The 288,358-nt window shown below is 46.9% G+C and overlaps 1 protein-coding gene and 1 long non-coding RNA gene across 8 annotated transcripts in view; one reads left to right on the top strand and one right to left on the bottom strand.

Annotated features, from left to right (window-relative positions):
- The window catches only part of LOC133352451 (uncharacterized), an 18,089-nt gene extending 5,631 nt beyond the window's left edge, over window positions 1-12,458 (bottom strand). For 2 of the 3 annotated variants that reach the window (XR_009756258.1, XR_009756259.1), the window contains exons 1-3: window positions 12,366-12,458; window positions 11,469-11,556; window positions 10,907-10,994 (exon numbers count right to left, since the gene is read on the bottom strand). This is a non-coding gene — a long non-coding RNA (uncharacterized LOC133352451). Of the gene's footprint in view, window positions 1-7,742; window positions 8,795-10,906; window positions 10,995-11,468; window positions 11,557-12,365 lie in introns of those variants that run through there. The other variant, XR_009756263.1, reaches the window with a different exon arrangement.
- A 3,797-nt stretch (window positions 12,459-16,255) lies between these two features.
- LOC133352464 (glutamate receptor ionotropic, kainate 2-like) lies at window positions 16,256-235,886 on the top strand. 5 transcript variants are annotated; one of them, XM_061568122.1, is made up of 17 exons: window positions 16,256-17,057; window positions 100,588-100,755; window positions 110,121-110,378; window positions 121,283-121,464; window positions 129,690-129,743; window positions 130,458-130,628; window positions 131,687-131,830; window positions 138,089-138,196; window positions 144,219-144,266; window positions 148,442-148,555; window positions 149,581-149,784; window positions 183,922-184,145; window positions 193,541-193,659; window positions 202,382-202,599; window positions 212,775-212,997; window positions 215,067-215,317; window positions 233,188-235,886. In XM_061568122.1, exons 1-17 carry the CDS (start codon window positions 16,943-16,945, stop codon window positions 233,539-233,541), a joined length of 2,955 nt encoding a protein of 984 aa, XP_061424106.1. In that variant the 5' UTR covers window positions 16,256-16,942; the 3' UTR covers window positions 233,542-235,886. The 5 variants fall into 5 exon arrangements, with proteins under 5 accessions (XP_061424106.1, XP_061424119.1, XP_061424126.1 ...); XM_061568135.1 differs by having other exon boundaries at window positions 233,132-233,424; XM_061568142.1 differs by lacking the exon at window positions 233,188-235,886 and adding an exon at window positions 224,940-225,185.
- The last annotated feature ends 52,472 nt before the right edge of the window (window positions 235,887-288,358 follow it).

Here is a 288,358-nt window from a genome sequence, read left to right on the forward strand (position 1 = left end):
CGTGTACTGTACTTTTTTATTATTATTAGGGTGGGCCTCAGAAATGGCTTTGAAGTACAGAAGTTGGAAAGCCATGAACACATGCTAAAGTGAACACACGATGATTACTACACAGCAACGTATTAAGCAAAGCAGCACACACACACACGCACGGTGTCCCAGCGTCTGAATGGTGCATTATGACAAGAAGTCCTTGTTCGCAGGGTTAGTTGTAATGGAATAAGAAATTGTCAATTCACGAAAAAAAAGTGACCTTTTTTCGTGACAGGCTGCTTCTTTGTTCAGGGCTGGCTCTCAAGTGAGAAAACGTAACGTAGGGCTGCATCTCTGCCATCATTTTCACTTTCAGGGCTTCGGTGATGTTGTCCACGCGCCGTATTTTCTGCGGAGCGAATGCCGACGTTGTAAACGCAGCGCGCGTATTGCTACGCGTGCAACGAAGTTGGAAATGACGAAAAATGGAGGACAGTCACGCTGCCAAAATGTCCAGCGGCTAAATCTCGATCGAAAACTCGTTTCTTTAGAACTGCGTTCAGTTTGTTGTCCTTACCCCATCCGTCCCGCACCTCCGCTTAGCACGGCTGGCTCCGGTCACGTTGTGTGTAAGAAGCTCAGCAAACACGCCGTTGTCAAGGTCTGCTCTCCACGAGAAAGCTTCGGGAGGGAGAGTTACTTTGTGTGGCATTGTTTTTCGTCTTCTTCTTCCTTCAATGAATGTTGGAATCCAGTGGTTGACTGCGTGGTCCATAGTTTGCGTTGCACGACTACGTGAATAACCAAAATACTTTATGAAAAAAAGAAGGGCGAGTCAGATGACCACGTGACGACGCACTTTCGGCAAAAGTTATTCGCAGCCATGTTAGTGATGACGAATGCTCGTGTTGCAATTGAAACGTCGTAGCTTTTTTGCTATTTTCTTTGAACCTATCTACGTGACTTTACCGAAAGATCCAAAGAATATGAATTCCAGAGGTCTGTCCGTAAGTCGATTTGTTCGTAAGTCCAACTTTACTCCTGTCGATTCCAAACATGTTGTACGGCATGTGCACGAAACACGGGGAATGGTTTAAAAGGTTGTATAATCTCGTGTAGATGTAGATGCCACTGGTTCTTCACGTTCTGCAGATGCCACCACCGCCATCTATTGCGTGGGGCGGTTTGAAATTACGACTCTCGATCCGAACAGGCAACTGGACATACGGACAGGTTTCTTTGTAACTCTGAAAGTTTGTAAGTCAAATGTTCGTAAGTAGAAGAGTCCCTGTACATATAGTCAGCTGAGACCTGACTGCATCTGCATCATCTGTGCGTTCATTATCACTGTCATTCGTAAAATATTGGGTGCAGTTGTGGAACTAACCGCCGTTTTAGAACAGGCTCTCGCGATAGTGTTGACAATTTAAATTTTTTCACAAAAAATCCACAGTGATAAAACAGATGTTTTTCTTTTTACATTTGCTGTGTTCCTCTCAACCTCTTGTTTTTTACCAACCCATTATCTCTTTATTAGCTTTGTTCTTTTCATGCGCGAAGCCTTTAGGGATCGTGAAAGGCACCTAATAAGTGTCAATTAGTTATAATTATTGATGACACATTATGACATCCTAGGATGTGGTTGGCAGCCGCCATTCTAAAAAGGGCCCGAGTAATTGCACTACAAAAACCCATTGATTAATATACTTTTTATTTGATTGATAAACTAATTGTCCCATGCCCTGAACCAATGAGGCATCCACCGGCAGGACAACGAGGGTTCTTCAGGAGGCTGTGCAGCAAGTAGGTTTAGAATGGGCTATGAGCGCACGTGATATGTTTTCACAAAATTTTAGTTTTAGCCTGTTCAGTTTCATCCTCCACTTTCAAAATTAACTGACCAAACATTCGAAGCGGAAGTAAAAATAATAATAATAATTATAATCATTTTAATTTATAAAGCACCCTTAAACAATGCGTATGCATGGCAAGGCGGAAATAGTTTAACATCAAGCAAGGAAAAAAGAAGTGAGAAAGACGGTTTGAAAATAACTAAAGAGAAAAAGCCATTTTAAACGGATACGTTTTTAGTCGAGATTTGAAGTCTTCCGTAGGAAATTATGAATTTCAACGTGTGTTATCTGGGTGAATAACACAGTAAAACTATATTCTTGGTTCTTTCGGTAAAGTCTATGTGACTTTACCGAAAGAACCAAAAATATGAATCCCTGCAGTCACGAAAGCTTTCAAACAGTAAAACTACTTAAAAAAAATAAAAATGCATCACATTTTTGTTTTACTAACTTTGTAATTTCCTTTTTTTGGGATGGTGGGGGAGTGGGTGGGTTGATTGTCAAGATTTATAAATCATTGATGACAACGCAAACGGCCGAATAATTGGGGCACCAAATCAGTGCCGTTTTTTGTTCCTTTTACAAGAATTGATCTTCAAATGCAAATCGGGAGCCATTTCTTGTAAGCGTCGTGGCTTCCAGCAGTTAATAACGAATTGGCGATTGAGAAGAAAGTTGGCAGAGGCAGGCGAGTGCGTTAAACGTGGAGGCCAAATAAACGAGGTGACTCGGGCTGAGAAATCAATTGCGGATAGTGAGAGGGTACGTTATTTAATTTTCGAGTGAGTCACATTGGCTGCAGGAGCCTCTTGTCCGTGGCCAAACGTGAATAATGTTTCTCGTTCCCTCGTTCTTCGCGTGTTTCCCCCATCCACCCACCCACCCCCCTCCCCTCTCTCTTTTGTCACCGGGAAATGATGTCGCATGGCATTTCATCATCCGGTGGTCACTTTGCACGATAATGTTGCGTTCAGTGTACGGTTGCCACGATGCGGCGATGTATCGGAATCTATAAATATTCACGATAATCGTAATGGGTCACTTTTCAGTATGTCGTCACGTGGCGATTATTGTTATTTTTTAAATCAAATATTTAATTTTTAGACAAAATTTCGTGATGAATTAATAATGATTAATGTGAAAAATGGCAATTACCAATTAAACGAGTGCTTTTTCAAATATTTGCCCGAGTTCTTCATGCGCTGGCGATTATACGATGTCAATTTCGAACAGCGCGTGCGTTCATAACACTGCAGTTTGTGAAGTTGCAATGATAAGACCTCTGGCAGGCCTGTGCAGATGAATCACCTTCAAATGTAATCATTTACTCTTACACCAAAGCACGTCAACAAGACGATACAAATGTGAAATACAATTACAAGTCGTGTTGCTTCCACATCTTCCCAGATGTCTAGCCAGCGTGAAAGAGTAGGCCAACAATATTCTCTAGAGAGAACTTCTTTGACAGCAGTGAGTGGCGTGAGCATGAAATTGCAGGGCTGCACCCGAACAACCACATTTTTTGTTTACAATTGCAGGTTTAAGGGAAGCTGATATCGTGACAATCGCCATATCGCAAAATGTATTATCGTACTGTGTCGTGGAAAATTACGTCTCTTTGAAACCCATGGTGCAGTGAAGTGAACGCGTATTTGATCTCTTTCAAGGTGCGGTCGTGAAAGCGTTTGCTTTAGCGTACGGTGATCTCTGTGGCTAGCGTGAAGCACGCTTGCACGAGGCAGCGGCTCGCACACAAGCAATGCCCGAGCGGAATAACGTGGGGTCATACGGGCACCGGGGTCAAATGAACCCGCCAGGGTTAACATATAAGACTCAAACAATACCTGGCTGCATTCATGTTCTGGAAGCATGTTTCCTTACCCGATTTCAGTGGGGTGCAGCACAATAAAAGAGTTTATTATTTCAGATCCAATCAACAAACAAACATGACGTGGTTACGCAATGACCAATGTGACCGCATACCCCATGAGTGGTCAACTTTAGCCAGCAATGTCACTGCCAATGAAGCCTGCAGCTTAATTCAATGGCTGCTTTCAATCTGGTTGGATAGCACGGCGGTTATGATGATAATGATGATGGTGTCATGCGGAGAAATAGCAACATTTATACGGTACGTAGTTAAGGTTTGTGGTTTAGTCAACAGCCGTCGGGAAATTGCGAAGGCAAGCTCCGTGATAATTCCGGGGGAATAAGTGACGGTGCAGAGTTGTTCGCGTGATGTTGTTCCATTGTTTGAAGCTGTTCACCACATTCACAACGAGGAGTGTCCTTGAGTCTCCGAGTCTCATCTCTGCAGACGAGGCAGTGCTTCGAGGGTACAGCTCTCAATCGCAGGGTGGTTGACAGTTCAAGTAGCTGGCTGAGCGTTGTCACAACCCTTCATCCTTCCGTAGTCAATGAAACGAGTGGCATTTCATGGGTAGCAAACAGTGGTCGTTATATGGACAAAACCCACCCGTGCTATCGGAATGTGGACCTTTCAAAATTCGATCCGTGCCACCAACAAACACGAACACTGCCCCTTGCTTTTTGTTTTACTAAATCAATTCCGTCCGGGATGCAGCATGCAGCTCGAGTTTCGGAAGCAAATTCACAACAATCGGCCACATGCTCACACATCTGGGGGGGCACATTTGCCGCCCAGTGTACCACCGAGAGCTGCAGGCAGCAGTGGCGTCTCTCACATTACCACCGAGGCACAGGACTTGCGTCATGGACACGGTGCCAATGAAGCCACCGTGGACGTTCCCAGCACAGGACGTCGCTCATCGATGCTTGGGTCATAGATTGTAAAAACATGTTTTGTCTTTTTTACGTTTTGTGTCACATCGTGAGATTTAAAATCCATTGTTCTCTCGCAGGGCGGTGTAACCCATCGTGTTAGAGAATGGTCCATGGAAGTGGGTATTAGATAACTACTTTTGAGATCCTTTCACGCGACCTACGGTTAAATAAGTAACGGGGGCAGCATTTTTCCACCCACTCAGTACTTTTTCAGCAGCCCTGCTACAGAGTAGCAATTCATCACATGACAGTCAAGCCCATCATTTTTCATTCTCAAACTTGGAATATAGCCAGTCTGAGACCATCACCCGACGACACTAGAGGACCCAGTTGAATAACAGGCGGGTCGGACCTGGATTCGAACCCCGAATCTCAGCAGTGCCGGCTCTGCAAACTAACACAAATATACACAATGGGCAAGGCGCAGACATAACAGAGAGGCAACATACACGGAGAGACAGACACAGAGAGGCATGTAAAGAGTCACGGAGATGTGGAGAGACCAAAACAAACGAGAAAGAGAGAGACAAACATACACAGAAAGACACAGACACAGATGACTGTGTTTGCTGAGACACAGAGAGCGACAGATACTTTGGCGCGCGGGCGGGTGGGTGGCTTATTCTGCAGAATTTGGGGCCATGTCTACATGCAAATAGTTGTGCACAGACAAATGTAGGCGCTGCCCGTAGCACCAGTGCCCTCATTGCGTGCACGTGATTGCCGCATAAGGAATGGCCTTCACAATACGCCTGGCGCTCGGTCATTGTGGAAAGCCCTTGACATTTAACTCAGCCGACATGCCGAGAGGGGTGCACCCGTGAATTACCGCAACGCCGAGAGACAACGCGCACCCCACGCGGCTTGAGAGACGGGGGTGGCGGGGGTGGGGGGGGGGCACTGCAATCATTTTCATCTTTACCGAGGAGATCTCCACCCGGGCCTTTAAAAGTAGATTTCGAGGTTCGGTATTGTTTCCAGTAGGACCATGGTCACCCCGCAGGATTTCGATTTAAAGCTTTCGTGACTGCAGGGATTCATCTTCTTGGTTCTTTCGGTAAAGTCACGTAGAAGGAAAATAATAAAATAATAAAAATAAAACATAATAAAATAATTTAAAGCTTTCGTGACTGCAGGGATTCATCTTCTTGGTTCTTTGGGTAAAGTCACGTAGAAGGGAAATAATAAAATAATACATATTTAATATATTTTTATTATTATTTTATTATTTCCCTTCTACGTGACTTTACCGAAAGAACCAAAAAGACCCGTAGGATTTGTTTAACAAGCGGTGGCTCTGCTGATGAGACTCGGGAGGTTGAAGCCACGCCAGAGTTTGCTTGGTTGCTTAAGCAAACGCTGCTTGATGATATTGGGCTGTGGAAGCCAATCGGCTGATGGATTGCTGGCTATTTGTATTTATATGCGCAGACACGGAATGGGATTCTGCTTATATTGGCCTTTTCGGAGAAGGGGGGGTCTTTCTTGGGATCTTTGGAAAGTTCTCCAAATAAGTTGTACGAATACTACAATAAAAATCAACACTTTCATCATTAATAATGCATTATAACACTATCATATTTCAGAAGCTGAGCAGGTTTAAACTAAACTATGCTATTTTACCAGTTAAAGCCCACTGAGCTAGGAGCAGTTTTTAAGAGGCGATCCGGCCACACGGGAAAGCCCATCGTCGACTTGACTGATATTATCACACGTGGGCATTCGACCGTAGCAGCCAAATTATCTGAACGCGTCTGTCTAAACGGAGAATGGGGGCCAACACCAGAGGACCTGGAGAAAAAAAGCCATGCGAATACCACGGAGGAAAAAACCTAAGAATATAATAAACACGGACTCCCAACTATACAGGGGTCGTTAGGGTTGGGATCGAACTCACAACCTCCTGCGTACCAGGTGAGGGAGCTAACATCTCGCTTCTGCAGCACCTCGTTTTCCAGGTTTATCCCTGGAGAGTGTTTCGTATGGGTGACCTCCACGCATTATACAGGTGTTATAGGTTGTCGTGCAGAGCTGTGTTGTGGCCAGCAGATGGCATTGCAGCACAATCCTTTGCTGTACTGTACTCACAGTCCATGCAACACACACGCCAGGAACGTCCTCGATGAGAGTTAAGAATGTTTTTGATGCTGGTCCTGACTTGCGATGCTTGGCCAATTTTATTCAAATGAGTGGCGTTGTGGAAGGGGAATTGGGGTACCTGGAGAATTCCTCCCCTCCTCCAATTTATAGGAGGTGAAGCCCTGCACAGATTGATTCTATACAGTAGGTGTGCTGCCATTCCTGGCCACCTCTGCTCAGATAGTTTGGCAGTTTCACGACCCTCACCTCCACAATTGCCTTCTTTAAGTAAAGGTGTGTCACCCCCCTTCGCTCCGCTAATGGTGTGAGAGTTACTTGATATGTGGTGGATATGCATCGGCCCTTAATTTGGGATCATATGCGATAGATACTTGAGTATGGTAACAATCTTAGGCGAGAGGGACAGAGAAACGAAATCCGATAGTACAAGGCCCTTATCTAGCAATGGATAGATCATGGCTCGTGATAAGAGTTAACCCAAATTTCAACTGAAAGTGAATCTATATTTGAATTATCTTGATGCCTGTTCAACTTCCTTTGCACCGTACGTAGTCAACCGCGCTAATCAGAGGTGGGGCGGGAGGACAACACACTAAACACAAAACGCAGTTTTAAAGAAATGAGTTTTCAATCTAGATGACTTAAAAATGCATCGCTTTAGTGGCTACCTAATATCGGAAGGAGGAACGTTCCAGACGGCCGCAGAAGCGCATCTGAAAGCGCGCGATGCAGCGACCGCCTTTCGTCGATGGCCAGCCACAAGCAAGCTGCGAGGATGAGCGGAGTTGGCGCGATGAGTTATACTCCTTGACGAAATCGGCAAATTACCGTGGTTCATTTGCGGCAAGCAACTTCGTGTGCAATAAGTGCGACCTTAGACTATCAACACGCATGTTCGTGACAAATATTACGACATTGTTTTGCCATTAAACGCGATTTGCAAAGCCATAAGCATTGCGCCCATTCATGTCGGACAGGTGTAAGCAATTACCGGCAGAGTCACGCAATTACCTTCTTACAAGGTGGTTCGATGGGCTTTGTCTTGTCTCAGAAACAAAAAACACCTCATCACCACTCTCCAGCGTCTGGCCCTTCAACGGCTGCGTCTGTCACAAGGGGACCCCCCCCCCCCCACACGCCCACTGCATCTAAGATTTTCACTTTTCCGCTCACTTGGGTTTATTTGTCTGCGAGTGATGTGCAGCGTGGGACACATTGTTTACCGAGGAGGGAAAGTCCTTAACAGGCGAGCGCGCTTGCGGTTCGTGCCGCAGAGTGAGCGTTGCTAATTAGCTACGAAGAATGTAATTACCTTGATTAATTAATAACACGATGTAACACGATTTTTGGTCCTGGCTAGTAAGTGTTATTTCGTAATTGCTTATGCTTAAAAAGTATAGAAAATTGCTATTATTCCCCAAAAACGTTGCTTTTGTGACCAGGACAGTGATATAAAACATCAATCAAAACTAACATGTATTTATACTAAAGTAATACAAAAATTACTACAAAAGATTTAGAAGTGAGTAGTTTTTCCAGATTTACGACTCTACTGTAAATAACTTTCACGAATCAGCCTCTTAATGTAGTCTCCCATCATGTTCTCGTTATACTGTCCTTGGCAGCGGCGTTCAAAGTCCAGTATATCCTGATAGAAGCGCTCGCCTTGCTCCTCCGAGTACGCTCCCATGTTTTCCTTGAATTTATCAAGATGAGCATCAATGATATGGACTATGAGGGACATCCTACAGCTCATTGTGCCGTAGTTCTTCACCAGGGTCTTAACCAGCTCCACATAGTTTTTGACCTTGTGATTGCCCAGGAAGCCACGAACCACTGCGACAAAGCTGTCCCCAAGCCGCTTTATCCTTAATAGTGAGCTTCTTGGGGAATTTATTGCACTCCAGGATCTTCTTTATCTGTGGTGCGACGAAGACACCGGCTTTGACCTTTGCCTCAGACAGCTTAGGGAAGAAGTCTTGAAGCTACTTGAAGGCTGCCGACTCCTTATCTACAGCTCTGACAAATGGTTTCATAAGGCCCAATGTGATGTGCAGTGGTGGCATCAGCACCTACCGGGGGTCCACCAGTGGCTCCCACTTGACGTTGTTCCTCCCCACAGAGAACTCGGTCTGCTGTGGCCAGTCCCGCCTGTGGTAGTGTGCCTTGGTGTCCCTGCTGTCCCAAAGGCAAAGATAGCAGGGGAAATTGGTGAAACCGCCTTGGAGACCCATCAGGAATGCCACCATTTTGAAGTCTCCGATGACCACCCAGCCATACTCATCATACTTCAAGGCGTCCAGCAAGGTCTTGATGCTGTTGTAATCCTCTTTGAGGTGCACCGAGTGAGCCAGGGAAAGAGACGGGTACTTGTTACCGTTATAGAGCAGCACGGCTTTGAGGCTCCTGGATGAGCTGTCAATGAAGAGGCGCCACTCATTCTGGTTACAGGCGATTCCGATTGCCTCGGAACAGACTGGTCACATTGTGGCAGAAGCAGAGCCCATCTTGACGGGGGAAGAAGCTGCAAAAATGTTGTTGACGCTTCCCCTGCTCTGCGACTTGCATACTTTCATCCAACAAGTTCCACTGCTTGAGCCTAGACCTCAAAAACTCGGCATTGGACTTGGTGAGACCAAGATCTCTGATCAACTCGTTGAGGTGTTTTTGGTTGGGGTAGTATGGGTTTCTCTCCTCAACTCCACCTCTGGAATTGTCATCTGGATCTACAACGTCTTCCCTGCTCTCTGACTTGCTGCTCTCTTCTAAAGACGGCTGCTCTCTCTCCGGAGGAGTGGGTACGGGGAGCTCATGGCAGTGTGGCACCGGGGCGATGGATGAAGGAAGGTCCGGATACGTGATAGCAGGTGCATTCTTGCCAGTTCGACGTTTGGAAGGGTCCATCATCCAGAAGTAGTAGTTGCTTGAGTGGTCAGTGGGTTCCCGAGAAATTCTTTGGATAGCGAACTTCATGGCTCATTTCTCGCAGGTTAAATGAGGTGCCCAGGTTTGTCTTGATCCCCAACAGTCATGCCGAAATATGCCTTGTAGGCCTCACACATCTTAGCAGATGCTTCCACAGAGTAATTTTTCACTCTTGTCTTGATAAATTGGCCGCAGACATAGCAAAATGCGTCTGCCGGATGCTTGCAGCCTCTTGATGCCATCTCAGAAAAATGCAGATATGTATCCACTTAGGCGGCTGGAACTAAACTGAACTGGTGGGCTTAAGGCACCTGTATTTATACTACTATTTATATTACTGGAAAGTTCTAGAATGTTCTAGAAATTACTCCAAGTTTACTCGGCACTGAATCTATCTAAAATTCGGTCACAGTTCCTATGATCACTGTTTCATTGCTTGTATGGCTTTATTTTGGTGATTTTCGAAAAGTCTTTTTGGTTTGGCCATGTTTGTTTGTTGTAGTACAGAGTTAGATTGATGGCCTTAATCTAAGTTGTCTTGTGGTTGTTGTTGTTTGACTTGCATCCCACTGGGATTTTTGCACACAGTGTTGGTGTACGGTGCTTTTTCTGCAATATTTTGCTGTCTTTTCTTGTATTTTCTGTTTGTACATAGTCACTTAAAGATGTTTTCTTGTTCATGTTTTAGTTTTTTTGTTTGTTGCGGTTGCACCCGATTCAAGAGCCGAATGGCTCACAGGGCTATGCCTAATAAATGAACTTGAACTTGATCTGGAATGTTCTGGAAAATAGGTCAATTTCAAAATATCACTGTCCTGGTCACAAAGCAAAGTTTGTGGGGAATAATAGCCATTTTCTGTACTTTTGAGGCATAAGCAATTAGGAAATAGCACTTACTACCCAGGAACAAAAAAAAATGTTACACAGTGTGATAGCATCGTAATCATCATTTCGACTTGCAACACGCTGCCGCCGCACAGTGGTTCCTCGCTGTTGCAGAGAGAGAGAGATGATGACTTGGAGCCGCGAGGAGGCACCGAAGACGATCGGGAAAACCGGTGCCAACAATTGCCAAGGCTCTGCGGTCCTGCACATATGAAGGTATTATCGGTCAACTAACGGAGAAGCCGCAGCAAAACCCACGCGTGCGAGGGGGAAACACTGTATCCCCTACAGACGGCAGAGGCGCCGTCGACATGTTTCCGTACTGCCGTCGACAGGCGAGCCAGGGCATGGTGGGATTTACAAACCTTCACTACCTCCGCAGTGATGGATAACAATGCCACGTGCGTAGTCACCACCGACTCCTGCAGCAATCCACTGCTGGATGAAGGCATCCTACCAAACGCAGCCATGCGGGGTTGTTAGTCCGTACATCAGCACGCCGGATAGCGCGGGGGTGGGGGGAGGAGGCACCCATCCACCCACTCACTGCAGCAAACTGGAATGTTGAAAAGCAAACAAAATAAAAAATATATATCATTCTGGTCTGTTGTGTATATGTTCTATTCTCAATCGTTTGGACGTTACATTTGGGTGAGCAATCGCTTCCTTGTCGAGTAAAGACAAAGGGTTAAAGGTACAGCGCTGCAGTTACTAACTCATCAACCCAGCTTATATATATGCTCCAAGCACGTGTGCTGTTTCATTCAGACGCTGTCGCCTCGACAGACCTGGTTTTCACCTGAGGACGGCTGCTTGCGTTGTGGCCGAAACGTCGTGAGAATTGTTTTATTATGTTTTATTTTTATTATTTTAATTACTTCCCTTCTACGTGACTTTACCGAAAGAACCAAGAAGATACTAACTCACCGTCACTGCTGGCAGAAGGGCCTCCACTCAAGAGGAGGCTCTCGACCAGTGATTCTTAACCTTTACTGCAGCGTGCATTCCTTCGGTTCTTAATCGAGACAACATGTACAATGTTAATAAAGACACAGGTTTGATGAAACAAAGTAGTTGTGCTTACCTACCCGTGCCTCATTGTTCTTTTCGATTATTCACCTTCTGACAACAATCTTGCCGTGTCTCGCACCCCCAGAAAGGGCATCTCGCACCCTCCAGGGATTGCACGCACCCCAGGGTTAATAACCACTGCTCAAGAAAGTATCTCTACAGTGGGAAGTGGCTGAGTCGTCCACGCTTTGCTAGACGTCTTGGAAGAGGTAGGAGCACCCACACTTTACCCCACCACGCGCAACTTCCAGATCTGACTGGGACGTAATGATACTGGCTTGCAAGGTGGACGGTCTGTGGGAGGGAGGGGCGTCATAATTCACGTGCCCGAGGTTTCCCTTGCCGCGCCGGGAGATCGAAACGAACCGACAACCATGCATTGCAAGTCCAATGCGCCGAGCCATTACACCACGAAATGAAAACCCCAAAAAATCCTCATTCGTTGTGGGCCCTCTCGAGATGTCCCCCTGCACTGGAAGCAAGGTGTAAAGAATAGATGATAACGATCCCGTTGATGATAATGATGATGGTGATTATAATCAATAGGTCACAATCACAATGCTCACCGTGCAGAGAAACCTGCGCGCCATCGATAATCAGCGAAGCCATCACTCAATCCGCATCGATCAATCAATCGTAATCTTGTTGGCCAGTTAGAGCTCCGTGATTTGATTACAGCTGCCTGTAACTCAATGTGTGTGGGGGGGGGGGGTCGTCATTAAAACCTCGGGGAATCCCCACGGCAATCGGTACCTTGCACAGAGCAACTCGGCACCTGCTGGACGCACGTTTGTTGAACTTCTTTCGCACCGTACGTAGCCAACCGTGCTTATCGGTGGTGTGGCGTGGTGTGGGGGGTGGGCAACCGAAGAGCTGTGGACGGTGGACACGTGACAAAGGAGCGCACGTGGCAGTCAACTTGGAACTTTGAGTCAACGTTCGTCCAACGCTTCCGCACACATGGGCAAGGTTTATTATATTAATTTGAACAAATGCTCAAACTGACTGCCGTTAACAGTAACGCGTGCACGCGTTGTCGTTTGAAACGAGTTTAGTACTTTTCTAAAGATTACACGTGCAATCTGTGAACATTTATCAATTATGTTTGGTTTCAATTCAACTTTCACTCAATGTACATGAATTATGATAATAGATGACATTGAATTAAAGAATCAACAATTAAAATGGTTTAATGCCAGTGGCACATGCATGCTAAACTTGGTATAATCATAGGCAGTTTTCCATCCAACTACTGATCAGACTACTAATCAGAATTCTTGTTATTTTGTATTTTGTTGTTGCTGCTGCAGCTGCTGTGGTCACGCACCACGGATCTCCCGTGTAAAATAACCGGGACACTGGATAAACGGGACCGTGATCATCCGTGTAGCAAATCAAATACACTCCTAATTGGACTCAACAATGATTTCTCTTCCGGAAACATGACGAAGTCGTCCTCATTATCAATCAACAGAGTCGTCATCCAGCATCTCTTCAAATAGTCGTCCACCAAATCGCAACACACTTCTTTTCAATGTCACTTAGAACAATTTTGTATGACGAGATGATTTGCCTTCGAACTGAAGAGCCCCCCCCCCTCCCCCATCGTAGTGACAGGTCACCACCACTGGGTTGAAGGGAGCCTGGGTTGCTTGATGAGACACCGTTTTGTTTTGCCAGACTGGAGGCAGCGATGCTGAAAGGAAACACGCCCTCGAAGCCAGTGCGTGTGATTGGTGGCTTTTGTGTAAGCAGCGCTCTGAACCTATTTATGTATCTATAGAAATAAAGAAATAGAGACGGACATTTGAAGGATATCCTCGTCTGCTTTACACGTTATGATATTTAAGGCGATACGCTTGTCGACGTGATTGATAAGCACGCAGTGTATTGGGCTTGCAAATAGACTGTACTTTGTTTCAACGATGCCAAAGTTTGGCGATTCGATGCCACGGATCTGGCACTGTTACAGTACACAGCACGGCCACCCCTCCACTCTCTCTCTCTCGCCAAGTGGACATTCAAGCGTTACCCCGTGACGTCATGCAAGAGTTGCCCCGTGATGTCATTCAAGAGTTGCCCCGTGATATCATTCAAGAGTTGCCCCGTGATGTTATTGAGAGTTGCCCCGTGACGTCATTCAAGAGTTGCCTCGTGATATCATTCAAGAGTTGCCTCGTGATGTCATTGAGAGTTGCCCCGTGATGTCATTCAAGAGTTGCCCCGTGATGTCATTCAAGAGTTGCCTCGTGATGACATTGAGGGTTGCCCCGTGACGTCATTCAAGAGTTGCCTCGTGATGTCATTCAAAGTTGCCTCGTGATGTCATTGAGAGTTGCCTCGTGATGTCATTCAAGAGTTGGCCTCGTGATATCATTCAAGAATTGTCCCGTGACGTCATTCAATAGTTGCCCCGTGACGTCATTCAAGAGTTGCCTCGTGATGTCATTCAAGAGTTGCCTCGTGATGTCATTCAAGAGTTGCCCCGTGACGTCATTCAAAGTTGCCTCGTGATGTCATACAATAGTTGCCCCGTGACGTCATTCAAGAGTTGCCTCGTGATGTCATTGAGAGTTGCCCCGTGATGTCATTCAAGAGTTGCCCCGTGATGTCATTCAAGAGTTGCCTCGAGATGTCATTGAGAGTTGCCCCGTGATGTCATTCAAGACTTGCCCCGTGATGTCATTCAAGAGTTGCCTCGTGATGTCATTGAGAGTTGCCCCGTGATGTCATTCAAGAGTTGGCCTCGTGATATCATTCAAGAATTGTCCCGTGACAGTCATTCAATAGTTGCCCCGTGATGTCATTCAAGAGTTGCCCCGTGACGTCATTCAAGAGTTGCCCCGTGACGTCGTTCAATAGTTGCCCCGTGATGTCATTCAAGAGTTGCCCCGTGATGTCATTAAAGAGTCGCCCCGTGACGTCATTCAAGAGTTGCCCCGTGATGTCATTCAAGAGTTGCCTCGTGATGTCATTCAAGACTTGCCTCGTGATGTCATTCGAAAAGAGAGTGTATTCTTCAACTGTCCCGGTGTCGTTAAAACGAGGCAGGAGAAAGATAGAGAGAGAGAGGCGAAAGAATACACAATAACAGTGGATGATTCATGGCTTAGGTATAAATTACCAACGGCTTGTCTTTCCGAAGAGGTAACGCGGTTCGACGCCTTTCTTAACCGTCTGAATAAGGAGCATCAATCACTTTGCTGATATATATTATACCAGTGGCATGCACCCACCCCCCTCCCTTAATTTGCCGGTTACATAAATAGTCAAGTCCAGTCGTGCATTTGTTCGCGGCTCGGGCTAATATTGTCGGCTTTTCGTGGCCATTGTCAAAATGGGGCTATTTTTACGCATTGATTAATCGTCAGACTCCGCGAAGTTTTTTTTTTCCGCGCAAGCGCAGTCATCACTTGAGTTTCCAGTTGTGTTGTTCGCTGATAAAATGTAACATACACACAACGACTTACACTATAATGCTACATGCATTATATACGCACTATAATGTTACAATACACACACGCGTGCGCGCGTGTGTGTGTGTGTGACACGGAAAGGGGCGCTAAAAAGCAACACTGGTGACGAAAATCTGCACCGGTTTCTGGGCCACCTCCAGGTCAACTCAGCCTCAAATGAGTACCGAGTACGGTGTGTAAACACCAGCAATGGGGAGACAAAGGCGGCCGGGAGTGGGGCTGCCCACCTATCCCCGTCGTGTACCATTAATAGGTATTCGCGAACAGCACTTGCCCCAACAGCCTGCTCAAGGCTATATGGGGGGTTTTTGCCTTTGGGTGAAAGCGGTGGTGTAGCGGTGAGACCACTGCGCTACAAACCCGGCAATTGAAGTTCCCATCTCGCTGTGGCCAACACGAGTGGCAAGTTGTATCGGGTTCACACGACCACCTGGTGTAGCGCGCCCGCGCGTGTGTGTGCGCGTGTGTGTGCGCGTGTGTGTGAGCGCGTGTGTGTGCGTGCGTGTGTGAGCGTGTGTGTGTGTGTGTGCGCGCGTGTGTGCGTGTGTGTGCGTGTGTGTGTACGCGCGTGTGTGTGTGTGCGCGTGTGTGTGCGTGTGTGTGTGAGCGTGTGCGTGTGTGTGCGCGCGTGTGTGCGCGCGTGTGTGTGTGCGTGTGTGTGTGTGAGCGTGTGTGTGTGCGTGTGTGTGTGCGTGTGTGTGCGCGCGTGTGTGTGTGCATGTGTGTGTGTTCGTGTGTACACGGCATCGGCACCGGGGAGACAAAGGCGGCCGGGCGTGGTGCTAGCCGCACACACACACCATCCCCTCGTGTGCCTGTGGCGTCTTTCGTAGCTCGCTAACAGCACTTAGCCCCCGAGGTCTATAAGGCTAACGGGGGGGGGGGGGGGGTGGTCTTTGTCTCCGTGTGTGTGCCAAGCAAGAAACGCATAAATCTTCAAGGACTCGCCTAAAGACCAGCGCTTTGCAGCTTTCTGCAAAAGCGCTGGGCTGCATCAGCGCGCGCGTGTGTGCGGTGGCGGTGGTGGTTGACGGGGAGAGAGCGTGGTGGTGGTGGGGGGTGGGTGAGTGAAGGGGTGGTTAGGAGAGGAGGGAATGCGAGAGAGAGAGAGGGAGCGAGAGAGCCGAGCGAGAGAGCCGAGCGGAGCGAATCCGCGCCACTCCTCACTCCACCATGCACGCAGGAGCACAGGCGACGCCGCGAGGGGAGCGCACGAACGACACAAGCGCCACCATTCAGCGGCTGCTCTTCACGCCTGCGGCTTCGCAGAGATATCCACTCGTCGCCTCTTCCTCCTCCTCATCCTCCTCCTCCTCTCCTCCTCTTCTTCGTCCCAGAGTCTCCTCCTCATCCAATTCTTCCGCCCTTGCCGGACCGCTGGCTGCGAGCTGCTAACGAATTGGAAGGCTTCCCAAGCACGCTCCCTCCTCCTCAGTATCCTTCTCCTTCGTCCTGAACGCCACACAACCACCACCACAACCACCACCACCACCACGACTACTACTACTACTACATGGCTGCGCTTGGACACACGGCCGTGAGCGCAGCGGTGTTGTTTGGGCGTGAATGACTCGCAGGGGTTGTTAGCCTCACCCCATCACCACCACCAGCAGTACTTGCACCAGCCGTGCAATCTCTACAGCCGCAAAGTCCCACAACTGTGATATCTTGAACCCTCCCCATCTCCTTGTAGTAATAATAATAATCATCAACATCATCATCATCAGCAGCAGCATCATCATCAGCAGCAGCATCATCATCATCAGCAGCAGCAGCAGCAGCAGCAGCATCATCATCAGCAGCAGCATCATCATCATCAGCAGCAGCAGCACTGGCTACAAAGAACCGCTCAGGATGAGCCGCCGTCCCTTCCCAGCCCGTCGGATACGGTTCAATTCCGGACTGCGAGTGTTGGTGTGGCTGTTCTGCAGCGGGCTGTCCGTGGCTATGCCGCACGTTCTGAGAATAGGTAAGTGTGCCCTGAACACCCACTCACTCGCTCAACACACACACACACTCTCTCAAAGCCAACCCTCGCCGATGTGTGTGTGTGTGTGTTTGATTGCATCCAACGTATTTTTTTTGTCAAACAAGCGGAGCGTTAATGCGCAAATGCGCTTTCACGCAATTACACGTGCCGAGTGATAGGAAAGTGTTAATGTCGTGAACTGGCACAAACCAAGCCCGCAAGCTGCTAGCCCTCCTGCATTGTCATGCAATGTCATTCCAACTCGGGGCCATAAACAACATCTCGGCTGTTGAAAACAGGTGAGTGGGCTCTCGCCTGGTCGAGGGATGAGAAACACCGTACCCTGTACCCGGGTTACCTACCCAGTTACCTACCCAGTTACATACCGAGCTCTATCGCTAAGGGACTGAGACCAAGCACATCAAAGGCGGGGCGAGAACAGCGGTTGGGAAATGTTAGCTGGGGTCATGATCGTCAGCAGGCGATCATCAATCCACTGCTGGATGAATGCCTTATCTCCACCACCACCTCTCACGATCCACCCGATGCAATAATCCACACAGCACCTGCACACGAACTGACTTAATTGTCCCCGCAGGAACACGATGCTCGTGTGTGTGTGTGTGGATCAAACGAGCGTCTTTGTTCTTAATAAAATAAATACCTCTCATCGACCCTGCCCCGGGAAGATTTCGGGGGGGGGGGGGAGATATGTTGAAAGGAGAATTGCATCCGCACGTGCGTGGTGTAATTCGGAGCGACGTGGTCACATCGCCGGCCCTAATTCTAGATTTGAAGCTTTCGTGACTGCAAGGATTCATATTCTTAGGTTTTTTTCGGTAAAGTCACATAGGTAAAAAATTGAAATTAAAATTAATAAAACGTCGTTATTTTTTATTTTTTATATTTTTATTTTATTTTACTTTTATTAATTTCAATTTTTTACCTACGTGACTTTACCGAAAAAACCTAAGAATATCGGCGGCCGTGATTGGCGGTGCCGAGCTAACGTGGCGACTGCACACGGCTGGGCTTTGATTGCAACATTTGTTCCCGTCTGCTTCTTTTCAGCCGCTTGCCTTTTTTTTTTAACTGCGGCCGTCAATAGGCAAATGGGGCTGTGCCACTGAGCCCTGTTATGTACAGTTCAATTAAAGTGAACTACAACCGGAGCGCACAAATTGGAAGTGATGGAACGGTGCATTAAATCACGTTTATGTAGGTGCGTAAGTTCGTTACGTCCCTTAATGCGGTGTACGTATCTTGAGTGCGCGTGGATCTATCATCCGTACGGTCGAGGCAAGCGTGTGGTGTACGTACACAGATTGTGTGTGCGCCCAGACCAGCACATCAGGCAGAATGTACGTATAATAATATGCTACCGCAAAAAGGTGGTCATTAAGGAGAGGTCAGCATAGCCACGGAGTCTTGAATCCATCTGTGCGGAGTTTTGAGCGGTACCACCTCGTTTAAAGCGCGTTTTCTCCTCCCACGAGGCCAAACGCGTATGGATTGAATTCCGAAACAAATAAAACAGCCCAGCGCATACTCCTCCTGCAAATGAATACTGAGACTCGGGTGAGGCTTTCCGGGATAAATACGTTCTACCACTGATATTAACACACAACTATCATATGTATGTGTTGAACTGTGTATGCACGTGGTAGTTGAGTGTATTCGGTGCTTCCGTGGATTATAAGCTCACGCTGTTCACTGTGTTCAAGCGTTATGCCACACGCACACACACATGCGCGCGCGCACAGGAAATCCATATGCAAGCAATGTTCAGTTGTAAAAGAGTCAAACGAATATACGCACCCAGAGAACCATCACCATGTAGCGTGAGATATATGTAGGGTTGAGCGGTGGTATAGTGGTGAGCGCGCTGCGCTATAAAACTGGCCAACAGAGTTTGATTCGCGGCTGTGGTGAGTGATATAAGAATTAGTCCGATACCCTCCCAAATTCCGTATTGACCATCGTGGTGAAGTATGGTGAAAAAAAGCAATGACCCCCCTATGACCGACGTGGCGTGGAGAGGCCTTAACCTATGAGTGCATTCAAAATAGCTTTAATTATAATTATATGTAGACGTGCGTAACAGTATACATCATAAGCTATGCAGGTTGCATAGGCAGGCTCTATCCTGAGACTCATTGTAACTGCTAATTCAGGGGCGAGTGAGTGGGCGGGTTCCACGTCTACGCTCTTCGGCTTTCCACGACAATGTATGTACACAATGTATGTATGTATACGATGTACGTGTAGTCATGTATGTACTACATACATAACGTGCATACTGCAGCAAATAGACACGTACAAACACACACGTGCAGATAAGACTGTTGGGAAAATGTGCCGTTAGCAAGCACCGATGTGGAATGCGCATCTACAGCACACACGCTTTGTCAAAACAATGCTGTCTTTTCGCGATCTCATTTTGGGCTGAGCCGACCTAGGGGAAGGCCCGTTGTGTTTGGAGTTAAAGGGGAGTGCCCGAATGATTGCGCACACACACACACACACACAAAATAAAGCGCTATATTCTCTAAGTCGCTTACCAGGAACGTAGCGAATAGAAATTCGCGGAAGGTTGTGATGTCTGTGTCATCCGATTGAGAGCTTCTTCGGATTTTCATTGTTGTTGTTGTTGGTGTCCAGCCAGCTTGGGCTGGTGTTCAGAAAGTGTCTATGGGAATTGCCTTACAATTACACTGGTCAACACACTTTTTCTGGCATAATATATTCCAACGGTTTAAAGGTAATTTTGGGGTGCTGATTCCAAATCTGGCATCAATTTTTGTCTATCACATCAGGTTTTTGAGATATCAAATATTGCATTTTCAATAAAAACTGCAGAAGAAAATATTAAATAAATGTGGATATCTACATAAAATGATATTATAAACACACCATCCTAAAAATACAGCACCATATTTTAATACTAAAGCAGTCACTGACTCGCAACAACTTGCAATCATAAGTGACAGAGTTAATTTCGGGTAAAATCAATGAAAATGTGGTATGCCGATAGCATAAAAATGAGATGTGATAGAGCAAATCTGAGATCAGATTTGGAATCAGCACCCTGAAATTAGTCTAAAACAGCTGCAAAAGTCCAGGCCAGAAAAAATGTTTTTTTATTTGTTGACCAGTGTTATGCGTCATTATCATCATCATCAGCCATGATCAATCCACTCTTGGATGAAGGCTATCCCCAAGGAACCCTGCGATGTAATCATTATCATCCACCGAGCGCTTGCAGACCAACTGTTTTCATCGCTCCATCTCCTAGGAATGAGATTTTTCTTGACACGTTCCATTACTTGGCTGCCACATATTTTAATTGGCGATAAAACACAGTGGTGCATCGATAAGGAATTATTATTCAGCGTGGTCATCGGTCATCATCAGTCCACTGCTGGATGGAAGTTTCCCCACGCCGTGTCAGTCAGGGGGATCGCGTGACCATACTTCACCACGCTGGTCAATACGGATTAGTTAGGGAGCGAGCGCACAATCAATTTCAGATCTGTGGTCGGGAATCGAACTCGGGTGACCAAGGTTTCAGAGCGCAGGGTGCTAACCGCTGCGCCACCGCTCGACCTGGTAGTGTTATATTGCAGTGTGTGGCATTTGAATAACACAATTGGAAGAGTGACACGTGCATTTGGCCTGGCACTGAGCTGGACTCAATGGGACGGATGCATTTGAACGCACGGGGAGGGTCATTACAGTCGTGACATTTTATAGCAGCTACCACCCCTCCCTCCCTCCCTCATAATAAACATAATTTAACGTAAGCAGTAAATATTTCCTCTTTTTTTGCCCGTAATGATTCATTAAGCAGTTACCGCCGCACGGTCACGCCCCGTGCGCCGCTTTTAAATAAAGTTGATTGCCTCTTTAATGTGGCTGATGGCGTTGGTTGGAACTCACACGGACACATAAACGCCTTGCGGACAACTGCCGTATCTCGGATATACGCACGTGCATTAAAGAAGTAGCCACACATACAAAAGCATTTAAAGTAATTTATTTATGAAATTTTTGCCAATCCACTGCTAGATGCAAGGCCTTCCCATGCCCGTGCCTATCATGGGGACTGTTTGTCCATTACATTACCACGTTGGTCAGAGCGGGTTGATACATCGGGGGAACCCCCAACCGGTTTGGATGTCACTCGCCAGCGATGTTAGCCGTGGTCGGGAATCAAACTCAGGTTACCGGGTCCACTGCTCCACCCCACGGCGCTTATGCCAGGCGAGGTACAATTTGAGGCCATCATGTGAAGTGTCGAAGGGTCTTTGGCAGGAGGTCACGGGAGAGACCCAGGTTCTATGGGCTGACTGACTGAGATGACTGCCAGATGCACCACCTGTGCTCCCCACTGCGCCAGCTTGCGTGTATATATATACATACAAAGACAAAGATCCCCCGTATAGCTTTAACAGACTGTAGGGGTAAGTGCTGTTAGCGAACACCTATAAAGGCCGGCATGGCACACGAGGGAGTGAGTGGCCAACACCACACCCGGCCGCCTTTGTCTCCCCAGTGGCGATGTTACACATTTCTCCAGGTACTAATTTGAGGCTGAGTCGACCTAGGGGATGCCCAGGACTGGTTCATATAATCGTCACTGATGTTGGCTGTGAGCGGGAATCGAACCCGGGTCGCCTGGTTCGTAGCGCAGCGTAGCGCTAACCGCTACACTACACACGCACACATTGACACACATTTATCAGTCTTGGGAATTTTGGTCCTCACCATAGAAATATGGAATTTCAACCGAATGTACAAAAACATCAATAGGCATACATGGGCTTTGGAAAATGTTTGTTCATCGGAGCGTGAAGTCACCGAATGTATCACCGTGCACATTATACGACGAGGACAAGATATCTCTCTTGTTCGGCTGAATTTGGTTCGTGAATAGCCCCCTTTCTTGGGTTCATCAATGTGCTGTGCATGATGCAGGACAACTCTGTTCGATGCAACTTGTTAATTAAATTTGAAATAGCAAGGTGTTGCATCGTTTTGTTGGCGACGGGGAAAACCCACTCGCCCTTTGTGTGCGCGTCGCATTGTAACATTCTCTCTTTTGTGACTCCGAAGCCGAACCAACCTCGCCGATGCGATGGGGAACAATCTCAGATGAGTGCTGTTCAGCCAGCACGCGAACAACAAAAAAAAGAGCCAGTCTTCATCTCAGTTGGCTCTCGCATGGCTTTGTTGTTGTCGAACTTGTAACTTGCAACTGCGGGTCAAAGGCCTCCCCCAGTTCCTCTCATCCAGTCGTGACCATCCAAAATAGACGCTGCCAAGCCTGGTGGTGTTCATTCAGACGCTGTCTTTCCGACAGACCTGTTCTTCACCCGAGGACGGCTGCTTGCGTTGTGGCCGAAACGTCGCGAGAATTATTTTATTATTTTTATTTTTATTATTTTATTATTTCCCTTCTACGTGATTCCAAGAACACAGGATGAGATGTTACTATCTTTTGTGCAAGCACTTCCAAGAGTTCATGAACAGTGAGCCTGGTGAAATTTGGGGAGCGCATCGTCAGTAGTGTACCTTTGGTTCCTAGGGTGTTTCGGCCTTTCACACTATACACCCTCCCCAGAGGCGGCCAGCGACAGGGTGATCAATGCTACGCTTGCGTCCCATTCCCAATTAGTCGTAGGAGTTGCCTTGTTGTTGATAGCCAACATCCCATGGGACTATGCATGGCAGGGGCGTCCTCCTCCCTGAGTCAAGCATTGTTGACCGCATACCTCCTGGCCCTCTCACTTCGGGGCTCAGCTGGGGTCTTTCCTTTTCATCCAGAGCCACTGACTGCTGCCTTCTGCCGCCTCCGAAGACATCCAAAACCTGTTTTGTCCTGCCGCTACCCATCTCTCGCGTTCTCCTACCTCTGTTTCTCTGCCCTTCTCGGGGTCTCCTCCACTTTGTCGTCAATTGTTGCCTCTCATTTCTCATCAGCTGTTCCCGTGACGCGTCCAGCCCAGTTCCACTTGATTTATTTCGCTTTAACAGCGGGCATCGGCGACCCCTGTTCCATTTCTTAATTATACATTCCCTAACGTAGCTCTTCTCTTTACACGTAACATGCTTCTTCATATAGATACGTGGTGATACTTAATTGTCGGCTAAAGATATACCTCTACTTGACGACACTGCAGATTTAATAGTGTACTGCCAACCGGCTGAAGTGGCTAGAAATTCCAACACCTGAAAGGGCCTTTATTTTGAAAGGAATCTTTAAAAAGTGTCTTTATTTTTTTAATTAACCATACGATGGCTAAAGATATACATTTATGAATGTAGTTACTTGATGACACGACATCTTTAATAGTGTACTGCCAACTGGCTTCGGTGGCTGGAAATCATTATAGCTGAGAGGGCCTTTATTTTGAAAAGAAACATAATAGAGGGCCTTATTTTGAAAGGAAACTTAAGACGGCTGAAGGTCCCATCTATATGAATGTAGCCACTTGATGGCACTGCAGATTTAACGGTGTACTGCCAACTGGCTCAGGTGGCTGGAAATTCTGACAGCGGAGAGGGCCTTTTATTTTGAAAGGCACCACGAGACGGCTGTCCAGCATGAGCACGGCTCGAGATTTGATTTGGGCTTTAGACCGAGCGCACACATTCACATGAGCAGCGTTATTGCTCGGGAAATTTAATTCCTGAACGCCACTGTTTAAATCAAAGCGTGTTGACTTGGCAATTATGACAATTTCTCCCTGGTCTGGCTGATTTTCTTCTTTCAGTTTTAAGCATGCGGTGTTTTTTATGGCTTTGACTGGAGCCGTTTTGAATTATCATATTTTTCCAATACAGTATATGTTTGCAGACGAATACAAATGTACAATATATAAACATAGCTGGATTATTTAACCAGGCGAAATCCCATTGCAATGCGATAACTTTATTTGCACGCGAGATCTGAATGTGATTGGATACATACAGGGCGACTATTGTTGCTTTAAATATTATTACTATACAATTGTAAGTATTTTCAAATTCAGATGGTGTGCTTTGTAATCAATACGCAACTTTCCACTTCACTCATTTTTTAGGAACACCTCTGAAATTAACTCCATATCTCCAAGAGCTGATATCATTACGTGAAACAAATGCCATTCCTCCACACGAGTCATCAAACATCATCGTTGTTACACAATAGTAAACTCTTGTGGATGAGAATACCAATGACCGCAACAGTAATGTGTGTACATTACTGTTGTGTACATGAACACCACTAAATGTATTCGTCACTATGTTAAAGTTGTTTACGTGGTCACTTTAACATAATGTTTGATTTCAGCATTAATGAAAGCATAACATCGAAAGGAAGAAAAAAAAAACGTGTAACCAACATGAACATATGCAAGGTAAAAAAAAAATGTTGCCAAAATCTCCCAAGTCAGGGCCTCTTACCTGTGAGTCTTGAAGACGCAGGGGTGACTTAGCTCGGTAACAAATGGGCGCTTTATGTTTTATTACAATTTAAGGCATGCGCTTCGGCTGTTGAGGATGGCGCAGCAAGACGCCTTTTCTGCATAAATGTAAATTCATCTTAAATGTAGATTTGGAATTGCCAAACGAGTAGCATTTAATTAGGACTTAAGACCCGTGAAATTGGCTGTAATTGGCACGGTTGACTAGAGGAGACTTTGTCTGCCCCTGCCGGCAGAGGGAGCTATCGACCAGGCTGCGTCTGTTATGCTCTGGGCATCCATCACTTTCCTTCAAAATAAAAGTCCCCCGGCTCATATCTCAGCAGATAAAACAATGTGCACGTGCAATGAACAACCCAATATCAATGCACTGCTGGATGAAGGTCTTCCCAACGCCATATCGATCGGTGGGGTTTGCTTGACTATACTTCACCACGTTGGTCAGTGCGGGTTGGGTGATAGGGGTAGGCCCAGGACTGGTTCAGGTATCACTCACCATTATTGACGTTAGCCGTGGCTGAGAATTGAACTCAGTTTGCCATGTTCATCGTAGAGTACACTAACCAATATGCCATTCCTGCTGCCATAGGTTAATATCACAACAATTCAAGTATAACGCGTAGTTGTTGATGAAAGTGCACCATTCACAATTTAGCGATAGCACATGAGCTAACCCAGAGCATCTTTAAAATTCGTAAGTACATTTTTTAAAGCTGAAATTTGCGCTTATAATTTCTCCCCAGTAGCTACCCAACGGACTTCGCATTTTTCCATTATAATGTTTAAAATATATTTGTAACCAATCTACATATGTAACACATATTTTGGCTTTCCAATTTGTAATAAATGATTGATATAGTTTGTTTAGTTATCTGAATCGGACCTTATGGTATTTCGACTGCCCCTTATCTTATTAAACGCTTTGAGGCGAGTGACCAAATCTCGCAGGCTGGGCCTCATCTCAACCATCAGAGCTCAGAAGCCAAGCAGGTGCCGAGCCTGGACAACGTTTACCTGGGGGGGTTTAACCAATCACCACGCACCGACCACCTCGCACCGTGACTTCTGCGTGGTGAACTCACGGTGCTGATATCTCTCACGGCCCGCAAAGTCGTGGAGAATCCCTCCCATCCAGCAGCGGACAGACACGATGTTTCGCGCGTGTACGAGTACACGTCTGGTTTGTTACGTTTGTATTTAATTTATGTATAAACGTTGCTTGTCTAGCATCGCTCTGTGCTATTACCGCATCTTGCCTTGACGAGGGGGATATTCTCTGTCACCAGTATACATCACAGCGTGCTTTAAAACAATGTTGACACTTGTATGGGATCCATACTCTTTGGTTCTTTCGGTAAAGTCACGTAGGTATAAAATAAAATAAATTAAATAACGACGTTTCGTCATCAGACGGGACAACCACAGCAAGAAACAATTGCTGAATTATGGGACTCTCGTTTTTAATGGTAAAATATACTAATAGGGTTTTTCCCCTTTTTTCTGGCAACAAAACTGACACCTTTTGGCGTCATCTGGTCGAACACCATATGAGACTAGGCTCCAAAGAAAGCTGTGTCTGGTGTGGACCAATCAGTTTCAAAGCCAATGCATAAATTATCAGAGTATTGTTTTTTGTTTGCATTTGACTGCAAGTATTGTGGTTAATGTAAGCATGATTCCTTGCAAAAGGTGTCAGTTTTGTTGCCAGAAAAAAGGGAAAAACCCTATTAGAGTCTCTACTTGTTCGCCATCGTTGGCAACGCGTGGCCTGGAATCTTCTCCAGGTGGTCTCCAGAGCCCGGATGTGGCACATTCCTCTCGTGGCGTCGTTGCAAATCCTCAGAAGTGTTCAGCATTTTTCATGTGAAGCACCCCGTATATAAAAATAAAGTTACGTAAAGCGACGAAAAAAAGTGGCGGAGAACGTTGCTACCCGCAAATTGAGTGAGACCCCCCCCCCCCCCCGTGGGTACAGGGGCAGCGTCGTGGCTCGCCCCCCCCCGTCACGAGCAAAGTCACGGCCGCTCCTCTCAACGCGATCGGTAACCGTGTGGGGTGGGGGGGGGGGGTCCGAGCCCGTTGCTTTCCATCGGTCTACGGGACAGAACCCGCGGTTGAATGCAGGACCGAACGAATCTTTGCGGCTGATATGCGGCGCTCTCATTACAGGGCCTCCCGTTCGGTTGAGTTCCCGTCTTGCTCTCGGAGCGACTTGGCACCCAGATCGGTTAGAAAAAAACCCCGCGCGCCTGGCGCGTGTGCTACCGCGTGGTCCACTCAGCCTGAAAAGGGGCGCGCGTCATATGGGACTGCCCCCGTCGGTTCGTTTGGACTCAAACGAGGTCCTGGCGGGCGGCGGTGTTGGCTGGCGACGAAGAACAATAAGAATCATGCGCACGCGTGGATTGTGTGATGTGGCCCAACGCGCCTTTTATCCTTGGAGGTGTCTCACGAGAGGTGGTAACGGTACCTGGGTCACGTCACACAGCGCAGGACGCGATGACGTCACACGCATTGCACGTGCGCATGGACGTCGGGGAAGGACAACAAACGCAACGTTGACATCACCGCCTTGGGCTAAAAAGGCAAATCCATTCATACGCGTTAATTGCCAAATCTTTGTGAAACCCTTGCATCGATTTCGCCAATTTTTTTGACGTTAAGACCCTAACTGTAGCACAACTTTACACTGAAATGGAATTTGTATTGGGTTATTGCGACCACCATGTGACAGGCGGGCCGACAGACAGACAGAGCTAATGCGAATGTCTTTAAAAGGGAAAATATTTAGCGCACACCCTGGACAAAGTCTAGCATATGCGCTGGGGTCTGTCAATACAGCAGCATTGTACGGCGAAGTCACACGTGCTTTACATATATATGCGCTATTCAACGCATGCAAAGTATGCATTTCATCCATTATCATTACAAATGCATGCATTCGCGATGGTTAACAGTGTGGTGCCATTAGGCGTGAGTGAATAAAACAGAGCCAACGTTTGCAATTTAGTCGAGCAGCGCTGTGCAATTGCCAGTATTCCGGGGAATGTAATATCGTGATAATATAGTACGGTATTGCATTAATTTTTTTTTCAATAGCACGAGATCCAATTATTTTTATTCAATATATATTCCCAGACCTAGTTATTGCTGGGACATGGGTGACCCCATCCTGCTTTCACCTCGTGGCCTCCTTTGGGGCCACGACCTTTGGGGGAAGGTCCTGGCTTCTTTAAAAAAAAAAGTTATTTTTTGTTTGAAATCCCCCAGTGTATAGATTAGAAGGGGCCCCCTGGTGATGAGCCCGCTTGCCGCTGGGTTCACGGTCGTCGGTTTGAATATAACCTCAGCTGCCTGATTATAATGCACCGGGGTGATGTCATTACTGATCAATTGTGTGTGTGGCGCTGCTAATTTGTTTCGGCGTATCAAAAAAATATATAATCCCGTGGTAGCATTCGTGTGACGAGGCAATGTAAATGTGTGGCCTTCAGTTGCTCCTTCGCCAAATGTTGCTGCTGGTGATGATGATGGGAGCAAGGGTTGAGTCCAGTCAGCCTTGCTCTTTACTGCAGCTATCATCATCATCAGTCATTGTCTATCCACTGCTCGATGAAGGCCTTCCCACGCCGTCGCCACCATTCGTGGTCCAGTGCTGTTACCATCGCTCCTGGACACGAACCGATCTCATTGCCTCATCTCCACGGTGGCTGCTGCTCCCTCCTTTGGTTGTGATTCCGTCGCCCGTCTCGTCAATCTGCCATCATCCTGTCTCTCGATGCCTCCTGCCTGAGTTAATTTATGTTTCCTCGCTGTCAATGCGATCTTTATAATTTCCGTTTATTCTCTGACCCATGTGTTCCTTTTGTCGGCCTCTGGGTATAGTTCCCAGGATGCATCTCTCCATGCTTCCTCGTGCAATTATACACAAACTATACACCACATTTTTATTTAAAGCTTTCATAACTGCAGGGATTCATATTCTTGGTTCTTTCGGTAAAGTCACGTAGAAGGGAAACAATAAAATAATAAAAATAAGCAAGAAAAAATTCTTGCTGTTGATTTCACACCTGATGACGATTGCTTGTGTTGCAGTCGAAACGTCGTGATAATTGTATTATTTTATATTTTTATTATTTTATTGTTTCCCTTCTACGCGACTTTACCGAAAGAACCAATAATATAAATTATACGCCAATGAAATACACCTTTGATTCCATTTCCTTTATCACTGCCTACGTTTCTGATTCGTATTTTTTGCAGCCGGTGGTTTGGACGGTGTGGCCACTTTATTCTTCGGACAAACGTGTAGCCGAGTGTTCAACTTTACAATGGCAATCTATGCAAGAAGGCCGGTCAGCCAAAACAAAACGAACATTTTTGCAACCGCATATGATTATCCTCTTTATTTATGTGTCTGTACTTTAGCATGCATCGAATGCTTCTGAAAATCGAGAGTTTCCTGGTCAGATGAGTATGGGGAGGTGCTGCTCTCCTCCTCTTCACAGCCCTGGGTGAGTGGTGAAAATTCCACATTTCTATGGTAGGGTTGAGTCTGTTTTATCGGACGGCATCTGTCGAGATTCCCACGAAGTGCTGTTCATTTTATTGACCCCCGAAGTGAGGAAGGGCTGAGTCGGAGCCCCGAACTGAGATTTGAACTCTCAACGTCCTCATTTAAGGGTTAGACATTCTCGCCACTTTGCGCCACCAAATTTGAACGCACACATATGCCAGTACGGCATGCAAACAACCGTGACCAATTACGTGATGGCAAATAACATTGGCGCGCACGGCAAGAGAACGGGTTCCGAATGAGACATTTAAAAGGCCTACAACTGCAACAGCCCCAAATATCCAAAATACGCCGTGACACCTGCAAACAGGCAGCACACAGGGGACCCAGTCACAGGCCCCTATTAACTGGAGCCTTAAATCAGACGCAGACATTGCACGTGCAGTTTAACGGTCAAAGCCGTAAATAAACACCACCCTTGATCGGCCACGCAAATGCTTTCCAGGTGTGGCTTGCCTGCAGTTAAGCCGGAGGTGATGGATGCCTCCGCTGTGCGACACACTCTTCTCATGCTATCGTGGCCACGCCCAACGCTGATCAACAACAGGCCTCATTTCGCCAGTCAGTCTAGGGGAAGAGGTCCCTCCCGGTTCGGTGCTGGCTCTGGGCTGGTCCCCCAAAGAGTCTGGGTGCCCCCAGGGCCGGATTAAGATGTTGTAGGCCCCTAGGGCTACAGGTACTGTGAGGCCCCCAGTAATATTTTCCAAAGGAAAACAAAGTTAAATAAAAATAAAAAATTATTTTTACAAGGCCAACAACAAATTAAATTCAGCATTCACAAGTTAAATAACTTTTCACTTAATCTCTGGAAGCCCTCCAGATGGCAGCCCCTGAAGCCCCGTGCCTTAATGCGGCCCTGGGTGTCCCACGGTAGGCCAGGCGGGTCGATTGGACCTGGCAGCACCTGGGTTGTGGAACTCCCCTGCCGAAGGCTGCCGGGGAATTGCCGTTCGGTTGGGACCTTAAATTCGTTTTTCGATTTTAGCTCGGCCACCGCTTAGCCAACCCCAACCCCCATCGTCATTGATGTAAAGCGCCCTGAGGTTGCGTGAAAGGTTTCCGAATAAGCTGTAAGCATTCTCAGTATTAAGTGAACTTGAAGACTCACATCCCCGGGCTCACGCTTTCACTTGCCCTGCACGATCGGAACCAGTCACAACCTGCAAATGTGGTGGGGACACGAACTTGCATCCTGGTCCCATTCCCGAGCCGTTCCCGGGCCGAGAGAGCCCGGTTTCAAGTGGTCATGGAAACGAGACATCACCTTCCTCTTTTCCACTGCACAACCGAGCTGCGCCAGGGCTGCGTTAAGACCAACCATGTGCCCTTGGGTGCGGCTCGGGACGCGCGAGGTTGGTTTTTTTCCACTGCAGAAGCCAAGCCGTGCCACCTGACGTCACATACGTCGAGACGGGAGGCATTTCCCCTCCTTCCCACCACCCTTTTCCCTTTGTCAACCTTCTCCGCTACCCAGAACCCAAGAGAAACTGAGTTCTGGCTTCAGTCCACAGCATTTCTGGACCACCACCACCCCTCCCCCCTCCTTATTCTGTTACAGTTTGTACCATGTACCAGGCTTTTGTTAAAGTATTCAACATTTTTTTTAAACGAGTCATCGAGTCACGTGTAGCCGTGTGGTGGACCATTTAGAATAGTGCAAGATGCCTTGCGAGGCCAGCGTGTCGCGGTTTTCGGTTGTGGCTCAGCACGGCAAATGGCCAGTGGGAAACCGCCCGTTACTGTGAGGAGGCCGTGCGTTATAGCTCGGCTCGAATGTGCCAGTGGGAAAAATGTGGTGATAGGAGACACGAGCTGGGCTCTGCGGGGAGATTATTTGACTCTTTCAGAGTTGTTGCTTTCAGGGAGCGCGTCCGGCAAATAAATAGAGTTCGCTCGTCTTTATATTACCAGATAAGAGCCTGGGCGAGGCGATAAGACTCCTTCGCGAGGTGGACGATTTAGAAGCAGGTGGTGAACGATTGAAACGTTAGAACTGTATATTTCCTGGAAGATCTCGGCTTAAATTACTTTTAATAGGGGGTTTCTATTTTAATAGCATCTCTTTAACATTGAAAATCGACAGTTGTGTAATTGGTCTTGAATGATGATTTTCAAATAATACCTTATTACACAAACGTAGCGAATGATTACAGTTGTCGAGAAGTTTTTCCGTGTGCTGCATCATCCGTCGTGATAATCACTTTTCTTGCATGGTGTTGTCCATCTGGCGGTAGTGTTGTGGTTAGCACGCTGCGCTACGAACCTGGCAACCCGGGTTCGATTCCCACTCGCGGCCAACACCAGTGACGATTATCTGAACCGGTTCTGGGCCTCCCCTTGGTCGATTCAGCCTCAAATCAGTTACTGTTGCAATACGTAATTATCGCCACTAGGGAGACAAAGGCGGTCGGGCGTGTTGCTGGCCACCCGCCCGATCGTGTGCTGTTACAGGCTATGCGGGAAATCTTTTTCTTTTTCTAAATCACCTTTCTAATTGCTTGAGCAGTTCACATCTAATGTAAAATTACGGCTGGTTTTTAGTCTGAGCAATGGGCAAATGGAACTGCATTCGTGTCCATGTTCTTGAGTGGGCGGCAGTTTATTGGATAGGGCGCTGCAGTACAAACCCTGCGAATCCCACTCACGGCCAACATCGGTGGCAAATATTTCTACGTACGAAGAAATGTTTCTACGGTTGTAGCCAACCGTGCTAATCGGAGGTGCAGGAGCCAGTCTTGGGCCTCCCCCAGGTAGACTCAGCCTTTAACGAGTGCCTAGTTGCAGTGTGTGAACATCGGCAAACGGCGGTCGAGTGTGGGGCTGGACGCACCACCCGCTCATGCGCCGTGTCCCGGCCCTCATAGGCGCTCGCTAACAGCACTTGGCCCAACAGTCCGCGTGGGCTACACGGGAGGATCTTCTTGACCCCGAGATCTAACGTTCAAAAGCCTGGCAACGCCGCCCAAAAGATTGGTTGTTAAACCATTCACATCAAATGTAAAATGCGCTGGAGATGACAGTGGGTTTCGACAATGTCCTTGCGTATATGTCACGCGATAAATACTTTTTTGGCTGAACGTCAGCTTATTAATATATATATTTTTAGAAAATGCTTTTACGCTCCGTGTGGATTTGCAGGCAAATACGATTTTCGCTTTTGATTATAGCTCCCAGGTACGGGCGCAAATAATATCTCGGATTATTGTGCTTTGCGCTAAAAGTGTGGTGTCGTGAAGCAAATAAATTTTTCTCTCCCATAAAAGAAAATCATTCAATCTCCCTAAGACAAATATTGCTTGAAGTCGGATGTTATTTTTAGGAAGCTCTCAAGATGTTAAAACTTGAAATACGAGCCGGCAAGGTAATTTGATTACCTTGGTGCTCGAGTCTTACAACCCTGCTCTTTCTATTTTACACATTCTGTTTCGAGTATTTGTTTACACTCATTTATTTAACTTTCTCTGCGCTTGTCCAGAGACGGTACCAGACTGAACAGTTGCCATGACAGCACAATTTTTAAACCTCACAGCGATTGTTTTTCATGGGGAGCGAATAAGCAACTTGCCAACTGCCAAATCGAGCTGCATTCGACGTAAATTTGACAAAGAAACAGGTCAAGTTTCTTTTTTTATTTTCGTTTCAGAATTCCTGCTATTTGGAATACGAAAAAAATCCACCCCGCAATTCTTCCAGAATGTAATTATAGTTTTGTTTAGAAAACAAAAACAAAAAGCTAACCATGATTCATGCTGATTCGCTCACCTGCAATTGTTTGGCAAATTTTTCATTTTTTGGGGAGGAGGAGGGGGGGTGTGACAAGGCATTTAAAACGGCAGGCATCCCATCTGGCGTTGTGCGCGAACTAAAGTGGTATAAATGCTCCCCAAAGCCTTGCCCTGCATTCTGTTCCTGCCAACGTGCTTGTGGGTAATTCTGGCAAAGTAATTCAGACTCCCCGCTTGGCGGTTCTGTTCTGCTTCTCAAAACACAAATAACTAGGCGCCGCAGCGGCGGCGATTGCCTGGCAGGAATAACAAGTGCTGAGCTCGCCACCTTCTTAATTGTGCAATTCCAGCTTGTGTATATCATAGTCACTCCGTGAACGTGAAACGTTGGGCGAATGTTGGGCCAAAGTTGGGCCGAAGGTTCCGACCACTCGGCCACCGTTGGTCCAACGTTGCACGTTTACCGTGCGAGTGAAAATGTTGGCACGTGTGAATGTGTGAATATATTTCCACGCGCAAAAAAAAATCGAATGGGCAAGTGGTTAATGTCAGCCAAGATGTAACTATTCAACCTTCCCCGTTTTGAACACGTGTTTTGTACGTGTTAACGTCTCGTTGATGCGGTGCAACGGTTACCCGTTATGTCTGACCAGTGTGAAAGAGGAGGCCAAATACGTTCTAGAAGGGGTTCTCCGAGCTTATGATAAACGTCTTCTTACGTGCATAAACGCTTGCGCATGAGGATGGATATAAATCAATAGATAACTTGGTAGTGCGGTTCGGACGTACACGTGAGCAGCGCTTGAGCGCGTGTGCAGGTGTAGCGCGCGTTCACGTTACCCGGCGTCTGGACTCGGCAGTGATCAATGTGGGTAACTTGTTTTTGTGTGTTCCCGTGTGTGTGTGTTTTTTTTTCTTCTTCTTGCAAGGAGCTAAATCCCCAGCGAAATGAGAGCCTAGCTCCGATTGCACGCGTTCAACCACCCGGCAGGCACCGACAACGAGCGTTTCGCTGATCTGCGAAGTGAGAAAAAGGAAAAAAACGACCAAACGCAATCGCTTCATATCAAGGGTTCATTTCTCACCCAATATATTCTGGGTCGCTGGTAGACTGCAGGCAGGCAGGTGACCAATAGCAGCCACAGCCGTGGCGAGGACAGGAGCAGGGTAGATGTGGTGTGCCAGGTGGAGTGCCCACATCGCCCAGCAAGTGTTTTAAATCTCCCCCCCCCCCCACCACCGCAGCCTATAACCACGCAGCGGTGTAAATGGGGCCACCACGGTTAATCGATCGGCAAGGCCACGTGCAGTGGGGGTAAAGCGTGGGTACTCGAACTTCTCCCACGACGTCTGGACAGCGTGGAAGAGTAGGCCAAAATACCCTGTAGAGGAGTCTCTCTGGAGCTCCCTCTAGTGGAGGCCCTGTCGCCAACAGTAGCGTGAGCAGTTTATCATCTGGTAGGTTATACTGGTAGGAACATCTTGGTTACACCAGCCCACAGGGGATTATTGTGTCCATCCGTCGTGCAGGGAAGGGCTGGGTGGGGAGGGAGGGGCAGGGTGGGGAAGGGCTGGGTGGGGAGGGTGGGGCTGGGTGGGGGGGCTGGATGGGGAGGAGCTGGGTGGGGAGAGTGTGGCTGGGTGGGGGGTGGGAGAGGTGGGGCTGGGTGGGGAGGGGCTGGTCACCCCGTGGTGCCCTTATTAAACTCAACGTTTAACCCACTCACGCCGGCTTGTGCTCGCCCTCACAGTCGGGCATATTTGCGGAACACACCACGCCGCCATTGACCCTGGCCATTGACCGAGCAATCCAACGTTGCTACCAGCTCCCTCCGCAGGAATGTGTTTTTTCTTTTTTTTTGTGTTTTTTTTTCCAGGAAAGCCTCGCTAAGCCTCGAGACTCATTCCCAGTCGGGTTCCACCAAGTTGTCGCTTCTTTCAGGGGGGGGGGGGGCGCAATGTTTTTCCGATGTGCAATTACCAATGAGTAATTCTGCTGGTCATTCTTAAGCACGTGGGATCATTGGCCACTCTCAGTTACATTGTGCGATTTTGTCAGACAATTTTAGGGCTTCAACCCTTTTTAGTGTAGTCGTGGGGATGGCATCGCAGTGCACAGATGTGTGTGTGTGAGTGGCTAAGTTGGCTAAATTGGTAGTCGTAGTTAGTTGGAAGCGGGAGCAAACCAAGTTCGATTGTCGTTCACGGTCAAATGCCAGTGATGAATATCTGAACCAGTCACAGACCTTTCTAAGGTCGAGGCAGCCTTAAATGAGTGCGATGTGAAACAATAATCGCCATTGGGGGGAGACGTTGAAAATCGGGCGTGGTGTTGGCCACCCCAGCCATGCCGGCGGCCTACATCAGTGATCATGAGCAGCACTTGCTCCAACAGTCTGTTGAAGGGCTTTGTTCATAACCTTAGGTTAGAATCGTGTCGTAGATCGATCGCGCGAGAGGCACGTAGAGTTTGATTTCTGTTGGCTCGCACGTGGTCTCTAGGCTTTCAAACACGTGCCGCTTTGAACGACCCACAACACAAGAGGAGGGCCGTGCATTACAGTGATGCACGGCCTATTTCTTACGGCCAAAATCCCCAGGATGCCAGCGGAAATTGCCCAAATGTAATATGCGGCCTCTAATTGACAATACTCATGGTGGTACAATAACAACATCATCATCCTTTGTCCGAAAAATACAGAGGCTAGCTTTGTGGATGGGCACTGCAGCCAATACCGTGTCGCCGTTTGTTTATCACGCAAGTCTACGTGGCACGTCAAGAGCTCGCTGCTGTGGTTAAACTCCCTTCTCTTTTGCTGAGTTGCCAACTTTGGAGATTTTGTCGCAAGATCTGGCAACTAACTTTTTTGGGGTTCGTCCAGCGACAACATTTTTTGGCGAAGTAACCGGCGACAATTCTAGCCACTTGTTGGGAACGAGGGCCATCATGCTGATTTAGGATCGACTCCAGGTATGTTGCTGATGATCCAGTATAATATTCTTGGGTTTTTTTCGGTAAAGTCACGTAGGTAAAAATTTTAAATTAATAAAAGTAAAATAAAAATACAATAAAAATCACGACGTTCCGGAGGCAACACAAGCTTCCGTCTTCAGGTGGAACCGTTACAGCACGATGGCTGTATCAAGTGCTCTCACTTAGCTGTATCAAGTGCTCTCACTTGATACAGCTATCGTGCTGTGACGGTTCCACCTGAAGATGGAAGCTTGTGTTGCCTCTGAAACGTCGTGATTTTATTTAATGTTTTATTTTACTTTTATTAATTATTTTTTTTATTTTTTACCTACGTGACTTTACCTAAAAAACCTAAGAATATGAATCCTTGCAGTCACGAAAGCTTCAAATCTAGGATCCAGTATACGTTTGCTCCGTGTGAAACATTTTCGACCACGTTTAAAAGATCCATCTCGTAACGCGTAGTGCTTTTTCAGGTTCGTTTGTTGACCTTGGGGAGTGGGCAGCCCAGCCTAGTCACGGTGTGTTACACACTCGGACCAAGACTCCTGTACGATGCTGAATTGACTTTGCACATCATCAGCTGACCGCTCGCACATTAGGGCATCCGTAACGTTGCTATAAACGTTACTTATGAAAACCCATCAAAAGATAAACTCGAATCACAACCTTTAATTTCTCCCATCATCGCATTATCCACCCCCACCCCGCCCGCCACCGTAGCCGTTGTTTTAATGCCACTTAAAACACCCGCTTGTTATTCGCATTATTCCATTCCCCATAATTGAATGCGTTAATTAAACTCGTTAGAGCGGATGCTGTATACAATCGTCTGGCAGGTGGCAAATTTGGAGCCGCGACTTTTTTTCTTTTTGCGCCACACCGCGCGGCGGTCCACGATTCCATTTGCGGGGAACCGCGTGGGGGGGAGGGGGGGCTTGGGGAGGGGGGGCGGCGCGTCACAGTCCTCGACGATGACGACGACGACGACGGCTCGACGAGCCAGTTGGTTAATTTCGCCGTGGCGCGGCACATAACGACCCGCGCCTCTGATTTAGCGCGCGTCAAATCACCACCCACCCACCAACCCACCGCTCCAAAAGAAACAAAACGGGCGCTTTTAGCTGCGCTTCCTTCCCAAAGCGCCGAACGAGACGAGGTTTCATTCGAGGGGGTGGGAGGGTGGGATATGGAGTGACGGGTGCTTCGCCAACAAACGTCTGCGTGTTGGGTTTTATTTCTTTCCTTCCGGGAACGTCTTTCTTGTTCGCTCCGGAATGAAGTGTAACCCCTCCCTCTCGCTGCCTCCGCCCCCCTCTGTCTATTTAAGGCCACCCCACAGAGACGATCACCCCTCTCTGTACCTGTGTTGCCCGCTCTGCGTATCTTGGTGATATCTGTCTGCTTATATGTCTGTCTATAATTTTTTCTGGTTAGATTTTATGTCGCTATTTCATTATACCTGATGACGATTGCTTGTGTTGCAATCGAAACGTCGTATGCTATTATTTAATTTATTATTTTTTCTTTATACGTGACTTTACCGAAAGAACCAAAGAATAAAGTGTAACGGCGCAAGCTGCTGGGTTCACTTGGAGATGGCTCACGGGGGGGGGGGGGGCAGTGGGGGCAGGGAGGGGTGGGGGGCGTAATGCGACACGCGCACAGAGGACCGCGTCTGGAGTCTCCGAGGAGCGAACACCGAGGCAGGAAGGGCCTCTTCGTGGTTACGGCTAAATAGCTTGCCGAGGTGTTTTTTTGTTTCGTGAGATAATTTCGTGTTTATTTTTTGGGTTGGGTGGCGGCGTGGGTATCTGAATGTTTGCACCGGTTGCGCGCAGATTGAGCACTCGCGCTCGGGCACAGTGGCGGCTTGACTCGGAAGCAACATTTGGCAGCTCTGCTTGTGACATCTCTTCGGAGAGACTGTGCTTTCAAAAAAACCCTCGGCTGCTCTCCCGCCCGCCCGCCCGCCAGCTGTTGGACGCGCGAATGTAGCGCTCAGTCTTTGTTCCATCTGCTGGATTGCCGAAGGGTGCAATGGCCGTTGTGTTGAAGTTATGGGGTTCAAGCAACTCTCGTGACCGAGGTGTGGCATGGGGTGGCCCTCGTGCAGCGATGATGAGAGAGCGAGAGAGTGAGCGAGAGAGTGACCGAGAGAGTGACAGAGAGAGTGAGCGAAAGAGTGAGCGAGAGAGTGACCGAGAGAGTGACCGAGAGAGTGAGCGAGAGAGTGACCGAGAGAGTGAGCGAGAGAGTGAGCGAGGGAGTGATCGAGAGAGTGACAGAGAGAGTGAGTGAGAGAGTGAGCGAAAGAGTGACCGAGAGAGTGAGCGAGAGAGTGAGCGAGAGAGTGAGCGAGAGAGTGACCGAGAGAGTGAGCGAGAGAGTGACCGAGAGAGTGAGCGAGAGGTGGGGGTTTTACATAAATCAAAGTTAAAAAATGTAAAAAAAATTTTTTTTACGAAATGATGAACGAAGCAAAGTGCCGACTACACCAAGCATCTTCTTGTTTCCACTGATTGTAAAAAAAAAAGATCTTGGTGTCGCACGGAGGAAAAGAGCGGCACTTTTCAGGGCCGCTATGAGTTTTAAATTTCGGTCGAGAGCTTTTTTTTTGGGGGGGGGGGTGGGGGGGGAGACATTGAACGACTCTCTGAGATGCTTCTGAGTAGCGTGCGACAATGGGAGGCCGGTCGCTCAGACGAGCCGTGGGGGTTGGAGGAGGAGGGGGGGAAGTCGAGGTTTGCCCACCGCATTCGCACACTCGCCGAGCGGCTTGGCCACGAGTCCCAATTTGTTGTTGTGCCCTCGTCGGCAAAAACTGCACCGGCAACGTCAGACCTTGTAATCTCCGCCAAACGTGTTGTCATCTCGCGGTGGTTTGACCCATCGCTTGACCTGAGCGGTGCTGGCCGGATTCCCCGCGAGAAGGACAGGATTACAGCCCCCCGCCGCCCCTGCCCCACCCCCCGCCCTTCAGCGCCATGCAGCCAGCTCGGTCCGCTTTTCGCCATCGTTTAATTGTCCCGGTTGACGCGAGACGTTTACGGAGGCGGATCGGAATGCAGGCGAGGAAATTAAGACGTGCCGGCAAACGGCAGCTTGGAGTGCATTTGGGAAAAAAAATCCCCGTTTGATAATAATGAGAAGCAGGAGAGAGACGAGACGTCTATCAGGGAGATGGAGCGATGAAATCAATTCAGGTGCTCATTGGATTGTTACGTCTCATGAGATGCCTTCATCCGGTGGTGGATCGACCATGGCTCACGTGATGTTGATGGCCCTTGAGGTCAACTTACCAAGGATTTCCAAGTGAACTATTCAACGACAAATGTGTGTATGTTGAACTTCTTTCGCACCGTAGATAACCAACCGTGCTAATCGGAGGTGTGGGGGAAGGACGACGAACTAAATACAAAAAGCAGTTCGAAATAAATGAGTTTTCAATCTAGATTTAAAAGTGCATAGCTCCAGTGGCTTCCTAATATCACAAGAAAGGGCGTTCCAGACGGCCGCAGAAGCGCATCTGGAAGCGCGCGATGCTGTGACCGTCTTTGTTCGACGGCTATCCAAAAACCGCTGCGAGGATGACCGGAGTTCCCGTGATGAGAAAATATAATTACATGCTACATTTTACATTCGTGTAGAGTCGGAATGCTACCACATCACCAGACACATCACAGGGGGGGGGGGGGGGCGGGGGGGGGGGGTGATATGCTTTGCCAAACGCACGTGAAGAGGAAATGTGTCCGAAAGTTTTGACTTGAACAAGAGCAAGAGTCTTCGGAGTCTCAGCTGTGCACGGAGTTTAAGAGGGAGAGATTTCCAGACGGCCGGAGCAGGACAGGGAAATGAAATACTCTTAAAAGTCACGTAGGTAAAAAATGAAATTAAAATTAATAAAAATAAAATAATAAAATAATAACAACACATTTTGTTATTATTTTATTTTTATTAATTTTAATTTCATTTTTTACCTACGTGACTTTACCGAAAAAACTAAAAGTATAAATCCTTGCAGTCACGAAAGCTTCAAATCTAGGGAAGTGAAACTCACCGCACAGTGCTCTCGCTCCCGTGCGGGCCACGCGAATCAATCTCTCCAGCAGTGAAATGTGACATCGATTTATAGCATTAATATTTTGACGATTGATTGTTTAAATCATTGCTGGCGTAACACCGGCCAAGTCACACATTTGTTAGTTGGAGTTTGTTTTGCGTGTGTAACCACGAGTTCAAATTGTGAGTCAGCCCACCCTTCACAGTTTAAAAGGGAAACATTTTAGTCAAAGGAAGACCCTTAGTAAATACATTTGTGATGTGATTCATTCATTTAATAAACCTGCACTGCGTAGAGTGGTTTCAAATACACTTGGAAAAAAACTAAATAATTGATTAAGTTATAATTACGTTATGGTGCTGCAGCTAATCTTAGAATGCATTTCTACATGTGGTTAATCACAAGAGCATACCATGAATTGTACTACTTCTACCGCTAATTATATAAAAAAATATATCAATACACGTATAAGGAATTTGGCCAAATACTCCAAAGCGGGACACACAGAGGCTGATCTTGACATTTTTCTGGTAAAAATCCTTGGCAGGTCCGATGAGCACCGCATCCTTCTTTGACCGCATCAGCTCCCATCTCTTCTGTAGTCCGTGCCACGCCCGTTTAGCCCCCCTCTACCCCGCCAAACAGAAGCAGCTTGGGCATGGGGTGGCTGGGCATGCGGGCTACCTGACCCAGCCAACGCAGCCTCGCCTGCCGGAGGAGCTCACCGATGATGGGACTGCGTCCAAACCTTTCAAGGATCTGTGAGCTCCTCGCACAATCCAGCCTGGTAAAACCCACAATAGTTCGTAGACAGGTCCAACCTGAATGCTTAAAACTGACGCAGAGGGTTCCTTTAAAGTGCTCCATGCTTTGCAAGCGTCGAGAAGGGAGGAAATAACCGTGATAGGCCAGGTGGCTTCGACGCAGCGCTACGCAGCAATCTAAATTAGCGCTCCCTTATCTGCCGCACTATTCAGGGAAATGAATGTGGCTTTCGCTGCTCCATGGTGATTGCTCGGAAACGCTCATCGGCTCTCTTATCAGCGCGATCGGAGCGTTGTGCGGACGCGACCTACTTTGACGTGAGGCAACATTAAATGAGTCGGGTGCTTTGAGGGCCGATCCTCGGCACTGACAAGCGTTTGGTTGCAGCGCTAAAAAAAAATGCTCGCCATATGGCCTTATTAGATCATCCCCACCGTCGCTCATGTTCCCTCGGATGCACCGCTAAGTTGGTGGGGAGCCGGCGCTGTCGCGGAGATTCTCCTGCGGAGGAGGAAGACCACGTGGGAGATGTGCCACGGGTGCGTGCACAGGACGCGCAGGGCATTGCCGTGCCATGCCGCCCCCCCCCCGCCTCCAGCTGGAAATGAGTTCCCGTTCGCGTAGGAACAGAAACAACGTTGCAAAGTCGTGCCGCCTTGACACGGCCGAGCGGCGAGCGAGATTTCTTCTCCTCCAGTTTGCTGCAGAGGTTGTTGCGGTTCGGAGCCAGCGCCGAAAAAACGCGACGCACGAGGCACTCCTCCATCCTGCACACGTGTCCCACCTCCACCCTGCACACGTGTCCCACACCTCCACCCTGCACACGTGTCCCACACCTCCACCCTGCACACGTGTCCCACACCTCCAACCTGCACACGTGTCCCACCTCCACCCTGCACACGTGTCCCACACCTCCACCCTGCACACGTGTCCCACACCTCCACCCTGCACACGTGTCCCACACCTCCACCCTGCACACGTGTCCCACACCTCCACCCTGCACACGTGTCCCACACCTCCACCCTGCACACGTGTCCCACACCTCCACCCTGCACACGTGTCCCACACCTCCACCCTGCACACGTGTCCCACCTCCACCCTGCACACGTGTCCCCACCTCCACCCTGCACACGTGTCCCACACCTCCACCCTGCACACGTGTCCCACACCTCCACCCTGCACACGTGTCCCACACCTCCACCCTGCACACGTGTCCCACACCTCCACCCTGCACACGTGTCCCACACCTCCACCCTGCACACGTGTCCCACACCTCCACCCTGCACACGTGTCCCACACCTCCACCCTGCACACGTGTCCCACACCTCCACCCTGCACACGTGTCCCACCTCCATCCTGCACACGTGTCCCACCCAGCACAACATATGTTTGTGTTGTTGCACCTCCAACACGCACTCGCCGTGTTCTCTTCTGGACTTGCGCGTCGCTTCAGACTCTCTTGCTGCAATATTCCCAGTAGCCGTCTGGGTCAGCTGGTGTTCAAATGCAATCCGAGGGCACATTCAAGGGGACTTTTGGTGTGAGAGAAGACAACAGTTATTGTGTTATTTTTCTTTCTGAAAAGTTGTACGAAGCATTTCGAACCAAACAAACGTAGGACATCAACACCAGGACACAAAGGAGCCACCACATCCAGGGCGGACGATTGGATCTCGAGAAGAACCGAGTTGTGATCTAAGGCAGGGAAGAGGCGGAAAGCAGAAGAAGAAGATGCGCTTCTGCGGCCGTCTGGAACGCTCTTCCTTCCGATATTAGGAAGCTACTGGAGCCGTGCACTTTACACTCTCGATTGAAAACTCATTTCTTTTAGAGCTGATTTTTGCTGTTTAGTTCGCTGTCCTTCCCCGCAACTCCGATGAGCGCGGTTGACTTACGTCGGGTGCTCAAGAAGCTCAACACACGTGCGTACGAAGGCCGAGAGTTACGGGCAGCAAAGGCACAGAGGCGGGCGAAAACATTCAAGCCCAGTGATGGGGCCTTCGCCGCGCCTCATGAAATTGAGCCACTGCTGATCGGCGGTGCATCGTGCGAATATCGTGCGAATATCGTGCGAGCCGTGGCAGAGCAGCGAGCGGTCACAACGGCCGAGGCCAAATCGACCGACCGACCGACCGACTGAACGAACGAACGGCGGACGGCCCCCACGTGAAGCGAGCGGCGATTGATGGCGCGTCCTGGGGCTTGCGGCCGACGTGCCTTTCTGGAAGGGAAGGGCTTAAGCCGAAGGCTCGCACCGTCTGACGAGGGTTGTGTTTAGGGGAGTAGAGGGTGCTACATTGCCACATGCTGCGTGGGGTGCGTCCAAGAAGATTTCTCCTGAAAATGCTACGCCCGCCCGCCCGCCCGCACCCGTCATCCGCATGGGACTCTCTCACTAAAATGTAATTGATGGACAAAACTTGCCCTCTTCTTGGTTCTTTCGGTAAAGTCACGTAGAATGGAAATAATAAAATAATAAAAATAAAACATAATAAAATAATTCTCACGACGTTTCGGCCACAACGCAAGCTGCCGTCCACAGACCTGTTCTTGCATATCCTCACCTGAGGACGGCTGCTTGCGTTGTGGCCGAAACGTCGTGATAATTATTTTATTATGTTATATTTTTATTATTTTATTATTTCCATTCTACGTGACTTTACCGAAAGAACCAAGAAGATGAATCCCTGCAGTCACGAAAGCTTTAAATCGAAAAACTTGCCCTGTTTGCAAAAGTGAGCTGGCAAAAACCAAAGCCAGAATAGAGCGAGAGGGAAACACATTAACATGCGGCCATCATGTGCAACGATGTGATCTTCTCTACAGATTTTTATACTAAGTTTTATTGCCCATTACTCAGCTGGTACTTGTGCTGTGCGGCTGGTGATGGTGATGATTTTGCCGGATGCTCGTTTCGCGCGCGTGTTTAATCACAGCTGTTGAGCACACAGGCCGCCCCCAAGGCCCAAACGCCAAAGCGGGCAGCAACAAACGGCACCGTTGAAGATGCCATCGACATCAGCTAAAGTTTCTTGAGCTGAGCAAGGTTATATTACACGCGCTTGGGAAAAGAAACGATGGGATGGAATCCAACAGTCGAGGAGTGCGAGGGACATTGCATAACGAGAAGTGTTGCAGGCTGCAGTGCCGTGATTGTTTGAGTGAGTAGGTGGGTGCGGAGTTGAATGTGTGAGTAATTGATTGAGTTCATGAGTGAGTGGGTGAGTGCGTGGTTGAGTGACCTGCAGAGTGGTGGTGGTGGTGGTTAAATACAGTGTGGATGAGACGATCAGTCCGGTAGGCACCGTTTTTTTTTTCAACATGGACGGAGGAATCGATGAGTTCATGAAAAGGGTAATCATGGAAGTAATGCTATAAGAGTGATAAGGAGGCAACTGGCTGCTGCGTGAGTGAATTCGTGAGTTCTGGATCATCAATCAACCGGAATGCTTTTGCGTTTTTGTTGATCAAAATCTGTCTCTCTGCGGTCGAGGTATAAATTGGGGAAATGTGCAGTTTTACAATTGTTTTTATGGGAGCCCAAACACTATTTATCCCTGTGGCCTGGAACATTATGACTGTTCACCCACACATCAATCTGAGGAAATGTGACAATTTCCCCCCCCCCCCAACATCTACAAAAAGTCCCTGGGTATCCTGCCGTGGTGCAATGGTTATCGCACTGGACTTGCACTCCCAGAGGCGGCCCGCGCTGCAGTTGAAACGATCAGCCCAACTTTCTTAAATCTCCCCGACTCTGTCCAAACATCAGTGACACCATAGTTGGTGGTGTGCGATGGGCAAAATTGCGTGTACTCCCACCTCCTCCGATACATCTGGTCAGCATGGAGGAGTAGGCCAAATACCACTTTAGAGGGATCTTCTCGAGCTCTGCCGAGCGGAGCTGCTCTCCGCCAGCAGTGGCTTGAGCAAGAAATTGCAGGGCTGCACCTTTACCTTTCTTTACTTTACAAAAATGTATCAATATCGATTAACCTCACCACACAATTCGCCAATACCAATGTACAAAACTGCTTGGCTATTTTGGGCACGATTGGTTATGAAACACTTTGAAATAGCTTTGTTATAAATATCTTTGTATATATATTTTCTGTGAGCCAGCAATACATGGGCGTGAATGCGAGCGTGCGAGTGCCTTCCCGTGTTTGTCCGTCCGCGTGTTTCCAAGTGCGTGGGTTGAATCCCTTAAGGAGGTAGAGGCTCCCTGAATGGACTGGCTTGTCCAGTGTCTTTAACTACCAAAGTATGAGCCGCCAGGACTGATTGATGGTCTCGCCTTCACTAAAACGAACTTCATTAATGAGTGCTAGACACATCTTATACACTAGCCTTTTGCCCGTCCAAGGACGGGTGTATTGCAGTCAATCTGAAACTTGCAAGCAAAAGGCAGACCGCGACGTCATATTAATTGCATCAATGCGTGTGCAATTTGTAAGCGCGCGGTGACACAGACTTATTTCATTTGAAGGTTATAATCCCTTGTTCATCATGACGTCCTTTTTACTTTGATGTCTCAACGGCGTTAGTGCGCCTTTTGGCGTCATCTGGTCCAACACCATGTGAGACTAGGCTCAAAGGAAAGCTGTCTCGGGTGTGGACAAATCAACGTCAAGGACAGTGCATACATTATCAGAGTTATGTTTTTTGTTTGCATTATGACTGCAGGTATTGTGGTCTATGCAAACATGACTCCTTGTAATAAAGGTGTCAGTTTTGTTGCCAGATAGAAGGGTAAAAAAACAATTATCAGCGTTATGGAGATCGCGTGACGTGAGTGTTCTGCCTTTGTAGTGAGGGTTGTAAGTTGACGCTGAGGAGAGGGGAGGAGGTGCCTCGCCCCCCATGTGGAGTGACGTCACCCGCTCATGATTCTTAATGAGGGGGGCGGGTCGACGTGGATTTGACGTCACGCACGGGACACACAGACATTCTTGGCTCATTATAGTAGTCAATGTTTAGTTTGAGTGTATGTTTTTGTTTAGTAAATTTTTAGTTTGAGTCTATGTATTTGCATTGCAAGATGCATTGTGCTTTGAACAAACCTTCCGACAATGCAATGCACCACTGACATATTATGAGGTTTTTTTGAGTACTTCTCTTGATGATTGAAGGGTTTTCCTGTGTAAATTTCGATTTAAAGCTTTCGTGACTGCAGGGATTCATATTCTTGGTTCTTTCGGTAAAGTCACGTAGAAAGGAAATAATAAAATAAGAAAAAAAAAAAAAATTCTCACGTTTCGATTGCAACACAAGCAATCATCATCAGGTGTGAAAACCACAGCAGCATCGCCAAATAATTTGTTTTAATCTGTAATGAATTGTTTGGACTTTTTGCCATACATTTGAGTACTGTATCGACTACGTGTAAACATTCTAACAAAACAAGTCCAACTGATGTCTTGTTTAAATGAGGATTAAGGCGATGCTCATTCCCTACCGATCCACACTCCACATTACTAATGGCAGGGGTGAGTCTACAGCAACTTTGCTGTGGCGGTTCCACCTGAAGACGTAGGCTTGTGTTGCTTCCGAAACGTCGTAATTTAGTTTAGTTGTTTTCATTTGAATTTATTTTAATTTATTTTTTGCCTACGTGACTTCACCGAAAAACCCATAAAGTATGGATGCTTGCAGTCACGAAAATTTCAAATATAGAACCGCTGTTGCCTTCCCCAACAAACTGGTACTCATTTTTATCAACCCCAGAGGGCTGATGGGCCGAATCCCCAACCAAGATTAGAACTAGCAAACCTTACAACTGCAATCTGCGTGTTTAACCGCGCAGCCATCTTCCTGCTAAATAACAAAAACCCTATAAAGATTCTATATTTCAATATGGTAAGATGCAGTCATAAAGGGAGCTTAAATGTCCAGGCAGTTAAAAGCCCCAGGTCCATGCGCCGATTACCATTTGGCCACGAGTCAAACTTGGATGAAACTTGGATCACTGGGACTGTAACCCAGCTGCAGCCTATTTTAATAGGTGCTCGCAAACAGCACTGGCCCCCAGAGTACTGGCAAGATAAATGGGAAGTGCTTGTCTCTGCGTATGAACGCTCCCAGGGGTGGGGGCGGTGCAGTGAGCGTGGGCAAGAAAGCTGCGGCCGTAAATTGTATTTCCAGATTGGCAATTAATTCACGTCTTTGTGGTCTCGGCAATGCCAAGGGGAACGTCTCACGAATTTTACCGCAATAATACAAAATAGCCTCATAACAAACAAACAAAAAACGACCTCGAATTCCGTTCACTGCTACTTCAGTGCACCGCGAGGGATGGGGGATGGAGGGGGTGGGGAGGGGGGGGCTGCTTCCTTCTGTATTGCTCAATTATTTAATTAGAGAAGGTAGGTCGTTGATTTATTAAAAGTGTTTACCTTGGGCATACCTGCGCACAGACTTCGAAGGGCCAGCGTGCACGCGTTTAGAGTGTCGTATGAGACGCAAAGTAGGGGGTGTTTTGTGTGCGTGTTGCATTGTGTGCGTGTTGCATTGTGTGCGTGTTGCATTGTGTGTGTGGTGTATTGTGTGTGTGGTGTATTGTGTGTGTGGTGTATTGTGTGTCTGTGTTGTATTGTGTGCGTGGTGTATTGTGTGTGTGGTGTATTGTGTGCGTGGTGCATTGTGTGCGTGTTGCATTGTGTGCGTGTTGCATTGTGTGCGTGTTGCATTGTGTGCGTGTTGCATTGTGTGTGTGGTGTATTGTGTGTGTGGTGTATTGTGTGTCTGTGTTGTATTGTGTGCGTGTTGCATTGTGTGTGTGGTGTATTGTGTGTGTGGTGTATTGTGTGTCTGTGTTGCATTGTGTGCGTGTTGCATTGTGTGTGTGGTGTATTGTGTGTGTGGTGTATTGTGTGTCTGTGTTGTATTGTGTGCGTGGTGTATTGTGTGTGTGGTGTATTGTGTGTGTGGTGTATTGTGTATCTGTGTTGTATTGTGTGCGTCTTGTATTGTGTGTGTGGTGTATTGTGTGCGTGTTGCATTGTGTGCGTGTTGCATTGTGTGCGTGGTGCATTGTGTGCGTGGTGCATTGTGTGCGTGGTGTATTGTGTGCGTGGTGTATTGTGTGCGTGGTGTATTGTGTGCGTGTTGCATTGTGTGCGTGGTGCATTGTGTGCGTGGTGCATTGTGTGCGTGGAGTATTGTGTGCGTGTTGTATTGTGTGCGTGGTGTATTGTGTGTGTTAGTGGTGTATTGTGTGCGTGTTGCATTGTGTGCGTGTTGCATTGTGTGCGTGTTGTATTGTGTGCGTGGTGTATTGTGTGCGTGGTGTATTGTGTGTGTGTGTTGCATTGTGTGCGTGTTGTATTGTGTGCGTGGTGTATTGTGTGCGTGGTGTATTGTGTGTCTGTGTTGTATTGTGTGCGTGTTGCATTGTGTGCGTGTTGTATTGTGTGTGTGTTGTATTGTGTGCGTGTTGTATTGTGTGCGTGGTGTATTGTGTGTGTGTTGTATTGTGTGCGTGTTGTATTGTGTGCGTGGTGTATTGTGTGCGTGGTGTATTGTGTGTGTGGTGCATTGTGTGCGTGGTGTATTGTGTGTGTGTGTTGTATTGTGTATTGTGTGTGTGTATGTGTGTGTATTGTGTGTTCACGCATAGCGCCCTCCCTATAACGCGAACGTCGCATTCACGAATTTCGCTCGAATTGCGGTCGACAAACAAATCGTCCCGACAATAAATGTCCCGGCGGCGAGCAAAGCTGTAAAGGACAGCGCTGACATATCCATTTGAATCAAACACAGTCCCGGTTCGAGGTCACCCACGGTATCCGGGGCTGTGATGCCACCGGAACTCCTGCTGGGAGGGGTGGGTTGTTCTGTTCGAATCTAATTGGACCGCTCCGGTGGAACGACCAGCAGCCCACATTACTTCGCAAAGCCGGAGGGTCCCACACCGGTTCGACGTTTGCGATTTCCATCCCTCGGCTCGGCGTGCCAGTTGGAACGGCGGTGCGGGTTGCTCTGTCCCCCACCCTGCATCGGTATCAATGGGTCACAATAACACCGCGGTTGTCAGACGTTAACTGCCTCGCCTGGTACGCAGGAGGGTCGTGTGTTCGATCCCAACCTTGACACCTGCATATGTGGAGTTTGTATGCTTCTCCCCGTGGTCGCGTGGATTTTTTCTCCGGGTCCTCCGGGGTCTCCCCCCTCCACATTTAGAGTTGACACGGTGCGGTGAGAGTATTTGGTTGCTCTCAATGTCAGCGCGATAAGCCACTTCGTTGAGATATTATTCGTGATAGCCTGGTCGCTTCTGAAAAGAGAGCCACATAGCTCTGGTAAAATGATTTTAAAATAATAATTTAACCTGGTAAAATTATTTTAAAATAATAATTTAACCAGGTAAGATAAAAAAAAACTGTTTTAGTTTAGTTGATTGGCTGATCGTGTGTCATGGGATAAAGTGTTGGTACTTGCTACTTCTCCTTCAAAGATGTCTTAGCCAGCGTGGAAAAGTAGGCCAAAAATACCCTAGAGAGGCGCTCTCTAGCCCCCCCCCCACTCCCAAAATGGAGGCCCTTCCACCAGCAGTGTCACGGGCACGCAGTTGCAAGGCTGCGTCTTTAACTTTAGTTAAGTGGCTCAGCATTTGTTGTTAATTTCGAGTGCCACTATCCACCAAAGCAACACCATCATCATCATGATCATTGTTATGATGATGATGATTGTGATAGCCATCGTCATCGCGACTTTAAACATTCTGTCTGCGTGTACGAGTAAAGCGTCGCGTTAAAGAGGAAGTTCTGTGTGCATCATCTTCCTGGGCCGACCATTCCCTGACACAATGCGATGCTTTGCAGACTGGAGGCATTCTGGAAGGGTCTATTTATCAGGCGCACATTAGAGCTGGAGATCCTATGATTTTTTTTGGGTGCACCCACACTTTACCCCACCACATCCAACTCTAAACATCTATAGACGGTCTGTCGTTGAGGCTACCGCGCACACTTTCATCTGCTCCCCTCCGCACTTTCGCCCCGCACGCAGCGCTCATTTCGGGAAGCCATTAATTTGCCTAATACCTGTGCACCGTGAAGCCCCATTAGCTCACAACACGGCTTTGTGTCGGTACTTTTTTTTATTCTTCGTCTTCTCTAAACCCGTTACGCAAGCCTGCACTCCCTTCGGAGTGGGCACTGTGACATATCGTTAGTTTATTCAGCCGTGGCAGCTTAGAGAGCTGGCAACACGAGAGGGGGCGGTGGTGGGGTGGGTGTTGGGACGCGTACGTCGCGAGGCGGCTGGCGAATGAAAAGACCAGTTTAGTGGATGGAGGCCGGTGGCGTTATATGTTTGCTGGTGAGTTGGCAATAATGCTGATGACGACAATTGTTTTTTAGAACTCGCGGTTATTATAACACGTGGTAGGCTTTCGCGATCAATATTATTAGGATTGTTTTTGGTGAGATCGAGTAAATGTGTCGTAAATTCGCCTCCACCCTGCACAGCCAACTAGTAAAGTGTGTGTCACATGGGCAAAACGATTAGCTGCTACTTCAGCACTAACCGGTTGTGCGTTGGAGAGCAAGTCCACAACATTTACAATTTGAGTTAACGACGTTTGGCTGGTGATTACAACCAGATCATCCTTTGCCAGTACCAAAATATAATAATAGGGTTTTTCCCTTTTTTCTGGCAATAAAACTGAAACCTTTTTACAATGATTCATGTCTGCATGAACCACAATACTTGCAGTCAAAATGCAAAAAAAAACACATTCTGATAATATATGCATTGTACTTGAAACTGATTGGTCCACACCAGAGACAGCTTTTTTTTGAGCCTCGTTTCAATTGGTGCTCGACCAGATGACGCCAAAAGGCATACAGCTCAAAGACAATGCACTATCAAAGTAATGAGGGCTCGGGGTAATCATATACATCATTAGACCTCCTTTGTAAGTACCCAAATGTAATAATAGGTTTTTTTCTCTTTTTTCTGGCAACAAAACTGAAACCTTTTTACAATGATTCATCACGGATTCACAACCAGCTTCATCAGGAAAATGCCAGAATTAGTGGTTGGTGAGCACAGATCTAAACGGCACCAAATATATGTCAAGCGGCTAGCAACAAACAGTTTACCCCACCACACCCAACTCTAAATGTATATATATTGAGTTAACACGTGTTGTTGAACTTTAGTAGGTTCGTATGCACTTGGGTAAAGAGACAATGGGAGGGGAATTGTAATGTGGCGGAGTGCGTGGAGAGACGCGGAAAGAGAAACGCCGTGACCTGCAGTTGTGTTGGTGGTGGTTCCATAGTGAGGGACGAGACATTTTTCACGGGATCACATTTTTCGTGGGATCATCTTTTTTTGGGATCACGTTTTTGTGGGATTACCTTTTTCATGGGATCACATTTTTCATAGGATCACATTTTTGTGGGATCACATTTTTCATAGGATCACATTTTAATGGGATTACATTTTTCATGGGATCACATTTTTCACGGGATCACATTTTTCGTGGGATCACCTTTTTGTGGGATCACGTTTTTGTGGGATCACATTTTTCATGGGATCACATTTTTCACGAGATCACTTTTTTCGTGGGATCACCTTTTGTGGGATCACGTTTTTGTGGGATCACCTTTTTCATGGGATCACATTTTTGTGGGATTACATTTTTGTGGGATCACATTTTTGTGGGATCACATTTTTCATGGGATCACATTTTTCGTGGGATCACTTTTTCATGTAATCACCTTTTTCTTTGCCTCTTCCCTCTCCGTCCACGTCTAATGGGTGCACGCGTAGATGATTACGAATACACCATGGGTTGTGGAATCAACAACGATGACGATGGTGCTGATTTTGATCATGATGATTGTATGTATGTATGTTGAACTTCTTTCGCACCGTACGTAGCCAACCGTGCTAATCCGAGGTGCGGTGGGGGGAAGGACAACAAACTAAACACAAAAAGTAGTTTATGATGGTAGTTGCTAGTGGCTGTGATGAAGGCAGCTGAATGAGTTTGATAAGCAGTGTCGCTTGGTTCCACGTCAATACTGATGACGGTGGTCGTGATGGATGACGGCGATTGCGGTGAGGGTGATGTTGATCCATAAGTGGCATTGACGGTATTGCGTCTGTTTCTGCTGCTTGTGATGAGGATAATTACGGTGATGCTGATGATGGTGGTGGTAGTGTTGGTGGTGATGGTGGTGGTGGTGGTGGTGATGGTGGTGGTTGGTGTTGCTGCCGATTATGACGGTGAACGTGAAGGATATTTTACTTCGTCGTGACAAAATAATAATAATCCCAAACCATGAATTAAAAATAAAATACCGGTCCACTTCATTATTTCAGCATGCTTAGTGCTTTTGGTAATCGGGCAATTATTGTAGTGCAAGGCAACCGAGAAGACGCTACGTTTCACAGATGGGTATAGTCTTCCAGTAGGGGAAGATGCTGCTGTCATTTTCAACTTTGAGAAAATGTGGATTATCACGCCGGTACACGTGACGTGCTTTTGAATGAATTACGTCACGGCGTGCTTAACGTCCACTGTACAGCAGACAGCGCGTTATTTGTTGTTGTTGTTGTTGTTTAATACGCTCGCCACATTAACCAGGAACGGCCGCCGGGCTCGAACCGCGCACCTGCGTCAGCAAAATTAAAACCTCGGCACTGAACGACGAGCGTCCAACCCGATGGCGGGCAGCACCGTGTCGTGCATTCGCGACGTAGGCGGCCTTTGCTTTCCGTATGCCTTTCGCATCTGCCCCTATCAATTGATAATTTATTACGGATTAATTACGTGGGGGGGGGGGGGGCTACAAATCCATACGCTCACAACGGACGCGCGCACCTCAATCAGGCGGTGATCCCGAGTTGGGGATGTTTACCGTTGCGACATCCCAAGACCCCGCGTCCTCTCACCCCCTCGTACCCCCCTTGACTCTCCCGCCGCTCTTATCATCATCTCTCTCGCCCATGTATTCATTTATTCATTTGACGCCTAGCCCGCGTTCGAGCGAGACAATTATAGAGCCACGGTGTTTGTTTATCTCCGGGAATTGGCACCAACCCCAAATGGCCCCGCCGTGACCCTAATAAGAGCCGGAAGATTTTATTTTTTGGGTGCGGGCGAGGGGTGGCTGGAGTTGCGCTAGTTTGGGTACGCGGTTTTTTATTTTTGTTTGTTTTGTTATTAAGGGAGCTTAACGCAACGGCGACACGCACGGCAACCGAGCCAGTTGTGGGCCGTGATCTCCGACGTTCTTGCTCATACATTTGTCGGGACGTTTAATTATATTTACTCGTGCATTCGGCGAGAGATTCAGGCTCTGGGCTCTTTCCACAACCCCCGCTCCCATGCCCACCCCACCCTGCTTGAAAGGAGGATTACAGAGCTTGAATTGCCGGCGTTTATTACGCCTTTATTTTACATTTACCAAGGCGGTGACTGCTAATCGCAAGGCAATGTCGCAGTGGTAAAATGAAACACGTGTTTTGCAGACTGTGGTTATTATTATAATTTTTGGTTATTATTCCAGAGGTCCAATTTTCGAAACCGGCCTGCAACAGACGGCACGGTTAAAGTTGTAATAAATGTGCGTGAACACGCTTCTTGAATTGTGCGAGGTCATCATAGGAACTTGCTAAAAGAGACTCAGGAAGGGAATTCCCAACACAGATTGCCCATAATAAAAATAAAACCAGAAAAACATTGTCATGGCACAATCGCAGTTTCCTCTACACAGTCTGTGTCGGTGTGTGCCCGCTATATTTAAAGTGGGGATGCCGAATTGTAACGGTTAGCGCCGCTACACTACTAAACATTGCTGACACGAGTTCGATTCCCGCTCACGGCCAACACCGGTGACGATTATCTGAGCCGGTCCTGGGCCTCCCCTAGGTCGACTCGGCCTCCAAGCCAGTGACTGGTGCGGCGTGTAAGAATTTCGCCATGAGGGAGACAAAGGCGGCCGAGCGTTGTGCTGTCCACCCACCCCGCCTCGTGTGTCATGTCGGTCTTCAGAGTTGCTCCTCGCTAAGGGCACTTGCCCCGCAAGTCTGTTGAGGCTATACGGGGGGGGGATATTTTTCTTTGTTTACAGGTCACATTTATTCGCGCTCCCGTGATAAAGGTCCGTGCACGGGCAGCCTTGGGCAGACTACGTTGACGCCTTTCGCTGGTCAGCCGCAGGCCTTGAGCCCAGATTATCGGGGTAGATGGTTGTAGCCTCCAGCACGGTCTGGGCCCCTGATCCAAGCAGCCAGCCACAGCTTGTGATTGTGATGAATACGGCCAGAACCCCAAATTGGCTGTCGCATAGACACGCCGTGTTTTATTTGGTTTTATAATCTCCCCTTTAAAGAATAAACATCACGTTCAGTATTTACCAGTCCAAATTTACACAAGGATTAATTTACTGGGACATTTTTTGTGACTTTTCCTCGTAAGAGAATGAGCATGCGGTAGCTCTCTACGGTCAAATGTTGAACTCGTTAATTATTGTATTTTCTTTCATTAAAAATACTTTCATTATAGTTAGCAATTAATATTCCCATTAATATTACAGCGAGTGATTGTTAATCGCGTGTGAGGAAAAGGCTGTGTATTACCTCTGTGTTTTCCCTCCCAAAAATGAATTAAAACTTTCGTGCCTCGGGATTTCAGGCAATTTTCGAGACTTTAATTTGCAAAAAAAAAGTTTCTTCCCATTCTCAAGCAAGTGCTGGTTGATGGCCGTGTGCAGCAATCAAACTCAGGTCGACGGCATGGTAGCGCAGCACGCTAACCGCTACACTACCACATACACACCACTCCTAGTCAAGGACATGACCAATTGTCCCAACGCAGGAGCCTCCTGAACAGGTCTTGAGATTCACTGAAGCTTTTCTGGCGAAATCATCATCAGCAACATCAGCCATGGCCAATCCACTGCTTGATGAGGGCCTCCTTAACCATCCACCACCTCTCGCGATCCCGTGATGTACTAATCCACCCAGCACCTGCATACCAGCTGATATTATCGCTCCATCTGCTCGCTCAGTAGATGTCCTCCCGGATGCCTTCTGTCCAAATGAAGAAGATTATTTCTACTCTGACCTGTAGAAGCTGGATAAAGGGGCACATTATCCAAGCACTTTTCTGATATAAGTGGCACATCCTTACACGGCACTGGCGGGGCGAAGGACAACTTCTGGTAAGAGCACACTTTGGTTATAAGCACACATGGCCTTTCTCCCAAAGGGGTGTGCTTATATCCAGCTTCCACTGTATAGAGCAGCAACTCTAGACTTTTCGACACAAAACGCAGACGCAGTTTTGTTAACAATTTGTGAACAAAAAAATCCATGGGGCCTGGCATCCCAAAAACAAATGTATACGATGTCTTGGCAGTCTGGGCCGGCCAGCGTGATTTTTAAAGAATTCAATTTGTATAAAAAAAATGGCACGGATGGGGGGGGGGGACTCGAGGCGAAATTAAAAAAATCTGTGGCCTAGGGAGGGCAGGTGGAGCCACGCCAGGTGGAGTGAAGGGGTCCGATGGATGAGCGCCACAGCAAATGTGCACGTTGTCCCGTTCCTCAAATAGCCGACTAAACAATTTCTGACACTTGGGCTCAGTAAAAATGAGAATGGTCCTCGGATTAAGATAAAAAAAAAATTCTTGGAGTGGTGCGGTCTTCAGCCAGTGGTGGAAATTCCACGTTCCCATGGTGGGTCCAGTTTCTCCAAGAGGAAAACGCCAGATGGTGTTTTTTCACAAAATACCCAAAAAAGTCAAGGTTATATTTTGGCCTCAAATGAGCATTGAGGCGTTGCTTGTTTCTTGTTCACAGGCTTGAGCCGGTTGGTAAAACTCCACATTCCTATGGCGGGGGTGAGTTTGTTCAAAGGATAACGGCTTTTGATACTCATTTGATCAACGCCGAGAGCTTTGAATTTCTTGGAAAACACATAGGATTAGGGGTTGACAACAATGCTTATCAGAAAGTTGTCTGATTACATTGTAAACAGCACTTCTGCTTCTACTGCTTATTCCTCTTCCTGTTGTTTCTACCTTGGACACCACCGAATTATTTACACAACTGTGCAGGCTAGGGATGGCCAATGTAACACATATCTCTTTTCTCACGCTCTCAACGCCTTGGCGCCCGTAACATATTTCTCCTGCTGAAATGTGTTGCAATTAAAACAGCATTTCGGGATGCAAGTGGCAGGCGCGGGCCAATTTAAAAGTGACCGCCTAACCCGACATCCTGCCTCCCGAAGGCGGGCAGCCCCATTATAAAGCTGCTCGTGATTGCAACCGATGATGCCACTGACATCACCAAACCCCGACCATCAACCTCCCATCCAGCGTCACACGTGGTGACAGGAGGCGATACTTTTTTTTGTTCCACCAATTATTTGTGTGTGTGTGTGTTTTCTGTTTCGTCAAGCAATCGAACCGATAATTGGTCGACATAATCGATTACCTATAACGATCGGGTGAGAGAAAACGCGGCTTTGATTGTCTTAGCCTGAGCACCTAGAACCGGCTCCCAATCAACACTCCCCTGCCACGGGCAACTCATTCACACCACTGGCCACATCCGTTTACGACCGCCATTTGTAGATGCCTCTCGAAGTGTGAGATCACATTTTTCACGGGATCACATTTTTGTGGGATCACATTTTTGTGGGATCACCTTTTTGTGAGATCACGTTTTTGTGGGATCACATTTTTCATGGGATCACATTTTTCATTGGATCACATTTTTCATGGGATTACCTTTTTGTGGGATCACATTTTTAATGGGATCACATTTTTGTGGGATCACATTTTGTGGGATCACATTTTTCGTGGGATCACATTTTTCACGGGATCAACTTTTTGTGGGATCACATTTTTCGTGGGATCACGTTTTCGTGGGATCACATTTTTCACGGGATCACATTTTTCGTGGAATCACCTTTTTGTGGGATCACATTTTTCATGGGATCACATTTTTCATGGGATCACAGTTTTCGTCGGATCACTTCTTCATGTAACCACCTTTTTCCTTGCCTCTTCCCTCTCCGTCCACGTCTAATGGGGGCACGCGTATGCACGGCCGCGCCTTTGGCGGCAGGGTTTAAGTGCGGCGTAGGCGGCGGCGGCGTTTGTCGATTTCGTTTGCGGCAGCGGGGCCACTTTGTGATGGGGTTCTTAAAAAACACGTCTATTTTGGAGTGCCGAGCTTTGTGGCTCAAGATGCAGCCTCGACGATCTGTTGGCCGTGACCCAGACTTAACCCCGAAGCCTGTTGCGACAGAATCGTCACACGCATGCGGCGCATTGAATAAGCCCATCCGCAACTTCCAACTTTTTAATGACAAAAAGTATGGCAGCATCATGCGTCGGTGACTTCACACTTTCAAGCACATGCTTGCATTTGTTTTCTCGCAACTGTGTGGAAGCCGATGGCTAGATATCGATGCAAAATGTATCCGCAAAATTGCGGTTATGGTTCTTGTCGCTGCTGGTGTATTCGTATCGGATCATCTTCGTGGAGAATCGCAGTGACCCCTCTCGCCAGTGGTCCGGGACGATGACGGATGGGTCAAGAATAATCACGGAGTGGCAGTGAATGAGTGGAAGGCGGTCCCAGAGGACGTCCATCGTGGAGATAGAGCGATGGAATCCGCTCGTGTGGAAGTGCTAGGTGGTCTTACGTCACAGAAACGCCCGAGAGTTTCAGCGGCTTAGGGAAGCTTTCGTTCAGCAGTGGATTGATAATGGCTGATGAAGAGTCATTAGCATAATCTTCTTTGTTCTTTCGGTAAAGTCACGTAGAAGGGAAATAATAAAATAATAAAAATAAAACATAATAAAATACAATTCTCACGACGTTTTGGCCACAACGCAAGCAGCCGTCCTCAGGTGAAGAACAGGTCTGTCGGTGAGACAGCATAAGTTATGCATGCGTGTGTCTTGCAATGACATAATGCAAGTCTTTATGGGCGTGTTGATGTGATGGCGCTTTGGGTGGAAGATCTGTGACGGAACGGTGCCACGTGTTGATTAAAAATAAATTAGACTTGACTCGATTCGTGACGTACAATTCCATCAAAAGTTTTTTTTAAAAAATCATCATCGTCAGCCATTCTCTACGAACTGCTGGCTTAAGCTTGATGTCCTTAGCCCTGGATTCTGAGCAGGTGAAAGTGTCAAGGCCTGTGCAGGGGGCACGTCTCGACTGCTGCAGGTCCGCCACTAGGCCGCTGGAACGGCATGGCTCAAAACAAACACGCGCAGAACTTGACTTAAAGCTTTCGTGACTGCAGGAATTCATATTCTTGGGTCTTTCGGTAAAAGTCACGTCAATCGGTTCAAAGAAAATAAAACATCTGTAAAGTCACGTAGATAGGTTCAAAGAAAATAACTAAACACAGAAATATTTTTTGGTTATATTTTGTTATTTTCTTTGAACCTATCTACGTGACTTTTCCGAAAGACCCAAGAAGACGCGCAGAACTCCCACTCCGTATCTCCCCGTATTCACGTACAAACTCGTTGTAAATTTCCGCTGGTGGATCCCACTTTGGTGGAGCGGTGAGTCCGATTCCCGTTCTCCGCTAAGCGCTGCCGCACCGATCTCGGCATTTTATTCGCAGAATTTCTGCGGCGCCCCCTCACCCTCCCCCCCCCCCCCCCCATTTTGTTCTTTGATCGGTGATCTGTACCGGGCTCGCGTCGAATACATTTTTTGTAAATGTTGTAGCCCAGTGTTGTTTATTGCAAGTCCCACGGGCCACTGGCAGCTCTTGGTGGCCTTTAGTGCGGCCCCTGACAATACACAACACGTGACAACACCGCCCATCATCATCATCATGCTGCTGTCAAACCCCCAATGGTTTCAAAACGCGTGGCGGCCCTCACGCCGACGGTGTTTTCGTCGGCGAAAGTGGCGCGCACCCCCCTCTGAAAATTAGCGAAGAACATCGCTGTATAGCCCGTTGGGCTATCCGCTGCGTCTAGCCTCGGCGTCCACGCACTCTCGGCTCGACGGCCATCGGTTGTTGTCAGTCGTTTCCGCTGCCCTACTCTATCTGGCTTCACCCGTGGGATGATTGCTTTTGTAATCTTGGAGAGATTCTCACACTAATCCCTGCTGCGGTACACGTGTGTGTGTGTGCGCGTGCGTGTGTGTGTGTACCATGTGGGGAGCGACGGTGTAGCGGTTAGCGCCCTGCGCTACGAACCCGACGACACGAGTTCGATTGCCGATCAGGGCCAACGCCAGTGACGATTATCTCAGCCGGTCTTGGGCCTCTTCCCCGAGGTAGATTCAGTCTCAAATTAGTGCCTGGTGCGGTGTGTATAAACATCGCTACTGGGGAGACAAAGGCGGTGGGGCATGATGCTGGCCACCTCACCCACCTCGTGGTGCCGTGGCGGCCTGAACAGGTGGTGGCTCGCTAACAGCACTTGCCCCAACAGTTTGTTAAGGCTATACGGGGGATCTTTGTCTTGTGTGTGTGTGTACTATAGAGCGATTCCCACGAAAGTATTTACGCATTCATTAAATTGCTCTTTGCATTACGCGGCGAGTTGTGTTGAGTGTTTACGGGTGATTGTTTTGATAGACGAGATAGAGGGAGACGGGAATACAAGCGCCGATCTGTGCATGTGTACTCTGAATGTTCCGTTTTAAAAGTCGCACACACCAACGTTTATTTTTGTAAATGTCAAAAAATGTCAAGCGGCTGCTCCCCTCCTCCCCCCCTCCCAATGTATTCTTCTTGCTCCGCTATTGCATATTTGTTTTAGACGATAACTAGGGACGCGTATTGACACACACGTTCAGGCCGGTTGCACAGACACCGTGTCACCCCTGTATCTGTTGTTGTTGTTGTTGACAATACACGGTAAATAAAAAGCACACAATATACAAGGCGGGGGTGTGTCTATGCACAATGAGCATTGGGGGGCCCTAGATTGGTCCGGACGCAGGGGCAAATTCGCAGTCGAGGGGCGATGTGACTTGGTGGCTATAGCGAACTGCCCTGCGAACCCGCCAACACGAGTTCGATTGCCGGCCACGTCAAATGCCGAGTGATGTCTGAACCGGTGGATGAACACCTGGATCCTTCTTGATTGGGTGACATCCAATGCCGACCAGGTGTCAAGGGCCGTGCAGGGGGGTGGCGAAGTTGTCAGCAGCAAGAGGACAATGCAGCAAAATTAATTGTTGTATTGTACTTCTATGCTACCCGCCTTTCAACCCACACTCATCAGTGTGGCGAAGTATGGTAAATCTCCCCATTACCGGCACGGCATAAGCAGGCCTTCATCCAGCAGTGGACTGACCACTTTGCGCGGAATTCAAGAGTGGTTTTCCTATTAATGGACGTGTCCCTGCCATAGGAATGTGGAATTTCCACCACTGGCAGAGAGCTGGAAACGGCAGATGACTACCAATGCTTGAATGCTCATTTGAGCCAGACATCTCTTTGACTCTTGGCTAACTGTGATTGACTGCTGCTACTATGATGGTGAATTGTTACTCTGATGGTGAATTTTTACTCTGATGGTGAATTGCTACTGTGATGGTGAATTGTTACTATGATAGTGAATTGTTACTCTGATGGTGGATTTTTACTCTGATGGTGAATTGCTACTATGATGTGGAATTGTTACCATGATGGTGAATTGTTGCCATGATGGTGAATTGTTACTCTGATGGTGAATTTTTACTCTGATGGTGAATTGCTATTATGATAGTGAATTGTTGCCATGATGGTGAATTGTTACCATGATGGTGAATTGTTACGATAATGTTGAATTGTTACTGTGATGGTGAATTGTAATTATGATGCTGAATTCGCCAGGCAGCCATTGCAAACATCCATCCATGTGGAAATTCTTCACTGGGTGGTGTTTATTTTACTTACACTGGACGAACGATGATGGGTGATGTAAATTAATCAATTCATTCATTAACACAAACTCCCTCGCTGGTGGAGGATGCAATCAATCACGTGTGTGATATTTATTTATAAAAAAAACATTTCACGCGTGTTTACGTCGCTATAGATTGCACGTGCCACGTGCATCATTTGAGTGTCATACGATGAATATGAATCGTGACACTTCATCAATACTTTTTTTTGCATCCCTAATGATGATGATCATCACGATGAAGAGGACTGTGAGGCAAAGGGGCAGCCCTGCAAGTGCTTGCTCAAGTCACTGCTGGCAGAATGGCTTCCACTCGAGGGAGATCTAGAGAGACACACTTTACCCCATCCTATGCGACCTGCCGATCTGTAGTACTAACTGTGGATAATTTTCTACGTAGGCTTTCATGACCATTATTTTGATCTATGAATTATTTATCTTGGGTTATAACGTCGTGTAGGTATAATGTCACTGTCTAAATGATCGTCACGTGTTGTTAACACGTGACGAAGCTGATCGTTAATTCCAGGGAAATCTCGCTTAAAAAATAAAAAGTTACATTCTGCTCGCTTTTCAACATTCCTCGTCTGGTTGCGTTGATAAAGCAAATCAATTGGCACGTTTGCCCACGACGCAACAACTTGATTTGAGTGGAGGGTTATTGTTAAGAAATTGACATCGTACCTACGCGACGATCTAACCAATTCGTGAATCTCTTAACTGTGGTGAGCCCAAATTTCGATTTAAAGCTTTCGTGACTGCAGGGATTAATCTTCTTGGTTCTTTCGGTAAAGTCACGTAGAATAGAAATAATAAAATGATAAAAATAAAACATAATAAAATAATTCTCACGACGTTTCGGCCACAACGCAAGCAGCCGTCCTCAGGTGAACAACAGGTCTTTCAGAAAGACAGCGTCTGAATGAACACCACCAGGCTTGGCAGCGTATATTTAAGCTGGGTTGGAGGGGGAAGAGCGCCTTGACAAAGGAATTTGCATATCTTCACCTGAGGACGGCTGCTTGCGTTGTGGCCGAAACGTCGTGAGAATAATTTTATTATGTTTTATTTTTATTATTTTATTATTTCCATTCTACGTGACTTTACCGAAAGAACCAAGAAGATGTGGTGAGCCCATTAATGCCGCTCGAAGAGCAAAGGCGCCAGTAGTTCGGCATCGAACCGGCGGCCTCTGGATTGCGCGCTAATGATGACAAAGAGAGTAACGACGCCCTGGCAGGATTGCGAACCTTCGCTCGCACCATTTGGCAGCCCTCGCTGCCCTTGACAGCGCGTCGGTGACATCATTGCGAAATTCTGGCAAAATGACCATTGAACACCGAGAGAAAAAAATTACCGCAATTAATATCTAATTAATGAGGGAGCCAATGAATGAATTAATGCGGCGCATACGAGGGAGACGAGCTGGTTTGTATCGGCGCGCGCGGGCATGGCGGTACGGTTTGGCCCTTGAGAAGGCCCTTGGTAGGCACAGTGCCGTGATTGAATGTGGCACGCACGGGTGGGCAATGCTGTCCGCGGTGCAATCGCTGTAAGTTTAGTTTGGAACATCTCGGGGGCACTGGGCTGCGAGGTGGCAGATGGAGCAAAGCGTGAGCATAAACATTGATATTAATGATGAATGTCCCGTTTGTTAAAAAAAGTTAATTGTTGTTTTTTGCAAATTAATCGTTATAAATGGAATGGCAGCATGTCAAGGCCAACACATGTCAGCGTTCGTATGTGCCCGTTCACACGTGTATTCAAACATAGATACACACTGTAGACACGTATCCTTGGATCCAAATATAACGACACATGGCAGGGACTAGCAGCCGCAGCTATAGCGAGAGGTATTCTGGATGTGGTGTGTCGGGCTCGGATATATTTTCTGGTAAGCAAATCTGCACAGACCCGGCTGAAATGAATCTGCACGTGTATGTATGTATGCATGCACGTATATGTACAGGATATACATACATGGGAGTGGTGCTACAGTGATTCAACGCTGTGGTGCGCTGCCTTGAAACCTAGGTTCAGTGGTCATGGTATCAAAGCTTTCTTCATGGGATTCACTAAAATGTCGAGGTCTCAAATGACGATGGTGATGATGGCGGATTTATGGCACCGGTATCAAAACCTAGAGACGAAAGCGGCATAATAAATGAGGGTTCAATTTTTCCGGCCGATATTTTTCTAGGCTTGGCTTGGAGTCGGGATTACGAGCGAAAGGCACTACCACTAGGACACAAGGTACGGTACGACCGTCCATAGTAGTCCTATGTACTTGTACTCATATAATCGCATGAGGACAATAAATGTATCGCGAGGATGAAATGAGGCGAGATGTATGTGGGTGGTGTGACCAAATCATTTCCAGTACAGCGTTCCCAGACTGTTCCGGCTGAATGTAAGCAACCGAGCATAGTAGCATTGCGAAGGGCTCGGCAAACCAGGAATAGGGATTCTGTAACAAAGACTTGGCCCGGCAGCCAGATAATATTGAGCGGATGAGCGCACACACGTTCCCGTTCGTGCGTGCATACACGGACTATTAATTATCCAAGGTGTTGAGTGAAGTTGAAAGTTGGCTTGTTTTCTCCTGCCTTCTTTTCCCCTGCCTCTGCAGAAAATACAATATTAAGGAATGGAGATTAAATGCGCCCAGGTATTCATTTCTCATTTTTATAATTTCTGGTGTTGTGCGCACACGGTAGGCCAACGTTCTCCCCAGTGAGCAGGCATGTGGTGAAAAACGTTAATTAAATTCAAATTACTTTCTGAAGCCAAGAACATTAACTAAGGGGGAAGGAGAGGGGAGGGAGTATAGATTTAAAAAATGGCAATTAGATTTTTTTACAACATAAATAAATAAATACTTCTGGGGGAGGAGGAAATTCTCGTAAGTTGTTGTTGTGAGCAACTCGCATTTAAAATTGATCTAAAAATGTTTATTCATTTTAAAACCCACGCTTTTACTTTGATTGCGTCCCTTGCGAATTTTTTTTGGAGGGTACAGAAAGGGCGGATTTGAATTTATGGATTTTGTGCAGATTGCTCGAGTTTAGACGTTGCATGTATTAACAGCCATTGAGGGAAATGGTATCAAACCTGTTTATCTTCCCGTAATTATGTTTCTGATTTGTTTTGGGAAGATTACACCGCACAGATTTACTGAAAGCAAAACGATTTAAAGCCCTCTGCCAACCTACTGGGTGGGTCAAGGCCACAGCAAACTGTCGGCCATGAGGCGGTATTTGTAACCATCCCGCATTGTAGGTTGGTGAAGGGAGATCCAGGATCGGTTTAATTGTGACCAATCATCACCGATTTTATCCACAGATATCTTCAGATTTTAGAAGGAAAGTGCAACGATGAATAGTGCCTTCTGCTGATGAACACCACGTAACCTTGCAAGCAGCTTCCGGGAACACACTGGCATGTGTCGTGGTGGCCCATCCAAGCACTATCCAGAGATCGGGGGTTTGTTTCTCTCACAGGAAAGGAGGTATGAATATGGAGCAGAGTATATCTGGTAATGGTTATCGCCCGGGCGACAAGCTTCCGTAATGCGCTCTGAGATACCTTGAGGACAAACGGTTGCCGTGCAGTGGATCAGATAATGCGAAAGAAATGATGCAAGCCTTCCCGTGTGTAATCACTGTCTGCCCGCAATGTTCTTACGACTTCAAAGGAAATGATTACGAGGGTGCGCGTGCCCACGTTCGGCTCTGGCCAACGGGCACCCGGTCTCGCGTTCGGTTAGCGCAGATGCTGTAATCACGAGTTGCGTGGGTTTTCGGCGAGTGATGTTGACGTGTTTTCCGAAAGAAGAAGAAGTCGGGAGAACAACAACAACAACAAACTAAGACGTGTTAAAAATCGTATCAAGGTTTTTTTTTGTTTTCCTTGGCACTTGCCACCTGTGCTTTCCACTGATGTGCTCTTCATCTCCGCAATGTGGTTTCCTGTTGGCACCGCGTCCGACATTTCGCCGCACATCATTGGGAGTTTGTTGTTGTTGTTGTTCTTTTCTCCCTGACTCAATCTCCCAGCGAGTAAGAGGAGTGCTTTGCTCGTCGCGAACTGATGGAGCTGCCCACCACTCGCAATTGTAAATGATACAATGCAGTCGATGTTGTTGTTGTTGTAAGAAACACAAAATAGACACGTCTCGAGCCTTCCCTTAATTGTTTATCAGATGCAGCCTTCGCACGTCGTCCGTGTGGCCGCGAGGCATTCAGAGCTTCAAAAAATTCACCTTCCAACTAAATCACTATAAATGTGCCCATACGTTCGCGGTGTGTGTGTGTGTCATTGTTGCTGTACAGGACGATGTCTGACGTTTCATTGCACATGCCAGGAGCTTTTCCAGGAATCTCGGACATCATGCCGAACAAACGCGTTATTGATCTTAACAAAACTACTTTGATCCCTGTCGCCGGAAACACTCTCCCCCCCTCCTGCCACGTTCCCGCATTCCGTAAATATCCCTCGCCCCACACTGCCGTCCATCCATTGCAATCTGCGGTGTCGCCTCGTGTAATTGTCGCTGATTAGGTCGCACACAAAGACAAAGATCCCCCGTATAGCCTTAACAGACTGTTGGGGCAAGTGTTGTTAGCGAGCATCTATGACGGCCAGCACGGCACACGAGGGAGTGGGTGGCCAATACCACGCCCGGCCGCCTTTGTTTCCCCAGTGGCGATGTTTACACACCACACCAGGTACTCATTTAAGGCTGAGTCGATCTAGGGAAGACCCGGGACCGGTTCAGATACTCGTCACCGGTGTTGGCCGTGAGCGGTTATCGAACTCGGAATGCCGGGTTCGTAGCGCAGCGCGCTAACCGCTGCACCTCCGCTCCCCACTAGCTTACAGACGCACACACCATGAACTAAACTATTTATAAAACGATAAACTATTTTCATTTTACCAGGTAAGACCCACTGAGACATATAGGTTTTTTTTCAGAAGCGATCTTGCATCACAAATTATGGCCCAATGAAGTGGCTTATCATGTGGAAATTTATAGCAGCCAGAGACTCTGACCGCATAAATCTTGACCTAAAGCTTTCGTGAATGCAGGAATTCATACTCTTTGGGGTTTTCGGTATAGTCATGTAGATAGAAAAAAAAAAATAAAATCGAGACGTCGTGATTTTTTAAATATTTTTTTCGATCAACGCGACTTTACCGAAAGACCCAAAGAGCACTCTAACCGCGTGTTTCTAATGTGGAGAGAAAAAAAAACGAAAGACCCGGAAAAAAATCCACGCGACCACGGGGGGGAGAGAGAGAGAGGGAGAGTCAATGCAAACTCCAAATATACAGCAGCAGGCGTCAAGGGGTCGGCATCGAACGCATGACATCCTGCATCCCGGGCGAGGTAGTCAACATCTCCTAGCCACCGTGGCGGTTGTTGAGACACGCGCACCGCCGCTCGTCGCTAAAGCGGGCAGCCGTGAGCCGTCTTCCTTCACTGCCGAGCCGCGTTTCGCATGAGGCGTGCTCCACCCCCCCCCCCCCCCGTTCATTGCCGTCACTTAAGAGCTCGGGGGTGAGAGGCAAGGTGCTTTAATTAACATGCTCGTTTGCGTTATGCGTGACGGTGCTCGTGCACGTGCGCGTGTGCCCGTGAGTGTACACGTAAATATGCCAAGATGCATTCATATTGCGGCATAAATGGAAGCGCTTATTTATTTTGTGCGGGGAAAGCAATTTATTAAAGGTTTTTTTTCTTGTTGCTGCTGCTGCTGCTTGCTGTTGTGCCTTGTGGGAATTTTTGATTGATTGTGAAGTTGTGCGCGAATATCCCACGGCTGCGTTCTTCACAAGAGGCCATTCCTGTTACGGTCGCCGCGGTAATGAACAAAAAGTAAGTGAAGGTGCAGCCCTGCAAGTGGTTGCTCACCCCCATTGCCGGCAGAAGGGTCTCCCGCTAGAGGGGAGGGAGTTTGAGAGAACCTCCGTCAAGGATACTGTGACCTACTCGTGCACGCTGACCAGACATCTCGTAAGGGGTGGGAGAACCCACGCTTCACCCCACCACACGTGACCGTCGATGCCCGAGGGATCGATTCGAACCGGTGACCTCTAGATTGTGAGTCGAGAGTGAGGACCATGACACCCTGGCAACATCCCCAGTGTGTGTCTCCGTATATGTGTACCCGGTGACCCGAGTACCGATACCTGCTCACGGACAACACCGGTGACGATTATCTGAATGGGTTCTGGGCCTCCCGTAGGTCGACTCGGCCTCAATATGAGTAACCAGTGTGGTGTGTACAAGAGAGACAAAGGCGGTCGGGCGTGGTGTTGGCCAACGACTCCCTCGGGTGCCGTACCGGCCTTAATAGGTGCTCACTAACAGCACTTGTCCCATCAGTCTGTTAAGGCTATACGGAGGATCTTTGTCTTTTGCAGTATACAGTGTATATATCAATGTATATAGAGTATATACACGTATGCATATAAATATGCACACAAATATTCCAACATTAATGAAATTTGTGCATGAAATTAAGTGCTTATTTATTTTGTGGAGCGACAGAACGTTTATATTTAATCATCATTTCGGGTTTTGTTTTTGTATTCCTGCAAAGTGTGCTGCTGCAATTGTTATTTATCTATTTACGAGAGCTAATATATCGTGTGAGGTTGTTGTTGTCGTTGTTTTCTTGTTTCTTAAGGTGCCCATTGCTGTGATGTAGCCCTTTGCTGTTAAACAAAACGGGGATGAACATTATATAGAGAGGATGAAAAAACTTCCTCCTCCGGGGAGCTTTTGTTCCATAGTAATCTCCTTCTGGAATAAATTAAAGGTTGGGGGGGGGGGGGGGCAAAATAAAAAAAGTAGGCCGCTTATTTATTTATTTAAACATATCTGGTTAGGCGATGGGTTGTGGATTTGCACGGGATGGTTCGCCAGAGCTGATTGCTGAACAGTTGTTAATCTATCTTAAGCTGGGATTAGAGACTTCATTAAGGAAAGGGGACTATTCACTGGAGGCAAAAAAAACAAGAAAAAGACAAATTGCATAAGTCCATCCGAGCGTAAATAATCGTACGATTTTGGTGGCCAGAAATGAATTGAAATTGGTTCCGCGAAACAAATCGGGGGAGACGTGACAACTACACGGCGTTCTTGCATCATTAGATTAAAAAATGTTTAGGAAAATTCGCTCCGATTGATGAGACCCTGAAGACGTTACATTTTCACGGCATCTGGAGGGCCAGCGGACGCTACGACAAGCCGGGGCTGGTCCAGTCGACCGACTGAGGCTTTCACAATGTGATGGGCACAGCAGTTTGCACAAAGCAATGCGCTTGCGTGGCAAGATTAGGTTGCCGAGTTTATGCATTCGTATGTATTTGTTCTTGGTGCGGATGGCTATCTATCACAATAACGTTCTGATCTCTGAGTGGGTGTTTGTTGCGGGGGTAGTGGCATCGTAGTTTGAAACATTGCCCTGTTAAAAAAATCAGCAACCAGAGATCCATTCCTATCCTTGGAAAATATCAATAGAAAACGGTATACAACCTAGGCCAGGCCTTCCCCTATGTCGACTCGGCCTTAAATGAGAAACTGTTACCGCATCTAAACATCAGCGGTGTGCGACAAAGACGGCAGAATGTGGTTCTGGCCTCACCTTATGCTCTTGCATCGTGCTGACCTTAATAGGTGCTCGCTAACAGCACTTGCTGCAACAGTCTACACAGAACATATGTGTGTGTGTGGTGGGTTTGGGGAAGCGAGGTGGCCCGGCACAGGATTAGATGTGACTCGCTACTCAAAGTTAGCCATGGATGTAGAGTCGTGCTATCCAATAGGCCACAGTAGGCCCTGTGCCTAGGCCCTACGAATACTCAAAGGGCTTATGGGAAAAAACGATTTGACCATGTTATTTTTGTTTATATGATAAAACATGTAACTAAGATATCTCATTGCATGTATTTAGATAGCAAGGATAGGCACAGTGTATATAAACAAAGAGGCGGAGTCGTGTCAATGTAGATCTATTTTATTTTTCATAAGGTGAGAGAAATTAACACGGGTGATTAACTTTTCGAGATTTCTTTTCATTGCAAAATTAGCCAATAACATCTTCAAATGGTGTTTTTCGCACAAACAAGCGAGTGGCAGCGGCGGTAGTAGTAACGTAGGGGCAGCAACAGCAGCACCAACTCCAGAGAGTTATCACTGAAGGCCTACGAAACAGAAGTGCCTAGGGCCTACAAGAACCTTCACCAGGCCCTGCATGGTTGACAATCAAATTCAAGCCGCCGGGTTCATAGTGCAGTGCACGTGCCATTGTTTCTCCACACAACAACAAAAAACCACCAGCTAAAGCTCTATCTCTCGAGTATTTTCCGGGATGTTACCACGTGTTGTTCGGCGTGATGTCCGACGTTTCCGCTCCGCGTGCTGGGAGCTTCTTCAGCAACGTGTCCCAGGAGATGATTATATTTAGATAATTCGACCGCTCCTATGAATTCCCAGAAATGACAAAAACACTGCGATGAGCTCTCTGTCATGTGTGGCCACGTCGTTCTCTCAGAAAGAGCTCATACCTCAGTGGGCCTTACCTGGCACGTAACATGGTTTAGGGTTAGGCTTTAGAGAGGGGAGGCAAAATGGACTCTTTGACCCTGGCTTCAAACAAGAGAGGGGCCCCACAACAATACTTGATGAAAAAAATAAACTTTAATTTTATATCGCAGTGCCATTCATGCCACATTAATTTTGTAAATGAGGACCAAATCCCATATACGCGGTTGGCTACGTACGGCGTGATAGAACCCCAACACACACACACACGCGTGCCAAGCGAATGAAAACCCCCTACCTACCAAGCAATGTCATCAAATGAATGAGCAAATTAAGAAGTGGCGTCAAAACAAGAAAGCACAAACAAACAAAATAAACTCTTGATTTGAAGCTTTCGTGACTGCAGGAATCCATGCCCTTTGGTTATTTCGGTAAAGTCTACGTGACTTTACCGAAAGAACCAAAGAGTATAAACTAAATAAAAGTTATAAAAACAAATAAAATTCGTCCATAAGGTCTACACATCCCAGAACACAATCCCAACTTCCCAACCAAGCGAGGTAACATTGACCACGTGGCCAGTTTGTTGAGTTGTCAACGAGGGGGCCCCAGGCGGTGTGATCACCCCATGCTGCAGGCCCCGGGCCTCCACGAACCAACGTCCGGGCAGCCCTGACGTGTTGCTGCTGGGAGCGAAATGTCGGACATTGTGGAAAACAACAACAACAACGCTGACAATGCGTGCTACGACAATCCTAAAACCCATCGGTCGAGCTGTGTAGAGCAAATAGGACAAAGATCCCCCGTATAGCCTGCAGACAGACCGTTGGGGTAAGTGCTGTTAGCGAGCACCTATGAAGGCCGGCACAGCACACAAGGTGGCCAACACCACGACCTTTCCCTCCCCAGTGGTGATGTTTACACACCACAACCATAGTACCAATTTCAGGCTGAATTGATCTAGGGGAGGCCCCGCGGACCGGTTCAGATAATAATCGTCACCGGTGTTGGCCGTACGCAAGGAATGGAACGATTGCCGGGTTCGTAGCGCCGACTGCAACGCCGCCGCTGTGTCAGAGCACGACCGAGCAAATCCACAAATCGGGTTTTGCCGGTCGGTTTTGTCCACCGTGGCGCGTGTGGCAGATGCTCCGCAGTCTCCAATGCCCTGCAATTTATTCCCAATGACCTTGGTTCGCTTCCCAGTCTCGCGCATCAATGGCAATCGTTGTCTGCGCACCCGGGAGAGCCTCCGCTGTAAGGTTGTTCTGGCCTGATGTGATCTCCGGCAAGTGGGAAGAGAAAATAAACACACACTACCCTGCTCTCCCCCGTCCCCCTTCCCTACATTAGGCCCTATCTTCACAAATAGGTGATTACAGACACGAAATAACCCCCCCCCCCCACACCAACTCAACAATAGGTTGAAAAGACACGCTTTGTCTTTAGCTGGCGCGTGTCCCTGTGTAAACTCAGAGTAGAATCGTGCCCTATAGATTTTCTCCTCTTTGTTGTTAAACTTCCACTTGGGGAGGGGGGGGGGGTGTTATTTTTTGTTGTCAAATAACGGAAATTGAATCGGCATTGGTGCGGTTTGCAGCGCTGCCCAATTGCCCTCTTTGTCAGGACACTGAGGCCGATGCCGTTGTTTTGGTGGAAGAAAGTGTAAGTCTGTTGCGCCGGGCCTGTCTGCTGTGATTCCTCGCAAGTCTCATTTGCATTTACAATAGAGCAATAGCCGTGCACAATGGCAATAGTAATAATACTTTCATTTTATACAGCAGCGTCATTCATGCCGACAGCATCCCGCAACGCTGTACGTTAATTTTACATAAGCACCAAATCCCATGTACGCAGTTGGCTACGCACTCCGCGGAAAAAGCCCAACACACACGCGGCACACATACCAAGAAAATTAAAACCCTACTACTACCACCAAATAAAAATCTAAAATGAATATACAAATTAAGACATTGCACCAAAACAAAAAAGCGCAAGCAACATAAAGGTTATCACGACAAAGAAATTAGTCCATGAGGTCACATTCCAGACCAGAATCTCAACTTTCCAATCAAGCCAGGAAGCCATCACAGCGATGGTTAGATCACGAGGCTTGCAAGCCAGAAGTCGCCATTTGGATTCGCTCCTCCCAGCTTCTGTTCACCCATCGGTATAAATTGGTGGGCCACAGTTTTAGCAGCTTAACAAGTAGTAGGAGGATTTCGCGACCAGTTTTAGCCATAATAGAGGTTTTTCGGTTAGATCGCGTAAATATAAATGTGTCGTTAAACCCGCCACCACCCGACACAGCCAATTAGTGAGGTTTGTCATCTAAACCAAACATGGCAAAACAAATTCAATGGCAAATACACTTGTAAATGTTGTGGGTTTACTCTCCAACACACCAGTGGGCTTTACTAGTAACACATTATTTTGTTTTGAATTGACATGTTTTACACTAGGGGAACCTCATTTGCCAGTAAAAATATGTGAATTGGTTTTTTACCCTTCTATCTGGCAACAAAACTGACACCTTTTTACAAGGAGTCATGTTTGCATAGACGCCTTTTGGCGTCATCTGGTCCAACCCATGTGAGACTAGGCTCTAAGGAAAGCTGTCTTGGGTGTGGACCAATCAACTTCAAGGACAGTGCACATTATCAGAGTTATGTTTTTTGTTTGCATTATGACTGCAGGTATTGTGGTCTATGCAAACATGACTCCTTGTAAAAAGGTGTCAGTTTTGTTGCCAGATAGAAGGGTAAAAAACCAATTATCATTGACATGTTTTGTTTACATGACAACCCTTATTAATCGGCTGTGTCGGGTGGTGGCGGGTTTAACAACACATTTATATTTACGCGATCTAACATAAAACACCTCTATTATGCACAGTTTAGCAACAGACAGGTCGTGTGGGGTGGGGTAAAGAAAAAACGTCTGCCCAGTGTGGAAGAGTAGGCCAAATAACCTGCAAAAGGGTTCGCCAGAGCTCCCTGCAGTTAAGACTCTTCTGCTAGCAGTGGCTTGAGCGAGCAATTGCAGGGACTGCACCTTTCCCCATAACCGAGGTTTTTACGTGTTGAGACGAGTGATCGTTGCCCGAACGATTTAACAAGTGGGCATCCTTTGTCAAGTATGGCCCCTGTCAAGGGAACGTGGAATTTGTCCACGGCTGGCTCGGGGCCAAGACAAATGAATGGTGCCCGGAAGCTCGTCTGAACCGAGAGATACCCCATGGCATGCAATGTGTTTTTGATGAAAGTAAATTCATGACGGAGAACGATTTGTGCTCGAGTTAATCCTGTCTTTTACAGGTCCATCATTACCATTTGTCGCCGTGATTATGCACTCAGACCTTTTATCACATTTTGTTGAAATAAATGAAATGATTCGGGTTTTTATTACATTGGTATACGGAGATAACAGCAAGTAATAATGCGACGTAAAAAAAAGAACGAAATCGTTCATAATAACAACAATGAATGTGTCAGCTGGCCACAAACCATTAACATCCAGGGATGAAAGAGGAACCCGTGAATGTGCTTTTAAATTTCATTATTCGCGAACGGAATATTTCTATGTGAAATGCACCGCTTAATTAAAAGTTTTATATTTTCAAAAAGTTCCGTTTGAAGTTGCTTTAAAAGCATTCTGGAAACATACAGAGAGCAGTGCAAGAGGCCCCGACGCGATGGCATACTGCTCTCACGAGCGTTGAGGCATCGGCGCAGTCCTGTTTACAGTCCTGCAGAGCCAGTGGTGGAAATTCCACATTCCTATGGTGGGGGCGATGAGTCTATGGGACAACGTTCACTGTGGACACATTCCCTTAATCTTCGCTGCCCTCGCCCCTCCACTCCTTTCCGTCCCTCCCCTGCCTTTTCGTGACCATCACGTGCCCTCTGTTACGGTCACTCATTTCTCAGCCCTTGCACGCTCCTGCCATCTAAATCACTGTATTGCTGTTACCGCTTTTTTAAAAAAAATACGTAAAGCGCCCTGAGCTAAGGCGCTCTATACACATATACAAATAAAATAAGACGACGGTCGATCCTCGAGGGATGGTGGGTTGAGTCAACCTCCAAACCGGAATTGAACTCGAAACCTCCCTCTGATGCAGAGGCGCTCGCTCTTCCACCGAGCCCACGTGGCCGCTGCCGCACGGCACACGCAGAGCTGCACAAACAGCTGAAGCAAAGGCAGAGGTCCCTTGTGTAGCTCACGCAGGTTGCTGGGGCAAGTGCCGGTAGCGAGCACCTTTGAAGGCCGGCACTTTGCAAGAGAACTCGGGTGGCCGAGGTCGTAGTACAGCGAGCTAACCACTGCACCACCGCTCCCCAGACGCACACACACGCAAAGGCAAAGATCACCCATGTTGCCTCGCCAGATTGTTGGAGCAAGTGCTGTTAACGAGGGGGTGGGTGACCAGCACCACGCCCGACGGCCTTTGTCTCCCTAGTGGCGATGTATACACACCAGGTACTCATTTGAGGCCGAGTCGACCTAGGGGAGGCCCAGGACCGGTTCACATAATCGTCACTGGCCGTGAGCGGGAATTAAAATCGGGTCGACGGGTTCGGAGCGGAGCGCGCTAACCACTACACGACCGCTTCCCCCACACACACTCAAAGACATGCACTTGCCCTGAAAAGTATTTCTACTGTCACCATCAGCACACACAACATCCTGGAAGATGAATATATATTACTTGAAAAAATTAATTGTTTTATTCGAAGTACTAAAAAATATGAATGTTGGCAGTGTTCAAGCGTGCTTAGCCCGGATGCCTACACCACTGACAATGAAGGCTCAAAATGTAATTTAAAGTTGTCGAGTGCAAACGGCTCAGTCGCGGTTAAATGTATTTGAAAGTTAACTTCTCTATTTGAAAACAAAGCCCGAGGCTTTTGCTTTTATTTCTAATCATTGCTGCTATAATTGCATTTCACTGTGTGTGGGCGCACAGTCAAAAAAAAACAACAACGAATGTACACTCACGTGTATTCAGAGTGTCTTAATGGGTGCTCACCGGTGGCCTTACATAAAGGAGCGATAGAATAATTAATTGATTGGTAGCGAAGTGTGGGGGGTGGGGGGTCGCAAGGGCTGGAGGGAGCTGCCCCCCCTCCCTGGCCTCCCTCCCCCCCACTAATTCTGTGCCGGTTTTAGGGATCGTATTTGTGCCACAGTAAAAAAAACAACAACCCGCATATTACGCAATTGGGATTATACATGGGAAAACATCGCCTCCTACTGGCAGACTAATGCACGTTTGCAGGCAAGGTTCTGGGTCGCCTTGTGCCGCACAGGGACAGCTGCCACTGGAGGAGGGGGTGCCCCTTTCGAACGTTAGAGACGAGGCGCGTGAGGTGTGAATCACTCTGAGATACCGTGGCATAGAAATAGGGCGCTATAAAAAAAAAAAACGAAATCATTATCACTATCAACTGGGCGTAATGATTGGAGGAGGAGGAGGAGGAGGGGGGCTGCTGGAAAAAAAACTGCCATAATGAGTACAATTAAATGATGGGCGTTGCGGCTTTTCCTCATTTACATAAGGAGTGAGTTCGAGAGCGGAATGCGTGACATGCAATAGTGGCTCAGACCATTATTCATCCTGGTCGCCATTGGTTGCTGTTGTCATCTGGTAACTTCCCATTTCCATCAATTCCTTCTGCCCCCCCCCACCTCCATCAATTTGGTTCCGTTCCTTAGCTGCTCCTGTCCGCTCGCGGCTTCCAAGAAACTCCGTGATGTCGTCTGGGCGCCGCTCTGAACGCTGCATGCCATTGTGCCCATCGCCCATCAGCAGTTCTTACTGCGCCGTCGTTTTGCTTGAAGTTTGTTTAACAGTCGTCGTGTGTTTCCCCGCCTCCCCACCCGTTCTCCGCCACATTGCTCTCCCTTTTAAACAAGTGGCTGTCATCCGCACTTGCCCCTGCCACTGGAAACAAAAAAAGATAAACCACTTGACCCGCAGCGCCTCCGCAGTCACCGCTCGTTGGCTTGCGGGTAACCTTTCAAACAAACAGTACGCACCGCGAATAAGCGATTCCGTGTAATGGTTGCGACCTTTTGAACAAAACAATGCGAAATGGTAATTTGTTTGGAGAGAGAGGGAGAGAGGGAGGGGAGGAGAGAGAAATGTAAACAAAACAAGCCCCTTATGGTAATTAAATAAAAAAAATAAAAACATCTTAAAGGATGAACTTATTTGAATGCGAATGGCGTTGCAAAAAATTGGCAGATGTCTGGCGCTTCCTTTGCCCGCACGGGGGCACGGCTTTAAACGCCGACACAACGCCCGCTTGAACTCTCGCGAGCAGCTGGCAAAATTAAAATGCGCTCATCTTCTTTGGCCAAAGAAGAGAACATCGCCCGGGTCTCAATTTGCGATGATGACCGCCGTGCCGTCCAGTCCGGCCACGAAATAGCGACCGGATTATGCTGAGGAATTCTCTTCCGAAGGCGCTTTGTCCATCAGCTGCGTAAACAAAAAAGAAGGCAGTCGAATGGAGTGCACGTGCGATCGCAAGTGCGAAATTCACGCAGTGAACCAACACTAAAAATCCAACAACAATAATATTGTTTTTAATGTAGGCGGTTGATGAATAATTTAATGAGAACTAATCGAGGAGCAGTGAAAGGAACCCTACAAACAAGCGTGACACGCTATTTTATGCACTGTTACATGTTTTTCTCTCTCTCTCGTCAATCTGGGAACCCTTGTGGCTGTTTTGGTTCTCCGAGGTGTTGTTTGGTTTGCGTGTGCCTCCCTAAAACGATTTGCATGCATGCAGACACATGGACACGACTGCGACTGATAAATAGTTAATGGAACACTCAAAATGTTTGCTTTTCATGCTAAACATTTCATTGCGTCATGCGCAACTTCAAAAGGGACATGCGGCTTGCTGCTTACGTTTCATATTTAATGTCTCCTTTAATATTTATGCACAAGTAGCATACAGAGCCTCGGACCAAATCACTCACCCGCAACGCACCTCATCCCGTGACATGCCGGAATTGAGCCTTGCTATCGATTGGATGGAGTGCCACAGTGCATAACAGGATGTTATAGGACCGTGTGCCCTGTTGTTGGTGGCAGAGAGGAGTGCTGATATTTTTTCATTGTTGTACTGTTCTTCTATGCTCCCCAACTTACGCGTCCCCGCCGTCACAACCCACACTGCCCGGCGCCGTGAGGTATGGTCAAATATCCCTTTTGGGGCCGTCCATAAATGACATCATTTATGGACAGAGTCTTCTCGACAGACCTGTTCTACACCTGAAGACGGCTGCTTGCGTTGTGGCCGAAACGTCTTGAGAATTATTTTATTATGTTTTATTTGTATTACTTTATTATTTCCATTCTACGTGACTTTACCGAAAGAACCAGAAGACATTACATGTTCCTCGATATTGATAGTTCCACAGGCTCTTTAGCTGAGCGGCACGAATAGACAGGTAATAACGTTCAGCTGTATCTGCCGGTGAATCACTCCTTGAAATATTGCGCTTACGCCAGCACTGAATGGGGCAGTGCTCATTTCTGTTTGCCGCTGCCGCCCAAGCAACCTAGTTTACACAACAAAGGCTCATTCCTAACAGCGTGTTTCAGCCGCACCGAACCTCACAATAATAATATCCAGGGCCTACCTTGGCTCCTCCCACCCTCAACCAGTATATAGACAAGGACTGTTTTCTTGGAATTTCTCTTACTTGATACAGCTATCGTGCTGTGACGGTTCCACCTGAAGACGGAGGCTTGTGTTGCCTCCGAAACGTCGTGATTTTTATTTTTTATTTTACTTTTATTAATTTAAATTTTTTTACCTACGTGACTTTACCGAAAAAACCTAAAAATATGAATCCTTGCAGTCACGAAAGCTTCAAATCTAGAAGTGATGGGACTCTCCGGACAACAGCTCCTGGATTCCCATCGCGAAGGAGTGCAGCCTCACACTGGGCCATTCTCCTGGTTCTAGCACGATGACGACGATGACAATGATTTTAATGACGGTGAAAATGATGTGCGTGACATGGATGATGATGATGATGGTGACGATGAAAATGACAAAGGTGATGATGACGGTGATAATGACGATCATGATGACGGTGATAATGAGGATGACAATAATGATGATGGTGAAACTGATTCGGCACAGTCAATTGAGGTCTGAATTTGAATTCTAGATTTGAAGCTTTCGTGACTGCAAGGATTCATAATAATAATAGGATTCATAATAATAAGAAATGAAAAAAAAGTAATTGATTTATTTTCATATTTATTTATTTATTATTATTCTTTTTTTCTTTTTATTATTGTTTACCTAAGTGACTTTACCAAAAAACCTAAGAGTCAGGCTTTGAAGTTTGGAATGTGCTCATGGAAGTCCCGTTGCTCTATTAAAGAACACGTGCAAGGTGCATGCTTAGAACCACACACACACGTGGGTCAGAGAACATGTGCAGTTTAATGCAGTTCACTTTGAATAACCCTGTGAGCTAAGACGCTGTTAACTCGGGTTTCATCAATAAAAACCACACCGTTTTCGTGACAAACATAACATATCAGAGAAAAATACATGAATAATACAAAAACATGGTCAGACCTCATATACTCTTTGGTTCTTTCGGTAAAGTCACGTAGGTATAAAATAAAATAAATTAAATCACGACGTTTTGTTTCTTGCTGTGGTTGTCCCACCTGATGACGGACGCTTGTGTTGCGCCCGAAACGTCGCGATTTAATTTATTTTATACCTACGTGACTTTACCGAAAGAACCAAAGAGTATGGATCCCTGCAGTCACGAAAACTTCAAATCTAGATTAGCCCTCATATAATTTCAAATATAAATAGTATATTTTAAATTAAAGACATCGTATTGACCGTTGAGGCACGGGGCTTTTGGCATGGCACATGACTGGATGGGACGAGACTGGCGATGAAACGACAGTCAAAGGAGGGAGCATGCTGGAGAGGATGAGCACTTCAGAGGTGGAGCAATGAGATCAACTCACGTGCAGGAGTGCGACGGCTCGTGATACCGCAAGACTACGATTGCATGCACCACACATGCACGCAGTACATCTACACAGACATGTATGTGTAACGTTTAAGAGGTGTTACATTCTATGGGGACCTCATTTGCCAGTAAAAATATGATAATTGGTTCTTTACCCTTCTATATGGCAACAAAACTGACACCTTTTTGCAAGGAGTCATGTTTGCATAGACCGCAATACCTGCAGTCATAATACAAACAAAAGAACATAACTCTGATAATGTGCACTGTCCTTGAAGTTGATTGGTCCACACCCGAGACAGCTTTCCTTCGAGCCTAGTCTCATATGGGTTGGACCAGATGACGCCAAAAGGCGCACAACTCAAGGACAATGCACCATCAGAGTATGAGAGCTCGGGGCAAGCATCTACACTATGGGGACCTCATTTGCCAGTAAAAATATGATAATTGGTTCTTTACCCTTCTATATGGCAACAAAACTGACACCTTTTTGCAAGGAGTCATGTTTGCATAGACCGCAATACCTGCAGTCATAATACAAACAAAAGAACATAACTCTGATAATGTGCACTGTCCTTGAAGTTGATTGGTCCACACCCGAGACAGCTTTCCTTCGAGCCTAGTCTCATATGGGTTGGACCAGATGACGCCAAAAGGTGCACAACTCAAGGACAATGCACCATCAGAGTATGAGAGCTCGGGGCAAGCATCTACACTATGGGGACCTCATTTGCCAGTAAAAATATGATAATTGGTTCTTTACCCTTCTATATGGCAACAAAACTGACACCTTTTTGTAAGGAGTCATGTTTGCATAGACCGCAATACCTGCAGTCATAATACAAACAAAAGAACATAACTCTGATAATGTGCACTGTCCTTGAAGTTGATTGGTCCACACCCGAGACAGCTTTCCTTCGAGCCTAGTCTCATATGGGTTGGACCAGATGACGCCAAAAGGCGCACAACTCAAGGACAATGCACCATCAGAGTATGAGAGCTCGGGGCAAGCATCTACACTATGGGGACCTCATTTGCCAGTAAAAATATGATAATTGGTTCTTTACCCTTCTATATGGCAACAAAACTGACACCTTTTTTGCAAGGAGTCATGTTTGCATAGACCGCAATACCTGCAGTCATAATACAAACAAAAGAACATAACTCTGATAATGTGCACTGTCATTGAAGTTGATTGGTCCACACCTGAGACAGCTTTCCTTCGAGCCTAGTCTCATATGGGTTGGACCAGATGACGCCAAAAGGTGCACAACTCAAGGACAATGCACCATCAGAGTATGAGAGCTCAGGGCAAGCATCTACACTATGGGGACCTCATTTGCCAGTAAAAATATGATAATTGGTTCTTTACCCTTCTATATGGCAACAAAACTGACACCTTTTTGCAAGGAGTCATGTTTGCATAGACCGCAATACCTGCAGTCATAATACAAACAAAAGAACATAACTCTGATAATGTGCACTGTCCTTGAAGTTGATTGGCCCACACCCGAGACAGCTTTCCTTCGAGCCTAATCTCATATGGGTTGGACCAGATGACGCCAAAAGGCGCACAACTCAAGGACAATGCACCATCAGAGTATGAGAGCTCAGGGCAAGCATCTACACTATGGGGACCTCATTTGCCAGTAAAAATATGATAATTGGTTCTTTACCCTTCTATATGGCAACAAAATTGACACCTATTTGCAAGGAGTCATGTTTGCATAGACCGCAATACCTGCAGTCATAATACAAACAAAAGAACATAACTCTGATAATGTGCACTGTCCTTGAAGTTGATTGGTCCACACCCGAGACAGCTTTCCTTCGAGCCTAGTCTCATATGGGTTGGACCAGATGACGCCAAAAGGCGCACAACTCAAGGACAATGCACCATCAGAGTATGAGAGCTCGGGGCAAGCATCTACACTATGGGGACCTCATTTGCCAATTAAAAATATGATAATTGGTTCTTTACCCTTCTATATGGCAACAAAACTGACACCTTTTTGCAAGGAGTCATGTTTGCATAGACCGCAATACCTGCAGTCATAATACAAACAAAAGAACATAACTCTGATAATGTGCACTGTCCTTGAAGTTGATTGGTCCACACCCGAGACAGCTTTCCTTCGAGCCTAGTCTCATATGGGTTGGACCAGATGACGCCAAAAGGCGCACAACTCAAGGACAATGCACCATCAGCGTCATCTGGTCCAACCCATATGAGACTAGGCTCGAAGGAAAGCTGTCTCGGGTGTGGACCAATCAACTTCAAGGACAGTGCACATTATCAGAGTTATGTTCTTTTGTTTGTATTATGACTGCAGGTATTGCGGTCTATGCAAACATGACTCCTTGCAAAAAGGTGTCAGTTTTGTTGCCATATAGAAGGGTAAAGAACCAATTATCATATTTTTACTGGCAAATGAGGTCCCCATAGTGTAGATGCTTGCCCCGGGCTCTCATACTCTGATGGTGCATTGTCCTTGAGTTGTGCGCCTTTTGGCGTCATCTGGTCCAACCCATATGAGACTAGGCTCGAAGGAAAGCTGTCTCGGTTGTGGACCAATCAACTTCAAGGACAGTGCACATTATCAGAGTTATGTTCTTTTGTTTGTATTATGACTGCAGGTATTGCGGTCTATGCAAACATGACTCCTTGCAAAAAGGTGTCAGTTTTGTTGCCATATAGAAGGGTAAAGAACCAATTATCATATTTTTACTGGCAAATGAGGTCCCCATAGTGTAGATGCTTGCCCCGAGCTCTCATACTCTGATGGTGCATTGTCCTTGAGTTGTGCGCCTTTTGGCGTCATCTGGTCCAACCCATATGAGACTAGGCTCGAAGGAAAGCTGTCTCGGGTGTGGACCAATCAACTTCAAGGACAGTGCACATTATCAGAGTTATGTTCTTTTGTTTGTATTATGACTGCAGGTATTGCGGTCTATGCAAACATGACTCCTTGCAAAAAGGTGTCAGTTTTGTTGCCATATAGAAGGGTAAAGAACCAATTATCATATTTTTACTGGCAAATGAGGTCCCCATAGTGTAGATGCTTGCCCCGAGCTCTCATACTCTGATGGTGCATTGTCCTTGAGTTGTGCGCCTTTTGGCGTCATCTGGTCCAACCCATGTGAGACTAGGCTCGAAGGAAAGCTGTCTCGGGTGTGGACCAATCAACTTCAAGGACAGTGCACATTATCAGAGTTATGTTCTTTTGTTTGTATTATGACTGCAGGTATTGCGGTCTATGCAAACATGACTCCTTGCAAAAAGGTGTCAGTTTTGTTGCCATATAGAAGGGTAAAGAACCAATTATCAGGTGTTACATTGTTTTGGAAACGCATCCTGTGGAAAAAAAATGTTACGAAAAAAAAAGCGTCTACTTTTACTAAAGCGATAAGTCAAATTCTTGCGCAATGCTGATAGCGCTAATGCAAATGACACACTATCGTTGCAACACATAAATACTGTGACTCTGTGTAAAAAAAAAAAACCCAAACCATAGGGTGTTCGCTTCTAGGTGTAAGCATGACTGATGACTTGTGGTATTGCAGGGGGCAGATAGTGCTCATGCAATCCGTTTCACACCGTTGTGAATTCCGCAGTCTCCGAGACCCTCATTACATTGTCATTAACAGGAAACGCGCCCGTGTGAGAAGAGTCCATGATGCTCACGTTTCGCCTTCGCTGAAGAATGGGATATTGTGGGTTTTTTTATATTAAAGAAATTACTCCGTGCTTTTATGGCTGTTAAAATGTGTGTTGCAATACCTCCCTCCCCTTCCCCCTCCACCACCACCATTTCCCCCCCAACCCCCACCACTTTTCCCCTTTACTTTTGATCCTTTTCCCTACCCTTCCCCTTAAAAAAATATAAATATTCCGGCTTGTTCGCCTCTCCGCGAGTGAGGTAGCGAGCTCCATTGACCCCCCGCCCCCCTTACCTCCAGCGCCGCCAGCAACGCGTTCCGGGGGGGCCTCTGTCCACGACATGTCTGTGCCCCACACACCACCACCACCACCTCCCGTTGTTCTACTCGATCCGTGCCGGTCTCTTGTGAAAAAATAAAAACTAAATTCGCGCGCGCAGGTGCGATGATGCACATAGGTCAGGGGGCAAATTGTGTCGAGGGTTTGTTGGCACCGCGCTGCGAAAGCCGTCCACCCGAGTTTCATTCCTAGCCCGCGGGCCAACATCGGCGATTGATGTCTGAATCCGATCCCAGGCCTCGCCTCGGTGGGATCAGCACCAGGGAGACAAAGGCGGCCGGGCGTGGTGCAGCCCTTGTGCGTTGCGTTGGCTTTCATAGGTGCTCGCTTGGCCCAACAGTCCATTAGAGTTTTCAGTGGGGGGTGCGGGTATCTTTGTGTGTTTTTTGTGATGCTCATACGAACCTCGGTTGTCCTGAGTTCGATTGCCGGCCATGTCTGAAGTCGGTGGTAATTATCTGAACTGGCCCTGGGCCCTCTTCTAGGTCGACGCAGCCTTAAATGAGTACCTGCTGCATGCAATGTGCAGCCCTCGGCATTGGGAAGACAAAGATGTCCAGGCATGGTGCTAGCCTAGCCAACCCGTCTCACTAGGATCAGAATGAACCGTGATCATCGGACTGGACGGAATCCGATGAGCTATGAAGCCCCTTTTCACTTGCCTCGGTGGCCTGAGAAGGCCAGGTGGCTACGTACGGTGCGAAAGAAGTTTAACATACATGCATCTGTGTACTTGTCTTTGCTGGGTACACGAGGGAGGTGGTAGTGGCCTCTCGTTCTTGTGAACGAGCAAGAAGCGCGACCTGCACGTTGTTTCATTTTGTAAATTAAATATTATTTATCCGCGACTGGGTGATGCTGATGCGAATTTAATTGCTCTCTGTTTAAATGGCGAAGATGTGATCTCGTAATTAGAAAATTACATGTTGCAAATGAACATGCTTCTTCTAATAAAATAATGTTTTTATTTATTTTTTATTCTTCCAGTGGGCTATTGCCTTCCTTGAAGGGACGGATAATTATTATAATATTATTATAATATTATTATTCATAGTGCATTGTGAGTGCACTACAGGATGAAGACATTCCGATGCTGTGCCGCTCATTGAGTTTGTATTACACTGGTCAACAACAAAAACACATTTTTTTCTGGCCTGGACTTTTGCAGCTGTTTTAGACTAATTTCAGGGTGCTGATTCCACATCTGATCTCAGATTTGCTCTATCACATCTCATTTTTATGCTATCGGCATACCCCATTTTCATTGATTTTACCCGAAATTAACTCTGTCACTTATGATTGCAAGTTGTTGTGAGTCAGTGACCGCTTTAGTGTTAAAATATGGTGCTGTATTTTTAGGATAGTCTGTTTATAATATCATTTTATGTAGATATCCACATTTATTTAAACATTTTCTTCTGCAGTTTTTATTGAAAATGCAATATTTGATATTTCAAAAACCTGATGTGATAGACAAAAACTGATGCCAGATTTGGAATCAGCACCCCAAAATTACCTTAAAACCGTTGGAATACCTTATGCCAGATAAAAGTGTGTTGACCAGTGTTATCCCCATATTTCACCACATTGGTCAATGCGGGTTGGCGAACGGAGCAAACAGATATATTTATAGAATATCTTGTCGAATCTGTCACGGAGCGGCGCAACCATTCGTCTTTCAGAGAATGGCCCACGCAAGTGGATAGCACAGAGCTACTTCTGAGATCTCTTCAAGTGACCTCGGATTCACACGCAGCAGAGGACAGCACTTTGCCACCCACGGCGCACATGGGAGCAATGTCCTTCGCATAGCAATCAAAACGGATATTTTAATTGTCAGGACTGGAATTTAGCCAAATTAGAATTAGTAATCTTGATTTAGACTGGAGGAATCCGATGAGCTCTTAAGCTCATTTTCGCAGATGTCCACAGATGGTTCACATTGAGTGCAGGGCCCAATCTAGCGTGATGTGTGTGTGTGTGTGGTCTGAGATTGCTACCAACGCTTTGAAGAAAATAAACACTCTGAAGACTTTGAGACTGCGTGCCATTAAATACAATTCTTTGGTGCTGCTGCATTGGCAGTTGTGCACAGGTATAATGTACAAAAACAAGTATTATACACATACTCTTAGTTTTTTCGGTAAAGTCACGTAGGTAAAAAATGAAATAAAATAAAATAATAAAAATCACGACGTTTCGGAGGCAACACAAGTCTCCGTCATCAGGTGGGACCGTCACAGCCAGATTTGCTGTATCACTTGAAACGTCGTAATTTTGATTATTTTATTTTATTTCATTTTTTACCTACGTGACTTTACCGAAAAAACTAAGAGTATGAATCCTTGCAGTCACGAAAGCTTCAAATCTAGAAATATTATACACATTTGTAAATAACAATGCCTTGGAAAAATAAACATTCGTAGAGAGAAGCAATTGCTCTGCAATGGAAAACAAGACAGCTCGCTGGCATTTTTATAATCTGTTCTCGGGGCTCGAAAAGTGATTGCCTACTTACGTAATAAAATCGCAAGACAGTATATGTACCGTGAGTTGTTATTGATTTCATATTCTCTTGGATTTAAATAATTGTTTAGTGAAAGATTTGCATTAATCGGAGCACAAATGGAAAAGTTGAAGCAATTTAAAACTAACCGTGTCTCTCCCACCTCTACGGTCTCACGTCTTCTGAACCTCTTCCGCCGTTGAGAATCAATATCTTCTTGTTACACGGGAAATCCCGTTGAGCCAGTTACCCAGTTAGATTCAGTGTCCCGCAGCAGCCACGAACAACAGAGTTGCCGTCGGGGTTGAGAGGAGCCCAGACAGCAGCCAGCCAGGAAACTCGAGACGTAGATGAGCTTTAATCGTAGTATGACGAGTTTATTTTGGAACATTTTTTCTGATTGTTGAAGGGTTTGTCTGTTATATAATAGCTATGATTAGATAACTATTCATATGCCGATTTAAAAATGGGTCATGAGAATTTGAATGATAAAATCTAAATTATTCTGAGTTCCCATTAAGTCACATCTCCAAATCGCATGATCTACTCTATCTATATGGCCTTCCTATTCACACGCTATGAATATGGGCAATTACCTGAAACGTCACTCCTTATTTATTTTAGCTTTTACAAATGTGTAAAGCTGTTTTGGTACAAAAAAAAGAAACCCCAAGCTTATATGTCATAAATTATAAGTTGAAGGTTATAAATAATTAATAGTCCTAATTCTATAAGCCACAATTATGACCCACACAAGTAATATTAATGATATTTTTACACTTAGCCAACAAAGCACATGCACAACGTGATGTAGGAGATATTATCAATTAAACATTTTCGGTTCTCATTAAAATCCCTCCCCACACCACCCCCAATGTAATTTGACAGTTTTTTTTTGTAATAATGTGCGAGCAAAAAGAAAAAAAGAATTAGCCGCACAGAAAAGTTGATGATTCCTGGAAAATAATGAATACGATAATCATCTGGTTTTTCGACCGAGCTTTCCACCATTCATTGTGTCATTATTTCATTATTTGGCGCGGCAATTTAAGTTGCGTAAAATGGGTCAGATTCAAAATTAAACACCTGCTATTGCATCCAATTTTTTCCGATTATGCAATGAATATTTTAGAATCCAATTAAAACAATAGTTTATTATGTTCCTTTAATACGTTTAATATTTGATCAACGTGAACTGCACAGTCAACTGGGGCCAAGCGTGGACTTTGAGTCTAGCACAGAGAGAGCAATTTGCCAGTTTTTTCCCCCTTCTCTTTATCTTTCACCCCAGGCGTGGCCAGAAGTCTTCACGGGATGTTGTGAGTCAGAATATATTGCTTTATACACTCCCCATATCAACACCTCTGTAGCCAACACTTGGTATTGAGGATCCAGAAGACTGGCGAAATATCAAACAACTGGTTCAAAGTCAAAGTGAAATCATCCCCGTGCCGTTAATGTCTCTCCCCCACTCATCCGTGCTGTCGACTCCCCGCCACCGATAAAGTCAAGGCTCGAGACTCCGACTTCTTGTCCTCTGACGATGACTGACTGCCCCTCTCTACAACAAAACACATGCCGGCGGAGGGAGCTGGCAGGAACGTTGGGTTGCTCGGTCAATGGCCCGGGTCGACGGCGTCGTGGTGTATTCCGCAAATATGCCCGACTGTGAGGGCGGGCACAAGCCGGCGTGAGTAGGTTAAACGTTGAGTTTTATAAGGGCACCACGGGGTGACCAGCACCTCCCCTCCCCACCCAGCCCCACCCCTCCCACCCCCCACCCAGCCCCACCCTCCCCACCCAGCCCCTCCACACCTTCCCCACCCAGCCCCTCCCCACCCTCCCCACCCAGCCCCTCCCCACCCTCCCCCTCCACCCAGCCCCACCACTCCCATTTTTGGATGCACGACGGACGGACGGACACAATAATCCCCTGTGGGCTGGTGGAACCGGGAGGTTCCTACCAGTAATACATGTTTCTGTGTTTGCCGTGTACATCCACACAGTGCTGTATCGACTCGCTCGGAGACCCATAGACTCACAGAGACCAGTTCACTTGCGCAGAGATCCACGCTCTCACTGAGATTGATATATTCACTTAGAGACCAATGGCTGACTGCCTTTATTCTCCCCAAAATAAATATGTCCACTCTTGCTGTACATCGCCTTTAGATGCGGTCACACTTGGACGTTTAGTATATATATTGCATTGTAATAGTATTGTCTTCCTCGACATGATGTATTCGTATGCAATGGTCCAAGATCAATGATGACAATTCCACATTCCTATTGAGGGGGGCAGTCTCTTTCAATAAACACGTCAATTGATGTAGACTTCTAACCAAACAGTGTCGTTTCAACAGGCGGTGTGCGGTTGTCAGGTGTTGACGAGGATAGTGGTGGTGGTGATGATGATGAAAGCTCACTTTGTTAACCACAGGAATCTCATACAGAACTGCTGACGCCGGAGCGTAATCAACACGGAGGCCATTGTCTCCGTGTTAATTTAAAGGGCATTTTGTAGTTACAGGGAAGTTGATTACACTGGTCAACAAAAAAAAAATTCTGGCCTGGACTTTTGCAGATGTTTTAGACTAATTTCAGGGTGCTGATTCCAAATCTGGTCTCAGATTTGCTCTATCACATCTCATTTTTATGCTATCGGCATACCCCATTTTCATTGATTTTACCAGATATTAACTCTGTCACTTATGATTGCAAGTTGTTGCGAGTCAGTGACTGCTTTAGTGTTAAAATATGGTGCTGTATTTTTAGGATATTGTGTTTATAATATCATTTTATGTAGATATCCACATTTATTTAATATTTTTCTTCTGCAGTTTTTATTGAAAATCCAATATTTTATATCTCAAAAACCTGATGTGATAGACAAAAACTGATGCCAGATTTGGAAAAAGTGTGTTGACCAGTGTTATCGTTAACAACGGCGACGACGAGCGCGTCAACTGCAGACGATGGCTTTGAGAGCCGAACGCGGAACGGCGCGTGGGGCCCTCTCGTCGCTCCGCCGCTAAACGGATTTCGCGCCGCGCTCACCCGATTCAAGAGCCGAATTCTCTCACGGGGCTATACCAAATAGATGAAACTGAAACTAAACCGGTGAGCACCACGACGCGTCACAGACCTGTTGGCCTGCCTTGACACCCTGGCATCTATGATGGTCCAAGGGGGTCAACTCTTCTGAGCTTGACCTTCCGAGAGCTACATTTTGACTTAAAACTTTCGTGACTGCAGGAATTCATATTCTTTGGTTCTTTCGGCAAAGTCACGTAGATATAAAAAAATAATGAAAAAAGTGAATAAAAATCTTAAAATTAAAATAAAAAGCTGCTGTCCCCCTCGCCCCCCTCCCCCCTGTCCCTCCGCCCCCCCAGTATGTTAGCTATCATTCCCCCCTTACCCCCATTCCCCTCCCACGTGTAAACCTTCACGACCCTCTTGCTCGCGGTCCCGCCTAGGTGGGCCAGTGGGCCCACTCCTCACGGCCCTGTCGCCTCCAACTCGGGCTGCTGTTTGTGGATTCTTTTGACCTCCCACCGCCCCCTCCGTTCTGTGACCCGCGCTTTGTAATACTAATAATAATTCATGATAATTAATCATAATACAAACTTCAGACATCTGACGAGGCTATCCCTGGGCACAGAGACCAGGGATAGCCTCGTGGGGGAAGAGAACCCCCCGGTGGTGGGGGGGGGGGGTGATGGTGTTTTGACCAAATCACAAAAAGGGAGACAAACGCAATTGATTGGCAGCGATGAATCCGATCGAAATTCGGAGCAAATCAGAAATCAGAAATCATTTGGCGACGGCCACCGACACTGCTCGGCAGTGGGATCGAGTCCACTAGCGGCCCCGTCTGTCGAGCGCGCTGAAGCTTCACTCGCACCGGCGCTCCACGCCACGACACTCTGTGCAACGCGCCCTTGAGATGCGCGAGCGGCGAAAAGTGTTCGCGTGGTTTACGAGGCCGAATACGAAACAACAACACAACTTGACAACATTCAAGGCAGGTTCCGCGATCACGTGTGCGGCGTCAGCGGTGCAATTTAAAGCTGCTCAACGTGGGGTGAAGCGAGTCGGCATTGATGAGCCGTGGAGGGGGGGGGGTCACGAGTCTGTGGGCTGCCGGTGTTGGATGCGAGCAGTCCGACAGCACGATCAATCACTTCTTCAGGTGCCTTGGACGTGTGGTGGCTGGCCAGCCCAGGTGTCAGTGTGGTGGGCGCTGTCGGTGTAGCCGCTTTAGCGCGCTGCACTACGAACCCGGCGGGTCCCGAGTTCCGAGTCCCGCTCACGGCCAACACCCAGTGACGATTTGCTGAACTGGTGCTGGGACTCCCTAGGTCGACTCAGCCTCAAATGAGTACCTCGTACGAGTTCGAGTCCAGCTCACGGCCAACACCCAGTGATGATTAGCTGAACTGGTCCTGAGACTCCCCTAGGTCTACTCAGCCTCAAATGAGTACCTCGTACGAGTTCGAGTCCAGCTCACGGCCAACACCCAGTGACGATTTGCTGAACCGGTGCTGGGACTCCCCTAGGTCGACTCAGCCTCAAATGAGTACCTGGTACGAGTTCGAGTCCAGCTCACGGCCAACACCCAGTGACGATTTGCTGAACCGGTGCTGGGACTCCCCTAGGTCTACTCAGCCTCAAATGAGTACCTCGTACGAGTTCGAGTCCAGCTCACGGCCAACACCCAGTGACGATTAGCTGAACCGGTGCTGGGACTCCCCTAGGTCGACTCAACCTCAAATGAGTACCTGGTACGAGTTAGAGTCCAGCTCACGGCCAACACCCAGTGACGATTTGCTGAACCGGTCCTGGGACTCCCCTAGGTCGACTCAGCCTCAAATGAGTACCTGGTGCGGTGTGTAAACATCGCCACAGGGGGAGACAAAGGCGGCCGGGCGTGGTGTTGGCCACCCACCCCCTCGTGAGCCGTACCGGCCTTCATAGCCGCTCGCCAACGGCACTTGCCCCGACAGTCTGTTCAGGCTACACGGGGGAATCTTTGTCTATTTGTCAGTGTGGTGGCTGCTGCGCAAGTGAGAAACAGCCAACCCGAGCTCCCGAAAGGCCCCAGGTTTTGGATGGAGCGGTAAACCGTCCTCGTTTAGCCGACTGCGCTTGCTGCCGCAACGATGAGCCTCTTTCGCCGCCAAGGGCTTGACGCGTTCCGCTTGCACGAAGACAAAGACCCCCCCCTCCCTCCGCCTCCCCCGTATCGTCTTCACACGCTGTTGGGGCAAGCGCTGATTATAAAGTCGGGCACGGCACACAAGGGGATGGGTGGCCAGCACCACGGCCAGGCCGCCTTTTTATCCCCACTAGGTACTCATTTGAGGCTGAGTCGACCTAGGGTAGGCCCTAGGACCGGTTCAAATAATCGTCACCGGTTGTTGGCCGTGAGCGGGAATTGAACTCGGGTGGCCGGGTTCGCAGTGCAGCTCTCTCACACGCACACGCACGCATGCATCTGTAAATGTTGCTTGTGCGTGTGGGAGAGAGCGGCACAGCACGGTCGGCTACACACCTGCGATTAAGCACAAGTCGGCTACGTACGGTGTGAAAGAAGTTCAACATGCATACACAAGGCATTGGTGCATTTTAATCAAAGTCAAATGTGACTGTTGTCTAGTCCATCAAACGGCCTGATTTGTCGATGTTTTGCTCACGCCAGAAAGAAAAAGATTCGGAAAGCCCATCGAGTGGGTGTTTTGGCCTTCTCTTCCACTCTAGTGCCGAATGTTTGGGAAGAGAGGTAGGAGGGGCGTACCCACATTTTACCCCATCACACTCAACCATCGACTACCCATTTACACTGTTGCCGGGGTGGACAGAGGCGGGTTTTTTCGATATATAAAAAAAATAAACGCTTGCACCACGGATTCAAATGCCGCCCCGGGAGATGGAATCGACGCGCGCGCAATCCGCCCTGCGACGAGTCCCGGCAAGGGGACATTTGCCCCGCCAGAGAGCCCCGCGGATTGATCGCGCGCATGCCGACAAAAACATAATCCCCGAGCCGACGTTCGCCCACCCGCCCGCCCGCCCGCCTTGTCCCACCCCCCACGGCGCGTCCCGGATCGGAGAAGCCCGTTTGTCTTATCTGGACTGCGCAGGGCCTGAGCGATGCGAGACCTGGGTCACGCTGACCCAGCGGCGGGAGCCTTTGTGCCGCAAAGTCTCCTATCCGTTGCGCGCTAATCGTGTAATGAGTGTGTTTGACGCTTAGAGGTGACCGTGCTGAGAAGTACCAAAGCGTAAATTAGTGTTCGCTTTTTTTTTAATCGCACTACCCCCTCCCCTCCCCCCCCCGTTCTGCGCTGTGCGTACGTCATTCTAATGTGGCCCGATCTTGTTACTGCAAATGCAAAAAAAAAGCAACGCAAAGCATATTGCTTAAACTAAGCCAAATAAAAATGTAAATGAGTTTTCGCATTACCAAATGGTCTTCTATAACAAGGTTTGCGGTTATAAGGGCTTAGTTTGTGGTGTCAATTCGCATGCATGGCTGGGAAATGGAGCTTAATGTCGAAATGAATGATAAAGGTTCAGTTCTGAAATCGCTCACTCACCGCAGTGCTGGGCTGAGCGGCTCCCACAGGAGGGAGCGGGACTCTTACGCTGGGAGAGGTGGAAGTACCCACACTTTACCCCACCGCACGCGAGATGATCTGGAAGGGACACCCTCTCGCCAACAGTTCCACGAGCAAGCAATTGTAGGCTTTCGCTTTTACCCAAATGTACAAATAATTGTCATTGTAAATTTGATTCGAGAATAAGTTCGGTCAAATTTGTTCTGTCCGTCTCGTCTGTCACGATTGTTCCGTCCCCGTCGTTAGTTTAGCCTGGAGACAAACACCCTCGTGTAATTCGCATAAACCCGTTATGAATAGTAAGTCGTCGATTGTTTGAACCAAATGAATGCCGAGAACGCAAAGCGTAATAGACGAATGGCCGCTTGCCTAATTACTGCTGCTGTTAGTTCGTCTGCACGACGTCTCGTTTGAATAAGGCACGGCGCAACCACTGACTTGATAGCTTAGCCTTGGCGCTGGCACACGGATGGCTTACCGTGGCAGGGCGTCCTGTGGGATCGTGAAAGTCCATAAGCAGAAGGGACAAGTAGCTTAATGACCCCACTGGAGGACAGATTGTTAACTTGGGCAGCAACTGTCAGCCACCATCTGGATGAGGGGGTTTGGGGTGTGATTCTACTTCTGACGTCTTGAATGCGCAGACTTTAGAGCCAGGGCCTGTGATATACCCCAGAGCCTCTTCTTCTGCTGTCTGTAATATCCCGGGATATTTGTGTTGTTGTGTTTGTTAAAGTTTCAATTTCTGGCTCTCGAAAATGCACCAAACAAACGGGGGAGGGTGGAGAAACCAAATGGATAAATCAACACGAAGTTGAAATCCTCGCCCGCGCGATGCTGTGTGCATATTGTGTGGCGCAGTAGACGTCGCGGACGTAGTCGCCGGGCAAACTAATTTCCACGGCTGTTCAGAGAAAAAGATGAGCCTCTTGCAAAGCGCTAGATCAAGATTTATATCATAATAGGATATTCAATTTAAAAGTTTTATGTTTACTTGTCCAGTATATTAATAAATAAGTAAGCTCACGGGCATCTTCAACGTTGCACCCTCTACTTGATGGAAATGAGTGCGGAATGATGCCTGGAATGCCAAGGTGCGTTCGCGCACGATACAAACTGCTTGAGCCATCGCAACGTCATGTGCCCAGCGGGTCATTCACCGAGGAGAATGGAGCGATGGAAATCAGCTGTTGTGCAGGCTCCACAGCGGATCACTCCACTCAAGACGGTGACGGCTTAGACAGGCCTTCATCCAGCAGTAGATTGATCATGACTGAACAAGACGATGATCAATGCAAATGAATATATCTGTGCTTGAAACTAAGAATAATTAGGTGATTGTGGTTTTTTTTCGTTAGGTCACCGTGTGAAGAAAAAAAATGCGTGTGTCGTAAACCCTCCTCCATCCGACACAGACAACTCGTACAACTGTGACGTGAATAAAACACGTGGCCGACTTAATCACTGCCTCGGCAGCGCTACCGCCGCTGATGTCGTTGACGGAGAGGAATCTTCTTCTTGGTTCTTTCGGTAAAGTCACGTAGAAGGGAAGTAATAAAATAATAAAAATAAAACATAATAAAATAATTCTCACGACGTTTCGGCTACAACGCAAGCAGCCGTCTTCAGCCGTCTTCACCTGAAGACGGCTGCTTGCGTTGTAGCCGAAACGTCGTGAGAATTATTTTATTTTGTTATGTTTTATTTTTATTATTTTATTACTTCCCTTCTACGTGACTTTACCGAAAGAACCAAGAAGATGAATCCCTGCAGTCACGAAAGCTTTAAATCGGAGAGGAATCTCACGACGATTTTGTTGGGTTACCGATGTTTCGCTGGGGATCACATCCAGCACTATCAGGCGGTTAACCGGGGCCTCGGATCTCACAGCGAAGGGGCTTCTTGAACCCGAGTCCTTAAGCATTGCGTGGTTTATGCACCAGATCTTGTCACATCTCAGAAACCAGTGAGCCCTGGATAGTTGTTAATGGGCAACCACTATCAACACAAACATGTGCTCGAGACTGCTGCCGTACCTATGCTGTCGTCAGCAGAAAGTTGGCGATGCAGAAGAATCCACCGTTGTGCCACACTTCTATGCCTCCCACGTTTTGTGCTCATCGCCTCCATCAATCCACGATGACCGCCGTGGTGAAGTATGGCCAAACAACCCCCACGACCATCACTGCATGGGGGAGCCTCCCGCCCCCCACCTCGCCACCCTCATCCAGCAGTGGATAAACAAAAGGGGCCGTACAGGCACGCGGGCAGATGTGCAGTGAAGGAGAGAGGAGTATTTAGCCCTGTGTCTAAACAATGGGAAAGAACCACAAACATGAACATGCGATTGCTATATTCATGCAAGCGCACAAACACAAATACATACTTTCGATTTAAAGCTTTCGTGACTGCAGGGATTCCTCTTGATATGCAAATTATTTTGTCAAGACGCTATTCGCCCCTCCATCCCAGCTTAAATAGTCGCTCCAAGCCTGGGGCGTGCCATTCAGACTGTCTTCTCGACAGACCTGTTCTCCACCTGAGGACGGCTGCTTGCGTTGTGGCCGAAACGTCGTGAGAATTATTTTATTATGTTTTATTTTTGTTATTTTATTATTTTATTATTTCCATTCTACGTGACTTTACCGAAAGAATCAAGAAGACAAATACATACGTTTGTGTACATTTGCATTCTGGAATGGGAGCACGCTCCACGGAGACCCTGGCGAAACCAAGTTCGATGCCTGGTCACGATTTCACGGAACATTGCCCGCTGGGAAGCCGAAGGCAGACAGGGCACGAGTGGTGCTGACCTCTCCCTGCAGTACCACTGCGGTCGTAATAGGTGCTTTGCTCGCTTGCCACAAACAGTCCATTTTGCTGAATGTAGCGTCTCAGTCGCGGCGATAAAAAAAGAAATGGTTCATATATCACTGAGTGTGGGAGGAGGGGGGGGTTGCTTTCACAGCGGCGTGAATGGTGAGTGCAGTGGACTTGCAATCCAGAGGTCGCCGGTTCGATTCAAACTCCCAGCGTGGCAATTGAAACAATTGAGGCGAGCATGTTGAATACCTCCCCCATCACCCACCACTAGTCCACGCAGAAGTCAGTCCTAGTACAGACAGCGCCGTTAGTCGATGGGCAGCTCAGGTGTGTTGGAGTGAACTGTGGGTAAAGTATGTGGGTACTACCAAGACGATTGGCCAGTGTGGAAGAGTGAGTCAAAATACAAACTATAGGAGCTCTTCGGGAGCATCTCCCCGGTGGAGAGGACCTCTGTCAGAAGTGGCATGAGCCAATTCATTTCAGGGCTGCACCTTTATCCTTGGTTCTTCAGATCTTACTGTTTTGCGTGGCGTTTGAAACAAAGGCAGCAGGGCTACAATTGTATATATATATTTAAATGTAAGCCATTCCACGGCATCACGATGGTGAGATGTTAACTGTCTCGCCTGGTGTTCAGGAGGTCGTGGGTTCGATCCCGACCCTGGCGCCTGTTGTATATTTGGAGTTCGCGTGTCTCTCTCCCGATGGGTGTGTTGATTTTTCTCCCGGGTTTTCCCTCCACCTTGAGGAACACGCGTTTATAGTATTTGGCTGCTATACATTTCCACATGATGATAAGCCACTTCGTGCGAGCTATCATTTATGGTAGCCAGGTCACTTCTGAGAAAGTGATATATATAGTTCAATGGGGCCTTACTTGATCAAATGAGAAAAAGTAGTTAATAGTATTTAAAAAAAGTTTAGCTGAGCAACACTTGCAATGCGCACGATCAAACAAACAGGGCCCCCAATAGTTCAAATGTTGGCGAGTAAAGGGTTAAGCATTGCTAGTGCAGGCAGCCACCTGTAAATAAGTGGCAGTGGATCGAGATAGGAAGCCGGGGGGGTGGGGGTGGGTGGGAGAAGGGACTCTATCTGAATGCCCTTGCTTGCCATCTATACCTCGCTGTATCTGTAACAAAGCGCCACCTTCGGAAGCAATGTCACTCACGCGCCTGAGCTCAACTGTGCAGCCAGCATCGCGGTAAAACAAAAAAATTGGAATGCCAAGCCTGTGGAGTGTGAATGAATGTCGCCCGTTCATCAACGTTGTGTTGCCGTTACAGAGTGCGGGGTGTGACGTGGAGCGTACCTTTTTGGCAATCTGCCGCTAGATGAGAGCTTACGGATGTATTAGAGGACACACACACAGGTCACGGGCATAATTCACGTGGTTTGATACGAGTTAAGCGGGTTGGGGCATGTCATGGCAAAGTAGGGATGACGGTCGATGGTCAGCAAGAATGATCGAAAGCATCGGAGAGTACGTCAAACTGTGGAGATGGAGCGTTGCACCCAACTCGTGGCGCAAGTGCCAGCTTGACTACGTGCTGTGCGAAAGAAGTTCAACATACGCACATAAAATAAGAATAGGTTTTACCCTTACTGGCAATTAAACAGTTGTGTTAAGATGTTAAAGCGCCAAACAGAATCCTCTTGCAAGGAATCGTGTCTGCATTGACGACACACAATGATTGTGGTGAACATGCAAACAAAATAAAACATGCTCTGGTAGTTTATGATGCATTGTCTTTTTTAACTGATTCGTCCACACCAGAGACAGCGTTCTGTACAGCCGAGTCGCAAACAGCGTTCGACCAGAGGACGCTAAAAGGCGAACAGCTCAAGTGCTGTGTGTGGTTAATGCAGACAGGATTCCTTGCGAAAGGTTTCTGTTTGGTGTTTTAACATCTTAACACAACTGTTTAATTGCCAGTAAGGGTAAACCTTCTTCTAATATGTTGATACTGGCAAGAAGGTCCCGTACGTCCACACATTGTTGCACCTTGGCATCACGAGATATGACGGCAGCTTGGGACTGCGTTCATCCAGCAGTTGTTTGACCATAGCTGATGATGATGGTCCATTGAAAGGGGGGGAAGCGGGGTGGGTGGTGGGTCCTAAGATGTGTCTACATGGGTTTGCAAATTAGCTGTGCCCGTGACAGCTCTTAAGCATACGGGCCGTGATTGAATGGAAAGTGTTGATGCTGTTTGTTAATGGGATTTCCACGCTGTCTTCCCTTGTCATTGGTTTGAGAGAGAGGGAGAGAGAAAGGGGCTGTACCCAAGAGACTGAGATGGGATAATGGGGGTGCAGAGGGACAGATCATTGCCTATAGATTGGCACCGCGTTGGGCGTTGATGTGTTAGCTCTGAGAACGTGCTTTGATACAAATGTGTGTTTTTGCAGAGGCCCGACGTTGAAACAGCTCTTGGGAGATTTTGACTTCTGGGCGCCTCGTTGCGATGCCGATGATGGGAACGATTGTGGTTAGTTGTCTCGAGAAAAACCGAGGGGAGGGAGGGGGGGGAGACATACAGACAAACACGCGTCCGTTGGATAATGACTCACGTGTAATCCTTGAAACCGAAGGTGGTGGGGTTTTCATTCTGTCCGTGTGATGATGATGATAGTGGTGGTGATGATGACGGTGGTAGTGGTTATCATGGCACCTGGGGCTGTCTCGAGACCTCCTGTCAGCGAGCCTTCGACACTTCACGTGGCCTCAACGTGCACCTAGCCTGGCACAGGCACTTAGTGGCGAATGGCGGCAGTGTGGGTATTAGCATTTGTGGTTATCAACAGATATGATAATAATTGCTAATCACCAGTGATTGTTATTTATGATGTTATTGTTGCCTACAGTTAATTTGATTTATATGATTAATAGCAATTAAAGTTCCATTGAAGCATGCTACAAAAAGTGATAAGAATGATGATGGTAATGATGATGTTGATGATGACCAGGAGTTAAGATATAATGATGACGATGATTGACAATTGTACAAAGGGTGATGATGATCATGGCTCTCAATATGTACCATGGTGAAAACCAATTGTTCAAATAATAATGATGAAGATAATTGTGGCAAATGGCACAAAGTCACAATGTTTACATCAGCAACAATTGCACGTGAGTAGGCGACACGTGGCTGAATATAGCGGCAGGGAGATGAAACAATTTAGCAGTGTTTGATGACGCTATCACATAATTATGAATTCACACATTTTTATTTATTTCCGAGAGCCGTAGAGGGAAGGCAGTAATGTTTTTATTCGCTCTAATAAATTCCGGCAGATTACAGCTATCTCACACTCACAGGGGATCCATTCCGTGCCCATAACTATTTGTTATATTCATTACCGCTGCCAATACAATTCCCCTGGGAATCGCGTATGACGAGTAACTTTGGAGATAATTAAGAGAGTGCGGTGCTGATAGGAGTAAATCAAAGATGAAAATCGATGCATTTTACACCCCATCACTGTAACGAAAAACCAAAAACCCTACAAACCCATGCTCATTTTTCTGCCCCCTCCCCTCTCCTCCCCCCAGTGCTTTCCACCGTTTTTTTGTGCACCGAGTCTTGCCACCGACGTCTTGATGCAATGGTCGGGCGACACTTGGCTTGCAATTCTTAGAGGTCGCCAGCTCGATTCGATCTCCCGGCCAACGGCGGTCGAAGCGATGGGGCAGGAAGGATCGAGTCGATCGGCGGCACGCGTGCGGTGGTGGGGTGAAGTGTGGGCAACTCCCACCTCTTTCCAACGTCTTTGGATGTCCCTCTGGTGGGATATCTAGAGCAGTGGTTCTTAACCTTTTTGGAGGTACCGAACCCCACCAGTCTCATATGCGCATTTACCGAACCCTTATTAATTGGAAAAATAAAATATGATTTTTTCAAATTTCAAAACATAGGTATATGTTTTACTGGTGCACAATCATATGAGTCGGGTGTGTGTCTTAACCTCCGCCGAACCCCTGAGACTGACTCACCGAACCCCTGGGGTTCGATCGAACCCAGGTTAAGAACCACTGATCTAGAGGCATCGTGAAAGGGGAGGGTCACTGGGTACCCTCTGCTCCATGCGGAGGCCCTCTTGCCAGTAATATGGCGGGCAAGCCACTGCAAGGGGCTGCTGCACCTTTACCTTTTCTTACTCAAGCACGCGGACTTCGGCATTCATTGTTGAGCGTGCGAGGTTATTGGGGGACGAGAGGAAAGCCCCTTCGAGGAGGGGGCACTGTAGACGCGGCCTCTAGTGGAGGGCCCTACCACCACCAGCGACGTGAGCGAGCAAATTGCAGGGGGGGGGGGAAGGGGGGGGGGCTGGCACCTTTAGTATCCAACTCCCGTAACTTCGATCGCTGCTTTCGTGCACTCTCTCTCTCTGCGTGTTAATAAGACAAGTGGCAGGGCGGTGAAGTGGCCGGAGTGGCTCGGGGGAATTGCAGTCGACATCCCTCCCTCTCACATGCGAGGAGTTCAGCCTCTCGGCCCGGCCGAAGTGAAAAATGAGTGTTGCGAGCTCCTTCGAGCGGAAAGGATTTATCCCCCAACCCACCGTCTACCACCACCCCAGGTCGGTTTAATCAGCTGGAGGGGGAAGCTGGAGGGGGGGGGGAGGCTGCGGAGCTGGGTGTGTCGTTATATTCCCGTGACACGTGCAATCCGCCCCCTTAGACCTGTAAAGGAGAGCCGACCCACGGTTGCAGGGGGTTCGTCTTTTATTCCTTTCCTCCCATCCACACCTGTCCCCAGCCGTCCCAATCTCGCTCCCGCTGACCGCCGCCTCTTCCTGCCCATTCTCTTCCTTATATCTCCTCACCTGCTCCTCCCCCTTCTCCTGTCACCGTCCCCCTCCTGTTGGTGGGAATCCTTGCCCTGACACCCCTACATCACCACTACAGGACCCAACTCAGCATTGCCGAATGAGAGCGACGGGAGAGATCAGACGGGGATCTATTCCTGCGCGAGCAGCGATGCACGCGCAAAGGCCGAACACGAGAGGCAACTTCTCGCGACGTGGTTCTCGTGAGGACGGACAGACGGGAAGTGTGCCCTGGGCCTCTGATGGGCGCAGAAAGGCCTCAAATAGGATTAGTTAGAAAGCCGACCCTTGGTGTAGACCAATCAGTTTCAAGTAAAATGCATATATTATCAGAGTGTGTTTTTTGTTTACATTTTGACTGCAGGTATTGTGGTTAATGCAGATATGAATCCTTGTAATAAGGTTTCAGTTTTGTTGCTAGAAAAAAGGGGGAAAACCCTATTATTAGAATTGGTTGTGGCCGGAGAATTGAACCGATTTCGTTGAGAAATTCAAACGTAAAAGGCGCGGGGACACGAGGGTGGACTATCGGGGGGGGGGGGGGGGGGAGGGGTTAAAGGTTGACAACCGTTAGGAGGAGGAGGAGGAGGAGGACGAGGCTTGGCAGAGGGAAATGGGGTGAGCGAACCTTCGAGAAAGGGGGGCTCGAGGGATATAAAAGGGATTGAGCACCAAGGGGGAAGGGACGCTTGGAGAGAAGACGAAGCCCGGGCCTTGGAATAGCGTTGGCGTCCACAATAACGGCTCTTGGCAAAGCAAGCACGTGTGTCGGCGTCACTGCATACTTTGTACTTCTTTCGCACCGTACGTAAGCCAACCCGTGCTAATCGGAGGTGTGGGGGAAGGACACCAAACTAGACACACACGGTAAAAGCTGTGGCATTGAAATATGCCGCCGCTGTGTAACTCTCACGCTGTCAGCGGCAATTTGTGCCTCTTTGTGCCAGTTTGATTGTGCCAATTCTGACCTGCCTCGACTGGACATCTGTACAAACGAGAGCTTTATAGCTCATCGGATTCCTCCAGCATAAGTGGTGATTTATATAATTGGTGTTATTATTATTACGCTTGTTAACCCAATAAATCCTCGCTGAATCTCAAGACGTTTTTTTTTCTTTCAGGAGGGTCCCTGCCAAGTTTTTGTAGCAGTGCGGGGGAGATGCTGCTGCTGCGACTGCTGCTGCGTGCAATGTCTATTGAGTCGTGTGCAGGGTCGTTTTTCTGCGTTGGGATGCTTGGCGAACACAAGCCGCGTCGCATTTTGTTGATTCGTGTTTAGCTATGAGAGGCAACCTGAGAACCAAGTGGAAAGGCACGCAAACCAGGGAGAGAACACGCAAACTCGACGCGTAAAAAGCGCGCCCGAGTTGGAAATCGAACCCAGGCCCCATGTCTTGTTGCGTGCAGGCGCGAGTGTCACCCACCCCTTGACCGGCAGACGAACGCCCACCTGTGAAACCGGCTTTCCCGAGCGAGCTGCGTGCGTGTCACACGGGGACAGCTGCCACCGGGCGTGCTCTTTCGAATTGTGTTGAGCCTAGGTGCGCCCATGCAAGTCGCTTTGTCGCGCGCGAAGCTCTCTCTGTGAGACGTGCCTGGTGTGAAGTCGTCGTCGTTGTCTCTCGCCGGCTGCGGCGTGCCGACGTGACCTTGCCCGGCTATGTCTTCCCGGCCAGGCGGAATCTTTGAGACGGTGGAGGGAGGCCCCGCGAGCGCCGAGGAGATCGCCTTCAAGTTCGCCGTGAACAGCATCAACAGGAACCGGACGCTGCTGCCCAACACCACGCTCACGTACGACATCCAGAGGATTAACATCTACGACAGCTTTGAAGCCTCGCGCAAAGGTGGGGGAACGCCGCTCGGTCTCCCCCCCCTCCCCCTTTGACCCCCACGCACCCCCCCCCCCCTTGAGACCTTCTTGTGCTGGGGGAGGGGCTTTGGAAGGCTAAGATCAGATCGGAATCTTTATTTAAACTGGAGGAATCCGATGAGCTATGCAGTTATTTTTCACAGATGTCCAGTTATGGGCGGGCATGTAGCGTAATAACATCTGGGAACTCCCGTTCTGGATGGGGGTTGACTCAGCCCATGACACACCCGGGATGGGTTAAAACGGGTACCGGTTTGTGGGGAAGTCAACAGGGGTTGTGACCTACGGAGAGACTCGCCCCTCCAGTTGCTCCACAGGGAGATGAGCACCATCTCAACCCTCGAGATCTCACCTTGACACTTGAGGCCCACATCTTCCACAGTGTGTGGCCTGGCCAGCAACGAGGAGTAGACCAGCATCCCCTCTACAAGGGCCACTCTTCAGCTCCCTTCTCGCGGATGGAGGGCCTTCTACCAGCAGCCGCGTGAGTCAAGTTAAACGCTGGGCCTTTGTTTTGCCCGTAACTAGGAACAGCGAAATTGGATTCATGGTCACCGGCGAGTGGGAATTTAGTTAGGAATTCTGGAGAGTGCGTAGCTCAGGGGGTTCGTGGTAGGGGGGGGGAGGTTATGGAGGTTATTCAAATGAGGTGGCACAGCATATGGTCTTCCGTGAAGCTCCTTAGTCGTTCTCTTCTCAACGGGGGGCGGGGGAGGGGGATGAGGCAGGGCGAGGGGTGATGGTGGTGGTGTGGGGGATTTATCACCCCGGTATTTAAATTGGCACCAAGCGGCACTAAATTGCGCCGAGAGCGACCGAGCAGCGTGTGTTGGCAGTGCCAGCGTTGTGTGCGGCTGTGTGCGGGAGTGGTCCCCCCCCCGCCGTTTGAGTGGATCCGCTGGAGCGTGTTGTGTCTGTGTGCGACTCTAGTGCGTGGGCGGAATTTTAGAAGTTGTGCAGCAGCGTCCCCCCCGCACATTCATATGCGGTGGAGTTGTCAGATTTTTTTTCTTCTTGAATTAATGCCAAAAAATGACATTTTTTTTCCATCCGTGGCTTTGCTGCCCGATATTTCGTCTTTTTTTTCCTCTCCGTTGGAAATAATAATAATAAATGTAAAAAAAGTGTGTATCTGTTTGTCTCTTAGCACCATTTCCCCATAAATAAAGATGAGCTCTTATCGTGTTTAGCCCGACGTGCCTTCGTTTGCATTTTAGCCGCGATAACGCCGCCATCACTTGGTGACATTTGACGGCGGAGTCAGCTTCAGACGTGATTGGGGGGAAGGGTGGCGATGGGGGGGAAATAAAATAAAATCGTCCAGAATTTGCATGTGATGGTGAGCTATTCCTCCACAATCGCCTTTTAAGGGAAGCAATTAATCGTGTTGAATGGTTTTTTTTTCACGAGCTTTTTGAAAATGTTCATTGAGCAGGGAGGGAGGGGAGGCAGTGTTCATATTTATACATATTTTTGGTCGTCCGTCCGATATATTCGCGTGCCAACTTTGATCAGACGTCAAAGCTATGTTTGCTTGCACGTAAAAAGACACGCAATATTTATGCCCATATTATACTCGAGATTGCATTTTTGTTCGTTTGTTTCTAAATTGAACCCACCATATTTATTTCATGGCGAATTGGTCAGCGCACTGGAATCGCAGCCCGTAGGCTCGCCGGTTCTATTCCCTCTCCTGGCACGGCAGTTGAAACGGGGGCACAGGTTTCTTAATGCCTTTGAGTACCGGCACGGTTAGTCGATCGGCAGGTGACATGTGGTGGGGTAAAGTGTGAGGGTATACTGCTCTCTTTCAAGATATCTGGACGGCGTGGAAGAGTAGGCCAAGCATATGCCCTGGAGGCGCTCTCTAGAGCTCCCTCTAGTGTAGGTCTTCTGCCAGCAGTGGCGAGAGTCAAACTGTTGCAGGGCCGCACCTTTACCATTTCCATCTATATTACAACAGGGATAGCAATATTTTTTTTTTTTACAATATTCCACTTATATTTAAGCCCCATATGTATGCAACGTCATCCAATCTAATTCGTGGGTTGCTGCTAGGCATTGTTAAGTTTAAATATTAAAGTCGGTAACAGAGCTAGGTATGTTAATGTGATTATCTTTCTTATTCAAAACTTTTCTATGGCTTCGATATGTATTCATGCATTATGTATGTGTGTATTTATTAATAATGTACCATATGCTTCTGTACATTGAGTTTGTGTATTACACGCCTGTGCGCTGTGTGTATTGTGTGTGTTTTGTGTGTGCTATTGTGGGCGTGTGTTGCATACTTGCGTGCTGCGTGTATTACAAGCCTTTCTGTAGTGTGTCTGCATTTGTGCTGCTTGTGTGAATAACACGTGTGTTGTGTGTTTGTTCCACGTCTATGTAACTTGGGAACACGAGGTCGATTTCCGCTCAAGGTCAATACTACCAGTGACGATTATCTGAACCAGTCCTGGGCCTCCCCTAGGTCGACTCAGCTTCATATGGGAAAGACAGGCGACCGAGCGTGGTGCTGGCCACTTGCACACCAACAGCACTTGCTCCAACAGTCTGTTAAGGGTAAATGGGGAGAGGGAGGGGGGGTCTTTGTATAGCTCCAGACCACAGGCATAGTCTAATAACATTGATAAGAATGACATCACTTGCAAGGTTAGACATCGGCACAAAGAGTTAATATTTACTTTGGGGGGAAAAATTTATTGGACGGATTTCATGGCATTTAAATACTCATCCCTGTGGTCAACAGCAGCCTAAGCACTTTAGTATGTTCTCCTTAATGTCACAGATGAGCCGCGGTTGTAGAAAATCCTTTTACCAGCAAGCTAAGAGGCCATCGAGACATTATATATCCTTTGCTCAACAAACGCTGGGATGCGACTGGCAGTCTGGTAAATAGTCGAGCACTCTGGAATCCGTGAAAGATGGTTTTGTTTTGGTCTTTTCCATCGCCACCAAAGTGAATCACGTCGGGTTAGGATGCGTGTTGAGCATAACTTCAGTCTTGCTTTTGCCAAACACTACTGGAGTTGAAGATATCCCAGCAATAATGTGACAATTAATATAAACGCATTATGCATTATACTGTAGGCAATAACATTCTATCATACGCAAGTCTAGGCATGTCCCCCATCTTCATCTGAGTGTCGGTTGGCTGTTCATCTTCACGGATGGTGCTGAGCCAACGGATGGGAAATTCCACATTGCTGTGGCAGGAACTTAGCCTCCGGCTCCTGGCAGGGACAAGCGTCTCTCTTGTGCACGCCGATGTTTTAGTCGCATCGCCGGTTTCGCCAATTTTTTGAAGGAGCGCGTGCGACAAAAAAAAAAGCATGCGCTGAGCGCACGAGAGATGGATGATTATTTTTTGGTTGAAAGGCGTTTGGAGCGGATTCTTGAAGTCAAATGGTAGCACGATGTATCAAGCGGTGGGCTGAATAATAAATCACAGCAGACATCGCTTAATTCAGCGAAAGAGTGGCTGAAGGGTCCCGCGCGTTCCCGGAACACCGCATCGCACCGCTCGCAAAGGTCGCCCCAGTGGTGTCGCGCGCAGAAATATTTACCGTATTTTCCAAATTTAACGTCGCAATATTTGCCCCACCCTGCTCCCCCTCCGTATATGTAAGCGAATTTTTTGGGGGGTGAGTCTCAACAATCCGCTCGGTGTGTGTGTGTGTGCACATGAGCAGATCCGTACGAATTTATTGACGTCAGGGGGTCAAGTTTTGAGTGGGGCTGACCTGGCGTGCTACCAAGAAGGTCCATTGATCAAAACGTCACTTATCATACGGCATATATAGATAGAAGAACAATTCTGTTAAGGCGGTGTTATTCGACAAATGTGTTGAGTATTTGGCTTACTTACCAAAGCGTATTGCAGCCTGTCGAGCACAGACCCTGAGGCCCGATGCGCCAAGCGGCCAGCAACAAGCGGCACGGATGAAGGGGTAATCGAGATGAGAGTTCATGCTTTTATCGAATTGAGCAAGGTTGTAAGAACTTGGCAAAGCCGACGTGATGGGAGGGAAGTTGAGAGTGGAGCAGAGCGAGGGGAAGAAGCAGAGAGGAGAGAGGGAGGGATGGATGGAAGTGAGATCACCTGCATTGTGGTAAGCGCGTGAGTCAGTTGGTGAGTGAGTGTATTGTTGTGACCTGCACGTAGCCCGCATGCCCTGGCAGCTTCTGTTCGGCCTGGCCGAGGGGGCTAAACTGGCGCGGCACGGGCTAGATAAGAGATGGAGTGATGTGGCATAGAAGGATGTGGAGTTGATTGGACTTGCCGATGACTGGAACCAGCGGTGTCAAGATCGGCCTCTGTGGAGGAGGTTTGTAAAGGACACTGTTGGGGAGTTTGGAGGCAGTCGCCCTCCAACAACAACAGAGGGCAGAGGAGCGGCGCTTACAACAATGAGCAGAGTGCCGGGTGGCTAAAACGCAGAGAGTTAGCACAGTGGCGAGCACAGGTGATACATCTGCCAGTCATCTCATTCAGTCAACCTATGACACCTGGGTCTGTCCCGTGACCTCCTGCCTGTGGGCCTTCGACACTTCACGTGGCCTCAAAGTGCACCGAGGATGGCACAAACGACTTGGTGACATCACCGCCACTTAGTGGTGCACGGCGTTTGTTGCTGTCGCGTTATGGTGGAGGTTAAACAAAGTGTGGACGAGATGATATAATCAGTCTGGTTGGCAGTTTGCCGTGACGGAGCAGAGACTCTTCTAAGCAGAGATTTGTGAAAAGTATACCTTGTCTGTGTCGATGTTGAAACACCACAAGTATATAATCACTGTGCTTGTGTTTAAAGTTATCACAAATGTGCATGGTGTAAGATATATGTACACGTTGTAACATTGCTATCGTTGTTGTTGTTGTTGTTGACGGCCTGACTATACTGTGCTGATGAGTCCTAATTTGTAATGAAACCGGATCACCGTCATATATCACTGCTTACTGTCAGTCGCTCACGTTTGATCAATTTGATGTTGACGGTGACCAACGATTAGAGGAACCACAGTGAACTTCTTTTTAAAATGCTGATGTTTTTGTTGTTGCCGAAATGCACAGTTGTGGTGTTGTTTGCAACTTGTCTTTTTTCCCCCAGCCTGCACTATTATTGTGCTATGATAGGGTTTATTTTGTCTTGCAACGTACAGATTTGATTTGCAAACTCTGTCGCTCAGTTTCAACGAGGATGACAATTCTTTGAGATGCGTGATTCGATCGCGCCATGCCGAAGTTATTACGAGCATGAGCGTGATGTTGGCTCTGGAGAAATCTGAAACGAAGCTACAATTTCAACGGTGCGTTTTGGGAGTTTTGTTGCGTGCCCATAGGTAAATCATGGTGGGGTACACACATACACACACGTTCACAAAAACGGAATTTCGTGAAACACCGCCAAAATAATTTTTTTTATCTCACAAATTATTTACATTGCAAATTCTCGAACATCATATGCAAAAGTAAAAAAGGTAATGGAGCAGCCCTGAAACTTCTATCTCACACCACTGCTGGCAGAAGGGCCTTCACTAGACTGAGCTCTAGAGATCACCCTCTGCAGGGTATTTGGCCTAATCTTCGGCACTGGCTTGGCATGAGGTACCCACACTTTACCCCACCACAGGTAACACGCGGCGTATGCCACTATAACGCCTGGGTTGACGGAGGCAACCTGTGGATTATAAGTCGAGTGTGCTCACCATTACACCACGGCTGCGTCCCTATCACTTATTATCAGGGCTTAGTTTCTCACTGATACTAAACACAAAATATATATATACACAGTGGAAATATCCCCTGGCTGAGATAGGGAATTTGCCAATCTTTCTCGTGCAGTAGGGAGATTGGGGCCCCCCCAATGACATGGCACTATCTGATCACCAATAACAACCCCTTCAGCAGTCAGAGGAAGTTTCAGATAAAGGTGGCCTGCAAAAAATTGTCTGGTGAAAGCTGTCTCCCAGCTGCTGATGGGCACAGACTGGCATGCCCCATTGCATGCCAAGCGAAGAAAGTTGGAGTACTTAAGAACAAAAATAACAACCACAAACATCACCACAAGCTGCGTTTACAATTATCGGTGCTTTGTTAAATTTATGAGATATATATTTTTAAGAACGACAAGCACAATGGAAAAAGCCGTGTTTCCCATATATATTGCTTTTCTACGAATCTGAACAAAAAGCAAGCTGGACCTTCCCAGTAAACTTGCAACGTTGTGTCAACAATGGCATGTTGTTGGAACTGTTAGACCAACGTTGGACCACAACGTTCAATGTGTTCTGGGTTAGCATATGTTCCAAACTATGATATGCAACCGAAAGTGAATGCATATCTTTTAACATGGAAAACATGAACAACTCTGTTATTACACTGCTGTGTTAAGGCCATTCCACGCCCTGTCAATAACGGGGGTTGTTTGACCGTACTTAACTGCACTGGTCTCAGTGAGGGTTCGTGAAGGCAACGGGCTCAGGACCGGTACAGATATTACCCACCAACGATGTCAGAGGCGGTTGAGAATCGAACTCAGGTCACGGGGTTCATCGCACGGTGTGTGCAAACCATCGCATCACCGCTCGAACCTTTATGCTCGTATAATTTAGCCTAAGTGGATTTATCTTGCAAGCAAGGCAATCATGTGGGCCGTAATGTGTGCCAAACAGATTCAACTCTGAAGAAGAACCGCTGCCAGAAATGCCAAACTCTTGTATATTGTTTCTGTTATAAGTCCGTGTTAATGAGAGTATGTTTTTTGGCATTTGCGCTTTTGTATTTGTGTTCATGCACCACTGCCAACACATCCCCTGACTTGTACAACAACAACAAAAGTTACGAGTCATCGATGTGACATATAAAACCCGGCCCAGTTTATTTATCGCTAGGCTTGCTTTCGGTGAGAGCATTGCATTTTAAGTCAAGCTGACGGAATTTCTGTCCAATGTATTTTTTTGCGGTGACGTTACCGCAAAGTGTCATTGTCAAAATCTGCACATATATTGTGTAGACGCTGTAGTTGTAGATCGAGATGTCACCAGCGCATCGCCAACGATTTCTGCCCTCCGCCAGATCCCGCAGCTGTCGCTCAGTCAACACGGGGTCTCCAAGACCTGCCCTAACAGTCTAACTCGCTATAAACTAACGATGAACTATTTTATTTTATTTTACCAAGTAAGGCCCCACTGAGCTACACAGCTCTTTTTCAGAAGCGACCTTGATATCACAAATGATAGCTCAACGAAGTGGCTCGTCATGTTGAAATTTATTGCAGTCAAAATAATCTAAACGCGTGTTTCTAAGTGTGGAGGGAAAAACCGGAGGACCCAGAGGGAAATCCACGCGACCACGGGGAGAGACACATGTAAACTCCAAATACGCAACAGGCATCAGGGTTGGGATCGAACGCACAACCTCCTGTATAACAGGCGAGATAGTTAACATCGCCACCATGACGAGATGTTAACTGCATAGATTGCAAGTGGTATGGGCCAAACATCCCAATGCTGAAGAATTACCAGCAAAGTACTCAATTGGAATTGCAATTAGCGATGTTGCCCCCTCTTGCGAATTTTGGCAAGGCCCTCTGGAAGGGGGGGGGAGTCTTTAGATTGAGTGCTGCTTTCCTGGATAAACACGCAGAATCACAATCATCGCGTGATTAAAAACAACAACTGTAAAACAAAACATCACATTGAGCAAGAAGCCCTCCCTTCGCTCATTCATCCGTGTATTAATTGAATGAAATTGTCCTTTAAAAAAGGACATTCAGAAGGCACGGGAGAATACATTAAAGAGAGAGAGAGAGAAAGGCTTCAGATCGTGACAGGAGAACGGCACAGCCCCTCCTGCGTGCGAGGTGAGAGAGTAACGGAGTGAATTCCAGACTGGAGCTTGTTGAAGGCTCTTAACAACCGCTCTGGGCTGGAATAGAGCGACGCTGACCGACCGACCGACTGACTTTGCGCCCATTAGACCCGAGCTTTCATTCCGTAATTCGCACGGAATGCCTCGTGCAAGCTGTTAGTTTCACGGCTGTTACCGGACGTGGTTCTCCCGGCAGCCACAGCGGCAGCCTTCGACACACCGCCGCCGTCGCGGCTGCCGAGCCGCAATTCAATTTCAAACCAATTTTTACGGCTGCTATATTTACACCTGGGAGCAAGAAAAAGAAAAAAATGCCGATTAACTAAGGACAGTGTGCTCTGTCTGTGTCTGCCTGTCTCTATGTCTCCTCTTCATATCTCATTGTTCAATATCATCGTATCTCCGTGTGTTCCCGGCCCACACCTATTGCTCTCCCTGTTCTTGTTTTTGAGTAATATGCCCATTTATTTCACGATATGTTAATTTGTCATCGACTCACTGTTACATCATCTTCCTCCTCCTCCTCCTCTTCACAATCTTCTAACCCTTCTGAATTGCTTTGCCTCTCATCCCCTAAATCATCCCTCACTCACCAATCTCATTTAAACATCCCACCATGTGCTCTTCAAATTTAGTTTCTTTCTCTTAGTTTTTTGTTACTTTCATCTTTCCCTTTTTCTCTCTTTCTCTGTGCTCACTCCAACATTCATCTCTCTCCACTTGTCCCACCCTCATCTCCTATAACCACCCCCTCCACTTACTTCTCAATTTCTTTCTTCTCTTCCATCTCAATGCGTCTCTGCCCTACCCCGATTCTTCCCTCCCCACTCACTTACCCCTAACATTACTCTTGCACTGTAACCCTCACTGCGCCACCCTCTGTGCCACCCTCTGTGCCATCCTCTGTGCCACCATCTGCACCACCCTCTGTGCCACCCTCTGTGCCACGTTCTGTGCCACCCTCTGTGCCACCCTCTGTGCCATCCTCTGTGCCACCCTCTGTGTCACCCTCTGCGCCACCCCCTGTGCCACCCTCTGCGCCATCCTCTGTGCCATCCTCTGTCCCACCCTCTGTCCCACCCTCTGTGCCACCCTCTGCACCACCCTCTGTGCCACCCTCTGCGCCACCCTCTGCGCCACCTTCTATGCCACCCTCTGTCCCACCCTCTGTGCCACCTTCTGTGCCACCCTCTGTCCCACCCTCTGTGCCACCCTCTGTGCCACCCTCTGTGCCACCCTCTGCGCCACCCTGTGCCACCCTCTGTGCCATCCTCTGTGCCATCCTCTGTACCACCCTCTGTGCCATCCTCTGTGCCATCCTCTGCGCCACCCTCTGTGCCATCCCCTATGCCATCCACTTCGCATCTCCCGTTTGCGAACATCCCCGCCGCTCCAACCTCCACGACATCTCCCCCCCCTCCCCCCCCACCGCCACCACCCCGTGCGCACCGTGCACCTCGCCGCAGCATGCGACCAGCTGTCCCTGGGGGTGGCCGCCATCTTCGGACCTTCTCACTCGGCGTCGGCGAGCTCCGTGCAGTCGATCGCCAACGCGCTCGAGGTGCCCCACATCCAGACGCAGTGGAAGCCGCAGCCGTCGAGCAGCCGGGACACGTTCTTCGTGAACCTGTACCCCGACTACGCGTCCGTGAGCCGCGCCGTGCTCGACCTGGTGCAGTCCTACAAGTGGAAGAGCGTCACGGTGGTGTACGAGGACAGCACGGGTGAGACGCACGCGACCTCCTCCTTCTCATGAACAACTTCTGGCTTGGCCCGGAGGTGGGGGGGGGGGGGCGCTTTAGAGGTGGAGGGAGTTGGGGGTGCTGGGGGGTGGGCGGTCCGAGAGAATGCTAAAGTCTCAACGTTGACGCCGGAGTGAATGCAATGCAACCATTTGAGTCTCGACAGTTGTACTGGCGTCAATGTCACACCACCGACACTTGAGCTGCTTGGGGCCACCCTGATCCTTGGCCGCGGATTGCTTTTGCCAGGCGCCACCTCCCACGTGGGTGTCGCGTTGACGTGAGCACGGAGCCGTGACATATTTGTGGCTATGTTTTCGATTTTTTCTCCCCTCTTCATTTTCGTTACATTTTCGGCGGCATATTTACAACACGTGCGACAAATGTGACGTTGTTGATTCTTGAAAACGGTGTCATACGTTTGTCGATAATTTCAGGATGCGTTCGATTTGTTTGCTGAATATGTCGTCGAAAATGTAACCAATGTTAAGAATCAAGCACAGCAACACACATCACACACATCAACAATCGTGATTTGTTCATTAGTTGTTGATAGAGCAACTCACCGTCGCCCTCGGGCGTTTCAGAGCTCTTTCCCTTCTATGTGACTTTACCGAAAGAACCAAGAAGATGAATCCCTGCAGTCACGAAAGCTTTAAATCGAAATAAGTGACTTACCATCGCACCTCAGCTCAACAAACTTGAAAGGGGCACGCCCCCCCCCCCGTGGCAGCTGTCCCTGTGCGGCACAAGGCGACCCCGAACCTGGCCTGCAAACGGACATGAGGGGAGTGCGACGATTGCTGTGTTATCCCCAGTGAGCCATGTGCAATCCCAGTGTCTCGCTACGTCGGAGTCTCTTGGCTTGCAATCGATCGTTCCCGGTAGGAGTTTATAAACCGAAAGGTGGACCACCCGAAAACGAATTTATGCTCATGCCCCCCCCCACCCGCCCACCCCCGATGGGGCTGGCACCTCCACTGACGAATGTAACGGCGTGCTGTGCGGCTGACGAGCAATCCGTGTCTAACCACGACGCCTCTGTGCCACGTTATACCACGCGGACGCACGAGCCCCCAGTCCATTAAGCACGAGGCCGACGTGCTCGCTCGCTCCATCGCTCGCTCCATCGCTCGCTCCATCGCTCGCTCCATCGCTCGCCGGCCGGCCGGCTGCGTAACCGGCGGCCCGAGGCACCGCGGTGAGGCTGACCTCCTCGGTGAGGCTGCCCCACCGCACCGGTGGATTTGCCAGGGGTTCCCCCGTTCCCCCGTATCGAAGGCGCGCCATCTGCGTTAGGGCTGACCTTGGCAAGAGTGCCGTGAAATGTGTAACACTCTCGCATCTCTCTTCCCCGTGGGTTATTTATGCGTCTCAGTGCTTATGTGTGTATTTGTTTGGGGTGTGTGTGCGTGGCGGTGTTGCGGTTAGCGCGCCGCGCTACGAACCTGGCGACCCCAGTTCGATTCCCGCTCACGGCCAGCACCGGTGACGATTCTCTGAAGCGGTCTTGGGCCTCCCCTAGGTTGACTCGGCTTCAAATGAGTACCTGGTGTGTAAACATATCCACTCGGGAGACAAATGTGACCGCGGGTGGTGCTGGCCACTCACCCACTCGTGCGCCGTGCCGGCCTTCATAGCTGCTCCCTAACAGCACTTTGCCCCAACAGTCTGTGAAGAGGTTTCTACGGAGGAATCTTTGTCTTTGTGTGGCCGCGGGGAGCGGTAGTGTAGTCTGTTATCAGTCGTGGCACACGCCAGCAACAGGGGTGGGAGCCACCAGCCTAATGGCAGTGGCTGAGCCACGGCAGGAGAATTGGCCGCTGTGCCTGGCCGCCCGCACCATCACGGGAGTCTTCAGCGCCATGAGTGGCACAAGTGGGTGGAGAGGGGTGCATGGAGGGGGAGGGGGTGGAGGGGGTGGAGGGGGGCCTCACACGACAACGCGGAACTTGTCCCGGCGATTTCGCAATAGATGACGCCGCATTGCGAGAAAATTCAGATGAATCCTGGCTTGGCACGAATGCCCAAGTGGGGGTAATCATTCATTTATGAATACATTTAGGTGGGTGGCAAGAAAGGAAAGGGTTAAAGTCTTCTAACCGTAAATGGGAGTCTTAATGAGCCCCTTTTACCACCCTCTCTGCCATTTATTTATCAGCTTATAAGTGCTCTGTCGCCAAGCCAATTTATTTGTTAGAATTCATTGGTTCCAATGCTGTGCACTAAAATGTAATGCAGTTATAATTGGCCCGGAATGAGTTTATTATTGAATTGCGCAATTATTGAGTGCCTAATGGAGAGATTACAATTGGTCTGAAATGGACACAAAATAATCCATCCGTTCTGGTACAACGTGTTGATCTCGCAGCTGTGCGTTCTTGCGGCGGAGCAGCGGGTTGTCATCGCTGAGCTATGAACCTGGCTTACCTGGGTTTGAGCACGCATTTATGCATGTTGAACTTATTTCGCACAGTACGTGGCCAACTTGCGCTAATCGGAGGTACGTGGGAAGGGCAACACACTACGCACAAAAAGCGGTTCTAAGAACATGAGTTTTCAATCGAGATGATTTAAAAATGCGTAGTAGCTCCCGGTCGTTTCCTTCTGTTGGAAGGAAGAGCGTTCCAGACGGCCGCAGAAGCGCTCAATGCGGTGACCATCTTTGTTCGATGGCTAGCAAAGTCCAAGTTTGAGCGTTTTCAAAATAAATCATTTAAATCGTTAAATAATTTCAATGGTTCATCCACTGCTGGATGGAGGCCTTCCTCGCTGAGCTACCACGGCTTCTCACAATCCAGCGATGGAGCAGCACGAGGCCAGGTTTTAACATTTTCAAAATAAAATAAATAAACTTGCGAGTACATACATATTCAGTGTATCACATTATCTGAGAAAACACCGCGCTTATGGTTGCATATTTCAGCGCTGTGGAACATAAATGGGTTCTCTTTGTGACAACAGGGTGAATAAGCAAGCAATAGCGTGATAAACAAAGGCAAAGATCCCCCGTATAGCCTTAACAGACTGTAGGGGCAAGTGCAGTTAGCGAGTAGCACCTATGAAAGCCGGCACGGCACACGAGGGGGTGGGTGGCCAACACCACACCCGGCCGCCTTTGTCTCCCTAGTGGCGATATTAACACACCGCACCAGGTATTCATTTGAGGCTTAGTCAACCTAGGGGCGGCCCAGTACCGGTTGGAGCTAATCGTCACCGGTGTTGGCCGTGAGCGGGAATCGAACTCGGGTCGATGGCTTCGTAGCGCAGCGCGCTGACCACTACTGCACGACCACTAGCTGCTCGACAAACACTCGGGCGCACACAGCCGCTTGTAAAACACCCGCGGTAATTCGCGGCGTGGCGCGGAGGAGGCGACCTTTCAGTGTTGCATGCGGCCGGGCCGGGGAGTCGTCGTGCTAAATCGGCGTGATATTTACGCTTTCGCTTTACGAGGATGATCCTCCGTGTTTGGCTTGCGATCGTCGGCCGACTGAAGCTCCATTTTACGCTTGGGTGCGGAATCTCTCCTCCCCCCCCGCTCCCCGGGTGCGTTTAACCCGTGGCTAGCCGGGCAAGGGGGGGGGGGAGGGTGTTGGAGTGTTTGTCCTTCGTTTGTCGCCTGCTGCCGGCTGCAATCGTGGGGTAGCTATCGGGCTAATGACAAGACTCGCTCTCAAGTCTGCGTTCTCTGGTTTTGTCTGCTTTTCCTAAAGGCCTTCGGTGTGAGTCTTGAACCTTACATTGCTTTGGAATGCAATGTAATCGGATTTGGTGAAAGTGTGTAGATGATGTGGTTTTTTTTTTCGGGAGACGTGTATGTGGAACTTCTTTCGCACCGTACGTAGCCGACCGTGATAATCGGATGGGTGACACGCACATGAAGAGTGGAGGCAATTTCTTCTTTGAAAGGAATGAGGTGTGTAAAGAGCTGAAGGGGACAGCGTAGAGGTATTCCTTGGGGCAGGTTTATTTGATTTATCTATTCAAATTATGACTATATTATTATTGTTTTTTCAAATGTTATCTCGATTGCGCTCTCAGCGTCACATCAGGAGATGAAGAATCCGTTTGGAAGCTCTCACAGAGACGTGCAAGCCTTCGTTTCTGAGAACAGCCAACGGAAGTTGATATCACAGAGCTACTGATTAGAGATTTCTTCACTCACCTTAGAGGACAGCATTGACCCTCCCACCGTGCATGACAGTTAGACCAATATTTTTTTTTGCCAAATTAAGTGAAGAATCAAATTGAATGTGATGGTTTATTTGTGCGTTCAGTTTTTACTGGCCGAGACCGGACTCTTGATCACAGGCGGCTACCTGCATTTGAACCCGGGAGCACATCGCTGGCCAATTCTACCAGCTCTGACCTCTGACCTTTGAACCACTCATCGACCACAACGAAGACACCTGTTATTTTACCGGTGGTCATAGTCGTAAAAAATTGTCCATTATGTGTATGCCAAGTATTTTTTTTCGTGCAGTTCCTTTCGCTCAACTTTAAAAAAGCACAACATTTCAATTTAGCAATATTGTAAGAAAAAAGTTTCAAGCCTCACCATAACTACCGTCACTGAATGACCTTTTCGTATGCCTTGGGAAGTTTTACATCTGCAGACATTCGCAGATGCCACTCTTGTTTGATAATAATGTCTCAAAGGAACGTCATTATCGAGGAGACTAAATTGGATTCAAACTGACAAAATTGTGGGCCCCGGAGGTGAACACATTGACCTTGGTGCCCTGCCAGCGACCAATCACCATTGTCAGCGGCAATCCTCGCACGGACAAGTAAATTGCAAATTGCTCGCAAAGAAAGATGTTAACTTGCCAACACTTGACTCTTTTCTACCCTCTCACGCCCCACCGTAGTGCCCATATTAAAACTTCCCAATATTGAAATTCGTCATAATTCATTTCCCGGCACAGAAGTTTGTAGGAGGGTGGCACGGAAATGTCACGTCGACCTTTCCCCGGGTGTAGGAAAAGGTCAGCCCCCAAATATACAAGAAGGGATACCGAATGAGATTAAATCCTTCCCCTTCTGCCACCAAACCCGTTCTCTCTGCGCGCGATTGCGAGCGCTACCGATTTAAACGGCGCTCACCTGCAACGCTTTGTTAGGCTCATCACGGCGTGGTAATTAATTCAAAGCAAACCAACCACTTAATTGATTTGCAGGGTTGTTAATGGGGTTCCTGATTGGCAGTTGACTGAGATTGCATGGCATTAGCGGTCGCGCATGTGTCCGCCTGCCGCAGAGGTTCGCGCTTCAAGCCCAGCGGTCACCCCAGTTAATGCAGAGCGGGTGTGCCAGCCACAGATGCTGCACAGCGGACGCTATGTCGATCCATTGATGTTATTCGAACAAAAGAGTGAGGCCACGCCGTGATGGCATGATAGACCCCGATTTTCCAAATGTTACCGATTGTTCGGAAATTACTTCATTGGAAAAAGCCATGTAACAGCAGTAGTCCCCTCCTGGCAGACTGATGGCTTCTTGTTGGCTGTTCGTGCAGTCGTCTTGTGCTGCACAGGAACTAGCTGCCACTTGGGGGGGGGAGGCTTTGGCTCTTTGGCTCTCTCGACTGCCACAGAGCACGTTGAGATGCACTGAACGGAAAGTATTGCGTCAATTAAAAGTGGTGATGATAATAATGATGTTCTGTATATGCCCAACATCTTACGTCCTTGTATATAATGCTTTGTAATAGCATGGATGAATAGAATCTATAGGTCGAGAATTGATTCAGAAATAATTAACCGCCTCTACGGGGAGGGTTTCCACACAACTGTTAGATCTTTCCCTTTAGAAGCTAACCCCCTCTTCCTGACGACGAACGCCTGTGTTGCGATCGAAACGTAGTTTTTTGTTATTTTCTTTGAACCTATCTACGTGACTTTACCGAAAGACCCAAAGAATATGAATTCCTGCAGTCACGAAAGCTTTAAGTCAAGATTTCACAAATAATTGTTTTATTTATTTTTATGGATTTGTGAAATGCCAAACAATCCCAGTTTTTTGTGTATCGTGTGTTGTCTTTATCCCGCACTTCGAATTAGCAGATGATGTTGCACCTGTAAGCTGTGTGAATAACGAAGATGGCAGGGCATTGTTAGCATGTGCTTATGCACGGCAAACGTGCTCACTGTAATTCTTACTTGGATGCCACTGTGGCGAAAAGTTTACTACTTCGCCTGGTTTCCAGGAGGTTGTGGGTTTGATCCCGATCTTGACGCCTGCTGTATATTCGGAGTTTGCGTGCCTCTCTCTCTGTGTTTGCGTGGATTTTTCTCCGAGTCCTCCGGTTTTTCCCTCCACATTTATAATCACGCGTTTAGACTATTTGGCTGATTCTTAATTTTGGAGCTTTCGTGACTGCAGGAATTATTCTTTGGTTCTTTCGGTTAAGTCACGACTAAAGATAAAATCATAAATTAAATAATAGCATATTACGACGTTTCGATTGCAACACACGCAATCATCATCAGGCATGAAAGAAATAGCAACAAAAATCTAACTATTATTTAATTTATTATTTATCTTTAGACGTGACTTAACCGAAAGAACCAAAGAATATTTGGCTGCTATCAATTCCCGCACGACGACAAGCCACTTAGTTGAGCTATCATTCGTGATGGCGTAGTCGCTTCTGAAAAAGAGTGATGCAGCTCAGTGGGCGTCTCCTGGTGAAATTATTAAATTGTTTCAATCGTCAACGGCCGCTCGTGCCGACAATCCCAGCCACCGGCAAAAAACTCGACCAAGCACCCACGCCACAAACAATGTAATTTCCATTTCGGTGGCTGCCGTGTCCTTTTCGTAAGGCCACGTGGTGTGTTTGGCCCTGACACCGACTGTGTAAATGTGGCTTTGGAGAGTCGTCATAACAATTGGCTATTAAGCGCACACGTCCTTGTGTCCGCAGCGGAGCTGCATGAGGTCGCCTCCAAAAGGTTCATTTAATTTGCTTGGCGTCTTTGCTTCGTGTTAACAAACGGAGGCTTAATGGCCCCGCGTAAGTATTTGTTTGTGATGTTATCACACTGCTAATGTGGGAGAAGACAATTTTTAGTCACCACGTGGCCTTGTGTGTACGCGTGTTTGTGTGTACGTGTGTGTGTACGCGTGTGTGCGCGTGTGTACGCGTGAGTGTGCGTGTGTACGCGTGTGTGTGTGTACGCGTTAGTGTGTGTGTGTACGCGTTAGTGTGTGTGTACGCGTTAGTGTGTGTGTGTACGCGTGTGTGTGTATACGCGTGTGTGTGTGTACGCGTGTGTGTGCTTTGGGGAGCGGTAGCTTGGTGGTTACCTGACTGCACTGTGAACCTGAGGCCCATGTTCGATTCCCAGCCATGCCTAACATCATCTGTGATTATCTGAACTGATCTCTGGCCTCCCTTAGATTAGCTCGGCCTTAAATGAGCACGTGGTATGGTGCGTAAACATCGCCACTATGAAGACAAAGGTAGTCGGGCGTAGTGCTAGACATCTGAGTGTCATCCCGGTCTTAGTAGGTGCTCGCTAACAGCACTTGCCCCAACAGCCTGTGTGAGCTATAATGGGGCTCTTTGTGTGTTCGGGGCTTGAGTGATGGTGCAGTGGTTAGCACACTGTGCTCCAGTCTTGAGAATGGCAATATGTTCAGTAGCTACATGCCAATGTCGAGGCCTGTACTCCACGAGATGACCTCACGGAAGAGTTCGTGTAGTTTTACTATTTCTCCATGTACGATATGGCCCACTGTTTTATGTTGCCTGGCCACGGACGCACGGCTGCGGCTTATCTTCTATGTTGCATTCACGACGGAAATATGCACATCGGCCTGATGATTGATTGGTCTGATGCGGTTGATCGTTACGGCGGTGTCTTGGAGGAATGTCAAAGGCTGGAGGTGCCATGTCAGGTGTCGATTCTGGACGCCTGCGATTGTTTGTCAGCAATTCCTCTCGGTGAGATTCTAGGTAGAGCGACAGCAACACAACGGAAAGGGGAATCGGGACGTCAGTCTGTGTCAGAGGAATATTGTTGAGGATTTTTGTTGACGGCTGGGGCAGTTGTCATCAGCAAGAAAACATTTAAAGTCTCTCGCGATTTGCACGAATCTTCAGGAAATCCTACGGGAATTCTAAAGCGACATTCAAGGTTTAGCTTCTGTAGAGTTTAATTCGTGCAATAAACTCTCTCACACACACACGGGAGAGTTGTATGTCAATACACAACGGCTTATGAGATGAACAAAGAAGAAAACACGCAAAACCGTGAATTATCTCCTTAATGTCCTCACGACAATGTTGACCTGATGACGTTTGGAAAATTTAATTGACGACTCTGACAACCCTGCTCACCTTGGCCAAATGGCATTTTACGTATCACCTTCCGACCGGCACGCGTGCTTAATTATCCTCGACGGCGACACTCGTTCAGCCCTCGCTCGAATGGCTGGCGTGCCTGGGTCCCGCGATAAATCCGGCTCCGCTTTCTCCGCGCTCTGCGGAGATGGCACTTTTGACCGGGGCCAAGCAGCACAAGCCAGCGCACGCAGCCACCCCGTGCCCCTTGTACGCGCCCCGTGCCCCCTAATGTGGAGCCTTGAGAAAGGGAAGTGAAGTCAAATGGTGAATTGGAGGGTGGATGAGGGGGGTGAGCCGGTCACTGTTTTGAGAAATGAAAAAAAGTCAACATTTCAGGTGGGTGATGCTGAGAGGGATACGAATGCTCTATGCCTCTTTGGCATGATTGGGTTTTTTTGTTTTCTTGTAACGCCCTCGGACTAGAATTTAAAGCGGTATTGCAAGTAGCCCCCCTTTTCCCCTGTGCCTGTCTATCCACCTGTCCATAGCAGGGGGTAAATAAAGCTCCTGCCATGTTGATCCAGTTCTTAGGGAGACTCTAGCGCGGAGTTGTGTGTTCGCACTTACGCAGTAACCTCATTGAAAACCGGACACGTTCATCAAATGGTTGTTCGAACATTTAGAGGCCCAAACCAGAGCTAGAAAGGGGCTATTTTCTCAATTAAGTTACAGCTGAAGAGGCTCCATGTGTAAACAAAAATGCGCGCAGTGTCCAAGTGCGTCTGTTATAGTGATCGTGCATAGGTGGGGGAGCGGTAGTGTAGTGGTTAGCGCGCTGCACTACGAACCTGGCGACCAGGGTTCGATTCCCGCTCACGGCAAACACCAGTGACGATTATCTGAACCGGTCCTGGGCCTCCCCTAGGTCGACTCAGCCTCAAATGAGTACCTGGTGCGGTGTGTAAACATCGCCGCTAGGGAGACAAAGGCGATCGGGCGTGGTGCTGGCCACCCACTCCCTCGTGTACCGTTCCGGCCTTCATAGGTGCTCGCTAACAGCACTTGCCCCTACAGTCTGTTAAGCCTATACGGGGGATATTTGTCTTTATCTTCGTGCATAGGTGCCCGCTAACAGCAATTGCCCCAAGCAAAGTGTGTAGGCTATATGGGAGGTCTTTGTTTTGTTCATGTATACAGCAGTGGTGGAGTGGTTCACGCACTGTTTCTACAAACCCGGCAAACCCGAGTTCAATTCCCAGCCATGGCTGAAATCTGCGGCAAGTGAATTGAAACTGTTTGCTGGGCTTCCTCTCCCCTTAGGTAGACTCAGCCTTATTTGAGTACCCAGTGCGGTGGTAGCAATATCAGCACTGGGGAGAGAGTAAGGCAGCTGCTGTCTGTGTGTTGCACTGTGCTAATAGGTGCTCGCTAACAGCACTTGCCACAGCTGCCTGTTAGAGGCTGCACGTGGGATCATTTTTCGTTGGTCATGGTCGTGTTGGTTTTCTCTGTGCACTGCACCCTGGGTCCTATGCACATCATCAGCGTGAGATGGAAGGTGATAATTCTCATGCGGGATCATTCAATCTTCGTCGTTGGATTAATTATGGATTGAAGGCTGGCATTGTACAAAGAAGCACGTATTAAAGTATTATGAATATGTAAGAATTATAACAGTTAATACAATAAATTTGTCTTCTTAGCTTCATCCATCAGTCAAAGTTGTAATTGTGTGATTCTATAATGAATCAATTTCGAGTAAAAATTTTTCTTGTGATATGCCATGCGGTTATTTGTTATAAACATTTTTTTATATCCACCTGTCACAATATTGCAAACAACTTTTTCCCATCACCGGTGCATTACGGAAAGAGACACCATCATCATCATCATCAGCCATGATTTATCCACTTCTGGATCAAGGGTTCCACAAGCCGCCCCGTGAAATCTCTCACGGTCTTGTGATGCAACAATATTTTTATTTATATATATAGATTGAAAACTAATTTCTTTAGAACTGATTTTTCTTTTGAGTTTATTGTCCTTCCAACGCACCTCCGATAAGCATGGTTGGCTACTTACGGCGCGAAAGAAGTTCAACATACATACAATCTCATTGAGCTGATTTGATTACCGCAATCACCATCCCTTCAGATGCAGGCCCTTGTTGTGGCTGCCACTCCATCATTAGCCTTGCCCACTGACCAAGATACGTCTTCTGGCCAATCAACACTTATTTTTGCTTGTTATGTACGCACGGATGTTGAACTTCTTTCGCACCGTGCTTAGCCAACCGTGCTAATCGAAGGTGTGGGGGAAAGACAACAACCCAGGTTTGCCTTCTGTATTTGTGCCATCTGTTCCTCTGTCTCATGTAATACCCAGCATGCACCGCGCCACTCTTCTTTACCCACTTTTCAGCTTTAGTTTTGATTTTCTTTCAAAAATATCCACGTGTTGTTATTTTTGAGTAACCGCGCAGCTACTCAAGAAAACAAAAAGAAAATCCCACAGCTTAATTTCCTCGCCGTTTCACTCGCGAGCCGTCATTGTTTTTTTTCCTCTCGCCAACCACTCTTCCGGAGCGCAGGCCTCATTCGACTCCAGGAGTTGATCAAGGCGCCGTCGCAGCTCAACCTGAAACTGAAAATTCGCCAGCTCCCGCCGGACACGCGTGACACCAAGCCGCTGCTGAAGGAGATGAAACGAGGCCGCGAGTTTTATCTCATCTTTGACTGCGGCCACGAGACGGCGGCTGAGATCCTGCGACAGGTAACAATCGACAATTAATAGTTACAATAAAAAAAATATACGTTAATAGATAAAACAACGTGTATTTCAAAACCGAAACAGGAGGTGGATTTCTCAACAAATCTGGCTGTCGCCTGATGATGCTGGTTGTTGTTTTAATTACTGGCCAAACGTCACAGTACTCGAATAGCAAATGTTCTAGAGGGTTTACTCTGCAACTCATCTCTGTGCTGTACTAGTGACGAATTAGCATGTTTTGTGTTACTTGACAACCCTTACTAACTGGCTGTGTCGGGCGGTGGCGGGTTTCACGGCACCTTCGCATTTGCGCGATCTGACCCCAAAAACCCCCTTATGGGTAACCGTGGTCGCGGAATCCTCCTACTTGTTAAACTGACATCGTGACGTCACGCTCACGAATGGCATCTCAAAACGCCGTGCAATTTGTAACGTGCGCAGTCGCCACACGCAGGCGCAGGGGAAACCACAGGCAAGCGCTTGCGAAGGCAGTCGGCACCGGCGAGCGCTTGCGAAGGCAGTCGGCACCGGCGAGCGCTTGCGAAGGCAGTCGGCACCGGCGAGCGCTTGCGAAGGCAGTCGGCACCGGCGAGCGCTTGCGAAGGCAGTCGGCACCGGCGAGCGCTTGCGAAGGCAGTCGGCACCGGCGAGCGCTTGCGAAGGCAGTCGGCACCGGCGAGCGCTTGCGAAGGCAGTCGGCACCGGCGAGCGCTTGCGAAGGCAGTCGGCACCGGCGAGCGCTTGCGAAGGCAGTCGGCACCGGCGAGCGCTTGCGAAGGCAGTCGGCACCGGCGAGCGCTTGCGAAGGCAGTCGGCACCGGCGAGCGCTTGCGAAGGCAGTCACCACCGGCGAGCGCTTGCGAAGGCAGTCGGCACCGGCGCCAAAAATTTCCCAAGCTCCTCCATGGTCCAGTTTTGAGACCTTTGGCCAACTCCACCAAGCGATTGTCGTACACACGTGGGAGGACACAGGAGTGCCGAGAGATGCAAATAAGACAGGGGCGTGTGAGGGGGGCGAACACTCAATCTCTAACAGTTTTACCCAAACTGAGCGGCGGTTCTACGTTGGCATTTTCTTGTCCGAACCGAAGTGATGAGTGGTTATACACGCGTGAAGAAACCGGAGTGCCCGCATAAAACCAGCGCGTGCGAGGAGAAGAGGCAGGGTGGTGGCGGGGAGGGGGGGCGGATTAATGCCCAATTCCTCGCACAGATGGAAATGTATGAAATCAATTTCCCATGCAGCTGTGTATGCCCCTCTCTCTCTCTTCCGTGTAGCTTTCGCACGAGGCAAGATCGTGAGTGATGGGAGTTTTCGCAGCCTGTACAAAAGCCATGGCACAACACACGTGGGTTTCGGATCTCTAAAACAAATTATGCTTATTAAAATTTCTAAAAGAAAATACGGTTTTAGAAATATAATTTAAAAATGATATCATATTGCCATGTATTAGAATTTGACCGTCTGAAGTTTCATTTCAGACACCACCTCTGATCGTTTTCAGTGTTATTCGTGGAATTGTGGAATTGAACGGTATTGTGTTGATCCGTTGCTTGCATTCTGTGTAAAGCACGCACGTGTAATGCAGGTGTTTCCGTACGTTAAAAGTGTTTCTGCTCCAATCCACGATCAACACCACCTTTATTATCAGGACAGTAGCCACCACTTGCACCACCAAAACCACAATCATCAGGACAATCGCCACCACCAACAGCGGCACAACCACCATCATCACCACGACAATAATCAGGAGCACTACCACAACCATCAGGGCAGTCGCCACCACCATCATCATCAACACCATCACAACCATCAGGGCGGTCACCACCACCATCATCACCAACACCATCACAATCATCAAACCAGTCGCCACCACCATCATCACCAACACCATCACAACCATCAGGGCAGTCACCACCACCATCATCACCAACACCATCACAATCATCAAACCAGTCGCCACCACCATCATCACCAACACCATCACAACCATCAGGGCAGTCACCACCACCATCATCACCAACACCATCACAATCATCAAACCAGTCACCACCACCATCCATATTCTATCCTCAATTTCCATTGAGGATAGAGTATTCATGGACATATTTTCAGGATCACCGTAATTGTTTGTTGCTAAACGAGCTCTTTGCGAGATGTTGGCTCACCTAGTCTCGCGTGGAATGAATTTATTAAATCGGGGAAAAAAGTAAGTAAAAAGCTTTTTGTGCTTAATGCAAAAAAACCAAAACGTGACTTTCATTCTAAGTTCACGTTCACTCCCTCGCATTGTCACATCCGTCTAGGTGGCTCAGCGGTAGAGCCACCGGCTCGCAGTCACAAGGATGCGAGCTCAATCCTGGTTGGGAGCAGAGGGACGGCGGGGGGGGGGGGGGGCATTGACTTAGCCAATCATCCGTCCAGGGTTGAGAAAACGAGTACCACTTTGTTGGGATGTCAACAGCAGTTGTCCTATGTAAAACCTCGTCACCCCCCCCCCTTCCGCCATAGGAATGTGGAATTTCCAGCACTGGCTCAGGGCTGTAAAAGGGGAGATGAGCTTCGGAATCGATGCTCATGTGAGCGGGAACCTCGCTTTGACCTTTGAACTTTGCTGTAATACAGAAGTTGCAATCGTCGCTCAAGAAAATATGACCGTGTGATCGTGCATTTGATAGTTCGCTCAGAGGTGTCTTTGCCTCCTTCGTAACCCCCGAGAAGCGAGAGCATCCTTTCTTGAATTGCACTCACCTTCACGATTATTGGAATGAAAACGTTCGGTTATAGGGTTCGTGAATTGAATTCGTGCCGCCTTTCACACTACATTGCATGAGAAAAAGACCAACTTCGTGAGACGAAGTATTACGTTGGTACTGTTGTTGATGCATTTGTAAAAAAAGAAAAACAGCTGAAAATCATCTACGACATCAGGTTAGTCTGAACATCCTTATCCGTTCGACCGCACACTCAGTCCAGATATCACACTGCGTGGCTCCTATGCACGTGCAGTGTTATTTTCTGTTATTATGTATATTTATAAACGTCCGGAATTTAAGAGATTAATCTTCGAGACACTGCAATTGCCGCGGTTGTGGAACACGGACGGATTCTTAATGATGTACACCCTCATTACGTTACGTCATCGGAACACCAGGTTGGCGTTGCAAGGCGAAAAGGAATATCGTCTTCCTCTTCCTCCTCACTGGCGTAAAACGAAAAAGTATTTTTCTGTGTTGCCGAGTAATTGCTTTCCACGTGACGTTGCTCTCGCTGACAGTTTTAATTTCAGATTTTAGTTTTTTTCTTTTCACTCTTTGTGCTTGCTCATTTAGGCGCATGAGACATATTTGAATGGAGGAAATGCGTATGCGCGCGTTCGTATGCTTCTTTGCGCGTATTTTTTTCATTTTAATCTACGCGCGTGCGTCTGTTTTGGATTGTCTGTGCCCGAGTGTAGTCACTTTGTGTGTGTGTGTGTATAATTATGGCCCCTAATTCGTGTCCATGTGTGCACAGACTACAGAGTGCGTATGAAATGTGCAGCACATTAATTTTAGATTTTTCTTTCTCTCTCACCATCCGACTCCAAAATAGTGTTAATTTCACAATACAATCCTGCTTAAATATGAGCACTCGTTCCATGTGGAGTGGGTAGTTGTTGGTTATATTTGTACGTAGGGCTTTCACAACCAATGTTACGCTTCATAATTAGTTTAAATTTTGGGTCAGATTTCGTAGGTATAACGTAAAAAAAACATGTTTTTCTGAAAAAAACAAATCAATTCGCTCATTTGCCCATGACGTGACAACCCAATTTGATACTCTGTTGTTTAGTGGATGGTTAGAGTCAAACATATTGACATTATACCCACACGATATAACCCAAAAGAGACCAAATATGAACGAAGATCATTGGGTTTGGGGACTGCTTAAGGTTGGTACCAATTCGCTTCCAGTAATTCTTGCAAATCGCCCGATGAAGCTGGTTGTATCCACCAGCGAAACGTCTTTCATTGTTTGTTGTCCTTCCCCCGCACCTCCAGTTAGCACGGTTGGCTACGTACGGTACGAGCGAAGTTCAACATACATACTTGAATGTTGTGGGTTTACTACCCGTCACACCAATGTGCTGAATTAGCAGCTAATTAGCACATTTTGTTCACGTGACAAACCTTACTAATTGGCTGTGTTGGGTTGTGGTGGGTTAACGACACATTTATATTTACGCGGTCTAACCCGACAACCTTGATTATGAATGGGACTAATATTGTTTAAATTGACGTAGTGGTCACCGTATCGATAGAGAGTTGAACAGTGGAAAAAATCCTGGAGCAGTGACACGGTGATTCACCCGCTGTGTTTTGAAAATAGCGATGGAGCGGCCTCAGTCCAAGGAGAGATGGAACCATGAAATCAACTCAAGTGCAGGTGCTAGGTAGATTATTGGCGCCATGGTGGCGAGATGTTAACTTCCTCGCCTGGTATACAGGAGGTCGTGGGTTCAATGCCGACCCAGACGCCTGCTGTATATTTGGAGTTTGCACGTTTTCCCTGTGGTCGCGTGGATTTTTCTCCAGGTCCTCCGGGATTTCCCTCCACATTTAGAAACATGCGTTTCGAGTAGTTGGCTGCTATATATGTCCACGTGATAAGCCACTAAGTTGAGCCATCATTTGTAGCCAGGTAGCTCAGTGGGCCTTACCCGCTAAATAAAAAAAAAACCTGTTTAGTTTAAATAGTTTAGCTTATCTTCTTGGTTCTTTCGGTAAAGTCACGTAGACCTGGTCTTCACCTGAGGACGGCTGCTTGCGTTGTGACTGAAACGTCGTGAGAATTATTTTATTATGTTTTATTTGTATTATTTTATTATTTCCCTTCTACGTGACTTTACCGAAAGAACCAAGAAGATGAATCCCTGCAGTCACGAAAGCTTTAAATTGTAGTTTAGCTTAATTATTTTATCCTGGGGATCTTGATAGATGCTGTGTTGACGGCTTGGGGAGACCTTCATCCAGCAGTGGATTGATGATGACTGTAGATGATGATGATGATATGAACTGACAAAACCAACGTAGATTCCTGGCTACGGTTAACATCGGTGGCGAGCAATATCTGGCTCCCCCCCCACCTGACCCTTCACCAACCCCCATGATCGACGTGACATGGGGGAGGGCCTTCAACGAGCAATGGATAAAAAAAAATAAGTATAACCCGTAAAAACAAAGTTTTTCACTCTAAATCCTTTATATGCGTGGCGGCTAGAGTCCTCTCGTCCTCTGGCTTGAGATGGCTGCCACCTATGGGTCAGATGATTGTCTGCCAGTATTAAGCAATTGCTAATTAAATATTTAATTTGTTTTCCCTAAACAGTGTAAAATTTTGGAAAAAAATTTTCACGAACATTAATTGTCTCGCACAACGAATCTGTGTGCAAAATGTCAGCTCTATTGGATCACGGGAAGTGGGTTAAAAAACGACCGAAAGATTTGCACGGTCGTAAGCAAGCAAGCAAGAAAGCGAACTTAATATAAAGGATTTAAAAAGGTTCCGTAAATTATTTTATAATGATTATGAGCAGCATATTATTGGTATGGCTGCTTAGGCCAGTGGTTCGTGTACTTGCCACTGAACCAATTTGTGACGGTTCAATGCTTCAAACCTCGCTCACTTTTCACCAAATAGCGCCTCGAGGCATCATCAGGGGGCTCTGTGAAGTCCCTGTAATTCACAGTGGTCGTAGAAGCAGTACCCAACGCGAATTGATTTCATGACCCCAAACGAAAAATTTGAGAATTACCCACTGCCGAATTACGAAGAGAACTAATGACAAGCCCTTATTCGCAACGGCCTCACTGCAGCAAGGCGATAATTGTCACCCGGATGATTGTACGATAAGTGGACATTGAAGGGGATATGTGAAATTTAATGGTGATGTGTTGCGCTTAATTTGCTGCCGTCAAAGTGCGCGTGTTCTTCTGCGTGTGCGGTGCTGGCCACCCCAGCCCCTCGTGTGCCGTGCCGGCCTTCATCGGTGCTGCGACTCGCTAACAGCACTTGCCCCAACAATCTGTTATAGGCCATACGGGGGATCTTTGTCTTTGTGTGAAACGGTGGCATAGCGACCCGTGCACTCCACTGCACCGGTGACCTCTGAGTTTGATTTCTTGTCACGGCTAACACCAGTGGTGAATTCTAGATTTGAAGCTTTCGTGACTGCAAGGATTCATATTCTTTGGTTTTTTCGGTAAAGTCACGTAGGTAAAAAATTAAAATTAATAAAAGTAAAATAAAAATGAATATTTTTATTTAACTTTTATCAATATAAAAATTAATAATTAATTTAACAAAATTTCAATTAATAAAAGTAAAATAAAAATACATATTTTTATTTTACTTTTAGAAATTTTAATTTTTTACCTACGTGACTTTACCGAAATAAACCTAGAATATCAGTGGTGAATATCTGAACCGGTGCCGGGTCTCCTCTAGGTCAATTCAGCTTTAAATCTGTACCTGTTACGGTCTCTAAATATCAGCGCTGGGGAGACAAAAGTTGCTTTGCTTTGTGCTGGTCAAACCACTGCTGCCATGGGCCTCAACTCGGTCAATTCGAGCTCGTTTGTTGTGTGGGCATTAACACGAGAGAGACGCAGCTGCCAGCCATGCCACATGCTTGTGTGCCGTGCTGGTCTTGATATGCGCTCACAGCACTTTCGATTCGTACGGTTGGCTACGTACGGTGCGAAAGAAGTTCAACACACATACGTGCAACAACTCTTGCTCCAGACGTCCGTACGGCTACACGGAACATTGTGGTATGATGAAGAAAGGTCATTACTTGAAACGTGACCTGTGACATATTTTTATTCTAAGGCAGTGTGATTGTCGAACATATTGGCTATGTGGTGCATCTTTGTCTTTGTGGGGAGCAGTTGTGCATTGGCTTGACATCTCTGGCACGTGTTGGCATAAGAACTCGCAATGGGATTCTCTCAAGTTGACTCAACATCAGCACTGATGTGTGGCACTATGTTGTATGTTGTTGAACTTCTCTATGCACAATACATAGCCGATTGTGCTAATCGGAGGAGCGGGTGTAGGTCCAAGGAACTTAGCTCTATGCCTTCCTGGGCCCAATGAGCATTTCAATAAAAGTCTTGTAAATATATTCCACGTGACTATGGAAAAATTGATGGGCAAATCAATCGCCGAACTGTGTGTGTGTATCTTTCGATTTAAAGCTTCTTTCGTGACTGCAATGATTTATCTGCATGGTTCTTTCGGTAAAGTCACGTAGAAGGGAAATACTGAAATAAGAAAAATAAAACATAAGAAAATAAGATTTTATTTATTATTTTAGTATTATTTTATTAATAAAATACTATTCAATTATGTTTTATTTGTATTCTTTTATTATTTCCCTTCTACGTGACTTTACTGAAAGAACCAAGAAAATGTGTGTGTATGTGTAGCAGTGGTTCTCACGCTGCACTACGAACCTCACCAACGTGAGTTTGATTCCAGGTGAAGAATAACAACGACACGTGGTACCACAACTTATCCTCCGCTTTCTCCTAGATGTGTTATCAAAACAAGATAGAGGCGCAGCCCTGCAATTGCTAGCTCATGCAACTGCGGGCAGAAGGGCCTCTGACTAGAGTGCGCTCCAGAGAGGCCCTTTAGACAACTGATCCTTGAGTTGTGTTTTCTGCAATCAGAATCTGTATTCATACTGGCGGAATCCGATGCGCTATGAAGCTCTTTGTCACACATGTCCAGTAGACATTAGCACGGGAAAGACCAAGGCCGTGGGGCGTCCTGTTAGTCACAACACCTTCCTGTTCGCCACGCTCACCTGAATTGGTGCTCATTAAAAGCACTTGTCCGAGCAGTCCGCAAAGCTAAATGAAGGATATGTTTCTGTGTGTGTCTGTGTGTGTCTGTGTGTGTGTGTCTGTGTGTGTGTGTTTCTGTGTGTGTCTGTGTTTTTCTGTGTGTGTCTGTGTGTGTCTGTGTGTGTGTGTTTCTGTGTGTCTGTGTGTGTCTATTGTGTGTCTGTGTGTGTCTCTGTGTGTGTCTCTGTGTGTGTGTCTCTGTGTGTGTGTGTTTGTATGTGTGTGTCTCTGTGTGTGTTTCTGTGAGTCTGTGTGTGTTTTCTGTGTGTGTCTGTGTGTCTGTGTCTATTGTGTGTCTGTGTGTGTCTGTGTGTGTGTGGATATTTTCGCAGGCTATGGCAATGGGAATGATGACGGAGTATTACCACTACATATTCACCACCCTGGTAAGTGCATCGCACGGTTCATCCTTGTCAATTGGCTGCCACCCACCGTTTGTCATCTGACTTTGCCTCCAACTCCATGGGGAATTGAATTCCACTTGGTGAAGTGAGATAATATTAAACATAAAAATACACAACACCAACGGCACGTGTCGCTATGTTTATGATGTTTAAGAGGGGATCTCTGTGTGTGTGTACACACGTGTGTGTGTGTAGGTGTGTGTGTGTGTAATGGGGAGCGGTAGTGTAGCGGTTAGCGCGCTGCGCTATGAACCCGGCAACCCGAGTTCGATTCCCGTTCACAGTGAACACCGGTGACGATTATCTGAACCGGTCCTAGGCCTCCTCTAGGTCCACTCAGCCTCAAATGAGTACCTGGTGCGATGTGTAAACATCGCCGCTAGGGAGACAAAGGCGGTCGGGCGTGGTGCTGGCCACCCACCCCCTCGTGTGCCGTTCCGGCCTTCATAGCTGCTCGCTAACAGCACTTGCCCCTACAGTCTGGTAAGGCTACACGGGGGATCTTTTTGGGGAACGGTAGTGTAGCGGTTAGCACGCTGGTCTATGAACCCAGCGACCCGAGTTCGATTCCCGCTCATGGTGAACACCAGTGACGATTATCTGAACCGGTCCTGCCGGCCTTCATAGCTGCTCGCTAACAGCACTTGCCCCGACGGTCTGCTAAAGGCTCTACGGGGGACCTTTATCTTTGCACAGGACCTGTTTGCCCTGCATCTCGACAACTACCGCTACAGCGGAGTCAACATGACGGGCTTCCGCCTCATGAGCCTTGACGACTCCCGTGTCTCCTCCGTCATGGAGCGCTGGACCATGGAGCGCCTCGCTCCCACGCGGCCCGAGTCCGGCCTCGTGCACGGGGTCATGACGGTAGCCGCTCGCTCGACTCCCACTCCTCGCTCGACTCCGTCTCCCTCTTCCCTTCCATCCCAGTCTCACTCCTTAATCCCATCCCAGTCTCACTCCTCATTGTCATCACGGTCTCACTCCTCACTCCCACCCCAGTCTCACTTCTCACTCCCATCTCAGTCTCCCTCTTTCCTTCCATCCCAGTCTCACTCCTCACTCTCATCCCAGTCTCACTCCTCACTCCCATGTCAGTCTCACTCCTCACTCTCATCCCAGTCTCACTCCTCACTCTCATCCCAGTCTCACTCCTTAATCCCATCCCAGTCTCACTCCTCATTGTCATCACGGTCTCACTCCTCACTCCCACCCCAGTCTCACTTCTCACTCCCATCTCAGTCTCCCTCTTTCCTTCCATCCCAGTCTCACTCCTCACTCTCATCCCAGTCTCACTCCTCACTCCCATCTCAGTTTCACTCCTCACTCCCATCTCAGTCTCACTCCTCTCCTCACCCACATCTCGATCAGGAGATCGTGTGTGGTGGGGTCAAGCGTGGGTGCTCCTTTCCAAGAAGTCTGGCCAGGGTACAAGAGCAGAGCCCTCTTAATTTGGAGGCCTTTCTGTCGGCATTGGCGTTGAGCAAAGGGCTCCACCGTCACCTTCACGTTTTTTTTGTTTGCACACACATGTGAGTTTTGTAAGGTACATCATTCACGAGGTAAAAAAAAAAGAATGGTTGCGTGTCGCAAGATTCCATTTCTGCGAACTGCGCGCGCACGTGCGCGTGCACGTGCGCGTGCACGTGCGCGTGCATACCCTCACGCGGTTTACCTCTCCGGAGGGAGCATCGCCCTCCCCGCCTTGTAATTGCTTCGACGTCGGGCACAATTGAGCGATGCAATATCAAAATAAAGTTCATCGGAACTGCTCACGCCGGCAGCTGCACGCGCGCCAGGCGCTCCGCGGGGCTGGAACTTGAACCCTCGCTGCCCACCGGCCTCCGCGCTGGTCGGGCCTTCCTTTACGACGCCGGTCCAACCTCTGACCCCCACCACCACCGCCACCCCCTTCCCATCCGCAGACCGACGCTGCCCTCATGTACGACGCGGTGCACGTGGTCTCGCTGGCCTCCCAGCGCTCCACGCAGATGACCGTCAGCTCCCTGCAGTGTCACCGACACAAGCCTTGGAGGTTCGGCGCTCGCTACATGCAGGCCATCAAGGAGGTGAGCGCGCGCGCGTGGCTGCTGCTGCTGCTGCTGCTGCTGATGATGCTGCATGCAGGCCTTTTGAAAGGTGAGAGGGTGCGTATGGGGCGGGCCGAATGCGTGAATAACACGAGGGCCTCTAAATTTTAACAACGTTAGGAATGAAAACTATTTAGCCGCTGTTACGATGAACGGTGGCTGAGTAGTTTTGAGAGCTCGCGTTCAAGGACGATGCAGAATGAACGTTCTACGACCCCACCTGACTGTCGTATTTTCAAGTCTCCTTTTCCATTGTGAAGGCTTTCAATGTGACAATACAGCTCAAGGAGCTATCTGCAAGAGCTGTGTTTGACTTCTTGCATCTTCGTTTGTCGATGTGCAGACGTTCGCACTTTAGTCCGTTGTCAAGATAGCCACACCGAACGTGGTTCCATCGTTTGCTCTGAATGTACGTTGGTAAAAAGCGCGCTGAATGGACAGGCTTGCCCAGGTCGTGATGTTAACACGGCACCTTTAAATATAAAGCCGTGTGGTGATGGTGGGTGGGTGGTGCAGCTGCACTTGGCATGTAATCCAGCACTGTGGAGGTGACGGTTAGTGGATCACAAAAGAATTGTGAAAATCCTTGCCGTGGGCATTGAGGAAGTGCTTTGCCCTGGCCTGCCAGGGTAAGGCGGCACAGCAAATGCGCATCACACCTGTTTCTGTTACACCTGAATGAGTTTTGCGCTCCTCCGTACACACAGGCTGTCTGCGCACTGTCCGCTTTCCTCACACACATAAACATTAGAAGTTCAACATACACACATACGTACAATTGCCCGATCAACATCTTCATATATAGAGGACTGCAGAGCTTGGGGGGTGGGTGGGTGGGGTTTTGGCACTAGCTCATCACGTGACTGCTGCTGCTGCCGCCTTCCCACTCGCGTTGTGGTTCAAGTCTCCGAGTCGTTCTGTCCTCCAGAGTGAGTGAATACTTTGCAGCGTGTAACAAGATAATTGGTTTTTTACCCTTCTATCTGGCAACAAAACTGACACCTTTTTTTTTACAAGGAGTAATGTTTGCATAGACCACAATACCTGCAGTCATAATGCAAACATGTGCACTGTCCTTGAAGTTGATTGGTCCACACCCGAGACAGCTTTCCTTAGAGCCTAGTCTCACATGGTGTTGGACCAGATGACGCCAAAAGGCGCACGACTCAAAGACAATGCACCATCAGAGTATGAGAGCTCGGGGTAAGTATTTACACCATTGGAACCTCATTTGCCAGTAAAACAAGTTTAAATAATAATATAATTATTATTACACACAAAAGTTGTGTAATCTGCATGCAAGTATTATACACGCGCACATTCGCGTGCAAATGGTAATGTTTATTATTGGTCATAGGAGAGGTTTTTTTTCGCGACCAATATTATGGAAAGCCTTCGTGTTGAACTATATAATTCGTACATACAATGTGTGGATAGATATTTTACCTATTTCAAAAGTGTCCACGTGAAGAAATTAGAGTGAGCAGCGTCCATCTCCGCTGGCTCTCGGGCATCAGTTGGTGGAAATTCCACATTCCTATGGCGGGGCCACGAGCGTAGCGGACAGCCGTTTGGGTGAAACCGCGTCCCCGTTTGCTCCGAATGCCACGCATTACGCGGCCCGCAATTTGAGCACCTAAACGTTTATCGCGCAATCGCTTACGGTGCCACTCTCGCGTAATGAAGTTTCCAACACTAAATAGCCTCCCGGGGTAAATTCAATTTATGAGACGAATGTCGCAACGAAGGAGGCTGTCACGGACAAAGTGGGCTGCGGCTGGCGGGTGAGGAGCGGAGCGTGGCGGCGAGGTTCGTGGCGTTAGAAATAACGGTGTCGTTGTCGTCGTTGTCGTTGTTGTTGTTTTTGTGCGCGGAGCAAGCCGGGGCTACGTGGGTCATTCGATAAGGGAGAGGCTATGGACGTGCGCACGTGTCGCGTCTCTCTAACTCGGGGCGGTTATTTTGATTTGCCCATCTAAGTCATGTTCAATTTCGCACATGCGGCTACTTGCGTGTGGAAAAGAAAAATAGATAACTTTTAGGGCTAAGAAACAGCATTAGGGACAAGATCAATGGGCTCGCATAATGCGCATGCATAATGTACGTTGACTCATTAAACCCCTCCCCCCCCCCCCACTTTGCGCAAGAGCGCAGAAGCGTCGTCAACACATCTACGCCTCTATATAAGGAACGAAACAGGTGGACTTCTCCACAAATGTGGCTGTCGTCTGATGAAGCTAGTTGTAATTACTGGCGAAACGTCGTACTCAGATTGTAAATCTTGTGGCTTGGCTCTCCAACACACCGGTGTTGCTGTACTAGTGACGAATTGGCACCTTATGTTTATGTGACAACCCTTACTAGTTGGCTGTGTCGGGTGGTGGCGGGTTTAACGACACATTTATATATTTACGCGATCTAACTCAAACAAAACTCTATTATAAACAGCACTAACTTTCTATTTTTTAAAACATAATCACGTGCCCCCCCCCCCCCCTCCACCGCCGCCTCGGCCCAGGGCTTGAACCCAGGTCCTTGGAGGTGTGGGGTTGCCGGGTGGTGCGTCAACACACGCGGTGCTTTTGCCCCTCCGAGCAAGGCAGCCCTCATTAGAGCACCATTTATTTTTAATGAGCGTTGCACGGGCGCTCTGCCATGTCAGGGAGAAGGGATCTGCCATCTCCGATGGGAGTGTCATTAAGCAAGGTGCTCCTCTGATAGAGCCCCACTGGGCTAAAGGCATTCCCTGGGGGGAGGGGGGGGGGCAGTGGATTCAGATTGCCTTCCTTGATGTCTCCGAAGCCTTTGGAGATGTGAGCGCCACTTTTCCCTTTCCCACCATGCTGGGGAATTAAAAACAAGTCTCCGCTGCTGTCTTGTGACAACTGCCGCCGGTGATGGCGGTTATGACGACGATGATGATCGAAGATGGTGATGTGCATCTCTGCCAGGCCATGGATTTGACCCTTGGGTGGCTGGGATTGTAGCGTGATGCGCAAAAGATGCTGCCGTATTGATCGGCACGCACAGTGGCGCAGATGAAGGCAAAGTTCACTGGGTTTGATTTAGCCTTGTGTACACTCGCACAGACGCACGCAAATACGGTGCAACGGTCAGCAAATTGGACTTGCCATCCAGTGGTCAACGGTTCAATTCCACCTCCCGGCACAGCAGCTGAAACAACAGGGGCGTGTTTCTCGAATCCCGCCCTACTGCCTCTATCATCCTAACAGTGTAATAAATGGGTACCGCCACAGCCAGTCAATCGGCAGGCCTCATGTAGTGGGGTAAAGTGTAGGTAGTGTCATCTCTCCCAAAAAGTCTGGCCAGCATGAAGAGCAGGCCAAATAACCCTCTGTGAGGGCCCAGGACCGATTCAAATATTCGCCACTGTTATTGGTCGTGAGTGGGAGTCAAACGCTAACAACTTTTCTCGGACTCCCAGAACGCATATACACACACACCACACATGTAGACACATTACATGCATATACTATAAAGGCATACATTCACGTACACAATAATTCAAGGAAACGTATAAATTCTTGTCTTTTATAACTGTTAACAGTGATATTAACAGTGATGTTGGCTGCTTGGTGGCTTGGGCCTTTGGGCATGCACTCAGCACCCATGGGTAAATAAGAATACTACGAGAAACACAACCAAAGGCAGACACACACACACATATCGCCTGAATTAAATTATTCAGAGGAAGAGCCACTCGCTGCCGCTGTTTGATGTTACCCTGCCCCGAGTAGGGGAACATCCACTCGGGTTGACACCCATCCGGTTTGTCCTTGATAGGATTTGACCCGGCCACTCCGGCAATTGGCGTCACCCTTTGGGTGGCAGGGAATTGATTTGTACTGAGATGTTGTGGTATTGAGTGGAACTTTATTACAGTGGACTACACAGGGTTGATAGACCGAGGTTGACTGAGAAATATGTCCTCTGCCTCTGGATAATGTGGCAACTTCAATGACCCACCCAACAGTCTGGCAATTGGTTTCTATGTTTGGGTGACAGGAATTGACGTTTACAGAGTGGCAAAAACTCACTCACTACCACCCACTCAATTGCACCTCCGATTAGCACGGTTGGCAACGTACGATACGAAAGAAGTTCAACATACATACACCCACCCACTCAGAAACTTTGCTGTCCACCGCTCGTGAAAAAACAGGAGCCAGAATCGGTTTACGGGACGTTCTGTATTCCACAGGAGGTCCCAAGTGCAACTGGCCCATCTCCTGACAGAGGAATGCCATGCCTTTGCTCCACGGCAATGGTTCGGAAACTCTATGTCGCCAGCTGCAGTAATTTACCCGTTGCTTCTGAAGGCTCCCTAAGGGCCGGCGGCGGGGGAAGTGGTAATAATTTCAGTCTCCTGGCTCCACCAAATGAGGGTTAGCCAGGGGATATCATGACCCATCGGAGCCTTCAGCACATGCTTATTTAGATTCATTTCCGCGGTACCTTGATAAGTATGGTTGAGCGATTTAATGTGGAGGCTTTATCAGCTGATCACTGCTGTGGATGTGAACACGCCATGAGGCTAATCAGCCCACCCACCATCAGCCTATTCCCCAGTGGCACTGTTTACAAGACAATTGGAACCATGAGGATGAGTGGGAGGAGGTGGGGGTATTTTTTTCGCTTGTTAACCCCCATACACACACCCACAGTGGCGTAATGTGGTTGGCATGGGCCCCTGATGCAAGGCATCAAATGGGACCGCCTTTGTCCAATTCCCCCACCCACCCAACCCCCACACTGTTCCCAGCCCAGTTCCTGGGACCCCTCTTGGCCCATGGGGCTCAATGCAGTTGGCACCGCCTACTCACGCACATTTATACAAGTCGAAGATTTCCCCGCGTAGACTTAATGGACTTTTGGGGAAAGCGCTGTTAGCGACCACCTATGAAGGCCGGCACGGCACTCGAGGGGGTGGGTGACCACAGCACCATGCCTGGCCGCCTTTGTCTCCCCAGTGGCGATGTTCTTACACACACCCCCCCCAATGTACTCGTTTGAGGCTGAGTCGACCTAGGAGAGGATCAGGACCGTTTCAGATAGTTGTCACTGGTTTTGGCCGCGTGCTGGAATTGATCTCGGGTCGCCGGGTTTCGTAGCGCACTAACCTCTACACTACCGCTCCCCACATCAATGCCACCACATGAAGTCATACATAGATGTATACAGAGATAATACAGCAATACAAACACACGTGCACACGCATACATGCATACATACGCATTCACACACATGCATACATATTCATACAAAGTCATACATGCACTAGTATTGCCACTTATAAGATATAAAAGTTCCAGACTTGTCACGTCAAGAATAATATCTCACAATATCGGAAGAGAGGGTAATGACATGCAACTGACAACAGCAACAACAAAAACTGGGAGGTTTAATATTCTGGGAAGACTTACGGATTTTACAGTCTGGCTGCCTCAAATATATGATGATCCCGGGAAAACCAGGGCAGGTGGCAACCCGAACATGCACACACACACACACACAATACACACACAATACGCAACACATAATACACACACACAGCACACACACACAACACACACACAATACACAACACACACAGCACACAACACACACACACAATACACACACACAGTACGCAACACACACACAACACACACACAATACACACACACAACACACACACAATACACACACACAGAGACACACACAATACACACACGCAACACACACATAATACACACACACAACACACACAATACACACACACAGTACGCAACACACACACAACACACACACAATACACACACACACAACACACACTCAGTACGCAACACACACACAATATGCAACACACAATACACAACACACACACAGCACACACAATACACAACACACACAACACACACAACACACACAATACGCAACACACACACACAATACACATAATACGTAACGCACACACACACACAATACGTAATGCACACACACACACAATACGTAACGCATACACACACAATACACACACAATACACACACACAATACGCAACACACACACACAACACACACACACAACACACATACAACACACACACACCACACATACAACACACACCCAACACACACACAATACACACACAACACACACACAATACCCTACACACACACAATACGAGACCAGTGCTCAATGTACCCCTCCCCTCTGCTGTCCTCCCGTGCCACAGGCTCAGTGGGATGGCATCACCGGCCGGATTGCATTCAACCAGAGCAACGGACTGCGCACAGACTTCGACCTGGACGTGATCAGCCTGAAGGAGGAAGGGCTGGAGAAGGTTGTTCAAACTCAGAGTCGTTCGTACGAACCCGTGACACGCAGGCTGCGCAGAGAGAGAGTCCCCGGCTGATAGGACGCTGCGTTTACAGGGGCGGTTGGTTGCGAAAGTTCGTCTGACGTCGCATATTCCTCCCACAATCGCATTCATTTAATCGTTTCGTGGGTTTTCTTCTTTGTCCAAGTTCTCTCACGGCGAAGGTCCACATGTGTTGTGAGTGTTCAGCGTGAGACTTATTCAAAAAAGCTCTTTGCAACTTTAGTCTGGTGCTGCCCTCTGAGTGAAACCAAGCAACCGTTGGTCTGCACATTTGGAGGACAACATTCTACTTGTATATAAAAATGTGTTTTTTTGTAATGTGTCTAGTTATCATGCAGCTGTCACGTTTCCGACCGTCACAAATCCACCCGGGAATAATTGACCACCCACACCCGGTGAGGTTTGTTGTTGTTGAATGATGGTGTTATACCGTCGTTTTGTTCAATGTCACGTGCATTCTTTTTTTTACCATCAGTGGAAACAAGAAGATGCTCGGTGTAGTCGGCACTTTGCTTCGTTCATCATTTCGTATTTAAACAAAAATATAACTTTGCTTTATGTAAACACCCACCTCTCGCTCACTCTCTCGCTCGCTCTCTCGCTCGCTCACTTTCTCACTCACTCTCTCGGTCACTCTCTCGCTCACTCTCTCGCTCACTCGCTCACTCTCTCGCTCACTCTCTCGCTCTCTCTCGTTCTGCACGCAGCCCTTCTCGCAGTCCAACGGCCTCCGACGGGTAGCTCGTAACTGCATGCAGAGCCCACGTGCATTCACCCCCGCCATCTAAAGCACCGTCACGCCATGCTCCCTTTTTAAACCACACTGCATGCGATTGTTGTCCAGTAGCACATGCATTGACCTTCACTTTCTATTAGATGTTCACAAATCTGACCCTGTATTCACATGGCCACCTTTAACTCGCTCGCCAGTGAGTTGGATATGCGACGTTGGGCTGCATTTTCGGCCGCAGTGTGGTTAAAGTCATCCGTGCTCGTTGTGTTTATTGTTAATAGCTGTGATGGCGTCATTGTGATTATGGCGTTGTTGGGAATGTTGTAGTGATTGTCGTTCATCTTTGTTGTATTCGTGATCATGGATTTTATTGTCTTCGTTTTTATTTTTATTTGCCATCTTCCATTCCGTAAAATCACAACCTAAATGTGAAATGTATTCGAGTATCAGCATCTACTTTCCTGAATTTAACAGTTCACTTTTTAAATGTCAGCGAAATACGTTTAAGCAGCTCCAAATGGCATATCAATACTTAATTCAGACAGCATTTAGCCGAACCTAATTATAAAACTTTGGCAATACATGCGTGTAAAAATCTCACCCATTGGCATCCTCACATCAATATTCATGTTACATTTTTTCTGTGACCCATGTCCTTTATGTACCAGGTTGGAGAAAGTAAAACAACGAAAACTAAATTGTACTCGGCTCTCAGTAGTACCTGTGACACAGGTGTGCCCTATATCTAATTTTCCTCAATGACTTGGTGGTCCATCGGTAAAGGATGGAGCGGTTCAGTATATTTTGTAACCATAAGACAAACTGTTGTGTTTTGTGTTGCTGCTAAATTGCCCTTTGCACCGTGTGGTTAAAGCAGACATAGAGAGACTTCGCCGTGGGTGTTATCATTGTCACCGCATCTGCGCGCTTTCAGATGCGCTTCTGCGGCCGTCTGGAACGTTCTTCCTTCCGACACTCGGAAGCCACTTGCGTTTTGCACTTTTAAATGTAGATTGAAAGCTCATTTCTGTAGAACTGCTTCTGTGCTTAGTTCGTTGTCCTTCCCCTGTACCTCCCATTTGCACGGCTGGCTACATACGGTGCACAATAATTTCAACGTACGTACGTACGTACACACTGGACTTCCAATCCAGGGTTCACCGCTTCGATGGGCAATATTATTAACACCCCATCGCTTCTGTCCGCACAGCTGGGTGTATGGATAGACTGCAATTAGTCGATCGCCTGATCGCGCGTGGTGGATTCTCCGGCCGTTGCGGGGGGGGGAGGTCGAAGGTCACAAATGCCCTCTAGAAGAGCTCTCGAGAGCTTCCTCTGGTGGACACTTTTCCTCCGCCAGGATTGCGGCACGAGCAAGACATTGCAGGTCTGCACCGTCACCACCTTTATCTTGTATTCAATAATGTGGAAAATCAGTGTGTAAGTAGCCACGCCATTTACCACGGCACATTGTATTGTGTCCGTAAATTGTTAAAGTGTTCATTTCGTTAAAAAAAAAACGTATACGTGAAGGGAAAAGTGGAAAATGTTTTAACCGTGATTTTGTTTTATTTGAATTCAATGATCGTAGCAGTATTTGGTAAAGAGAGTTTGGCTGACTTCAAATGCTGGCCAAGTGTTTTCCTTTGTTTAAGGAAAGTATTGCCAGATTTATAAAAAAAAATTGCTGTTTGGCACCGTACATCACTGAAATAAGGTGACCACGTGGTTATTTATTTAATTTAATTTATTTTTAGTACAATTAAGTATTTGGTGGGAAGATAAATTGCCTGTCATGGTTGTCGGCCCGTCACGCTGAGTCCAAGGAATGGTTAAAGATTAATGACACCCACTCACGTGACGCGCATCAACTTGGGAATAACCATTTCACACAAAAAAGTACAACTTTCATTCATTTGCCTTTTACAACACTTGGAGCGAAACTTTAATAACCCTTCACCACATTTTAACCGCCCGCACTTAACAAAAAAACACCCGCGCCATAATTGCTCGCTTGAATAATTTAGAGGGCTCGCGATGGAGGGAACGATGGAGGTGGTAATCTGATTGAATAAAACAAAACACCGCCTAGGCAGTTCAGCAAAATGAGACTTAGCCATGTGAATTCATCAGAAATAAAAGTGGGCTCAGTGCCCGCGAGGAATCGATAATCGTCGAGAATAAGCCACTTTAAGTGTCGCTGACATAACATGAGGTTTTTAAAAAAAAATGTTGAAGCCCTTTCATTACGGGGTAATGGTATGGTGGTGCTAGATGATGTATGAAGTATGTGGTTTTAACAAGAGACAATGATTTAGAATTGGTCTTCATGAAATCTAAATACCTCACTCTCAGACCGTTAATGCGGCGGTCGGTATCCTTCAAAAACCCCATTTAGTTAGATGCAGTGGTGATTATATTATTTTATTTCAAATAGACGTTTGGCATGATCTCAAATTTTACAGAGATACTTTTCTTAGCCATGCTTCAAGAGGAACGTTTTAGCTCAGTGGGCTCTTCTCAGGAAATACACTTATGATAAACTTCTGATATATATAGCTCCACGATTCATAATTTTGCTACAGCAGTGAAGCTGTCGGTAACTGTATGCAATTCTTTATGTCCTGGCCAGGCAGTTGTAAATCCTTAAAACTGACCCACATAATAATAATAATAACTCACCAGATTCGTAAATAACACATCGCCGATATACTGATATAGATGCACATTTAAAGGCCACACACTGTTACCAACAGCAGCATCGCCAAATATTCAACTTTATAATAATAATAAGAGCATTATGTGTTTGCCGTGGAGGTTTTCACGGCCGTGCTGTGTCGCTCCGCTCATATGCTCGCGGCTGATGCAGCGTGTTGTTTGGCACAAGGTCCAACGTTTATCTCCTCCCGAAGGAGCCCCTGGCATGTGGGGCGAAACGTTGTACGTCGCTCTGAAAGGCACGTGACACGACACATCGGAGGGCATTAAGGGCAATTAAGATAATATGTATTTATCCAGACGAGTTGAACTCCGTCTCAAATGTATTTTTTCTTCAGGAGGGACCCTGAATTTGGATGTTTAGCCGATTCCGTTGACGAGTGTTTTGCCAGTAGGAAACGATGCTTAATGGTTTGCAAAGATGGGGTCAGGAACCCATTCGTTGTGCTGCTATCATCTTGCCGTATTGCAGCTCAGTCGGCTTCGACTCATCTGCGTAACCCATCAACCCGTTTCCTCCAAAGCGCTGGGATCACAGATGCAGTCCAGGAACTTTAAGCTCTGAACCTTAAACCTAACACCTCCAAGAAATAAAATACTTAATGTGCTTCATTTTTTAGTTCATTGCTACCCCAGAAAACCCGAGCAATGACTGCAACTGCTGGAATCGAATCTAAGGAAGGACGCTAATACAGTCGAGTGCAATTAATTACTAACTATTCTAAGGGGTGTGAACTGTGGATTCACAGTTCTGTACTTAACTAGACAAGTAATTAGACGCCGTTACGTATTCGATGACAACTGGTAGGATGAAATGTTACCCAATTAGCCACCTCCAGCACAAATTGCCACGCTCTGGATATATATTTTTATACAAAATTAACGAAATATGATTTGGGTCTTTCGGTAAAGTCACGTAGATAGAAAAAATAATAACAATACAAATTTAATGAAAATTTAAATTAAGTGAATGAAAAATAAAAAAAAATCACAACGTTTCGATAACAACACAAGCAATCGTCATCAGGAGATTGCTTGTGTTGCGATCGAAATGTCGTGATATTTTTTCCCATTCACTTTTCATTTATTTTATTTTATTATTATTCTTTCTATCAACGTGACTTTACCGAAATACCCAAAGAATACGAATTCCAGCAGTCACGAAAGCTTTAAGTCAAGATTTAAATGTCATGAAGGTTTGACGATTTTTCACGAAATCTTCAGCGCAAACGCGTGCGGCGCCAACGCTTTGGCAGATTGCGTCGCCTCGATGAGCGTTGCTCGCGAACCAACCAATCGGCACCCTCGTGCCGAGTCGTCTAGAAAAGGAAACGTCGGAAAAGCTATTTTCGGCTCAGATGAGGACTGCAGTTGGTGCCCCTCTCCCATCGACAGCCCTGAGCCAACGAAGGGAATTCCACGTTCACGTAACGGGGGGGCGGGGTGGGATGGTGGGGTGAAGCGTGCGTTTCAAGCATCTGGCTGCTGTGAATTACCACGTGATGACGATGAGTCACTTCGTTGAGCTATCATTTGTGGTGGTCAGATCGCTGTGTGGCTCAGTGAGGCCTCGCCTAGTGAAATAAAAAATTGTTTAAGTATACTAAGGAGAGCCGCTGTTGACTTCCCCAAAAAGTGGTAATCATTTTATCGACCTGGGAGGAGCGATGGCCTAAATCAACACCCAACCATTAGTTGAACTGACAGCCTTTTGATTGCGAGCCATTTTCTGTACCGCTGAGCCATCTGGCTCCAGATATTTTCTTTCACTTTAAGGAGCGTCTCACCAAATGCTGTTTATAAAGCACTCTCCTTTTAACCCGGCGTTGCCCTCTGGGTGTGGTAGCGGCTGTCATCAGAAACATGTGTGTAGGTCTTCCCAGGACATGAAGAGTCCCAGTTTTATTGTGAGGTTTATAATAATTATTTACCACTCGAGACAATCCGTGGAAAATTTCAGCCGGAACAGTTCAGAAGGCTCGCATGCCACATCCATCCCGCTTTATTTTGTCCTCTTGACACCGCATGTATATATGTTTTTTTATGAACCAATTTCTCCGATAACAGGAACGTAGGGTACAATAATATAGGATTATTATGGGTAGGTGCGGATTGTAGTAGAGTGCTAGTTAGTGCCTTATGCCGATACTAATCCGTACCCCAAGTCAACCAAGCAGCAGGCGTCCAATAAAATATCGATTGAGAAAATGAACCCTGAAGGCAATGCAATCCATGCATTGCCCACTGTTCTCTCCTCTTCGGGTATTGTGAGATATTCCAACTTCTCATAATATGTTTGGTTATTTTGCATTTTTTCCCCAGCATTTTGTCACAAATGTGCTACATCGTTCTTTGATTTGTCAATCCATCGGCGCGATTCTTGTGGTATGATCTGAATCCGTATTATTTTGGTCTAACCTTTGCTGCAGAGCCCGTATGTTTATACTTTGCTGTGAATGTTGCACGTGCATGGCGCTTGCTCTTTCTGTTTTGTTTCACTCATGTTTTTTTGTTTTGTTTCCCCCATGGTAGGCGATTAGTGAGGTGGTGCAAGGGCCTCATAAAACAGTTTGGACGAAGGTTTGTGTTTTAATTATAAATTCACCCGTTTCGCTGGTTATCTGCGCCGTTCAAAGCGGTCGCTGTAATCTACACCGTCCCTTTAACGCGTCTCTCGTGTGTGTTTGTTTTTTCTTGGTTCTTTCGGTAAAGTCACGTAGAAGGGAAATAATAAAATAATAAAAAAAAACATAATAAAACAATTATTTTATTATAAATAATTATTTTATTATGTTTTATAAAATAATTATTTTATTATGTTTTTATTTTTTGGTTCTTTCCGTAAAGTCACGTGGAAGGGAAATAAACTAATAAAAATAAAACATAATTATTTATGTTATTATGCTTCATAAAATCATTATTTTTATTATGTTTTATTTTTATTACTTTATTATTTCCCTTCTACGTGACTTTACCCAAAGAACCAAGAAGATGAATCCCTGCAGTCACGAAAGCTTTAAATCGAAAAATGTGTGTGTTTTGTTTACAAACAATGGGGGATGCTGCCGTGGGGGGATGGTTGGTGCAACACACTTGCAATTCGGAGGTCGTCAGTTCTGTTTGATCTCCCGGTGGCGAGGCGGTTGTAACAGTTGGCGAGTTTATTAAATCCCCTCCACCGACTCTGCTCACGCAGCAGTGTGCCTGGCTACCTACCACTACCTGTAACGTTCCTATCCGCCCCCACTGGACATCTGTGAAAAAGAACTTCAGAGCTCAACGGATTCCTCCAGGTATAAAGAAAGATTCTGAGTCCGTTTCTGAGACTACGCTCGACTCTTGGCAGGTCGTGTGTGGTGGGGTAAAGTGTGGGCACTCCCATCTCTTGCAAAACGTCTGGCCAGTGTGGAAGAGTAGGCCAAAGTATACTCCCCCTGAGTGGAGGCCCTTCTGCCAGCAGTGGCGTGGGTAAGCAATTGCAGGGCTGCGCCTTAACACTTTTATCCTCAACGACGAGATGTATTCCATTAGTAATGTTTAAAAAAAGTTAACATTTGTAACTCAAGCATCTTGTATAACAACGGTGAAAATTAGAAATATGTTTTTTAAATTCGATTCGGTGTTTGTTTTCTCAGCCTATGAATATTCATTGACGTTTATGTTTGGTGTCTGTGATGGGATGGGAAGGTCAGATGCAAGAGTATGCATAATTAATTAAGCGTCACCAGCTGTTTTGGCACACGCTGCGAAACCCATGCTGTTGCCTCTGATCACTTTTGATTGTGATTATCAGTTGTGGGGAAAACATAGCTGAAAAAACACACTTAAATCGAGGAAAAACTATATTTTTTTTACAAAAAAACTGCCCGTGTCATTGTACATTTGACACTGCACAGGCCTTCGCAACCAAATATCACGAATCATTTTCACATCAGTTCGCGCGAGCAAAGAGTGTGCCATACATCCTGCGCCACCTGATGCATCCAATGAATAAACGTGCCAATTCATTACTGCTGCAGTGCACCTCTGTGCTGGACAGCAATGCGGGACTATTTAACAAGGGATTACGACGCTTCGCTGGTCGTTACGCACATACGTTCGCGATGTGACCCAGTGTCAATGCGTTTCTATGTTTAACATTAATTTCCTTAAACCTGTCAAGAATACCAATCGTTCGCACGCAGGGAACTATCCAAATTAGCGTGAATTGAGCCGTGCCTCTAGAAAGATGACTCAAGTGGAACGCAAATGCTAATTAATTAAGTAGCAATCATTTATGCAAGTGAGGGGAAGGATTTGACGGGTAGATTACTTTGCGGTTTTGCTCTGGAAGGGGGGGGGGGAGTTTGGGTGAAAGCCACTGCCATCGGGCACAATGCATTTGACACCGCAAACAACATTTACAAGAGTCGGAAACGTTTCCATTCATGAAGAAAATGAAACGTAAAGTGAAAAGATAAGTTAAAGTGCGAAAGAGAAGCGCGGAGAAGATTTGCCACGCTGGGAATTGCGACGCGCGGATGAGATCAAATTTCCTCGGGATCAATGACAGCATCCAGAGTCTTCTTGGTTCTTTCGCTAAAGTCACGTAGAAGGGAAGTAATAAAATAATAAAACATAATAAAATAATTCTCACGACGTTTCGGCTACAACGCAAGCAGCCGTCTTCAGGTGAAGAATGAGACACTGCCAAGCTTGGAGCTTATATATAAGCTGGGTTGGAGGTGGAAGAAGAGCACCTTGACAAAATAATGTGCATATCAAGAGGAATTTAGCATATTCTTGGGAAATGCGTAGGAGGTGGGCGGGGGGGTTTCAAACTCATACTATGCCCATGCATTATGCAGGATTAGCAGCATCAAAGGGAGGGCGTAGGGGGTAGCATTAACAAAGGGAGGGAATGTTAATAGTATGTAGAAGCAATGAAACATGTCAATGGGAGAGCGGTGGAAGGAGACCCGCAGCGGAGCAAATAATGCAAATAAAAAATGACAGCATCCAGAGTGTTTGAAGGGAAGTGAAGATGGGCTTGTGCCGGACGCGTCGCTTGACGCTGACGATGGCCCGATAGGTCAACGATAGCGACGGAGTGGCGGCCCCGAGGAACGGGGACGCGTCCGACAGGATGCCCACTGATGAACTAATCTCAGGCTCATGGTGGATTGTTCCATCGCAGACACGTGGGAGATGCTAGATTTGAAGCTTTCGTGACTGCAAGGATTCATACTCTTAGGTTTTTTCGGTAAAGTCACGTAGGTAAAAAATGTAAATTAATAAAAGTTAAATTTATTTTTAATTTGTTTTATTTTACTTTTATTAATTATTTTTTTACCTACGTGACTTTACCGAAAAAACCTAAGAGTATGTGGGAGATGCTGGACGATTTTGGGGGAGGCCTTCATCCAGCAGTGGATATGTCATGGCTGCTGATGATGATAGTTGCAATGTGAAGTCTAACTTTCAAGGCCGACTATTCTAAAACCTCTGTGTGTGCGTGTGTGTTCATTCACCGAGGCAAATTTCTCATAGCTCGAGGAAAAACTACTTTCCCTAATGTAGTGTAAAATGAACAAAATTACAATTAGGTTGCTTATTGCAGTTAAGCCATTAGACGTGTTGTTCGCAGCGCTAATCCCTTTCCATTTATAATTGAACACATCTACAATGCGGAGTGAACAAGTGGTGTAAGCGCGGCAATTATAATGCCGAGCCCACGGTCCATCCCAGCGCGATGTATTTCACGTCGCTTGTTGCGACGAAAGGAAATCCCGAGGGGCTCCCAATCTGCGGTGACCGCGTTCGGCGATGGGGAATGCTCTCGCCTTGCAGGAGAGCGCGACTTTTTTCCCTCCTCCTCCGCGTTCTGCTTTTATTGCCAGCGGTACTAATTGCCCCGCGCTCAAATGCCGAAATGTTGTTCCTCGCGCTTTACGTTTGCATGGGCGGCGCACATTTTCGGTGCTTTCCTTTGGTAAGTTTAGACCAAAAAAAAACACCACAATGCGTGCACTGCACGCGTGCCTCTGTCGTGTGTGTCTGGGGGGTTAGCGCGCTGCGCTACTATTTTGGCGAGCCGAGTTTGATTCCCCACTCGCGGCCAACACCGATGATGGCGATCTCAACCGGTCCTGGGCCTCTCCTTGGGCGACTCAGTCTGACAAGGAGAGGCCCAGGGAGACAAAGGTGGGTGGGCGTGGTGCTGGCCATCCACTCTCTCGCGTGCCGTGCTGGCCTTCATAGGTGCTACTCGCTAACAGTGCTTTCCCCAAAAGCGGTCCTCCATTAGGTCAACTCAGCCTTAAACGAGTACGATCACAGGGAACAATTCAACGAAAACGGGGGAGCAATGTTTCGATTCCTATATCATACGCGGGGGTTATCTGCACATATTCTGGACTTGCCGGTGGGAAAACGTTTGCAGACAATTGCGGATTATTGGAGCAGTTCGTAGTGCGACTCCTGTGGACGCCGCTCCGTGAATGACCCCTGGGCGAATTTTTTTTGCGGGCGATGTCAGATGACAGACATACTAGGGGGCCCCACACGGGCAAGAGGAGTTGTTTTTGACTGACCCTACCGCTCCTGCACGTGGCAATTGGCACTGCGGAGTAATCGGGTGGCGGATAAGAGGAGCTCCTCCCGCGTTCGGCGCGGTGAGTGTCACGTGGCGCCGGTCGGAGGCTCGCGCGGCGCGGCAAACCCTCGTCTGGTCGAGCGCCGCACCGCCCGCTCACCGCCGCCTTCTTGTCACCCAGATAGGCACGTGGGACACGGTCACGGGACTGAAGATGCTTGAGGCCAACAAGGACAAGTCCGTCAACGTGACGGACTCGCTGTCCAACCGGACTCTCATTGTCACCACGATACTGGTACGTGCCGTGGTCCTGGGGGGGGGGCCGCATGCCGCACGCACGCACGCCTCGATGATCTCGGCAGGCAGCGTGAACCATCATCACGCAAACTCCGCTCGTTGTTGCGGCAGCGGCGGGGGATTTTGCCGAGCCGTCGGACAAAGACGGTGGTCACCGCATCATCGCGCTGCGCTTTTCGGACGCGCTTCTGCGGCCGTCCGGAACGCTCTCCCTTCCTAAGTCATGTAGATTGACAAACTCAATTTATTGAGAACTGATTTTTTTGTTTAGTTTGTTGTCCTTCCCCTGCTAACTCCGATTTGCACGGGTGGCTACGTACGGTGCGAAAGGAGTTCGACATACATACACGTGCACATATACTTGGAGATGTACACACAGTCACGTTGAGAGTATTTGTTTAACCAGGAGATGAGTCTCATTTACCATGATGCCCTGGGTCATCAGATTGACAAAGGGAAATAATAATAATAATAAAGTACAGCAATGAAGGACAGAGAAAAGGGATCAAAAACAACTTGCGTCACATGAGAAATCGAAGATATCGCTCAAACATGAAATGAATATTGATACAAATGCAAACATAATCAATGCAGACACATACACATAGTCATACACATATACCCAGAGACACGCACAGATAAACCTATACCTAAACACACAGTCATGTAGACACATATACACATACAAACACATACAAAGATCCCCCGTATAGCCTGAACAGACTTTTCGGGCAAGTGCTGTTAGCGAGTAGCACCTATGAATGCGAGGGGGTGGGTAGCCAGCACCACGCCCGACCGCCTTTGTCTCCCCAGTGCTGATGTTTACAAACCACACCAGGTAATCATTTCGGGCTGGGTCGACCGAGGGGAGACCCTGAACCGGGTTCATAAATTCGCTGTCACTGCCATTCGTCGAAGACGCACGCAGTCGTATAAAGCTCCCCCCCGATGATTTTATGATTTTCTGTTCTTTTTCCTTCCTTACCTCCTTCCCTCCCTCCCCCGCCGCCACCGACTCCGAAGGAAGGGCCGTACACCATGTTCAGGAAGTTGCACAGAACTCTTCGTGGCAACGAGCGCTTCGAGGGCTACTGCATGGACCTGCTCAGGGAGCTCTCCAAAATCCTGGGCTTCACCTACGAGGTCAAGCTGGTGGACGACGAGAAATACGGCTCGCAGGACGAGAACGGCCAGTGGAACGGGATGGTGCGCGAGCTTGTTGATCACGTGAGTGAGAGGTGCGCGCGCGCGGGGGAAAGGGAACTTTCTCGCACATTTTCCGGCGAGATCGTCCGCCGATGAAGCCAGCTGTTGGGATCGCGAGCGAGCGAGGGAGCACCGTCAAACTCGGATTGTGCAACGTCGCGGGTTTACTGTCCGTCGCACACCGGTGTGCTGGAGCAGTAACTAATTGGCACATTTCGTTTGCGTGACAAACTTTACCGATTGGCTGTGTCGGGTGGTGGTGGGTTAACGACGTGTTTATTTTTACGAGATCTAACCCAAAAAAAGCTTTACTTTGAGCAATTCCTCGTTTAATGCGGTAGGAGCGTTCCTTAAAAGTGTCGAGTCAAGTATTATAACGGCGCGCGTTCCGCGTTATAACGGTGCACATCATAGCGAAATCGCGTTGTGTGAACGCACATTACGCGAAGACTTGCCGCATTGTTTGTGTGCGTGTGGCACAAGCGCCGTTGTGCCGTCACTTCATGGTGATCGGCGGCGGCTGTTGTTGTCTGTGTGCGTGTGTGTGTGTGGCGCTTCCCGCTCGTGGCCAACAGCAGTGACAATTATGTGAACCGGTTCTGGGCCTACCCTGGGTCAACGCAGCCTCAAGTAATTACCTGCTGCAGTGTGTAAACACTGCCACTGGGGATACAAAGGCGGCCGGGTTTTGTGCCGGCCACCCACCCCCGAATACGCGCCATGCCGGCCTTCATAAGTGCTCGCTCACAGTACTTGCCCCAAAAAGTCTGTTGAGGCTATATTGGGGACATGTCTTTGGGGAGCGGTTAGGCAGCAGTTATCACACTGCGCTACAAACCCTGGCGATAACAGAATTGTTCAGCGCCTCTGCTAGGTTGACTCAGCCTAGAATGAGCACTGGGCAAGGTGAATTCCCAAACATTAGCACTGAGAAGAAGATTATAGTGGAAATGTGTTTGAATGTGCAGCACTGTTTAAAATTCCCCCAGCAGTCTTTATGTTAAATTCCTGCACCCCGTTTTGATATATCTCAGATCAATGATCTCCTATAAATAGCGATGATTTACATGCTTATTTCATGGATGCAGACGTGGTCTAGCGGTCAGCATAACCGGACTCGCAATCCAAAGGTCATCAGTTCAATTATATTTCCTGGTGCGGCAGTTGACAACAACGGTGCAATTTTCTTAAATCACCGCCCCCCCCCCCCCTCCACTTGCCTATGTTCGCCCAGCAGTAAAAATGAGGACAACAAAAAAATGACAACCGTCGTAGATTTGAAGCTTTCGTGACTGCAAAGATTCATACTCTTAGTTTTTTTCGGTAAAGTCACGTAGGTAAAAATAAATAATAATAAAAAAATAATATAAATACTAATAGAAATAAAATTATAAATCACGACGTTTTGGAACGTCGTGATTTATTATTTTATTTCTATTATTATTTTATTACTTAATTTCTATTATTATTTGTATTATTTTATTTTTATTATTTATTTTATCCTACGTGACTTTACCAAAAAAACCTAAGAGTATGACAACCGTCGTAATTTTAGTTTTTTGTCGCCCGCTGGACTTGCCATCCAAAGGTCGCCGCTTCGATTCGATCTCCCGCGCACGGCGGTCTCAACGTCGGGGAATTATCTCGGCTCGTGCACCGTGCCTGTGTCCACCCAGCAGAGTGAAGGGGCACAAGCACACCGAGTCGTTCAGCGGGATGATGCGTGTGGTGGGGTAAAGTCTGGGTCCTACCTCTTTCCCACCTCTCCCAAGGCATCTGGCCAGTGTGTCAGAGCAGAGCCCCCCCCCCCCCCCCCTGGTGCAGCTGTGCGAGCACGCAACTGCGGGGCTGCACCTTTCCGCCTCTTGAATCGCGATTTGCAGTTCACTCAAATGTGTTGCTTTAAGGGCCGTCAGCCGGGTCACGTGACGCGGCACGCGCGGGCAGATGTTGCTGCGGCACCGTAAGGCGACCAAATGAATTTCTCATTAGCGCAGCATATTTAAAATAGGAAAAGAATAAACGTGCCCAATTATTTGCATCCGGCGTGACATTACCCCGTTCGAAATGGCCCCCTTACGCGGGAATGTCTGAGACAATTAAGGGAGATGGGTGACTTTAAGAGCGGCAATTTAAAGGCGAGGTGAATTCGAACGGATGGCATTAGACTCCGCGAGCACCTGACAGCTGGAGAAATAATAGTTGCTTATGTGTACTCTGTATACACATTGCGCAGGAGCTCCATCACAATCGAGACGCATGGGGCTGCTTAAAAAAAAAACACGTCCGGGTGTTTTCAAAGCGGGTTACTTTCGGTGCGTATTTTTTTTCTTTCTAAAATTCTCAAGGACTTAGTGGAATTGTGTGCATGCTGACTCTGTGTGCCTACGCTGTACGTGTGCGGACTGTAATGTTTGTTCCGGTGGTAGAGTAGTCGCAAGGGCAGGAGCTATTAACTTATTCGGACATGAGTTCAAATCCTGGCCAGGGTCATCATCATCATCACTAATTCTTCACGGGTTTCATCAGAGTATTGGTCTCTACAGGCTACGTATGAAATCATCATCGTTGTCACTGTTATCGTCATACTTAAATTCATCGCATGAATCCACCATCACCACCACAAGAGGATGACCCTGTCTGTACCTTTGCCACAGTAACGTGGAATGTGAACGTGCTCCGACTCATGCTCGCCATAGCTGCAGATGCACGCGTGGGTGTTCTCAAGGCCTGCGATAATTTTGCTCTACGGTTGTATGCCGTGCGGGGGTCTTCCACTGCTCTTTTTACAAATTGTCAACAACTCGATTTGGCCGTAAGGGAGCCACATATCGTGCCCAACGTGAATCCGGACCGTGCGATTTAAACGCTTAAAGTTTCGCTCAGAAGTCGCGAGTAGTTTCCCTTCAGAGATCTTTGATATTGATCCTCTGCCGTTTGAGACACCCAAAGGCCTTGCGTTTGAAGCGATAATTGAGCGTTTACACGCGAGTACTTATAACAATAGGTTTTACCTTTCGATTTAAAGCGTTCGTGACTGCAGGGATTCATCTTCTTGGTTCTTTCGGTAAAGTCACGTAGAAGGGAAGTAATAAAATAATAAAAATAAAACATAATAAAACAATTCTCACGACGTTTCGGCCACAACGCAAGCAGCCGTCCTCAGGTGAAAACCAGGTCCGTCGAGGCGACAGAGTCTGAATGAAACAGCACACGAGCTTGGAGCATATATATAAGCTGGGAGCATAGACAAAGGAATTTGCATAGCAAAAGGAATTTAGCATATTTATGGGAAATGCAGGAATGTGATTAGTACTGCATATGCATGTGCATTATGCAGGATTAACAGCATCAAAGGGAGCTGCAGTTACTGCTGCTGCTGCAGTTTCTGCTGCTGCTGCAGTTGCTGCTGCTGCTGCAGTTGCTGCTGCTGCTGCAGTTGCTGCTGCTGCTGCAGTTGCTGCTGCTGCTGCAGTTGCTGCTGCTGCTGCACTTGCTGCTGCTGCTGCACTTGCTGCTGCTGCAGTTGCTGCCTTATCCATTTTAATATAACACTATGTATTATTCTACCCACCCTAATGTGTATCACACTGCTATATGTTTACTATACAATTACGACACCATACATTACTCTGCACACTGCACCATGCCAGTGAGTGGAACGCGGTCTGAAAGTCACCGTAAACGTGAACACAATCAGTTAAGATCCGAAATGGTTTATTACGTCCTTCCAATGATTGCTAAGCCAGAATCCATCTTCTCGGTTGAAATTGTCTCTGTGTTTGTATATGTGGATCGCCTCATGAACGAATCTCTCATGATAGCCAGATGGCTTGCAGAGAACCTCTGTCTTGGAGAAGTCAATGTCATGTGAGCCCACTGAATTGTAACAGTGATCTGCCACGGCAGAGGTGTTTGTCCTACCGTGTTTCAGGTCTGCCTTATGTTCACGGATGCGGTCCGAGACATGTCGTTTGGTTTCTCCAATGTAACTGCTACCACAGAGGCAACTTAGTTTGTAGACGCCAGGATACTGTATGTCTGGAACCACATCTTTTACAGACGGGACCAGATCACGGATTTTATGTACTGTGTTGAATCGGACCTGGATCTTGTGTTTAATCAGGATTTTGGAGATCTTTTTTGTGACCCCAGCAATGTAGGGTAAGGTGATGGTCTTGAAAGGCTCCTCAACAGGATCCTTCTTGATGGTTGGAGTGATGGCTTTGCGGATTGTGTAGTCGGAGTAACCATTAGCCTTAAGAGCTTGGCGTACGTGTTGGAGTTCACTGGAAATGTGTTCATGGTCGGAGATGCATTGGGCTCTATGATATAGAGTCTTGATGAGGGAATTCTTCTGGGATGGATGGTGGTGGGAATCCGGTTTTAGATAAGCATCCGTGTGGGTGGCTTTCCTGTAGACAGAGTGGCTCATTGAACCATCAGGTCTCCTTTTGATTAGGACATCCAAAAAGGGTAGCTTGCCATCTTTTTCGACTTCCATGGTGAATCTGATGGCTGGGTGTATGGAATTGATGTGGTCGAGAAATTGGTCTAGAGCAGGCCGGCCATGTGGCCAGATGACAAAAGTGTCATCTACGTACCTCTTCCATAAGGTCGGGCGTAGAGTGGCAGTCTGGATGGCGTCCGTCTCAAATTTCTCCATGAAGATGTTGGCTACAACCGGAGATAGGGGGGAGCCCATTGGGGTGCCCTCAGTTTGCTTGTAGAAAGTTCCATTCCAGGTGAAGTATGTATTGGTTAAGCAGTGTCTCACCAGGGGGGGTACCCCAGCATTCAGTCCTTGATGAACCAAGTCTTCAATGATTGCGATGGTGTCAGGTACAGGAACCTTGGTGAATAAGGAAACCACATCAAAACTGACAAGCAGGTCGTCTGGGGACAGGGCAATCCCATTGAATGTCGATACCAGGTCAGTAGAGTTTAGTACCGCAGAGGTGGTTTTTCCAGTGAAAGGTCGTAGGATTTCAGACAAAAACCGAGCCAATTTATAGGTGGGGGAGTTGATAGTAGAGACAATGGGACCTTATGCAGCCAGGCCACCAAGATTATACGGCTTGCCAAAGATACATAAAGAAGATACACCTCTTCGTCCCATTGTCTCTACTATCAACTCCCCCACCTATAAATTGGCTCGTTTTTTGTCTGAAATCCTACGACCTTTCACTGGAAAAACCACCTCTGCGGTACTAAACTCTACTGACCTGGTATCGACATTCAATGGGATTGCCCTGTCCCCAGACGACCTGCTTGTCAGTTTTGATGTGGTTTCCTTATTCACCAAGGTTCCTGTACCTGACACCATCGCAATCATTGAAGACTTGGTTCATCAAGGACTGAATGCTGGGGTACCCCCCCTGGTGAGACACTGCTTAACCAATACATACTTCACCTGGAATGGAACTTTCTACAAGCAAACTGAGGGCACCCCAATGGGCTCCCCCCTATCTCCGGTTGTAGCCAACATCTTCATGGAGAAATTTGAGACGGACGCCATCCAGACTGCCACTCTACGCCCGACCTTATGGAAGAGGTACGTAGATGACACTTTTGTCATCTGGCCACATGGCCGGCCTGCTCTAGACCAATTTCTCGACCACATCAATTCCATACACCCAGCCATCAGATTCACCATGGAAGTCGAAAAAGATGGCAAGCTACCCTTTTTGGATGTCCTAATCAAAAGGAGACCTGATGGTTCAATGAGCCACTCTGTCTACAGGAAAGCCACCCACACGGATGCTTATCTAAAACCGGATTCCCACCACCATCCATCCCAGAAGAATTCCCTCATCAAGACTCTATATCATAGAGCCCAATGCATCTCCGACCATGAACACATTTCCAGTGAACTCAAACACGTACGCCAAGCTCTTAAGGCTAATGGTTACTCCGACTACACAATCCGCAAAGCCATCACTCCAACCATCAAGAAGGATCCTGTTGAGGAGCCTTTCAAGACCATCACCTTACCCTACATTGCTGGGGTCACAAAAAAGATCTCCAAAATCCTGATTAAACACAAGATCCAGGTCCGATTCAACACAGTACATAAAATCCGTGATCTGGTCCCGTCTGTAAAAGATGTGGTTCCAGACATACAGTATCCTGGCGTCTACAAACTAAGTTGCCTCTGTGGTAGCAGTTACATTGGAGAAACCAAACGACATGTCTCGGACCGCATCCGTGAACATAAGGCAGACCTGAAACACGGTAGGACAAACACCTCTGCCGTGGCAGATCACTGTTACAATTCAGTGGGCTCACATGACATTGACTTCTCCAAGACAGAGGTTCTCTGCAAGCCATCTGGCTATCATGAGAGATTCGTTCATGAGGCGATCCACATATACAAACACAGAGACAATTTCAACCGAGAAGATGGATTCTGGCTTAGCAATCATTGGAAGGACGTAATAAACCATTTCGGATCTTAACTGATTGTGTTCACGTTTACGGTGACTTTCAGACCGCGTTCCACTCACTGGCATGGTGCAGTGTGCAGAGTAATGTATGGTGTCGTAATTGTATAGTAAACATATAGCAGTGTGATACACATTAGGGTGGGTAGAATAATACATAGTGTTATATTAAAATGGATAAGGCAGCAACTGCAGCAGCAGCAAGTGCAGCAGCAGCAGCAAGTGCAGCAGCAGCAGCAAGTGCAGCAGCAGCAGCAAGTGCAGCAGCAGCAGCAACTGCAGCAGCAGCAGCAACTGCAGCAGCAGCAGCAACTGCAGCAGCAGCAGCAACTGCAGCAGCAGCAGAAACTGCAGCAGCAGTAACTGCAGCAGCAGCAGTAACTGCAGCTCCCTTTGATGCTGTTAATCCTGCATAATGCACATGCATATGCAGTACTAATCACATTCCTGCATTCCCCATAAATATGCTAAATTCCTTTTGCTATGCAAATTCCTTTGTCTATGCTCCCAGCTTATATATATGCTCCAAGCTCGTGTGCTGTTTCATTCAGACTCTGTCGCCTCGACGGACCTGGTTTTCACCTGAGGACGGCTGCTTGCGTTGTGGCCGAAACGTCGTGAGAATTGTTTTATTATGTTTTATTTTTATTATTTTATTACTTCCCTTCTACGTGACTTTACCGAAAGAACCAAGAAGATGAATAGGTTTTACCCTTTCTGGCAATAAAACAGGTGTCAAGATGAACACGTAGGCTTTCGCGACCAATATTATTAATAATTAAGGGGTTTGGGTTCGTTCTCGTTATTTATAAATGTGCCGCAACCACGCGACACGGCCACTCAGTAAAAAATGTGTCACGTTGACAAAAGACAAATAGTTCACTACTTTAGCTCACCGGTGTGATGAGTGAATCCACAACATTTACATTTTTTGAGTACGACGTTTCGCTGGTAATTACATCCAGCATCATCGGGCAATTTGCCAGAATAGTGGTGAACTTGCAAAGAAAAAACATGCTCTGATAATATATGATGCATTGTCTTTGAAACTGATTGGTCCACACCAGAGAGCTTTATTTTAAGCCTACTCTCAAATTGTTAGACCAAAGAACGCCAAAAGGCAAACAGCACAAATACAATGCCACTATCACCCCGAGCTATAAATGCCCTGATAGTGCATTGTCCTTGTGCTGTTCGCATTTTGGCGTTCTCTGGTCTAACACGTTGAGACAAGGCTCAAAAGAAAGCTGTCTCTGGTATGGACCAATCAGTTTCCAAGACAATGCATCATATATTATCACAGCATGTTTTTTCTTTGCATGTTCACCACAAGTACGCGTGGTTAATGCAAACAGTATTCCTTGAATAAGGATTCTGTTTGGCGTTTTAACATCTTGACACAACTGTTTTATTGACAGAAAGGGGTAAAACCTATTGCTATATTTTAATATAATGGCAAGAAAGGTTCCATAAACGAGTACTTGTTTAGCAATTTATTGACGCGTTATCCCTCGCTTATGATAAGCACGGTTGGCCACGTACGCTGCGAAAGAAGTTCAACGTTAATCACGAACAACACATTTGGTATTCGGGCTGGTTAAGTGCGACGAGGGCGGATTTTCGTTGTTTTTTTGGCAGCGTGCGTCCATGGCCCTGAACTTTGCGGCCCTCGGCACGCTGCATTAGGGCGGCACGGGGACCTAAACAGTTAATTCGATGCCCCGGCCTAATTGAACATGTACATTTTAATCGCCCCGCGTGCGTGGAGGGGGAGTGGTGATTGGTTATTCCACCTCCCCCCTCCTCCCCCGCAGACTTCGCGGAGTATGGGCGGGTGGGCGGGGAGCGGAGTGAGGCTTTTGTGCGGTCCCGAGATAAGCGAGGGGGGGGCACTTTGAAAGCGGCGGTTGCGGCGGTGACGAATCTTCGTTCGAGCTTGGACCCCCCCCCCCAACCCCCCCTCGACGCTGGTCAGGACGGGCACGGCCGTCCAGATAGCCGCTACTCGCTTCAGCCGAGCGAGGTCCGACCGAGGACAACTCACGTTGTTTGTTTTGCCGTCAAGTGCGTAAGTGGACAGGTGGTAGGGCTATGGAGCTGGTGTGGACAGATCTATTATTGGTTTAATGGGGGGGGGGGGGGGGGGGGTGCTGATTTGTGCTTCCATTACGTCTTGGAGTGGTGCCCAGCTGGAGGCTTTATAGCCGCGGCTACACTCGCCAAAGTGCACAGGTGCATTCCTAATAATCATCGCCCGGCATTAAATTAAAGTGCTTTCTTTGCTCTGCGCTTGAGGAATAAAGTTATTAACGGGAGAGCGTCCACCTGTGTGCGTTGGCTTGCACTTTGTGCAGTCGTTATAATTTTGGCAATTGTCTTCCCCTCCCCTCTCCCTCCACCCACGCAGCGCTCCTCTCCGCTATTACAATATCCCACAAATACCAAACCCGTGGAGACAATGCGGCCTGATTATGACATCAGCGGATGATTTAGTGCACATTTGATTTAGGATAACAAACTCGTGACGTGTTGCTGTGGAGCATTGTCGGTAAAATGATACATATAAGCACAACTCCTTTCTGTCTCAACACGGAAATACAAATATGTTATTAGTCCGTAGGCCTACAGCCTTTGCAGACAGATATTATCCATAATACAGATTCTTGGGTTAGATCGCGTTATTATAAATGTGTCGCAACCCTCCGCCACCCGACACGGCCAATCAGTAAAAAATGTGTCACGTTAACAAACGCCAATTCGTTACTTCTTCAGCCCACCGGTGTGTTTGAAGAGTGAATCCGCAACATTTAGAATTTGAGTTGTACGACGTTTCGCTGGTAATTACATCCAGCATCTTCGGGCGATTTGGCAGAATCGTGAAGCCATCCACCTGCTTCCGGTCTTAAATAGAGCAGGATGACGTCATCGTTGTTGACCCCTATCAGGATTCGAGATCAGAGGCGGAGGTCTGGGGGGTATTGCAATAATATAATAGATCAGTAATCAGCCAATTAGCATGTGACTCCTATATAAGGAATTACAATATGTATTGTGTATTACTTAATAATACGCTTCCAGGCTGCGCTAAGTCTGTAGCTATCAGAGCGGTTACAATTATTAGTATTTATCCAGCAAAATTTTATTATCAAGAAAACTCTGGACTGGTTTTGATCTTCTGGGTCTCATCAGCAGAGTGCAGATTGTGAAACAAATGCCCGCTGCTGGGTTAATGAATGTTTTTGGCAAGAGCACTCCGTCGGAACTTCGGGGCCCTATTCAAAGCAACGGCAAAGATTATGGACAAACACGTTATGCGTCGCTGTGGGGCATTTTGGATAACAGCATATATCAGCAGAAATTCGTTCATTTAAGTAAACACATTTGATTTATTGTTGAAACCCAGAAGATCAACGGACCCAGAGTTTGCTTGCTTAAACAAAAACAATATTTATTATCGAAACGTGGAGGCAAAAGAATGGAATTCCGCTGATATTTGACGGTGAATGGGTCACATTTGGCAGGCGTGAAAATCTGCGCCATATGATGCGTGCTGTAAGCTCTGTAATGGGCAGAACCTCGATGGCCGGTATAGGAAACAGCTTTGTAAGAGACTGAGCAGCATTCATCACTGTTCCAGAGGAGGCGGGGGAGGGTGGCGGTAGGGAGGGGGGGTGAGAAACAGTGATGAAAAAAATAAAGGGAGCAAAAAATGTTTGATAAAGCACAGTCCTTGGCCCTAAAGTCATTTGTCAAACAAGCTCAGCGGTGCAAACCCGAGTGAAATTTAATGGCGGGATTTAGTGCTCACAATTTAATGCAAAGATTGATCGCGGAGCAATTTATCCTCCAGCATTAGGGGCCTCCTTCCAGCGCGCGTCTGTGATGTTTGGTGGATGCGCCTGGTGGGATTCTAGCGGAGGTGATTTCTTTTTCTTCTTGCGCTGGATTGCAGAAAGCGATCGGATGTTGTTTCTTGTTTAAAACGCTGCTCGAGTGTGTGATGCAATTCTTTCGGGCGCCCCTGGCAGTGTCGACAAAGTGCTCATGGAGATGAGAAATTGGGGAATTGAGAGTTTGAATTTTGCTTAGCGTTTGAATGCGGACTGTATCTCAGGGCGCTTTTGCAACAAAAAAAAACTATGGAAATAAGCAATTACATATATTGGCAATCTAAATATTTACATCTAGATAAGATCGTATTTTTTATTGAGTTATAAATAATCGTATATCCATAATAGACATTTTTCTTTTGTTAGATCGCGTGAATATCAATGTCATGAAACCCGCCACCACCCAACACAGTCAATTAGTACGACTTGCCATGTAAACAAAACATGCCAAATCGTTACTCGTTCAGCACACCATTGCGTTGGAGCGTAAACCCACCACATTTACAATTAAACAATCGTAATTTAGAAGTTCTAAAGCACCCAGTTTTAGCGCACTGTCGGAGAGAAAGAGATGAGTGATTGAGAGGCATGGAAAACCGCAGACGAGTGGGGGAGGCAGCCAGAACCGGTGTCAATAATTGCCCGAGCTCTGTGGCCCTACATTAGGATGTTTGACCAACTCCATATGTGGGAGGAAACTGGAGGACTCGGAGAAAACTCACGTGTCCAAGGGGTATAACACTCAACCTACAGCAGTTGCCCAAACTCTCAAAATACTCAGTCCCCATGATGATCATAATCATCATCATGATTACGGTATCATCATTGTCGTCGTCGTCATCAACATTAGCAACACCGCTCTTGCACCAGGTATTACTCCATGGCATTTAAGTTGAATACAAATAATACCTTGGATTTATGACAAAATTAGCACAAACCTCGTGAACTGATCACTTTCCCACTGCACTTTCGATGAGCCGCAGTTGGCTGTGCACGGTGCAAAAAAAGGTTCAACATACATGCACACAATAGTTCGTTTAACAAAGGCTTTCGCGACCAATATCCATAACAGAGGTTTTTGGGTTGCTGAACTCATAACGAATTGGCATGATTTGTTTACGTGACAAACCTTTCTGATTGTTCGTGTCGGATGGTAGCGGGTTTAACGACACATTTATATTCATATTCTTGGTTCTTTCGGTAAAGTCACGTAGAAGGGAAATAATGAAATAGTAAAAATATAAAACAATACAAATTCTCACGACGTTTTGACTGCAACACAAGCACCTGATGATGATTGCTTGTGTTGCAGTCGAAACGTCGTGAGAATTTTTTTATTTTATATTTTTTATTATTTCATTATTTCCCTTCTACGTGACTTTACTGAAAGAACCAAGAATATGAATCCCTGCAGTCACGAAAGCTTTAAATCAAAAGACACATTTATATTTACGCGATCTAACCCAAAAACCTTTATTATGGATGCAAACAATAATGAGTACTCACGATTACCTCAATACGTAATTAGGTTACGTTATGAAAATCTGGTAGTATTGACAGAACAATGACCAACGTTTAATTATGATAGCGGGTGGTGTGTTGTATTTTTTGTTTGAAACATCTGTGTAAATTTACCACGAGCACGGTCGCTTAAGTAATGTCCCTAAGGCATGACCTGGTGTTGGAATCTGGTCATGGTGAGAGGATTGAGGTGACAATTGACGGCGAGGTCACCCGCAGACAAATAAAACAGGACTCCGTGCGATGTGTCTGGCATTCCAGAAGTAATTGACGATAACCGAGGTTGAGAGCGCCGATCTTTTTTGTTTATTTATCCGGTATCTTTGTGTGGGGGAAGGTTTGTACGTACCGCCGTGCGCACGTAAGGCAACCGTGCCAAACGGAGGAACGGACAACAAAAATGACAACTGTAGTCATTTTTCGATTTAAAGCTTTCGTGACTGCAGGGATTCATCTTCTTGGTTCTTTCGGTAAAGTCACGTAGAAGGGAAATAATAAAATAATAAAAATAAAACATAATAAAATAATTCTCACGACGTTTCGGCCACAACGCAAGCAGCCGTCCTCAGGTGGAGAACAGGTCTGTCGTGAGAATTATTTTATTATGTTTTATTTTTATTATTTTATCATTTCCATTCTACGTGACTTTACCGAAAGAACCAAGAAGATGTAGTCTTTTTGTTTTTAGCGCAGGTTTGATTCGATCTCCCGGGGGCACAGCGGTTGGGAAAGTTTCCTGAATCGTGCCTGATGGCCTGTGTCCACCCAGCAGTGTGAATGGGATAATAACAGGGTTTTCCCCCTTTTTTCTGGCAACAGAACTGAAACCTTTTTACAAGGATTTATGTCTGCATTAACCACAATACCTGCAGTCAAATGCAAACGAATAACACACAATGATAATATAGTGGCATTGTCCTTGAAACTGATTGGTCCACACCAAGGGACGGCTTTCTTTTGAGCCTCGACCCAATTGGTGCTCGACCAAAGGACGCCAAAAGGCGACCAGCTCAAAAACAATGCCGCTATCAAAGTAATGAGGGCTCGGGGGGAGCATCTACATCATTAGACCTCCTTTGCCAGTACCAAAATATAATAATGGGGTTTTCCCCCTTTTTTCTGGCAACAAAACTGAAACCTTTCGACAAGGATTCATGTCTGCATTAACCAGAAAAAAGGGGGAAAACCCTATTATTATATTTTGGTACTGGCAAAGGAGGTCCAATGATGAAGTGTGAATGGGTACAAGCACAGCGAGTCGATCGTCAGGACGGGTGTGGTGGGGTGACGAGTGGGTACTCTCACCTCCTCCAAGAGGTCTGGTCAACGTGGAAGAGTAGGCCAAATGCCTTCTGGAGTTCACTCTCGTGGAGGTTCTTGCGCCAGCAGTGAAAAGTATTATATATATTTTACCCATGTATACTTTCTACCGTTGGATAATTCGACAAATGATTTCTCTAAATCAAGTGAGCCAGAAAATAGGGCTTGTTTATAGCAGAATGCTTTTGGTTATTTTCTTTGAATTCGTAAAAGCAGATGAGATACATCTTTCTTCTATATATATAAAAAGTAAAAAATTGTTTGTGGGTTTGCGGCGGGGTTTGTGGGTTTACGTAAAATAAAAATAGCCAGGTACCACGCCGTAAGCCCAGCCGTGAGCAAGCGCTATTCCTTTTTCACATCCGTAAACTTTTAATTAGTTTAATTAGCGATTTTGTGCGATTTTTGTGCACTTCCTTTTTATTTATTTATGACGCGTGCACGACCATACCAACTCACTGGTGGGGGGGGTTGGCCCATGCCAAGTCGCACGCCTTCGGTGGGAGTGAGGGGGACATTTTCTTTTGCCTTAAAAATGCTATTAAAAATACACTAAACGCTCAGGTAAATTCTTCACTGTGTGATGTCCCCCCCCCCCCCACCCTGATGCGTGCAGTTATTATAATACAGTCGGTAGATGCTACCACTATAGGCCGTAGATATTACTGCAGAGCGGCCGGGGAGATCGTGGCTGGGGGGGGGGGGGGGTTTAGTGGTAGCAGCCCAGCCTCAGCCTGCCAAGGTGCCATCTCGGCCGGCTGGACAATCTAGGCGAGGCCGGAGGCTCTGCACGGGACTAGACCTCATCACGCCACTCTGTCAGGTGAGTACTTCGTGATACAGAGTCGATAAATACTGCTTTTGAGTCGGCATGTACTACTGTAGTGATAGCAGGTACCACCACAGTCGGTATGCACTGCTGTAATCATAGCAGGTACCACCACAGTCGGTATGTACTGCTGTAATCATAGCACGTACCACCACAGTATGCATTGCTGCAGTTAAAGCAGGTACCACCACAATATTTACTGCTGTAATTATAGCAGGTACCACCACAGTCGGTATGTACTGCTGTAATCATAGCAGGTACCACCACAGTATGCACTGCTGCAGTGAAAGCAGGTACCACCACAGTATGCACTGCTGTAATCATAGCAGGTACCACCACAGTCAGTACGCACTGCTGTTAGATTTTTAAGAGTAGTTTTGAAATATTTTTTGGGCCTGGGCAACGCCGGGTATATAAGCTAGTATATATTATTTACATATTATTTATATATTATTTAAATATTATTTATATATTATTCTCCAAGAGCCACTTAACCGAGGAGTGGATGTTTGCGGTTGTGTGCGGTTGTCACGTCACTGGCCCTCATCAGAAAGCTGACTGAATGACTCAACGAGACAGAAACAAAACATCGTTGCGTGCATTTTGCGATGAACCGCTGCGCCGGACTTTTGTGTGCCGCACACATCACGGGTGGGCGATCACGACCATCGCATCCGGTGGCTGTGCTTTTCGAGACCCGACTGAACTGATGAGTCTCACAGAAGGCAAAACTCGATCTTTGTTGCCTTATTTCACGAGCGAATGTATGTACTGCATGTTGAACCTCTCGCACCCGTACGTAGCCAACCATGCTCATCGGTGTTGGGGGGGGGGGGAATGATAGTTTGGACACAATAATCTGGAATAAGGAAATTACAGACGCATCAAATGACGTTATTTCATTTCAAGCAATTCAGCTTATGTGTTGTAAACAGAGGATGAGCACCGTCAATCTCATTCGAGCAGGAAACTATTTAAACTTTTTCAGTTCTCCGAAGTCTTTTCAAGTCTTATCGAAATGTTGTTGTTCGGCTTAAAGTGCAAAGTTTTGCCTCCGTGCGCTGGGAACTTCTTCAGGAATGGAACTGAGGAAACTCGGTTAGAGCTACCAGCATGTGAAGTGAAATGTGGGACATTGTGCAGTTATAGCACAAAAGACACAAATTACAAATTACCTGAAAAATGTATTTGTGTATCGAATTTACCCGAAACTCACAAGTGACATCACCAATATGATGTCAATTTCACACTATTTCCACGAAATAAAAGTCGTGTAATTTGGCACCGGGTGTCATCTCTATCACGTTAGAATTGCCCCATTCGAAGACACTGCACGCGAGCGGGGAACGGAAGTCATCTGAAAATGACATTTTAGAGATAGAAAAATTCACCCCCGAATATATTTCAATGCAGAGTTAGTCGTCGGGTCTGGCTGGTATTGTTGCTGCCAGCTTAAGAAACCCCAGCGCTGAGCCCTTTTACTGGCAGAGCAACAGCAGTGCACACATTACGGCGCTGCTGCTGCTGCTACTGCCGCGTGGCGAATATCAAACCGATGGATGTCCCCAGAAGGCGCACACTTGCCCTGGTCAGCCCGCCGCCAGCACCCGGTGATGATCACAGGCTGCCGGGCCAGCAGCGGTCTCATTGACTTGCAATTGCGCACTTTATACATTATTTATCCTAAAAACTATTTGTGCTGCGAACTTGATTTCCTGGGAGGCACAACCTTGTGTGGCGCATTGCCTAGGCCGATATTTTTTTATTTTTATTTTATTCTTCGCCCGGGCCTGTGTTTGTTGTGTGTTTTTTTGTTTGTGCCGCTGGGTATTATCAGCTCAGCGCAAATCGTATGGGGACCTGTGTGTGTGTGAGCGTGTGTGGGGAGCGGTAGTGTAGTGGTTTGTGCGCTGCGCTACGAAACCCAGCGACTCGAGTTCGATTTCCGCTCATGGCCAACACCGGTGACTATTATCTGAACCGGTTCTGGGCCTCCCCTAGGTCGACTCAGCTTTAAATTAGTACCTGGTGCGGTGTATAAACATCACCACTGGGGAAACAAAGGCGGCCGGGGGTGATGTTGTCTACCCACCCCCTCTTGTACCTTCATAGGTGCTCGCTAACAGCACTTGCCCCAGCAGTCTGTTTAGGCTATAGAGGGGATCTTTGTCTTCGTGTGTGAGCATGTGGCTAGCGGTAGTTTAGCTTTGAACCCGACGACCCAAGTTTGATTCCTGCTCACGGTCAACACCATTGACAATTATCTGAACAGGTTCTGGGCCTCCCCGAGGTCGACTCAGCCTCAAATGAGCACCTGGCGTGGTGTACAAACATCGCTGCTAGGAAGACAAAGGAGGCCGGGCGGTGTTGACCACTCACCCCCTCGTGTGCCGTGCCGGCCTTCATAGATGCTCGCTAACAGCACTTGCTCCAACAGTCTGTTCAGGCTATACGGGGGATCTGTGTCTTTTTGTGTCTTTGCACTGTCAAAAAGGGATAAGGTGCTGCCCATCAATTGCTTGCTTATGCCACTGCTGGTAGAAGGGCCTCCATGACAACTTATTTATTTAGAGCTGCTCTTTGTATTTAGTTTGTTGTCCTTCCCCGCCACCTACGATTAGCACGGTCGCCGACGTACGTTGCGAAGGAAGTTCAATATGCGTACCTACGTACATGTCGCCATGAATTCAAGTTGGATATCTGCGAGTGGTTTTAATCAGGTCACGTGGGCAACAGGTTCAATACTGTTGATGCCACCTTTGGCTCGATCCTGTAGCTGGCGACGTTGGCTAAGGTGAACACCCGACCTCCAAAATCTTCTCTCGTAGTCTCCTAAGTAAAAGTAAGAGACGACGGTGCAGCCCTGCGATGTCTTCGTCACGCCGCTGCTGGCAGAAGGGAGCTGCAGAGAGGTCCTCTGCAGGAGTGTTTGGCCTCCTCATCCGCCACACTGGCCAGACCCTTGAGAAGAAGTTTGAGCGACCCACTCCAACACACGACTACCTGTGGTAAGCCCATTTATAAACTAGGCTTTGCTTGACCAGTTAAGAAGCGACCTGGCCACAAATGAAAGCTCAAATAAGTTGTAGATTTGAAGCTTTCGTGACTGCAAGGATTCATATTTTTAGGTTTTTTCGGTAAAGTCACGTAGGTAAAAAATTAAAATTAAAATGAATAAAAGTCAAATACAAATTAAATATTTTATTTAACTTTTATTAATTAGAATTTTTATTATATATATATTTTTATTAAAAAAATTAAAATTAATAAAAATAAAATATTTTATTTTACTTTTATAATTTTTTATTTTTATTATATCTTTTATTTTTATTTTACTTCTATTAATTTACATTTTTTGCCTACGTGACTTTACCGAAAAAACCTAAAAATCTCAAATAAGTTGCTTTGTCATGTGGACATTTCTAGCAGCCAAATACTCTAAACGCACGTCTTTCCGAATGTGGAGGGAAAAACCGGAGGACCACGGGGAGAACATGCAAACTCCAAAATATTGAGGTGTCACGTTCGTGATCGAACCCATGACCTTCTGGGTGGATAGAGCCATGGGGGAGGGGGGGAGGAATTTGTGGGAGGATTTAAGAAATGGATCCAATTTTTCCCTTTATTAATGCTACCCCCTATCCTCTCCCTTTGATGCTGCTAATCCTGCATAATGCACGGGCATAATTACTTTAAACCCCTCGCCAAACCTCCTACGCATTTCACAAGTAGTCCTAATCGCATATCTGCATTTCCCATAAATATGCTAAATTCCTCTTGATATGCAAATTATTTTGTCAAGGCGCTCTTCGCCCCTCCATCCCAGCTTAAATAGTCGCTCCAAGCCTGGGGCTTGTCATTCAGACTCTGTCTCCTCGACAGACCTGTTCTCCACCTGAGGACGGCTACTTGCGTTGTGGCCGAAACGTCGTGAGAATGATTTTATTGTTTTATTTTTATTATTTTATTATTTCAATTCTACGTGACTTTGCCGAAAGAACCAAGAAAATGTATCCCAGTTTCAACTTCCGCACCGGGAGATCAAACCTCTGCATCGCAGGTCCATTGTGCGAACCATTGGACCACGGCAGCTTCCCCAAACAGCCGTTGCTGCAGATATGCCACGTGCTGCACGCCCGTGTATATGAATATGCGTCACGCCCTGGGACATCCGTGTGTATTTACCCAACACAACACTGTGCATGAGTACCTCTTAAATAACCAAATAATGCAGGCAAGGGTATGAGTCACTTGCGTTTGTATTTTCCTGCTCAGTAAAATGCTGGATAGCACTGCTCCAGAAAAGGTGTATTGGACTGCAATGTTATCTAATTTAATTGTTACGGTTGTGAAGCCGAGCCTTGTTTTTTCCAATCCCCTTTATTACCCCTCATCGTAAAAGCGCAAAGACTCCATGATGCATTTCGCAGTACGTACGCGCGTGTATTTACAGCAGCTACAATGCATCTTGAAATACATTTCATGGGTATTTCCCGCCCTTGTTGTACATCTTAGGTCAAAGACAATGCTGTTAGAAATAACCTATTAAGAGCGTCGTGCGCTGCGCAGTTGTGAATCGCGTGGCCAGAACCATGCCCGAGTCGCCTTTGTCCTTAATTCATTAAAGGCTCATTAGAGAATTGGCGAAATAACTCAAGACAGGGATGTTCCTCAAGAAGATCATCGAGACTCAATGGGACGTGCCAATAAAAAGGGACCTACCATTGTTTACTAAAGATGCAGGAAATGTTCTAAGTCAGTAATTATCAACCTTTTGTCAAATCCACTGCTGGATGGCAGTTTTACCCCACATACCACGTTGGCCGCGAGGCTTGTTTGATCGTACTTCATCATTCTGGTGGTCAGTGTGGGTTTGTGAAGGGGGCCATCCAGGAGCGGTTTACATATCGCTCGCCACTGATGTTAGTCGGGAGAGGATAAATCAGCACGCCAGGTTCTCAGCGCAGTGCCGTTAGACCCTTCACCAGCGTCATCCCCAAAGATGCACATGCATGTATCCAGATATACGGTGCTGTGAGACCTTACTGTATATAAATTCTGGCGATTTTTCAACACTGAATGCAAGCTTGGGCAAGGCAGCAGAAGCAACAGCAAAAACAGTCCCGGACCACACCAAGACAACAACACACAGTGACCCCTCAATAAATGTGCACGTTAGAATGTAACTATCGATACACGGGGAAGGATCACAGTTACACATCACATTGGGAAATATGGTTGTATCCAGCACCAGCCTTTACGTGTATTTAAAGTGTCCACGTGACTCTATACGTAGATGCAAACAGAGACATGTGTGCACTCTGGGGTACCAATACCCTCTAATGAGATGTATCACGCGGGGCCTTTGCAGCAATCATTTTGTTTTTGCAATTATTATCTGCTCCCATCGTTAATTGCCAGTTCATTGGTGACAACAAAAACTCTGAGACATGATCCATTTTTTGCCCATTACCCTGATTGTTTGTGCCACTTAATTAGGCGCAGTGCTTTGTTTTAAAGAAAGCAGTACAAGGGTTGAAACACTGCCAATTAATGTGGGTGATGTGGCACAACACTCAGTAAAAATGGCCAAGTGGAGTGTTTGTGCACATGTGTGTGTGTGTGTATTTGTGCATGTGGGTGTATCGGTATTGTTTCGTGGAGCATATATGTGTTGGTGCGTGTCTTTTTTGTATGTTTGGGTGAATCGGTGGCATTCGTGGTTAAAGCACTGTTACCAACCCCGGCATTCTGAATTTGATTCCTGGCCATGGCAAATAGCAGTGGTGAGTGATGTCTGAACCGGTCCTGCGCCTCCCCTAGGTTGACTCAGCCATAAATGAGTACCACGTGCAGTGTGTGATCTTGAGCAGTGGGGAGGCAGCCAGGCGTGAAGCTCGCCACCCCACCCCCTCGTGTGCCGTGCCGGCCTAAATAGTCGCTCGCTAACAACACGAGTTCCAACAATCTATTAATGGCCATATCGCATATAGAGCGTTTGCATGTGTACGTTTGTGCGTCGGTGCTAGCGAGCAGGACTTACCCTAAGTACGCGTGCGTGGATATATGTCTGCATAGCGTGGTGGTTCGCGTGCTGCGCTGGGGATGCTGACAGCCTGATCTTTATTCCTGGCCATGGAGAACACGGGTGGCAAGTGGCATCTGAATCTGTCACGGGCCTGCACTAAGTACACCACTCAGACTTAAATGAACACTTGGTGCGGTGTGTCAACATCACTAATGGGGAACACAAGGTGGTGGGAGATACTAGATCTCCTGCATGTGGCATGGCTTGAACAATTGCTCGCTAACAGCACTTGCTCCAGTGGTCTGTAAGACAATTAACAGATCTTTGTCTGTGTGTGTGCGTGCATGCATGTGGGGAGCGGTGGTGTAGCGGTTAGCGCGCTGCGCTACGAACCTGGCGACCCGAGTTCGATTCCCGCTCACGGCCGATACCGGTGACGATGATCTGAACCGGTCCTGGACCTCCCCTAGGTCGACTCAGCCTCAAATGAGTACCTGGTGCGGTGCGTAAACATCGCCACTTGGGACACAAAGGCGGCCCGGGCGTGGTGCTGGCCACCCACCCCCGTCATGTGCCGTGCCGGCCTTTATAGGTGCTCGCTAACAGCACTTGCCCTTACAGGCTGCTGAGGCTACACGGGGGATCTTTGTCTTTGTGCGTGAGCATGTGAACGCGTAACCCATTAAAACCGTGGGCCTGCCCCCGTGACCTCTCGTGTCAGCGAACCTTCGACACCCGACGTGGCCTCAACGTGCGCCTCGCCCAGCTTTGGCGCAGGCGCCGTGGTGACTTCACCGCCAATTAGTGGTGGCTGCTGTTGTTGTTGTTATTGTTGTGTGTGTATCTGTGTGCACGTGTGTTTGCGTGTAGAGGCATATGTTTGTGTGTGTTTGTTGACCGCCGGAGTTCAATTCCCGCTTCACGGCTAACACCAGTGGCAATTATATGAACCGGTCCTAGGCCCTCACCTAGGTCGACTCAGCCTCAAATGAGTAATTGGAGAGGTGTTAAACATCACCACGAGGTCGTGGTGGTGGTTACCCACAACCTCGTTGCTCGCTCACAGCACTTGCCCGAACAGTCTGTTAAAGGCTATACGGGGGATCTTTGTATTTGTTTGTGCTCGTAATTGTGTGTGCATACACGTGTGTGTGTGTGGATTGTTTATTAAAAGCACTTTTGTAGGTTAACGTGTCCTGAGTGTTAATGTTGCCATGGTAACCCAATGCTGGCATATCCACTCCTTTGCAGAAATGGATTTTACCTCGGGACTGGGAGACGATCTTAATCTCCCACCACTTTGTTTAGAGTGGCTTCTGCTCGAGATTTTTGTTTGTTTATATTTTCCCCTCCAAATTGCTCTTATTAAATGATGCCTATCTCGCCGGAGATGACGGTGAGATGGTCAGTTCCGTTAAAATGTATGGGTCAACTGATTACATTCTATTTCGGGCGATATAAATAAATAACCGAAATGGATTGTGTAATCTCTGAGAGGAAATATCGTTTAATTTGTTGGCCTTGTGTGCTTTCTTTTCCTCGAATTACTGTTCTCCCCCCAGTGTTTGTTTATTAAATAAGAGATCTGCCGGACGGGTTTCAGCATCACTGAGTCATCTCAGTAGTGCCTGACCTTAAACGCCAACGCCACATCTTGTGTGTCCTCGTTTTAAAGGAAATAATTGCATCCACAATCTAGAGTGGTGGGGGGGTGGTTGGGTGATGCTTGGTACGTCAATGTTCCGGTTGCTTCAGAAAACTATTGTATATTTTAGAGAAAACTATACAATCGTTTTCGTCAGCGACTAAATAATCTGCACGTGTGTGCATACATATATGGGGAATACGTCTAAAATGTACGAATGTTCTGATCATCATCATCATCACGATCCACGGGCAGATGAGCCCCTAGGTTTCCACTGCGCATTTCGTAATTTTCTTGGTTCTTTCGGTAAAGTCACGTAGAAGGGAAATAATAAAATAATAAAAATAAAACATAATAAAATAATTCTCACGACGTTTCGGCCACAACGCAAGCAGCCGTCCTCAGGTGAAGAACAGGTCTGTCGGGAAGTCGTCCTCAGGTGAAGAACAGGTCTGTCGGGAAGACGACAGACCTGTTCTTCACCTGAGGACGGCTGCTTGCGTTGTGGCCGAAACGTCGTGAGAATTATTTTAGAATGTTTTATTTGTATTATTTTATTATTTCCCTTCTACGTGACTTTACCGAAAGAACCAAGAAGATGAATCCCTGCAGTCACGAAAGCTTTACATCGAAATTTCCTCATTTGTTTCCATTTTCCTCCGTCTTGTGAAGAATTTGCTCTCTCAAGTAGTGGCCACATCTTGCTGCCACCAATCTATGTCGTCGCTAAAATCCAATCTCTGTAAGGCCTTCTTCTCTTTACGCTTCCCTTCATGTATCCGAACAACACACTTTTGATTCTCCTGATGTCGTCCATCCGACATACGTGTCCGTACAGTGCAAGTGAATGTTGTGTTAATTAGTGCATGTTACCCGCTGTTATGCATATGAATTAGGAACGTGGACATTAGAAAATTTAATTGAACGAAAGTAACAACTGCATTAAAAAAACAAGTTTAAGGGTGCATGCTTGCATTTGGACTGAGAGGCAGCGTGAGGAACACGTGGATTAGGGAACATATTCCAATTGTGGGCATCGTATTAGCCGTTAAGAAAGGATTGGTGAATGGGCAAGTGGCTACAAAGGGATGTTGGCCTAAGGTTGAGACTAACGGTGGAGTGACGGCCTAAAGCAGGAACGCATCTGAGAGTATGCCAACTGTGGAGATGGAGTGATGGAATCAGCTCCTCTGCAGGTGCCGGACAGATTGTTTGCATCACGAATCTACGAGAAAAGGCTACTCCTTGGGGAGGTCTTCATCCAACTGTTGAGTGATCAAGGCATGCTGGCCATGTGCCACTGTGGTTAGATCTCAAAATCAGAACCTGTCTCGTGAATAGACTCGCTCCCGCCATAGGACGGTGGAATTATCTTGTCTGAATTGGGATGTTAAACAGGAGTGTGAGTGGTGGTTTGCGCTTTTATCAGTTGAATGGAAATCACTTTGGCTGCGGTAAACTGGAATGTGTGCATGTAAGTAATATTTGTAATAATACATTTTCATCATCGTCATCATTTAAAATTTATACTGCGCCTGCCATGCAGTACATCTCGAGGCGCCAGAACAAAGGGGCATTTGAGATCATTACTCCGTAATGAAGTGTTTGCAAGCCAAATGTATGCAACGTTAAAAAAAAACGTACATTGTAGACCGTGCACACAACAAACGGGCAGAATCGAAATTGAAATTCTAAGCTCTGCTTGGGACTACTCGCACACTATTTTCTATATATTTTTTTTGTACCACACGCACCGCCAAGGCAAGTATCTGTCTCGAGTCTCTCGGTGGTGTGTCGCGACAAGAGAAAGTTCGCGAGAAAGTTCGCGAGAACGACGGTAGCCGCCCGGCCACGCAGGACCATCAAAGGAGTTAAAACTCGGTAGCGTTTACTAAAAGCCTTTTAAAAAATTACACATATAAATACACATATATATAATAACGGCAGCGCAAAAGAGCTGCCTACCCACTGGACACTGCTGTGACCCCTGCCTTGAGGCAGCACGTTGCTCAATCCCGGCCATGGCTTTATTTGATTTTATTTAAAGCTGCAGACCAAAGAACAAACGCCCATCATGCAACAATTGTCTCGGGGAGTCTGGAGTAACTGAAGGAATTACACCATTGGAACCTCATTTGCCAGTAGAAAAATATGATAATAGTTTTTTTACCCTTCTATCTGGCGAAAAAACTGACACCTTTTTTTACAAGGAGTCATGTTTGCATAGACCACAATACCTGCAGTCGGAATGCAAACAAAAAACATAACTCTGATAATGTATGGTGTAAATGATTACCCCGAGTTCTCATACTCTGATGGTGCATTATCTTTGAGTTGTGCGCCTTTTGGCGTCATCTGGTCCATCACCATGTGAGACTAGGCTCTAAGGAAAGCTGTCTCTGGTGTGGACCAATCAACTTCAAGGATAGTGCATACATTATTAGAGTTATGTTTTTTGTTTGCATTCCGACTGCAGGTATTGTGGTCTATGCAAACATGACTCCTTGTAAAAAAGGTGTCAGTTTTGTTGCCAGATAAAAGGGTAAAAGAACAATGATCATAACTGAAGGAAATTCACCGCACGATCGAAGGTTCACGCTGGTGGGCCGAGTGAGACAACTTGATCGACTGCCATCTCACGTGTAGCTCCAATTACGAATCTTTATGACGCACAAACCTTTGCCTCCACAAGGCACTGGATTGCAGGCTCCACCACCACGACCGAGAGTGACAATTGTATTTAGTTGGAACAATCCACTTAGTATGGTTGATGTTTCTCTTTGGTTCTTTCGGTAAAGTCACGTATGAAGATAAAATAATGAATTAAAGCTCCAAATTAAGATGGTTGATGTTTATTTAGAGCAGCAACAGTTTTTTTTTTGCATTTTAGCTGTTGCTTGATTTTGCACCAAAGTTGAGTCACAACTAACCCGGCAATATTGTTAATGCTCCCGCAATTGCATCAATTTAAGATGAGTTTAGAGACGTATTATTTTCAGACCTCGTTTGAATACTGTAATGCAAATTAAGTGAGCGAGAAAGCAAGCAGACCCGGGCACAGTTTAGCTTTTCAAATGTGTTCGTTCATGATTGTTGTGTACATTGTCCAAATGGTACTGCGTTGCTTTTGCCCCCCTTCCAACATTATATTTGGTCTGCAATCACTTCCATTTCTGAATAATTATCTAAAACACCCCATTGCTGCGTGGGGGCGTTGGAGTCGGACGGCGCAGGCGGTGGCGGTATGAATAATAAACGATGATGGGGCTGAGTCAACCGCCAGCCGGGAATTGAACTCGCAACGTTTCAATTGTCGAGCCGAGTGTTCTAAACATAGCGCCACTTGCTCTTTTGTTCCCCGTCTCGGTGAAACCGAGGGGCTCGTGAGTCAGACTCTCAATCCCCTGGCGATGCGGCGCGTAAGAGGAGTGATTTTTACAATTGCGCGACGCGGTTTTTTCTTAAATGTTTATTTTCCCCTAACAATCCAGAGGCTCCACGGGTTCGATCCCATCTTCGGGTGCGGCGGTTGAAACAATGGGTACTTTTCGATTTAAAGCTTTCGTGACTGCAGGGATTCATCTTCTTGGTTCTTTCGGTAAAGTCACGTAGAATGGAAATAATAAAATAATTAAAATAAAACAATATTTTTTTATTATTTCCATTCTACGTGACTTTACCGAAAGAACCAAGAAAATGGGTCTTTTTTTTTGTTTTTTTGTTGTTGTTGACAAGAGCCGGGTGCGGAGTGAGAGCGATATCGAGGGAAGGGGGGCACAGACATTGTTGAGGACAAGCCATGGAAAGCGGTGCTCACGGGGCAGCGGGGAAAGGCAGGGGAATGGGGCTCGCTACATCACGAGCGTAGGGACTACGGGTGAAGGGAACGCCCAGAGGAGATGGAACAAACGCGAAGGGGGGAAAAATGTGGTGGGGAGGCGGGGGAGGATTGTACAAAAACTAAATCTACCAAATAAAATAATCTGCGTGCGCTAAGTGAACTTACCATCAATGTGAATCCCGTAGAGCAGTGATCACCCCATGTCTATCCGTGGGGCGATTCCTCGAATTACGGTCCCATCCCCAATGGGGACATTTCTTAAACCCCTCCTCACCTCTGTCCACCCAGCAGATATAACAAAAAGTTACGGCATAGTAATGAGTCATAATTGGTTTGTTTTGGGTGAGGTCGTCGCGTAAATAAGGGGCCGTCCATAAATGACGTCACGCACCTGGGGGGGGGATCAGACATTTGTGACGATATGTGACGGGGGAGGTTTGAGAAATGTGACATTACATAAAATGCGCAACTTTAAATAAATATAGAATTGTTATAACAACACTCATTTAGATTAATTTTCATTATTAACTATTTGATTATTTAAATTTACTAAGGTCATAGCTTTGTGACGTCATATTTGAGGGGGGGTTCTGACTTTTTGTGACGCCGTGTGACGACGGGGGGGGGGGGGGTCAAAAATCGCCCAAAATCGCGTGACGTCATTTATGGACGGCCCCTAACGGTGTGCGCCTTAAACCCTCCTCCACCCAGACACAGACAATCCATAAAGGGCGTGACGTGACTCGAACGTGGCCGAGCTTATCACTGCCTCGGCAGTGCCACCGGTCGGTGCTGTTGTTATCGTTGGAGAGGAGTCTCAGGGCGTTTGAATGGGTAACGTCGATTTGCCGGAGGTCACATCTAACTAAAAAAAACCTCGCTGCGAATCGGATAAACACCACAGTTAGTCGATCGGAAGGTCGTGCGTGGTGGGGAAAAGTGTGCCTATTCCACAGGGCCTTACAAAACATATCTACAGGCATGGGCTTACTTCTTGCATTTCGAGCAAACTATCTTTTTCATTCTAGATTTGAAGCTTTCGTGACTGCAATGATTCATATCCTTAGGTTTTTTTTCGGTAAAGTCACGTAGGTAAAAAAACATTAAAAAGTGAAATAAAATAAAAATCACGACGTTTCGGAGGCAACACAAGCTTCCGTCTTCAGGTGGTACTGTCGTGGCTGTGACGGTACCACCTGCCTCCGAAACGTCGTGATTTTTATTTTATTTTGCTTTTTAATGTTTTTTTACCTACGTGACTTTACCAAAAAAAACCTAAGGATATCTTTTTCATCTTTCTTGAATGGTCATTGCTTGGCAAATGCATTGTTTTCAACACTTTATTGCATTATCTTTTCTAGCGAAGTCCATGCATGGTGAATATTTTTTTTTTACGAGGCTCCAGCACTCCCACCTATTCCAAGACACTTGGTCAGCGTGGAAGAATAGACGAAAGCACTCTTTATCGTGGAGCGCTGTCGAGCTGTCTCGAGTGTCAGGCCCTTCTGCCAGCAGTCACGTGAGCAAGCAATTGCGGGGTTTCACCTTTAACCGTGCTTATTTTACACGGCCTCTGTGCCAGGTGTGGCCCGAACGAATGAATGGATGTGAAGGAAGCGAATGGTGTTCGGGCACCCATTACCCAATCACTAGGCCTTCGACAGATGCTGGAAAATGACAGAAGCTCGCTGCATCCATCTACAGCCTCTAGTGCTGAATTGCCCATCGCTGGACCCAGATTGCTGAAAGTTGACGGCCGCATTATTACACTGGTCAACAAAAAAAAAACTTTTTTTCTGGCCTGGACTTTTGCAGCTGTTTTAGACTAATTTCAGGGTGCTGATTACAAATCTGATCTCAGATTTGCTCTATCACATCTCATTTTGATGCTATCGCAATACCCAATTTTCATTGATTTTACCCGAAATTAACTCTGTCACTTATGATTGCAAGTTGTTGCGAGTCAGTGACTGCTTTAATGTTAAAATATGGTGCTGTATTTTTAGGATGGTGTGTTTATAATATAATTTTATGTAGATATCCACATTTATTTAATATTTTTCTTCTGCAGTTTTTATTAAAATGCAATATTTGATATCTCAAAAACCTGATGTTATAGACAAAAAACTGATGCCAGATTTGGAATCAGCACCCCAAAGTTACTTTGAAACCGTTGGAATACCTTATGCCAGAAAAAGTGTGTTGACCAGTGTCATCTGTGTCTCGGTCATTTCTGTAGTAACTTCACCACTGAGAGTGCCCCTTTTTTTTTAGTTGAAAATTTTACACAAGTCTGCGCGACACGATTTGCCAAAAGCAAACTGGTGTGCGATTGTGTAGAGCCGAAATTCAATTATAATTATCGGCAGCTGGAGTCTAAAGATAGCCCGCCCCTCTTGACTGCAAGCATCTCTGGACATTCCTTGCAATGTAGATTATGAATCCAAATGGGCTCTCACCTGGGTTTTCAAAGGGCACTGGATTGATTTTAATCACATCTGGATGCGTTTAATGACCGTGGCTAAAATCCAAGTAATGTTAGGTGTTTTATTCTATCGCTGGGGGTTTGATTCCCAGTTATGGTTAACCGTGGTGGTGCTAGGCATAAGAAAACTAAGTAAAAGCGTATGGCCCCAAATGGCTAATGGAGCCCCAGATTCATTAAAAACAGGGGTGTATCAAATTTTTGTTGGCTCAAATTTAAATACAGTACTACTAATCATGATTATCATCATAAAAATGGAAAGCTCAGCATTCTAATAATGCTAAAATAATTGTAATTCGTCTGTCAATGCTATAACAAGGCTGTGATAGCATTAAGTTACGCGGCTTGTAATGCATATGTAATGTTTATAATCAGGTGACGAACTAAAAATGTGGCGCACTAAAAACATCGTTTGGGCCTAGGTCCTTTCAAGGGGCGGTCAGCACAACTGACTGCTGACGTCAGTGGCTAGCTTGGTGTCTGTCCCTTCACAACTAAGAGTGACCTACTTGGTGAAGTATAGTCAGACAACTCCTACGAGCGCCATGTTGCGAGGAGACCTTTTCCAGCAGCGGATTGACAAAGGGCTGAGAATGATTCGTGTAGCGACACGGACACATGCTGTGAATTGGGCACGATTGTGAATTACAGCGTGCAGTTTTAATGATTCAGTCGCTGGTTTTAATGGCATTTGTGAAAATTATTTTTTAAAACGTGTGAACCTGCTCCAGTGCACTTCTACTCCAGCCGACGCTTGCGAGTAAAACGCATTTTGTCGGTATGCGATGAAATCGGCATGTGCACAGCGCTCGGTTGATTGTCACATCGCCGCCGGGACCGGGAGAGGTGTCGGCGACTTGGGAAGGCCTTCATCCAGCAGTGGACTGACCATGGCTGCAGCTGCTTATGCTGATGATGATGATTTACGTAGAAAAAAATTGAAATGAGTCTTTAGACTGAGGTTTTCCTGGATGCATTAAAATTCCTGGCAAAAAAAAAAACCCCCGTTGAAGCTTTTGTTTTGAAAAAGAAATAATTCCACAGCGATTCTCCGCATGCTAATACGTGCGGCAAATACGCGAACAAAGACAACAAAAACCAAAAAATCCCGTCCGGGAATTGAGTCCGTCCATTGAAAGAGGATCCTTTGTGACACCAGAAAGTGAGCCCATTTGCAGAGAAATCAAATGAAATAACGGAGCGCATTGCACGCTTAATATACTGTCGTTGGATGCGTTAATCTGCCCATAATATGAGTAGGTCGGCACTTTTACTGCGTTCATTACCAGCCGTGCAGAGATAAGGGAGATGTGCATTTTGCTCTGTGTGTTGCCTGTAACTCAACATCTCTTGGGATGCCAGGTCCGGAGATTACTGCATGGGCTGCGAAAATTAATGGAGCTTGCAAAATGACTAGGAGGTGATTGTAAGATGTGTTTTCTGCCTTTAGAAAATAAAAATAAACATTTATATGTGGGGAGAGGGTCGCGTTGCGGTTAGCGCTGCATTATGACCCTGGCGACCCGAATTCGATTTGCGCTCAGTCAACACCAGTGATGATTATCTGAACCTGTGCTGGGCCTCCCCTAGGTCGACTCAGACTCAAATGAGTACCCGGTGTGGTGTGTAAACATCGCCCCTAGGAAGACAAATATACACACACATGCCACATGGATGTAGCATGTGTGTGTATATTACGCACGTAAGAGAAAACATAAATAAATAACGGGCCCATGTTTCACCTTTTCGAGCAGAGAGGGCAGATAGACAGATTGACCCACTTATAGCTTGTGCAATTGTTACCAACTCAATTCCTAACTTTTGTGTTGATGTGCCGAAGGCACGCTAGCAGGAGGTCACGGCACAGATACAGGTGCCATGGGTCGACTGACTGAATCGACTGGCAGATGCACCACCTGTGCTCCTACTGTGCCAATTGCTGTGCTTTAGTTTCCCGGCGCTCCGCTCTTTGTGAGCGTTGCTTCTCCGCTCTTCATTGTTGCTGGAAGGTGACCTCCCAGTAGCGCCCTTCACACACTTTCTCCGCAGAGGCCGATCTTAACACCGCTAGTGCCAGTCTTCGGCAAGTTCACTCAGCTCCACATCATCCTTTGCTGCAGTAGCAGCTCATCTCTGCTCTAGCCGGTGCCGCGCTAGTTTAGCCCACTTTACCTGGCAAAAAGAAGCAGTTTGGGCATGCAGTGACTTGGCATGCGGGCTACATGCCCCAGCCAATGCAGCCTCGCCTGCCGGAGAAGCTTACATAAATGTGCACACGAACACACACCATTTACATACATACATGCACACACATTCGCTAGTGCATTTGACTTAAATGCATTTATTCTTTGAAATGCAATTGGTGGTTAATTATTATTTTTGTCATGTTTCTATGATGGTATGCACTTACCCATTAATTAAACGTTAAGGGCCAGATTGACATTTTGGCGAATGTTTGTTATTTCCGTCCTATTTTTTGTGTCACAAATGTCCCCATGGGCCGCATCATCATTAATGAGAATAATTGCCACGGCGATGTGTTTTTAGCCACTTCGTTAACATGTCAATCTGGCCACAAAAGAACCACTCTTCACAAATTATGATCAATTACGCATTACGAACGTGAAAGAGATGATGGGGCATGTTTCTTAAATCTCACCCAGCAGAATGCCGCGGTGGCGAAATGTTAACTACCGCGCCTGGTCTACAAGAGGTCGTGGGTTCGATCCCGATGCCTGTATATTTGGAGTTTGCATGTTCTCCCCGTGGCCGCGTGGATTTTTCTCCGGGTCCTCTGGTTTTTTCCCTCCACATTTTTCAATCGACATTTGTTTAGAGTATTTGGCTGCTATACATTTCCACGCGAAACGCCGAATTGTTGTGCATATCATTTATGGTCAGATCACTTCTGAAAAATAGCTAGAGAGCTCAGTGGGAGTTACTTGGTAAAATAAAAAATTGTTGAGTTTAGTATCATTTAGTAAACCGCATAGGTTTTTGCTGTTATTATTATTCACTTCTGAAAAAGACCTATAGAGCTCAGTGGGAGTTACTTGGTAAAATAAAAAATTGTTGAGTTTAGTATCATTTAGTAAACCGCATAGGTTTTTGCTGTTATTATTATTCACTTCTGAAAAATACCTATAGAGCTCAGTGGGAATTACTTGGTAAAATAAAAAAAATAGTTGAGTTTAGTATCATTTAGTAAACCGCGTAGGTTTTTGCTGTTATTATTATTCACCTCGTTGCCCAGACAATCCTCACCGAGTCTCAACTTTTTGCCATGAAGTCCCCTTCCAATTTTTTTTCACAGCAGGGGGGGGGGCATTTTACTGCTATGCGCAATCCCTATCGCGTAATCTTTAGGTAAAATTTTTCAGCATTGCGATGTTTGGCCAAAGTTTTCGAGTGCTGTGTGAGAATGAGGTTTGGTTTTGTGTTTCGCAAAACGACATCACCGACCGAGGGACCCCAGCGAAAATTGGACCTTTGCCACAACCATGATCAATTTCCTGATAACGTTTCAGGCTCGAGGCATGGATTTATGTAATGCACAATGCAAGATGTGTGTAAGGTTTGATTTATATATATATATACATTTAGATGGTATTCTGTCTGAGATAGTGGTTACAGATATACATTGATTATATCATAATTATCTTATTCATACCAAGTCTTGTGCTGACAGCCGTTTGGCTGTGGGAGCTATCTGGGTTTGACAAGGTGCCGGTTTTTCGTCTGAAACTCAGACATCAAAGACACGTGGTCAAATAGTAAAGTTTCCTTTCCGACCGCCTCCGCAGTAAGCTACTTGCAACAACATTCTGGGAAAAAATTTAAAGGTGCAGCCCCGCAATCACCTGCTCACGCCACTGCTGGCAGAAGGGTATCTTACATGAGAGAGCTCTCGAGAGGGTATTTCCCCCTGTTCTATGCTGACCAGGCGTCTTGGAAGAGATCGGCGTACCCACACTTTAGCTCACCGCACGCGACCTGCCCGATCAACTAACTGTGGTGGTATCCATTTATACGGCTGGGTGATCAGAGGCAGCGGCGGGAGATTGAACCGGCGAGCTCTGGATTGCAAGGGCGGTGTGCTCACCTTTTACTCATTTCTTCAGAAATGTTTGTTGTTGCGTCTAGTTTGTTGTTTTTCCCCCGCACCTCGGATTGGCACGTTTGGCTACGTACGGTGCGAAAGAAGTTAAACGTACACACACACACGCCAGCAGCAGCAGTAACTGCGCATACTATGCATAGTGCATAGGACGTAGTCTGCAGCAGCACGCTCTGATGGAAATATATTAAAAGAGGCGCGTTGCTCATCATGCATCCCTGCGCAAAGCTAAACTTTTCGTGATTTACGCACACGCGTTCGGCCCGTGTCCTCAAAACACCTTGTGCTCACCGTGTCGAGGAGACGACTTTTTTTTTCCCCGCTTTTATTTCACACGAAGCTATTGGCCTCCGCCGCCGCACGCGAGCTTGTGACACTTTATTAAGCGGGACCGGCAAGAGCCGGCGGAGAGGCGACATCAGCCTCCTAAATTACAGCCACGAACCCGCAAAGCGGCAGGCTCGACGAGCCAGAACGTACATCACGTTGCTGTTGTGAATCATGGCGTAATTATTTTAAAAGCCCGATAAGAGGCTAGCCACAGCATGTGTTCTAAAAAGAAAAAAGCCCCCCCCCTCCCCTCTTATTATTACGATTATTGAATTAGGCAAATGTGACATTCTGTGTAAACCTTATCCCTCACTTGGCAAAATGTCTCTGGCATTTTGCTCACCTCTTGAAAAATAATGAAGGGGCGCCGCTTTTGGACGCTCCGTACAAGAAGCGCACGTAAACCGGTTGAGAGGAAGTCGCTTGGACGTGCGGATTATTATGTAACGCTTTGCAGCATGTGTTCGGCTTTGAAAGTATTAATGAAGCCGACTGGATTTAGCTGTCAGGGCACCAATGTATTAGCACATTGGCAAATTATCCTCGTTTTTGCTCCGGATTGTGTCTCCGAGTTTTCAGCAACCTTCTGATCAATTTGGTTTTTTTTCAACGGTGCTTAGTGGCCTAATTGCAACACGACTTTACACTCAAGTTTTGTTCGCAGTCGATCACGTTTATGAGAGTTATCGTCTCGTGTTACGGGATGGATTAAGCTTATGCATTAACGCTTTCAGCCTTTGATGGCAAGTAGTAAAAACCCACTGACACTCATCATAGAATAGAACGGTTCCATTAGAAAAAACACAGAGAGAAAGATGCATGATAGATTAACAGGGATAACGGTAGGGTTGCCACCTGAACTGGTTGTCCCAGAATTATCCTCTTGTTGTTGTAGCCGCTGCCCTTTGAAATGTGTGAGCTTTTCTGGGACAAAGACTCAATTTTGCAAGTTATGTTCTCATAAAACATACAAAGACAAAGATCCTCCGTTTAGCCCCAACAAGTTCTTGGGGCCCTTAGCAATCACCTTTGAAGGCTGGCACGGCACACGAGGGGGGTTGGTTTCTTGGTCAGCCGACCCGGCTAGGTGAAGCATGGTCAAACGACTCCCCCGTACGGAGGCCTGGCCTTTATTGTGCAGCAGTGGGGGTTTATTCAACGCGAAAACAATTATCATTATTTTTCTTTTTCTCATTATAAGGCGGTGAAACAACGAATGCGAATCAGGCGAGCGTGCCAGTCCGGATAAGTAAATGGTTAACAATTACTGTGCAGGTGTCAGCGGTCGGGTTGTAACAACCCCTGTCGTTGTTCACTGCGATGTCCGACGTTTCGCTCCGAGTGCTGGGGTGAGGGGGATCCGAAGTGCGGCAAACCCGCGTACGGTGCAGCGTGAAAAGCGCGCTGAAGGGATGTGCGTCGCGCAAGCAACAGCCGCGAACGCCGACGCGGTCACGAGATCTCGGACTAATCACAAACTACTGTCGTTGTTGTTGTTGTTGTTGTGGTCGTCGTTGTTGTTGTGGTTGTGTGCGTCTCGGTAGAAAATGTTGATGCGTCGTCAGGCCTTTGCCACTCTCAGCCCTCCTTGCACGGCCATTTTAACCCTCGTCTCATGCCGCTGCGGATCATTCTAATTCACCTTATATCGGTTATTTATTGTTATTATGTGTGTGTGTTTTTTCCCCTCCCTCCTCCTCTTCCTCCAGAAAGCTGACCTGGCTGTTGCACCCCTCACCATTAACTACATGCGGGAGAAGGCCATCGATTTCTCCAAGCCATTTATGACGCTGGGAATCAGCATTTTGTACCGCAAGCCCAACGGAACCAACCCAGGAATATTTTCATTTCTCAATCCCCTCTCACCCGACATCTGGATGTATATTCTGTTGGCTTACTTGGGCGTCAGTTGTGTGCTGTTTGTCATTGCAAGGTAATTCTATTCAAACAATTTTAAGTGTTTTTTTTCTTCTTTCTTCTGCATGCACACTATTTTAAGTTGTCGGCAGACTCAACGTTTATTCATTTTGACACACACATATTTAGAGGTCACCAAGTGTGCACTCAAAGTCATCAGATCTCAGAAGCTACGCACGGTTTGAACCTGGATAGTGCTTGGATGGGCGATCACCATGGATACATAGGCGGCTGTGTAGCTAAGTGGTTGGGCAGTATCAGGGCAGTGCAGCACAATCCATCGTTGTACTATACTTCTATGCTCCCACTTCTATCATTCCCTCTGCTTTCTCCAATCCCGCACTGACCAGCGCGGTGAAATGTGGTAAAATAATCCCAACCATCCGCAAGACATGGGGAGGCCTTCATCCAGCAGTGGATTGGAAAAAAGGGACTGTACATAAATAAAGGTATTTTCCAACTTGGTTCGGTAAATAATGAACACAGCTGCAGTAAAGGTTTATCTGTATGGCTTTAGGTAGAGTCGTTTCTGATGAATACTCACTAAACCTTGAAACTAGGCTATTTGAACATCTGTCAGACCATCAATCAGTATTTATTGAGGCAGATGATGAGCACCCATTGATGTCCATTATATTTTATGTAATTGACATCTGGATGATGACAGTTATTTGAGGTCAAATGTTATCGCTGTTATTATTTATTTCTGAGTAATTTTCAAATGCAGGCTTTGGACTATGGCTCACATTAAGCAATAGATGCCCACACATCGATCTTGCATTCATGATGCGGTTCAAGCTTGCACAGCTGTAGAATAACATTAGGTGGTACATATATGTTTTAATTAAATGTATATATATATTTTTTTATTAAATGTCACCGATAGTTCAGAATAATAAGAGTGGGAGCCAAGGAATGGAATGCATCCGATAGGACGCCCAACTCGGAGATGGAGCAATGAAATCAGTTCATGCTCTCTCCTTCACTTCGTTGAGCTATCATTTGTTGCCATGTCGCTTCTGAAGAAAAGCCATATAGCTCAGCCGGCCTTACCTGGTAAAGTAAAAAATAGCTTAAATGGTTTTAGTAGTTTAACGTGCAGATGATAGGTGGATTAGCTCATCACACAATCGTGAGCGATGGCCGCAGCTTGAGGTTTTCATCCAACAGTGAATTGACCATGGCTGATGATAATACTAATGATGATGACGAGAGAAAATGCACTATATATAGTATGCCATAAACACCTTTCAGGCGACAGTACAGACAGCTTTGAAAGCCTATTAGTCGTTTTTTGAGCTTCCAACGCACAGGCATTTCATTTTAAAACCACGATGCAGCTTCAGAGCAATTGAACAAAGCCCTGTGATTCTCAAGGGGTTTATGAAAACTGCATGTCTATTTATCAATCAACGGGGATGTAACGATTCACCTTACTGAGCAATGCGTTGTCAGTGTTCAGAATAATGATTTGCTCTGCTCTTCTTTTGTCAATGTCACGTGGGGGGGGGGGGGGGGGGTGTAGAATGTGCAGCGGTAGGAATCTATGAACTCTATACTGGTGCAATGCTTTATATATATATTTCATGGATTGGAAATAGAATCATCGAATATTTGGTGGAGGCAGTGGTGCAGTTGTTTGCACCCCTGCGCTATGAATCTGGCGACCGGAGTTCTTTTACTGACCACGGCTTACATCGGTGGCGAGTTAACATGCCGGACATAGTCCCCGCTTCATCAGTCCACACTGACCAGTGTGGTGAAGTATGGTGGTGATATAACCCTTGTAACTGACGTTGCATGCAGGTGCCTTCATCTGGCAGCAGATTGACCATGGCTGCTGATGATGATAATTGTCATCATATGCATATGTAAACCACCAGTCACTTGAAGAGATCTCAGAAATAGCTCTGTGAGATCCACTTCCATTGGCCATTCTCCAAGACGAAGTGTTGCATCGCCCTGCTAGAGATCCAAAAATCGGGATAAATTGGGGGGGGGTCATTAATTTTTATTTTGCAAAAAAAAGCACTTTTCACTAGATACATTATATAAACGTGTTTGCAACAGAGGGCTATACTCACGCTAAAACGCAGCAATTGCGAGATCAAGAATTTATTTTATACGAGGAGTTGACCAATCGTTACATCCCCTATCAGGGGCGTCTTCACCATTGGCCAGGCACTCAAGTCTGCAAAATCGAGGTTTCATTTTGGTCCCTAAAGCAACATTTTAGACTCGCAAGTTGGTCCCGTGCGCTCGTTGGGGTCTCAGCCAGAATGGGCTGTGCGTTGAGCTATGGTCTAGTGCGGTCACACGTGTTTATGTTCACTGGAGTAGAGTTGAGCCAGAACAGCATTACACCATTGGGCTTTTTTTTTTTTTGCCTCGATGCCATAATGACAGGACATTGTGTAGAGCGAAGCCCCCTTCGAAAATTGTTACCACGAGCAACTTGAGAACATTTTAACCTTGATCCTCATGTGCCATCATCATAATGATTATTCACAAGGTGACATCTGTTGGGTCAAGTCCTACCGGCGCGGAGAAATTGTACTTATTTAATGTAGTTAAAACTATCATAAAATTGCCCTTATTTAATGTAGTTAAAACTATCATAAAAGTGCTGAAATATCAATTAAAATGCTGCACCAAGTGGGTAATGTGGTTTTTATATAGAAATTTGAATATTCATTCCAATTTCTTTTGGCAGTTTCTTGTGGATGACAGATTCTTTATATATTGCAGGACATTATTATTCCGCATAATGTGCCACTATATTTGCTAAATCATTACTCGGCATATTGTGTCGCTATATTTGCTATTGCTGAAACAAATTAGATGAGGTCAACAGGCATGTAAAAATCACGTTAAACTGCAAGGCATTCTCATAGGGTCTGAAATGCAGATTTTTGTCTTCTCAATTATCCGCTGTGATTTAATGCCAATTTCAGACGTAATTTAAATTACCTTTCAAGATATCTCAATTTATTAAAATAATGTAAAATGCCGTTTTAGGTATTTAAACTTTTAACTCCTTAAAACATTGCCACGTAAATTAATCAGTGGTGAATGTAAGTGACTTTTCATAATCTGGTTAATTACATTTTTACGAGATAACTTAAAATTGTTGGGACACCTTGACAAGAGCTGTAGTTACATTGAAACGTTTTCATATTCTCTTTAAAATAAGTACGAGGCTTTTTCTGAATCGCACATCGAACAGCCTAGCGTGTAGAATTTAGTCACTTTGTGTGCAGTCATTTCACTCATCAGAGACCTACCCAGTAACCATGGAATGTTGGGCCAACATTGGTGCATGTTTGACTGGGTAACGCTCCTTTAAATTACTCTTGTAGGCATCAGTCTCAAATGTAATTCAGCTTTGTAACCAACCATAGGAACGTGGAATTTCCAACACCAGAAATGCAGTTATGGAGCTGATCGCTGCCCACCTCATTTCAACAGGGATACGATTTGACTCGCCCCCCCCCCCACACACACTTTAGTTTATCATCATTATTTATCATAACGCCACCTCTGTAATTTCCTTGCACCTACAGCAATTTGCATTTAACAGCACTCAATAATGCAATTCCATTCATTCAAGACACCCTCTGCAAAAAAAACAACCAGCAGTCTTCCAGCATGGCTTAGCCCTGCATGCCCTACTGACGTCACGTGCCCAAAGGATTGTGCCTGCGGTGTTTGTAGGCTGTGCCCCATCCCGGGGCCTGCACAGCACGGCTTTGTTTGACGGTTTAGCAGCCAGTGGCGACTTGTCATTAGGGGCAAATGGGGGCCGGTTCCCCACTAGTGAAATAAATAAATAAAAGTTTAACTATTAATTAATAGCACAAGGTAACACAATATTTGTTCCTGGGTAGTAAGTGTTATTTCGTAATTGCCCATTGGCAATTACGAAATAATACTAACTACCCAGGAACAAAAAAAAGTATTTACACAGTGTAATAATATTTAACAGGCGATGTTTTTGGTCTATGGTCATTCTTCAAAGCAGAGATATCAAACAAACGGTCATTGGCCAACACTTCACCTGTTGCAGATTTCATTTTGACAAATGAGTTGAATTTTTGGTGACATGTGCTTGTGCAGCACCGGTCAACACGGTAACCATTTTAGTGTGCGTTATAAAGATTATGAACTGTATACCATTCCTCCCATTCTTAGCCTCCCCCTTTCCCCACCCAAACCTCCCCCATGGCCCCACACACCAGCGGGCTTCCATTGCCCCTTATATATATTTCACTCACTAGCCGCCACTGGTTAGTTTAAGCAAACCAGTGTCGAATTAGAAGTCCGCTCGACCGTGAGACTTTCAGCAGTGACGTGTTGATGACGACTTTTCTCAGTACGTGTTGTTTTGAGGTTGGGAGTGATTGCGGTTTTTGCTGGCATGGCTTAACCTTAGGGAGCTCAGCATCCAGTCACATGTTTACGTCCACCGGCCGGTTTTAAATGATCCCACCACTATCGCCGTAGCCTTGCCAATACTGCAGAGCAAATCTACACGTTTACCTGCGTACTGTCCAAGTTGCGAGATTAGCTCACCGTCCATGTTATTATTACTTCTTAATTTGCTGAAACGATGTAGCAACATGGACACCTAGGGTAGACTATCGCCGTCCGTGAAACATAACACCTTCACGGTAGCCTCGTGCTATAAAAATGCGGCAAAAATGCAGTAAAAAGCTAAATTTACGAAATTATACATTTTGATTCATGCTGGCAGATTAAAGCATTGAAAGTCTCCTGCCATTCTGATCATAGGTGCTGACGCTGTAATTATCGCTGCGGCTCTAAAGTACTGATTGCCACCCTTGTCGCAGAAAGCTTGGAATTAGAATTTTTAAAACATTCTGCCTCTACATATGCTGCCACACCGCAGACATGTCTGCTGTACAGCAATACTTTGGCCTGCATGGCTGTGAGCTCACCAAATTGATTTCATAATTATTTAAAATGTGAGATCGCGTACAGCAGCATAAATGGATGTCGTGGATTGAAGCTGATGACTTCCAATATTATTACAGTTGTGAATCATTCACAGTCATTAGAAGGTTTGTAAGTTAAACACACCTGATGAGGAGATACCTCGGGCACTCAAATCTGTGGCTCAATACGATGAGAACCACTTTTTGGGAGCTCCACATTGACCATCCAATGAGGTGACTCACCCCTGCCATGTGGTCACCTGCCTGCTATTGACTGTCCCCATCTGCGTGTAGCGTGTGTGATGCATAGCCAGGGAAGCATCTCGCCTGATGCGCGGCCGGCCGGCTCACGACACACAGTCACCCGCCAAGGTTTGCGCCGTAGGATTGGGCTTTAAGCTTGAGTGGGTTCCGTGCTGGTGGCGGACTGGAGGCTGAGTCCCCCCCCGGTGAGAGAGTTTGGCGGAGAATCCGTGCAGCCATGCCAGATCCAAAAACCGCGAATAGCTGTTGGTCTTGTAACGGCAACTGCATGCAAACTGTGGCCCAAGTTGGAACAGAACATACGTCCAATTTTTTTTTCTCTCTCAAGTTCAAAATCACAGTGCATCATGAATGTGTGAGTATTATCATCGTTAATGTTTTTTTTGAACCCCGCGAGAATTCGGTAAGTGACATGTTTAATTTCATTTGTTTGTGACACGGCATTGTGCTTTTGTTTTATTATGTTTTGTTTGTGTATACATGCTGTTTTTTTTTTTGCACAGCCATCCTAGATACTGTGGCATTCAGCCATTGAATTTTGATTTTGCTCGCTGATAATATGAATTGTGTTTGTGGGAGAAAGAAAATAATAATCAAAAAATGTAATTGTACTGGTAATACTGAGCAAAATCACTTACAAAACTTAAATGCACAAGGGATGGGAATTGCGACGCAATGGTCCGTGTACTGCCCCAATGAACCTCGCGTCCCGAATTCGATTCCTGGTCAAGTCCAGCATCCGTGGGGGAGCGATATCTCAACCGGTCATCGCCTTTCCCCTTTCACCAACCCACGCTGACCAGCGTGGTGAGATATGGTCGAAACGACCCCTCTCCCCGCGATAAACGTGGCGTGACGCGGCCTTCATCCAGCAGTAAATTGACACCACACTGGCAATTATTGTTCGCACATAAGATGGTCACTTAAATTTTCCAGCTCAACATCATGAACATAATCATTAACACATCAACACACGTTTGCACACGGGCGAGTGCATTTGTGACTGTGCATGCTGGCAGGGATGTGCATGCATAACATCACGGCACGTCCGTGCATAAATATCGAGTGCGTTCAGTGTTAATGCAATACACGCGTGACGACATCCATGGGCGAGTGTGCACATGAATGCGTGCACGTGTGCGTGCGTGCGCGTGCCATTGTGCGTGTGCGTGCGTGGGGAGCGGACGTGCGGTGATTTGTGCGCTGCACTAAGAACCCAGTGACCCGAGTTCCATTCAAGCTCGCTGGCAACACCAGTGACGATTATCTGAACCAGTCTTGGGCTTCTGCTGGTTCGACTTGGCCTCAAATAAGTACCTGGTGTGATGTGTAACTATCGTAACGAGAGAGAGACAAAGGCGGCCGGGCCTGGTACTAGCCACCCATCTCGTGTGCCATTCCAGCCTTAATTGGTGCTTGCTGACAACACCTGCCCCAACAGCCTATTAGAGGCTATATAGTGCATCTTTGTCTTCGGTGTGTGGTTTTGTAGTGGGGAGCGCACTGCACAATACAAACCGGGCTGCCCAAGTTCGATTCCCGCTCGTTGCCAACATCAGTGATGATTAAACCCCAGGTCAAATCAGCCTTTAAATGAGCACATGGTGTGGTGTATAAAACATCGGTACTGGGAGAGACAAAGGCGGCCGGGCGTGGTACTTGGACAGAACCAACCCAGTCAGCGCGAGCCAAATTTGCTTGGGTACAACTGGGATATCCTGGAATCGTTGTGTGCATGCGTGCATGTCTGCATGCATGCATGCATCCTATGGGCTGTTGAACATTTCCCTTCACATCTCTGTTAACTGTAGGTGTCCTGCATGTGGCCTTGGGCGGCAATGGTGCAGCAACCGAAGCGTGCATTTTTTTGTCCGTGCGTGTGTTCGTCGATGCGTGCGTGCCTCATCGAGTGAGCTTGCGTGTGTGTGCGTCTGTGCCTACGTGAGCGGTCCGTGTAGCGGTGAGCACGCTGCGCTACGAACCCGGCGACCCGTCTTCGAATCTCGATCACGACCAATAACAGTGGCGAATATTTGATCCGGTCCTGGGCCTCGCCTAGGTCGACTCAGCCTGAAATGAGTACCTGATGCGGTTTGTAAGCATCATCGCCACTAGGGAGACAAAGGCGGTCCATAGGTGCTCACTAACACCACTTGCCCCAACAGTCTGTTGCGGCTATACGGGCGATCTTTGTCTTTGTTGTGTGGCCCTCTCAGCGAGCCCTCTCTGCTCCATCTCATTCTGATTTGTCATTTTATTTGATTATTTTCTCTTCGGTTGTGTGCTCAATCCTAGCTTGACTCTAGTCTTTTAGGAAACTACCTTTTTCCTCGGCCTACTAATGTGTCATGATCCAGATGACTTTATTGTGCAACCCCCCAAAAAGCTCTCCCTATTTAAATCGCTAATGGCAATTTTTTTTTGCTGTTGGCGCCTAAAAATATCTATATTTGACGAATTTATTCATGGACAAGATCGTAAATGCACACACAAAACACCGTGTCTTTCTTTAGCAATCAAAAAATAACATTCACATTTAGAATTGGGCATGCACGACGGTGTGAAATAACAGGAATGGTAGAGAAGGTGATGTTATGTTAATGCCACAATGTAAACGGCCATTACCAAACTGTCAAAATAATTTGGTGCAATTTTGGAGAGAGCTGAAAAAAATATTCCGTGCTCTTAAAAAAGTATTGGGAAGGGACCTCAAAAGTTAAACAAAAATAATCATCACATTTGTGTTAATAACAAAATATTTCCCTTATGAATAAAAAAGGGTGAATGTTATGGTTTTATTTTCTCAAGAATGTGTACAGTTATTTGCATGACATTATTTCCATTATTTATATATATAGCCAGGTGTTTTATTTCCCAATAATCTGCGCAAAAAAACTCATTGCTCAGACAGTGCACATTGTTTCATATTTGCAAATTCTGAAATTAATTACTTTGATAGGAACACAAGGTGTCACTTGTAGGAGGCATCTCATCGTTATTCTTTTGCAAACGCAAATTATTTCTGTGGGCACTCCAGTTTTCCCCCCGCACAAAATAACACGTGGAAATAAACATACCGATTAATAGAATTGTCCAAACATTCAAAGCAGGACCCTCCTGGTAAATAGCGAACAATGTTATTGCCTGCGCGTGCTAATGCGTCCATCGCAGTTAATCAATCAGCAGGTTTGCGTGCGGTGGGGTAAAGTGTGGGTGCTCTCACGTGTTCCCAAGACCTTCTGGCCAGCGTGGAATAGTAGGCCAAATACTCTCCAGAGGGGCTCTGGAGTTCGCTGAAGTGGAGGCCCTTCCACTAGCTGTAGCTTAAGCCAAACACAGTCCATAATAATGGTCGCAGACACGTACGTGTTACATTTTAGACATTGCAGGTTTTTACCTTTTTGTACTTGTTACTTGACAAAAAATAACTGTTAGGAGCTTGTTTAAATAAACGACGCCACCACAATGCTTGCACGGTAATACCTCCGGCAACACACACACACAAGAAGAACACGACAATCTCAACTGCAAGTCATTCCAGGGCTACCTGCAACGTTGTGCCTCTCTGCCTTTACCACGTAGACTCACCGCCCCCGCATTAAACGACTACAACCATCCAGGAGGTCAACTCGGCCTTCGACGAGTATACGCTGTGTTGATTGTGGTGCTTGTCCTCCCCCCCATCCTTTACACGAGGATTTGCAGGGCTGCACTGTTACCGTTACCTCCGCGTTGATTATTCTCAGTGGGGCTATGATTTGGGTGAGGGTTGAAGTTGATGCTGCTGCTAGGCACGTGCGTGCGAGCGCACGGCGAGGAGGCGTGGCGCAGCGGTTAGCGCACCGCGCTTTGAACCCAGCGAGCCGAGTTCGATTCCCTGCTCACGGGCAACATCGGTGGCGGGTATCTGAACCGGTGCTGGGACTCCTCCCCTAGGTCGACTCAACCTTAAATAAGTACCTGGTGTGGTGTGTAAGCATTGGCACCGGGGGCCACAAGAGGCGGCCGGGAGTGGTGCTGGCCAACCACCCCCTCGTGTGCGACAGTGCTGGCCTTCATAGGTAGTGCTGCCCGCTAACGGCACTTGCCCCAACAGTCAGTTCGAGGCTACGTGGATGGGGAGATCTTTGTCTTTGTGCGCGTTATGCTTGGGCTGCGTCTGCTTGGCCGCTCACTTGTGCACCTCGCCCAGGTTCAGTCCGTACGAGTGGTACAACCCCCACCCGTGCAACCCGGACTCGGACGTGGTGGAGAATAACTTCACGATGCTCAACAGCTTCTGGTTCGGAGTGGGAGCCCTCATGCAGCAAGGTACGGATGAAGGGACGAGTGAGCGAGCGAGCGAGTAAGCAGCGGGCAAGGCCGTCAACGGTGGCCGTGTCACCTTCGTGTGGACGCTGTCTTGTTCTTTTAACGACAGAAAGCAACGAATACAATTTTACATTCAGGTGGTGTTCACGTTGATCAATCACATTGGTCAATCGATGTGAACACCACCTGGATGTGATCAATGTGAACACATTGATCAACCGGTGCGACGTTTTATGCCTCTCTCCATTGGTGACAGCTTCCTGAGCCATTTGTCTCTGAGCAAATCACCCGAAATGTGGCCAAGAGTGATATTTCCTATCCTTGAACTTCTGTGCATCATTCTTAATGTCCTTGTGGTCTGGTCATCTATGTACCTAAATCTCTATATATGTACACCTCTGTTATCTACCTGTCCACTGTCTTTCCACAAGTAGAGTTTTATTTGAATGTTTAGCTACATATCTGAAATGCATGATTATCTTCCTGCCTGCGATAACATCACTTCGAATGTACAGAGATGTCAAATCGCGGAAACTTAGCATTGTTGAGCCTGGATAGTTTCTTGCATTGGGTGACCACCATGCATAGCAGGTGCTGTAGGCAGCCGTGGGTCTACTCGGTGGGCAGCAGAGGGCAACTGCGGTAACCACGCTTCGACAGCGAGTAAAGTCCGAACACTTTGTTATCGCTCCCTCTTTGAGTCTGGTCCATCGCGAATGCGCGCCGGTAACACACGGCAAGCTCTTTGGGAAGGACGGCATTGAAAGCTTGTTTACAAAAGTGGCTCATAGACTCGAGGATGTGGATCTCGAACATCTGCCGCCGGCGACCGGCTCCCTGACACTGCACTGCCGCTGGACGTATCGAGCCGCACAACAACACAACGGATATTCCCTGGCAGCGCCCCTCACATTCATCCCGCTGCTTTGCTTGCAATATCTTATGAGATGGGGCACATTCAGGGAGATAGATGGCCGCAAGGCAAAATTCATCTTGTCGTCGTCCCATTAGGAACCGTGGGCCCGCGCCCATTGACACCTGCACCGCATCGCGCGACACTTTCAGATGCGCTTCTGCGGCCGTCTGGAATGCTCTTCCTTCCGATATTAGGAAGCCACTGGGCGCTGTGCACTTTTAAATACTCGATATTGCTTTTTGCGTTTAGATTGTTGTCCTTCCCCCGCACCTCCGATTGGCACGGTTGGCAACGTACGGTGTGAAAGAAGTTCAATGTGCTTACGCACGTACATGCACACCAGTGAATCCCTTTAAGTCTTCTGAAGCTACCCCATACCCAGCGCACGCAGGAGCACCACTTAGACACATTCACCCTTTAGGCTGCAGGAAATGAGTGCATCGGCGCCGGTAGAAAGCCTCGCTCCAGAATGGCTCGGCAATTCAAACACAAGGTGCAAGTCATTTAAAGCACAAGTATTAGCCTTTGGACAGAAATCGAACGAGTAAACAATGTTGGCTGTAATTGCCCTCGCGCACCGTTTCACGAGTCAGACCAGGGGGCCCACTCGATGTTTGCTCGTTTTTTTTTTTAACAAACAGTTCCCGGCACTTTTTGTGAACGCACGGCAAGGGGCGGGGGGGGTGAAGCGAGAATTGTGCAGAGTGGTGGCAGGGGGGGGGGGGGTTGCTATACCCCCCCCGGGATAAATATCAGGTGATTGTACGATTTTGAGACATTTTGTGTCGAGCTGGACTTCTGCTATGCTGACTCCAAGTGGCATATTATAAGATCATGCTTAAAAATAAAACCGCGCCATTGTCAAGGTGGCAGGGAATGACAGGTCTGAAAGTGGCAATTTTGACTCGGGGAAGGGGGGAAATTACGTGCAAGTGAGTATGGGGCGTGTGCGGTATGTGGCTGCAGTGCGGAGCGGTGGCGCAGCGGTTAGCGCACTGCGCTACGGATCCCGAGTTCCAGTCCCGCTCACGGCCAATTATTAATAGCTGCGAATGTTTGAACCGGTCTGGGGCCCTCCCCCAGGTCGACTGAGCCATACATGAGTACCTGGTGCAGTGTGTAAGCATCAGCACTTGGGGAGACAAAGGCAGCCAGCAATAGAGTTGTCCACACCACTGTCTAATGTGTTGTGTCCGCCTCAATCGGTGCTTGCTAACAATGCTTGCTTCATCATGTTCATGAAGGAGTGGCGAGGTGTGGTAGCGTCATGCTTCATTTCACCACGATGTGAACCCAACTATCGATTCCTAGCCTCGCACATCATTGTCAAGTGTTGCCAATAGATGTCGTGTACTTCTCCAATGTTCGCTCGGCCATAAGTGAGCACCGGTGTGATGCGAGCACCACCGCTGGCGATTCTTGTGTTTGATTTGTATGTGGAAGACTGTTGCCGAAGTGTGTGTGTAGTGCTATATTCCCAGTAACCATGGTTCGAAACCTGGGCATGATGCACAGCCATCGCTCGTGTCGAATGATGAATAAATCTCACCCAAGGGTCCCTTCGGTCAAATCACGATGACTTCGATATCCGTAACAGAGAGAAAAAATCAAAGGCTGCCGGGAGCCTGCAATGCTCACAATATTACGGTCTGCCATGCAAGTGTCAGCATTGTGGACCTTCACAGGTTTTCGCTAAACACGGTGTGCTCCGACCCGTCTAATTAATACCATTCAGAGCTGTCGCAATCGATTGCTCGTTCGAAGGTTCTCTTTAAAAAAATAATCCGTCGACGTTCGGCAGCACCGGTGTTGGGAAACGGAGACCCCATGCTGCATCTGCTGGCTCATGACACGCGGTGGTGGTTTGCATGGCTAGCCCATCGTGCCTGCACACTCGTGGCAACACAACGTATGCACGTGCGTACGCGTGTTGAACTTCTTTCGCACCGTACGTAGCCAACCTGTGCTAATCGGAGGTGTTGTGCAGGGTGGTACGGGAAGGACAAATTGAACACAAAAAGCAGTTCTGAAGAAATGGGTTTTCAATCGAGGTTTAGATGAGGACCTCCTTATGTATTGCAGGTCACGGGGGTTATTTAAGCTTGCATCATCATGCTACAAATCCAGTGATCCTAGTTCAATTCCCCAGCCATAGCTAACATCAGTGGCGAATATCTGTACGAGTCTTGAGCCTCCCCAAGGTCGACTCAGTCTTGAATAAGTAGCCGCTGTACTTGTGTAAAGTTCAGCAAAGTTCACTGACCCCGGAACGACTCGCCCATAGCGCCCGCACACTCGTGGCGAAACAACGTATGCACGTACGTACAGTATATACGTACGCGTGGTGAACTTCTTTTGCACCGTACGTAGCCAACCTGCGCCAATCGGAGGTTTGCGGAAATAAACAACAACACAACAAGCAGTGCCTGAAGAAGTTAGTTTTCAATCTATTGGATAAAAACACGCGGGTTCGAGTTGCCGTCTGGGTCCCGCGCTTCCTATTAGCACGGTTGGCTCAGTCGGGTGCGAACGAAGCTCAGCACACACGTGTACACAGGCGCTCTTGAAGATGTGAGTCGTGTGCCAAAAGTGTCACGTCTGCAGGTGCATTCGCGGACGTATTTAGCGAGCGGCTTGCCCCGGGATTCCTTCCGTAATGACTCGTGGTATAAACCCATTCGTCGAACGTGGCTTTGGGGGCACCCCTCGGAGGTGTTGGGCTAATGATTAGTACTGAGCCAGCAGCCCTGAGATTGTTCCTCTCAAGCCAGAGGGAGAGAGACCCCCGCCGCCAACCTTTGAGGCTTGCGTTGTAAACCGTAAATAATCACCACTGGGTGCGCAATTAATGTAACAACAACAACGGAAATAAATAAACGCACTCATAATTTGCATTTAAAGTTTGATCGATCTCTGCTCGGTGTTGCGCGGTGACGCGTCCGTGGCTTGCTGCAGAGGTTCGCGGTTCGAGTCGAGCAGCCGCCCTGATTAATGCTGGCCAACAGTGCGCGTGATTCACACTGGATGTTAACGATCGCGCGATGTCGTTCTAAAATAGGCCACGTGTGTGCCACTTGCCACGGGCCGAATTTTTTTGCTCGTTTACAATGTTTTCGTTACTTGCTTATTACTTATTTCGGTAAAACCACATAGGTACCTCACTCTTTGTTGTAGCCTATTATCCCCCCCTCCCCTCCCCTCCCCCCACATCTTTGTGTGCGTTTTTGCTGCTGTTGGTCTAAAATCTAGATCTTACTTGCACATGGACCTCGACGTTTTTAATGTAATTCATTTCCACTGGTCTTTTTTTCGTAATAGTTTGCGTGTGTCTCATGTACGACCGTTAAACACTTCGTTCGTTAGTTGTGCAATACTCCTCAAGGGCTCCGTTACTTGTTCTCCGCATCATGGAAGTTTTTTAAAATCTTTGTTTTGTTGTTCCCGCCGCTGTGCGAATGCACCACGGATCTCTCCCGTGTAAAATAGCCGGGCAAATTGTCGAAGAGAAGCATCCCGCGTTAGCAATTCACCTTCAGCATAGCAACATTGTTTCCCCCACTAGGCAGACCTACATAGCCTTCTGTGGTAAAAGCTCCCTCTACAATTGCTTCGCGCTAAATAATCCACGCAAACAACGGAACGTGCGCGGCATCGTTTTATTACATAGTGTAACAACAAAATATTTTTTTTGTTCCTGGATAGTAAGTGTTATTTTCAAATTGCTTATGCCTCAAAAGTGCAGAAAATGTCTATTATTTCCCACAAACTTTGCTCTTGTGACCAAGACACAAACGCAAAGTTAATAATCCACTCCATTAATAACACTGTGTAACACATTTATTTATTATTTGCTCTTGGATAGTAAGTGTTATTTTCAAATTGCTTATGCCTCAAAAGTGCAGAAAATGTCTATTATTTCCCACAAACTTTGCTCTTGTGACCAAGACACAAACGCAAAGTTAATAATCCACTCCATTAATAACACTGTGTAACAAATTTATTTATTATTTGTTCTTGGATAGTAAGTGTTATTTTCAAATTGCTAATGCCTCAAAAGTGCAGAAAATGTCTATTATTTCCCACAAACTTTGCTCTTGTGACCAAGACACAAACGCAACGTTAATAATCCACTCCATTAATAACACCGTGTAACAAATTTATTTATTATTTGTTCTTGGATAGTAAGTGTTATTTTCAAATTGCTTATGCCTCAAAAGTGCAGAAAATGTCTATTATTTCCCACAAACTTTGCTCTTGTGACCAAGACACAAACGCAAAGTTAACAATCCACTCCATTAATAACACCGTGTAACAAATTTATTTATTATTTGTTCTTGGGTAGTAAGTGTTATTTCCTAATTGCCTATACCTCAAAAGTGCAGAAAATGCTATTATTCTCCACAAACTTTGGTTTTGTGACTAGGACAGTGATATTTTGAAATGTACCTATTTTCAATGAGAAAACGTGGTGTGCATTTGTGTGTTTCCTTCACGTAAAGTCCTGGTCACAAAAGCAAAGTTTGTGGGGAATAATATCCATTTTCTATACTTTTTAAGCATAAGCAATTACGAAATAACACTTCTTACCCAGGAACAAAAATCGTGTTACATAGCGATGTATCACGATTCAGGGAGATCAGTGGAAATTTCCCCGTCCGAACGTCTGAAGAAAGGATGATGCTGTAACAGAGGTAAAGTGAGACCCCCACATTTTGGGCGACATTCAGCTCCGGCTTACCAAGTCCCTGCGCATTACCGTGGAGGCAGACGTGAGGTACAAACGATCGCAAGTGGCGTCCTCGATCATCGAATTCTCTGTCCGTGCTAAGCGGGTGCCCCGCGGTGGCGAGATGTTAACTACCTCGCCTGGTATGCAGGAGGTCGTAGGTTTCATCCCGACCCTGACGATGTCTGTATATTTGGAGTTTGCGTGTTCTCCCTGTGGCCACGTAGATTTTTCTCCGAGTCCTCCAGTATTTTCCCCACCCAATTTTATACACACCCTTTATAGTATTTGGCTGCTATCAATTTTACACATTGATAAGCTATGTCGCTGAGGTGTCATTTGTGGCCAGGTCGCTTCTGAAAAAGCGCTATATAAGCTTAGTGAGCCAACCAGTATATATACAAGGACTGTTTTCTTGGAATTTCTCTTACTTGAAACAGCAATCGCGCTGTGACTGTTCCACCTGAAGACGGAAGCTTGTGTTGCCTCCGAAACGTCGTGATTGTCATTTAATTTTTTATTTTATTAATTTTATTTTTTTTACCTACGTGACTTTACCGAAAAAAACCTAAGAATATGAATCCTTGCAGTCACGAAAGCTTCAAATCTAGAAAAAATATATTAGTTCGTTTACCACCATGCATGCCAAATTATGGGTAACACTATTCTCACCCACGACGTTCCACCTCTCCCTTTCCTGCCTCGCAACATTCCCCGCGCACTCAACTGGACGCGCGAGGTTTTTCCCATCGCAACCCGCCGGCGGAAATCGCGAGCGATTCGATTGCAGCAGCTCAGGCTGATAATCTATCGGCTGCCAGGTTAACCCTTTCGCGAACCCGACCCTAGCCCCTCGTCATCTCCGACCTAGCCTTGTTATTCTATTTTCGTTACTCGTGCCGGGCTTGAACCTGGGTCAGTGTGTTGGGGGGGGGGATCAGCAGTTCGCTTCATCTCAGCGCCAGTGCCTCGAGTGGCACCCCCGCCCCATTCCCTCCACCAGCCAGAGCCTTGCCGCAAGTCCCCTGTGGCCAGCGTAACTGGTAATCACAATTCTGCATGTGCCTCCAGGCAGTGAAACCAGGTTTTATTACGATGATGATGATGGATTATGATGAATTGCCTCGCAACCGCTGGGAAGGTAGTGTGAGTTGCTGTTGGTGAATTATTGCACGTGTAAGGCATTTTGCCTAATTGAGTGGTATGGACGCCTTTGCAGGATCATGTATGTTTGTTTAAGAGCGGAAGGCTACGGTAATATTTTTGTTCCATTCCGTAATTACATTTTTAAATAACGGTACCATATTTACAAAAAAAACGTAAGTTCCTTAATGCCAATAATCCCCGGAATGCTTTAGGCAAAAGCAAAATTAATAAATATGATGATAATTTACTCGTGTTTATTTTTACTTTGGTTATGTAATTAATTGGTTAAGACATTTTTTTATTGCACAGTTCAAAGCACATGTTATACTAAAATAATGCGTCATGCATTACATAAATTGATGCTTGACAAAGGTTTGTAATAATTAAAAATTAATTATAAAGCAACCCTGTTATGGCATGATATTTGTAATTTGTTAGATTTTTTAATATTAAAAGATCATTAATCTTCATAATCAACTTACATTTGTAATTCTTGAAAGTTATTTGTTTACGTGACAAACCTCACTCATTGGCTGTGTCGGGAGGCAGCGGGTTTCACGATACATTTATATTCACGCCCTCGAACCCAAAAAACCTCGCGTGGATTCATTTTTTTATTGGGTGCAAATTCTTAACAACAGCCATATCAGACATTTGTACATCAAAACGGTATTATCCATTAGTTGACTGCAGCTCAAAGACTCTGTCCCTCAAGGCGTGTGGTGAAGTTAGGAGATGTCCATGTGTGTGCTCGGCATTTGGAGGCCTGGAGACCAGCATCTGTGATTTCGCTTTCGTTGTGTTCAGGGAGGCAGCTCCATATCCGGACAGCAAAGTGACGGTCCGTGGAATATGTTCTGGCAACTGTGGGGAGCAAGGGCGCAATTTGATGATAACTGCGTTTGTGATATATTTTAGATTTTTTTTGCGTGTATAAAAATACAAACATTGCAACAAATATAATACCCTGTTAATTTAACGAGCGTTATTTATTATTATTTAAGCTCTCTCTCTCTCCCGTGGTTTTAAACTTATATGTAAATCTTCAGTGAGGTGAATCATGATGATGATGACGGAAATGATATTCGTTATTTTCTAGGTGGATTTTTAAAGATGAGCTACATTTACATATATGATAAAACGTATGATAATTCAATAATGTATATTTGCTGATTATGATTAGTTTTACTTATTTACGTGTATTTATTGATGATGAAGACTATGATGACTGTCGTTTGTGTGTTGACGATAATGATATTTGGTATTTATGATGATTGAGTTTAGTCATTTGTGATATTTATATATATATTTTGCGATTTAGATGACGATAACAAATGATGGGTATGATGACTTTATATTGATGATCATTACCATCCACACTCTAAGCTCATCCCCGCAAAATGTCCAATGCCAACGTCGTCCAGAATTCACTGAAAACGTGTTTGATGATCCACGTATGTTGAACTTCTTTCGCACCGTACGTCACCAACCATGCTAATCGGAGGTGCGGGAGAATAATGATGATGATGAGGATTTTTGCAGATTTTTTTGCACAAGTTTGTCAACTTTCGATTTAAAGCTTTCGTGACTGCAGGGATTCATCTTCTTGGTTCTTTCGGTAAAGTCACGTAGAAGGGAAGTAATAAAATAATAAAAATAAAACGTAATAAAATAAAATTTTATTACGTTTTATTTTTAAAATAATAAAAATAAAACGTAATAAAATAATTTTTTATTACGTTTTATTAAAATTTTATTACGTTTTATTTTTAAAATAATAAAAATAAAACGTAATAAAATTATTTTTTATTACGTTTTATTTTTATTCTTTTATTACTTCCCTTCTACGTGACTTTACCGAAAGAACCAAGAAGAAGTTTGTCAACCTTTTTGACTGACGATGATCATACTGACTAAGACGATCCCCACTCCAGGTTCGGAGTTGATGCCCAAGGCCCTGTCGACGCGCATTGTGGGCGGCATCTGGTGGTTCTTCACCCTCATCATCATCTCGTCCTACACGGCCAACCTGGCCGCCTTCCTCACCGTCGAGCGCATGGAGTCGCCCATCAGCTCCGCCGACGACCTCGCCAAGCAGACGCGCATCGAGTACGGGGCCGTGCGTGACGGATCCACCATGACCTTCTTCAAGGTGCGCGCGTGCGTTGTGCGTGCGTTGTGCGTGCGTTGTGCGTGCGTTGTGCGGCATTGTGCGTGTGTTGTGTGTCATTGTGCAGCATTGTGCGTGCATCGTGCGGCATCATGCGGCATTGTGCGTGCGTTGTGCGGCATTGTGCGTGCATTGTGCGTGCGTTGTGCGTGCATTGTGCGTGCGTTGTGCGGCATTGTGCGTGTGTTGTGTGTCATTGTGCAGCATTGTGCGTGCATCGTGCGGCATCATGCGGCATTGTGCGTGCATTGTGCGTACGTATTTTGAAATTATTTCGCACCGCACGTAGCCAACCGTGCTAATCGGAGGTGCGGGGGAAGGACAACAAACTAAACGCAAAAAGCAGTTTTAACGAAATCAGTTTTCAATCCAGATTTAAAAGTGCGTAGCTCTCAGTGGCTTCCTAATATCGGAAGGAGGAGCGTTCCAGACGTCCGCAGAAGCGCATCTGAAACTGCAGCGCGAAGCGGCGACCGTCTTTGTTCGATGGCTATTCCAAAAGCCGCTGCGAGGATGACCGGAGTTTCACGTGATCATTTATGCTGTTTGACGAACATTCTGCGTGCTTAGCGACCTTCTTGAAAGTGTGTGACCAGAGCTTTTCTCTTGTGGCACAGGCTGGTAGCTTCCTTCAAGCAACAATATTGAGAAATGGTGAAGTTGATGGTCACGACAATGAGCAGAGCATCGGGTGAACAATAGACAGAAGGGGGGGGGGGGGTAGGGGAGTAAAGTGGTGCACCGACCAGCCACTCTGGCGTGGCCTGCTCCATTGGGTGGAGAAGTACCAGCACCTTAACCCCGCCGTGAGATAATTGTATTTGAGCCCACAGCAAATGGAGGTACGCCACTTTGTCAAGATGTTAGCTTCCTCGCCTGGTATACAGGATGTTGTGGGTTCGATTCCAACCCTGACGCCTGCTGTATGTTTGGAGTTTGCATGTTTTCCCCGTGGTTGCGTGGATTTCCATCCCATTCCTCAGATTTTCCCCTCCGCATTTCGAGTATTTTGGTGATATAAATGTCCACATGATAAGCCACTTCGTTGAGCTATCATTTGTGGTCGCCAGGTCACTCCTCAAAAAGAGCTATATAGCTCAGTGAGCTTTACCTGATAAAATGAAAAAAAAAATCTGCTTCGTTAAAGTATTTTATGTCCAGCAATACCTCGGTTTACGTCGGGGATGCGTGCCTGAAAGGTGCGACAACGAATATCGAAACGACATAAATTAAAGCGACTTACAGGGTTCGGTGGAGGCGACGGATACTAGAAAGGACGGACGATGCCGTCAGCGATGCAAGTGTGGGTCGACGCAGCGCAAGTCAGGTCGCCGTGTCAATAATAAAGTGACGACGCATTTGCAAAACTATGCAAACGGGGGAGACGTGAATCGGGGTATTTCTGTACCGCGAATGAAGCTGTGAACAAAATTTTCGACCTACCAGCTCGAACCTACACATGCTGGCCTGCGCAGAGCACTGACTAGCTCTTATTCAACATGCTTTGACGTGGAATGCACAAATGGTTGGAACGGTTTCATCGAGGGCCACAGTCGGCCATCCCTGATTGCATGGGAGCATCTCGACCATGGTCACAAGTAGTACTAATTGCATATCTGCATTTCTCACAAATATGCTAAATTCCTCTTGATATGCAAACTATTTTGTCAAGGCGCCCTTCTCCCTCCATCCCAGCTTAAATAGACGCTCCAAGCCTGGGGTTTGTCATTCAGACGCTGTCTTCTCGACAGACCTGTTCTTCACCTGAGGACGGCTGCTTGCGTTGTGGCCGAAACGTCGTGAGAATTATTTTATTATGTTTTATTTTTATTATTTTATTATTTTCCTTCTACGTGACTTTACCGAAAGAACCAAGAAGACGTGTCAGAGCTGTCCTCGTGTAGGTGTTACGAGCCTAACAATATTGCCAAAACGCGGAAATCCATCTGGGGCCTTTTCAAAAGCGTCCGAATAAACCACAGCCGATAGATTAACGTGTAGCATCCTTCACCTGATGCTGCAAGGGCACGCCGGGAGAAGGACTGGGATGTATACGGGGGGAAGGGGGGGGGGGTGGCGCAGGCACTCGCCAAAATCGCCGAGCCTAAATCGTAAGCCGAGCGAGCGTTGTTATTGGGTGCAATTTTACCCTCGCCGATGTCCCTTCCGTTTCTGTTGAGCCAATTTTTATGATTTTGTTGTTGTTGTTGAAACAAGGCAAGAGAGCTTTGGCAATGTCCCTTTTAAAATGAGCCCTGGGGCTAAAGAGGTAGCCCTCTGCTAATATTTCTGTCAATAAAAGGCGAGCGCATTGTTTTGACCCACGACGGTTGTCCTGTGTTCGTACGGAGCGACAGCGTACTGACGACGCAGTCTGTTCTATCCCCCGCCACAACGGAGGCACCCCCCCCCCTCCCCACACCCCCACGACTTCAACAGCGACACTTGACGCTCTCAAGCGGCAGCAAGACAAGCTCGAAGATGATAGACAAAGAGGAGGTGGGAGAACAGGACGGGTCGTTGTGTCTGTCAGAGATTTCGCATGCCAGAAGGAGGGTCTGGCCAAGAGCGAATCGACAAATGGTGGAGCGAGTTTCAAGCATGCGCCGCCAGTAACCCCGCAATTAACCCTTGGCCTAGGCTTTCACTCACCGATGTAAAGTACATCTGGTGATTGTGTTTCGCAAGCAATAATAATTGTAACGATAAAAATGCGATGATGCGCGGGCCCGAATCTAGATGCAGGCCAACTCTCGATGCGCTATTGAATAGCAGCGCAGTTCAAGGATCCTTCCCGCAGTTGTCGAAATATTAGTATTCGTATTTCTGTTTCTACTACTATTTGTACTTGGCCCAGGTAAGGCCCCCTGAGCTATATAGCTTTTTGTCAGAAGCGACCTGGCCACAAGTGTCATTTTCGCGAAGTGACTTATCACGTGGACACTTATGGCAGCCAAATACTCTAAATGCTTGTTCCTAAATGTGGAGGGAAAAACTGGAGGACCCGGAGAAAAATCCACGCGACCACAGGGAGAACGTGCAAACTCCAAATATACAGCAGGCGTCAGGGTCGGGATTGAGCCCACGACGTCCTGTAGACCAGGTGAGGTAGTTAACATCTCGCCACCATGGCGCCCAACAATCCCAGCATGAGTACTGAGGTTATATGTGTCGCCACCCATTTTGAAATCTACTCGAGAGTACAAGCCTTGAGGACTTCATCGCCCACCGGCCTAGTGAGCAGGGCTTTGCGTGCCGTCATTAACCCGTACCCTGGCCCAATGCTCACCGATGAAACAATTACACCCGTCGTAGTGTAGCCTTCAATTATGAGCTGAACAATATGTCCAATAATCACGTCTCCTGTATCCAATCCTTCTACCCCGCCCCCTTCCCCGTGTGGTGCACCACTGTTAGAAATGTTATCTCCCTTGCCGGGAATGCAGGTGATCGTGGATTCCATCCCGACTCTGACGCCTGGACAATTGAAGTGTGTGTGTTCTCCCCGTGGTGGCCGTGTGGAATTTTCTCCGAGTCCCTCCGATGTTGCCCCCCGCCCCCAACTCTCCACATTTAGAATCAACAACGTGCATTTCGATTATTTGGCTGCTGCAATGAATTCCCACGTGTGACGACGATATCAGCCACTTCTGTGAGCTATCACACGTGGCCAGGTCACCTCTGAAAACAGAGCTCAGAGCTCAGTGGACTTTATCTGATTTAAAAAATATATATAGTTTTACTTTTAGTTTTATTCACACGCCCACATTTGGAACGGTTCCTGCAATGCTGCAATACTCGTAATAATATAAAATATTTACAACCCTTTGTTGGGGTGGAGCGGAGGCGCGGTGGTTAGAGCAATTGCACCCATGAATCTGGCGAGTTTGGTTTCCAACTGCGGCTAATATTGGTGACGAGTAATATCTGAATGGATTCAAGCCGTGCTGGCGATGACGTGTGGTTCGATGATCCCCGTGACTGATATGTCATGGGAGGCCATCATGCAGCAGTGGATTGACAAAGCGGCTGGTATCAAAATATTTTTTTGGGTTGGACAACCAGCGTGCGGAAACACATGCTGTAGGTTGCTCTAAGGCTGTGTCGTTGTACTGTACTTTCATCCATTATCTATGCTTCCCACCTTGACCAATATCCTACATTGGCCCGCATGGTGAAATGTCTTCAATTACCTCCTTGATCCACACAGCCTTGGATTGACAAAGGGCTGTAAATTAAATAATCAGTCACGTGACTTTCTTAGTCCACTGCTAGATGAAGGCCTCCAGGTCAGTCACAGGGGGTGTTGACTGACCCTACTTCCCCCACCCCGATCGGTGCCAGTTGATGAAGTGACGCCCTCACTCACGGTTGATGCGAGCTACGGCTGGGAATTGAACCGACGTGGCCAGGTTCATAGTGCAGTGCTCCATCGCCGTGGGGCTGTTGTTACATCTGCGCGTGGTTTTTTTTAGTGCACGGGGAAGTCATCGAGAAGCGAGGCGTGGGGGGTGCCGTCTCTGGCGAGAGGCGGCGCACGAGTAAAAAATTAACCCGTAAAAACAAAGTTTTTCACTATAAATCATTTAAATGCGTGGCATCGGTTTTATTTTATTATTCATTTTTGTTTTTCTTGAGTAAGAGTTTCATTTTTATCACATTGGTATTTTAAATTAAATATGAAAAAAAAAATTCCTAAAAAGTGGAGAATTTTTGAAAAAAATTTCACGAAAATAAATTGTCACGCACAACGAGTCTGTGTGCACAATGTCAGCTTGATTGGATCACGGGAAGTGGGTTAAAGAACGACCGAATGATTTGCACGGTCGTAAGCGCGCAAGAAAGCAAGCAAGTGAACTTAATATAAAGGATTTAAAAATAAAAACTCCACGCAATGGAACGCGTCCGCGAGACTAAACGACGCTCGATTCCTAACACCTCTCGCGGGGGCGATGCTCGGGCGACAGTCGCGTTGGTAAATCTAAACGAGCGTTTACCTCTTCGGAGCAATATCTGCGTCGACGTTATCCTCGTCCGACCGACCTAAAAAAATTGAACAAAAAGCCTGTCATTTGGAAGGAGAGAGAGAGGGAGAAGAAACCAACAATACGTTTGAAGCAAAGACAACAGTTTCGATGGAACTTTTAAAGCGAACTCCCTGCCTCCTCACCGCAGGTGCACTGACGAAGATGCTGGGGGTGGGGAATCTGTCGACAGTTGAAACACACACACTTGGTAGTGTGGCGTTGGTTGTCTCTGCTGACATTGATGAATGCTTATAAAGCACGTTTTAGACGCAGCGGGGAATAACAACATTTTTGTGGCCTTGACAAGGGCATAAGAATCCTCTCTCTGTCTTTGTTAAACAAAAAAATAAACCCTGTCCAAAAATAAGTTACTCTTGATATTAGCTGTATATTGTTGCACTTTTCTTTTCATATTTTGTGCTGTATCATATTGTAGTTTTAATCAGTGCTCACTATTTGATATGAGATACTGTTTAGAAAACAAGGTTTTAGATGAAAAAGAATGTGCTGAACAGAAAAGTTTGTAAAAACAAAACAAGGAGACATGCACGCTTGGATTTAAAGTTACAGACAGAAAGTGGAACACGTGGATCAGAGAATTTACGCAGATTAATGCCGTCAATCCAGCAGGAGATTGCCTTTGGCATTTGGAAACACATTGCCTTTTCAATTCACTGCTGGATAAACACTGTCCCTCGCTCTGTCAATTTATTGGAGTAGCCAGGAACTACATTCAGTTTTTCTGGGTTGATAATGCAGTGCGCTAATAACTATGCCACTGCTCCTAAGACAGGCAAATCCTCCTAATTAGTATGCAGTGCCAGTGAATGTTTTTGTGTGTCTACAAAAATGCAAACATCCTCCTGTAGCCAAACAGACTGGGCAAGTGCTGTTAGCGAGCAGATATGAAAGCCGGCGAGGCACATGGGTGTGTGGTATGGCCAGGACCAAGCTTGGCCACCTTTGCCTGAACTTTGCTGAACTTTACACAACCACAGCGGCTACTCATTCAAGACTGAGTCGACCTTGGGGAGGCTCAAGACTCGTTCAGATATTCTCCACTCATGTCAGCTATGGCTGGGGAATTGAACTAGGATCAGCAGGTTTGTAACACGATGTAAGCTTAAATAACCCCCATGACCTGCACTGCATTAAAGAGGTCCTCATCCAAATCTAGATTGAAAACTAATTTCTTTAGAACTGCTTTTTGTGTTCAGTTTGATGCCCTTCCCCACACCTCCAATTAGCACGGTTTGCTACGTACGGTGCGAAAGAAGTCCAACATACATACATCCATCCAGCAGTAGATTGACAAAAGGCCTGTACGTGCCCGTACAAGAAGAGCCCTTTGTGGCCAATTTCTGGCTTACCGGCGTCCATGCGTTTGGCTGTCAGGTTCGGTATGTAAAAGCGATATCAGCGATTAACCCTGACCTCACTTTGTGTGAGCAAGGCTTTTGCGTGGATTGATGAGAGTGGATGGCAGTGTCCTTCCAAAGACGGATGCGTGTGTGTGGGGATGGACAAGTGTTGTGCGGTTCATTGCAATGGAGGGTTTCCACCCCACCTCAGTCAAATAAAGTCCCTGGGAGCTGCTGCCGTTGTGGAAGTGGTCAGCGCACCGGTTTGAATCCCATTTTTCCAGCGCAGCATGTTGAAACAACGGACACGTTTCCACCCAGCAACACGTGACCTTTGATAGGAAGGTCACGTGCGGTCGTAGGATAAAGTGTGGGTGCTCTCACCTCTTGTGAGACATCTGGCGAGTACGGCAGAGTAGACCAAGCACCATCTAGAGGCGCTCGCTCGAGTTCACTCTTTTGAACGCCCTTTCGCCAGTCGTGGCACGAGCATGCAATTGCAGGGCGGCGCCTTTATCTTTAAGCTATTACCTAGTTTAGTGTAGAGACGTGTCATACTTATACTGCAGTACATTTAAGGCCTAACAGTGTACACTTTTGGGTTTTCTCTGGGTACTCCTTACTGATTTTCAGAATCTAAAACACATATTTAATACACGGGCACGTTGGCTGAGAATTAAATTCATCCACTGGAATCCAACGCCAATTTCCAATTGTCTGACAATCAACGCCACTTGTTAACATTCGTTCATCACAACCGGTGCGCATGCTGGAGTGTTTGGTCAATGCGCGTTCGTCTGTACATTACCCGGGTTAACCCGAGTGTACGATTCAGCCGGAGTCATGAAAATGGGTGTACACACCTGGCCCTAGCCATTGCTTTAAAACCTTTTAATGTCAACTCCCTTCACCGTCGCCTTGTCTTCAGACACCGGTGGCACTTAAATGTGTTTTCCGCTGCCTTGCCGCGGCTTGTATATTATTAATCTATCTGCCTTGTCTCATGCTTATCCCGTCTGGCTCACCTATTTTTGTCCCTAACGTGTTCATGTGTGTCTATTGCACTATCTTACGCGGGAACGTTGGTGACTCGCGGTAGTGGCTTATCATACTGCGCTCCAAACCCCATTTTAGCGAAGTTATATAAATGCCCTATTGTTATCCTATTTTGATTGGCAAGATGTCCTCATTGTGATTGTTCATAGAAACGCTTTAAAGCGCTAATTCGGTGCATGTTGAATACGGTCTCGCGATATGCGCAGCTTTGCATATGAGCGTATTGTTATATCGCTGCAGTCTGTGTCTTACCATCTTTCATACAGTACAGTACTTAATGACCGCAACTACGATTAAGCGTGTTATTCTTATCGTGTTGGTCTTAATTTCATTTCACTACTTTGCAATCGGGGTGATCGTTATTCTAATTGTAATAGCCGTGCTGCGTGATGTCGTTTCATTACGTAGACTGTTGTATAGCAATGCTCATGCTTTCAATTATTGTAGGGTCAAGGGTTCACATAGGAAAGCCATCACTTTCATCGCTACAGAGTCTTAAAATAGGTACCTCTTTGTGCAAATTCGTCAATGGTTGTTAAAATTGTCCCTGCCATGGGAATGTGGAATTTCCACTGGTAGAGATGAGCGCCGCACAATGCCCGTAAGAGCACCTAGACCTTTTGTCAATCCACTGCTGGATGAGGGCCTCTCCACGCCGTGCTGATTGTGGAGGCCGTTTGACCATACTTCACCCCGGCTGGTCAGTGGGGATTGGTAAAGGCATACAGCACAACTGGATATGAATACAACGTGTCCCCACAGCCCCATGACAACTTGCTTGTGCATGGTTGGGCACCCATGCAGGCACTGCCCAAGCTCAGATCTGCTTGGCTTTCGAGGTCCGACCAGATCGGGCGCATTCCAAGTCCGGATGATATGTTCATAAGCGTTGAGGGTTATACTGATGCTGTTCTTAACAATTAACATCTCGCAGTGGCAAATCGCAGGAGAGGTCGTGGGTTCCATGCTGACCCTCACACCTGCTTTATACTTGGAGTCTGCATGTTCTCCCCGTGGTTGCGTGGATTTTTCTTAGGGACCTCCGCTTTTTCCCCTCCACATTTAGAAACACGTCCTTCGATAATTCAGCCGCTGTATATTTCCACATGATAAGCCACTTCATTGGGCTATCATTTGTGGCCAGGTCGCTTCTGAAAAAGAGCTACATAGCACGAGTGGGCCTAATCTGGTCAAATAAAATAGCAGTTAAATTGTTGCAATAGCATTCATGGGAAAAATTAATTAAGTAAAAAAAAACTAGTTTTTCGATGCACACACTTTTGTTTGCACTCAAAAGTAGAAAATCTATTCTTTTGACACCAGAATTTATCACATTTGACGTGCTGAATGAAAGTGGGTGGCTTCCTTTCGATGTGTTTAATTTTCTTTATGCAAGCCACCCACTTTTATTAAACACATCAAATCATCAACTTTGATTAATTCTGGGGTCAAAATAATTAATTTTCTACTTTTGAGTGCAAATAAAAGTGTGTGCTTTGCAAAACTATTTTTTTTTACCTATTTTTTTATTTTTAGGCATGGAGAAACTTTTAAATTACATTGCTGTGATTGCACGGGTGGAGCGGTGACGCAGTGGTGAGCATTGTGGCGCTATGAACACGGCGATCTGAGTTTGATACCTGGCCATGCTCTCTGGTTTTTTCGGTAAAGTCACGTAGATTGAAAAAATAACAACAAAAGAACACGACGTTTCGGTCGCAACATAAGCGTCCGTCATCAGGTGAGAAATAATGATCTGCTGTTGTGGCTTTATATAGGCATGGGGGGGTTGTAGAGTCGTGGCTGCAGGAGTTTACGGGGGGGAGAGGGGGGGCATGGCCAGTACCAGTGGTGGTTGATATCTGAACGAGTCTCCGAACCGACGAGCACGAACCATCATTGTGAAGTGCGGCCAAACAAGTCCCAGGGCCGGCATGGCATGGGGAGAAGACCTTCATCCCACAGGCTATGAATTATTATTTATATTATTACAATCTCACAGATGGAAATTGCTGAATTAATTAATGAGTCTTGATGAGCTCCCGCATTAGAGTTACAGTGATTGAGTAGTATTTTACATCTTTTTTATGGCTGAGTGTGGTGGCGGCGGCGGTGGTGGTGGGGTGCAGATGTGGTGCCACGCCGGGGGTGGGGGTCGTTGTTGTTGATTTACTAGGATACGGAGCCGATGTGAGACTTCTACCTTCCGTGTGATAAGCCGGACATCTGTGAAAAAGAGATTTACATATCTCATCGGATTCCTCTAACATACATACATACATATTCTGATTCTCTTCGTAGAAGGCAGTACGCCACTCACCGGCGTGGTGAAGTATGGTCAAATAACGCGGTGTGGGGAGACCATCACGCAGCAGTGGATTAAGAAAAGGGACAGTGCAGTAAGCACGTCCCAGACCCATTTGTTCCTCGACTCTTGCGATACGGGACCATGATGTGGGCAAAGAACAAACACGTAATTTGGCCACTATTAAAGCTTCTAAAGGTGCAGCCCTTCAATGGCTTGCTCGTGCCCACTGCCGGCCGAACAGCCTCTTCCACCAGAGAGCAATGTGGCCTGCTTCTCCACGCTAGCCGGATGTCTCGGGAGAGGCGGGCAGGGAGTGCCCACACTTTGCCCCACAACGCGACCGCCCGCCTCGGTGGCCCGCCAGCCCGCCGCGATCTGCTTTGCGCTTTTATTTCTCACCCTCAGAAATCCAAGATCTCGACGTACGAGAAGATGTGGGCCTTCATGAGCAGCCGCCAGACGGCGCTCATGAAGAACAACGAAGAGGGCATCCAGCGCGTCCTCACCACGGACTACGCGATGCTCATGGAGTCGACCAACATCGAGTACGTGACTCAGCGCAACTGCAATCTCACGCAGATCGGCGGACTCATCGACAACAAGGGCTACGGCATCGGCACGCCACTGGGTGAGCTCCCCTGGGGAGTTACATGTTTTTTTCACTTGCTTAAACAAAATATATGTATCTTCTTGGTCCTTTCGGTAAAGTCACGTATAAGGGAAATAATAAAACAATAAAAATAAAACATAATAAAAAAATTATCACGACGTTTCGGCCACAACACAAGCAGCCGTCCTCAGGTGAAGAACAGGTCTGTCGGGGAGACAGCGTCTGACAGACCTGTTCTTCACCTGAGGACGGCTGCTTGCGTTGTGGCCGAAACGTCGTGATAATTATTTTATGTTTTATTTTTATTATTTTATTATTTCCCTTCTACGTGACTTTACCGAAAGAAGATGAATCCCTACAGTCACGAAAGCTTTAAATCGAAAATATATGTATTTTTTCGTTTAATGTCCTGGGAAGACCTACATGTTTCCGAGGACAGCCGGCTAAAACAACCCAGCGGGCAATGCCGGGTTAGAAGGACGGTCCTCATGAACAGCGTTTGGTATGACGCTCCTTGACGCGAAAGAAAATATCCAGCCCGGTGGCTCAGCGGTACAGCAAATGGCTCAGAAATTAAAAGGGTGTCAGTTCAACTCCTGGTTGGGTGTTGATTTAGGCCATCACTCCTGTAAAGTCGGTAAAATTATTTACCACGTTTTGGGGAAGTTACAGTGGTTGTCTTGAGTATACATAAACTAAAAGTATTTTATTTTACCAGGTAAGGTGCCACTGAGCTATACAGCTCTTTTTCAGAAGCGAACTGATTATTACAAATGGAAGCTCAACGAATCGGCTTATCAGCATGGAAATGTTTCGCAGCTAAATTCTCTAAATGCGTGTTGATTCTAAATGTGGAGGGAAGAAGCGGAGGACCCTGAGAAAAATCTATGCGACCATGGGGAGAGAGACATGCAAACTCCAAATATACAGCAGGTGTCAGGGTCGGGATCGAACCCACGACCTCCTGTATACCAGGCGAGATAGTTAACATCTCGTCACCGTGGCACCCACTTTTACTTACTACTCCCGCACCTCCGATTAGCACAGTTGGTTATGTATGGTGCGACAGAAGACCAACATACATACGTAGGAATTTTTCACCTGGAGAGATAACGTCACGTTTGGGGGGGGGGGTGGGGGGAGAAGTTGAGCGCATGCTGTTAAGACAATGGAGGTGTGGGAATAAAAGCACGTACAAAAAGAGACAGTGAAGATGCAGTTGTGATATAAAGAGAGATGTTTAGAGTTACTGAAAGGTACACTGCTCGTTGATGTACATATGTATGTTGAACTTCTTTTGCACCATATGTAGCCAACCGGGCCAAGCGTATTATCAAATAAATACAATTACAATTACTTATCAGTAAAACAAATACCAATGAATAACAATTGAATGATTACCAATATATATAATTGCAATACCCTCCCTCTCCTTGCCTCGAATCACTGCACCAGATTGGATTGAATCAAAATGATGACGTCACCCTGATGCTGCTCTATTTAAGACCGGAACTAACAGGAGAGCTTCACCATTCTTGCCCGATGAAGCTGATTGTAATTATCAGCGAAACGTCGTACTCAAATTTTAAAATGCTTTTGATTCTCTCTTCAGCACACCGGTGGGCTAAAGAAGTCAATTAATTTGTCCTTTGAAAACGTGACACATTTTTTACTGATTGGCCATGTCGGGTGGTGGAGGGTTACGACACATTTATAAATAACGCGATCTGACCCAAAAACCTATATTATGAATAATATTGGTCGCGAAAGCCTACGTGTTGTATTGAACCGGGCCAATGGTGATGCTCACGAAGTTGTTCAATAATGACCGGGGGCACGAGCCCATGCTGCTCGGGCGAGACACGAGTTACTCCCGGGACGCGCCCGCAGATTTGTAAATGTAACACTCCACAGCCAAGCAGCGGGCCGGTGAATCGTCCGCGCTCCCGCTGCGCACGTCTTGCGGCTCCAGGCCCCGTGTGTGTTTTGTTGCGCCGCTCGTAAGATCAGGAGGGTTGTCGCCGCACCAAAAATCCAACCCTTGCCGCCGGCGGCGTTGCGCTGCGTTTGCGCCGCGCTCGGTGCAGGCTCCCCGTACCGGGACAAGATCACCATCGCCATCCTGCAGCTGCAGGAAGAGGGCAAGCTGCACATGATGAAGGAGAAGTGGTGGCGTGGCAATGGCTGCCCCGAGGAAGACAGCAATGAGGCGAGCGCTCTGGGCGTGCAGAACATCGGCGGCATCTTCATCGTGCTCGCCGCCGGTCTCGTCCTCTCCGTCTTCGTCGCCATCGGGGAGTTCGTCTACAAGGCGCGGAGGAATGCCAAGATCGAGAAGGTGGGCCCAGCCAGGGTGGTGGTGCTGACAGTGGTGGCGGAGATGGAGATGGTGGTGGGCATGATGGTTGGTGGTTATAGCGATGGTAGTGACGCTGGTGGCGGTTGCAGTGGTACCGGAAATGGTTGCAGCAGGGTCTCAGTTATGGTTGTGGTGATAATGGTGATGGTCTTGGTGATGGACATGGGCGTTGTGGTGGTGTTAGCGGTGGTGGTGGATTTGGTGGTGGAGGTAGTGGCGGTGATGGTGGTGACTGTGAGCATGGTGGTGCCTAAACGGGGGATCTTTGTCTTCATCTTTGGTGGTTGAAGAGCGGTCGTGTAATGTAACAGTAATGTAGCGCGCTGCGCTTTGCTTCGCGCTCATGGCCAACACCAGTGACGATTATCTGAACCGGTTCTGGGCCTCCCCTAGGTCGACTCAGCCTCAAATGAGCACCTGGTGCAATGTGTAACATCGTCACTGGGGAGCCGGGTGTGGTGTTGACCACCCACCCCCTTTGTGTGCCATGCCGGCCTTCATAGGTGCTTGCTAACAGCAGTTGCCCCAACAGTCTGTTAAGGCTATACGGGGGATCTTTGTCTTCATCTTTCGTGGTTCCAGTCGTGGTTAAGGTTGTTGTTGATGATTGTCCCGGTGTTGGTGGCAGTGATAGCTGTCCTAGTGACTGTGGTCGTGGTGGTGTTGGTGGTGGTCGTGTGAGTGGTGATGCTGTTGGTAGTGGCAGTGGAGATCTTTCTGAGACCGAGCCGTGACCATTTGTGTGAGATACACATTGCGTTGTCCTTCTCCCGCACCTCTGATTAGCGCGGTTGACTGCTTAAGCTGCGAAAGAAGTTCAACTGACATATGTGCGGCCAATGAGCTGGTGGCAGCACAGCAACTAGTTTTCTGACAAGGACGCCTGTACATTAGAGTCTTGAGTGTCGCTCTTCCTACCGTGCAGGTTTCTTTTCCTACCGTTTTATACCGAACAAAGAAAAATCTAAATTTCGATTTAAAGCTTTTGTGACTGCAGGGATTCATCTTCTTGGTTCTTTCGGTAAAGTCACGTAGAAGGGAAATAATTAAATAAAAATATATTAAAATATTAAAATTATTCTTAAGACATTTTGGCCACAACGCAAGCAGCCGTCCTCAGGTGAAGAACAGGTCTGTCGGAAAGACAGACCTGTTCTTCACCTCTGCTTGCGTTCTGGCGAAAAACGTCGTGGGGAATTATTTTATGTTTTATTTTTATTATTTCATTATTTCCCTTCTACGTGACTTTACCGAAAGAACCAAGAAGAAAGAAAAATCTACTTTACCGAAAATAACCAGGCACTGGCTACATTAGCTTGACAAATAGTAAATATATAAACCGCTGTTGCGAGGCACGGCTTGAGAGCGTACGCTTGTCTAGCACGGTGACTTCACAATTTTTTGCAATTCGTCTGATGAAGCTGGCTGTTGTAATCACCAGCGAAACGTCATTAAACTAAAAATTCTAAACGTCGTGGATTTGCTCTCCAGCACACCGGTGTGCGGAACTAGTAACTAATTGGCACGTTTTGTTTTACGTGACAGACCTCACTAATTGGCTGTGTCGGGTGGTGGTGTTGGTGGCTTAACGACACATTTATATTCATGGGATGTAACCCAAAAAGAACCCCTTTATTATGAATAATATTGGTCGTGAAAGCCGGCTTCGTGTTAAACTGACTTTGATGCTCTCTGGCATGTGGTGTGTTTTTTACGTCTGTACCGCAGTCGTCCCCGTGTCTCCGACACTCGGCTCACCCCTGCGCGAACATTTCAATGTCTTGGTTCATCGATTCAGTTTGCGCTGGTGTTGTTCTTCGTGTGGAACTCTATCTATCTTACTAGACTCGGTCTCTGCTCCTTGGGCGTGTAGCGCAATTCACTCACTCCATCCGAGGAGCCATTGAATTTCCGCTATTTTGGGTCAGTGATTCGATTCGAGAATCAATCCCTCTTTGGCTTGTCTTGTTTTGATCTGCCTCTTAGTGCTGTGTTACTCTCGAGTTAATGGGATTAAATTCCACCAATTCTGCATCCAGCGAAGGGTCAAGGCCTCCATTTCCGCCGTGTCAGTCATGGGGGTGGATTTGACCATACTTCACCATGCTGGTCGGTGCAAGTTGGTGACGGGGGACAAGGGCAGGGATCTGGTGCTACCATCACTCGCCACTGATGCCAGCCGTGGCTTTGAATTTAGAATCTTAATATTTATAGAAACTGGAGGAATCCGATGAGATGTAAAGCAATTTTTCACAGATGTCCAGGAGAACTGCACTTGGGTCCCCTGGTTCATAGCGCAGCATACTCACCACTGTGCCACTCTTCCACCCCCTATCTGCATGCTATTATAATAAATTGTAAATTATCTATTTTCGTGTGGGTTTCTGGCGGCAGGTGGCAGTGCAGCAAAATCCGTTGTTGCGCTGTACTCTGCTGCCATTTCTATGCTCCCCACATTCCCCAACCGGCAATGACGATAGTGGTGAAGTATGGACATACGAACCCGCAAGACCTGTATGGAGGCCTTCATCCAACAGTGAATTGACATGTACATGGGAAATGTATTTATACATGGACGATTTGATGTTTGTATCGTGAGTGTAAAAAACAATTTAATCGATTGCATTGTTACATTAACTAAGATTCATAAATTACAGGGGCCACATTCTGTGGGTTTTTGTAAAAATTAGCCATCGGGACTTTCCCTGCCACTAAGGCACAGGAAGAGATGTCTCCTACCCCTGCTGGCTGATGACGGTGGGAGCCTTGGCAAAAAATGGTGGGCAAATGACCTACATAGTCATAAAATAAAATACAATCTTGCAAAACCGCACCCATTAATCTCGAAGATGTGTGCCCGTTGGGAATAATGCACCTCAAAGTCTTGAATTCATTATTGGAACACATCCTTTGAGTCAACTCTCTCAGGCGTGCCATTTCTCTGTATGCGTTTTATGTGTGTACATGTGTACGTGTGTGTGTGTGTGTACGAGGGCTGGCCAATGGATTTGAGAATGTCACAGTTTATTAATATCGAATGGCTCAATAGCTCAAAATCCACGACGAGTCTTTCAATGTAATCGCCCCCGTGACATCGCGGCCGCCGGGTTGAATAGTGGCTATAAAAAGAGGGCTTCGCAATCAACCAAAAATGCAAATGAAGTAATTGTGCCTTTTACAAATATTGCATTTCATTTTATACATTTGTTTTATATACCATATTAAAAGAAACATGAAAAGTCTACCAACCTAGCCTGCTGGCGACTAGATAGCGGGTTATTGATAGTGAAGTAATTGTACCTTTACAAACATTGTATTTCATTTAGATTTATGTTATTTACCGTCTTAAAAACAGACATGCAAAGTGCCCCAACTTAGCCTGTGGACGATTAGAGAGCGGGCTATTAATAGTCTTTAATTTGAGCTGGAACAGATCAACGCTGTCCTGGGAATGATTATTATGGCAGGGCAACATCCATCTTGCCTTATTTTGTCCGAAACTTATTCATAAGATCATACCAATATGCCATGCGATAATATATAATTATTATCGATAGACGTACCGTGTATTCTAGTGGCAGTGCCTTATTCTCATTAATTACTCCTCCAAGCCAGCCATTACACGAACACACTCCAGTGTGGGAATCTTTATCCAACTCAACTATAACTAATTTTATCTTACCAGGTAATACCGACTGAGCTTTCTAGCTCTTTTTTCAGCGACCTGGCCACAAACGATAGCTCAACGAAGTGGCTTGTCACGTGGAAATGTATAGCGGCCAAAAAGTCTAGAACACACGTTGATTCTAAACGTGGAGGGAAAAACAGTAGGACCGGGAGAAAATTCCATGTGACCACTGGGAAAGAAACATGCAAACTCAAAATATACTGCAGGTGTCAGGGTCGCGATCGAATCCATACCCTTCTGCATACCAGGCGAGGTAGTTAACATCTCGCCACAGCCATTGGCAATGCACACATTGACAGCACTACAGCCAAGAAAATGGGCTGCTGGTAACCCCCGTAAGATGTTTCAAAAGAATCACTCCTCCCTGGTAGGAATAAACTCTCGTCACATGGAGCGAAACGTCGCACATCGTGCTGAACAACACGCGGTACAACCCAGACAGCACATTTGAAAGAGTTGCACAGCAGCGCAATCCATGCAGCAGTAACCTGCACTTGTTCAAAGAACGTATACGGTACTCCTTCAATCTCCACTGTGTATTCAATGCTTAGCTAGCAAAGAGGGGGTTCATTGTGAAGAGAGCCATAGGCGACGAGCGCTGGCACATTTACGGTCTCGCAGCAAGTCGCTGTGTCTTTTTCGGAAAAGTCTCCTTGCCACGAGCTGCGGTGTCGTGCCAAAGGGCAGAGATCCCACGAACCTCTCCTCGTGTGGACGCGCTGTGTGCTTGTGGTGCCAGGACACGGGAGAGGTGCGCACAGTGGTGAGCGTGGGGTCGTGTGCATCGCTCGTAACACCTGGGTCAATCCTGCGACTTCCACACCTCATATGAGTGCACCTAGCCTGGCACAAGCACTTTGGTGACGTCCCCGTCGGTTAGTTTGTGGTGAATGGCGGCTGTTGTTGCTTGGTGCATGGTGGTGCAGTAGCTTGCACAACGATTCACCTGAGTTTGATGCCTGGCCAAGGCTAATATTAGTGGAGACCGATATCAGAGCCAGGCCTGGGCCTTCTCTATGTTGACTCCACTTTCAATGAGTGCCTGATGCAGTGTGTAAATATCAGTGCTGGGGAGACAAAGGCAGCCGAGCTTGATTTAAGCCACAACCATCCTCTTGTGCCCCGTGGCGGCCTTATCAGATGCTTGCTCACATCAATTGTCTTTGTGATCTATGAGACTAACCAGAGGATGAGATGTGCCTTTGTGTGTTCGTGTAATGGTGAGTGCACTGCACTGCACTACAATCCTGTAAACGGAAAATCATTCCCGGCCATGCATATATCACCGGTGATCATCGTATCTGAGCCTGTCCTGGGCCTGCCCTAGGTCAACTCGGCCTTAAAATGAGCCCCTCCTGTGGCAATGAACGTCGGCACTGGGGAGACAAAGGTTGCCAAGACATGGTACTGTCCGCACCGCCCCCCCATGTGCCGTGCCAGCCTTGAGTTTTTGGAACAAGGGCATGTCCCTTGAATGCAAGCTTTGTTATGCAATCCCGGCTGTACGGCACAATGAAGGGGCCTTTCGGTTGTGCCTGTGTGCATATTAGCATTTCACATTTGATGCAATTCTGGAACGTGTTTTCTGGCAATTGACGATGTCTGTTGCAGAGCACGGCGGAGTGTGCGTACCTAGGGCAGTCGTAGGAAGCGGACGAGGATCAGATTGATGAGAAATCAAGGCAGACGAGTGCAGGTCACAGGGTGCTTTTTTAAAAGTTGAACGAAGTAATAAAAGCAACACGCGTGCCTAAAGAAGAATATTTTAGTTGGTGCGCATTTTTTAGCTGACCATCGAACAAAGACGGTCACCGCTTCGTGCGCGACGCTTTCGGATGCGCTTCTGCGGCCGTCTGGAACGCTCTTCCGATATTAGGAAGCCGCTGGAGCGATGCACTTTTAAATCATCTAGATTGGAAACTCATTTCTTTAGTTAGTTAATCCTCTTCATCCTCTGTGGGACGTTAGGCCAAAAGAACAGATGTTTGTGTTTAGTATGTTGTCCTTACCCCGCACCTCCGATAAGCACGATTGGCTATGTACGGCGCGAAAGAAGTTCAACATTCATACAGACTGAAATGACATGGATAGGAAGGATGGACATTGGACATTGCCAAAGGAAATGGAAGCGTGTGCAAGGAAGCGTAGAGAAGCTCAAGGTTGAAATTGCGCTGAGAGGCAGGACGTAGTGCGTGCACAGGTTATGGACGTCACGTTGACCCTTGAGAAAAGTAAGTAACTTGGGCAGATCACGTCACTCGATGGGGCGATGGCCTGTGGTCGAGATTAATGAAGGAATGTCAGCCGAAGGAGGGAACAACCACCGAAAGGACGTGACGCGCAGAGATGGAGCGATGAATTGGCTTCTGCGCACGAGCCAGATTAATCATTGCATCGTGCGACCGGGAGCTGTGGCGAAGATTAAGGGGGAGGCCTTAATCCAGCAGTGGATAAATCCTGGCTGATGATGAAACGCATGTGAGCACGAATGACCTCTTATGCCATTGATGTCCAACTGCGTGTAGTTATGCAGATACTGTATTGTAATGCACACGTGTGTTGGTGTGTGTGTGTGTGCCTTCTTACAATTACCGATTAATCCATCTCTTGAGCTATCACTCATCCGTTAAGCCATCCATCCAGACGCCCAAATATCCGCTGAGCTGGCCTATAATATAGCCATCATGTGTTAATCAGTTTGGCTGTCTGTCATTCTTATACGATGCTTACCCATCACTCCGTTCGCATATTTTGTCACATCCCTGCGTCTATTTGTTAGAATTGCATCCGTCCGTCTCAAGTAAACACGGTGAATGACTTTGTTTAATATTTATGTGTACATTTACACAGGGATAATTTGTTGTGCGTGTGTAACGACTGCGGGGTTGCCACCTGTGCTGGTTTTCCCAGGATAGTTCTCTTGTTGAGACGAGCTGACCCTGGGAAATCTGCACTTCTTCCCGGGACATTTAAAGTCCCAGTTTTTATTTTTAGTTTTTGTCAGTTGCATGAGACAGAGCTCAAGACCGTGCATTTTAAAGCTTACCTAAGTAACCTCGATCGAGGTCACCCATTCCTTAATCTTTGCCCGTTCCCGTCATCGAATTCAATCTATTCTGTCACCATTTTTCTTGAAACTATGTCAGGCGCCTTGAGTGAATGTGCTCTATAAATAAAAAATAAGATAAGTTTTGCATCCAGTTGTCCCCCCATCGTTTAGGAGTAGCACCATGGAGACAACACGTGACACCAGTGGTTGGTGCCACGGTGGTGAGATGTTAACTACCTCGCCTCTTATACAGGAGGTCGTGGGTTCGTATATTTTGGAGTTTGCATGTTCTCCCCGTGGTCGCGTGCATTTTTCTCCGGGTTCTCGAGTTTTCCCCTAAAAAAATTCGAATCAACACGCATTTAGAGTCTTTGGCTACTATACATTTCCACGTGACGATACGACACTTTGTTGAGCTATCGTTTTCGATAGCCAGGTCGCTTCTCAAAAGAGCGCAGTAGGGCCTTACCTGGTTAGATAAAAAAGTGTATTTTTAGTGTTATTGGGATGTTGCCCTGGTACAAGGGAAGGAAATGCCCCTCCACCCCCACCCCCCCCAGTCCAATCTGTAGCCCTCTTAGTATCTCGGTGCCAACGCCACTCAAGGTCCCGTGGGCCACGGTGCAAACTTCACCACCGCCTGCGCATCCAGATAGCCACACGACCATGCGATTGCCATCCTGGAACGGTTCACAAACTTGTTGTAAAAAAAACTCCTTGTAAAAAAGGTGTCAGTTTTGTTGCCAGATAGAAGGGTAAAAAAACAATTATCATATTTTTTACTGGCAAATGAGGTTCCAATGGTGTAAATGCTTACCCCGAGCTCTCGTACTCTGGTGGTGCATTGTCTTTGAGTTGTGCGCCTTTTGGCGTCATCTGGTCCAACCCATGTGAGACTAGGCTCTAAGGAAAGCTGTCTCGAGTGTGGACCAATCAACTTCAAGGACAGTGCATATATTATCAGAGTTATGGTTTTTTTTTGCATTATGGCTGCAGGTATTGTGGTCTATGCAAACATGACTCCTTGTAAAATATGTGTCAGTTTTGTTGCCAGATACAAAGGTAAAAAAAAAATATCATATTTTTTACTGGCAAATGAGGTTCCAATGGTGGTTCACAAACTCACACCCGTTGCATCTCACCCCCACCCCCAAAACCACACTGCATGTTTTATTTTGGGTACGTTGGAAAATTTTCTTGCGCGTTCGGTGGGGGGGGCGGGCAGTGGGAGTAGGGGGTAAAGTGTGGGTATTATCCATCCTGGCTGCGGAGACGAGGAGTGGACCAAGCTTCATGGACGAGCCGCCTGACGCTTTGTTGGCGACGGAGCGTCGGGCACCTTGTGTTGGCGTTGTGCTCAGGGGCTCCGCGCTCGCAATCAGCGCGTGTTCTCTGCGCGTGCCGAGGGGGTTCGCGGTTTTCGAATGATCTCGTGGATAGCGGGCAGGAGAGGGCAATCCACTTGTTGCTGGGTCCCCGGACGAGACGCAGGGGTAGAGCGGGGCGCAAATAACAGCGGAATGCTCTCCGTGTAAACTCGAAGGCGGGGGAAGGAAAAAAACTAAGTTTGAACCTACTCCAAAAGAATAAGGAGACTTTTTTTGGCTTTAATTTAAAGTGTCACGGCTCTCAAATGGAAATTAATTTTAAAAGGTAAGTTACCATATTGTGGGCACTGTTCAAGTTCTGAGGTGAGTGTATAATATTCACATCATGTAATATTCATTACACTTTTGGCTTTCTTTTACATTTTTGTTCATTTCATTAATATTTCATTGCCAAGGCGTTTAATCAACATCACATTTCCCATTAAACATTTTTTCCAGCTTTACTTTACATTTTAATTAATTTCAGTGCTTCCAGTGAGTTCGGTGTATTTGCTTGCAATTTCTCATTCTATGTTCTTACTGTGTTTACCTTATTTTTGTAATTTATATCTTATTTGTTTGAATATTATTTGAATTAATTTAATTGTTTTTTTCTTTTCTTTTTCTTCTGTTTTTGTGTGGTATGTGATCCCCGCTTTACACTGCATGCATGTTTGTGTGTGTCTATGTGTGTGTGTCTGTGTGTGTCTATCTGTGCTATTCCACACGCTTGTATGTGTCTGTGTGTTCGTGTCTGCCTGCAAACTCTTGTATACACACACACACACCATGCACGTATTAACAACACAAATGGATGTGCACACATACGAACACTTTACGTATGACTACGTGCGTACATGCATTACCATGTGTGCATGTACCAAACACATCTCAAACACACACACATGCTCTCGTGTGTTAATACACACGCACACTCACACACGCACCCTGTCTCGATTGAATTGAATTCTCACACACTCAAACACACATACCCACACATACCGAAATACTCACATACGGCCATACACTCACACACTCTCCCTCTAACGCACACACACTCTCACACACATGTTCACGCACGACGACATATTTACATGCATACTTTCATTCACACATACACATGAACATGCCTACATATAAACACCCACGCTTCCACACACACACACGCTCATACTTGCTCGCACACACACACACGGCCCTGCCAATGCATCGATGCTCACTTGCTGTTACACACATACACACATTCTCACACACACACGTGACTTTCTCTGTCCATCCATGCATCCATGCTCACTCGTTCGCTCGCTCTCATACACACACACATTCTCTCACACACACACACATTCTCTCACACACACACGTGACTTTCTCTGTCCATCCATGCTCACTCGTTCGCTCGCTCTCATACACACACACGCATTCTCACACAAAAACGTGGCTTTGTTCATCCATGCCCGCCCGCCCGCCTGCTTTGCCCACGCGGGCCGCCCCCCCAAGGAAGCGGAGTGCTTCTCCCCGGTCCTGCCCTGTGTGGGCACGCAGTGCTCACTCTCCCCGTCCGCCACGGGCTTCTCCGGCGACGTGGAGAGCCGCAGCCTGCTGCGTGGCGATCGCATGCTGCGCACGCAGTCGTCCATACAGACCGTGTGACCGGCAGCCTCGCCGGGCATAGCTGCTACCCCTCCCCCCACAAACCCACCTCTCCCATGGGGTGTGGGCAGCAGCAGCAACGGCAAACGCCCCCCCCCCCTCCAGCACTCGAGGTAATCCGCTCGCTCGTGCAATTTTTTTTTTATTTGCATCATCTGTAATGGCCCAAAACGTGCTGCACGAGGTATCTCCCCCCCCCCCCCAAAAAAAACGAATGGGGAGATTCAATGCAAAGCAGATCGGGTTGAGCAATGATGCAGTTGTTCCTCACCGGTTGACTACAGTCGCTCACTCGCAGCTAGTCAGTCGACTCCGTATCACTCTTTATAAGCTTCTACCAAGGTAACTCTTGAGCCGTGGATTTACTCAGCAGATTCCTCCTCGTTCCGGGACGTGACCTACCCGACTAAATTGCCTCGTGTCACCCACCACGCTGTGTTCAACGCACCACAAGTGCAGGCCGCATCTTCAACTTCTTCCCTTGACAGGTCGAAACATACTTTGGCGACCAACTGAGTGAAGTTTGTCTCATGGCGTGGTGTGGCCCTCATCCAGCAGTGGATTGACACAGGAGCTGTACACGTACATGCCTTCCTGAAACAGGTGTTATTAAACGTAACCGCAAAGAAATCACTCGAGAAATGTGCACACACGTGAACACAAATTAAGGAACGGCATTGGCAGTTGTGTGCAAGTGCATCTTAATTACAACGTATTTAAATGCCCCATGAAATAATAGCGCCTGCCATGGGAATGTGGAATTTCACCGGCTAAAGCACCCACCACTTTTTAGGAGTGGTTCTTAACCTGGGGTGCACACACCCCCTGGGGATGCGAGATGCCCTTTCTGGGGGTGCGAGACATGGCAGATTTTTTTTCCGAAGGTTAAATATTCTAAAACAAATTATGCACGGCCATGCACGCAAGTACAACGATTTTGTTTCATCAAACCTATGTATTGACAAACATGTTTTTATCATTGAGAACTAAAGGGGTGCAATGCAGTAATGGTAAAGAACCGCTTTAGATGATAATTTAACTCTCAAATACCACACACCTGCTTAATTTCAATGAACGTGTCTGGTGTGTGGTACCGCAGGTGTGTTTAATATGGAATGTACGGTTTCATAGCAAGCCGGGAGGGAGGGGGGGTGAGAAGGAGATGAGTAGTGGGGTGTACATGGGGTCTGTTGAGGATGGGAAGGACGTGAAATGGAATGTGTGCGCGTGCCGTGCTCAGAATTCAGTTAACATTTCCTTTATATTTTAGATGTAACTGGAGACAGATTGACAACTTTGAAATGGGAAATTACATCTGCATTGGACATGTGTGGCCAATTTCCCAGGCACGGCACATTGGTGTCAGTTTCAACCTCTCGGCAGGCCGCACTATGTAATTTCTCAAACGGCGAACGTATACAAACAGGCACGCGTGGTGGATAAGTACAGACGGCTTATGCACCGGTTTAAAGTTCATTTTACGTATTTGCGGCGCACGCTCATGTAATTTATTATGTCACAGATTCGGGTAAATAATTACGGCACAATGGTGGGGACAAATAGTGGTGCTCAGTCGAGGCTGTGTTGCTTCACCGTGGATGAGTCCTGCACAGAGACAACCGTTTGCCAAAGGGGCTAAAATGTACGCGTCTCGGCCTGTACACATGGCATTTCCCTCCAATCGTGGTGCTTGAAACAGACACGGATTGCACGGTGATCAAAAGTTATACCAAGTTTTTTAAAGTAACTTTTTTTTTGTAGACGAAAGAGAGAGATGGTTAAGTTCGCTTAAAGCGTCACCACGCTTGAGTTTGTTTTTACATGACAGGGGACACACACCAGTTTTACCATTGGTCCGATGGTGGCTTTCCTTGGAACGTTCCCACCACGGCATGCGAACTTACGACAGCAGGTCACAGCATTTGAACGCTACAACTTAGATTCCTTAATCAGTGTCCGAAAGCTCCTGAAATGAATGAAAATAAAATAACTGGGAAAAAAAAGATAAGCACTACACTATATTAAATATGAACGCCTTTTGTCACAATTTATTGAAACACCGCGGGAGAAAATGTTTCAAGGTTGCAGAATTTTTTTATTTTTTATATCTCTCTCTTCCTCTGTGCACCATTCCGGAGTTCAGGAATCGCTGCTCGCTCGAGATAATGTTGGTAATTGTCACAAACGATACTTGCATTTTCAAGATAAGGGGGCACGGGAGACGGAAAGCACTTACACTGGAGGCATTTTTTTGTTTACGGTGTCACCAGGGCGGGTGTGATAAGAGGTTTTAAAACTATTTCCCAGCAGTAATTGCGGAGGGAAGTAGAATGGATTGCAGTTATTCTTGAGCGTTCGAAATCATTCGCTTAAGACTCCTAATTTCATATACTTTGTGCCTGGGAAACAGTATGAAAAAGACGTGCTGCTTAGGATTGTGCACTAAAGGCAGTTTCGGATTTGCATTACAAATCCTTCTGTAATGAAGGGTGTGAAATTACTCGCGCGATATTCACACGCTCTCGTGTGATTATAATTCTAGCCCACAATGCACTTACTATCCCGTGGGAATAAAGAGTCGTCTCTACAATTATAGGCAGGCATGCAAAAGCCATCATTTATCCGCTTCTTGCAAATTCGGGGTAGAACCTCGAATTCACTTCTCGTCTTACAACCTCGCTGGGAAGATTTCATTGCGCCAATGCTGCGATGCAGTGGTTGGCACACTCTGAATCGAGCTCAGGTGACCTGAACTACACATCAGAGGCAAGTGACATTTAAAGTGGTCCTTAAAGTGATCCTGGCAACTTCACTTCCCTTGACCAACGCACACTTGACCAGCACAATGACGTACGGTCAAACATTTACACTATGAGACATCTCCTTTACCAGTGGCAAAATATAGTAATAGGTTTTTACCCTTTTTACTGGTACAAAACTGACACATTTATACAAGGCATCATGTTTGCAATAACCACAACACAAGCAGTCAAAATGCAAACAAAAAGAAACAACTCTGATGATGATAATGATATGCACTGTCCTTGAAGTTGATTGGAAGTTGATTGCAAACATGATGCCATGTATAAAGGTGTCAGTTTTGTACCAGTTGAAAGGGTAAAAACCTATTACTATACGGTCAAACAACCAACCCATGACTTGCACACCACGGGTAGGTCTTCATCCAGAAGCAGATTGGCATGCACCGTTAAGCATAAAGGACGCTTCTTTGCTCGGGAACTTTGCCTGTGATCGCAGGGTTGCGAGTTTACATCCAAACCCGAGTCAATTCATTGTCACGATCATCACCGTCTTGTCCTGAGGTGAGTAAAATGTATACCGCGCCAGTGAGGCTACACCGATTGGCAACACAGATAGGGCAGGCATCGGTAACCTCCTCGCGGTGAGACTGCCCTGCCTCACAATGACGGGAGGCTGTCGGAGGAATGTGGAACGACGTTTCACCTGCCGCGCCTGGAGACCACTGGGCAGAGGTCGCAACCGGGTACCTGATACCCGATACCCGGGTACCCGTACCCGGCCGGGTACGGGTACGGGTACCCGTTTGCGACCCTGGTGTGGGCGGGTATGGGTAGACCACGAGTCACTGGTGAGTAACTGTCACTCATTTCCCAACGTCTTGTCTCTTCTCGCAATTAAAGTTCCTAGAATCAACCCACCCGCGCCTGCAACATGGCTTCATCCCAGAGGTCGTAATCGGGTACCAGATACCCGTACCCAGCCGGGTACGGGTAGGGTACGGGTACGGCCGGGTACGAATACCCGTTTGCGACCCTAGTGCGGCCGGGTACGGGTAAGGAATCAAAACCCGTTTGCGACCTCTGCCACTGGGCCAGGCGTCGCAGCCTCCCAGCATCTCGCATTTGTAAATTGCCGGTGACTAAAGTGCAAGACGTGACCCCCCCCCCCCCCCCAACGATCCGCGGGTGAATCTCGCGAGGGCTCTCGCGTGGTTAAATACGTTGGGTCGGGGCGCGCGCGTGAGATTGAATTGGAACAACGGAGGGCAGCAACAGGTGAACAGTGAAGATTAATGACTCACGCCGGTTCATTGAGACGTATTCGCCAGGAGACCGAGAGACGGAGGGAGAGGAGGGGGGGTGTATTGATTAGACATTGAGAGCTGTTCTTTAATTCCTTTTTGTGAGCCTGTGTTGTCGAGTGCTGTGACACGCGGGCACTTTTAAGTGCGCGTGCGTATTGAGAGTCACACTTCTTGTACACGAGCTCTAACCGGCAGACAAATGACAGCGGCTAAAATTCGTACGACACAAAAATCGTGTTAGCGTTTGGCTGGGGTGGTGTGAAATCGTCAAGGTTATCCGTCTAGCCAGGTGAGAGCGACACAGGCCGGGGATATGGGCTGTCGCATTTGCTAGACGTGAACGTGGGTCGTCAAAGCGACGTGGGCAAAACGAATACAAAAGTCCAGCGATGATGCAAATGGCAATCGGCGCGTACCAAAAGGAAACAACCAACAGTGTCACGTGAGAAATAGAAAGAAATTGAACGCACGTTAATAATTGTTGAATAATAAATTACCTGCAGCGTGATTAGGCATTTACAAAGTTATAGAGACATTAAAGAGATATGAGGTGACTATTGCACTAATAAGTAAACAGACAAATATAAAATTGCGAGTCAATTGAAATTTCACGGGATGTCAGATATCCCAAATTTCAAAACGATATTAAGACTGACATTATATTTACAGAGTACCATTTAAACATAAATTACCAAACCCTTCAAATATTTGCCAAATCTTCTTTCGCAACACGTGGTTCACTTATGCACTTGGAACGAATGATTGCATTACGATTGGATGGATAAGTATAACGCTGTTGGTGTTGACATTTACGATGGATCATTCACCCCCCCCCGTCTCCCGACCGTAACTCCGTGTGCATGCAGAGTCATGCAATTCGGCAGAGACAATCGGTGTGTGTTTGGCACGCTGTGAATTATTTTGGCAAGAGAACAAACGGCAAATTTCGACTTAAAGTGGGGTGGGGTGGGGGAGGAGGCGGGGGGGGGAAATCGCCCTCTCAAACTTATAGCTTCGCTACAAAAGCCCCACGCGGACAGTGCGGTGTGTCAAACTTCGCCGCAAAAAATAACTCGGTTTTGTCAAAAAATTATTCGACAATTGTATTCGTTCATTCCGCCATCAGATGGAGAATCCGGTTAGAAATCCTGCGTAGCTGAGCTTCCTGCTGTGTGTGACAGAGAATGGATGTGGAACTGATTTTCAACAGGACATCTGAAAAAACCCTTCAAGTGGCATTTTATTATCCTTCCCGGTGCAGCAATCGCACTGTCCCACACTCGGCGATGCGATTGTGTGTCGCGTTGCGATGAAACACCGATATTTTTCAATTCTCAGAGATGGAATGTATCCACACTAAGCACAAAACCAAATTTCTATTTGCGGATCTCCGTGCAGTCATTGGTGACTGCACAAATACCCATCAAAACACACGACAGTTGAGAAACCCAGTTGCATCACAGGTATGTGAAACACAGATCGGAACCCCGGTTCTCAGCAGTTGCCACCTCAGCGATCTGACACCCTGAGTCTTCCACCATGTTGAAGAGTGTGAGAGTTTTCAAGCAAATGTGACGAGGTCATTCGGGGGGCTTCTCAGCTGAAGGCTTCCAGGGCAGCACCCAGAAGGCCACACGATTTCGGTGCAGAATGAGACCGCATTAGATATTCGCAGCTGAACTGTGAGGAAAGTATTTCGATTTAAAGCTTTCGTGACTGCAGGGATTCATCTTCTTGGTTCTTTCGGTAAAGTCACGTAGAATGGAAATAATTATAATATAATTTTATTATTTTATTATGTTTTATTTTCATTATTTTATTATTTCCATTCTACGTGACTTTACCGAAAGAACCAAGAAGATGTGAGGAAAGTAATCAGTGAGTACCGCCAGCTGTTTGGTAAACCTCAATGAATTGATTCTCTAAGATATATCGATGCCATCTCTTATGGCACATTGCACCGATCTCTACTGGACATCTGTGAGAAGGAGCTTCATAGCTTTGGTGGTGAGATGTTAACTACCTCACCTAGGAGACAGGAGGTCATGGGTTTGATCCCGACCCTGATGCCTGTATATTTGGGGTTTGCATGTTCTGCCTGTGATCGCATGGATTTCTCTCCAGGTCCTCTGGTTTTTCCCTCCACATTTAGAAAGGTGCGTTGAGTGTATTTGTCTGCTGTAAATATCCACGTGGTCAGCCACTTCATTGGGCACTCATTTGTGGCCAGGATGCTTCTGAAAACGATCTGCGTAGCTCAAGTGGGCCTTACCTGGTAAAATAAAATACTTGGGTTCGCTCACAAGATTCCTCCAAGATATTATAGAGGAGCTCACCAGAGCTGCCTCTAGTAGAGACCCCTTCCACTATCAGTGGCTTGAGCAAGCAATTGCAGGGCTGCACCCTTTACCCTCCGCACTGCTCATCCAAGCTTCTCTCGCAGAAACTTGATTTTGCCAACTCACTTTTTTTATTATGGATGCGTTTATATAACAGGAATTTGCCCGACCACCTTTCTACAGAGGTGTTTAAGAGTTGCAGCCGTCTCTTCACGCGTACAAGTTGTGCTGTGTTAGGCCAATAACAGTGTATCCAATTCGAGTCAACTGTGACCATATCCGGAATCCAGGCGAATATACGTCCAACTCCGCTCTCCATTATATTGTCACCTTTACCTGGCTTTGGCAGACAGCAAAAGTGTTGAACTTCATATCAGTGAAGAACTGTATTGCCCAGTGCTAAGGCTATGTCATATCGCCAAAGCCATCACCTGAAAGCCATATCGGGAGATTACCTTCGGCTGAAAGTGTGCATCACCGGTCATACCATTAAAGGATGATGGCTTGAATGGATAGTGTACGAGAAATCGCACTTTATTTCTTCTGTGCTGCGGAGCAGAGAGAAATTGAGTTTGGGACAGAGGCTGCGGGATAGAGGAGGCCTTGGGTGTTGGAAACCACATGTCAATGAGGTCATCTCAAGAAGATCTGTATTGATACACAGATGGACATCAATGTATTGAGGTTTTTGGCGAAATGCAATTCACCGGTGTTTGCCTCTGGGGGAGGGGGGCGGGGGGAGGATGTCAGATGTGCCATTGCACATCTGCTCTTGTTTGTGCACACGTGTGTGTGTGTTGACAAGTGGGGAGCGGTAGTGTCGCGGTTAGCGCTAAGCTGCGCTACGGACCCGGCGACCCGAGTTCGGTTCCCGCTCACGGCCAACGTCGGTGACGATTATTTGAACCAGTCCTGGGCCTCCCCTAGGTCGACTCAGCCTGAAATTAGTACCTGGTGCGGTGCGTTAAAACATTGCCACTAGGGAGACAAAGGCGGCCCCGCGTGGTGCTGGCCACCCACCCCCTCGTGTGCCGTTCTGGCCTTCATAGGTGCTCGCTAACAGCACTTGCCCTAACAGACTCTTAAGGCTATACGGGGGATCTTTTTCTTTTGAGTTGGCAAGTGGGAGTGATGGTGCATTGGTAAGCATGCCATCCTTAACCGTTTCTCACCAACAGCACTTGCAACAACATTTTGCGTGAGCTACATGGGGTGTGAATGTCTGTATACCGTGTATGTATATGTGTGTACGTGTGTGGACATGTGCGTGCATGTTGTGGGTCGTGCATATTGCAGTGAGCAGCACACTGCACTCCAAAGCGAGCAACCAGAATTTCATTCACTTTCGCGGCCAACATCATGTGCGAATATCTGAACCGGTCCTGGAACCTACGCCTAGGTCGACTCGGGCTTAAATGAGCACCCGGGTGCGGTACACGTAAAAACGTCAGCAGCCGGGTAAAACAAAAGCGGCCGGGGTGTGGCGTGGCACTGGCCATGCTGCCCCCTTTTTAACGATTCGCCACTTTGGTGTACACACACGGCACTCGCCCCAACAGCCCGCTAAAGGCGATACTGGAGTGGGGGGGCTGGGGCGGGGGCGACCTTTGTCTTTGTATCTTGTGTGCACCCAGCGCTCGGTGCTGAGCGCGATGGCGGAGGAACTCCGCATATCCCTCCGGTGCCACAGCAGAGTGAAGCGGAGGGTCCCGGTGCTCATCCGCGTCGAGGACTCGCTCAACATGCACACCTTCAACGACCGCCGGCTGCCGGGGAAAGAGACGATGGCGTGACTCGGCACGGCGGGATGGCGAGGCCGGCGAGCGGTGACGGCCGTTTGCCGACGTCGACCGACCTCTCTCCCCGCAGCAGCAGCAGCAGCAGCGGCGGCGACGGCTCCGTCTCGGCCTCGACCTCGTCCACACACTCTGGCACCGAGCCTCCTCCGCATCGGATTTTCTGTGAAAACGTTGCGTCCGCCACCTGCCCCCGCCCGAAGGGTTTCGATCTCGGAGCGATGCCCCCGGTGAGCCCGTGTAGATAGAGGGACTGCGGCGATGACGACGACGACGATGGTGGCAGCGGTGGCGTCGACTGGAACTTGGCATTGTCGAGGACGTTTTTGAGTGTGAAATGAAGCAAAGTGAAGCGGATGGAACAACAGCAGCAGCAGCGGACATGCTAAATGAACACTTAAAGGAATTTACTTTAAAAACAAGAAATCACTCACGTAACAAACTTAAACAAAATAAGGACATGTTTGTGGTTGTAGTTATTGTTTGACGAAAATGCTTCTTTAGTTTTGTTATGTTTTTTTTTGTTCTTCTTTGCAAGTGAAAACAAATTCATTTTAGGTACAGTAGTTGCGTTCTGAACACTGCTCGTTTGTTTAAAATACAACGTTGAGTGAGAATGTCCGATGGTGAAAATGATGAACTGTTCATTCATTGGTATACATACACTCTGCTTGCTACAATAAGTTTGTTATTACCGTTATTATTGCTACTATGATGATAATGTTGTTATTGCACCCGAGATGAATTACCCATGGTATTTTGTTCCAACATGGATTGTAAGAGTTTTATTTAAGAGCACTATATTACACTATATTTATATGGTTGAGTGGCGGTCAAATGATTTTTGAGAATGGGGGCATTTATTGAAAAAAGTCACAACCTAATGTCGGACCTTGTTCCAAAGTCCTTCTCTATGTGGTAATCATGTGGTGGAATAAGTGCGTCGATGTTGGGTGGCTACACTATTAAAACAGAATTAGTGAGTCGGTGCTTCTGATTAATTTACCATTCTAAAACAGTTTTCGCTATCTTTTCGTATTATGTATATGGAAAAAAAAAATCCGAATTTTTTTGAATGTGTGTTATCCATCTCATCGAGTTGTCGCTACGATTTTTTTTCGTGGTGTTATTTTTTTTTGTCTGTTGGAACTAAAATATTTCTCCCGTTATGGTTAATAGACCGTTAAAAACCCATTTTACGCTCATTATGACAGGAATGACGATTGTTTTAAAACGAAGGAAGACATCGCTTGGTTATTTGCATCCTAATTTGAAGCAGAGTTGTGTTAATGGAACTGTGGGATGGCAATAACGCTTGACGTGCCACGCGCATACGAACGAGAGCAGGGGGGGGGGGAAATCTATCTTTTAAATGTTGCCCGGTCGTAGGGAAAACAGATTTGGGACAGAAAATCCTGTCGGTGATTTTGGCTGGAAAATTTTACGCTGATTTGGGATGGAAAATCCTGATGGTGATTTGGGATGGAAAATCCTGACGCTGATTTGGGATGGAAAATCACGTTAGTCACGTTCGTGATTTTGGCTGGAGAATTTTTACGCTGATTTGGGATGGAAAATCCTGATGGTGATTTGGGATGGAAAATCCCGTCGGTGATTTTGGCTGGACAATTTTACGCTGATTTGGGATGGAAAATCCTGATGGTGATTTGGGATGGAAAATTCTGACGCTGATTTGGGATGGAAAATTCTGACGCTGATTTGAGATAGAAAATCACGTTATCACCAGCCAAAATCACTGACGTGATTTTCCATCGTGATTCTGGCTGGATAAATTTAACGCTGATTTGGGATGGAAAATCCTGATGGTGATTTGGGATGGAAAATCCTATCGGTGATTTTGGCTGGACAATTTTACGCTGATTTGGGATGGAAAATCCTGATGGTGATTTGGGATGGAAAATCCTGACGCTGATTTGGGATGGAAAATCACGTCATCACCAGCCAAAATCACTAACGTGATTTTCCATCGTGATTCTAGCTGGAGAAATTTAACGCTGATTTGGGATGGAAAATCCTGAAGGTGATTTGGGATGGAAAATACTGTCGGTGATTTTGGCTGGAAACATTCTGACAGTCGTTTGGGATGGAGAATGCTGAAAGTGATTTTTGGATGGTAAAAATTCTGAAGGTGATTTGGGATGGAAAATCCTGTTGGTGATTTATTGGTGCATCAGCGAATGGGTGAGATGTTTGGTAAACCATTTGCATGCTGGGTTCTGCCAAGCCAATGTAAACTTTTTGGATAATTCGATTCTTTTTTGACAAACACTGTTTATTTTTAATTTTTCCCAGCCAGTAAAAAATGGTGCTTTTTAGATGACACACACGGCAATTCATGTTTTCAAACCGATTATTTTTTGTTCGATAAAATATTTGGAATGTTGGTGAATATATATATGTTTAACATGTCTGAAATTGAATGTTGTAAAGACATGATGAAGCTGAGTCCCTTTTATATATTTAACTTTTTTGAGAGAAAAGAAAGGCAGAAGGTTTTTAAGACGCTTTATTTCGACGATGTTGCTCTTGTTTGTGAATACCGGATTACACAGGATAAAGGGACATGATTTAATATGCTTTCGTCGTGTGTTCGGATTTGTACGTGGTGTGTTCTGATTTTAATCTTCTCCCATTGTTCAGTCAGCCCGAGGAGCATTTCCATCACGACTAATGGGCGACTTTGTTGAGATTAATGATCAATTTTCTGTTATTATCATTTCTGATGGTTTTCTATTTTCTCTTTAGTCCCTATATCGAAACCTGTTTTTGTAAACATATAAGCAAATACTACCCACAGTAATTGATTCAACATTAAATAATTGACAAGGCGTATAACTTTTATCGGAATGTCTGTTCATCTGCAGTGAATTTTGATTTTAATCCAGCCATTCGTTACATTCTAGCATGCAATTTAATAAAACTAATCCTTAAATAATTCGTAATGGCACTGCTTAGATGAGAATTTCACGATTGCGCCGCATATCTTCCCGATGCGTTTTCCAGTCGTACCGCGTGTTGTTCGTCATGATGTCCGACGTTTCACAGCACGTACCGGGGGTATTCTTCAATCCCTTAAGAAGCCTCCACTGCGTGAAACAAAACACCGGGCATCGTGCCCAACACGCGGCACAACGCGTGAACACATCGGTAGAGCTGTGACTTGTCAATGGTAATGCAGTATGAGCAGCAGGCAATGACAAAACCGTTTGGGTCCTAATTGCAGTGCCTGGTTTTCCCGTCTCGCGATTTAATATCAGAGGGAACTCGGTAGCTCTGCTGGAGGCTCATCATGGTTGTGTTGGAGCACTGAGACATCGCCACGGAGATGTTGGAATCCGTGGCGGCTGCCTCCTGATTAAACGGAGTTCTCAAGCGGGGAGCGTGTTTGATGATCGCAGTCTGATCATCAGTCAGTACAAAAACACAAAATACAGGGTGTCCGTGAAGCTATCATCTATTATCAAGAAATTATAATTAGACATCGGGATGCGGCAGCGAGGCAGTGGTTAGTGCACTGCATGCTGCGGACGCAGTGAACCCTGAGTTCCATGCCTGAACGTGGCTAACGTGAGTGGCAATTGAAGTCTAAGCCGATCACGAACCCTTCCATGTTCACCAACCAGGCACCGACCAACGTGATGAAGTGTGCTCAAACGACCCCCCGTGAATCACACGACACGGTGGGAGGCCTTCATCCAGCAGTGGATTGACAAAGGGATGCGAGTTATTTTCATTTTATTTGTATCAGTATATACTTTTATTGCTTTTATTTACACACAACACGAGCCCGCTGCAGGGTACTGATCGCAGAAAAAGAAGGGGGGAGGGCGGAAATTCCGTGAAAAAAAAAAGTCCAACACCGGTGCTACTTTTATAATTATTATCGTTAGCAACTTGAGCTAGGTTGCATAAAAAATACAGACGCGCACTCTGATTTTGAATATTTTATCGCGTACGTCTGATCCCCTCCTAAACCTCCGTCTGTCCGTCGTGGCCTTGACGACACACGTCGAATTTTGATTTGAGAGAGCGAGGGGGGGGGGGTCCCTGGAGTTCGGCCTGTGGTTGTGTAAAATGCTTCTCCTGCGAGCTCTTAAAAACCATTTGAACCTGTCAGTTCATTCTTGGTGAACATCACTTTGAATATTTCACGCAACCGCAACATTCGAGCGCACCGTTCGAACCGCTGTATGATAATTATAACTATTTAACAACGGAGAATACCGATAAAAAAAAAAACACGTTCTGCTTGGAATTAATCTTCTTGGTTCTTTCGGTAAAGTCAAGTAGAAGGGAAAAAATAAAATAATAAAAATAAAACATAATAAAATAATTCTCACGACGTTTCGGCCACAACGCAAGCAGCCGTCCTCAGGTGAAGAACAGGTCTGTCGGAAAGACAGCGTCTGAATGAACACCACCAAGCTTGCCTGGAATGTTTGGTTTCTCACTCAAATTCCAGCTTCAGTTCCAGAAGCAGCTCCCAGCCTGCGGAGCGAAACATCGGGCATCGTTTCCGAAACAAATCAACGAGCGGTCATAATCCGAAAACGCATTGGAGAGAGATATGGAGCACCACCTCTAACGACTACATTTCTGGGGGGGGGAGGGGAAATAAAGTGGATGATTGACACGCCTTAGACATTTATGAGTGACAACTCGTGTATTTAGATCTTTCTTAGGCATACCCAGAAAATGACTTGACGTTTCCCCCTTGCTGCGACATATTTCCACGAGGTCTTTTTTTTCTCTCTTCTTGACAGAACTCCATAATAACAATTTGAATATATTTGGCAACGCCACATGCATTAAAGATGAGGAACACAATGCGGAATAGAGTGAAAAGCGACAACTGGATTTTGCCACACACCGCCACATGTGTTGCCTGGTGTTCGAGGTGACATTTTCGTTTTTCTTTGGCTCACTCTTTGAGTCGTCCCCCCACCTTCCCGCCCCCCCCCCCCGATTTTCAGAGTGATAGGAAGCCTGTCAAAGCTGTCAGTAGCCTTTCTTGTGAACACGATTGCTGCCCCAAAGCAACCCCCCTCCCCCCCACCATTCTCCCATGCGCTGGCACATTTCTATGCATTTTCATCGACCGTACCATAACAACAGCGGTTGCAGTCTAAGTGAATTTATTTCAATTTGCAGTCGGTGATGCGGCCGGCGGTCCCACAGTGGCAATGCGCGACGGTCATTGGCCACGTGTCGGACTCACGATCCAGAGGTCACCGGTTCGGATTTCCACCTCCCAAGCGCCGCGGTTTGGAATGACAGCGTGGGGCAGCGAGTTTCCTGGAAGCGAGCACAGTGCCGCGTGGAAAGTCGAAATTGCCAGCGGTATTGTTACGAACACGGATGTCGTGACCTAGTTTTGGTAGAGCCCTTCATGCTGCCAGGATGTAAATGATCATCACGCTGGACTTGTAATCCAGATGTCGCCCGTTGGATTTCATTTTCCGGCACAGCGGTTGGGAGCATAATTTCCTCGTGTCTCTAAACTAGAGCACATTTATTTATTTATTTAACCAGGTAAAGGCCCACTGAGCTATGCCGTTCTTTTTCAGAAGCGACCCGGCTGCCACAAATGATAGCTCAACGAAGTGGCTTATCATGTGGACATTGTATAGCAGCCCAAAGACTCTAAACGCACGTTCCGTGCAAACGTGGAGAGCAAATAACCGGAGGATCTGGAGAAAGATCCTCGTGATCACGCGGAGAACATGCAAAACTCCAAATATACAGGCGTCCGGGTAGGGTTCTAACCCACGACCTCCTGTAAGCCAGGCAAGGTAATTAACATCTCTCCATCCGAGCAGTTTAAACAAGAACACCACAGGTGACGAGTATGTTGCGTGTGGTGGGGTCAAGTGTCGGTCCTCCCACCTCAGGCAAGCGTGGAGGAGTAGGCCAAAACACCTTCTAGAGAGGCTCTCTAAACTCCGTCTAGTGGAGGCCCTTCCACCTGCAGCGGTCTGAACAGGGCATTGCAGGGCTGCACCCTTACCTTCTCTTGCGGACGGTAAATGCAAAATGGAAAGTTTCAAGCGGCTCACTCATCCGGTGTGCATGCCGTGTGGCGCCCGTTTTACTTTGGCTGACCCTCAGCCAGTGGTGAAAATTCCACATTTCCTTGGCAAGGTCAAGTCTTCTCACAGCATGGCTCTCGGCATCTCACATGTATCGTGGTTTATTCGTTTTCTCCAAAAGGGGACAATGAGTTGACCCCTGGCTGGGATACGAACTCATGATGCCCCTTACCGACTGTGAGTCGAAGGCTGTGCACACAGCATCACCAAGTCCTAACAACTCGTTCAGATGTGCAGCTTTCCCAGAGGAAAAGCAAATGCAAGTCATTGCTCTGCAATCACATTACAGGTGAATGAGTCAACAGAGAAAGGTGTTGGTCATTGGGAAATGCCAATCAGCGAATCACAATTTCGTTTAAAATATTTATGATCTCCCAAGTATAACACGGAATGCTGCCCTGCCACAGTGGTGGTGGCAATGCTTGGTGCACTGTACTTGCAATCCAAAAGTCGCAGGTTTCGATTCGATCTCCACACCCCCCCCCCACCCCCCACGTCTGTCCACCCAGGAGCTGCAATGGGTATCACTGCTGTGAGTTGATCGGCAGGTGACGAGATGCGGGGTAATGTGTAGGTGCGCTCACACCTCTCCCAAGCAGTGCCGGATTATCCCAGTAGCAAAAGTAGCTGCATATGCAACGGGGGCCCCGCACTTTCAAGGGCCCCGCGTTAAATACTTTCAAGCTATCAATTCCGGTTCAGTGATTTTGAACTTGCTCTATTACTATAGTACGATACTGCCTTCAACTTTCGTGAAGTACTGGGTGTTTCAGGTTAGCGATTTGTCGTGTTATCCGGCTGTATAACAAATACAAAATACAATTACATTACTATGCAAGTAAAAAATGTGTGTTTTAATATGTACGTGTTTTTTTTAATTTAGGGCCCCTTTATAACATATGCTGCAGGCCCCGCACTAGCTTAATCCGGCACTGCTTCCAAGACGTCTTGGTCAGCGTAGAAGAGATCCCCCGTATAGCCTTAACAGACTGTAGGGGCAAGTGCTGTTAGCGAGCACCTATGATGGCCGGAACGGTACACAAGGGGGTGAGTGGCCAGCACCACGCCCGACCGCCTTTGTGTCCCTAGTGGCAATGTTTACACACCGCACCAGGTACTCATTTGAGGCTGAGTCGACCTAGGGGAGGCCCGGGACAGGTTCAGAAAATCGTCACTTGTGTTGGCCGTGAGCGGGAATCGAACCCGTGTCGCCGGGTTCATAGCGCAGCGCGCTAACCGCTACACACACAACAACAACCGCCATTCGCCACTAAGTGGCGGTGACGTCACCACGACGCTTGTGCCAGGCCATGTGCACCTTGAGGCTACGTGAAGTGTCGAACGCCCGCTGGCAGGAGGTCACGGGGCAGACCCAGGTGCCACGGGTCGACTGACTGAGATGATCGAGATGACTGGCTGATCCATCACCTGTGCCCTCTACTGTGCCAACTTGCTGTGCTTTAGCCACCCGGCGCTCCGCTCGTTGTTGTGAGCGTCGCTCCTCCGCCCTCTGTTGTTGTTGGTGGGCGACTGCCTCCAAATACCCAGTAGCGTCCTTCACGAGTCTCCTCCATAGAGGCCGATCTTGAAACCGCTGGTACGAGTCATCGGTAAGTCCACTCAGCTCCACATCCTCCTGTACCACATCACTCCATCTCTTCTCTAGCCCGTGCCGAGCCCGTTTAGCCCCCTCGATCCGGCCGAACAAAAGCTGTTTGGGCATGCGGTGGCTGGGCATGCGGGCTACATGACCCAGCCAACGCAGCCTTGCCTGCCGGAGGTGCTCACCGATGGGACTTTGTCCAGATCTTTCGATGATTTGTGAGCTCCTCACACAATCCAGCCTGGTTAAACCCAGGATGATGGATCGTAGGCAGGCCAGCCTAAATGTTTTTAACCGGCGAAGATGTTCCATTAGGGGGGTCCACGTTTCGCAAGCATAGAGAAAGGAGGGAATGACTGTGGCCGAGAAGACCCACACACACCGGGTGACCGTGCCTTTCTGTAAGCGCTGCTTCCCCTTCTGCAGGACGCCTTGGCCCAGCGCTGTTGCTGTCGCGTTGGGAGACGGGGCCGAATGCGCCCCGAGACGCATCGATTCTCTTCCTCGCTTTCAGTTTCTCTTAATTAGCTCCCAACCCCCCCCCCCCCCCCCTTGGGCGAAAGATGCGCCGTATTGGTTTACTTCTTTTTTGTTGTGATTTAACGGCACCTTGAGTAGCTTGTATAAAAGAGGCGCTTTATAATTGTAATTATTATTAACGCGCGTAGGTTGACAGCGACGTTCGAGGAAGGAATGAGAGCAGTGCCTTGTAAATCGTTGTTCATGGTAACAGATGTCAGCAAGGAGGAGGCAGTTTTATAAATCAGTAAAAAAATATGTATACGTCTGCTGTTGAATTGCGATACAAATCAATAGGGTGGTCAAACATTTTCTGCAGCAGGAATTAATTTAAATAAAAACGCCAATTTCAAAATCTATGGTCGCGTGGAACAATACGCATCGGACACGCATTTTCAGTTATTTTAAAACTCAAAAAAAAATTCACACATCAAAGATTTATATTGATTATACCTCCTCTCAACACCACTTACATCATCCCACGCAAGTTCTTTCTGTAATCATTCTCTAAGTCGCTTGGTCTAATGAAGACGCATCACTCATTAGGGCATTGTAGTACTTATTAAACTCAATTCTTCATGATTATATATTTTTTAATAATCCTTGCAAGGAAGTAGATCGATATATATATTTTTTGCGGGTTATCAAACTAATTCTTCAGGGGCTCTCTGGAGCTCACTTGTGTGGAGGCCCTCTGCAGGGCAGTGGCAGGAGCAAGGAATTGCAGGGCTGCACCTTTACCTTGTCGTCTATCAAATATAATTGATAATATGCATGAGTAGAGGAAGGGGTTAAACTAAACAAGGCTTTATGAGCCCGACCAATAATACTATTTATTTATTTATCCAGCATCTCAGGAGCCACATGTCCTCTCCAATACACGGTGCTTCAAAAACATGTTAACACTTCTGAGAATTAGCAACAATACCACCAGGAACGTGCCTCCAAGCTCTGGAGACCTGCTGGAGAAGATTCCAGGCATGTGTTGACAATGATGGCGAAAAAGTAGAGAATCACTTTTTGAAGCTATTAACATCCGCTTGTTATCACGTGACAGTGTATTATCCGTTCTTTTCCCATAAAATAACGATAGTCCCATATATGTGGTACCATTTTTTTGAAGCACGCCGTACACATACATATTAGCAGCGCTGACTCTTTCAGGAGGATGCCCGCTTATATTGGGATTTTGTTTTATAAGATTTTTTTTTGCTCCAGCCAATTTGTACGCGTGTGTTTAGCACACACACGCACGCACGCACACGCGCGCACAATGGGTGCAACTGTCCATCCGCGTAGAGACTGGGCACGAAGGGAGAGCAGTCCCGCTTTGCTGGACTGCCTTCCCCTGGCAAGCCACCGTTCTCGACGCCTGCCACAAGCGAGTTTCACGACGAGTCCACGTGATCCGCAAACCCCGACGCTGCTGCTGGGTGACCGGCACGCGTCTTGCCACCGCTGCCACGGTTTTGTTCGCTCGCACATTTTTGCCCCTGCACGTAAATGGGGGGCCTACTTGTCGTCTTGCGAGGGGGCAATGGGGGGGGGTAATGACGCATCACAGATGTCGACTGCTGCTGCAGCGTGTCGTTCGGCACGGTGCCCGACGTTTCGCCACCATGGGCTCAGAGCTTGTTTCGTGAACTCGCGTGTGTATTTTAGATTGAATCGACCGAGTTTCGACTTGAAGTGTTAATTCAGTTCCTGCAGAAGGTTCCAGCGCAATCGAGCGAAACGTCTGTTAATCGTGCCGAACAAACGATACGCAGTGCAACCCTGAAAGGGAACACTTCAATCGGTGAGCTATGACATTACATCACGTGGAATAACGCATTATTAAGAATATTCAATACACCAAATTATCATGAAAAAAATCAACATCAAGAATTATTTTTGGAGTAAAAAAAAAAAACCTGCAGGTTGAAGAAAAGCCTAGACTGAACAAAATACATGTATTATGTATGTTGAACTTCTTTCGCTCCTTACGTAGCCAACCGCGCTATTATTTATTTAATTAAAACCCCGCTCAAGCGTACGGCCGCAAGACACTGTAGATATTCACTGATGGATCACATCCACGTGCACACGCGTTTGTATGCTCGTGACCACGACCGTCGTGGGCTTGCAGAAGAGAAATGCCGCGTCTTACTTGATGTCTTCTGCTATTATTGTGGATTCGTTTGTTTGTTTTCCTTCTCATGCTGCGTAAATAAAAATGTTGCACCTTTATTTATTTTAGAAATTTGGTTTTCTTTTTATACGTTCTGGTGACTTTCAGACCGGTGATTGTATTTCGAAAATGTGATTTTTTTTTTGACGAATGGGCATAGCCATGCGTGTCTGTGCATCCGCGTGCGCGCGTGCTCGTGAGAGAACGGGGAGCGGTGGCGTAGCGGTTTGCGCGCTACGTTACGAACGCGGCGATCCGGGTTCGATTCACCGCTCACGGGTCGCGACACCAGTGACGATTATCTGAACCGGTGCTGGGCCTCCCTTAAGTCGACTCGACCTAAAATGAGTAGCTGGTGTGGTGTGTAAAAACATCGCCATTGGGGAGACAAAGGCGGTCGGGCTTAGTATTGACCACCCACCCCTCGTGTACCGTGCGGGCCTTCATAGGTGCTCGCTAACAGCACTTGCCCCAACAGTCTATTGCTATACGGGGGATTTTGTATGTTGATTGTAAGAGACAGCAGTGGAGAGAGTAGTTTCGTCACGGCGCTGTGATTCTGGCACACACATGCACAATCTACTGCTCGATGAGAGCCTCCCTATGTCGTACGGTATGGAGGTTTTTTTTTGTTTTTTGCCACGCTTCAGCACTTTCATTGAAGGTTTGGCAAACGCGGTGAGCATAGAGCATTGCAGCATAGTGGAGTACACCAATGGATTTTGCGCACTGCCCTCTGCAGATAATAGTCCCGCAGGAAGCCTATAACACCTGTTTTTATACTTGATGTTCACCCATGGGAGCACTATCAGGCCTAAATCTGCTTAGCTGTTGGAGATCTGAAGCAATCGGTCACATTGCTGGTGATTTCGTGACGTCACTCTGGCTACCTGGCTCTAATCACAGGGCATGCACAATATCAGTTGCCAAGTGTTTATCTGAATCAATCCTCAATCTCCGTCTGGCATGGTATGTAAATGTAATGTGAGGATATATCCGGGTTGCTGATGGATCACACCTCGTTACGATGATTGGCTCTACCGATCCTGGCCCATAGCCAATGGGGGGGAAGTCTAGGGGCGTGGCCCTGACTGTAATGGGAAGGTGACATCTTTAAGTAGAGGATTGGATCTGTTGGCTTTAGCCATCAACACTTGGGAGGAAGACGTGACCACAATGCACCATTGTGGTGAGCCATGCCGGCACAAAGAGGTGCTCACTCACAGCAATTGCCCTCTACCATCTCTAGGGCGCTACGGTGGAGAGATCGTAACGACCTCGCCTGGTATGCAGGAGGTCGTGGGTTCGATCCTGACCCTGTATGTTGGGAGTTTGCGTGTTCTCCCCGTGGTCGCGTGGATTTATATCTGGGTGCTCCGGATCTTCCTTCCACATTTGCACTTGATAAGTCACTTAGTCGACCAGGTAACTTCTGAAAAGTAGCTACATATCTCAGTGGCCCTTACCTGGTAAAATAAAAAATAGTAGTCGTAAATAGTTCGTTGGTATATAAAGTATGGAAATTATTTGTCTTTGTGTGTGCTAATGCAGTGAGCCTTCGACACTTCACATAGCATAAAAGTACACCTAGCCTGGCACTAGTGTCGTAGGGACGTCACCGCCAATTAGCAGCGAATGGCGGCTGTTATTATTATTGATTGTGAAGGTTTCAGCCTATTGTGCCACGAACAGTGGTTTGCAAGGCAGCCTATTTTCTCCATAATTTTGTTTTTAATAAAAGGTGATGAAGTTGACATGCAATTGGTGTGAAGCGAGCTCTCCTATGATCGATACAGCATTTGGTTCATCCGTGGCCTGTTTTTAGCTGCATAATGAGCCCAATTCCACAGAATTGAACAGCAGTAGCGAGCAAATATTTGGTTTCAATCCCAGCGTCTAAGGAGCCGCATGCCCTCTCCAATGCACATGCATATTAGCAGCGCCTTCCCTGATGAAATAGCCGTTGTGTGTGTGTGTGCGTGTGATTGCATGGGTATGAGGTGTGTGTGTGTGTGTTAATTCCTGTGGTCTGGGCAGCGGAGGCGCGTAGCGGTGAGCCGAGTTCAATTCGCAGACACAACCGGCATCAGTGACGACGAACTCGGCTCGAGCCTTCCTCTTAACAACCTGCGTCTACCGGCGCCGACGCATTGCACAACAACCCCCCCCCCCCCCCCCTATGACACATGGCATGGCCGTGCCTGAATGTGGTGGTGAACTGATTCAAGGCCCGTACAAATGATTGTCACGGATTCACAAAGAGGCTAACGTAGGAGCCAATTTGGCTTGGTGCGTGCCGTTGCGTAAGCATGCAGCACTGGGGAGAGACGGAGGCGTGGTTCGGGCTGGTTCACCCACCCCACCCCGCTCCCCACGTTCCAGGCCTAAATTGGTGACAAAACAGATCTGTGAAAGGCCAGCTCAGAGGGTTAAAAATCCCGTGGATATCTGGAGAACAGTCCCAAGCCCGGGTATGATGCAGTAAATCTAGCTGTGACGGTCCCACCTGATGACGGAGACTTGTGTTGCCTCCGAAACGTCGTGATTTTATTTTATTTTATGATTTTTAATTTCAATTTTTTACCTACACAGTGACATTACCGAAAGAACTAAGAGTAAGAAAAAGAGGGTCGGGCGAAAGGGTGCCCGATCCTTTTGGCAGTGAAAATAAATAAAAAAAATGACGAAAGGAATCCAATGCACGTGACCACCACAGAGGAAGGCTACGGGCTGAGGATGTAGCTGTTATCGCTTGGAGCATCGGATCGAGCATGGGGTTGAGCGTGGAATCGAAATCGCTATTTTCATTCCTATCGATTCCTGTCCCGTATCTCCTGATGTGTTTCAAGCAGATACCTCTCGTAACCTTATTTTGGGCCATGACCCGATTGTAATTTAACCCCCCTCCGTAATTTTTCACGGACTCACCCGTATCTACTTTGCAGCGCCGGTCACAGAGGGCTTTTACCAACCTCGACTCGTCCAAGAGAAATGTCGCCAAGGTCTTGTCGCCGCTGCTGCTGCTGTCCATGTGCATCCCACGACTCACGAGCCATTGATCTCTGAGTTGCAGTAGTCCTTTGATAAACGTGCTTTTCAAGCTCAAATATTAAATCCCACAAATGCGATTAGCGTAAGTGTTCATAACTGTTAACTGCACGTCTTAGGTGTTAAATTGAAAACTTGTAAGTGTAATGCATACATCCTTTATTTTTTTGGATATGTAATTATTTTTTTCTAAATGAGCAAATATTTATATTTGAGGTTCTGTATATGTTCGTGGAGGTGCTTGGCAGATGCAGATCGAGTAGCTTCATGGGGAAGGGGCCAAAGGTCGTCTCAACATCATTTCAATCTTGGAATTGAAGTCTGCCTACATTATCTAAAAAACAAACGTTCAATGTATATTCTACGGTAAATATCAACCAAATACTAATTTGTGAGGTTTCCAGGATGAGGGGATGGCATGGGGCGCTGTGATAGCGATATGTTAACTCCTTCGCCTGGTATACAGGGGGTCGTGGGTTCGATTTCAACCCTGACTCCTGCTGTATATTTGTAGTTTGCGTGTCTCTCTCCCCATGGATTTTTCTCAGGGTCCTCTGGTTTTTCCCCTCCAGATTTTGAATCAACATCACGCGTCTTAGAGTATTTGGGTTGCTATAATTTTCCACATGATAGGCCACTACGTTTGGCTATCATTTGCGGCCAGGTCACTTCTTAAAAAATTACCCGTAAAAACAAAGTTTTTCACTATAAATCCTTTATATGCGTGGCGGCTAGAGTCCTCTCGTCCTCTGGCTTGAGATGGCTGCCACCTATGGGTCAGATGATTGTCTGGCAGCATTAAGCAATTGGTAATTACATTTTTTTTTCCCTAAACAGTGTAAAATTTTGGAAAAAATTTTCACGAAAATTAATTGTCACGCACAACGAGTCTGTGTGCAAAATGTCAGCTCGATTGGATCACAGGAAGTGAGTTAAAAGACGACCGAAAGATTTGCACGGTCGTAAGCAAGCAAGCAAGCACGCAAGCACGCAAGCAAGCAAGCAAGCGAACTTAATATAAAGGATTTAAAAAGAGCTACATAGCTCAGTGGGCCTCACCTGGTAAGTAAAATAAAAGATATAGTTAGTAGTAATAGTAAAATGAGTGCTAATCACCCCCCTCCGCACTCCTCCACGTTGATGCACCACTTGCAGTCAGCTGATAGGGCTGGTAGGCGGCACATGATGAACAAACGATTATGGGATAGAGTGTTTCTACCTCGCATGTGTGATGGATATTCTCTGGGAGCTCCATTTTCCTGCCTCATGTAAACACTCATTAATTGTCGGGTAACACCTTCATATACATACAGGGCCGCAGACCTTTGGCAATTGTTGGCACTTGCTCGACCACATAGCTGCCGCATTTCCGTATGTCTGTGGTTCCTCCTCGCGAGTAGTTTTCTCTCTTCGGGGCCGAGCGAATAATAATCGCTACAAATGGGAATCATTATTATTATTATGATTCACCACTGAGTTCGGGGGGCTGGGGTCTTGTGTATTGTAATCTCCGGCGCAATCCACCAATCCGAGGTCCAAAATGCTGACCTAGGCACGCGCCACTTCCTCGCCCCTCCCCCCCCAAAAAAAAAAAAGATTTAGCTGATGATGCGGGAATGTGATAAACACGTCTCGCGTTTGATATTGTGCGCATGAATAATTCACGCGGCCATGTATTGACGAGCACAGTCATGTGCGATATTCCAAATTTTCTTCTCGCCGAGAATTATTGATATTGCATAGTTCAAAGCTGCAGTTTAATAAGCGTGCAGTCCATGACAAAACCTTAATCAATTAATCTATGAGTAATTGGGCTGGCGGTGTCGAGAATAAATAGCATCTCAAAGATAAATACAAACTGGATAATCGTGGATGCTTCTCAGAATATGCACATGACGGATATTGTTTTTGCGAAACAGAATGTTTTAGAGGTCAACGCTGCGGATGTTTTCAATACAGCTTGTGTAACACTTACGAATAAATACAATAGTATTGCACATTCGTCTGGGAAAAGCTTCATTGGAGTCCAAGGATTTTCTTTTCTGAAGGTCTTGCTTGTGGAAGTGTTTTTGCCAATTCACGCTTGTTTCTTTTTTCGTCTTTGCGAGACAAAACTGCGGTATTTGCAGAAAAGCTCTGCGATTTAGTGGAGAGAAATAATAAAGGGTGTGTTTGTGGGTTATGTCGCGTAAATATGTCGTTGAACCCGCCACCACCCGACAGAGGCAATTCCTAAGGTTTCTCACGTAAACAGCACGTGCCAATTAGTTGCTACTTCAGCACACCGGTGTGTTGGGAAGTAAACCCACAAATTTACAATTCGAGTACGACGTTTCGCTGGTGATTACAACAACCAGCATCGTCAGGCGATTATCCACAATTGTGAAGAAGTCTTCCTGTTTCGGTCTTAAATAGTGTCAAGGTGATGTCATCACTGTGAGCCTTTCAGAGACACTCAGACTCCACATTGACGGGTATAGGTACAGGCGCAGACTTGTAATTGTTTGCTCAAACCATTGCTGGCAGAAGAGCTTCCACTGGAGGGTGTTTCAGCCTACTCCATCACTGGTGGTGAAATGTCTTTGAAGAGGAGCAGAGTACCCACACTTTACCCTACCAGGCACGACCTTACGAGTCTCTCACCTGCCCAGGCTCTCACCCTGGCTCTCACCTGTCCAGGCCCTCATCTGAATAGGGACTTGAACGGGTTCTCAGCTTTCCAGGGTCTCATCTGAACAGACTCGTACCTGTCCAGGCATTCCCCTGAACAGGTTCTCACCCGATCAGTCTATCACCTGTCCAGGACTTCACCTGCCCAGGCCCTCACCTGAACAGGCCATCACCTGAATAGGTACTGAGCTGAACAGACTCTCGCCTGTCCAGGCTGGCGTATGAGGGACTCTAAGCTCTGGCTCAGCGCTTCCGAGTTCTCGACCGAACGTTGCGTCCGATTCCCGAAATATATGCACTTTAAAAAAAATTGTGTTTATTCTTATTTAATGAATATGGTAGTGGCCGCCTTGCTTTACTGCCTCCTACAGCCACACAAATAAAATTGTTCAATGTGTGATCCACCAACCTTACCGCAAAATACCAAGGTAATGAGTTAAATTACGAGTAGAGGTTGATTTTTATCCCTACGTACGTCTGGGGTGGGTAAATGAGCAATGACTGATATGAGTCAAATGATTAAAAACGACAATCTGCGTAGAGTACCTGATGACGCTCAAAGCAGTTTAAGAAAAATATAAACAAAAGTTGATGTTGGATTATGTCACGAAAATCATTAAGCTACCGGTGAGAGGCTGTATTGATCAGAATTGTATCAATACATTGGCACGTGTAAATAGTGCCTTTGCAAAAGTGCACAAAATATTGTCGGATGGTGGAGGGGTGAATGACAACATTTGGGGCATAAAATTACCACGTGGCCTAATCCACGAAACAAATATGAATCGTTGATTAATGTTGGGTAGGCTTGATCAAACTTTAGCCTTGTGGAACTATCACCACTGTCTGGGGTTCATCTCTCGTTGCTAACCTGCATGACTCACTGGGAAGACGATGACTTTGACAAGCCGTAGATAACACCTTAAGGGCACTGTGCACAAGACCCGTAGCAAAAAATACATATCTACCAAAATAGCTTAGCAAATAAAAGATTGGTTTACGACCTCCATGTGTCAATGCTGTCTTCAAGCAACAGGTTTAAGGTGCAGCCCTGCGGCAGCTTGCACACACCACTGCTGCCAGAAGGGCTTCCGTTAAGCGCAGGTCTGAGAAGGCCCTCTCAGAGATGCATTGACCTGCTCTTAGTTTTTTCGGTAAAGTCACGTAGGTAAAAAAATTAAATTAAAATTAATAAAAATAAATAAATAAAAATCACGACGTTTCGGAGGCAACACAAGTCTCCATCATCAGGTGGGACCGTCACAGCCAGATTTGCTGTATCAAGATACAGCAAATCTGGCTGTGACGGTATCAAGATACTAAGAGTACGAATCCTTGCAGTCACGAAAGCTTCAAATCTAGAACGTATTGGCCTGCCGTTTCACGCTGACCAGATGTCTTGGAAGAGGTTAAAGTACCTGCACACTACCCCACTACACACGGACCTGCCGATCATAGATTAACTGTGATGCATCTTTGTATACTATTGGGTGGACAGAGGTGGAGAGAGGGGCGGGCAGGGGCGGGGGGGGTGTAATACATTCGCGTGTTCTTTCCACTGCCGCACAAGGAGATAGAACTGGTGACCTCTGCATTGTTCCGTGTGCTCACCATTACACCCTGGCGGCATAAATGCATCTACAACAAAATTGGTTATCGTATAAAGATAGGCTTACGGCACCTCGTGCTTTAAGAATAATAATTTAAACTTGCAACGTGCCGCCCACATTACGTTCGCTTCGCTGTCAAAGGCAGAGGACGACTCAGAGATGCGAGGAGGAATCGGAGCGAGGTGGGTGAAGGCAGCAGCCAGGCGGTGAGCACCCCCGCCTCCAAGCTCTGCTGTCCTCTAGACATTAAGATGTTACCGGCCAATGAACGAGTGTTTAAGTGGGAGGAAAGTGGAGCTTTCTATGCGCACGAGGGGGGACGATGCACTCTCCCCGTTGCAGATGGAACAGATGGGAGTCCACACCGGCAGCGTCGCCATCTCCTGACAAGCTAGGGTATGGCACCACGATGCCCAAGTTGCATCATGTTTTCTTGTGTTTGAGTACTGCGGTTTTTTAAAACATGACGCGTTTGAAAATAAATGCTGATTATGTCCAATGCAGGGTGTGCATCTGTGCACGCGACACGTATGCCCCCACCCTCACTTTGATTGGTCAGTTTTAATGAAATAAACAAGAAGGCGTCAACAAAAAACACTTAGATTATGAACCGAAAAATAACCAAACAATGTCATAGACCTCTCCTCCTGTGCAGAATAAAATTCGGAAAAGTAAGCGGCACGCTTGAATGGAATAGATCATGTTTAAAATATTCGAGATAGGATTTTAAAACAATTTTAATATATAGGCATTAAACATTAATGGCTCTTATTCCATTTTGGAAAGTTCAGCTTTGTGTTAAATGTCTTTGTAAATTAGCTCTCATTACACCATCTGTAATAACTAATAACTAAAACATATTTTCCAATTAGATACAAGCCGCGAAGGCCAGCGAGCATTGTTCGTCAATCTGTATTACGTTAAAAATTTAAATAAATCCTCAGGCCTTGACATAAGAAGATTAGTTTTTACTCGCAGTATTTAGGAAAATGTATTGTATTTTGGTTGGCCATTAAAGCCTCTACACAATTTAAACGGCAATAATGACAATCCTTTGGGACGTATTTCCATGAAATTGGAGCCATTATATTTGTGCCAGGGCTTCACATTTTCAGGCTGCCATTGTCATTACCCACGCTGCATTGCAAAGGCCCAAAATGGTGAATGGCATCGTAAGTGCTGCACAAAGAGCTTCCACGTGTGTGTGGCTGCGTGCGGGTAAAGAATTAGGATTTAGGCTTGTGTATAAATGAGAACGGATGCTGCCAAAAGCGTAACGGGTTCTCCAACTGGATTTGTAATCCAGAGGTCGCCGGTTCAATTTTCTCTCCTGGCTCACAGCAGTTGAACGAATGGGGCAAGTTTCGTAAATCAGCAGCAACGCCTCTGTCCACCCGGCAGCATACACGGGTGGGCACCAGAGTTGGTGTTGTAGATTGAAGTGTTGGTACTCCTGCATCTTGCAAGACGTCTGGCCAGTTTGGTCGATCGATGGATAAACTGACAGATACCACAGCGATGTGGAATTTCTACCACTGCCCAAAACATATGAGTGCTGCCCTGCATTGCACACTTTGATGTTGCTTATAAAAGCTGGATATGTAGTATATATATGTTGAACTTCTTTTGCACCGTACGTAGCCAACTGTCCTAATCTTAGGTGTGCGTGAAGGACAACAAACTAAACACACAATAAACAGTTCTAAAGAATTGAGTTGTCATAAATATCAACCGTCGGCCAACTACCCTCTCATGGGGGCTCTCTCTCTCGTCCTCTCTCACGTGGAGGCTGTTCCGCCAGCAAGGGGCACGAGCAAAGCACTTACAGGGCTTTACCTTTACCTTTGACCATTTTTTTTTAAAAAGCGAGCGCAGTGCTGCTGCCACGTTTTCTTTCACAAGACTTGAGAGAGCGCTTGCGAGATTAGCGCACTGTCACTGACAAATAATGCCGGCGAGTGCCGCTGGTGTGAATCACGCCGAGAGGCACACGGGGTCCCCACTGGGCCCTTTCCCACAATGATAGGAGAAGCCTCGCCAAGGTGAGAATTGCAGGCAAGAAACGAATCCGACAAAATACACAAAGCAATGCAATGCAATTTGGGGCTCTTTTTTTGCATGGTGCTCAATTGAAAAAAAAATAATAGATTCCCTGTCAGAATCGTGTGATGTGAGTGAAAATCATTTATAAATGGAATTATACTGATTGACAGACAAAGTAATTAAACCACACGGGATTGGGAAACAAATGCAGATCAGAAGAGCATACTTTTGACAATTGTAAAAAAAAGTAAGTGGGCATGACCAGGACACACCGCTAGATGGGATTGTGGCCGATGGACTGTCTGGTGACGGAATGGCAGCTAAAGGACGGAGCGCTCCCAGCAGGATGCCCGATGCGCAGATGAGGCGACGCTTGAAGTCCGCGTGCAGGAGTGAGATTGCACGGTAGCAGCACTGTGTCGTGGGAGGTATAGCAATGGGGTTTGGGAGGCTTTCATCTAGCAGCGGATAGGCAATGTCTGACTATGATTATGGCCAAATGTATTGTAGCATCGTGGGGCATCTGTTACATGGTGCCAGCCTGGCCAGCACCGCTGGTTCTATTGTACGAGAGGTAAAGGCCTCCGTGCTTGTGTCAAGCCATGAAAACGCTGCGTCCTGTGGGGCCGGGAGCTGATTGGTCAATGACAATGCTCACCTGATGATCGGGTGCGCTGAGAGGGCATTGCTATACTCTTAGTTCTTTCGGTAAAGTCACGTAGGTAAAAAATGAAATTAAAATTAATAAAAATGAAATAAAAATAAAATAAAAATCACGACGTTTCGGAGGCAACACAAGTCTCCGTCATCAGGTGGGACCGTCACATCCACACTCACTTGATGCAGCAAATCTGGCTGTGACGGTCCCACCTGATGACGGAGACTTGTGTTGCCTCCGAAACGTCGTGATTTTTATTTTATTTTGTTATTATTAATTTTAATTTCATTATTTACCCACGTGACTTTACCGAAAGAACTAAGAGTATGAATCGTTGCAGTCACGAAAGCTTCAAATCTAGGGCATTGTTACCCAATGTGTGTCTTGGGTAATTGGCTCAGCTTGCGGCTCCATGAAGGGGGGTGGCACAGACGCCAGAGAAGGGAGAGAGCAAGGCAGGAAGATATGGCCGTGCAATGCTGTTTGTGATGGTGGTGATAATGCTGTTGCGAGCCTGTAAGTTATCATTTAAAGTTGTACATCTAACCCTATTTTGGAGTTCACCTTCCCGCACTGTGAAGGACAATTTACACAGATGTGTGTGTGTATATTGGGGAGCGAAGTGTAGCGGTTAGCGTACAGCGCTACGAACCCGGCGACCCGGGTTAGATTTCCGCTCACGGCCAACACCAGTGACGATTATTTGAACCGGTCCTGGGCCTCCCCTAGGTCGGCTCTGCCTCAAATGAGTACCTGGTGCGGTGTGTAAACATCGCCACTAGGGAGACAAAGGCGGTCGGGCGTTGTGCTGGCCAGCCACGTCCTCGTGCGCCGTGCCGGCCTTAATAGGTGCTCGCTAACAGCACTTGCCCCAGCAGTCAGGCTATACGGGTGAAATTTGTCTTTGTATATATATACACACAAGAAATTACAAGCTCATGGGTAAATTGCGATATAGTGAAAATGCACGCGATTGCAAGCCCGGCATTGGGTTCCTGGCCACAGATGACATCGGTGGTGATATCCGAACAAGTCCCTTTTTACCATCCTACGCTGACCAGTGTGGTGAAGTATGGTCAACCACCACAACCAGCACGGGATTAATCCAGCATTGAATTGATCATGGGTTATAATTCGTGACTCTTATTATTTACCAATAAGCTGATGTTAAAGCTTGACCAAAGCGAAAGAAAAGTTTTTTTTTTTTCCATAATTGCAATCGACCTAGTTATGACATGGTTAAAAAATAAAATACATGATCATTAACAAAAAGAATTCTGAAAGTGTGCTAACAAGCATGGGAATATGCTTGCTTGGCAATTTCAGAGAGAGAACATAGAAGGGACGTGGATTAGAGAACAGACGGAGGCTACAAGCATGATTAAAACTTGAGCAAGTTGAGTCTGAGCTTGGGCACATCGCCAGTATAAAGTTAAGTATAAAGTTACGGTGGCCCATGGGAAAGAATGAAGATTTGAGAAGCAGCCAAGGAATTGGAAACGGGTGGAGATGGCTCGCGCGTGCAGGTGCTAGATGGATTGTATTGTCGCCGTGACACAGGAGATGGTGTCGGCTTGGAAGGCTACCATCCAGCAATGGATTACACGATGACGACGATCGTGATGATGATGATGGTGGTGGTGATGATGATGACGAGACTCAAGAGGCAACGTGGGAGCGTGATCGGAGGAGATGGCAAAAGAGAGTCGTTCTGAAACATCATTGAATTCGGGTGACAAGTATGACTAAAAAGTGTGAAATAGTTGCAAGTTTTGGACGGCTCAGAAATTGCATTTCACAGTTGCGTTCGAGTGCTGGCTTGAGAAGAGTGCAGAGGGCTCCTTTGTGCACACGCCTGATTGTATAAATATTAAACGCATTCCTCCCTGTTGAAGGGCAAAAAATGATGTGTGGTGCAATTCCCAGGCAGTACGCCGAGCAGAAGTGAGGGCTCGGTGTTCTTCTGGACGTTTTTATTTTTATTTTACACCGACAGATTTCTTTCAAGTTGACTGACTATGCGCAGCTTGTAATATTTTGTGGCAAAGTAAACAATTTTCGCTGAATACGAAATAAAGAAATAAAACAGTTTGAGTTATGAGCAACGGTCAAACGCAACCACTGAGGCAAATATTTGACATATTGATTATATTTAAAAAAAATCTCGTACGTATGAGAGTGCCAGTATGTACCGAGATAAGTCAAAATGGTTTTGAAAAATGTGTATTACAAATAGTTGGCTATTCGCTTCTCAATATACTAGCTCACTGGGTGTTGGTTTATCATCAAAACAAAAGTGTATGATTAGCAGCACATAAATATTGGACTGGAAATTAAACCGCCGGCCGCGAAATTTAATATTACGTCACTTTCAATACCTTTACGACTGCTGCTGGAAAGCGTATGAAGCTCGCCGATTACTGGAGATATATATTGTTGATTGAATGACTCGCGTAAAATGCAATAGGCTATTGTGGAAGGTGTGTACAATGTAGGCCAAAACGAGTTATGCCCCGCAATTGCTATTAACACCACCTTCAACAAAACGAATATATGAGGCGCTATTTTCAGCGTGACCATTCATTTATAGGTATGCCCCGGGGAAAGAAAGAAAAAAAACAATCAGGAGATATTTCTACAGAGACCATTTTAATTCAAAGCCCCCAACATGTTTCCCACCGATATCAAATAAGCTTCTTGTATATTTCACTTTCTGGCGACGAAATCCACCCCTCGCGCAGTTGCTTGGATAGATTATGAAATCGCAAGACTTGGAGAGACGGTGACAACTTGGAGAGGCCTGCATTCAGCAGTGGGTTGATCATGGATGATGATGAGACAATGCAAACAAGATGACGGCAAAACAATGGTGTCATTGGGAGGGGAGGTCTTCACATGAAGTGAGAAAATGCCGAGATGAATACTTTTTGCGCTGTTTATTTTTTGCGTCCAAGTCTTTGAGCAAATAACCCTGCTCATAATATGCCTGTTCTTTTCCCGAGGAAAAGCCCCCTTTTAGCAACGCGCCTTTATACTAAAGTTGCATTCGTATTTGATTATCCATACGAGAGTTACACTTGCCCCTATCCTGCCACAAACCGACGGATGGATGGGAACAAATGCAGGAAAGCTTTCAACCTTGGTTGGCAAGACTTCTCTTTTATTCTAGATTTTAAGCTTTTGTGACTGCAAGGATTCATACTCTTAGGTTTTTTCGGTAAAGTCACGTAGGTAAAAATGAAAATAAATAATAATTGAAATAATAATTAATATTATTATTTATTATTTATTTTTATTTTTACCTACGTGACTTTACCGAAAAAACCTAAGAGTACTTCTCTTTTGAACACCGCACAACGAAAGCTCTAACACAGAAGGGGCCTGGGGGAGGGCGGCGGGGGGGGCAGATCCTCTCGTGACAAGAGTGTTCTGATTAGCTGTGTGTACTCACACCTTCATTGCCTGCATCCTCTTGTCAACCACGGCCAGGGTTTGGGGGGCGAGATTAGTCCTCGCTTGTGCTCCGTGAGTTAAGAGGTGGCGGGTGGTCGCTTGGGTGGAATTTGTGCTAACCGCAGGTGGTTAGATTTTATTTTCTCCCTTCGTATTGTTTTGTTATTCTCGTACAGAAACTCCAAGATGCGCGTAAAATCACGCTTTGATTCGTGTGTTTTTTTGCGTTGGAAAATATTACAAAGATTTTGCTTGCTAGGTGGTCGTACGAGTAAATGTGACTGGTTGTTGTGAGTGTGTTCTTGTTTCTTTTGTAATGACATTGATTTTGGCTATGCGATGTCTATTTGTGATGAGGCATCCTGTCATACTGCGTAATAGTGGTACATCCTTGATGGTTTCAGTCACCATGTATTCATGTCTCTGCAATTAGTGTATTGTTACTCTCATAGGTGTTGAGCCTCGTGTTAAATCACGTTATTCCACTCGATAAATGTTACTGTCACTGTGAATATGGGGTGGTTACGTCAAATGACAACAGCCTATAGCCCTAGTGTCACGGTGAAGTTATTCAAATGCGGTTTAATTGTGGGAGGATAGCACTGAAGGCCTAGGTGTAAAATGCACGGCCCCCCGCCACTGGAATATATATATATTTAATCAAAGCTCAAAGCAATGAACGCACCCATTTGCATTGACGCATTCACGTGTGTATTCGTGTCGTCACGTGATGGTGCACGATTGCGTAACGTGTGCGCGTACTTTCTATAAATGTTGATTGGCTTCAATTAACGACGGGGCGCTTTTTTGCCATATTTTTCTTAAATACCTAAGGGCGGCAGATTTCACTCATCGACAGCAAAATGTTTCAGATTTCCATTCCGTCTCGATACGTTTGCACGCTACTGCCGGCACGCCGCCACCACGATCTACACACACCAATCACCATCAGCAACCCTTGCCAATCAATCCACTGCTGGATGAAGGCTTCCTCAAGCTAATGCGATCTCTCACGATCCTCCCCAGCTGATTATATTTCCTGTGGTTCCCATTGTTCCATCTCCCCGCTTGGACGCCGCGGCTTTTCCCTTTTGCCGTCACTCGGTTCGTATCATGACCACGTGGCACCCTCCTGCAATCCAGCAGCAATCCTTCATGTCCTCAAGAGTCAATATGATTATTCATAGAAAGGCCTACGATGTTGACATTTCTAAATTGGAAACATTTCTCTTGAACTGCTTTTTCTGTGTTCAGCTTGTGCCCCCCCCCCCCCGCGCCTCCGATTAGCACGGTTGGCTACGTACGGTGCGACAGAAGTTCAACGTACATACACTACGACGGCATTAACCTGTGTGCATGTTCTCTGAAAACGGAAAAGTGCACAAATGAACACAATGCATGCTGTGAATGCCATTGAGAGACAGAAAGAGAAACATGGATTAGGGAACAAACTATTATATACATCTAAATGTTAAAGTCGGTGATTTTCTGCCTAAATTGTTGCACAGCAGTTTTCATCGCCGTGGAAATTCCACCTTCCTATGGCAGGGAGAATCGAACCGTAGGAAAACCATTGCATGAATCTGCAGCCCCGCAATAACTTGCTCGTGTCGCTGCTGGCGGATGTGCTTCCGTGAAAGGAGGCTCCAGAGAGTCCCATCTTGAAGGTAATTTGGCCTACTCCTCCAGGATGGCCAGACATCTTGGAAGCGGTGAGCGTGCCCACAGTTCACTCCACCACATATGGTCTGTTGAACTTACATCTTGACTTAAAGCTTTCGTGCCTGCAGGATTTCATATTCTTTGGGTCTTTCGGCAAAGTCACGTAGATAGGTTCAAATAAATGTTTAAAAATAACAAAAAACTAAAATTTTTGTTATTTTCTTTGAACCTATCTACGTGACTTTACCGAAAGACCCAAATAATATGTTGAACTTTTTTCGCACCGTACGTAGCCAACCACCGTGGTGTAACTATTTATATATAATTCTGAGTACACAGAGGCGTGGGAAATAAAACAAACTCGCACCACGTGACGGGAGATTGGATCGAACCGGCAAACCCCAGATTTGCATGTTCAGTCTGCTCACCGTTCTACCACCGCATGTGTTTATTTTATTTAATGTAATCTCCTAAGAGGCACATTGCTGTTTTTTGTTTGTTTTTTTAACGGTCAAGAAGTTTTTGTTTGAGAAGTAAAATGTTGCATCGAAAGTGAAATTTTGACATTTTGATGTGTCGTACTGAATTTCACATCTCTTGCTCTCTGGGGGGGTCACCTCATTTCTCTCTGCTACTCATACGGTACCTTTTTGTTTCGGCCACCTCGATCTAAGAAACATAATCATGCCGGAGAATTGTCCCGACGCGTAGGACGTCATCTCACCCAATACGTCCTATATATATATATATCTGCACCAACGTGCAGTGTGCGACGATAATGAAATAAAACAATTTCTAATCTCGCTGTATTTATTTACACACTGAGAGAGGGGGGGGGGTGCTATTGGTGGTATAATGACGAGCAGCAGCACGGGCTTGCGATCCGGTCAGCAAAATAAATCCGTGGGTTCCGCCACAGTTAGTCTATCGAAAGTTTTCTGGCCCAACGTGGAAGAGTAGGCCAAAATAACCTTCAAGAAATCCAAAGAAGGGTTTCCCACACACCGCCTTGCAGTGCTGCAATCTCTGCTGGCGGGCACTCCTCTGCTCACACAGATGGGGCGACAGTGCTGGGCATTGCGTGCATGGAATGTTGACTTTCGAATGTGCACGCGTGATTGTGGGAGGCGTGCGTGAACTCAGAGGTGTGTTTACGAGCCGTCTCTCTGGCTGGTGTTTGTGAAATATTTATTTCTCTATTAAAACGTAATTGCGGCGAGGAGATTTGCATCATCGCGTTATTTTTTTTTTTGCTGGGCAGTAAACCCCTTTTGAGGTTGTCAAGCCGGTATAAATTATTGAATGTGCTGGACATATGGGCTGAGTGAGCGTGTGAGCGCGCGCGTGTGTGTGTGTGTATATACTGTTTATCAAAAAAATTGTGTGTAAAAATGTGCGTGCAAGATCGGCGGCCTCTGTGGAGTAGGCGCGTGAAGGACGTTCCTGGGCAGTTCCAGGCAGTCGCCCCCCAGAGGCGCGACGCTCACCGTCGACAAGCCAGAGTTGCCGGGCAAGTTCAGATGGGGGGCTGGGGGGGGGCAGAGTCGGGAGGGGATGGGGGGCACAGTGGGGAGTAGTAAATGCGGTGCTTCCACCAGCGATCTCTGGGTCAACCCCGCAGCACCTTGCGTCTGTCCAGAGACATCCTGCCCAGCAAACATTCGGCCTCAATAATACACCTAGCCTGGCACAGGCGCTGGTAGTGATGTGACTGTGGCATGGGAGCGAGGGCGCGGCTGCTGTTGAGCGGTGGCGCTGTGATTATCACGGGAGTGCTACAATATCAGAAAGGAAAGAAAAATAACTTTTTTAAAAAACACGCTTTAATGAAATGTACCGTACTAGTAATGGAAGAACTCCACGACCCCAGGAAATGGCCCCGAAGCTTGCCATAACGTCAGTGACCGTGGGCAATTACAGCCAACGTCAGTTTAGCGTGGACAATTAGACCCAAGCCGAAACATAACGTATAAAAAATAATGTTTTAAAATATATGTTTTTATATTTTTTATGATAGAGTATAGTATTGTCATCAGTATGACATAATTATACCAAGTTTGCAGTCGATACCACATTGGGAAGTGGGTAAAAATTGAGTTGCAAGATTTGAGGTTACAACAAGAACAACAACAGTTCAAGTTCAAGTTCATTCATTAGGTATAGCCCTGTGAGCCATTCGGCTCTTGAATCGGGTGCAACCGCAACAAACAAAAAACAAAAACAAGTGCAAACAGAAAATCCAAGAAAAGACAGCAAAATATTGCAGAAAAAACACCGTACACCAACGCTGTGTGCAAAAATCCCAGTGGGATGCAAGTCAAACAATAACAACAACCACAAGACAACTTATATTAAGGCCATCAGTCTTACTCTGTACTACAACAAACAAATATGGCCAAACCAGTAAACTTTTCGAAATACCAAAACATAGCAATGAAACAGTGATCATAGGAACTGACGGAATTTTCACAATAAACGACAAACAACATGGACAGAGTGAGTTAAATAAAAGAGTGTAAAAAAACAATTGAGTTCGAATCTCTGCCGTGGATATCATTTGTGGCACGTGCTATCAGAATCAACCCGGAGTGTTCCGCGGGTCAGCAATTGAATCGAGGCCATCATCAGAAACGAAAGTGCACAGTACGAACCACATGAATGACCGCTGCCTTCAGGACTAAACGAATAAGCACTCACAGTCTACACCCGTGCCAACGGTCATAATTAAACTGGAGTCATCTTATTGACCTGACACGTGTGTACACGAACATATGTGTATTGGCCCCGCACCATGCACCTGGTAACCTATGATATGTTGCCGTCCAAGGCTAACATCCAGTTTAAAGTGACATCTGAGCGCTGTCCTGGGCCTCCTCTAGGTTGACTCAGCCTCAAATGAGTACCTGGTGCGGTGTGTAGTAAACATCGGCACTCGGGGTGCACCGTGCCAGCCTTCGTAGGTGCCGCTCGCCAACAGCACTTGCCCCGACAGCCTGTGTAGGCTACACGGGAGGGGGTGAATCTTTGTCTTGGTGTGTATTTGCGTGCGCGCGTGAGTGGCGTTAGCATGCGGTGAGCAAGTGTTACAGCATTGTCATGCGCGCAATGATATAGCGGCTGACCACAAACACATGCGCGAATTCCGGCTTTTAAAACGATAGCCGACGGCCAGATTTGTCCAACGAGACTCCTAATTTGTGTTGATACGGAAGCCCAGTATCATTTATGCGTATAGCCCATTAAAATTTGCAGAGATTGAGCCAAGGGTGTGGAGTACGCAACCCACGTAGTACATCACCACTTATGAAAGAGATGCTCTTGGCTTAAATTAGTGATGCTTTTGAACTGCTGATTATTCCTACGCTGCGCTGAAACGCATTATGTTAACGCTGCAATATGAATGTATTTGCAATTTAATGCACATGTGAACCAATTTGTTGTCATCTCAATACATTAGACGAAATTAAAATGTTGCCATTTGCTGTTCAATCTCATACACAACATATTGACTTGGCCAGATGGCTTAATCAGCCAGCCCTGCCGAGAGGAACCCTGGTTTGAATCCAGTATCCGGCCACCCATGACGAATCTGTGTTCTCGACTGTAGCGAGTTGGTGGTTTTAATCCCAGCGATTAATGTCGGCAAAAAAACAACAACCCATAACATTCAATTCGCGTTCCCCCTCCCCCCCTCTCTTAATCTAGCATATACCAGTACCAAGAAGTACAAATGCTGATGTAATGACAGGGTGACACCTGTTGGCCTGGAGTGGTAATTGCGGCTATGGGTGCCTTACGTAATGACTTATTATAAGGGGGCGTATCCGGGGTGAAGGTGAAAGTCAGTCGAGAATCTCCGGGAACCGGCTCGAGGGTTCTGGAAGGAGGCATGGCTGGAGGTGGAGCTTTGTCGCGCCGGGACGGACATAAAGGGGACCGAATGAGAGGTTCGGGGCTGTTTGGAGTCCTGGGTCCTGGCTGCGTCACCGTCCGTCGTCATCTCTTCGTTCTCCGACCACGTGGCTGATCTGCCGCAAGGCCCTCTCCGCCGCTGTCGCTACGCTAGTCGGACAGCTGCGTGGTTGTATGCCGGCGATGGGGTTGTGAGTGTTAGGATCACCTCTGTGTGTAGCTGCGTTACGTAATGCATCGCCCAGTGTGCTCTTAATAAATAAGACGTGTCTTGGAAGTCGCTCAATACACAAGTACGACGCACGGCACGCGTAACATACGTGCTGGAAGAGAACGCCCGCTGGGGAAATGGAGCGATGGATGAAGTCGGTTCGTACGCAAGTTGCTAGGTGAATCATTGGGGAGGCCTTCATCCAGCAGTGAAATGACTATGGCCGATGATGATGATGATGGTGCGAGATACAGGTGTATCCGTCTTGTGGATGAAGAGGTCTATGGAAGCGATCTCAGAGGTGATTTCTGTGAAGTAATCTTAACGGGTTGTTCTCTGACACATGGTGCTGCAATGGTAGCTATCAAGAGTTCCAAACGGTATTTTGCTTGTTGTAGTAGGTTTTTACCCTTTTAAACTGGTACAAAACTGACACCTTTATTCAAGGCATCATGTTTGCAATAACCACAACACAAGTAGTCAAAAAAGCAAACAAAAAGAAGCAACTCTGATAATGATAATAGCAAACAAAAAGAAGCAACTCTGATAATGATATTATCATTGAATAAAGGTGTCAGTTTTGTACCAGTTTAAAAGGGTAAAAACCTACTACTATATTTTGCCACTGGTAAAAGAGATCTCATATGGTATTTTGCTTGTCTCGTGATTTGACGCGAGCAGCGCAGTTGGAATGCAATTGGAAAATATGTATTAGCAAACCATAGATAATACATCCTGCAGTGTTAATCTTCTTGCTCAGTTTACATGCCACAAGACTGCACCAGTGTCAGATCAATACAACATGCCATTGGCATCTTTTACGTGGGTAAAGGGTTAAAATGAATTTCCAAAAAAACACTCACGTCCGAAACGCATTTACCATAAACCCGATATAACTATACCACAAGAGGCATCATAAATTCGTGCATCTCCGATATGCACTTTAAGTATTCCCAAAATGCTGCCTATGCAACTCATGGCCAGACCGAAGCTTCTCGAACGCAAGGTCAAAGCCCTCAATACGCGGCTGAGGATGCCGCCGACTGTTTACCAATCATATCGCGTTACGCTCAATCCCATAGACCTGGCATTGACTTCGCCCCACGTCCGGTGACATCGCAGTTCACCTTCGCCTCTCGGGACATGGCCTTGGCTGTGGCAATCAATTCCTCTGTGCACGTAGGTTAAAGCCCCGTCGTCTTCACACTTTATTATTTTATATATATCGCACACACACAGTCGTTGATTCAATGTGGGGGTTGGGGGGGGGGGAAGAGTTGCAATGGGGGCAACTGCCCCCTCCTTCAGACCCCAATAATTAGTATTCGATTGATATTTAGAACGGACAATATGTTGATTTTATTTTGTTGAAGGGCCCTATTTAAAAAGTGTTGAAATGTTGGGATGCAACCGCCGCCCGACCGGCGTAAAGTTTCTAGATTCGCCTCTTCGCAACAACAGTCGCCATTTGCCACTAATTGGCGGTGATGTCAACACGGCGCTTGTGCCAGGCCAGGTGCACTTCGAGGTCACGTGAAGTGTCAAAGGTTCGCTGACAAAGAGGTCACGGGATATACCCAGGTGCCATGAGTTGACTGGCTGGGATGACTGGCAGAGGCACCAGCTGTGTGCCGGCGTTCCCCTCGTTCTTGTGAGCGTCGCTCATCTGTCTTACATTACTGCTATTATTGGATGGCGACTGCCTTCAACTGTAGAGGCCGATCTTGATACCACTGGTACAAGTCTTCGTCAAGTCCACTCAGCTCCACATCCTGTTGTGCTGCATCAGCTCCATCTCTTCTCCAGCCCATGCTGTGCCCATTTAGCCCCATATATCCGTCCAAACAGAAGCTGCTTGGGCATGCGATGGCTGGCTAGCAGGCTACATGACCCCAGCCAATGCAGTCTCACCTGCTGGAGGAGCTCACCGATGGGATTGTGTCTAGATGTTTCGTGGAACTGTGAACTCTTCCCATAATTTAGCCTGGTTGAACCAAAGACAGATAGTAGGCAGGCCAGCCTGAACATTTTAAACTGGCTAAGATGATTATTAAGAGGAGGGGTCCACGTTTCAGAAGCATAGAAAAAAGTAGGGTACAACTGTGGCTGAGAAGACCACCTCGATCATGGTTTGGAGAAACAAGCCAGAGAGCTTCCACAAAGCATTACGCCGGCGATGAAAAGATAACGCCACTTGACTGATTCGGAGCGGGACCTCTGCTGCCAAACTAAAACTAATCATGAGCGCGCACTGCAAAGGGCATTTCTCCACTCTCACCACAACTGCCCGATCACTCATGGGTAGTTGAGGAGATGGAGTGATTTACGCTACAAAATACCGAGGTAGTGCTTTGTTATTATGGGGCTGATCGTAAGCCCCCACCTCTTAGTGGCACGCTCCAGGTTCAGAAGCAGTCTCCAACCTCTCAAGATGGACAGCAATCACCAGCTCATCTGCAAACATAACATGGTTGACCAATATAGAGCCATCCCATGACCGCTTCCAGGCATCGATGATCAGCCTTCTATGGAATCTGTACCAGACGGGAATTCCACTGGTATAGCCACGGAAAGTCGCTTGAACCACGCGGTCAAAAACTACGTTAAAGAATGTAGGAGCCATAGGACATCCCTGTCGTACGCCAAGGTGAACGGGGAATGGGCCGGATTCCTTGCCACGCAGCTCTACCTGAGCCTACTCACCATCATGAAGGTCCCTAATGATTGTGAGCAGTGGGTCAGGAACCCCAAAAGCATGTCAAATAACACACAGCCCAGGCCTAGTGATGGTATCATAGGCCTTGACCAGATCAATAAAGCAGACATGTAGGGCCTACTGAAATTCTCTCCAGCTCTGTTGTAGCAGTCGGGCAGAGACATTTGGCTTCTGGGCAAGACGAACCCGTTCTGAAGCCACACTGGGGCTTTGCAAGTATCTCGTCACCATCCTTGGCAAGGCAATGTTGAAGAATCCTTGCCAGGACCATTCCCGGGCCACACAATTAGGAGGGAGATGTCCCGCTCGTCGTTACAATCACGCACGGATGCACAGAAACAGACATTCATACACACACACACATGAACAAGCACACACACGTATGCAGATGAAGACAAAAAATGCCCCCGTTTACCCATACATACTCTTGAGTCAAGGTCCTTTCAGCACACACACGTATGCAGATGAAGACAAAAAATGCCCCCGTTTACCCATAGATACTCTTGAGTCAAGGTGCTTTTAGCGAACGCTCGTTAAACTTGACAAAGCACACAATTTGGAGGTGTTCCCCGATACAATATCGGCCCACCGTTGCCTCCGGAATGCTTCATATTTATCCAAGACCAAAGGTACGAATTTAAAACCGGGTTGATGTAATGGAAGACGAGCGCAGATTGCACGTACCACTGTCTTGTGAAAAAAATCAATTCGCGGATGAATTATGCATGACTCATATTTTTACGAAGTTTTTTTTTTAAGTTGATTCATTATACGGATTGATGTACGGCATGATGCAATTATGCATGCATTTGCGAGGTGCACTCTTAAATAATCAATGGCATTACTATTAAGAGTACATCCCTGTAAAAATTAATATCAACTAATAGTTGATAAACGTATTTTCCATGAAGCGACGATTACACCACCGTGGCCCTTTACATTTCTTCACAACATAGATATTGTTAAGTGTTTAATTCCCACTTGCCCCCCTCCCCCTCACCATATCCTTGATGCCATGGAACGATTCCCTGCATCAGTTGGCCTCCATGGACCATGTGGAAAGGAGGCAAACTTCAAAAGAACCGTGGGATCCATTCTTAAATAAGCCCTTTTTTTAAAGCGTCACCTTTCACATCCGGGACCCCTCACCCCTTCTCCTCGGCCCAGTACTACCAAGACGCACACCTTGTTACCTGTGTGAGATCTTCCCAAGCCAACACGCGCAAGGTCTTAGCCACTCTCACACGGTTAGCCACTCCCACACGTCCAGAATCAGAATATTGAGTTATTACTGGAGGAATCCGATGAGGTGCAAAGCTCTTTTCTCACAGATGTTCAGTGGGGGCGGGTCAAAACGTTACGACAGCAACAAACAAGACAAAAAACCCGATCGGAGTGCAAATTATAGGGAAGGTAAACAAATCTCCTTTTAAACGTCGTTCTTTTTCGTTATACATTTTTAACCATCTATGTGACTTTACCGAAAGACCCAAAATTATATATACAAATTATCTTAACCAGGTAAAGCCCACTGAGGTATTAACTTATTTTTCAGAATCGACATTGGCTATTAAAAATCATAACTCAACAAAGTGGCCTCATCACGTGCAATTTTCGAGCAGCAAAACAATAAAAATAAATCCGTGTTAGCCCCCCACCCCCCCTCATCTTTTCCACCCCTCGCGTGTTTATTTTAAAGGAACGGGCAGTCCAACTCACGTAAACAATGGTGGCAACAATAAGCTCCGTGAATGAGCATGCGCATGTCCCTGTAACGCCAGGCAGCGAGATTCTCGTGTAAACAACAACAACAACAAAAATACACGCATTAGGATAGGTCACTCGTATTGGTTGCAGTGTTGTTGTCCTTGTGTTTGGGGATGTTTGTGATGTCGTAGTCCTGATACTGGGGTGGTGGGGGCGTTCCTGACGGCTCGGTAACGCGTTGTGACAAACGCGTAACAGAGCTTTTAGCGCAAAGATGAATAAAAGATGTGGCACGGAGAGTGAAAAAAAAACCCATCTTCCCCTTCTCACCTGAGGCCTCCACTATTCACTTTTAACCTACTCACCTTCTGCCATCTTTGTTTTAGTTACCGAGGAGCCAGCGGCGCACGTGGGACGAAACGCTCGAAACGACTCCGCGTCATCGTCGCCGAGAGCGGCCCGACGTTCTTGTGCGTTCGCCGCCTGTGACTCGATGTGAGCCCCCATCCCCCCACCCTCCTTCGCCGGCCGGAGAGGGCATCGGCTGCGCGGTCGAGACTTGCCGAGATGCCCTCCGGGGAAAGGAAGGGCGCGTGGCTTGACGGGAATCATCGCCGCGCTTTCGCTCGCGAACGTGTTAATCGTGCAAAAGTGCACGCGATGTATAATTCATGTCGGCTCTTGCGCAAATTTTTTCGTTGAAATTTTAATTCTGCAGGCCCGGGTTGCTTGGGGGAAACTTGCGGCTTTGCTCCTGGCGAACGTTTCGCCGGGTTCCGCGTGCCGTGCGTCGCAGGGGATTGCCACGACTGCCCGCACACTCCGCTTAATTATGGCAAGATTCAATCTTGATTTGAAGCTTTCGTGACCGCAGGGATCCATACTCTTTGGTTCTGTCGGTAAAGCCTCAGCAGCGGACCATGCTTTCCCACCTGTGTTGCGCCCGAAACGTCGTGATTCATTTTATTTTATACCCACGTGACTTTACCGAAAGAAACAAAGAGTATGGCAAGATTGTTTACGTCGCGTTTGCTTTGCATTTTCCTGATCACGGGGTGGGGTGGGGGGCTATTAATGGTAATGTGTTAGAAGGATTTGGAGTTGAAAACTTCGGTTATCCTCACAGCTCCTCCGCTGTGCAGTCGCTCTCAGCAGACTCCGGGGTGGCTGTAGGATTTGCGTATCGGTCGCGTGCGTAGCGCGCCGCGTGTATTTTCGGGATTTGTCTCGCGACGTTCGAGATTTCTGATGCCTCTCTGGCGCTCGACAACGCTGGGGGCGTTCTCAAAAAAAAATGTCTCAGCGCAGCGGCAAAACATCGGGCGTCGTGACGAAACTGCACGCGCTCCAACGCTGACGGCGCGTCGGAGGACTGTGTCGGCTTACACAGCTGTGAACAAGCACGCGGCGATTGGCGGATTGTGAGGGTGTGCGAGTGGGCACGCGACAGACGCGCGTGCGTGATGCACGAACACACATTGCGAAAAGTAAAAATTTCGTCTGCTATCGTGCGGAATGAACAAGTCAGGCGAGAGGCGTTCGGTGGCTGGCATCTGAATTGCCAGCACTGAATTGGACAGTGGAAATTTCCACGGTTCCTCCGGTGGAATTCACTCCATAGTTTGAGCCAGCTATCCGCGACCGCGAGAATTATACTTGCTTTTTTTATTTATCTTTTATCAACCGTGGGGAAAATGATCGGTCACGTTAAATACTCGATCGCAATTGATTTTGGGGTTAGGTCGCGAAAGTGAAATTTGTGTTGGTGCAGCCTCCTACACCTGTAAATAAATATGCTTAGGTTTTTTCGGTAAAGTCACGTAGGTAAAACATTAAAATTAATAAAAGTAAAATAAAATAAAAATCACGACGTTTCGGAGGCAACACAAGCTTCCGTCTTCATTTTAATTTTACTTTTATTAATTTACATTTTTTACCTACGTGACTTTACCGAAAAAAACCTAAGAATATGAATCCTTGCAGTCACGAAAGCTTCAAATCTAGAACCTGTAAATAAAGTTGTCGCGCCAACAAACATGGCAATGTATTACTGCTTCAGCACCACCCGTGTGTTGGAGAGCAATTTTACGACACTCAAATGGGTGTTGACGTTTCGCTGGTACAGGAGTTATAACAAGGGAGGTGTCAGAATTGTGTGAAGAGAAAAAATATATAACAGCGTGAGAGTTCAACACCGGGGCAGTATTTTAACGCGGGGAACTTGTAATTACGAGTGGAGTGTCCTAACACGCCGCGGCAGATACACGCTGTCGTATACATTAATGCAATATAATTGCGATTTAATAAACGCCATGCATGCAACCGCATCTCAAAACGTTGCACCGAACAAGTGAGACTGTTTAATTTATCTCGCGTTTGGCTTCTTCCGAAGCTGCACGATTCTCGTTCATGCGGCTTGATACGCGGCGTCGCAGTAAACACAAGCCTTTGTTCAACAATTCTCAGGAGAAGTGCCATTGTCAAATGGAATCACAGCACAAAAATACCAGAGATTATATTAAACTGCAACTAAATTACAAACGAAGCGCTTTCCCGATTTTAGCCTGCTCTCTGTGTCCAGCAGGGCAAAATTGTGCATTTACCATAATCGTATTCAAAAATAAATGTTCACTTGGTGGGAGGCTCCTTTAGGCCACGGTGTGTCACGGTCAGCACGCCAGACCTTGCAATGCAGTTTTCTACCCTCCCCCCTCCCTACGACCTCTGTCCATCCAGTAGTATTAATGGTTACACCACAGTTAATCAATCGGTGGGGTAAATTGTGGGTACTGCCACTTATTCCAATATCAGCCTGGGAAAATAGGCGACAAACCATCACCGCAGGCTCTCCAGTACTCCCCCTCGTGTAGGCCCTTCCGCCAACCGTGACAGTATCAAGAACTTGTAGGGATGTGCCTTTGCCTTTCCCTACAAGTTTAATATAATTACGCAGGGCAACTCAGGGCGGGGGGGGGGGGGGGCAGCTACCCACACGTGGCAGCCTGCATGTGTCGGAGGAAGTGGCTATTAATTATGACAATGTTCACAACAGCGTCCTACGCAATCTCTCAAAAGATGTTTGCAGCAGGGCATTAAAACCACGCTAGCTGTCGAACTGTAGAGGGGGGGGGGGGCAGGGGGTGGCTTAATGTGCCCTCCCGAGAATTGTCACGTGGCATCGCAACATCGCCTCTGCCAGGCATGACCGCCGCTTGCGAAGCGTTGCAACGTCACACGGCTGTAGAATTCTCTTCGCCCGTGAGTCAATGGTGTAATGTTTCTTGACTACATATATGCAACCAGTGTTGCAGCTGCCGCGCTGGGATATTAAATGGAACCGGTTGACCTGTGGATTACGTGTCTAGTGTGATGTTTGTTACATCACAGTGGCAGCATCCCAAGTGAAACGCTACTTAACATTAAGAGTCTTAAGACTCAGCCAAGGCCCTATTGGGTAAACAAATTTGTATGATTATGAAAATGTTTACCAACTTGAAAAAAAAAACATGATAACAAACTGTAAAACTATTTAAAAATTATTATGTTACCAGGTAAGGCCAACTGAACAAATAGCAATTTTTCAAGAGCGATCTGGCCACACATGATAACTCAACGAAGTGGCTTATCACGTGGACATTTATAGCAGCCAAATGCTCTAAGCGCATGCTTCTAAATGTGGATGGAAAAACCGGAGGACCCGGAGAAAAATCCACAGGACCGCGGGGAGAGAGACACGCAAACTCCAAATATGCAGCGAGGATCAGGGTCTGAATCGAACCCAAGCCCTGCAGCATAGTAGGCGAGGTAGTTAACATCTCACCACCGTCGGCGTCCGGTGGGGCGTTCGTGACGTCGGCTTTTTGCAGCTGTCACCAAAATCAGCGAAAGTTGCTCGAGTGAGCGGCGGCTGGGGATGTGGGATAATAGCGAAGGCTGCCACCCTGCAGACATCGGAGGGTTATTCGTTTCACTTGACCGACTTCGTAAGCCTGCTCCTGCTCGGGGCGAAAGTGCGGGGGCAGGGGGGGGGTGAAAGTCTTCCCGAAGATAGGACCTGGCAAAGTTTCAGAAAGTGCCCGAGTACCTTCGATGCGGTTTTGGTGTTCGTACAGCCTGCAGGCCTGTTGCCGATCAATCGCTGCAGAATTATTGACCGCAGCCGAGTTGTCTGAGGCTGCGAGTGAGTCGCCTGCATTTGCAATCATTACGCCGATCGTTTACTCTGCAAATGACTCGAGACTCTTCTTTGTTGTTTTCCAGGAGGGTCCTGTCAAGTGTTTCGCTGTCGGCGGCAGATCCCCGACTTGAGTCATTAGAAAGTTTGGGTTTCAGCGTTGGGATCTTGCTGTGGCCGATACCTGTAAACATTGTATGGGGGTTCTAGATTTGAAGCTTTCGTGACTGCAAGGATTAATATTCTTAGGTTTTTTTCGGTAAAGTCACGTAGGTAAAAAATTATAAATAAAATTAATAAAAGTAAAATAAAAATAAAATAGAAATCACGACGTTTCGGAGGCAACACAAGCCTCCGTCTTCAGGTGGAACCGTCACAGCACGACTGCTGCATCAAGTAAGAGAAATTCCAAGAAAACAGTCCTTGTATATATACTGGTTGAGAGTGGGAGGAGCCATTGTGAGGTTCGGTGCGGCTGAAGCACGCTGCAAGGAATGAGCCTTTGTTTTGTAGACTGGTTGAAATGGGAGGTTCTAAGAGTTGTTAAGGTGCGGCTGATGTAAATGTGCGGTTGCTGTAAGTGGGACTAAGCCTTTGTTATGTAGAGGTGGTGCGGCTAAAACCTCTGTTAGGAATGAGCCTTTGTTGTGTATACTGGTTGAAATGGGAGGTTCCAAGAATTGTTAAGGTGCGGCTAATGTAAAGGTGCGACTGCTGTGAATGGGACTGAGCCTTTGTTATGTAGATGAAACAGCACTTTTGCTACGTTGCTGGGATTAATTCTAGATTTGCCAAATATGTGTGGTGAAACTTAAAGCAGGGATCTTGCTGTGGCCGATACCGGTAAACATGGTATGGGGGTGTTTGTTGTTGTTGTTAGCTATGGGAGGAGGTACCCTGCTGCTAATTGCACAAGTGCGCGTGTTATGAAGTAGAATTTGGAACGTGTTCTGTAGCTCATGCATCTGAGTGACCGATTTAAGATCGCTTCTTTCGAGATGGCCATGTGGCTTGCAATCGGGAGTTTGTGACTTCTAATCCGGGCTGGGTGTTGTTGTCGTTGTTGACTCGGCTCATCGTGCCACCAGGGTCCATTAATTCGACTTAGGGATGCGCAATTTCCTCTGCTGGCTCTGCAGGGCTTTGAGCAGCAGGAGATGAACACCAGTGCCTCAAAGCTCACTTGTAAAGGACAACACTTTGACCTTGCCTATTACAATTACACAGCAATCAACTCATAAGTATTACATGGTATTCACACGATTCCTATAGTGCACGGCTACCATACATATCCTATATATACATAGGCTACATGTCCACAGGCGGTCTGTTACGCACGTTGTTTTGCGTAGTTACCAACAAATCAAAACTCCGATTTAACAACCGAGATGGGTTTCCGGTGCACCCAATAAGCAACACACAGCAGCAAGCCCCTGGCGGTGAAGATTCTGACGGGAGTGATGTGTGAGGACGGTGGATGTGGCGAGAGAAGAGGAACAGAAGCTCACGGGGAAGGACTATCTGAGCAGCTGACCCAATGCATTAGTGGGACGTTTTGCTTAGACGAGCATGCGAGTCACGGTGTATGTCTGTCATTCTCCATAAAAGTCAAGTGATCATGCAAATATGTATATATGTGAGTCGATGGGTCTGTTTGTAAGTCTCTAGGTCTCTGTGTCAGTCTATTGATCATTTAAGAGGATGCGGGGCTATGATTTTTCATGTAATTCCATTTGGGTGCGTGTCTGTACGTGTGTGTGTGTGTGTCTACGGTGTGGGGAGCGGTGGTGTAGCGGTTAGCGCACTGCGCTATGAACCTGGCGATCCGGGTTCGATTCCCGCTCACGGCCAACACCAGTGACGATTATCTGAACCGGTCTCTGGCCTCTCCTAGGTCGACTCAGCCTCAAATGAGTACCTGGTGCGGTGTGTAAACATCGCCGCTAGGGAGACAAAGGCGGCCGGGCGTGGTGTTGGCCACCCACCCCCTCGTGTGCCGTGCCGGCCTTCATAGGTGCTCGCTAACAGCACTTGCCCCAACAATCTGTTAAGGCTATACGGGGGATCTTTGTCTTTCTGTCAACGGTTCACTATTGGAGTCTGTGGGAGCATGCATCTCACTGTAAGTCTATGGATCGTGTACGTGAGTCTATGGGTCTGTGTGCAACTCGATGAGTTTTTGTTTGCAAGGAACGGTACATGTGACTGGAGAAGAGGCACAGAATTGAAAGTACACGCGATGGGCCTTTTGGCTTAGATTGACAGACAGGTTTACGGAATTGAATATATATTTATTATTCTTGCACTTAAAAAAAATGTTACACATTAATTTTGTTTTATTGAACTGCTCAGCAAAGTAGGTGGGCTTGGGCAGGACGAGTCGCTTAGAAGAGATAAGCGAAGGCAGCACGGGTCAAGGGCAATGACGGAGCGGTCGACGAGGAACGTGATGTGACCGTGGTCACGGAGCCTTTCACGACCAACATTATCCATGATATAGGTTTTACAGGGGTTAGATCGCGCAATTTTAAATGCGTCGTTAAAACTCTCCACCACCATCCGACACAGCCAACTAGTAAGGGTCGTCACGTAAACAAAACATGGCAATTCGTTACTAGTACTTTTATATAAACGGAGTGGTAGCTTCTGCAATCTCTCATTTACTTGATACAGCTTTCGTGGCTGTGACGGTACCACCTGAAGACGGAAGCTTGTGTTGCCTCCGAAACGTCGTGATTTTTATTTTATTTTACTTTTTAATGTTTTTTACCTACGTGACTTTACCGAAATAACCTAAGAATATGAATCATTGCAGTCACGAAAGCTTCAAATCTAGAATTAGTACTTGAATTGTAAATGTTGCAGTACTAGTAACGAATTGGTACGCTCTGTTTATGTGACGACCCTTACTAGTTGGCTGTGTCGGGTGGTGGCGGGTTTAGCGACACTTTTATATTTACACGATCGAACCCTAAATATCTATTATGGACCGAGAGTACGTCTGCCAAAAGGGCATGGAGCCATTCAAATCACCTCGTGCGTAGGCGCTCGGTACACTGTCATTGAATGGCAGAACTGTGGTTTGGAGATGCCTACGTCTAGCAGTGGATCGATCGTCGATGATGATGATGATGACGACGAATCTTTCAAAATGCATGTACTCTTGGAGAAACCCATTGTGATGGCACAAGGCTAATCGATGTCTTGTTGCTTTAGGTTGCATCGCGTTGCATGGCTTTCTACAATGTGGCTTTTTTGGGTTGGTAAGTGGATGAGTGTGGTGATGATGGGCGGCTGGGCGGGCGGCTGGCCTGCAATCCTGGAGTCTTGATCACAGGGTTAGCAGCCAGGATCGCTGATGGCCATGTAAGTGGGGGGCATCAGCCAGAGAGGACAGATGGGTCCTGTGCTCCTTTTCATTTTTTTACGAAAGCACAGCGAATTCACCCCCCCCGCCTCCACACCGCGTCAATTTGCGCTGCTCATTCTGTGGGACTTTGGTGTCAAGCGGCAAGAGTGAGAACGGCCCCTCGCAACGGAAGCGGCGGCTACGGCAGGAGGCAACCAAACTCCCTTCCCACCTCCCCGTTCTTGACTCGCTCTATCGCTGTGCCCCACAGATTACAGCCTTTCGATCAAGATGTTTCGTTGGGCGAGGTGACGGCGGGCAAAGGTGCAGCCACGTAATGTCCCACTCGCGCCAGTGCTGTCGGATGGGCAGTACGCTCGAGTGGAGCTTTCTTCGGCCTACTCTTCCACACTGGTCTAGAGGTTCTTGGAAGAGTTGGGCGTATATCCTCACTTTACCCCGCCACACGAGATTAGATAACTGCGGTGTACATGTTAATGCCACTGGGTGGATAGAGGTGATGTGGGTTGGGGGGAGATTTAGGAAGCTTGTCCATTGTTTCAATCTCGACGGCAGGATATCGACTCGGACTGACCACCAGCGTTGTAACCGTCACACCGCGGCAGCACGAGATTGTGTTGTGTTCGTCAATTATAGCGGCCTGGTGCGTGGAATTGAACCCTTGCCACGACGGATCCGATTAACTCGAGGTGAGCGGTCATTTGTGTCCATCACCCAACCAGCATCTTATCTTCACGCTGCCATTCTCATCCACCACCCAGTTCGTTCATAATTCATGTCCATGCCACTGGTGGCCAATTTGTGTAACCGGGCAGAGAGAGAGATATTTTTTTTATTTGAACTCTCAGGAACATTTATGACCCCAGACACTACACTATTGAGCTTTGGCATATCCAAGTAGTTCGTTTGAGAAAAAAAAGAGAAAACCGACAGATTCTGGAATTCAACCAAATACCAAAAGGGGCAGTGTTACAGTGGCCTTAACACTCGCCGCTTTGAACCCGGGGAAACGAAACGCTGTGCGCGCCGAGTCGGATATGTCATCAATGCTCTCGCTGCGGTTGTGAAATCGCGAGTCAGAGGTTCCCAGCATCCAAGGCGAGCGTTGTTCGACCCTAATCCGGATGTTGACATCCACGCGTACACATCGCCCCGTGTCACTTACAGCTGCGGCACAACGAACCAGCACACTTGGCGTGACTGACCGACGCTTAAATACATTTTGCCTGGATGGCAATAATTGGGTGGGGACGGGGAGCGGTCACTGAAGTTTTCGGTGAAAGGGTTAAGAGAGAGAATGCGATTTGCCAGATAAAGATGTTCCGATAGCTTTTCATGCTCCTGTAGTTTTCACATTGCACGATCAAACCCCGATCTCTAGTTCGCTCCTCTCTATTGATCTCACGCCACTGCTCGGGGCAGTTTTTCCCCTTTAGTTTTATCTTTGTAACTTTTTTTTGTTACTTCGCTGGACGATCGCACGCGTAGCTCTTTGCTCAACAAATTTCCGGAGCAAAAAAAAGTCACGGAGTTTGTTTTTTCCATTGCGGGCACACTGCACACCATTTACTGTCACCGAGAAGTTGATGATTTTGTTCGCTGCATCTCTGTCTCCGACTCGATAGTTTCATTTGTATATCGAGCGGAAAACGCGCCCCCCCCCCTTACAGCCGTCGCAGCGCTGCGTTATCCCGGGGGCTTCTTCAGGAATCAATTCGGTTGCCTCTCCACGGACCCACCGAGCACTATCAAAACACCCGCCAGGCGCGTGCGTCGTGTCCGTGTCGAACCTCTGTCGCACCCTACGTAGCAGAGGTCGCAAACGGGTTTTGATTCCTTACCCGTACCCGTACCCGGCCGCACCAGGGTCGCAAACGGGTACCCGTACCCGGGTACGGGTAGCCGGGTATCGGGTAGTGTACGGGTATCGGGTACCTGGTTGCGACCTCTGCTACGTAGCCAACCGCGCAAAATCGGAGGCGCTCGCAAGGGAGCGCAAGGCACGAGGAGGGACAAACCCACGGAGTGCGCCATGGGGCTCACGATGATTCTAGATGATTCTAGATTTGAAGCTTTCGTGACTGCAAGGATTCATACGCTTACTGATTTCGGTAAAGTCACGTAGGTAAAAAATGAAATTAAAATTAATAAAAATAAAACAATAAAATCACGACGTTTCGGAGGCAACACAAGTCTCCGTCATCAGGTGGGACCGTCACAGCCAGATTTGCTGCATCACGATGCTTCAGCACGACGGCTTTCCGTGCGCCACCAAAGACGGAAGATTCGCACTAAACGACGGCCGGTGAGATTGTTCGCCACGGCGCGACAACTTTCATTCATTGGCTTCGCAGGGTGGAGGTGGGCGTACGACGACGCACGTTTGACTCGCGCGGTGATCTGACCGCCCCCCCCTCCCCCCACCAAAATAAATTGTGAAGGACAATCGCTTCATTGCGGATTCGTCGTCACTGAAATGAAGCGAGCATGCTTAGGTGGATTGTTTTGTTTGTTTGTCTGCTCGTGCTTTGAACGAGATATCTCGCGATGACGCCACGAGCAGCGACAACAAAACGTCTCCACTCGCCTGCCGACCTCTTGGGTGCCGCTCCAGACGCCGGCGGCAAGGTTATTGCACGTGGGAGATGACGATTCCCCCCCCCCCCCCCCCGTTGTTCTTAACAGCCTGCGCCAGCGCCATGCGAGGAGGTTGTTCTTGATGAGCGCTTCAATCGGCGTTGCTCGCTCGTGCATTGCCGAAGGTGGCGAGAACGGGCGTGGGAGTTTCGAAGGATGACCACACCGGGTGGGAGTGGTTAATGAGGGGTTGTGGTAGTGATAGGGGTAGTGATAGGGATATGGGAAGTAATAGGGGTGGGATGGTTATAGGGGTGGTAATAGGGGTTGGGTGGTTATAGGGGTAGTGATAGGGGTTAGGGTAGTAATAGGGATGGGGTGGTTATAGGGGTGGTGATAGGGGTTGGGGTAGTGAAAGGGGTAGTGATAGGGGTAACAATAGGGGTGGGGTGGTTATAGGGGTAGTGATAGGGGTTGGGGTAGTGAAAGGGATGGGGTGGTTATAGGGGTGGTGATAGGGGTTGGGGTAGTGAAAGGGGTAGTGATAGGGGTAACAATAGGGGTTGGGTGGTTATAGGGGTAGTGATAGGGGTTAGGGTAGTAATAGGGATGGGGTGGTTATAGGGGTGGTGATAGGGGTTGGGGTAGTGAAAGGGCTAGTGATAGGGGTAACAATAGGGGTGGGGTGGTTATAGGGGTAGTGATAGGGGTTGGGGTAGGTTTGGTCGTAGCTGGGGGCCTTTGGCAGCCAGTAGCAGTAGCAGGGTGGGCTACGTTCAGAAGAGATGGGGGTTGTTTTAAGGGAGGTACAGATGCGTGCTCCAGTGAAGATGAGTGTGGTATGTGGAGTGGGAGTTGGTTCCAGTGAAGGGGAGCGAGAAGGGGAAAGGAACGAGAGATCGAGACTGGGCGCAGGGTAGCGAGGGAGCCACGGAGAGAGACCGCAGAGATTAGGAGCGTAGAGAACGCGATGGGACAGAGCAAAATATGAGATGAGAAAGGTGTATGTTGAACTTATTTTGCACCGTATGCGGCCTACAGTGTTATGGATAAGATGTGGTGGTGCAGGAGGATGGAGGGCATTGTAGATTCGAATTGTGTGGAAGGTTAAACATGATCCTGGCTGAGACATTTTGTTCTAGATTTGAAGCTTTCGTGACTGCAAGGATTCATATTCTTATTTTTTTTCGGACAAGTTACGTAGGTAAACAATTTAAATTAATAAAAGTAAAATAAAATAAAAATCACGACGGAAGCTTGTGTTGCCTCCGAAACGTCGTGATTTTTATTTTATTTTTATTTTACTTTTTATTAATTAAAATTTTTTACCTACGTGACTTTACCGAAAAAACTTAAGAATATGAGACATTTTGTGTCTGTTTGTAGATGAGTGAAGGGATAGGCAGGAAGGCCGTGTACGTGGTTGTCACCCATCCAAGGGCGTATACAGCCTTCAGGCTCGCTTCGCTTCCGAGGTCTGATGAGATCGGCAAACATTCCCGGGAATTAATTATTCGCTTTATACCATTTGTAATTGCCATGTTCGAAGCTGCCGTAGGTGTCATGGTGAGCTCACTGCACTTGCAATCTCAGAGGTCGCCGGTTCGATCTCCGACGCAGCAGTCAAAAACCCAAAACTCGCAAATTGTCTCCCACCTCCTTCAAGAGACGCCGTCTGGTCAGCGTGGACCCCGAGTGGGCCGAACAGTCCTCCCAACACGAACTGTACTCCACGGCTCCCTCCTTTTTGTTCGTGCGTTCCCTTTTCCCGGCTGCGGTGCGAGAAAGCAACTTGGCGAACGGATCGCGGCGTACGACAACCACGCCGTTCGCACGGCAGCCCTTCCGCTGGGTTCTGCGTGGAGCGCTTGACACTCTCACGCTCGTGTTTCTGGAGATGGCGAGCGTCTTGCGATCTCCTAACAGCACGATGAAGACAATGTCAGAGAGTAAATGAACATTTCGCTGAAGGTGGAAATGACCGTCCTTGACAAATGTGGCGGGGGGGGGGGGATTTTTAAATGAAGTGAAATACAAACTTAAAAAAAAAGAGAGGCTATCGACTGTCGAAACAAAACCAAAAAATATTAAACCAAAAAAAAAATATCCTACAAAGTCAACCACGGCTTACACGCATCGATTCAGCGACGAGAATTGCTGATGTTGTTCATCGCAGGCGAGGCTGCGTCTGCATGCGGCGCGCGTGAGCCCGGTCCCGACGAACAACCGAGCGAAGATGAATCCGAGAGCACGTTGAGAAGCTCCATGGCGCACGTTCGATTAGTTTTTTCAAAAGGCTTGATGTTTCAGAAATTAGGATTCTTCTCTCCACCCCCCCCCCCCCCACACCTACCGCGATGATCTTGGGTCTGCGGTTGGCAGTGCTCAACTCGTAATCTCACCGTGGTGAAATAAGCAAGGTTGAATTTATTTTATTGGTTCTTTCGGTAAAGTCACGTAGAAGGGAAATAATAAAATAATATAAATATAAAACAATAAAATATATTTTTATTTTTTTATTATTTCCCTTCTACGTGACTTTACCGAGAGAATCTAGAATATGAATCCCTGCAGTCACGAAAGCTTGAAATCAAAATTTAAGGTTGAATTTCTTCATGGCATATTTTACAACTTGTAGGTCAAAACACCTCTTCACGCGTTTGGGCATTGGCATGGGAGCGATCGCCCCTGTTCAGAAATCGCTCGCGTTGGCTGCTGCGACCAGGGATCCAACTGAGGGTTTGTCTGGTTCACGGCTCAGTGCTGCGCTCGCCGCAAGTACAATGTAACACGTCTCATGGAACGATGAGTGATGCCGAACAACGTTCTCGTAACGTTGCCGCGTCCCCTTTCGCAGAAGATGCATGGCACATCTCGCCTTATTATAAATGAAGTATATATATAAAATAAATTAGACTGCCATACATACGTCAAGTATTGATTTGCAGAAGGCAAGAGCTCCTATCCCCAACAAAACGTCAAACGTTGAAGGCAGAGAGCGATGACTCGGTGATTTATCACCTGTGTGCGCGCAGCAGACAAGCACTGGGTGAATGGGAAGCTACGGCGACAGCGATGTACATCGTACCGACGATGTACATCGTACCGACGATGTATATCGTACCGACGATGTACACGGTGGCGAAGCTAAAGGTGCAGGGGCTTGCGCACAAACACGTCCACATCTACCTACACCTCGTGCTCTCTTTAAGCCACGCCTCCCACCTCCCAATACGTTCCATTCATTGGCTACCACATTCTGATAAGCCCCCCCCCCTTTCCTCCCCCCTTAACTTGTATTTAAGAACTTGCATCTTGGAATCCCTGCCTCACTTGATACAGAAAATCTGGCTGTGACGGTCCCACCTGATGACGGAGACTTGTGTTGCCTCCGAAACGTCGTGATTTTAATTATTTTATTTTTTATTAATTTTAATTTCATTTTTTACCTACGTGACTTTACAGAAACAACTAAGAGTATAAAGGTGCAGTCTTGAGATTGCTCGCTCAAACTACCGCTGGCGGAAGGGCCCCCAGCAGAGTAAGCCTCAGAGAGCCCCTCTGGAGGATATTTGACCTATTTCGCACCTTCGATTTAGCACGGTTGGCTACGTACGGCGCGTAAGAAGTTCAGCATATGATAATTGGTGTTTTACCCTTCTATCTGGCAACAAAACTGACACCTTTTTTACAAGGAGTCATGTTTGCATAGACCACAATACCTGCAGTCATAATGCAAACAAAAATATAACTTTGATAATGTATGCACTGTCCTTGAAGTTGAAGTTGATTGGTCCACACCCGAGACAGCTTTCCTAAGGAAAGCTGTCTCGGGTGTGGACCAATCAACTTCAAGGACAGTGCATACATTATCAGAGTTATGTTTTTTGTTTGCATTATGACTGCAGGTATTGTGGTATTGTGGTTGAAGTTGATTGGTCCACACACGGGACAGCTTTCCTTAGTTGATTGGTCCATACCCGAGACAAGTTTTCCTTAGGAAAGCTGTCTCGGGTGTGGACCAATCAACTTCAAGGACAGTCCATACATTATCAGAGTTATGTTTTTTGTTTGCATTATGACTGCAGGTATTGTGGTCTATGCAAACATGACTCCTTGTAAAAAAGGTGTCAGTTTTGTTGCCAGATAGAAGGGTAAAAAAAAACAATTATCATATTTTTTACTGGCAAATGAGGTTCCAATGGTGTAAGTTCAACATAGATACATACTATCGCACGCTTTACCCCACCGCATGCAACCTGCCGATTGACTGTAGTAAACCCTTTTATACTGCCGGGTGGAACGAAGGCGATGGGGGTGGGGTGGATTAAATAATCTTGCCACCGTCGTTTCGACTGCCACCTCCACGGGAATATTGGAGCGAGCTGGCGCGGCGGCTGAAACCGCGAGCTCCACGTGCATCCACCGCAGCGCGTTCCATAGAGAATGTGCACAGTCGATACACAACTACGAATTTAACAACAACAACAACGACGACGACGGGAAAAGCCATCGGTGGGCTATGAAGATCTGCACCGATTTTAATTGCGCGCGTTACCCGCTTTTTGTCCAAAACATTTACAGTCGTAATTACGTAGCGAGTAAATAAATGTGCAATTAATTAAATTTTATTATTTAATCTATATTCACACGCAACGTTTGCCTGTGTGTATGGCCAATTAACAATTAATAATTCACAAAGGGGGCTTTTCAGTATACCGCAGAGCCACGCTCATTTTTTATTCTTTTGAAATTGTGAATTCCATGTCTACATACTGCATTTGCAAAACGCATGCCGCTGTGGTGAGTAAGCGTTCGCACACGATGGACCTGCCACCCAGTGGTCTCAAGTTCGCTATCCTGGTTTCGTAATTGTCTCAAATCTCCTGCCCAACCCCCCGCCTGTCCACCCAGCGGCAGACACATTGACAGCTCACCCGCAGTCAGTCGAATCGGCAGGCTCGCAAAGTTGTGCGGTGTTAATTGTTGGCACTCCCACAACTTTCCAGGATTTCGGGCCAGTGTGGGAGAGCACGGGTCAGGCCACAACACCCTCAAGTGGAGGGCCTCTGGGGCAGGTAGTGACACGCGCAAGCAATTGCTTGCCATCACCTTCATCACATTAATTACGCGCACAAAGCACACACTTATTTCAGCATCTTTCTTCAAATATGTCCAGTAATTTGAATGGTCGTGTGTCACAATAGTGGCTCGGCGCACAAATCAAGTCAAATGTATCCAGGAACAAAAATGGTGTTACGTAGTATTCTTGGTTCTTTCGGTAAAGTCACGTAGAAGGGAAATAATAAAATAATAGAAATATAAAACAATAAAAATGCTCACGACTGTTTCGACTGCAACACAAGCAATCGTCATCAAGTGTAAAATCCACGGCAAGAAAATAAAAAAAGTCAAAATTTCTTGCCGTGGATTTCACACCTGATGATGATTGCTTGTGTTGCAGTCGAAACGTCGTGATAATTTTTATTGTTTTATATTTTTATTATTTTATAATTTCCCTTCTACGTGACTTTACCAAAAAAAACAAGAATATGAATCCCTGCAGTCACGAAAGCTTTAAATCAAAATTTGTGTTACGTATTGTTATCAGCGCTTATTTGCACGTTCACCATGAGTACGTGTGGTTAATCCAAACTTGATTCCTTGCAGGAGGTAATTTTTGGTATTTTGAACATCTTAACAGAATTCCTGTTTCATTTCCATAAAGGGAAGAAAAAAACCCGTATGTTTGATTTTTCATACTTTTCTTTTGTTTTTCCATTCGCGTTAGAGGGAGCCACTGAGAGGTCCGGGGTGAGTCGGCACCACTTTGGAGTCTTGAATGACCCCCGCATCTAAAGTGAGATTACACCTCGTAATGGCTAAAATAGGGCACTTGAAGGGAATCTCAAAAATGGGTTTTCAGATCTCAAAATTAGTTCTGTAATATCTCCTTCGGTGGACTATTATCGAGCACTATAGTGGAGCCGCCTGCTTTGTCGTTTTCTCCGTATGGCTGCTCCATCCCCTTATGGCGTGACGCTGATAGCGCAACTGAAATAAGGTTGGCGAAAGAGCTAAAACAAGTGCACACAATCGGTCTTCCACTCATTTAGACTTCATTGGTGTGAAAATGTAAGTAAAGTTGCATACGCACGTGAAAATATCACATGTCAGGCGCCGTGTAAATGGTGGTTTCATAATACATCTGAAATGGGCAGTATAATCGAAGTCTAGGTGAAGTAAAATAATCGCAACGGATCAAACCGTATGCCTTTAGCACCACTGGCTTATAGCTCAATAGAAATTCAAGTGGAAGAGGCACTACATTTGGCCTCTATTCATATTCGTCGCCGCTCTTGCTCCTAATGAAATAGCAGCACATTAGGAGGCTGTCATGGTGAGTCTATTATCAAGATTTTAAATGTGTTATCTTTTATTCCTTCCAAAGGTGCGTGTGTGTGTGAGCATCCGTGTCAGGCCTTCATAGGTTCTCGATGACAGCACTTGCCCGAACAGTCTGTTGAAGCTCTATACGGGGGATCTTTGTCTTTGTTGTGCACTACGAACCCGGTAACCTAAACTTTATTCCCAGCCACGGCTAATATGGGCGGCAAGTGAGATCTGAACCTGCCCTGGGCTTACTCTTTGTCGACTCACATTACAAACGGCACTCGAAAGGATGGCCTGCAAACATCGGCACTGGGGAGACAAAGGCGGCTGGGAGTGGATACCCGTGTGCAATTCTACACTTAATTGTTGCGAACTAACAACGCTTGTCCCCATGGTCTACGATATAAATGAAGCAGCCTTTTGTGTTTGTGCAATCGTGTATGTGCATATTAATGTTTAACTCACATTAAAACAACGTATGACTTTGAGGATGCAATCTATCCTGTTGTAATGTACTGCATGGGCTCCCACGGGAATCTCTGTTCTCTCTGAAAGAAAACTACAAAGATGTACAATATCTCAGAAGGATCGGAACGGGGTATTATTTATGTTCCAAACCGTTTTTTTTATTTTAATTACCACTTTGTTTGCATGAGAAACATCATTATAATGCCATTAATCTGTGATGTGCTGTTGCCATGTGGAGACTTGTCCGTGTTATTTAAAGCACTTCTGAAGGACTCAGTTCCCTCGTTCCCCGAGTCTGTGGCTCGAGATTGCAAATGTATTGGCCTTGGCGTCGCCTGGAAATCAAGCAGTCGCCCAGCACCCACACTTCAAATCGCAATGCTCTCTGCTGTGCATCGTAGTCGCAGCGGTAGTAGCAGCTGTAGCCCGACAACGTCTTTGCAAAAAAGGCCCTCCAACAGAGCAGCAAAACTCTCGATCGGTATTCGGTCAACTCTTTACACATTTCGATTTAAAGCTTTCGTGACTGCAGGGATTCATCTTCTTGATTATTTCGGTAAAGTCACGTAGAAGGGAAATAATAAAATAATAAAAATAAAACATAATAAAATAAAATTCTCACGACGTGACTTTACCGAAAGAACCAAGAAGATATTTACACATTGACCCCCAACACATTTGACCCGCTGGTAGACGAACTCTAGTGGACCCAGTTGAACACGTGGTAGTAGCAGTAGGCTTTCGTGACCAATATTATCCACGACGGAGGTTTCTGGGTTGGATCGCGTGAATATCAATGTGTCGTTAAACCTGCCACCACAGGACACGGCCAACGAGGAAGGCTTGTCACGTAACGAATTGGCTTGTTTTGATTTACGTGACACACCCCACTAATTGGCTGTGTTGGGTGGTGGCGGCTTTAACGAACACATTTATACTTACGCGAACTGAAGAGAGGGAGAATTTCTCTAATGTTTTTTGTTCAACCGCCACGCTATGAGGTGGAGTCGAACCAGCGACCTCTGGATGGCAAGTCCAGTTTTCTAACCGGTCATGGAATTCTTTATACTGGTAGGAACCTCCTGGTTACACCAGCCCACAGGGGATTATTGTGTCCGTCCGTCGTGCAGGGAGGGGCTGGGTGGGGAGGGAGGGGAGGGTGGGGATGGTGGGGAGGGGCTGGGTGGGGAGGGTGGGTCTGGGTGGGGAGGGAAGGGTGGGGAGGGGCTGGGTGGGGAGGGTGGGGAGGGGCTGGGTGGGGAGGGTGGGTCTGGGTGGGGAGGGGAGGGTGGGGAGGGGCTGGGTGGGGAGGGTGGGGAGGGGCTGGGTGGGGGGGGCTGGGTGGGAGTGGGAGGGGTGGGGCTGGTTTAACCTACTCACGCTGGCTTGTGCCCGCCCTCACAGTCGGGCATATTTGCGGAATACACCACGCCGCCGTTGACCCTGGCCATTGACCGAGCAACCCAACGTTCCTACCAGCTCCCTCCGCAGGAATGTGTTAGCAAGCGGTTGAAATGCAGGCCCATTGAAACGTGTGAAACGGTGCCTCGTTTTGCATGGGCGACCTGGGTTACATCATCGTTTAAAACACAACAGACTATTAAAATAACGTTTTCATGTAATCAATCTAGTATTTTAATTTACAATAATCTAATATGAAATCGAATGTAGCAACTTAAAGAATGTGAGTTGCACTTAAAAATGTTAAATGTACAAAACGTAGGACGTAATAACTGGAACAGAAAGAGACTAGATTAGTAAAGTAGAAGAAAGAGACAATGTTCACGAAATGTAAAAACATTCAAACAAATTGGCTTAAGGCAAAGGAGAAAGCGCAAACAACACGGTCTAATCAAAAACATTTACGTTTCTCGTCAAACCTTTTTTTTTTACACACACACAAAATGCAACCAATTCCTTCACATTGAATACGACTTGAATTCACGTAATTTTGCTGAACGTTTAAAACACGTACATATATATAAAAAAAAATTTTTGTCATCTTCTCCAAATGTTTTCCCCCGACTAAAGCCGTTCCGATTCTTCCGCACGGTCAATGCCGTGCGAGAGAGCGACATCAGAGCAGAGAGTCGCCCCCAGAGATCACTTGAAGTGGCCTCTCCTCCACACAGTAGATAGCATGCGAGAGGAATCTCATTAATTGTTTTTCATATACAGAGAGAGAGAGAGAGGGGGAGAGCGCGCACGTTCAACTCAAAGCGCTTGACGTTGCTTGCAACAAAACGGCGGCGCACAATGGAAGGGGGTGCCGTTGACAGGCGGCGTGCTGCAAGGGTTGCGCAATTGAGTGGCAGCGATGGAGAGGGGGGTACTTGGGGAACACGCAGTGCCGGGTTAAGCTAGTGCCGGGGCCTGTAGCATGATGTTATAAAGGGGCCCTAAATACAAAAAAACACTTAAATATTAAAACACAAATTGTTAACCTGCATAGTAAAGTAATTGTGTTTTTTCATTTGCCATGCAGCCAGATAACATGGCAAATCGCTAACCTTAGACACCCGGTCGTTCGTAAAAGTTGAAGGCGGTATACTACTATAGTAATAGAGCAAGTGCAGAATCACTGAACCGAAATCGATAGATTGAAAGCAGTTAGCGCGGGCCCTTGAAAGTGCGAGGCCCGTAGCATCTGTAGCACTGGGAACACGGAAGGGCACGATAAGAAGTGGCGAGGGGAGAGAACATGAAGAGAATGAGCAACAGAGAAGAGGTGGAGAGAGCTTTAAGAGAAGAATGGAAGGAGATTAAGGAGGGGGGACTGCTCATTGTACCGGGGCAGTGCTGAGTCTATGGGCAGTGTTGAGTCTATGGGCAGTGCTGAGTCTATGGGCAGTGTTGAGTCTATGGGTAGTGTTGAGTCTATGGGCAGTGCTGAGTCAATGGGCAGTGTTGAGTCTATGGGCAGTGTTGAGTCTATAGGCAGTGCTGAGTCTATGGGCAGTGTTGAGTCTATGGGTAGTGTTGAGTCTATGGGCAATGCTGAGTCAATGGGCAGTGTTGAGTCTGTGGGCGGTGTTGAGTCAATGGACAGTGTTGAGTCTATGGGCAGTGTTGAGTCTATAGGCAGTGCTGAGTCTATGGGCAGTGTTGAGTCTATGGGTAGTGTTGAGTCTATGGGCAGTGTTGAGTCAATGGACAGTGTTGAGTCTATGGGCAGTGTTGAGTCTATAGGCAGTGCTGAGTCTATGGGCAGTGTTGAGTCTATGGGTGGTGTTGAGTCTATGGGCAATGCTGAGTCAATGGGCAGTGTTGAGTCTGTGGGCGGTGTTGAGTCAATGGACAGTGTTGAGTCTGTGGGCGGTGTTGAGTCAATGGGCAGTGTTGAGTCTGTGGGCAGTGCTGCTTAATGTACAAGGGAAGTGAATTCCAGTGGAGGGGATGCAAGGAGGGAGAATGACTGAAAACGGGTACGGGGAGAAGGAGGGACAGATAGAAAGATGCAGGGCCAGTCAAACCAATATTTTAATTGTCAGTGCTGGAATTCGGCAAAATTTTAGTACAGAGCCAGATTTCACGTTCCGGGGTCGTTGTTCTTGTTGGTTTTTGTTGTGTGTGAATGCGGTAGTTGATGACCATGTCGAAACCATCAACTCGGCTGCTCCTTAAGAACACGGTTATTTAATCGCATGCAGCTCCCGGGATTTGAACCCCGGGCCTCAGCGGTGCCCGGGCTCACCGGATTGCGAGCACCTGGGAGCTGGGAGCACGACATCGCCTCGCGTACAGGTGCGAGTTGAGGGCAGATCTCACGACACACAAATAAGTGCTGCTCACAAACGGCAGGAAGGCATGACTTGTGTCACGTGACCACCAAGGTGTGCATGTACAATGCTCTAATCACAGTAAACGTGTCAACGTTGCTGGCACGTGGTTGCAGCTGTCGGTCCAAAGTTGCTCCGACGTATGGTCAACCTTCCACGTTTACTGTGATCGTCATCCTGCTGTAATGGGCATTTTAATAACTTGCAGAAAG

This window comes from Lethenteron reissneri, chromosome 5 (assembly GCF_015708825.2).
Source record: "Lethenteron reissneri isolate LAM-NWPU_2019-01 chromosome 5, ASM1570882v1, whole genome shotgun sequence".
In the NCBI taxonomy this organism is placed as follows: domain Eukaryota; kingdom Metazoa; phylum Chordata; class Hyperoartia; order Petromyzontiformes; family Petromyzontidae; genus Lethenteron; species Lethenteron reissneri.

Bases quoted from the DNA above. Each gene is read 5' to 3' on its own strand.
- LOC133352464 (XM_061568122.1), top strand. From the start codon at position 16,943: ATGAGCCGCCGTCCCTTCCCAGCCCGTCGGATACGGTTCAATTCCGGA. The intron at 130,629-131,686 runs GTAGCCGCTCGC...TCCCATCCGCAG, and splicing joins TCGTGCACGGGGTCATGACG to ACCGACGCTGCCCTCATGTA. The intron at 131,831-138,088 runs GTGAGCGCGCGC...CCCGTGCCACAG, and splicing joins ACATGCAGGCCATCAAGGAG to GCTCAGTGGGATGGCATCAC.